The sequence below is a fragment of the Orcinus orca genome, chromosome 4, assembly GCF_937001465.1.
Source record: "Orcinus orca chromosome 4, mOrcOrc1.1, whole genome shotgun sequence".
Lineage (NCBI taxonomy): Eukaryota > Metazoa > Chordata > Mammalia > Artiodactyla > Delphinidae > Orcinus > Orcinus orca.
In genome coordinates this window covers 126266120-126554477 of record NC_064562.1, presented here as the reverse complement: position 1 = coordinate 126554477, position 288358 = coordinate 126266120, and the positions used below count along the sequence as shown (strand labels likewise).

The window sequence follows — 288358 nt, the reverse complement described above, 5'->3', positions numbered from 1 at the left end:
GAAGGGGAATTAATATGTATACTTGCAGTTGATAGTAAAAACAAAATGAATTTGCTTATACAATTAATTATTGACTTCAGGTGGTTTTGTAAAAAAAGGTAGAGCAGTATAGTACTGAATATTTATTTTGTGAAAGCATGTGAGACATTTTTCAGAATGGAAGTGCAAAAATTGGATGTTCATGTAAAGTTGGCATCAGGGCATGCCAAAGTCATGTCCAAGCAAAAAATTCTAAAGGAGCAGAAATACCTTGAAAAAGCATAAGAAGCTGGTCTACAGAGACTAGCTGGAAAATGGATCAGAGCCACAGAATCATGATTTTCCAGGTGTAATGGTGGCCAAGCTGTACATTTAAAAATTTTCTTTGATGTCTACAAAATTTTGTATTTTACTCTTAATGAGTCCCATTTTCACTTGAGCTGGTTTGAGTGAATTTCATTCAAATGATCCCTAACAGAGAAATTGGGCATCCATGTTTAAAATCAAACACATCTTCCTTTCCACTTGAGCTCCCATTGCCATCATTCTTATAGTCACTCAGGTCACAAACATTGGCATGGTCTTTAACTCATTTCTCTCTTATTGCCAGTAGCCAATGATGAAGGTGTGTGATATACTTACTGGTTACTAGCACCGCAACCTAAGCAATGGTATTTTTCATGTTTTCTTAATTCATATCCTTCATTTACCTCCAAATTTTTAACTTATGTACAGATATCTCAAATTCATTTCTGCCTCTGTGCCTTAGTGACTATCTCCTTCCCTGTACTTCTTGCTTTCTTTTTATTTAGATTTTCCCTTTATTTTGAAGCCACTTCATGATTTTTACTTTTAATTCATCTTTTCTTTGAATTTTTAATGAACTTGTCTGGAATCTCATAATTAACAACTTTAAGATGAGATCTTCTTAGGACTAAAGACAGAATTATTAGTTCAATTCAGTTAAGCAAGCTTTATTGAGCACCAGCTGTTTGCCATGCACTGTGCTAGTTGCTGAGATATGGGGTACAATGAATTACTCATCTATTCAGCAAATATTATAGAATTTATAAAATATGCCAAGTCCTATTTTAAGAGCTAGTCTCTGCTTTCATGGAGCTTATATTCCAGTGGAGATAAGTAGTTACACTGATGTTGCTTCATGCATGCTAATATACCTCCCCAAGTTACTTCTGAATCCCTTAAAGGAAAGACACTGATTGGTCTTGTTTATTTCCTGAATGCCTCCTCATTCTTCTCAGGCACCCTTATTTATGGAAACTCCTTAGACTAAAATCTCAGCCCTACTTTCTCTCTTACCATGTTCTTCAGCTGCAAAATCAGATATATCCACAACTTTCATTATTGCACAGTGCCCTTGTTTCTAATAGTTGTATATTCTGATATCTGAAAATGAGTTCTCATAGTCAAGTCCCTACTCATCAGTCACTAAAATCCAACATGCCTAAACACAAAGTCATGCTCTTCCACCACAGCTTCCTCTCTCAGTTTTACTCTTCATGGCACCATCTCTTCAGTCCTCTAGGCTTGAAACCATCCAGTCATCTTTGACTCATCATTCCTTTGCTTCAGTCCTTGCATCTAATTAGTCACGAAATTATGTTGATTCCTCAAGTTGTTTTCTGTATCCTTTTCTTCTGACTCATGACCACGTTAACCACTCTGGATTAGACCTTCATCATTCCATACTTGAACCATTAGATTAGTTTTCTAACTGGCCTCCTTATCTTCATCTTTTCCTCCCTCCATCTTCCTGCCTTAAGACATTCTTTGAATACTTCCCTTTATTGTCTTTCCTCCAGTTCAGAAATCTGTAGAAGGGCCCCATTGCTTACTACATCGAATTTAATTTTTCTTGAATTTTCAGGCACTCTGTAACTTGGTCCCAATCTGTTTATCCAACTTCATTTTCTTCCACTCTCAACAGGACTCTTCTGCAGTCAGGTTATTTTCACTCATGCCCCACTCCTCATGCGCTTGCTCCAGAAGTAGTAGGGGATAAAGGTTTGGCTTTGGGTATCCAAACAGACCAGGGCTACAATCCAGCTACTGCTTCTGTCCCAGCTCTGTGACCCAGGACAAATTACTTAGTTTCTTAAGCCTCAGTTTCCTAATAGGAAGTATTTCACTCATGTGTACAGTGAGGAGTAAATAAGATGATGTAAGTTAAGTGCTCAGTAGAGTATCTGATAACATGTGCTTAATAAATGTGGTTGTTACTATTTTTACTTGGATATTCTTTTCCCTCTCCTGGCATACTTTTCTTCTATTCCTCAGCCAAGCCTAACTGGTCCACATATAAGGCTCTGCTCAAAGCTCTCATGCGCATGAAGTCTTAACCAATTTACTTGTGCTTTCTCTGAATTCCTAAAGAACTGGACAGATTACATAAAACTTTGGGGGCTGAATTACATATCGACAGGGTGAATATAAAGTGGTATATGCGGGAGCCCAGAAGGCCGGGAATCTAATGTATTTTCCCAATAATTAGCTTGAGATCATAGACATTATTCTGAATCTCAATTTCCTCATCTTTAAAATGGAAAAATGACTGACTTTTTCCACTTTATAAGGTTGTTAGAGGATCAAAGAATTTACCTCAGAAATTGTCCTGGATTATTACATGTATATATTTTCACTGTATATTGATTGTTAGTATTTTTGTTTTTGAAGCTTTATGGAGGTATAATTGACAAATAAAATTAAAAGATATTTAATGTACACATCATAATAATTTGATATATATATGCATTGTGAAAGGATTCCCTGCATACAGTTAATTAACACACACACATCACCTTATTTATTTATTTATAAATAAATATTTATTTATTTTTGGTGAGAACATTTAAATTCTAGTCTCTTAACAAGTTTCAATTCTACAATACATTGTTATCAACTACAGTCATCTTGTTACACATTAGATCCTTAGATCTGATCTTATAGCTGAAAGTTTGTACCCTTTTACCAACATCTCTATTTTCTCCATGCCCTAAGCCCCTGGCAACCACTTTTCTACTCTTTGTTTCTGTGAGTTAGATTTTTTTTTTTTTTTTTTTAGATTTCACATAGAAGTGATACCATGCAGTCTTTGTCTTTGTCTAGCTTATTTCAGTTAGCATAATGCCCTCAGGTTCTATCCATGTTGTTGCAAATGGCAGGATTTTCTTCTTTCTCATGGCTGAATAATATTCCGTTGTATACATGATTGTTATAATATTTTGGTAAAGGTTAGGCATTGATTTGTATAATGCTTATAGATTTTTGGGAAAATAACTATATAAAAATTATAATAGGTGCTATTTAACACACACATTTCTTTAGGACAACACTAAAATAATTCATTACGAAGAAATTCAGTCTTCTAAATACATTCTGTATTTTGCATTAATCACTTTTTATCTAAGTTCTTGAGAACTACACTTCTAAAAAGCATGGGGTTGAAAGCAAACATATTAACAAACTTTTGGCATCCTCATAATAACCAGAGAAGGTTATTATGCTTTCTTGAGTTATTTCAGAGTTTCCAAAAGGAATAAAGAAGACATTAAAAATAAACACTGATTAAAGTTTAAATTTTTTCTAACTTTAAAGTCTAACTTTTCCTTTTGCTTAAACTAATTTTATTTTTAGTTTGCCTGAAGCCCACACACCACCTGCCCCCGTCCAAGGCGAAAAATTATTACTAAAACTGTCCAGTATGTAACATTACCCCCATATTGACCCCACCTAGGCTAATTGGCATTATTGAAGGTGGGTGGAAGGAATGCCGGCCACAGGGAGTTGCCCATTTTCTGTGATTCATATCTTGGAGCCACTGGGGTAAAATTTAGAGTGAATCCACTCCTATCTAAATGCCAGGTTCTCACTCCTGGACAATTATTTTTCAGTACACATTTTTTTTTTTAAATCTGGCCACACCTCTTGAGGAAACAGAAAACATGTCAAGCCATCACAGGTTGCATCTTCAGTCTTATTCATTCACAGTTTTGTTAACCGCAGACACAATGAAGAAATAAGATGTAGTAATTCAAAGTGGTTGTGAGCTGGGTTCTTTTATTTAGCCTCAGCTCTGGGAATTTTGTAAATAAAAATGCATGCAATAGAGGTAAAGATGAATTTTTTCAAAGAAAGAATATGGAATTTCTAGTTCTTTCCTGTCCCTGCTGGTATGTTGTATGTTGATGCTTTTGGAAGAAATAATATTCCAAAATTAATGTAATCTGTGAAGAAATCCTTGGGGGATATAATGCTTTCTAAACCGACTATTCAAAACACTTATGCTACTTTAGCTTCTTTGGTGACTAGAAGAACCAGTTATAATAACAAAATAAATAGGCTGAACTTTCCACTAGGATCTTTGATTAGGCTCATTGAACAAAGAAGTGAAAACAGTGAGCATAGGGATAGAAACTAATTAGATTTAAAAAGTGTGGTTTATATAGAATTTACATTGGCTGTCATCTTGATATGGGAACTTTTCCTTTTGTTTCATTTTTCTGAAGTGTGCAGCTAAGAAAATCTTTGAATTAATTTTTTATTTTTCTTTCAGTGAAGACTTGGATTTGAGTGGAGTCTGAAATGAGAATTACCTTACAGTGATATATTTGCATTCTTCCTTTAGGGTCAACATTTAAAGTTTGCTAATGTAAGAATCTTTGAAAAGTAGGACTTTCATTTTCAAAAGTTTTTTTTTCCTGGATAATTATTCCTCACTGTAGTTCCAGGCCTGTGCTCCAATAACAGGATGATGGTTGTTATTTTTTTGATTTGTTTGTTTTTTAATTAGTCTTTGGTTCTGGTATTTGTTCTGTCAGCTTATTTCAGATTTTCAGTGAGGTTCTTTGACTTAATGAACTTTATTGAAATAATTATATTCAACAGTCAAAATCCATTAATTCAACTGAATTTAATAATTCACCAGGAAACAAGACTGAGAGTTATTTATTTAATTGCTAATATTCCCTTGTGAATTGTGACAAGTCAAGTGGTAAAAGGAAAAGCAAGAAGCCTTTTTGTAAAACTCCATTATCAAACTATTGCTATGACAGACTTCCTTTCTTTTTTTTCTGCCTCATCTCTAAATTCATAGGTAAATCTTTTATTTTTCTTTTTGACAGTGAAAACACTAATAATACAGGTCTTTTGATGGATAGGAAGTTTGTGGAGTTGAGGAATTCAGGAGTGAGTATGGGTTGTAATGTTAACATGGGTAATAAAGATAATATTTTTCAATATAGCTTCTGGAGTGAAGAGTTGCATCTTTTTGGAACCAAAGCAGAAAGAGCTAGATTCTAGAGATTACAGGAATCCAGGTCCAGATATGTAAACAAATTTACAAATTTTAGTCATCTCCCAAAGAATATTTCGAAAAGCTGTTACTACAGGTGGCCCACTGCAGAAAAAATATGAATATTATTGATTGAGGTCACTGCTATTATGAAAATTATCTGAATTTCATGCAGTTCCAAATACAGTTATGTGAATAAAAGCGATATTGCAACATTTTATGTTGTGTTGGATCATTCTCATTTTTCATGGTAGCTATGTTGTCCCTCCCTGCTCCTGATTGCTACTAATTTTTCCTTCTAAGTGTCTACAATTCAGAGCCTATAGCCAAGGAGAGAATGGGAGGACAACCCCAGTATGAAGGGTAGAAAAAATTAAAACGCAAATGAAGGATATCAGTTTTTTTCAGTCTAGGCTGAAATCTAGATTGCATTTCATAAAATGAGAGAAGGAGTTGCAGGAAGGTTTTCCCCTGTTGCTGTGACAGGTCAGCATTTCTAATCTGAGGGTCACAGCCAAGTTCCCTGTTTAGTAATTGCTTGATTTGACATCTATCTTGACCTTTATTTACTTTGGCCTTTCTGGCTAGAGGTCACAAAAGCAAAAGAAGATAGAAGTCTTACAAATACCTTGATGATGAAAAATGAGAATGGTGTCCCTTTGGCCCTATGTATGAATATATATATAATGCGTTGAGGTGTTTTAACTCTTTGGTGCAATCCACAGTGGAAACACTTATAAATTTTTATCCGATTCTAGAGATGTATTTTGTAATGACTTTGGGATGAAGAAAATAGATATTAAAAATGGCACAATCTTGTTCAATCTAAATCTTGACTATAGGAACTAGAGGCAGGTTATCCTGGATTAATCATTTTTTTATTTGATCAGAATTCACAAGAACATAATTGTGGTGCACAAATAGAAAGTGTTACTTTCAAAATCCTCTAAAATAGGATTTTGATATGTGCTTTTAGCTGCATGCTCATCATGGATAGGAATCCACATAAGAAATGCAATATCATGAATAGATGTTAAATTTCTCTTTTCATATGTTGTTAGATATTGATCAGGCATAAGTCTCAGCTTTTTCCAAGAACAAAAATATTATTTTTTCTTAAAATAAAAATAGTAAATAGAATTCATATTTTTCCTTCATATAATCAGCCCAGGAATATGAATTTGAAGTTGAGATTCTGCATTTTCTTTGCCAAATGTTATGTCCTAACCAGAGAATTGTACTAATAATCTTCGAGGCAATTACTTAGAAAATCTGAATGCTATAGCTGAGAGCCTATCCTAACATGAGATATTCTTTACAGTGTAAATAACAATGACCAAAGGAGAAAAATTCTGATTTTTGATACTATGCAAATTTCTCTGTCTATAGCTTTGTGATGATAGATGAATGTAATGATATAGTAAATGAAAAAAGTGAGTCACTGTGATTGCCAAGGTGCATATATGGACATTAAAAAAATATATATCAGTATTCAGCTGGGCTTTTCATAACAGTAGATAAGATAAAATTTCTTAAAAATAATTATAATTGGCTTTCTCTGAAACTGTATATCATTACTTAATTTAATTCTTAGTGTTTAATAACTTGATGTTTTATTTTATGCTATTAGGTGATTTATAAGGTTAAAACATCAAAGGTATTGTTTAAGTATCTTTCATTCTCTATCTTTTCTTCATAACAGTCACCATTTATGATTATATATTTATTTTATGATTTATCTAATGTTTGTATCTCAACTGTAAACTAAGAATAGGAACTAAGTCTGTTGTTTGCTCACTGTTGAATTCTCAGTACCTGGCTTAGTTTTAACACATAGTAGGCCTTCCATACTTATTCTTGAATACATGTGAAAACAGAATACTTATAATGAATGAATTATCCTTTGAGCTGACTGCAGTTTACCAAGGCAGAAGTGAGGTTAGTGGCAGGAATAAGAAATGGAAAAGGGAAGAGTCTTTACCTCTCTCAACATAAAGAAATGGGGATTATTGGCCTATGACCACTACTATTTTGAAGAGATTGTAGAATGCTGTCTTACCCAGGGCTTTTATTCATCATGGTTCAAAATTGGGTTTATGGACACAGGAAGGAAAATGGTGACATTTTGTGCTGGTAAACTGGCTCTCAGACAAATAAAGCCCTGATTTGTAACTTTTGCCAATTTCCATTGTGCAAATACTTTCACTAAGGATGGTTTCGAGATACAAAAGTGATGTTACCGAAGGTAAAGTTGGGAAGAGATATACACAATTGGCTCTCTCCAGCAAGACTAGCACATCATTGTGAGAATACATCTTTGAAAATATACTTTTTCAGCTTTTTTTCTTACCATTCTTTACGTGTAAATTTATAGTCTAAATGCCAGACCTCTACTAGATTTACGTTTTTGGCAACATGGAGGTGCTCTGTTTGGAGCCCCTTCCAGGAAGGGCTTGCTGCCCAGCTGCCTCCAGCTTTCAGTCACTTCTCTGTTTGCCTCAGTTTTAAAGTGCCACCTTGCCCAAGGTCTCACCATTCGGGCATCCTGCATCTGGTGACAGAGCCAGGCAAGGATATAAATGCCTGGCTCCTGGGATTCCCATGTTGCTGGCAGAGGCTTGGGCTTGGACGTCTTGTGTCACAGTTCACTTTCCCCCTTTGTCCAGTCCTGCTTCTTTCTGTTCCCTTCCCCAGATACTGATCTTAATAATATCTTACACTTAGTGTTCACTTCAGAGAAACAAAATTTTGACCACACTTCTCCATTTCACTTTATTTTGCTCCATTGCTTGGGAGAACCTTCCCACCTTCCCTGCTGACCAGTTTCTTATCCATCTTGCCTGAAATTAGCTCAGGTCTATCTTTTCCAGGAAATCTGTTGAACAACTCTTGGATGGGCCAAGTGGTTTCACAGCACTATTTTCTAAGTTTTATAGCACTCTGGGTGGATGGCTATCTCTTTTCTTACCACATTATGTCAATATTTGTTTATTTATCTGTCTCTAGATTGTAAGTTCCTTAAGACTTTTCTTTTATCTCTGTTACCCAATGCCTAGCACAATGATGACATGTAGTAGGCACTTAAAAAATATGTACTTGTTGAACGGAATTAAATCAAATGATTTGCCTACACTCATCCAGTTCCCATTGTGAGCTGATTATATAATAATTGGGAGATTCTTAATCCCTGTGCTGTTAAGGTGGGGTCCCATGGGAAAGCAATGACCAACTTAGTTCTTGAGGAGTTGGAAAGATGGTCACCTGAACCACAGTGACCTTCATCTTCTCTTGGTATGAAGGCAGTGATACTAACATATTTATAACATAAGATAGGAGTAAAAACTTTAAAGAGAAGGGATATGTCTCTTGAAAAAATACAAAGAGCGAATTTTCAAATGATATTTGGAAGGGGAATAGTGCTCTTTCCTGGTGTGTATACTTGTACAAGAAAGAAAAATTAACACTCAAATATGATTTCTGTTTATAAAGGAGTTATTTCATTGTCTGATTGAAATACAAATATCTTCTCTAGAGTATACATGAGGTTTATAGAATAAGTAATGTTTACTAATTTTGAAAGACGGTAGAAATCATTGGATATATTTAATAGTTTTTAGAAAACTAATTTCACATTGATAACATCCAGCTGTATGGTTTTATGACATGTTAAATCATAAAATGAAGTTTGATTATGTTTTGCCATTTAGTTTGATAGCAGTCTATTAACAGACAGCTAAATGTGGAAGTTAGATGAATTGTTTACCTTTGAAATCACTGCTTGAACTAAAACAAGCCTTTAAATTATTTAACATATCTGTGTCACTAATTTTTTGCAAGGCTTATTGTGGGGGACAAATTTCTTGTATGAACTTGTACATAAAAAGAGAGGCCAGAGGATTGCATAAACTAGGGAACAGAGATAAAGGAAATCTAATGTTGGGATATTTCTACACTTCTTTAAGATATTGTAGTCTGTACGTGGAAATAAAGTTTTTAAATGTAGCAATTAGGCAATGATAAATGGGGTAAAAGAAATATGTGAAGGTCATAAAGTTCTGTATTCAGTTATGTGAAGCTTAATCATAATAGAAACATATGACTGGGCTCTAGAGATAGTTGATTTTTGTAGCACATTAAATTGTATTTTTATGATTTTGTATTCAATTCATCCTCTGCATACAGACATTATTTAATTGTTTGTAACGCTATTTACTTATTTTATTCCGGATTAAGTTTTAGCAACTGGAAAATTTAAGTAAAGAGATCTAATTGCTGGCATGTAACTCAACTAGATGATTGAGAAAAATACCCCTTGAGAGTGATTGAAGACCTAGAATTGTAATATTTAATAATTTGCAAGGACCACAGTAACAGAGTGCCACGAACTGGGTGCCTTAAACAACAGAAATTTATTGCCCCAGTTTTGGAGGTAAGAAGTCTGAGATTGAAGCGTCACCAGAGGTATGCTCCCTCTGAATGCTCTAGGGAAGGATCTTTTTCAGGAATCTCTTCTAGCTTCTGTTCATTCCTTGGCTTATGGAAGCCAAACTCCAATTTTCACGTAGCATTTTCCCTGTGTGTGTGTCTCCAAACTTTCCCTTTTTATAAACACACTAGTGATATTGGTCTAGGTCCACTTTACTCTGGTCTGATCTCATCTTAACTAATTACAACTGCAATAACCCAATTTCCACATAAGGCCATATTCTGAGGTACTAGGGTTTAGGACTTCAACGTACACATTTTGGGGGCACACAGTTCAACCCATAACAAGGACCAGTACAATTTATGGCCAGTTTTAATTAGGCTGCCTCCCATTGTTGACTGGTGTTATGATTTTGTTTCCAAAATGCTGTGGATTCAGAGAGGGGATACATTAATGGGATTCTATCAAATTAATATTACTATTATTTTTCATTGACTGTTATGGGGGAAAATTCCATAAGAATCTATGCTGAACATTTGACATAAGGAAAGATTTAGGGCATCTGGCAGCCTGCAATTTACAGTGTCTGGTCAAATATCACCATCATAGGCAATGTGCTTTTTAATGCAAATTTTTTTCACTGTAATTCATTCCAACACTTCTTTGGTGTCCATATTTCCTAGTATTGTTATTGTCCCTTTGAATAGCTTTACCTAGGCAATAGAAACATTTTGCAGGTGCTCCCAGAGCTAAGCTCTTTTCCTGTTAGAAGCAGTGTGAAACAATGTTTGGAATGTAGGCCTAGGAGCCAGAAGACCAGGGCCAGTCTTACATCACTTGGTGCTCTTGGGAAGATCACAGCCTTCTCTAAGGCTTTGTCTTCTTTTTTTTTTGCCATATAAGATTTTGGACTAGGTTAGAGTTTGTGTAACTGTGCTATTCAGAGCCTTAGGATCTCCAGGCCCGGTGAGAGGAGCATAGAGAAGTAGAAGTACCAAGGCCCTCATTCCCTGGCAGCACCTCTTGGGCAACAGCTTCAGAGTAAATTGTTTATGTTCTGGGGATGGTTATGATTTTGATCTAATGTTAAACAATGGATTGAAAATCATTAGATTAGATTCTATGTTTCTTTCGTGTTCTGAAATTCTGACTTTATCATTTGAATAGATATTATTATAAATCAAGGCTGCTTACCATGGCTTAAAAAAGAAAGGAAACTTGTAATTTTATTGTATATCTACAGTTCTCAGAGATTTTCAAGGATTATAAAAATCATAAATACATTAAACCGTATATATTGCCTTTCTTCAGCACTATCCTGGTTATCTTTCATTTAATCCTATTCAGTAGACAAATGTCCTATTTAAAAATAAAAATCTATGGTACACTTACTGTGTGCCAGATCTAGTTCTGAATATTGGAATTAAAAGATAAAAGCTCTACCTCAAACAGCTTATAGCCTCGTCAATGACACAGACAAGTAGCCAGAACATTACACTATCATGTGGTTATGCACTGCATGTTATGGAGCTCCAAGGGAAAACATCTAACCTAAACTGAGTGGGAGTTGGCAAATAATCAGGAGTTTTTTTTTTTTTTTTTTTTTTTTTTGAGTTTAATTTCAACTTGGAGACATTACAGGCAATGGGGAAAAGGGCATGGGAACATCTTGAAAGAGGAGAGGCAGACCCCCAGTCCACCATCCCTCACCCAAGGAGATGACACTTAGGAGATCAGAAATGGGCAGAATTAGAGGGACCTCAAAGTTCAGCTCAATAATGACAAAATATTCCTTGAGTGCTTTGGGCCCAGTGCTATGCCAAGCAAGAATTTAATGAGGAGATCATCAGAGGAGGGGATGCCAGAACTGTATGTTGAAGGATGTGAAAATTAGGAGGATGTGAGGAGAGAGGAGGAAGAAGTAGGAAAGCAATCTGTGCCAAGGTATAAAGACAAGAGACAAGCCAGCATGTTTTGGTAACTATAGAACATTCAGTGGAGTGGGATGTAGTCTGTGACAGGGAGAGTAGTGAGAGATTAGGATGGAGGAGTAAGCAAGTGACAATTAACAAAGGGCCTTAAGAGTCCTGAGAAGGCTTTGCGGTTTATCCTGAAGGTTCTAAGGAACCATTTAAGGATTTTAAATTGGGATGACTACATAATAAGATGTGTCCTTTTGAAAGTTCATATTAATTGCACTGTTGAGAATGGATTAGAGATAAATTACAATGTAGGTAAAAATATCAGTTGAGAACTTATATAATAGTCTAGAAAAGAAATTATGAGAGTCAGAACTAAGACAGTGGAAATGAAGCTGAAGAAAAGCTGGATTTGAAAGATAATAAGTAGAAGAGAAAAGATGTGGTGACATAAGATATGAGGAAAAAGGAGCAGTTACGAGTTATCCCTGTTTCTTGGCTCTTGCAAGTGAATGGGGGTTATGTGCCATCCATGGTAGTAATGGATATAATAGTAAGGAACATATTTTGGGAGGTGGTGGAAATGATATGCATTTAGTTTCATATGTATTGACTTGAAGGCAAGTTGACCATATTGTTCAGAGGGGACACTTTGGTAAATGAAGGGGAACTTACTATTAATATGTAAATCATTTGAAAGTTACGTAAGATGAATGTGTAGTCACCTAGTTTAAGGTGGGACAGTTAAATGGAGAGCTGGATATATGGAAAGCAGCCTTGTGTAGGGTAGAGCCCAAGTTTTAGAGTCAGATAGATGTGCATTTGAAATCCTGTTGAATAGAAGAGGGATTTGACTCCTGTATCTGTTCTTTGAGTCTGTGCATTTTGAGGATATAGTTTAATTTCTGTGAGCCTTGAACTCTTTATCTTTAGTATGGGGACCATAATACCAATCTCACAGGGTTTCTGGAATGTGAAATGAAAAAAGTTAGGTGAGTACCTACTTGGCACTCAATAAATAGTTATCATATAAGGTAACAAGACAGATGAGGACTGGAAACTCTTGAATAGCTAGTGTGTTTATACAGGTTTGAAAGAAATAGAGTTCTTGTCCCCGAAGGAAATGGTGTAGGCAGTCTCAGGTAGGCTTATCATGTTCATGTTCTAAATCCTATAGAATCCTTGAAAGCCAGGTGTTTGTTTTTTATTCTTGTGGAAAATATTATTGGATATATTGGTATAACAATGAGGCTTACTCAAAATAGACTATACTGCTGTTCAACTTTAATGTCAAAATTTTAATCATGGAAATGCTAGCAGATTCAAGGAATGATACAAAATGTACTTCTTTATATAAAGAAGAACTGATTGTGGATGAAATTCTTTAGCTGTGAAATCTGCTTCTAAAACTTAATTTCATGTTTCCCTGAAATTGTATGCAACTGAAACTTGTTCTCTGAAGTTAAACTTGGCACAGAGAGGTGAAAATTTGGATGCTATTTAACCACTTCATGGGGTATTTTTCCATCTTTGCTGTGTCATCTTTTAATTTTACTGTCATATAAAATTAGACAATTTTAGTAATAATAGTGCCTTTCAGTGAATAAGGCTTTCTTCTTTTTTTATCACATCATATAATTAAGAAGCATTAACTACTGTTAGGGGATTTGGTTAAGTCATCTTTAAGTTTATGAAAACAAAATGAATGGCCTTCCATAATCTTTAAAAAGAATCATGGACTTTGGCAGGCAGTAAGAAGCTACTGTCAACAGTTCTTGGGTATTACTGCATTGTGTGATCTTCATCATAGATGTTTTTAAGACCTTATCAGAGTTTTTATGTAAACTTACTAAAAGGTCTTGGGTTTACAAAGCAACATTAGCTAGTTATAACAAGATACTCACTTTTCAGGGAGATGCTATATTTTTTAGTAGTGATGATTTGTATACTTAAGAATGAATGCATTGCTAAATAAGCAGAAATTAAAACCTAAACACAACATTTAATGACAGTATTTAGAACTATGCTTAATTTTAATTTAATTTAATTTTTTAGAAAGGGGATAAAAGAGGGCTTTGTTGCTTCATGATGCATGATAGACCTTTTTCCTTCAATTAAAAAGATACTTTCTAAAAAGTTATTCTACTTGTATGGTATAACTTCCCTAGAACCAGTTTCTCCTCAACTTTCTTAAAGGAGAGAATTTCTTTCTCATTGTACTAAAGTGTTATAATAATATGCTTAATTTTGGGTTGCTGAAGATAGTAATTATCGAGATAATGTATTTTGTTTCAGCATGACTCAATGGGAAGAATAATTGGTCAAATGTTGAAATGGGCTCAGAGAATATCTATGATGTCACATGACTGGGCAAAATGTTGAGGACACCCAGTCATTGCTGTCTCTTCTACTGGTCTTTAAAAATATAACACAGTTCAGGGTTACTTCATAGGTCATGGGCAAGTCTGATCTTGGTGGGAAGAAAAAGTACAGAAGAGACACATGCTCTCAGTAGGAGGGAGAAGTCAGATGCCCAATCAAGGGAGAAATACAGTTATTTATCACTTAAAAGCATGTGTCATGACCTAGTATGTGAACCCTACATAGCTCAAGGAATTAGAAATTTGTGGAAATTTTCCCCAAGGAGCAAACAAATTCTTTACATAGGCATTTTGGTCAAGGTAAGAAGGTATCTTGTAAGAAGATGGTTCCTTTCAAAGTATCTTCTGGGTTGGGGTGGGGGTGGGGGACTTTTAAACAGACAAATTTTGAATCCTGAAAAATGCCATCTTCTCTCCAGTAGATGCTTGGTTGTATAATAGTCCTCTCATGAGTAACAGATTCCAAACGAAACTCATTGGATTTCTCCCCTATCTTCCTAGACTTGTGTCTCTCCTAGTCAGGCTTGACTTTTCTGTCAAACCTCCATATCCAATAAGTACCTGAGCCCTGTCAATTCTACCTCTATGTATTGTTTCAGGCTCTCTCTTCCTTACACTCACTACTCCTGCTGTTGCTGGAACCTTTTAAAAAAGTCTTTCTCACCTGTATTTGCAAAATATTTTTCCTGCAGCCCAATCTCCTCCAATGCATCTTCTGTACCCTGGCCAAAATTATTTTTCCAAAATACTAATTTAGTATGTGACTTTTTTCCTTAAGACCCTTCATTGATGCTCCGTTGCCCACAGGATAATCTAAAAACCTTAGCAAGGCACATGAGGCCCTCCATATATTGGTCCCTGCCCACGCCCTTTGACAACTCCATCTCTCATAGCCCGCGCCCTAGCAATATGCATCTGTCTGTGTTGTACTAATGGCAGTTTCAAGAATTTACGATGTTGTTTTGTGCCTCCATGCTTGCCTATGAGATTCCTTGTGCTTGCATGGAATGCCTTCTCTCTTTTTCCACATGCCTCCTCTCTTGCTAGCCTCCATTGTTCATCTGGCAAAATTATATCCATTCTTTCAAATTCATTCTCTGAAATTCAAACTTCTTTCGGACGGTTCCCCTTAATTTCTCCTCCTCTGCTTGTCATTGAATTATCAGCATCTACCACATTACTAGCACATGACAATCAATGCTCAATACTTGTTGGGTAATAATAATGGTGATGTCACAGAATATATACTATTAGATCACACGTAATTCTCTCACCTCAGTTTGGTTGGTTGATTTGTTTGTTGATTGAGAAGAATATAAGGGTTGTTTTATTCCCACTTGTTGCTCTTTTATCAACATTAAAAAATTCCTTTTGGTTATGCCCAAAGAAAGGAGAGATCTATGTAACTTGCATTTAATTGAGCCTGATGTTAAATCCTGAGGTAATCCGATGGTTTGGACATTGAGAAAGTCTGACCCTTGAAGGTTGTTTTTTTGATTGATTAAGATGTTGGAATTTACAGAGAGATGCAGGAAGACTGAGGATAATATTTTAGGATATTATTTTATTAAGTTCCTAAAACATGCTGTTATTTAGAAATAGTAAATTTTTGTAGATTAATTGTAATGTATATGTTTATCTACATATGTAATTAATGGAAAATAATTGCTTTGAGAATGACTATTATCCTTAGCACAGAACTGTAAAGATAAAGTATACTTAAAATATTTTGGGCTTTTTGAGTGTAATATGGTTAATGTTCTTTGTTTTTGAGGAGACCTGCTTTAAGTAAATTATGTTTCTTTTTTTTTTTTTTTTTTTGCCGTGCGCTGGCCTCTCACTGCTGTGGCCTCTCACGTTGCGGAGCACAGGCTCTGGACGCGCAGGCTCAGCAGCCATGGCGCACGGGCCCAGCCGCTCCGCAGCATGTGGAATCCTCCCGCATGTGGTCACCAACCCGCGTCCCCTGCATCAGCAGGCGGACTCTCAACCACTGTGCCACCAGGGAAGCCCAAATTATGTTTCTTGAATTATGATTGTTTTCCTTTCTATAATCCTTCTTTTTCGTGTAAATTAATTTATGTTAAAATTATTTATAATGGTGTATATTTGTATAAACCTAAATATACACCATGTAGTTGTGATATTTAATAATCATGCACTCAGATGTTTTTAGAACAACCAAAATAACTTCCACAGTGGGTCATTTAGACCTGTATAGCTTGATACATTTTTATTATACATAGGTCTTTGAGAAATTGTCTTTTTGGTGAGTGGGTTCTAATATGGTGATTTTCTAATCATATAATAGAGAGGCACTGGGCTACACAAATAAAATCTTGGAGTTTCTTTCTCCAGGATCTGTTGGAACATTTCAGGTAGTCTTTCCTGGAGGCCGTGTATAAATTAAATGATCTCTCTCTCTCTCTCCATGTATAAATATATACGAAATAAATTATGATGAAATAAGTAAGGTCCACAAGTGACATATGCCACTTTCATGCTGTAGTTTTGAGAGCCATGCTTCGTTCTCACCTCTCTTTCCTCTCTGTCAGAAACCCAGCAGGCTCCACATAAGGGCTGCTTATTCAGACTTACTTCCAAAGTAAAGAGCACATTGAGCAAAGCCGCAGGACATCAATGTGATGAGCATAAATGTGAGCAAGAAATAAACTTTTATTGTTTAGTCCACAACACTTGAGATCATTTGTCACTGCATGATTTAGCCTAAGCTGGCTAAAACAGATGAAAATTTTAATAATGCAATAAAAATAGATGTATAAAAAAGTACCTGCAGATTCTTCTTTTCTCAAAGACTTCAAAGTACAGCTCCATGTCTTAATATAAAAAATAAACATATTTTCTAACGCACTGCTTTTGAGCAACGGGGCGCGGCGCGGGGAGTCCGGCTGCATCGCCAAAGCACGCACTTTAGCGAAACGGGGGCCACGTGGTCCCCGCGGAGGCGGCCCTTTTAACCGAGAACCAAGAGCTACTCTGCAGCGCCGGGCTGTCAGTCAGGGGCTGTCGCGAATCAGGCCCAGCCCTTAAAGCCAAGGTTGAAATTCCTTCGGGAGACATCAGGGATCCTGCAGTCTCTGCTACTTAGTGCCTGGCATATCCAGTGTCTTTCCTGTAAGTCCCAGTGTCATCTCTTCGTAGGGATCAGTGCAGGTTCACTTAAAAAAAAATATATATATATATAGATATATAACTTTTAAAGTTAATTTTTAAAACAGGTTTGTTTCAAAAAAGCGGATAGTACAACCCAGTAGGATCTCTGTTGTGTTTCAGTATCCCTTGAAAACGCAATTGGTTTCAAGCTAAGGTAAAATTAATTTTGTGGTGAGGTTAAACAAGATTTTGAAAGACATTATTGGTTGGAAATTGGAATTGTAGTTTACATTTTTGAATTCAGTGTAAGCACATGAAGTAAAGCATAATTTATCAATTGAAAATAGGTGCTATAATAAATAGGTAAAATGACTTAATGGAAGTTTGTATCAGTAGTTTCTTATTTGAAAGTAGGTATGTGAGTATGTGTGGAGAACATCAAAAAGAGCACAATTATGTAAAGATACTTCAAATAATACAGTGTAATAACCTTGAAAACAGAAGGATGTGAGAATGAAGGTGCCACTCTGATGAATATGATAAAAGCCTAGAAGAGAGACTGATATTCCTTTTGTAAGTAGTATGTCCTGCTCCACAAACCTGGAACATATTCTAATCACTCAAGTACCTACCTGCCTTCTTAGTATACCACCTCCTTAATTGCCCAAGAAGCCCCATAAATCCTTAAGGCTAAAGGGGAGGCTAGTCTTACTTGTAAAATTAGGCTTACAGCGAACAGGAAAGTTTGTTCAGCTCACTGATACCTTTGCCTCCCTCGTCCAAATGGTTTCAATGTCAGGCTTGTCTGCACTTTTTGCTGGATGCCTACTCATTCTGCAGGAGTGGGTGCCTATGCATATATGCTTAGTTACCAGTCACTACAGCACAGCCACTGGGCCAGGGTGACTGACTCTGAAAGGCTTCAATCACACATTGCATCCAATATCCTACCTCCAGGAATGCCTTCAGTCCTTGTTCAACCCTGAGCTAACAGCATAGACTTCCCCTTCACTTAGGAATTCATTGCTCTTTACTCCTATAAGACCCAGGTTGGATCCACCTGGTCCTGGACTTCCTATGGAGTTACTCTACCATCTCCTTAGTAACAACGTTGCTTATAAAAAAAATGGGGCATCTTTCACAAATGTAGTCAAAAAGCACAAGCTATTTTTCATATCAGTCTCCCAGGACCTCAGGTGTTTCCTAGCTGGGATTCAGCTACCCAGAAGGCAACTGTATGTTGCATCTTTCTATTGGTAGAGACGAAAACATTAGGTTCTTGTGGCCCTTGAAGTGTTGCCTATGACTTAACAGTACCAGAATGCTCTTGGCTTGCTGAAGGAGTGTGGGCTGAAATGCCTGTGCCCTAAGCACGTTGTCCTCTCCATACATGGTTTGGCCAAAAGAGGTAAATCCTATCCTCAAATTCACTCCTCTGTTTATTGCCATTATTTTCTGGCCATCTGCATTTATGATACATTTCTGTGAATTTTTAGAGCTTTTCCTCTGCCTTTGTTCTTTGAGATTTTTAACCCACTGAGAAAAAATAGCTTGGGTTATTATTCTTTAGTGAATGACATGTGGTGATGAGCAGTATGCAGAACTGTTAAGGCTTGACATAGTCCAGGGCTTTGCTGCTAGGGATCCTGTCTTGTGACTTGCTATCTAAGTGTGGTTCAGAGCAGGAATTTCTGAAACTGAGAGATGAGATGTGTCTTCTGTCACAGTGGCCAGGACCTTAAAAAAGTTAGAGACCATGATAACTCCATGGAACCTGAACTTGAGCTTCCTATTGTCTTTCCAAAGGATATTGCTGTTTTTAATTCTGTTATCTACTTTCTTTGCTGCACTTATAAGAGTAGCTCTTTATCTTTGAGCAACCTCCCATCCCTTTCTCAGTCTGAGGAGCAGCATCCACAGTTGAGATTATATTCCAGTTTTTCTTAGTTCTTGAAGTTTAAAATTTGACAGCTAAGTATCTGGGGGAAATGCTTCTGAAAGGAATCTTTGGTCTGTAAGAATACTAAGTTGGAATCATATATATATATGTGTGTGTGTATGTATAAATTTTTTTTCAGGAATGTTTTCTATAATTATTGCATGTTTTCTACTGGACTTCCTACTTTCCGCAGGTTGAGGTCTTTGACTTTTTTCTGCTGGGTTCTTAGTTTCTCTAGTATTAAAATTTTTAGTGGATTTTAGCTCTGATTTTGGCTTGCTATGCTACAGGTTCTTCTTAATTACTGATTCTTAGTTCTGTTGTATCATTCTCCTTTTTTCTGGTCTCATGCATGTTTCCTCTTCAACTCAATAATATTCACAAGTACAGCAAACTTACTTTGAGTCATTACTCACTGTGACCTGCTGAGTTTTAGCACCTATTTCTGGCATCTATTTTGGGGAGATTATGTATTATTTCCCTGCCTTTTGGTCATTTTTTTGCTGACCAAGCATTCAGGACTGTTACCCCTGTTCTGGAGTCTATTCAGATTTTTCCAGGCAGATGGCTATGGTCTTGAGGTCCCAGACCCCTTTGAAAGCAAGGATTTTGCACAGCCTTACGATTTCAAGGCCTAAGTAGTCACCTATGCAAAATACTGACTATTCAACATAAACTGCCTAAAATAAAATCCCATGACATAAATTTGATGATTTTTACATAAAGCAGAACATTAAAAACAGAGTTTAAATAACATTTACTTTAATTTTAATAAAGCTGTATATTTCATTAAAAATAGTAAAGATTCAGCACACTTAAATAGGGAATTAAAATGAATTGGGAGATTGGGATTGACATATATACACTAGTATGTATAAAATGGACAACTAATAAGAACCTCTGTATAAAAAAATAAATAAAATAAAATTCAAAAATTAAAAGAAATATATATTTAAAGGGAATTGCCAGTGTTTTCTTGTACTCTAACTTTATCTAACTTTATCATGCCATTACTGAAAAGTTAGTAATCTGTAGTTTGCCATCCCTTAAAATATTGCAGAGGAGACCTTTTGGCCTACAGGTCCCAGAGTTATCCTGGAGTATTTCTAAAAATTGGCAGTATTTTGAGAAGACACTTTGACCTTGAGGTCTCTGGGGCCTCCAAGAATTTATTTGACTCCACTGGCCATCTGGATTTTAAATATTTTGTCCCACGAAAAAATAACTTTTTTTTTTCAAGGTATTGTCCAGTAGGAAGGAACCCCCTAAAATTATATAGTTTGTTATGGTGATTGTCATTTAAAAATTTTGTACAGCTGTTTCCCACTAATACATCTGAAAATGCAACCAATTATCCAGTTTCATTACCCTTTTCTAAAAAATTGGATCCATTTTTTTCTTAATTGCTTGTAAATACCAATATATTCCAATCCTAACACTAATATATTCAAATAATGTGTTAAATTTATACCTAGTTATTGTCCTCATGGAATTATATAAATCTTTCTAATTACTTTGATTATTCTCGTACTGAGCACAAATATATTTTCAGTGATAATAGAATCAGCAGAAAAGATTTTATTATCACTAAACAATTTCTGTCCCAGTCTAGTGACCCTTAGTTTAAGAAGTAAGAAATGAAGTTAGAATAAATGACTATTGATTGATATTGGTCTCTAGTTTCTGAATTCAAAGTAAAAGAAGATGCTGAAAAAAAAATCATTACATACTAACACATTTATTCCAAATGGATTTATAAATTAGTGTCTAAATATTTATGGGAAAATAGTAGATAGTAAATGGTTGGGTTGCAGGAGTATTGGGCATCAAGTTACGTTCCCTGTCTTTCTATTTCAATTCATCTTAAAAATCTCTTCACTTAAAAAAGTGATTGCCTAGAGGCCTTTGAAGCCAGGGAGGATGATGAGGGGGCAAGAGGTTTATTCCCAGGGTCACGCTTCATTTGCATAAGCTAGTAACCATAGGGCACTGTGGAATGTCTGTAAATAGATTTGATTACAGAAGTTCAGCTTAAAGGGACTAAAATAAATCCTCAAGCAAACATTTTATATTGCTTCAAGTTCTGCTGAAAATATTTTAGTAACACAACATTCTATGAAGGCAGGAAATGAAACAGGAGGGTCTCCATATCTTTTTTTGGTGCACTGTTATGAAATGTTTTAAAGAAGACAAACACAATATTATTATTATTTTAATAAAATAGTCCTACAAAACAGGATCATGTCCTTCTACATGGTCGTCACAAGGTAGTAAGACAAATACAAATCTCTCTCTCTCTGTCTCTCCCTCCCCTCCAGCCCCACCGCCTGCTTTTCTCCTCTCCTTCTACCTTGGCATCTTGGCTTTGTCCCTTCTGAACTCTTACTCTTTCATCCTGCCAATCTTTCAGGTTCATTGCTACAGGATCTGTCCAACAACAGCATGCCTGGAAATACTGAATATTGCATTCTGCTCTCCAAAGGAATTTTGGTCAGAAAACATGATTTAAAACCCAAATACCAGATTTAAACATTGCCATCTCTGAAAAAGGAATGAAGGTGAAATATACTGTTTTAATTCTGACACAGCAAAAAAGGAATGTTCCATTAACAAGTCATAATTAAATGTGAATTTACGTGAAAACAGTGGAAGACATCAATATGCCTAATTTCTCAGACTGTAATGTATTTACATATAAAAGACCACATATGCTGTTACTTTAAAGCTTGGGTATCAGTTCTTCAAATAGAAATATGCTGCTGTAAATGTGATTTTAATGAAATTTATACCATTGAGTATACTTTCATGATTTTGCATGCTGGCTTTAAGAAACTGTGATAGTACATTTCAGACTTGTGAGCCGTATTCTGTATTCTACCAAGACTAATATTTTGTTTATGTATTCATTCATTCATTGACCATTTACTAAGCACTCACTAGATGTCAGGCACTGTGCAGGGTGCTGAGCTGGGGTAATGCTTGGGTTCAAGTCTCAGAACTGGTTACCAGGAATCTGAGTGGTGCACTGGACTGGTCATACACTTTAGAATTGGGTTGACCAGGTTCAAATACTACTTAAGCTAGTTAGTTGAACAGTTTGTTCACATCTGTGGGTCTTAGTTTCATCACCTGGAAGAGGGGTCAGCAAACCTATCCTGCTGAATACTTGTGAGGTTTATGGAAAACTTAGTTAAAATGATGGGTACTGTGTACATCATATAGATCCTGAAAACATCATAGCTGATTTTATTATTATGGTTGTATTTAAGTATTTAAGTAGCTTAAGTAAGCAATTAAAAATATTTATCAGTGATGTGGGTTTACATTTTTAATGGTTCAAATTGAGTGGAATAGGTCTCAATAAAGTAGTGTCTGTTTGCATGTATGTGAGTGCTACACAATCAAAGTAAGTTTTAATGGACTTAGCCATGTTATCAGAATATAACTTCGAGGAATAATCTGGAATTGGTATTCAGGAAGAACATCCATAAAAGCAGTAAGACATTTGTTAGTTTAGGAACTGTCAGACCAGGCTCTAAACATATAATGATATAACGTCTCTTTCATTGTATATGCTCCAAATTTTCATTTCTATTTAAAATATCCCCACATCCCCACATATTTGATTATGAGAAGGTACAAGTTATAACATAGTCCTATAACAAAAAAAGGAGAGGTAAAATATAGAGCATATAGATACTTTGTTTTTCCGTGGAAATACTAGTCTTCTGTAGTAATTTAATCAGATAATTTCAGTTTATGTTACTTTGTGTTTCATCATGTTTACTTTTCTAATAACTACAGTTATTCTCAGACTGACGTTACATTTTTCCCTTAGAATAGATGTGCTTAAATTGAAAAAATCCAATTGAATAAGAGAATGTAACTAGAAAATGTAATCCATCGTTATTAAAAAAGGCAGATTACCTTTATCTGGGTGTTAAATAGTACAAATCCATGAGAGCCAGTGAATGTTTTGAAGTCAAAACGAAGGGCATTACCAAGGCTGAAGTGGATTTGTCACAGAATTATACATATTATCTCAGAAATAGGTTATTATATCTAGGAGGGGCAGGGGGAAATATGAAGGAATAAAATAAGAGAAAGACCATTTTATTTTCATGTCTTCACCTGGGTGAAATACTTGTGATTTAGATTTTTATCAGAATATATTTAAGATAATAAAATCCAAAGCATTTTAAAAGAGCTTTACACCTAATTTATTAAATAGGATATGTTTTCTAGAAGAAAGCTTCAGACGAAGATGTCTTTGACTATCAAGAGCTCTTATAATAGCAATATAAAGAATACCAGCAAAAACACCAGATATTATGGAGGATGGCATCTGTTTTGACTGGGAACCCACACACTTAGCCCGCAGGATTCATGTTCAGTTTAGCGCTGTTGGTATGTCTTTAAAGTATTTATGAACCATGCCTTTCTTGTTAAAAGATGTGACCACTTACATGGCTTAAAATTTTTTACAGTGACAGAAACAAATCAACATTACTTTAAGCATGAATTTTTAAATAAAACATTAAAATGTACTGCTTCATATATAGTTGTAGTGCTCTTGAATATATTTACAATGAAAATAATAAAAAGCAACGAGAAACAGCACTTCAATGGATAATAGCACTTTAATGTTATAGTAACCATAGCATGGTTTGGGATAAAATTACCTGATTAATTGAAAGAATTTCATCATAATGTGATTTCAACTATATATTAGACCCTACAGCACAGATTTTATGGACCCACTTAGAGCACTGTGTCAATGTTTAAATTACATGCTTTACAGAATCAAATTCAAATGTGTTTCTGTATGTCATGGAAAGTGGTAACCATACACGTGATGTGGTTTTAGGTAAATTGTCTTTCAGAAAGAAGAATTGTATTTGCCTTTGTATGAGGCGACCCAGAGGAGCTTGATTCATCTTAGTAATTCTTTTCTTAATACTTACTCATTCTATATCCTACTATCATTTCTTCTTTTATGCTCATAAGAAAAACATTTTGTTTACCTTTCTGCTCACCCTTCTGCATGTCTCTTTCCTGGTACTCCAGACAAAAACAAGACACACTCATGATCCAATGTTGTTTTTGATTGTAAGGATATATTTTTCTGTCTTTCAGGCTCTGGAACACAATGTATGTAATGCTGCTGCTGCTATAGAATTTGAGCAGTTAAGATTGAGTAATGTATTTCCTGTAGAAAGTGTCTGTCATGATTCCCCACTGACAGAAGTTAGGGTCATCAGAGTAGGTATAGAGTGCTCAGGAACTTTGGAATTGATGTGTTGCAGGGTCCCTGAACCAGGGAAGGAGATGGCTTAATCAGAGAAAGAAAAATAATAATAGTATCTGTTATTTTTTTGCCCTAAATAGGAGCCCAGCACTGTGCTTCACACGCAGTACTCTAACAATCATACTGGAAGGCAGATATTATCGTCATAATTTCATAGGTGAAGAAACTGGACTTCATAGAATTTTAGTAACTTGCCCCATTCCACACAAACAGTGGTAGAGCTAAGATTCAAATGCAGGTTTGACTCCATGGTACAAGCAGTGATGGAAGTATGTACAGGTAGAATGAGAAAGGGCAGAGGAGTGAGTAGGAGAAGAGGTACTGTGATGTGAACAACAAATCCAATAATAAATGAATTAACTGTGCAGGATGAGGGTAGCAAGGTGGTCTCAAAGGCTAATGACAGGAAATCAGGTGTCTCAGATTTGTTGGTGCCCCAGGATCTGCTGGTGCTTTTGTAAGGAAGAGTGCAGACAGGCCATACTGCCACACTGGAAAGCCATGCTCACAAGACTTTAGGGGGCATTGCCTATATTTGAATAGGTTGAATGGATCTGAGGAGTACTTTGTTTTACAGGAATATTCAGAGGTATATATATATATGTCTTACAAAATAACATATGACTACAGTTTCATGATACAAATTTAACCAAAAAAACTAACATAGAATAAAAAGTGAGTCTTTCTTCTTTGTTCCCTCACAGTAATACTTTTCTAAGAGGTAATCATTTTTTAACAGTTTTATGTGTTTTACACATATATATGTATAGATAGATATGTATATATGCAATTATATATATAATTTTTGAACATATGTCATGTATACTTATTACTGTCTTGTTAACCTTATGAGGGTCATATTCTAAACAATGCAGCTTGATTTTTCATTTGGCAGTCTATCTTTGAGATATTGGCAAGGCTGTATCTACCATGTTCTTTTTAACTGCCAAGTATATAGCAAATGGGTACCAGCATTTGTCAGAACCATTCCCTTATTGCTAGATGCTTAGAGTGTTTTCACATTTTCACCACTGCAATTAATAAAAAGAACATTATTACAGAAGCTTTTTTGCACATGTGTAAATATACCTCAAGAATATATATTTAGAAGGAATTGCTGGGTTAGAGTACATTTGCACTTGAAATTTTATTAGATACTGTGAAATTGAATCCCCCAAATATTTACTATTTTACCCTACTACATTAAAATACATTCATATGTTGAGAGGATAGAGAGAAGAAGAGGTGGGCAAAAATAGATGAAAATAGGGAGAGTTGGTGTTCATAGGGAGAATTAGTAAATTCATAGTAAGTTCTGTAAAGGAATGTATGACCCAATAAAGCCTATTCATATTTTGTGGGTTCTTAAGAATAATCTGAATAAGATTTTTAAACCTTTGAATCCACTTGCAATTTTAATCAACTTTCTGACTTTTTAAATTACAAATTGCACAGCATAAATGTGTAGGTTTGAACATTATCAGCATTAATAATATTATTAATCTTTTACATTTGGAAAGCATTTTATAGTTCACAGAGGGCTTTGCCATACTCATTTTCATTTCATCTTTCTCACAACTCAACCAGGCATAGCAGATATTATAGAAAACTGAGACTTTCAGAGGTTATATGGCTTGACTAGAGTCGTAAAGATATGTTTGGTGAACCTGGAAATAGAATATTTACCTTTTAATTTTCAATCTAATGCCTATTCCCTTTACCTGGATGTCTTTCCAAAAACATTCATAAACCTATTATGTGCAAGATAATGTTAGGTTCTGGGGATGCTAAATGATCAGAGTTAGCCTTCCATCATGGTGCAACAAGCTAGTAGTAAGCCGATAGTAGAATGTAGTAAACCAGGATTCCTCCAGTATCCTAGGCTGGAGTCCAAAAGAAGGTCATTTTTAGTAATAATCGTCTTTGTTTCACTGGTTCCTTTTCCTGCCTAATAATTTTGACCACAATCAGCAAATCTTCCAACATTGGCTATTGCTGAAAATTCCCAAATGGTGTCCTCCATGAGCTCCCCGAACAGTTAATCAAGTACCCAGTATTACTCTTTCCTTACAACTCTGAAGTTCTGTTTCTGGACTATGCTTATGCCTATTTTCTTTTGGATAGATTTGTTTTTCCTTTAGAGGTTTCTGAGTCTCTTATATAAATGTATTTCTGGTGGGATTACCTAGGTATATTCAAAATGTTTTAACCCAAACTGGTAGAAGAAGAAAAAGATGGTAGTGACTTTCACTTGAGGAAAAAAATGAAAAGATAAAATGGATTGAAAGCTCCATATGGCAAAATGCCAATTTAGTGATTATACCTGTCAGGATTATTTCAGTTTCAAGTGATTGGAAGTTGAATTCCAACTAGCAAAAATGAGATTTATTGACTCACGTAATTAAAAAGATGAGGGATAGTATTAGTTTCAAGCTTCACTGAGACCAGAGACTCAAACAATGTCACCATTCCCAGTCTTCCTACATTTTTACATTTTTTACATTTCCTTTCTATTGGTTTCATTTTCAGACAGACCATTTTCTCTCATAGCAAGATGAGAGAAAAAAGCTTTAGGCGTAAATGCTCACAACCCTGTGTCAGTTGCATAAGACTGGAATAACAAGATTGGAGACTTGAAGAATCTCAAACACACAGCTAGTCTCTCCTCAAAACATTTGGCAAAATTTAAAGCTATGTAAAGTGGAAGACTAAAGGATCAGGATTTCTAAAGCTGAGATGTCTAGAAAGCAGAGCAGAAATTATAGCAGACTCTTAGTGTTCAGGAGATGAAGACTTTCTCAATTGAAAGTCCTAGAAGGCCATGCTGTATGGCTAGAGGTGAATCAAATGTATACTGCAGTCCAGACTCAACTCATCTCAGTCCCTGACTGGATAAGGTGATCAGCTGTCCATTCTGCCACCTACTGTATTTGCCTAACCAAGGAAAGGCTGAACCACAAAAGATGAAAGGCAACATTATCAGATATACTTTCTTTTTTTTTTTTAATATATATAATGCCCAGAATTAACTTTAAAATTATTAGGAATGTGAAAGACAGGGCTATATGACCAATAACTTAAAGAAAATAAGTTAACACTAAAAGGAGACCTTAGATGGATCCAGATATTGAAGTTAGTGGACAAGAACTTTACTATAAATATGTTCAGGTAGAGAGAAGAAAATGTAGGCAAAAATCAATTAAAATAGGGAGAATTTAAAAATAAGTTATAATTTTTAAATAGGAAATAAAATCTGAAACCACAATATTTGAAATTAAGAACACAATATATGCTTTAACAGCATATTGGTCATATAAGAAGACAGAATTAATGAAGTATAATACAGGTCAACAGGAAATATCCAACCTAAAACAAAAAAAATCATAGGAAGTATAGAACAAAGTGTAAGAAATGTGGTATATTGTGCAATGAGCCAGTATTTATGTAATTGGAGTGACAGCAAGAGAAAGAGAAAATTGAGAAGTATATTGGAAAGGAAAATGGCTGAGTATGTTCCAAAACTAACAAAAAATACAAACTCACAGATTTGAAAATCTCAGGAAATCCCAAAGAGGATAAATACAGGAATCAAACAGAGAAAGCCAACATACATACCAAAGTCAAACTGCTGAAAACCAAGGACAAAGAGAAAAATTTTAAAGAAAAAGCTTTAAGACTGACAGCTGACTTCTCAACAGAAATGATGAAAGTCAGAAGACAGTATTGAAAGAATTAAAAGAAAATGACTGCCAACCTAGAACTGTATGTCCAGAGAAAATATTCTTCAAAAATGAAATATTATAAAAAGATATTTTAAGAAAAACTGAAAGAATTTGTCATAAGAAGGCCTGCATTGAAATAAATACTAAAGAGAGTTCTTAAGGAAGAGGGAAATGATCTCAGAGAAGAAAACAGAAATGTAGGAAGAAAGGTAATTGTGTGGAAAAGATAATTGGGTAAATATTTACTGTGCAAAATTATGTCTAATTGAGTTTTAAATATTTGTAGAATATTTATAAAATTAAAAATAATTGAAAAGGCAGGAAGAGGTAAAGTTGGAATTAATGTGCTTTGCAATTTTAACATTTTTTCAGGGAGGTATTAGTAATTTATGTGAGAGTATCATGTTAAGTTTGCATGTTGTAATATCTATGGTAATGGCTAAAAAATGCATTTTTAACAAGTTTATGTCAGGAAATGGAATAATAAAAAAAGTTTGTTGTGTTCACAAGAAAGCAGGGAAGGATAAAAAGCAAGTGTAAAACAAATAGATCAAGTAGAAAAAAAAGTAAGATGAGAGATACAAACTTTATTATATTGGTACATAAATTAATGTAGCTGGACTAAATTTACCAAGAAAAACACTAAGATTGTCACACTGGGGGAAAAACAAGCTATGTGATGCTTTAAAGAGATGCATCTCAAATATAAGACAAAGATTGAAAGAATGTTAAAAGATATACAATGTATACACTAACAAAATAAATAATGCCAGAGAAATCCCACTTTTAGGTAAAAAGTATTACTGGAGATAAACAGGGACATTTTATTATTTATTTATTTTAAAAATCCTTTACATTTATTGTTTTTATATTGCTTGATTTAATTGGTAACAAAAGCAATGATAGTGACAGTTTTGCCTCATTACTGATTTTAAAGAGAATGCTAATAATATTTCACTATAGTAGTACAACTTTTACTATTGATTTTTTAAACAGCTGTATTGAGATATAATTTACATAACATACAACTCTCCATTTAAAGTGTATAATTCAATGTTTTTACTATATTCACAGATATATACAATGATGCCCACAATCAATTTTAGAACATTTTCATCACCTTAAAAATAAACCCTGACCCATTATCTATTACCGCACTACCTCCAATGCCCAATCCCAGTCACAAACGATCACTAATCTAGTTTCCAAACAGGGACATTTTAAATGATAAATAGAAACCCACCAGCACAGTATCACAATCTTAAATCTATATATATATAACATAGTTTTATGGTGTTGGTAATTATAAAGCACAAATTAACCAAAAGAAAAATATAAATACACAAATCCACAATCTGGGTGGGTGACTTGGATAGACCTATAGCCAAGAGAAAAAAAAAAAAAAAACAGATGAAAAATCTTAGTGGGGATAGTGCAATTAACAAATTTGACCTAATTAACATATATAGAACTCTGTACCCAACAATGAGAGAATTCAGATTCTCTTCAAATGCACATGGAATATTTATCAAATGTACTATAATTTGGACCATTAAAAGTCAGTAAATTTCAAAGGATTGAAATAATTCAGAATGTATTTTCCCAAAGTTAATGAAATCAGTAATAAAAAGGTAACAAAAAACGTCCACAATTGTATTTTTTTTTTGTCCCCGCCACGCTTCTTGCAGGATCTTAGTTCCCTGACCAGGGGTTGAACACAGGCCCTGGCAGTGAGAGTGCTGAGTCCTAACCACTGGACCGCCAGGGAATTCCCCACAGTTGTCTTTAAATTAAAATACTTATAAAAGTCTGTGGGTCAAGAAAGAAATCATAATAAGTTTTAAAAAGTATTCCAAGTTAAATGATGGAAACATGGCATATCAAAACTTAGGGAATGCAGCTAAACACAGCTTAGATAGAAATTTATAGCACTAAATACATACAATAGAAAATAGGAAAACCTGAAAACCAATGTTCTAATGCTTCCATCTCAATCAGTTAGAAAAATTTACAACAAATCTAATCAACCAGAAATATAAGAAGAAAATATTAAAGGTAAGAACCAAAATAAATAAAGGAGGAAGTAAACTTAAAGAAAATCAACAGTCAAAATTTGGTTCTTTGAAAATATTAATACAATTGAAAAGCTCCTTGTACGACTAATGAAGAAAAAGAGAGAACACAAATTATCAATATTAATAATGCAAAAGGCAATATTATTGCAGACATTAAAGGCATTAAAAAGGTAATAAGAGGATATTATGAACAACTTTACATTAATAACTTTGACAATTATATGAAATGGATAAATTCCTCTAAAAACCAAAATTGACAGAAGAAAAAATAAAATGTAAGATGATTAAAATCTTGAAGAGTCAATTACCTTTAGTATAGCATGCCTGTTTATTTATTATTATAGCCCTTTGCTAATCCTCAAGGTTTTTTTTTTTTTTTTCTTACTTTTCTATTTCTGCTCATTCTTCATTGATTTGGGCTTCTCATGCTCAGATTATTGCAGTGGCATCCTTAATATTTGACTTTTTTCTACTTTAGATCTCTTCCTGACTCCAAGTATTTCCTGAATATTTATGGCCTTATTAATCTTTCCAAAACATGATTTTCATATTGGAGTACTTATGGTCCCTAAACAATTCTTGAACTTTTAAGCCTTAAATATTTGTTTAAACGATTTTCCTTTTCCTTTTATATATAGTGTTTCTCAGTTTTGGTCCTCAGATCAGCAGCGTCAGCATCACCTGGAAACTTGGTAATGCAACCTCTAAAGCCCCATCCCAGACTTACTGAATCAGAAATTCTGAGAGTGCGAATTTATGAGTGAGATCTTTTAAATAAGATGTCCAGGAGATTCCAGGTGATCCTGATATATGCTAAAATTTAAGGGAATATTCCCTGATGTATAGGAAAAAAAAAATCTACCGTTTAAGTTTTCACTAGATGACCTAAATAGGCATTGTTTTTTCTTCTTTTTTAAATACCTATATGAATTTATTATTTACCACATAATTTACTACTGCTCTGACTTACTAATCAATCCTCCATATACATATCTCACCTTACTAATGGATTGTATGTTGGGCAAGATAAGGAAATATTTACTTGAATACAGTACTTTACGTATGGCATGTTCTCAATTAAATCAATCAGAATACTCAGGTGTATGTTTTCCATTGTGGCTGTAACAGATTACCATAAACTTAGCAGTTTTATTGAAAAAAATTGAGCTAACATTGGTTTATAACATTATGTATTTCATTTTTACAACATTATAATTTGACTTATGTATACACTACAGCATGCTCACCACCAAAAGTTTAGTTTCTGTCTGTCACCATACTCTTTTTTTTTTTTTTTTTTTTTGCGGTACGCGGGCCTCTCACTGTTGTGGCCTCTCCCGTTGCGGAGCACAGGCTCTGGACGCGCAGGCTCAGCGGCCGTGGCTCACGGGCCTAGCCGCTCCGCGGCATGTGGGATCTCCACGGACTGGAGCACGAACCTGCGTCCCCTGCATTGGCAGGTGGACTCTCAACCACAGCACCACCAGGGAAGCCCTGTCACCATACTCTTGACTGCCTTTTCCCATGTCACATTTCCCCCATCCTGCTTCCCCTCTGATAGCCTCTACTCTGTTCTCTGTATCTGTGTTTGTTTTTGTTTCATTTGGTTTGTTTGTTTAATATTCCACATGAGTGAAATTATAAAGTATTTGTCTACCTCTGTCTTATTTTACTTAACATAATACTATCAAAGTCCATCCATTTTGTTGCAAATGGAAAGATTTTGTCTTTTTTATGGCTGGGTAGTATTCCACTCCACATCTTCTTTATTCATTCATCCATCGATGGCACTTAGGATATTTCCATATCTTGGCTATTGTAAATAATGCAGCAGTGAACCTAGGGGTGCATATATTCTTTCAAATTAGTGTTTTTATATTCTTCAGATAACTACCCAGAATTGGAATAGCTAGATCATATGGCAGTTCTATTCTTAACTTTTTGAGGAATTGCCATACTGTTTTCCATAGTGGCACCAATTTACATTCCCACCAGCAGTGTACGAGGGTTCCCGTTTCTTCACGCCTTCTCCAACACTTGTTATTTCTTGTATTTTTGATAGTAGCCATTCCAACAGGTGTGAGGTGATAATCTCGTTGTTTTTATTTGCATTTATTTACCTAATAACTAGTGATGTTGAATATTTTTTCATGTGCCTGTGGATATATATATGTCTTCTTTGGAAAAATATCTATTTAGATCCTCTCCCCATTTTTTAATCAGGCTGTTTGTTTTTTTCTGTTGTTGAGTTGTATGAGTTCTTTATATATTTTGGGTATTAACTCCTCGTCAGAATATGATTTGCAAATATCTTTTCCCAGTTGGTAGGGTCTTTTCTTTTTGTTGATGATTCCCTTTGCTATGCAGAAGGCTTTTAGTTTGTAGTCCCATTTGTTTATTTTTGCTTTTGTTTCCCTTTCTTGAGGAACCATATCAAAAAGATATTGCTAAGACTGATGTCAAAGAACGTACTGCCTTTGTTTTCTTCCAGGAGTTTTATGGTTTTGGGTCTTGTATTCAAGTCTTTAAAACATTTGGAGTTGATTTTTGTGTATGGTGTAAGATAGTGGTTTAGTTTCATTCTTTTGCATTTGACTGTCCAGTTTTCCCAGTACCATTTATTGAAGAGACTTTTCTTTCTCCATTGTATGTTCTTGGTGCCTTTGTAGTAAATAAGGCACATATATGTGTGTGTGTGTGTGGGGGGGTTTATTTCTGGGTGCTCAGTTCTGTTCCATTGATCTGTGTGCTTGTGTTTCTGCCAATAGTATACTGTTTTGATCACTATAGCTTTGTAGTATAATTTGAAATCAGGGAATGTGATACCTCCAGCTTTTTTTTTCCCCCCTCAGGGTCCTTCTGGGGGTTTTGAGGTTGCATACAAATTTTAGGATTTTTTGTTTCACTTCTGTGAATATATCATTGGGATTTTGATAGGGATTGCATTAAATCTGTAGATTGCTTTAGGTAATATGGACATTTTAACAACATTAATTCTTCCAATATGCAAGCACAGAATATTTTTCTATTTCTTTGTGTCTTCACTTTCCTTTCAACATTGTCTTATAGTTTTCAGAGTACAGGTCTTTTATCCCCTTGGTTAAATTTATTCCTGGGTATTTGATTCTTTTTCATGTGATTGTAAATGGGATTGTTTTTTTAATTTCACTTTCTCTAGTTTGTCATTAGTGTATAGATGCACAAGATTTTTTAATATTGATTTTGTAGCCTGCAACTTTACTGTATTTATTATTTCTAATAGTTTTTTGGTGGAGTCTTTAGGGTTTTCAATATATAAAATCATGTCATCCACAAATAGTGACAGTTTTACTTTTTCCTTTCCAATTTGGATGCCTTTTATTCCTTTTTCTTGCCTAATTGCTCTGGTTAGGACTTAACAATACTATGTTGAACAAGAGAGGTGAGAGTAGGCATCCCTGTCTTGTTCCTGATCTTAGAGGGATAGCTTTAAGTTTCCACCTTTTTTATGTTGTGAGTTTGTTACCAAGTTGAAGTAGCTATAGTTATTTTAATTCTTGTTTACTCCTTTGACCTTTATGCTAATAATTGTGTTTAGCAACATATTCTGACATAGCATTATGATTTTCTGATTCTTTCTATTATTGCTTTGCTCAAAAGTTTGTGTACTTTTGCCTTTTCAAGTCAGGTAGAAGAGTTTTTTTCATTATTTCTTGTAAGGCAGGTCTAGTGGTGATGTACTCCTGAAGCTTTTGTTTGTCTGGGAAAGCCTTTATTTCCACTATATCTGAAGAATAACTTTGCTGGGTAGAGTATTCTTGGCTGAAGTTTTTTATCTTTCAACATTTTAAGTTTGTCATTCCACTTTCTCCTGGCTTGTAGAGCTTCTGCTGATAAATCTGCTTATAGCTTAATGGGGGTTCCTTTTAGATTACTGTCTTTTTTTCCCCAGCTGCCTTTAAAATTATTTCTCTATCATTGACTTTTGACAGTTTCTAACTTAATGTGTCTTAGAGAAGGTCTTTTTGCTTTGAGGAAATTGACTATTTGATTAGCTTCATGTACTTGTGTATCCTGTTTTTTCCTCAGATTTGGGAGCTTCTCAGCTACTATTTCTTTAAATAAACTCTCTGCTCCCTTCCCCCTCTCTTCTGGGATACCCATTATCCTTATGTTGCCCTTTTAATGGAGTCAGATAGTTCTTACAGAGTTTCTTCATTTTAAAAAAGAATTTAGTTCTCTGTCCTCTTCTACCAGAATCACTTCTATATTTCTTTCTTTAAGCTTGCTAATTCTCTCTTCTATATGGTCTGCCCTATTTCCAGTGCTTTCTAATGCATTCTCCATCTCATTTATTGAGTTCTTTAACTCCAGAATTTCAGTTTGGTTCTTTTTTAGAGTTTCAATCTCTTTGGGGAAGAGAGTTTCCTTCTTGTTATTAATTTTATTTCTGAGCTCAGTGAACTGCTCTTCTAAGTTTTCCTGTAGCTCACTGAGTTTCTTCATAAGAGCTATTTTGTATTCTCTATCAGTTTGATCACAATTCTTTGTGACTTTAAGTTTGGTTTCTGGAGAATTGTTATTTTCTTTTTGTGATGCCATGTTACTGTGGTTTTCATGGTGCTTGATGAGTTGTGCTTCTGCCAGTGCATTAGAAGTAGCAAACACCTTTCTTCTTTAGGTAAAGCTTTTTTTACTTGGCTCTAACAATTCAACAGATTGGTAATTTGAGGCATTTCTTTTGTTTTTCAGTAGGTGGTGCTATAGCACAAGTTTTTGGTTTCTCTTACCGGAGCTGCCTCCAGCTATACTTGAGAACCTGCACTTTCCCTCCTCCTTTGCCTCTGCCAGAGGTATCACTGGTAACCACATCATCACTGCTTGTGTCTCTGGAGTCGTTGGTGCCTTGCTGCGGCTGACGTCACACGGGGGGCACTGGGATGGAGGGTACCTACTCCTTATTTGGGGGTGCTTGTGTCATGGGCACTGCTGCCTCAACAGTGGGAGAGGGAGGGTGAGTGGGGAGCTGGGGTAGTTGGTGCCTCAACTGTGTATGGGGTTGTCAGAGTCTCAAGTGCTGCTTCCATGGACAGGGTGCTGGAGTTGTGGGCACTGAGTGGCTAGAGGGACTGAGGTTGCAGGCTTTGCTGCCACTACTGCTTGGTTCTCTGTGGTTGTGGGTGCCTCTATGTCTGGGAGACCGCTGTAATGTGTATCACCTCTGTTGCTGCTACTGGGTTCCCTGGGGCTGCAGGCTCAACCCACCTCAACTGGGAGCCTGGGATTGTGGTCTCTTCCCCTGGTTCTCTCTCCTCTGCGTGTTTCAGTCTGCCCACCTATAGATGTACAGACGTGTGGATTTCTGTGGTGTCCTGGTGTGTTGGGCAGAGGAACATTTGTTGAATTATGGATGTTTTACTGGTTGTAGATTGAAGATGAGAGACAAAGGGAGTATCTCATACTGCCATGATACTGACATCACTCTACCACACTTAGCAGCTTTAAATGACACAAATGTATTATTTCTCAGTTTCTGTAAGTCAGAAGTTCTAGTGGACTTGGCTGGGTCCTCTGCTTAGGGTCTCACAAAGCTGAAATTAAGGCTTTGGCTGGGCTGCATTTCTCACTGGAGGATCTGGGGAAGAATCTGCTTCCAGGCTCAATCAGATTATTGGCTACATTCAGTTCCTTGTGGTTGTATGACTGAGGTCCACATTTCCTTGTTAGCTGTCAGGTGGGGCCAGTCTTTGCTCCTAGGGACTGCTTGCATTCTTTCTCATGCCGTCCATGAGGCCCCCTTTAACAGTGGTGAGCTGAATCCCAGTTATATTTCAAATCTCTCTGACTTCTGTGGTATCTCCCTGACTACAGCCAGAGAAACCCCCTGCTTTTAATGACTCATGTGATTAGATTGGGCCCACCTGGAAGATCCATGATAATCTCTCTATTTTAAGGTCCATGATTTTAATTACATTTGAAAAGATCCTTTTGCCATGCAAATCAGCATATTGGCAGGCTTCATGAATTAGAAATGGACATATATTGGGGGGCCATTCTGCCTACTATATCAGTTGACTTAATGACTATATGCAAAGTGCTGTGATTCAGTTGAAAATGATAAATTCTGTGTTGCACTTGTAACCCAGGCACAGCCAAAACTAAAACAACAAATTATAGCACTATGAATTTTACTAGTAGCCAGAAACATTTATCCTTACAAGCAGAAATGAGTAATGTAGGTAAAAGAAAAGACAATTTCTAGAGCCTTTAACATTTGCAATAGTTAAAAAAAAAAAAAAAGCCCTAGCTTGTACTCTAGTACAGGGGTCCCCAACCGGGACCAGTACCAGTCCGTGGCCTGTTAGGAACTGGGCTGCACAGCAGGAGGTGAGTGGCAGGCTAGCGAGTGAAGCTTCATCTGCCGCTCCCCATTGCTCCCCATCACTTGCATTACCACCTGAAACACTCCCCTGACCCCCACCCCACCGGTCCGTGGAAAAATTGTCTTCCACAAAACCGGTCCCTGGTGCCAAAGAGGTTGGGGACCGCTGCTCTAGTAAAAGTGGAGACACATCTATGTATTTCAGTTGATACTGCCTAGTGTAGCTTCAAACACTGTTGGCAATTTCTGGAAGCCATCATTATCCATAATCTGCCAGCAGTGTTTGAAGCAACACTAGGCTGGGCCCTCCCCACTGGACATGTTGAACAATTATTACTTTCTTAAGTCAGGTTATCACAAACATACATGCCAAATGTGGTGAAAATCTGTCTATTTTCAAGTGCCACTGTAACAGCTAGCAGATGGAAACTTTATTTATATAGATTAAGACATAAATGCTTTGCATGGCAATTATGGTGCAACAGTCATGCTTGAAAAGCTTTAAAATCTCTAAAACAAGCATACGGTATTATTATCATCAATAACAACAATTAAGTTTTACGATTTTCATTGTAAGCACTGTCATTTTATTTGTGTCTATAAATAAGAAGGGATAAAATGTACTATCAAATATCTGTTTAATAGGGCTTAATTATTTATTTTGGGACTTTATAGTATATTTAATAAAATTAATGAGATTGTGATTACTTGAGCCTGCCACTCTCTTTAGCTGGAAAATCTCTTTGATAAGAAGTAAAGCAAGATTGTCAGTTTTCTTATGAGAATTACAGGGTTTGAGGATTAGTCAGCTGAGAATTGGTGAGGTCCTCCTCTAATTAATGTCTTCCCACCGATGTTTGCCCTAATCTCCCCTTTTATTACATTTATTACAATGCTTCAGCGGGATGTCTGTGTGGCAAGGAAGATCTATTAAATAAGGTTACTGTGTGTTAGTGAAATAGCAATAAAGGTCCTAATTCTGTATTTGTTTCTCTGTTAATTCCTTTTAATTTAAAGAGTCACCTTGAGGAAAGTTCTTTTATAATAGGAAGAACAACTGGGCTGGAAGTGAGGAGCTCCTCATCCAGTCTTGGCTTTGCAATTTTGGGCCTTTCATTGGAATTCTTGGCCCTCCGTTTCCTAAATTATAAAATATAGTGTTTGGACAAGATGATCTGTAAAATCATTTTAGCCCCCAAATTAAACAATTTGCTGATTTCAAGGAAACATTTTCAGAAATTGATGAGCAGAAACATTTTCAGAGTTATATTTACCTCCCGCTTAGATTTTCACAATTGTCTCTTAATTGGCTTTCCCGCTACTGTTATTTTAGTGCAGCAACTATTCTGTAGTCCATTGCTAGATTTAGGTTCATAAAATGCTACTTCATTCCATGTTCAAAATCTTCCACAGTAAGTGTGAATTTCAAGGCTTCCTGACTTTTGATCCTTTTGTCCCTTATTGTCTACAAAATTCTTCTTCTTAACCCCACATTTCAGTCAGTTTGCCTGCTATAACTGAGTATGTTTATATTTTATCCTCCACATCTTTACTTATGTTATCCTATCTCCTGATACCCTTCCTTCCCCAACTCCACTCCCTTGCTCTCCAGCATTCAAGCACATATTTTTAGCTCCACCTACTGAAGTACTAGCTCATTCTTCAAGGTCAACTCAAGAGTTATTTCCTTTACACAGTCTCCCACAATTACTCCAACTGGAAGCAGTCTTTCCCCCTCTGAAATCCTCCAGGACTTAATATATTTACAATTCAATGATAAACATTTAGCACATATTTGCTTAATGTGCATGTTTTCTAGATACTGTCTTTGTCAATAGGGATAAAATAAAGAGGAAAAGTAGGCATGATCTCTGTCCTAAGGAACCTTACGGTTTCATGCGTGAGTTATCAATCATAATTATACAAATTGGGATAAGTTGGATGGCAGAAAAACTCTTACTTCACTTTTATTTACCTTTTTACTGTTTGAATCTCAGCCCCTATATAAAATTGTAAACTTGAAAAAAATAGTTTTTATAAATCTCTGACAATGTTAATTCATTTCTAAATAAATATTTATAGAATAAAATAAATGCCTGAACCTTTAGATTTGGGGTTTTAAATTAAAAATGGTTTCTAAGATTGTTCTAGACCAGAGAATAATTGGGCATTTTCCTCTATTTCCTGCTGCTGTTTTCAAAGTTGAATAGACGTTAGATTAGATTAAGTACATTAACAAAAACCATGCATTTAGTTTTGAATCTAGGAGATTTACTTTGTCCACCCTGTTTTAAGTTTTGAAGCCTTAAAATAATTTTTTATTGTCATATTTTGAGTAACATGTCCATCTTCATTTTATAAAGAGGTCATCATTTTTCTAATGTATATTTATAAATCCATCCATGTATTTAGGACTGTGGAATTAGTTATAGATGCTACAAAGTAGTAAGAGTTAGTTCAGTAAACATTTTTTGAATGCACACTGGAATCTCACAGTGTGATACTTGGCTTTGAGCATGGGTCAGACAATTTATACCATCTGAAAGTTGCAGTTTTGGTGGGGGAGACAGAAACAAATATTGATAATATCAAAATTTTGGATCCAAACATGGATATTTCTTTAGTGAATATAAGTTTATATAAATTCCAACAACAAAGTTCTTACAAAGGTAGAATTAAAAAGCACACAATGTGAAGATAATGAAAGTTCTAAGGAATGCTGTGGCCAGAGATTTTATCTCTTTGTGTCCAGTATCCGGTTTTTAAGATAATTTTATTTATTTCTTTAGTAAAGGGAATGGAAATACTTTAGTGAAATACTTTGAGCTATGATGAATATTTTCAACTTAATTTTTGGGGGTACAATCCATTGATTACTGTAATCAGAGGCTTGCAAGTCTGGCTTTGTAGATTGAGGGTAGTTTTCTAATACTAGAGAGGAAATTTATCAGAGTGGTTAAGCTCTCAACTCTAGATTCAGACAGGGTTGGGCTAGTATTAAAATCAAGCCTTCACTGCTTACTAGTAGTATGACAGTAAAAAAATAACCCTGTTTCTCTGAATCTCAGTTCTTATCTATAAAATGGAGGTAACAGATCTACCTCACAGAAAGTGCTAATGAAATGTAGCTATACTTTATCTTCTTTTCAACCAAAATTTAATTTGAAAATGGAAGACCTTTATTGTGTGTGTAAAATACTTTCAATCTGATGCTGAAATAAGGACACCTTGATTTGGTAAAGCAGAGATAATTAAAATGGAGCTAAGAGTATTTGGCCCAAAGAACTAAAACTAAGGCACCTGTTTGAGTTTACACATACATGGTCAAATTACACCCAAACTCTTGTTACTGCTCAAAGGAGCATAAATTTTAAAGAAGATGTGGGTTTCTTAATGATAGGGTTTCATTTGTTTGTTTAATTTTGCTTACTGAATCATCATGTGATGCTCTCGAAATGATATAGGATATGCCTATAGAGCATCTTTTTAAGAAAAAAAGGCATAAAAGCACCACAGTTCCAGAATTGTGAAGGTAAAAAGAAGCTTTTAAATTTAGCATTACAGGAAAATAGACAAGAAACCTACTAGGCAAGAGAAAAAAAAGACGTAGATAAAAGAAAAATACTATAAGTAGCCCTTAGTCCAATAAATTTTGTTTATTATTTTCCCTTTGTAATGTGCATTTAGGGAAATATCTCACAACCAAGTGGGAATAATATACTCTTTCCACCACTAATATTTTCTAGAATATTAAAATTATAAAATATAAATTTTGTTACCAACAGATTCAGAAGTCTAAAATATTAAGGTTATATAAATATCTGTGTTGAGGTGAAGCTATACAAACTATAGAAATAAAAATGATTTTGAATAAGTACTATTTTGGTAAGCCTGAATTGATTCAAATTAGGTTTTTGTCTTTTTCTGCTTAATGAAGGGTAGAATAGAGAGGTATTAAAGTGAATTTATAAAGAAAATAAAATATAAATATTCTATCATTGGTTCTTAACTCAACAATTTAAACTCACTACGTGGAACTGTAACCCATGATATTCAAAAATGTCGTCTTATAACCCTGGGTTTTATTGTATTCTTTACCTAAGCTTGTGATGATAAATGACTGTGGGCAAATTTCAGATGGAAACAAATACCAAATGGAGAGAGAGAGAAAGTGCAGGTAGGAGCGAGGAGGAAGGAGGAGAGAAAAGGAGAATAAAGAAAAAATGACATCAAAAGCCCTAATAAAACAACCAGGAGGCAATATCAGATCACCGTATATATCATAGCTTCCATCTTGAGAAAACTAAGGGGACCTCTGTTTTCAAGACAGTCCAGAAGAGATATCTTATTTTGAGGGGACAATATTTCCTTTTAAAGTGTAAACTTAGGTAAATCTCAAGGTGACTAGAACAATATGAGAAATAAATTCTTTTAGGATCATACCCTGAAATGCTTGCAAGATTTTATTTATATGGAATCTTCAGATGCATGATATAATCAGTTAAATAATATGAAATTTTCATCGATAGAAACTATTAATAATGGTTAGCTTTGCAATTATTCACATACTGGTGAACAAATGCAGCAATATTGATTTGTCTTGATCATCCTATGTTCATACTTAAGCTAAGTGTAAATAATGTCCTTTGATTGAATAATGTGGATTGATTTAGAATTCAAAGATTCTTAATTCAAAGTAATATAAAATGGAAAAAGGCTTTGATTTTCATGTGCCATTACTTTTCCTTCTGTTGTAGTCTGTGTTGAAAATGGGAAAGTGGACTTCCTTGTGAAGTTTCCAGGTTTCCAGATTAAGGGACTACAGAATAACTTTTGTGAAAATAGTCATGAAGCAACTTGTTTTGTAATTATATTCCTCAGCTTCCTAGTTTGGGGATAGCCAGATTTATGAAGAATGTATTATTTAATACTTATAACGCATTTTGAAAACTTAAATCACACTGTTTCAACTAGGCAACTGTTGAAAAGTAAGTACTAGATTTATTAGCAGCTATTTTCACAAAGATTCTATTTAATAATGTTGGTGTACCCTCTGTAATTTATTTGATTAATAATATTTGGTTTGAACCCAAATGATGCCTTTTCACATATATGACAGAACTAATGAACTGTGAAAGAAGAACCATTCAGATGGTCACCAATAACCACTGCTTTGTTAATCCTTTAAATAAACTAGAGCTCACAATGTGTCCCTTTGAAGTCATAAATAATGTATATTTTTCTTTTGACTTTTAATAAGCCAGTAGGGTTCATCTCACAGTCTCCAAACACATATATTTTATTATGGGCCTCTGCAGTTTACTTTAATTAGTGTGTCTGAGTGCTTTGGGAGACTTAGCCCTACTGAAAACAAACAGAGTCTTACCATCTATAAAACATTAGCTCCCTTTGGTTTATCCTGACACAGCGGGGGAGGCTCAGTGAGAAACACATGGTGTAAGTAAACACTCATAATTACATTAGCATTCTCTGGTGGATTGGTAATTCAAGCTCTCTTCCATGATATTGTAAGAGCAGTTAGAACAGGTTTACCAATCTTGTGGTCTGCTGGGGATTTCATCAAATTCCATGTGAATGGAACTTTAAGTGACAAATCTACTGGAAACAGTATGAGAGTAGGAGGCATGCTATAAAATGGAAGCTTAGTATAGGCAATATAATTTTGTTTTATTTCTGATGTAGCCGTGAGGCTTTTCAGTTCTAGTTGCCATTTCTTTTCCCATGTTATTTAATATCAAAGTTGGTTTCAATCGGTTCTTTGGGTATGGCCACTCTATTGATTTTGATTGTACAATACTGTATAAGACAACTGATTGATTAAAATTTTCAGCTTTCAAATATCTGTTTTGATATAATAATACTCAAACATACTTGCTAATAAAATAACCATGTTACTGATTGTTGATGGAATGAATGTATTATTTTTTTAAAAAATAATTTGTAGTTAAACTTGTATGTTTTATAGAGGTATTTTGTATGTATAAGCCTAGTGTACATTATCAGTCTTATGCTTTTAATTTTAATCTTCTAGCAATTGCTTAGAATAATACATGGCCACTGTATATGGAAGGGTAACAGGAATGTAAAATGTTCCCTAGTGGGATGAATCTGATGGAGCTGGATTAAAAAACTGAAGCTGCATCAAAAAGCACAAATGGTTTGGCTATTTGAATGACTTCACCAGTAGAAAATTGTTCAGTTTACCTACTTTTATGGATCTTTCCATGTTTTGTGTTTTTTTGTTTTACTGCTTTTGGATTTACTTCCCTTTTGTTTTTCTTTTGGCTACTTTTGGTCATGTTAGTCGAAATAGACAAACTAGCTTGCTTAGGGTGTCTCTCAGGCACTTCAGAAAAAAGCAAGTCACATTAAAATTTTGAGTGAAATGACTGATTATTTAGTGCCATGTATACGCAGTCTACACAAGTGCTGTTCTGTAGAAATATAATGCAAGAAATATAATTTTACATTTTCTAGTGACCGTTTAAAAAAAGTAAAAAGAAACACGTGAAATAACTTTTACTAATATATTATTTAACCTGATATATCCAAAATATTATCATTTCAACATGTAATCTATATAAAAGGTTTTAGGATATATTTTATATTTTTTGTACTAAATCTTTGAAATCCAGTGTGTATTTTGCCTTTAAAGCACATCTCATTTTGGGCTAGCTACATTTGAAATGCTCAATAGCCACATATGGTCAGAGGCTACCATATTGGACAGTACAAGTTACACCTTTTCATGCAAAAGAAATAAATGAATGGTGAAAAACAGAACTATGTTGAAATTTTTTAAAAAATTGCAAAAATCCATATTCTTTATTACAGATACATATCCTTAAGCATTATTCTTTCTGTAACTGAAATCCCTAGTCTGATTTGTAAATTGTAATTTTCCTATTTTATTCTGCCCTCTTTTCTCAGACCTGATGTTATTTCATCATTTGCTCTCACTGTTTTATATTTTGAAATCTATTTGGATGGTATGAATTCTTAAGGATGTCATTTTTCACATTGATGTCTATGATGGCAAATTGCGATATTATTGGTATGAAACATTTACTGAACAAGTAATGAAATGAGTTATGTGGAAAAAATGTGCAAGTTATGTAGAAAAGAGACTATGTTTTTCAGATTTTACTGTACTGTTTTTGGATTGTTTTCATTGGTGAGGTCCTCAGTTTGGAGGCATGAATTGCCTGGTATTGAAACAGTGTGAAAGAGAAAATTTTGGAGCTTTAAAATATATTAGCAGAGTAAATAGCAGAATACTATAAATTATTTTTCCTCCCCAGTTTCCATGTTTTAGAAGTTAATTTACTTTCTATGTAGAACATATTTTAAAAATTTGTTCCACATACTACAGGGTCTAATGTAAACCTTATTGCTTAAGAAAAATTTCTTCAAAGTATCATTTCGTATTTAAGGGGAAAAAAGAATCTAAGATTGAGTCTTACTGATAATCAATAAGTAGGCAAATCATAAGAAAACTTACAAGTTTCTGATCCATAATTTGCTATTTATGCAGAGATATTTCCATCTGGCTTTACCTGTTCAAACCTATACCTATTCTATCTAGGCCTATTTTATATGAGTTCAACTTATAGAGCACAAATATTTGACTATTTTCAAGTATGTATAGTGCTAGTGTAAAAAATCATGCAGTATTTATGTCTTCAGATGATTAATTTTAAAAATGAAAATTATCAAAAGTATATTTTAGAAAATTTAAAAACTTATGTGGTGGTTTAGATTATTGTTATATAATTTTTTGAGCCAATTTTAATCAAAATGGATATTTTTATTTATCAAGTTTTGCTGGTCACATTTCTCTGTGGCTATGATTGATGCCACATTTTTAAATACCTGAGTGTCTTCAACTTCTTTTAATTTGTTTATATAATGTAAATTCAGATGTGCATTTAAAAATTTTATATATATCTGAACCCTATAAAATATATACATATACTTTACACATTATAGAGACTCTAAACATGTAAATAAAAATGTATCATTTATAAAGTGAAAGTATAGATTAAATTTAACTTGCATCACAGAGAGGCTTAAACTACATGTAATTTTTCATGTCAGTGATGTATTTTGAAGATTTTTTACATAAAATCTAACATGACATTCATTACTCAAATATATTATTATGTCATTATAAATATTTAATTGGCAAATTCTCTAATTTTATATTGATTCCTGGAAATTTTTGAATTACCATATTCAAAAATATATTCATATATAATCTTATTACATAGGACTCAATTTCTTAGAATCAAAAGCTTGATAACATATCTAATTCAATTGAATAAGGTAACTTTTCTTAAACATCTAAACTTCTAGATAGGAAATAATTGTGTCCTATTTAAAAGGAAATTTTCTCATGAGGCTTACTAAAGGATATGTCAGTATATATAACATTTTTTAAAAGTCATAACACAACCTTAGTTTTGAAAATACATTCTTCACATGAAGATTTAATTTGTAGAACAATCTACTTTATGTTTTTCTACAGTTTATGCAGACTCTTTGTGTATTATGATTATTAAAATCCCATGAAGGAAATCAGTCTGTCAAAATTTTCAAGATTTTATTTGATAACTAAATGAACAATGCTAAATAATTCTTTGAATTATCTCCGTAAACTTGTTCGAAACCAGGTTTGCTTTGAAATTGCTCAATGTTTGCCTGCTGCCAAAGCTGAACTGCCCGCTAAGCATAGCCGGTGCCTGACTGACTAGAATGCTTGGTGAGGAATCAAAAATATGCTTTAATCCAGTGTTCATTTTCATATCACAAAAGGTGCTACAGAATGATTGCCATTTGCAAAAGAAAAAGGCAAGCACAATTAAAAGCCAGGTTTCTAATCCCCTTTGCCTGGGTTTAGAACCAGAGCCAAAAGAAATAGTGTTTTAACAGGTACATATGCCTTCAGGGGGAAGCACACCCGACCACCTAGCTGGTGAGATGAAAAGGTACCACGATTGAGTTATATCAGTGGCCAACAAATTGCGCCCCAACTGCTGTGGCTGACAAGAGACCATAAAACTAGTGGGTGGCCAAAAAAAAAGCTCTGTTTTGTGACAGTGGGCAGGCAAGTGCTGAGCCAATCAAATGCTACCTTTTTCGCTTATAGCTTCTGTCTTAGCAGCCAAGACATAGATCAACAGTATGTGAGAAAATCATAGAGTGAGTGCCTGGCATTTGTGTGGAAAGCTACTTCCAAATGACTGAAGGGCAGTCTGAGCAGCTAACCACTAATTAGCCTAATTGACACCAAATTGAAAGGGGTGACTCAGCTGTTGGAGAAACACTGCCTAATAGTAGTGTTGTGTCTTAGCTGCTCAAATGAGAAGTGATTATTAATTGTACTCTGTGGAAAGAGAAACTGTTGCATTATATTAATATTGGGGAAGTAGAGGATTAAACATTTTATTAATCTGACTGTAAGTCTGCCCCACCCTGCTGGCACTCTTGTCATCAGGATTAGCTGACACCAGTTGGGTTAAGTGAGTTAAGCTCTATTATTTCTCCACTGAGCATTCTGCAGACAGGTTGAACTGTGAGCCAACCAGTTTTCTGAGAGCACCAATACTACTAAAATATATCTAAAATTGAAGACAAAGCCTAAAAACTCAATAGTGGATACTGAATAAGTGCCCACTTGAAGAACACAAGTTTCTGTGGTATTATTTTTTGAACACAGCAAAACAGTATTGCAAATTAATCAGTAGAAATTTATCTTCTATCCAGATATTAATTTTCAATTGCTGGATATAATAGTTGGTCAGTGTGTACTGAAGGAAGGAAAGAAGGAAGAAATCTTGAAGGTACTACAAGTCATAGATTCGTGTATAACCAAACACTTGAAAAGTAAAATTGAGTTTAGTTGCATTTGTTTTCTTTTTTTAAAAATAAATTTATTTATATTTTATTTTTGGCTGCGTTGGGTCTTCGTTGCTGCACGCGGGCTTTCTCTACCTGTGGTGAGCGGGGGCTACTCTTCATTGCGGTGTGCGGGCCTCTCATTGCGGTGGCTTCTCTTGCTGTGGAGCAGGAGCTCTAGGCGCACGGACTTCAGTAGTTGTGGCTCGCGGGCTCTAGAGCTCAGGCTCAGTAGTTGTGGCGCATGGCCTTATTTGCTCCGCGGCTTGTGGGATCTTCCCGGGCCAGGGTTTGAACCCATGTCCCCTGCATTGGCAGGCAGATTCTTAACCACTGTGCCACCAGGGAAGTCCTGTGTTTGTTTTCTTATATTGAGAAACTAATTTCTGGAACCAATAGGAAGGAAGATTTTTGAAATGCAACTCCTATTATCTAGGAAGGCTGTAGTTTTCTCTTTCCCTGTTAATTGTTAAGGATTTCATTGCTTCTTTAATGAGATGTTGCCTGTGTTTATAGTTGTGGGATTGGAAGGACCTCTACAGGCTATTTGGGATTTGGGCAAACTTAACAATAGTTGTAGGAACAATGGAGGAGCTTCTGCCTTCTCCAGTATGTTTGAAACTTTCGATTCTGAAGGAAGCTACTGAATTAAAATAAGGCACAATGGTAAAAACAGATCAAGACTTCAAAACTTTACTTAGAAAAGCTCATCAGGGAGGAAAAAATTTAATCCTACTCTCATAACAGCTACAACAGCAAAGTTCATAAAGATTTGGTTTAGTGGCTGAAAAATAGCATTATATTTTCTGGCTAACAAGATTCAGAGTTGAATGAAATTATGTCAAATGTAGTCAGTTTTCAAGATGGCAATAAGATGGGTTCTAAGTGAACATTTTTTCAATTAGATTGGATATCAAAGTGCATTTAGATTCTAGAATAGTGATTTTGATCTTATAAGATCCATTTATTCATTCACTCATTTGTTAATTCAGTAGAGTTCCTTTAGCATGTATTCAGGTATATAAATCTCTGGGCTAAGGGTCAGATTAGCTAATCAGAGACAAATTAATTACATTAATTTGTAATGTAGATTAAATCAGTATATTTCCAAAGAAGGTGGTAGAAAATAATAATTGTAATGCTGCTTGCAAAATAAAAGGATACAATTTGGAACACTTTTGTACATCTTTAATAAAACACATGAAATCATAGAATTTCCCCCTCCTCAAAAATCTCCTTATTTTCCACATGAACTCAAGGAAGAAGAGATCTACAAGTATAATATCGAAACCCATGAAAATATGAGGCTGGTTGTTGGCTTCCCAACTGGAGCAAGTTTCCTAGTAGAGATTATTTATTTCAGTGGTAACATGATTATAGTGCTGGTGAAGAGAAGAAAAGCAGGGGAAGTGTTGGGAGAGTAGAAAGTTAGAAAAAAAAAAAAGTACTTGAGTGCAATTCTAAGCCAGGTGCTTTCTTCTATTACCATTTTTCAGATGCTCACCTCACCTGGCCTCCTGGAGTATAGGCATGTTCTCCACAGTGAATCTGGGCCCGGAAGTTTGGAGCAATAGTGACAGTACAGACAGCAATGATTTTGGACAATTTTAGGAATATAGTATTTTCCCTTACCTTCAGTTTAGCAACTTAATTCTTCCCTTGATAAATTCAGAAACACTTTCATAGCATTCCCTTCCATAAATGGCCTTCATATTACTCATATTGTATAATAGCTGAGGATACACTAGAGGTGCAGTTATATTATAGACACTTCCTTCTAAGAGACTGTTCATAAAAGGGTATCACAAGATGGAGGGAGGAGTGAATATTCATTTACTTATTCAACAAACACATATCCATCCCTTCCCTGTGCTAGGCACTTGGCTGTGCACTTCCCATGTGAAACCATTCATGGTGACCCTATGGGTGAAGAGGTGGATAAGAACTTTGATAGGAGGCTTTGAAATCACCACAGCCTTGCATGTTGAAATGTACCTTATGGAATAGTTATAGTTATTTACCTTCCTCTTGACTCTAGTCCTGGTGCTAGGAAATAACAGCAGCTACTGCTCTGGGCCTAAAGAACAACCAGGGAAGTTGCCTTTTCCTTTCCTTTCCTTTCTTTTTTTTTTTTTTTTTTTTTCAGATCATGGTGTTGTCAAGATGTGCAAAGGGAAGAGGGAGAATTGGGGTCCTTAATATCCTGGGTTCAGGGAAAGAGGTTTAAGATCAAAAGCTCAGCAGATAATTAGACTCAGTTTTCCAAAGAGGAAGAAATGTTGGGAAGAGGAAAAGAAAGGGTGACAACTGGAGTGCTTTTGAGTTTTTTGGTAGTCATGACTGTGGCTATTTGGACTGAAAAGTTGGCATGTCACTGAATTTCAAAGTTATCTATTCAAGATTGCTATGAAGTGGCTCGTAGATGCTCTCAAGAGCTGGTTGTGCACATCCCTTCCCAACTCTGAAGTTAGTGACCTTTTTCAGTATCTTGAAATTGGCCCTAGTGGGAATATTTACTCCCTGGAAATAGGAAAATACTACAAATCAGGGCTGGGCTTCTCCCTACCCCAGAGAGCTGGTTGTTAACCATTGACCAGCACAGCACTGGCTGTAAGAGATTTAGGATCTCAGTGAATCATTCAGCCTTGTACAACCACACTGACGATGAGTTTCCGCAATTAGCATTTATCTTTTGAAACAATATAAATCCGATCTAAATCACTCAAAGACACTAGGAAACCTAGCTACAACAGTTGATACATCAGTGATACACAGACCAGTAATATGGCAATTGTTAAATTACATCACACTCAGGTTTTTGATGTAAGTAAAGACAAAACCACCAATAGTTGAGAACTTGTAACATGAACAGAACACTTCATTGTTCATAAAAGCATCAATATTGGAGGAACTTGTTTCAAATTAAAGCATTGCTAAGATCTTAAAGGAGAGTCATTTTTGAAACAAGAAGCAAAAGAAAAAAATGTGTGCTGAAATTCATAATGCGCCCTTGTGACAAGCTGCAAACAGGGGTATTACTGGCATTGTTTTGGAAAATTTTACAGTACAAGCTTATCTGAGTCCTTAATGGTTAGGGATATTAGTAAACTTTATCTTCCCTGATTTTTTTTTTTTTTTTTTTTTAGGTTTTCTGGTTTAGTGGCTTCCATGATTGTTTTTACTTGGCAAGGTATTCTAATCTCATTTCTGTAGAAGTTGCCTAGAAGAATGTAGAACTGTATACTTTGTATAAAGCTGTATACCTTGTATACCTTCTGTATACCTCAGGTTGGAGCTAACAAAAATGTATTTTGGACGAAAGATATTTAGTCTCTCTAGTGTTTCGGCTCTCTTACCATTTCTTGAGTAAGTTTAAAAATACTTGAAAGTTAAGGTATATATGTATATAACTACATATATATTGTATAAGCATAGAAAACAAAAAATATATATTAACATTCCAGAAATGGGGTAGGGGATGAATGTGTTTTTTTTTAATGTATGCATTTATGTTTTCTGAATTGATTACAATAAATATATATTAGTTAAATACTTTTAGGCTCCATTTTTTCAACGCTCCCCTCATTCCCCCCCGCCAATGCAGAAAGAAATGCAATGAAAGGAGTAAAGATAAGAAGAGAGTGCGGTATATAAATGGTTTTGTGGTTTCTGCTTTGTTTGTCAAAAGAAACACACAAATTTTTTTATGCTTTCCAAGATCTAAATCATTATCACTTTTTGTTGTTTCTATTTTTACACCAATAAAAATAATCATGATATCTATTTCCCCAATGAGATTTTTGGCAGACGTATTTGTTCTGCTCTGTTAATGTGTTAATATTCATATGGAACTTTTTATTAGTCCAGTTTTGAACTGAAATTTATTATTCTGTCGAGAGTTCCTTGTCTTGAAATCTTAATGGCATAGGTCAATAAGCCTAACTGGAATAGTTTACATAGTCACACTTTTGTCTGTCATCTGGTTTGTAAAGCAAGGAAAAATACAGTTGAAATGGTTTTATTTATTCTAATTCCGGTGGATTACTAAAGTTTTTCTATTGACACAACATGAATTGTGGAGGTAATATTCTTCCATTATTTAAAAAAATTCGAGTAATTCAAGTGACAGTTGAAAAAGGCAGTGGGGACACATCCAATAAAGGAAGACTCCAAAACTTACTATACTTTAAGCACCTTTTAACAAGATGAAAGTAACATTTTAAAGTTTTGGGTCAGAAAAACAGTTTGAGGTGTGTCATTACCACATCACCTCAGCTTTTATCATTCAAGAGCTATTTCAGATCTCTTTGTGGGATGTTTGGCAATACACTTAAAAGATTAATACTTAAGCTACTAATAATCTGGCTTCAAGCAATTGTCTGTCTGTCCATCCAGCTGTCTGTTCCTTCTTCTGTTTTCAGAAACCCCCAAATGAACAGCATGAAACACAACAACAACAAAAAAGGAAGAAAGCATAATCCTGCTTGGAGTTTTTCCCCTGAGCTTTCAGACAGCTGTGATATTACTAGAAGGCTAATGTACTCTGGGCCGTATTTCAACACTCATTTTAAAGTCTTTTTTGGTGGGGTGGGACAGAGGTAGGGGACAGGAGGTAATGTGGAATGGAATTATTTTGAAATTTCCATGACCTCTTTCATGTTTTAATCTGTCCTTTTCAGTGTTTTAATTTAGATTAGGGAAGACAGATCTCTTTAGAGTTTTGAAGTTTGTTTTTTGGTGGATTAACTTGATGGAACATTGCTCTCATGAGTCCAGTTAAAGACAGAACTAATTTGAGTTGTTGTAAAGGCAGAGACAATTTACAAAGTAATAGACATTTATTTAAAATCATTTGATTTTAAAAAGAAGTATAACATTCATTTAAATTATAAAAAAATAGAAACTATGAACAGTTAATAGATGATTCAATTCTATCGTATTTGAATTTTGTTTGCTTGCATAGGCAGTCAGAAAAATATATTTTACTTTTCCTATTAATACTAATGTTAAAATTACTGAGTACATCAATACCCTAGCACTCTCTGACGCATGATAAAATATTCTTACATTGATATTTAATGAAGCCTTTTTCATTTATATTTTTATAGCATTTTCATTTCATTGCTCTAAGATAACTAACTATACACTATATAGCCTATATGTACAATACACAATACTAGCTATATATATGTGCACATGTATGTGTAGGGAATATGTATATGTATTATACTTGTGTGCACATATATATCTAGTGTTATGTATATCAATAATGGTCCTAAACACTATATTTTCACCTTAAATATTAAACATATGAGGCTGGTTCTTCATATTTTTTCTACTTCTCTCAATGCCTTAAACACAGAAGAAATATTCAGTTATATTTGATTACTTGATTGATTGAACTCTTGTCTCCAGTGAGCTGTGTGGTCTTGAGTAAGTCAAGTTTCCTCTTTGTAAAATTAAGGCAGTTCTGTAGGATTCCTAAGATTCTTTTTTGTTTTGGATTCTCTGTGATCATCCCTAAATTAAGTATTCAGGTTAATGTAAATCAGTTTCTTGAAAAGTATGTAAATGAAATATTTGACCAGATAAAGATGAGATACTTAAGATCTCTAGAACATGACCAAAGCAGCAAAGACCATGGAATATAGATGGCACCAAAGAGAAAGACTGTGCAGTGTAGTTTTTGTACTTGATCACTTCCCGTCTCATGACCCGTTGTCCCCTGATAAGTGCTCCCTCCCAAGGTGGCTTCTTTTCTTCTGCTCTTCTCTGGCTTATGGGAATCACTCGTTTCCCAATTCCTCTCAGACCTGCAGTCTCTGGGAGCAAGAGTATCTTTTCATCCGCCACATACCTGGCCATCCGCTGGGTTGTTTCCCTGTGGACCTATCTTTTGCCAAGAACCTGGGGACTTCATAGGTCTAGGTTTTAAGGCTGGAAGTTTATGCAATCTGAGGGGCCCCTTTTTAGAAACAGAATACAAAATTAGGTACAAAGGGAAACATTTATTTAAAATGAGCAAAAGTCTAACAAATTTCAAAATTTGAAAATCTAGAAAATAGTATAATATTTTAATTGACTGCCACACATTTATACCTTTTCCCCACACATTTGGCTGCATATTTTTGGATTGCCTCTTCATATGACTGAGCAATATTATAATATCGATTTCTATAGACTAAATGGAAAGATAATTTTGTCTTTTCTCTGGCATATAAAATTTTTTATTATTGATAGTTAAAGTTTCTTTCCACTTCACACCATGTTATTGGTAATCTGAAATAAATGTTTAAGGTTGTTAAATTTGAGAAAACCTCTATCAAATTTCTTTCATGAGTGAGCAGTAGAATTTCAGATGTGTGAAATTTTCTTTTCTTTTTTTAAATTTAATTAATTTTTTTATACAGCAGGTCCTTATTAGTCATTAATTTTATACACATCATTGTATACATGTCAATCCCAATCGCCCAATTCATCACACCACCACCACCACCCCACCGCTTTCCCCCCTTGGTGTCCATATGTTTGTTCTCTACATCTGTGTCTTAACTTCTGCCCTGCAAACTGGTTCATCTGTACCATTTTTCTAGGTTCCACATATATGTGTTAATATACGATATTTGTTTTTCTCTTTCTGACTTACTTCACTCTGTATGACAGTCTCTAGATCCATCCACATCTCTACAAATGACCCAATTTCATTCCTTTTTATGGCTGAGTAATATTCCAGATGTGTGAAATTTTCTAGTGCAGTGACCAATGTTAAATCTCTTTGAGTTGATGACATTCTTTTTTTTCTTCTTAAAATTTTTAAATTGTAGTAGAGTTGATGTACAATATTATATAAGTTACAGGTGTTCAATATAGTGATTCACAATTTTAAATGTTATACTCCAGTTATAGTATTATAAAATATTGAATTAAAACTGTATTCCCTGTGCTGTACAATATATACTTGTAGCTTATTCTGTATCTAATAGTTTGTACCTCTTAATCTCCTGCCCCTTTTTGCCCGTCCTCCCTTCCCTCTCTCCACTGGTAACCACTAGTTTGTTTTCTGTATCTGTGAGTCTGCTTCTTTTTGTTATATTCATTAGTTTGTATTTTTTTGGTTCCAAATATAAGTGATATCATACAGTACTTGTCTTCCTCTATCTGACTCATTTGTTGCAAATGAAAAAATTTTATTCTTTTTTATGGCTGAGTAGTATTCCATTGTATTTATATACCACATCTTCTTTATCTGTTCATCTGTTGATGGACACCTAAGTTCCTTCCATATCTTGGCAATTGTAAGTAATGCTACTATGAACCTGGAGTGTATGTATCTTTTTGAATTAGTGCTTTTGTTTTTTGGGGATACATACCCAGGAGTGGAATTGCTGGGTCATATGGTAGTTCTGTTTTTAGTTTTTGGAGGAACCACTGTACTGTTGTCCACAGTGGCAGCACCAATTTACATTCCTACTAACAGTGTCCCAGGATTCCCTTTTCTCCACATCCTCACCAGCATTTATTATCATGTGTCTTTTTGATGATAGCCATTCTGACAGGTGTAAGGTGCTTTCTCATTGTAGTTTTGATTTGCACTTCCCTGATGATTAACGATGTTGAGCATCTTTTCATATGCCAGTTGGCCATCTGCATTTCCTCTTTGGAAAAATGTCTATTCAGTTCTTCTGTCCATTTTGTAATCAGGTGATTTTTTTGATGTTGGGTTGTATGAACTGTAAATGTATGTTGGATATTAACCCCTTATCAGTCATATCATTGGCAAATATTTTCTCTCTTTCACTAGGTTGTCTTTTCATTTTGTTGATGATTTCCTTTGCTGTGCAAAAGCTTTTAAGTTTAATTAGGTCCCATTTATTTATTTTTGCTTTTATTTCCTTTGCTTTAGGAGGCAAATCCAAAAAAAAATATTGCTACGATTTATGTCAAAGAGTGCTCTACCTATGTTTTCTTCTAAGAGTTTTATGGTTTCCAGTCTTACATTTAGGTCTTTAATCCATTTTGAGTTTATTTTTGTATATGGTGTTAGAGAATTTTTTTTTTTTTTTTTTTTTGCAGTACACGGACCTGTCACTGTTGTGGCCTCTCCCGTTGCGGAGCACACGTTCTGGATGCGCAGGCTCAGCGGCCATGGCTCACGGGCCCAGCCGCTCCACGGCATGTGGGATCTTCCTGGACCAGGGCACGAACCCGTGTACCCTGCGTCGGCAGGCGGACTCTCAACCACTGAGCCACCAGGGAAGCCCCGTATGTTTTAATTTCATTCTTTTATGCATAGCTGTCCAGTTTTCCTGGCAACATTTATTGAAGAGACTGTCTTTTTTCCATTGTATAGTCTTGCCTCCTTTGTTATAGAGTAATTGACCATAGATGCCTGGGTTTATTTCTGGACTTTCTATCCTGTTCCATTGACCTATATTTCTGTTTTTGTGTCAGTATCATACTGTTTTGATAACTGTAGCTTTGTAGTATAGTCTAGAGTCAGGGAGCCTGATTCCTCGATCTTCTTTCTCAAGATTGTTTTGGCTATTCAGGGTCTTTCATGTTTCCATACAAATTTTAAAATTATTTGTTCTCGTTTTGCAAAAAATGCCATTGGTAGTTTGATAGGGATTACACTGAGTCTATAGATTGCCTTAGGTAGTATGGTCATTTTAACAATATAAATTCTTCCAATCCAAGAATACTGTGTATCTTTCCATCTGTTTGTGTCATCTTCAATTTATTTCATCAGTGTGAATTTATTACGTTCTTTATCCACGTTGCTAAAGGTCCTCCTGAGGGTGTTGCAAAAATCTCATGTGGTTATGAGGCCCAGAAGCTTAAATATCATTTCTTCACGGTAATTCCATCTCTGGTGATAATGTTGGCAAAGAAAAGACTTTGGAGTTAGATACGTGCATGTTCAAACTTCAGTATCATTACATATTAGCTATATAACTTTAGGAAAATCATTTAACTTCTTTGAGCTTCAATTTCCTCAGTTCTAAAATGGGAGTATTAACAGTACCAACCTCACTGGATTGTTTTCAGAATTTAAAGTAATAGTGTGTTCTCTGAAACTGTTAGTTCCTTCTTTCACCCTCTCCTTTACAGTATTTTCTAATCTGAATTTTAGTAAAGCTTTTTGAAAAGCAGGTGTTTATGCCAAAATTGGATGAGATTTTTTATCATCATGTCTAGCTATTTGTGAAAGATATTTGGGGACAAAATTGGGACATTTGTGAAGACAATATACATAAACTTTTTGAGTGCTTAATATGTATACCAACTGCTTTCCCATGTATTATTTCGGCTCACATATCTTGGACTTCCTTGTCTACTCAACCATATGTACACACACACAGAATCACTTTCTCCCATGACTCTATCTCCTTTTCTTATCACCACCAGGGTTTAATGGTATCTAAATATAGTTATTAATGAATAAATGAATGAGTAGTCTCTGTAATCCTACAACAGCTTGGATAGAGAGGCTGACCTTGCTTTTACAAGTGAGGCCTCTGATATTGGTAATATAGGTAAATAGGTAAACTGAGCTATGTATGTCAGCATAGTTCATGAGACCTAATCAAACAAGCTCTAATTTTTTCCTCTTTCTATTGCATCTTGCATCCTCCACAGATTTTGATACTCCTCAGGTGTCTCCTTGTAAGTAGATGCCTAGTCCATACACTTTGGATTGGTCCTCCTGAAATACACTTTAGTCTTTAAGTACCTCTTTTTTTAAATATATAAACTTATTTATTTATTTTTTTGACTGTGTTGGCTCTGTGCAAGGGCTTTCTCCAGTTGCGACAAGTGGGCGCCACTCTTCATTGCAGTGTGCGGGCCTCTCACTATCGCGGCCTTTCTTGCTGCTGAGCACAGGCTCCAGACGCGCAGGCTCAGTAGCTGTGGCTCACGGGCCCAGTTGCTCTGCGGCATGTGGGATCCTCCCAGACCAGGGCCCAAACCCATGTACCCCGCATTGGCAGGCAGACTCTCAACCACTGCACCACCAGGGAAGCCCTAAGTACCTCTTTTTGATACGTTCCATTCATTACTAGTCAATTATAAGAAGAATATCATGCATTTACACTGTAAAGATTTAGTGAGGTCTTTTTAAAAAATCATCTCCACAATTTTTATTACTAAACAGTTTAATTCAAATACCTCTCTACAAATATTACTCTCTGCAACTTTATTTAAATGAGAATTTTAATTTATCATTTACCTGTAATGATTGAGGAATGGGCATTTTTGTTAAATGAAAATCTTGTTAATGTAAGACTTACAATTGTGCAGTTCATGGATTGCTACTTTTCTTAAAAGTATAATACACATTGCAATTATAGTGAATGTAAATTTACTTTGATAATGTAGAAAACAGTTTGGGCCCTCTTATTCCTCAAATAATCATGAGTATCTAATACTGTTACACTTCAGATACAGTAACAGATTGTTGAAGTAATGACTTAAGTAAAAACAATAAAAAGCAAATTTTTAACTTTTTTGTGCCACTGCCACAGTTTCTGGTAGAAAATGTCCTTTTCCTTGGCCACTTTGGTAACCTGATCTCTATCCCTTACACTCTTGTGGGGTGACATCAGAACTGTTGTATATGTTTCAATACCTCATTCTTTGAGTGATGTTAAGGCTAGGTTTACAAATGCAATCCTTGTAATTTTTTTTGCAAAGTTTGAAAATCGGCTACAGTAATGTGTAATATGAGACAGTGGTTATGTTAAATTTTAACAAGAAACATGAGTATTTAAAAAATTTACATGACCTTTTGAATGTTTTTTCTAAGTTAATAGCATTATACTTCTGAAATTATTAAAGCTTAAAACTACACAAAGACTTTTGAAAAGCCTTGTATACCTAAGTCTTTATCTATGCATGATATTCCAATTGGGTTAATTAACAAAATTATGCGGAGAGTTTATTAAAAACACAAATTTCTGGACTTCCTATGCTCCTTTCCTCATCTTCCCCAGAAATTCTGAGTCTGTCAGTCTGGATGGTACCCGCAGTCTGTATTTATATATCTATAAAGCTATAGCTGTCTACATATATCTACATATATCTCCAGGTGATTTTGATGATCAACTGGATATGGTAATGCCTGACCTAGAGTAACATTTCTTGATGTATATGTGAAAGAACACTAGTCTCCCAAAGTTCTCGATATTGAACGGTGTCCATAGTTAGAGAAATCAGGAAATTCTGGGTCCTATTTACATCTGGAATATTCACAGTGCACATTGGCATAGTATAGGATCGACAAGTCCTGTAGTTTATGTATGTGAAACTCCTTTTAACCCACAGTTTATCAAACTATTTGATCATGGAATCCCATTTTTCCCCACAGCAACTGTTAACACCACTTTAAATGTAGGAGCTGGCACGGTGCCTTCACTTTCTGTCTTTCTTGGACCACTGAAATTCATCAGGCTGTTACTCAATAAAAGGGACAGATTATTCTTTATAGAAGACAGGAGTTTTGAAATATTTCAATTCTTCCTCCAAGCCCAAGTTCAACTATACACCTCTAAGGTAGAGTTCAATTGTTATTATTTTTCTTAGAGATTTCCAGAGATTGATTTTACTTTTTAAAAGAAACAAGTAAAGGTACATCTTCATAGTTTTTAAAGTATATTTCTAACGATAAATCCAGAGGATTGTTATGTTGTAAAGATATTGGGGGTGCTATCCTTTCTGAGGGTTAACCTAAGCGTATTATGTTTACTATGTGCTCTAGGCTAGCCCTACCTTTTCTAAGTTGGTTTGCCAACAGTGGCATAAAGGGCCTTATTTTAAAGGTGGCTAACTTGGCTATTACAATAACATCTGTTTCTCTCTGTTGCTTGTCACAGTGTGGCAAGATAAATTTTAGGAGTAATATGATCAAAACTCTATCTTCATACGCTAAAGAAAATTTGTCTCCCTATAAAAAATATTTCTGGTTTATCTGTGCTCTAGAAGCCTGTTACTTTCCCAGAAAAGGGTATGGAGACAAAAATGAGGCAGTAGTTAATTATTTTGGTACTAGTAGCATTTTCTTTCTCTGTCTCTGTTTCTGTCTCTCTCTCTCTCTCTCCCTCTTTGATTATCATTTTTGGTCTTAAGTTATCCACCATCATTTGTCCTACAAGGCCCCTCTCTTGTTTTATTTATTTACTTACTCTCATTTTTATTTCCCATTTACATAGCTGTTCTTTAAGGGCAATCATTTTAATATATATAACATCTATTCTTTTGAACATGTTGATTGTTTTAAATCTATAGTTTTCTTAATGTGTACATTGAGGATACATTAATGATTAAAAAATCACATAAATGTTATTGTGCTATTATCATTTTTGTTTGCACATTTTTTTCCCCACTCTATCTGGTGTGTTCATTCTAACTACTACATAGTACTTTGTAATGTTCACCATATTGTATCTGTCCACTTGCCCAAGGAAGGACATCCAGATCGCCTCTATTGCCCATCACCACCAGTCACACTATAATGAACATCGTCATGCTTTCCCACTTATAGATCTGTTGGAATTCTATGGGACAAATACGCAGGAAAATATTTAACTTGATTGGATACTGCCAGTGTGCTCTTCTCCAGGGTGGCTGACACACCAACAGTGCCTACTATGCCCGATATCACCGAATTCCCATCAAGGCTTGACTTCCTATTGCTTTATGATTTTTGCTAGTCTGTAGCATTTAGACTTAAATTTCACTGGGGTTTAAATTTGCATATCTCTGGTTAATAATGAACTTGAACATCTCTTCATTTTCTTGTTAACCTTTTGGGTTTCCTCTTCTCTGAGTTGCATATGATAGCTCTTTATCCTTTTCCTATGGGGTGGAGTTGATTAAATTTGAAGACTTGTCTGTAGAAAAATTTTTTTTGAATAGATCTTTATTGGAGTATAATTGCTTCACAATACTGTGTTAGTTTCTGTTGTACAGCAAAGTGAATCAGCCATGTGCATACATATGTCCTCATATCCCCTCCCTCTTGAGCCTTCCTCCCACCCTCCCTATCCCACCCCTCTAGGTCATTGCAAAGCACCGAGCTGATTGTATCAAAAATTAATTCCTTTATGTTGTTTAGTTTTTTGAAGTTATCATTCCATCTTGTCTATTTTTATTTCAGTTTATTTGTTATTGCACAAGCAAATACTTTTATTTAACCTTAAGTTTTAAGATATATGTTTTTTGTTTTCTACTTTATATAAAAATGATAGTAACTTAGGTTTTTCCTTTTTCCCTAATCTGTAATGGAAAATATCTATGGTATAAAAAAATTCTCTGCAGACACGTCAGTGAAAATATCAAGGGAGATAGACATTGTAGAGATCTTGCTCTCTTTTTACTTTTCTGCCAGCCAATGCTACTAGCATGTTTCCCCTAAAAGGAAAATAATGTAATAGAAAACTAAGGTAAGCCTTGTTGCTGTTGCAGTGTCCAGAGTGGGCATTCCGTATGTGCTTGCTGAAACAGGGACCCTATGATAAGCCTTCCCTCAGAAAGGTTCAGAGATGAATGTTGATGTACTCCTCCAGGGCGGCTGAGAGACATGTGCAAGGAGGCTCTCAGCATATCTCCTTCAACTTCCCTAAGTCATTGTGATTTCTCTGACTGAGGAAGGCGGACATGACTGTGATTCAAAGATGTAGAAGAAAAAACAAAGGAATAACACCAGGAAGCCAGCATTGTGATCACACCCCTGCTTTCCTGATGTGGCAGTGCTGAAGGCAAGCGTGTCAGATGGGATTCTTGAACGTTGCACCTTTCACTTTATACATATTATTTAATTTTTGTAGTGGAAGCATTTTGCACAGCCTCTCTGTGGTTAGACTACACATTCAGCACGACTGCGAGCAATCTTTAGCATTTGAGTTTCTGTGAAGATTTCTGGGGCTCATGGTATTAATACAAAGTATTTTGTTGCATGTTTGCTCTTACTTGTGCAAAAGGTTAGGGATACAGCTTCTGTAAATCAAGCTGCTTATATATGATTGTTGGGGAAATTGAGATGTAGACAGATGAAGTATTTTGGCAAGGTTACAATGTGTTAATCACAAGCATATCAGGGTAAAAGCCACGTTTTCTAAACTCCATCTCTTGCTCTGTTAACTGGAGGCTGCTTTCTCGGTTAGGACAAGAAGTCAGTGACGACTTGACATACTATTAAAGTACTAAACTCAAACCAACAAGATGAAAGCTTATGAAGGTGACATTTTCATATTCATCCAATCTTCTTTGACTTCTGTAAATATCCATGCCTGACTCCATAAAAACACTCAGTACCACATAAAAGAACTTTACCTTACATTCATTGTTCACAGTCCTTGTTTTGAAATTTATCCTTAACCAATTTTTAAAGCCTGATTCTCTCCTGATCCTGACCGCCAACTATGTTGTGTTTTCTCTTTTTCCTGTCTCAGCTTTTCTTTGGATTCAGTTTTCAATATTGTTTGCTCTTTTGTTCTCTGTCCCACTGTGTTGCATCAGTCACCTCAAGTATTAAATCTTAGTTAAATTTGGCTCAGGAGCTTCTTACACTGGAACCACCATCAAGAGAGATGCTTTCATGGGTCGTGTCCCAGATATTCAGAGGGAATCAGACAATTTAAAAACTTTAATTAAGCGTTTAAAGGTTGGCAGAATATTTTAACAGACACTTCAAAAAGGAAGATATATGAATGGCCAATAAACAGGAAAAGATGCTAACGTCATTAGTCAAAAGGAAAATACAAAATTAAAACCACAGTAGGATACTATTCTATACCTATTAGAATGGCTAAATAAAAAGACAAACAATACCAAGTGTTAGCAACCATGAAAAACAAGCAGAACTTTCATACATTGCTGGTGGAAAAATAACATGATATGACCATTTGGAAAATAGTTTGACAGTTCCATTTAAGTTAAATATATAGTTACTACAGGACCCACAATTCCACTCCTAGTTATTTATCCAAGCAAAAGGAAAATATATGAGCACTTTGTACAAGAATGTTCATAGCAGCTTTATCATAGTTGCCTAAAACTAGAAGCCAACAGAACATCCTTTACAGGAAAATGAATAAACACATTGTAGTAAATCCATACAATATATTATCACTTGGCAGTAAAAATGAACAAACTTACTAATACAAAAAATATGGGTGAATCTTAAAAACATTATCCTGAGCAAACCATACACAAAAGAGTACATACTGTATATTTCCATTTATATGAAATTACAGAACAGGCTACTCAGTAGATCACTGGTTGCAGGGGCCCAGGGGTAGGGGAATCGATTACAAAGGGCACCAGAGAACTTTTGGGGGAAAATGGAAATGTTTATCTCTTGACTGTGGTGGTGACATTGTTACATGGGTGTACACATTTTTTAAAACTCATCAAAATATGCACTTAAAATGGACACATTTTATTTCATGTAAATCATACCTAAATAAAGTTGATTAAAATTTAAAACTCAATGGGACCCCACCAAAAAACCCCTTACTTAAGGAGTTGTAGGGATTTGGGGCAGTTTACAAAAGATGTTATATGATAACGTACAGTAAATTTGGCTGTGTTGTGACAAAAGCATGTTGTCTTTGAAAAGTGGAATCATTATCGCTCCTTATTTGCCTGTTTTGTGTTAGGAGTTATTCGAGGCACTGTGTGACCTTTGTCTCATTTAATGATTAAAATATCCCTGTGAAGTGGATATTATTAACCTTATTAAAAGATAGTACCTTCCAGGAGGAGCAGATATTTTGAGGAGGATTTATTTAGACATAGGTTGTAATCAGAGCATAGAAGGCCTGGTAAGGTATGTCCATATAATAACTAGTACATCCTCCTATTTTCCCTATAAATGGAAAAAAGATTTATATTCTTGAGTAATGTCATTTGTATCTGCTTCTCAAGGGTAATACTATTGCAAAATATTTAAAATATTTAAAGTGTTTTTATTTTAATTTGACTGATACTTTTTACAGGTAGAAATTTAGTGCATTCATTATATTTAATATTTTTTCAAGTGTCATTAAAATTTTTATTTTATTACGGTGAGAATTAACATGAGATTTACCCTCTGAAAATTGTAAGTGTACATTATTGTTTACTATTGGTACAATGCTATATAGCAGATCTCTAGAGCTTACTCATCTTGTTTAACTGAAACTTTATGCCTATTGATTAGTAACTGCCCATCTCTTTCTCCTTCAACCCCTGGCAGCCACCATTCTACTCTTTGATTTTATGAATTTGATTATTTTAGATACTTCATATAAGTGGAATCATGCAGTCTTTGTCTTTCTGTAACTAGCTTATTTTACTTAGCATAACGTCTTCAAGGTTCATTCATATTATCTCATATTGCAGAATTTTCTTATTTTTAAAAGGCAGAACAGTATTTTATTGTATGTATATACTACATTTTCTTTATTCATTCATTATTTTTGGATAGTTAGGTTGTTTCCACATCTTGGCTATTGTGAATAGTACTGCAATGAATATGGGAGTCCTGTATCTCTTGGAGAGCCTCATTTCACTTCTTTTGGATAAATACCCAGAGGTGGGATTGCTGGATCATATGGTACCTCTATTTTTAATTCTTGAGGAAATTCTATACTGTTTTCCATAGTAACTGCATCATTTTGAATTCCCACTAACAGTGTGCAAGGGTTCTAATTTCCCACTAACAGTGTGCAAGGATGACATTGTTGTCATCCTTGTCTTTGTTTTTTGATAATAGCCATTTTGACAATTTTGAGATGATGTCTTATTGTGGTTTTGATTTGCATTTCTCTGATGATTAGCGACGTTGAGCATTTTTTCATATACCTGAGGGCCATTTGTATGTCTTCTTTGGAAAAATGTCTATTAAAAGTCCTTAGCCCAAAAGGCTCAATAGGAGGGCAGACAGAAGAAGCAAGAATAACTACAAACCTGCAGCCTGTGAAACAAAAACCACATTCACAGAAAGGTAGACAAGATGAAAAGGCAGAGGGCTATGTACCAAATGAAGGAACAAGATAAAACCCCAGAAAAACAACTAAATGAAGTGGAGATAGGCAACCTTCCAGAAAAAGAATTCAGAATAATGATAGAGAAGATGATCCAGGACCTCAGAAAAAGAATGGATGCAAAGATCGAGAAGATGCAAGAAATGTTTAACAAAGACCTAGAAGAATTAAAGAACAAACAAACAGAGATGCACAATACAATAACTGAAATGAAAACTACACTAGAAGGAATCAATAGCAGAATAACTGAGGCAGAAGAGCAGATAAGTGACCTGGAAGACAGAATGGTGGAATTCACTGCTGTGGAACAAATTAAAGAAAAAAGAATGAAAAGAAATGAAGACAGCCTGAGACCTCTGGGACAACATTAAACGCAACAACATTCGCATTATAGGGGTCCCAGAAGGAGAAGAGAGAGAGAAAGGACCTGAGAAAATATTTAAAGGGATTATAGTTGAAAACTTCCCTAACGTGGGAAAGGAAATAGCCACCCAAGTGCAGGAAGCACAGAGAGTCCCATACAGGATAAACCCAAGGAGAAACACACCAAGACACGTAGTAATCAAACTGGCAAAAATTAAAGACAAAGAAAAATTCTTGAAAGCAGCAAGGGAAAAAGGACAAATAACATACAAGGGAACTCCCATAAGGTTAACAGCTGATTTCTCAGCAGAAACTCTATAAGCCAGAAGGGAGTGGCATGATATACTTAAAGTGATGAAAGGAAAGAACCTACAACCAAGATTACTCTACCCAGCAAGGATCTCATTCAGATTTGATGGAGAAATCAAAAGCTTTACAGACAAGTAAAAACTAAGAGAATTCAGCACCACCAAGTCACCTCTACAACAAATGCTAACAGAACTTCTCTAAGTGGGAAACACAAGAGAAGAAAAGGACCTGCAAAAACCCCAAACAATTAAGAAAATGGTCATAGGAACATACATATTGATAATTACCTTACATGTGAATGGATTAAATGCTCCAATCAAAAAACACAGGCTTGCTGAATGCATACAAAAACAAGACCCATCTATATGCTGTCTAAAAGAGACCCACTTCAGACCTACGGACACATTCAGACTGAAAGTGAAGGGATGGAAAAAGATATTCCATGCAAATGGAAATCAAAAGAAAGCTGAAGTAGCAATACTCATATCAGATAAAATAGACTTTAAAATAAAGAATGTTACAAGAGACAAGGAAGGACACTACATAATGATCAAGGGATCAATCCAAGAAGAAGATATAACAATTATAAATATATATGCACCCAACATAGGAGCACCTCAATACATGAGGCAACTGCTAACAGCTATAAAAGAGGAAATCAGCAGTAACACAATAATAGTGGGGGACTTTAACACCTCACTTACGCCAATGGACAGATCATCCAAACAGAAAATTAATAAGGAAACACAAGCTTTAAATGACACAATAGACCTGATAGGTTGAATTGATATTTATAGGACATTCCATCCAAAAACAGCAGATTACACTTTCTTCTCAAGTGTGCACGGAACATTCCCCAGGATAGATCACATCTTGGGTTACAAATCAAACCTAAGTAAATTTAAGAAAATTGAAATCATATCAGGCATCTTTTCTGACCACAACACCATGAGATTAGAAATCAATTACAGGGAAAAAACGTAAAAAACACAAACACATGGAGGCTAAATAATACGTTACTAAATAACCAAGAGATCACTGAAGAAATCAAAGAGGAAATCAAAAAATACCTAAAGACAAGTAACAATGAAAACACGACGATCCAAAACCTATGGGATGCAGCAAAAGCAGTTCTAAGAGGGAAGTTTATACCTATACAAGCCTACCTCACGAAACAAGAAAAATCTCAAACAATCTAACCTTACACCTAAAGGAACTAGAGAAAGAAGAACAAACAAAACCCAAAGTTAGCAGAAGGAAAGAAATCATAAAGATGAGAGCAGAAATAAATGAAATAGAAACAAAGAAAACAATAGCAAAGATCAATAAAACTAAAACCTGGTTCTTTCAGAAGATAAACAAAATTGATAAACCATTATCAAGACTCATGAAGAAGAAGAGGGAGAGGACTCAAATCAGTAACATTAGAAATGAAAAAGGGGAAGTTACAACAGACACCGCAGAAATACAAAGCATCCTAAGAGACTACTACAAGCAACTCTATGCCAGTAAAATGGACAACCTGGAAGAAATGGACACATTCTTAGAAAGGTATAAACTTCCAAGACTGAACCAGGAAGAAATAGAAAATATGAACAGACCAATCACAAGGAATGAAATTGAAACTGTGATTAAAAGTCTTCCAACAAACAAAAGTCCAGGACCAGATGGCTTCACATGTGAATTCTATCAAACATTTAGAGAAGAGCTCACACCTGTCTTTCTCAAACTCTTCCAAAAAATTGCAGAGGAAGGAACACTCCCAAACTCATTCTATGAGGCCACCATCACCCTGATACCAAAACCAGACAAAGATACTACAAAAAAAGAAAATGACACCCTTTGCAGATGACATGATACTATACATAGAGAATCCTAAAGATGCCACCAGAAAAGTACTACAGCTAATCAATGAATTTGGTAAAGTTGCAGGATACAAAATTAATGCACAGAAATCTTTTGCGTTCCTATACACTAATGATGAAAAATCTGAAAGAGAAATGAAGGATACACTCCCATTCACCATTGCAACAAAAAGAATTAAATACCTAGGAAAAAACCTACCTAGGGAGACAAAAGATCTGTATGCAGAAAAGTATAAGACACCGATGAAAGAAATTAAAGATGATACCAGCAGATGGAGAGATATATCATGTTCTTGGATTGGAAGAATCAATTTTGTGAAAATGACTGTACTACCCAAAGCAATCTGCAGATTCAGTGCAATCTCTATCAAATTACCAATGGCACAAAAGACCCCGAATAGCCAAAGCAGTCTTGAGGGAAAAAAATGGAGCTGGAGGAATCAGGACTTCAGAGTATACTACAAAGCTACAGTAATCAAGACAGTGTGGTACTGGCACAAAAACAGAAACATAGATCAATGGAACAAGATAGAGAGCCCAGAGATAAACCCACACACCTATGGTCAACTAATCTATGATAAAGGAGGCAAGGATAGACAATGGAGAAAAGACAGTCTCTTCAATAAGTGGTGCTGGGAAAACTGGATAGCTATATGTAAAAGAATGAAATTAAAACACTCCCTAACACCATACACAAAAATAAACTCAAAATGGATTTGAGACCTAAATGTGAGACCGGACGCTATAAAACTCTTAGAAGGAAACATAGGAAGAACACTCTTTGACATAAGTCACAGCTAGATCTTTTTTGATCCACCTCCTAGAGTAATGGAAATAAAAACAAAAATAAAAGCAAATGGGACCTAATGAAACTTCAAAGCTTTTGAACAGCAAAGGAAACCATAGAGAAGATGACAAGAAAACCTTCAGAATGGGAGAAAATGTTTGCAAACGAATCAACAGACAAAGGTTTACTCTCCAAAATATATAAACAGCTCATGCAGCTCAATATTAAAAGAACAAACAACCCATTCCAAAAATGGGCAGAAAACCTAAATAGACATTTCTCCAAAGAAGACATACAGATGGCCAAGAAGCACATGAAAAGCTGCACAACATCACTAATTATTAGAGAAATGCAAACAAGAACTACAATGAGGTATCACCTCACACCAGTTAGAATGGGCATCATCAGAACATCTACAAACAACAAATGCTGGAGGGGTGTGGAGAAAAGGGAACCCTCCTGCACTGTTGGTAGGAATGTAAATTGATAAAGCCACTATGGAGAACAGTATGGAGATTCCTTAAAAAACTAAAAATAGAATTACCATATGATCCAGCAATCCCACTACAGGGCATATATCCAGAGAAAACCATAATTCAAAAAGACACACACACCCCAACGTTCATTGCAGCACTATTTACAATAGCTAGATCATGGAAGCAACCTAAATGCCCATCGACAGATGAATGGATGAAGAAGATGTGGTACATATATACAATGGGATATTACTCAGCCATAAAAAGGAACGAAATTGGGTCATTTGTTTAGACGTGGATGGATCTAGAGACTCATACAGAGTGAAGTAAGTCAGAAAGAGAAAAACAAATATCATATATTAACACATGTATGTGGAACCTAGAAAAATGGTACAGAAGAACTGGTCTGCAGGGCAGAAATTGAGACACAGATATAGAGAACAAACGTCTGGACACCAAGGGGGGAAAGCCACGGGTGGTGGTGCTGGTGGTGTGATGAATTGGGTGATTGGTATTGACATGTTTACACTGATGTGTATAAAACTGATGACTAATAAGAACCTGCTGTATAAAAAAATAAATAAAATTAAATTAAAAAAATTAAAAAGTCCTTAGCCCATTTTTAAATTGGGTTATTATTTTTTTGTATTGAATTTTAAGAGTTTCTTATATATTTTGGAGATTAATCCCTTATCCAATATGTGTTTTTCAAATATTTTTTTCCATTCCATATGTTACCTTTTCACTCCGTTGATTGTTTCCTTTGCTGTGCAAAGCTTTTTAGTTTGATGTAGTCCCAATTGTCTAATTTTACTTCTGTTGCCTGTGCTTTTCGTATTGTATCTGTGAAATTATTGTCAAGACAATGACATGAAGCTTTTCTCTTATGTTTTTCTTCTAAGAGTTTTACAGTTTTAGATCTTACATTTAAGTCTTCATTCCATTTTGAATTTGTGTGTGTGTGTGTGTGTGTGTGTGTGTGTGTGTGTGTGTGTGTGTGTGGTGTAAGATAAAGGTCCAATTTCATTCTTTTGCATGTGGATATCTAGTTTTCCCAACACCATTTTTTGAAGAGACTGTCCCCACTGTGTATTCTTGGCACCCTTGTCAAAGGTCAGTCGACGGTATATGCATGGACTTTTTTCTGGTCTTTTTTTTTTTTTTTTTTTTTTTGCGGTACACGGGCCTCTCACTGTTGTGACCTCTCCCGTTCTGGAGCAACAGGCTCCGGACGTGCAGGCTCAGCGGCCACGGCTCACGGGCCCAGCCACTCCGCGGCATGTGGGATCCTCCCGGACTGGGGCACGAACCCGTGTCCCCTGCATCGGCAGGCAGACTCTCAACCACTGCGCCACCAGGGAAGCCCTTCTGGTCTTTTTATACTATTTTTTTACTATACTTTTTATACTTTTTATACTATACTTTTATACTATTGGTTTGTCTGTCTGTCTTTATGCCAGTACTATAATGTTTTGATTACTGTAGCTTTGTAATATATTTTGAAATCAGGCAGTGTGATGCCTCCAGCTTTGTTCTTCATGCTCATGATTAATTTAGTTATTCATGGTCTTTCATGGCTCCATGTAAATTGTAGAATTGTTTTTGCCTCTTTTTGTTAAAAATGCCATTGGGATTTTGATAGGGACTGCATTGAATCTGTAGATTGCTTTGAGTAATATGGGCATTTTAACAATATTAAGTCTTCCAATTCATGAACATGGGATATGTTTCCATTTATTTGTGTCTTTTTAAATTTTTTTAATCAATTTTTTGCAATTTTTAGTATATATTTTATAATATTAATTAAAATGGCTAAATATACAATAAATGGACACTCAGGGTTACAGAAGTAATTTAAAAGTTAACCTAAACAACTTAAGGAGTTATTACCTTTTGGGAAAGAAGGTAAAATTGTATAAAATTGTTACTTTTTATGAGACTCAGGAAGGTCTTAAGATCTCTTAGCTCAGAAATATCTTCTTGGCACAGATTTATCCTAATTTTTCCGTGTAAGTGAACAGATTTTACTTTTACCTTTTTATTTCTTGAATTCTTGTTACAAGTTCATTAAAAAAGAGGTCTAATATAACAAGCATCAAGTTAATAAATGATGCAGAAGGAGAAAATTCCCATAGACCTTAATATCACGATATTATGGACGCTCTTCCTTATATTTGGGGTTTCTGAATATATAGAAAATGTCTTTGATCTAATTTCCCTTCTGGAGTTTCTGGTATCATCATGAGTTCAGTGTTCTACTTCTCTGGGCTACATCCTCATGGTCAGCCCTTTGGGGAAGCACTTGAAACTTTATTGTCCCCATATAATCCTCAAGTGTTTTTTCTTAGCTCTTGCATCACTCTGATCTTTACTTGTCAACTTAAAAGAGGGGAAGAGGAAAGCTAATCTTTCTCTAACTTTTGACTTTAATTTTCCTGGTGATTCAGCGTCTCAACTTCTATGTCCCTTTATTAGAGTGTCGAACTCACCTTTAGTTTATGTATCTTTTAAAAGCTTCCCCAACTACCTACATACAAATTCATTCCCTCTTTTTAAAAAAATCCCTATAAACCTAAATAATAAAAATCAACTTTGGTTCAGTGACTTGATGGCTAAATGACATACATAGTTGGAAGCAGTCATGCATAAAAAGCAGTCCTAACTTCAGTTTAAGGTGAATTATTTCTAGTCTTTCATTTTTCTTGACTGTTGGTCTTCATTCATAACAGGAGCAGAAAAGATAAGATGAAAATGCAATATTTCATGAAATATGAGCTAATGATTTGAGTGACTTCTTAAAAAGATGAGCTGTGGCCTTTCCATAGTTTCCTGGGGCCCAGCTCACATATCATTGTCACTTAACTATTTTATTCTGAGCTCACTGTGCCTGCCGCTTTACTGGATGGATGGGACGAGAGGGCTGTCCTAACATCAGAACCAATGAAAGACACAAATGAAGACATTCTAAAAATGTTTGTTTTCAGTCACTGTTGCTTTTTGGAGGATGAGATTCATTAGAAGAGAAATGTAAATCCCTTATTCCCGTAGTTTGAACCCTTGCTTATCAATTTGTAGGACCTGTGGAGATAGAACTTGGTTTTCTGAAAAAGTGTAGATTGCAACAGTTTTTACCAGGTTATTAGAGCTAAAATTATAATGCATCTCATAGTTAAACAAATTCTGTTTTGCATACCATGTTCCTCTTAGGGCAAACTGCTATATAAATGGATTGATTTGTCATTCCTGCAGGAAAGAGAATCCGAACAACAGAATTACAGGCATCCTGTAGCTTAGAAATTTACTCTTAAGTATTTGTTCTCTATATTCTAATTACCTGATTTTGATATTTAGTTAACTCCTTTGTGGAAGATAGGACCTATATTTTGGGAGATGGAAGTAAAATCGTGTCACAAAAAGCACTTAAATGTAAAGGCAGCACCTAACACATTTCCAGTGATAAAACCTTTGATATCTCTGTTTATAACTCCTGATTTCCAAGTTGAGAGTCAAGAAAATAAGATATTTTTTCTAAAATTACCAAAAATTGATTACCATACTATATGGGATAAAATATATAATGTTGAATGTATTAATATGTATACATGTGAACAATGACTAGAAAGTTAAAGACAAAAATGAAAAAGATAATCATTAGAATGGTGCGATGTTAATAGTTAAAAATTCTTTAATTTTATTGTCATATTTTCCTTCCATGGAGATGGTAATTCGTAAAGCCAGACTTACTAGTGAGATCTCTTTTATTTTCAGAAATTACAATTTGACTTGATATTTGCTAACCACAATGAATGGGGCAAGCAGCTGTTTTTATAACTGTTGATTGTTTAGCCTTAAGAACACTAGAGGTCACTGTAGCTAGTATTTGTGTTGATGTTCCAAAGATTTTGTTAAATTACTAGTGACTTTCTGTTTACTTGTTTTAAAGGAATCCCATCTTCCTGATGTGATAGAACAGTTTATATAGCTCTACATCTTTATATGTTTTTAGAGAGCTATATTTATATTTTCTATTTTAGAAAGTGAGTAATTTTATAAAGGGAAATATACAAGACAGGTGAGAAATGCATATTTCTGTCAAAGTTGGAAAGTATATGTAGTTTTTAATTTGCACTGGATGTTCCTTATCTCACAATCATCAATTTCTTGATTTATTAGCCTGTGACAAAATAAACTTCAGGTGACAGTTTCACATGTCACTTACTCCTAACAGATTAGTTAGGGCCTGATACAATTGCAGACTCCCAAGAGAAGCTGCTTCGAGAAGGTACAGAGCAGGAATGCTGCTCACCAGTGCCTCTACATCATCTCAATCAGGAAGGAAAACTTGTGATCCAAAAGCTACATTGGCAACAGGTCCCTCAGCCACCCTCCCCAGGGACTGTAGTAGAGTCCAGTCTCACTGAGGTCAAATGCTGGGTTTGCTGCTTTAACCTGTGAAGGCAGTGGGAGCAGAGGGCCTGGGTCTAATTGGTATTTATTGTTGCCCTTGTTTTGGATTGCAGACCTTTGATAAACCTTCCCCAGTGCAGAAAACCCATGGTTAACTCCACAGCAGTAGGGAAGCTATGGAAGCAGAACTGCAATTAACCTTCGTGGGCAAAACAAAACGTAAAAAACTACAAGGAAGGGTCATTTTTGGCAGATGCAATTCTTCATGACAACTGGCAGGTGAAAACAATATACCTTAAAATGAGAACATATATGTATTCATACACAATAACCGGGAAACAGGCATTTATCAAAAAAAGGGTTAATTATTCATACTGAAGTGAAGGAGAAAAAGAAGAATGTAGAAGACAAAGTAGTTGTAATTAAAAAATAGATTGTTTCTAGTACTGGAATTCAAATATAAGTATTGTCAGGTGGCTTTTTATTTAAGTGGCAATGCTCACATAGTACGATAAACCTAACCCTTTCCTCAAAAGTTGTTCCATGTTGTTATGCATAAGAGGTAATGTTTATAATGGGAAATATTCTGTCTTAAGAAGCTGAAAATTCCAGGTAATTGTCAGAAGGCAAGACAGTTACCTGCTTTAAGCCTCAATTTCAGCATCTGGAAAATTCAAAGAGGCACCTTAACAGCCTGTAAGCTGAAAGCTCTGTCACATTATATTTTGAGACCCTTTGGGGCTCTAAGCTCTATGACTCTATAGTGCTTTGTAGTTGAGCCTCTTCAGTAATTTATCCCTTAACAGACTGCTTCCCATGTTAGTAATAGCAGGAGGCTGAGGAAAATTCATTAGAAGAAGATTAAGGGAAACAAAAGTCAGAGAGGAGTCAATCTCGAAACCTAGAAAAGAACAGTATTTGGAGGCAGGGCAAATTGACCTGGTACAGGTGGCTGTATTAGGGAGGAGAGGCCAGAGAGAGGTAAAAACAGAAAGAGAAAGGGATCAGAAAAGGGAGAAAGGCAGGGAGAGGTTTACGCATGCATTAGTTAAGGAGACGCATTTAAGAGGGGGGACAACTTATGAGAATTCATGAGTCAGGCTTGTTGGTAGGAGGGGTTAGCCTAGCATCCCTCCCCAGCTCTTAACTTGTTGTGAATTGTCTGTGCATAGTGCTTGTGGGCTGACTGGTGCTGGTGAATATAGAGGCTTATAAATTTGGAAGGCAAATATATCTTCTCATCTTTGTTCCAAAGTATTTTCCCTTCTCAGAAACTATGCTTTGAATTTAGAGGCTGCTATGAAGGCTGAACCCTCAAGAGAACCAAGGCAATGTTGTATGTGGGACATGGTTGAAACCTGGGTCAAGGCTGAGAAGTTTTGGTGCTATCAATCGCCAAATGACTGCCTGGAACCTTTGGGAGTTGCTGATATTGAAGACTCTCAGCTGGAATATATTCTGTACATTAAGAATTTTTTATTGTGTCGGTTTCCATTCCAAATTACTTGTCAGTTTGGGAATAGTCTGGTATTAGCTTTTCCCCTGGTGTTACAGGGGAAAAGTTCTTCTACTTTTCTAAATCTGAAACTATTAACGAGATGCTATGTGAAGTGAATGAAGCCTTGCTCCTATCTTCTTCCTTGCCGTCTCTTCTCCCTAAAGTTTAGCCATGGTTTTTAAGCTTCAGAAGTTCTTGGAAATTTTATCCTGGTACTTTCGTTGCCTTAAATTGATTTGCTATACAAGGGGAGTCCTCCTGGATTTGACCTCTATCCGTTTTTCATCTCGTCTTTACATACACACCAGCTGTTACCAGGTGGTGAAGAAGATTGGACAACGGGCTTTTGCTGGCGGTAATTCAAAGCATCACTTTCCCCTCACTGTGTCTCTGAACTGGGCTGACGTTCTCAGTGGCCGCTGGGGGGAACCACATACCTGTATTCTCTCAGCCTTAAGAGTCCTTTTTTAAGAGAAGGCTGGGATCATATTTAGCTTGTGACGAATATGAAAAGTAAATTGTTTCAAATGCCTTTGGGAAGAAAGCAGCAATTCACATTGACAAATTTATAGGTTTAAATTTGAAGCAAATTTTTGACTTTACTTCTTTCTCCAGAGGATGTGGAAACTAATGAGAAAGATAATGCATCCTTAAGGAGAAATGCATACTCTCAAAGCACTGCTCTCCTGTCTTCCTTTTAAGAAGATTGTAAACACAGTGACTTGCGACCTTGATTAATGTGATGTAAACGGAAGGACCAGCCCTCTGAGACCCTTTAGCTTGGTTTTTCTGTGAGGAGGAACCCTCCTTTGATCAGTAGTCTTTTCATTTTCCCACAATGCACTTTACTGAGTCTCATAATCTAGTTCTGTTTCCATTTAGTTGTGATATAATCAGCTATCTCTTTGAGAAATAATAATTTACAAATTCTGAAATTTTAATCGGATTACTACTATGAACCATATGTTAATGTTCTTTATATTTGGAGAATCTTCTTTAGAAAAAAAATGAGGAATATTGAAATCCTATGTCCTAAGAGACCATCTCAAAAAACCCTTTTGGTTTTTCTTAAAAAAAAGAAAAAAAGTCATACCCATGTTTGTAACCACACTTAATTTTGGAAGTCAAATTTAGTTATAAATATAATTGGAAAATTGGTTGTTCACCACAATTATTGAGATACTGTTTGTGTTAAGAAAGATGCAGTATTGGTGAATCATTTTGGGGAATTACTGTGGTAGAAAACTAGCATTTGTTGAGGGTTTGCTCTGTACCGAGCATTTTATATACATTTGTTCATTTATTCTCCCCAATAACACAATGAAATTACTATACATTCTACAGATTAGGAAACTCAAGTGCAGATGTTAAATAACATGCACTGTTTGAATAGTGCCAAAGACATAGTCATAACAGTTCTCTATAATACCAACATCTATTCTCCTACTTTAAGAAAAAATTTCTCTTAAATTTTGTATCATTAGATGTAAACTCATATATGTTAATTTTTATACTTTATGTTTTGTTAATTTTAGAGTGATTTGGCAAAATAGTTTAAAACAAATCCATATTTTCTACTTGTGTCCACTTACACAGAAAAACTTGTACTGCTATTCTCTGAAGGCTGTGATGATAAACTGTTAAACTAGTTTCCTGTTCCAGGAACTCAGATTTTTAGATTTATTAACATTCTCACAGTGAAGAAATAAATGTAGGTATCTTGCTCCAGTATCTAATACTGCCTTACTGAGCTTCACATGTATAATCAAGTTTAATTCTAATGAGCCTTTTCTTCTAGTTTTAGTGTTGAGTACCATCTAATGATTTAGAGGTAGACGGGAATCACACAATGAATATCAGAGAAAGAATGAGAGGGAAAATGTGATTTTTATTTCTCAGGCAGCTGAAATATTCAATTGAAGCAGATGTTTATTAGACAATAGGGAGAAGAAGGTCATGGTGGAGGAGTTAGATAGGACAATAAAATCTGCTTTAATCACAGGTACTGAAGAAATATTTATAGAAAGCTAGAAAACAGCAGCAAGTGAAACATTCTTCTTTTATTTCCTTAATTAGTTTCTTGGACCAGTATCTTACGTTATTTAACAAGAAACCTTAGTTTAACAAATGATGGCTTAGCAATAAATAGAAAGTAAGGGATAGTATATTAGAGGAATAAACATTATTATAGTTAAGAGAAATACTTTTCAATATAGTGTTCAAGTTTTGCTGGACTAATATCACAGCTAGGCAACCAAATAGCCAATATGCCAACTATGTATAATAGATACATTTTAAATTAGAAATAACAAGAAGAGATTCAAAATGACCTAGGAAATAATTTCCCATGAGCATATTATTTGCCATATCCTCATTTCAGTGTTCTAGGAACAAACTTGTCTTGAATAATTTAATCCAGTTTCCTAGGTCAGTTATTTGCAGTCAGCAGTCTAGCTTCTAAATCTAGATTACTATTTTTTTTAATCACAAAAGGAGAAGAACTAAAAAGCATGTTTTCATATTGTTTGCAAATTTACTTCTAATTTACTCAAGAATTAAGACAATCCTCATCTTCCTTCAACTTTTTATTTTGGAGAATTTCAAGACTCCAGGGAAGTATAAACGGTAGCACAATGAACACTCAATACCCCTTACCTAGATTCTGTGATTGGTAATATTTTGCCACATTTTATTTCTCTTTCTTTCTCTGTCTCTCTGTTTCTCTAGTTTTCCACATACCCACTATTTAAAAAAGTCTATTTGAGAGTAAGTTTTAGATATCATGACATTTTGCCTGTGGTTACTTCAGCATGTACTTTCTAAGAATAGAAGACTTTCTCATACATAACCACAAAGCTGTTATCACACTTAAGAAAATTTACAGCAATTCAACAATTTTAATTAATATCTAGTTTGTTTAAAAATTTCTCCAGTTGTCTGCCAGTGAGATCTCCCAGTGCTCTTGGAAATTCTTTGTAGTAGCTTAGCAAGGAACTTCTCAGTAAGTCTAAGTTAGTTCCATGGAAGAAGAGGCTGATACCAACCCCTGGACCCTCGGGGCTCCATATTTCTAGTGAAACCATTTCCTCATGTTGGGAACTTCCAGTGTTGCATAGTTCCATAGATCATTCCTTCCACACTGTAAATATGTACAGCCTTACCAGTAGAGAAGGGCCCCTCTCTACTGCACATAGGCCAGGCATTTAGAGGTCAACTACGCAAAACCTAAATTGTGAGATTACAAGCATTATGGGGAATACATGCATTCTATTATTTCTCTGATTTAAACTGTTCACTCAATAAACTGTATTTTATATCCTAGGACTATGTGTCTGTGACCTCTTTGGATGGCATCCCCCAGAGACCTAAGCAATTCATTTTTTCCTATGCACAGTCCAGTCAGGGTTCACACAGTGCATTTGGTTTTGATCTCTGTTTAGATTTATCTAGAACCGGACTCCATTCTTTATTTTTATCCGATGCCAGTGACTTTTGCAGAGTCCAGCGTGATTTTCTCTTGGATGTCACACATTCTAGATTTGTCTGGTTGCTTCCTCATTGGTTTTGTTTAACTTGTTCCTCTATCCCCTGTATTTCCTGTAATTTGGATGTTTGGTTTAAAAGCTTGACTAGATTAAGTTCAAACATTTATGGCAAGAAGATTTCACAGGTGATGATCCATATTTTGCATAACATTATATCAGGAGGCATATAATACAGGGTTGTCCACTATTAGTGATTGGCTAAGATGCTGACCATCAGTGTTGATATTGAAAAAGGCATGTTTTTTGCTCTTATTAATTAATATTTACTCTATTATCATTACTAATCTATTAATTTTTAATAATCTATTAATATTTCATCTTCTGTTAGATGAAATTTTGGCACTATGTGACTATACCGTTATATGACTACATTTCACCCAATGGTTTTAGCTCATTTTGATAATCCTTGCTGGAATCATTTATTACTTTGGGGTTGAGGTTTACAAAATAGTGATTTTCTAATTCTGTCATTTTTTCTGTATTTATTAAATGGCACTCTTTAATAAATAAGACTGTTCTTCCCTTCCACTTTCCATCTGTACTTTTCTTTTCTTCGTTTTTTTAGAGATGAACCAAAATTTTTATTGGATCAAGTATATGTGTAAACTTTCCATGGAGACTGGGTGAAATATAGAATTGTGAAAGATAATTTGTGAGTTTTCAAAAAGGAAATATAGATTTTCTATTTAAAATGGCGATCTGAGTCCAAATAATACATTTCCCTCACTTAAAATTTTTCCTCCACTTTTTCTAATAGCTGTAGACTCATAGTATTTTTAAAAATTCATTGCATCATAATACATCATTATAGTTATTTTTATTGGTGATCAAATTGTCCTAAATAGCCAGTTCAATTGGAGCCCATTCAGACTTGTTCCTTTGACCTCTGACATGATCTGTGTGATAGGCAGCCATTAGAATGGCTCCCAACGATCCTTGCTTCCTAATATTCATGCCCTTATATAATCCTTCCCCTTTAGTGTCCTTTGACCTAGTGACTCACTTCTAACAAATAGGATAGGGCAAAAGTGATGATATGTCATGTCTGAGATTAGGTTATGAAAAGCCTGTGGCTTCTGTCTTGGTATCCTAACTCTCTTGTTTGCTAATGCTAATGGAAGCCAGACACAATGTGTTCGCTTTCCTATGAGGAAGCCCACATGGCTAGAAATTGAGGGAGCCTTCTGATCAACAGCCAGCAAGGAACTATGCTTTCAGTATAACAGCTCATGAGGAAACAAATATTGTCAACAGCCACATGAGTGAGTTTAGAAGTGAATCCTCTCCCAGATGAACCTGAGAGGACTGCAGCCTGGCTGACAACTTCATTGCAGCCTTGTGAGAAACCCTGAGGCAGACAACCCAACTAAGCCACCCTCATATTTTTGACCCACAGAGCTGGGAGATTATAAATATTTATTGTTTTAAGGCTGTAAGTTTGGGAGTAATTTGTTTTACAGCTACAGGTAACTAATACAGCCCCACTAGTCTTTGAGCACTTTTATTTCTTTTACTAGTGCAACAAGATTTCTGATTCTACTTTGTATTTTCCCTGACTTATACCTGGAATAAGCATTTCTCCAAGTTTCTCTGGTTTCTTTTAGTGGAGAATGGTGCTTAGAATAAAAGACCTGGGCACAAAGTGTGCTCATTGTTACAGCGATGTCATTGTTTCTACATCCATACAGTGTATAGAGCTAGAAAACACATATAAAAAAGCCTCAAGCTCATAGTGATACTTCCAATCCACATTTAATATTACATGGCTTTTTCTTACCTTCCTGAATTATACATTGTATCACTTTTCTCTTATAGTGAAAATCTTGATTCCTTACCTTAACAGCAGAGGGTTAACATTACAAGGAAGTGGAGTAGTGGGTGTCACAATTTTAGAAATGACAGTATGTGCTCTGGCTTTCTGGAATGTCTTCCTTTTATAGGGCCTTCATTTCTACCACTTGAGATTTATTTGTTTGACTTTTGAGGGCTTTTTGAATATTAGAGTTCTCTTGTCAAAATTTTTTAGAATTATTTTCCAACTTAGAAAAATGATCCCGAAAGAACAGAGTAAAAAAATTGGAAAGAAATACAGAAAAATGTAAGTAAAAAATTCTTAGTGGTAAACTTGTGGAAATTTTTTGTTTGCTTACTTTAACAAAAAACATATATTGAGCCTCTGAGATGTGCTGTTCGCTATTTAAGACTCTGGGGTTCAAACTTTCTGTTTCTGGCTAGAAGGACTTATGTTCTGGGAGGGAGTCATATAAATGTGTCAATATGATTGGTAAGTGGTAACACAGAGATACACAGCACTTTCTCATGTAAAATGTTGTCTAAAGAACATACACTATTTCAGTAATAAGAAAACATAAAAATTTGTTTTAAAGGGAGCAAAAGATCAAAGGGAGATGAAAACAGAAGACTTTCTTGAATTGGAAAAAATGTCAAAGGCAAACTAGAATATTTCACAATTTTCATTAAATTCTGGTGAATTTAACAAGATGATTTCTCAAATAAACACTTCTTGTTTCAAATTAAACTAAATTTTTACTCTGCACTTTGATCAAAAGTAGCCTGCATGTTTGTAGCTAACTGTCATGTTGTTGATTAAAGAATATGAAAAAAATATCAAATAATCTTCTAATTTTGTAATTTCCTTAGATGGTTAAGTGCTACCTTTATTTGTCTGTTTTTCTAAAAATTATTATTTTTTAAAATTTTGTATCTCTGCTTTAGCTAATTTCTCAGATGAAGCCTTTTAAAAATTTGCACAACTGTAATTCATGCTCAGGCTGCTGAAGAGCAAGAGTCAGACCATTATTGCATTAATCTGTTTAGTAAACTTCATAGAAAGCCTCGGAGAAAGGAGAGAAGTGGGCAGAGAAGCAGAAAAGGAAGGCAACTAAAGTGGCATTTACATCTTTAACTTTCATTGTCTTTGGCAATTTTGTTTAAACTTATCCATTTCAGTTTCTTCTTTTTATTTATTATTGTTCATATTGGCTGAATTGATGATAATCCTTATGGAGGCATAAAACATGCTATACAATGAGTTAGGTAGAAAATCAATCAAGGCTGACATTTTAAACCTGTTTGGTAATAAACATGCACAGCCGCAAAACTTTCATTAGTGTCAGAGACATTAATTATGGGGAAGTGCAGTGTATTTACAGATGATAGCTACCCATACTTTATGAAGTTCATGCTAGGCCAGTGACACATCAGGCTTTGCAGAGGCTAGCCATGTATGAATGGATGAGAGAAAGCCACTGAGGATGGATTCTTATGGGTCATTTACTTTATAAAAATCTTTACTAAAAATGTAATTTACTAAGCTCTTTTTTTTTCTTTTTAAGTTCTATTTTTAGCTCATGAGCGTTGCCATTGGAACAATGAATGTTCAGATGAACGTTCTCCTACTTTCAGAGGAGATATTTCTGGTTTGCAAAGCTGAAATGGAAATCAGAAATTGCTACCTACTGGTTGCCTTAGGTATACCACAGATACAGAGAATGATAAGACAAAACCCCTGCTTTCAAGCAATTCTCAACTTAAGCCCACTTGAATCATTACTTGGACACAGACATCTATATTAGGAGTGTTTTATAAAGAAACGTCAACCAGTGAGGACCATGGGATATCACTGGAAATACGCAGTTAAGAAAATACCTTATGGACGATGTGAGCTCTTCTGTCCTTTGTAACACTTGAAACAAAATGAATTTATGTAGTTTCTGTCTTGCTTTTGTGTGATAGATAACAGTGAGGTAAAGGCTGTGAGGAACTAGCCTGGTTCCAAGGCCTTGTAAACAACAATCAATTTGATGGAGGTGTCCACGAAAAGTGGTTGTGAGTCATGGTTAAGTGATTGTGACACATCTGAAAGGCAAAATTTTGCCACAGAAAAGAAGAGCTCTCTGGATAGATGGTTACATATAGTTTTGTAAAGACACCTGGAAACTCTGATCTGAGAGAGACCACATCACAGAGAAACTTATTGTCTGAGAGCACACTGGTGATAAAAACCTTTAAACTCATATCCTAACTAAATCTTATATATGCTTAAATTGCCACCTGTTTTGTGATCACTGGAATAAACAGTTTAATATGCACCTATGAAGTATTATGCCAGACATAAGGATAAGTAGATATTCTAGAAATCCTTGGAAAGGATTATTTGATATCTGATATTTGATTTTAAGTTTATTTTTAATATTCAGTGAAAGTATGATAACGTCAATAAATTTCACTGAAGATTTTCACGTTGTAATTCCATTGTCCTTGCATAAGACTATAAAAATGATGGAAGTTAAAAAAAAAAGGTATTTAAGAAAGTTGGAAGGAAAGATCCTCATGTATTTGACACAGAGTGTAGCATTCTCCATGATCTAGCTTCTGACTTTCCTTTTGAATTCTGCCATGTCCCAGTATACATTTTTTTCTTCTTTATTCATCCAAACCAATCCATTAGCAAGAGTTCCCTAATGTTCTAATTTTTCCTCTTTGCTGTACATGTTGTCACCTCACTTGTCCCTTGTGTGCTTTTTATTAATATCTGCAATAGACTAGAGGATATTACCAGAAGGAAAATTATATTGCTGTTGATCAAGTTCATTTCAGGAGACACCAGTTTCTTTTTCCTTCTGGCCCTGTTACTTTTTTGGCCCATACTTCTCGGGGCCTTTTTGACTCATCTCTCTTGTGATGGGTGGGTTCTCTAGGAAGTAGAAATGGAGACTGAATAGAAGTGCAAAAGGGGAAGGCGGAGGGGGGTGGGTATGGAGGCAGAATTGAACAAGGGGAAGCCGTCAGACTGTGATGTTGACCTGATGACGCCCAATAGGGAGGTCTAGAGCAATGACTGCCTGGTACAGGGTTCCCACACTGGGTGGAAATAGCTAGCCCCTGTATCACTCTCTTGTTCAGCCACTGGCTAGCCCCCCTCCACCCTCAGAAAAGAGTAACCTAGTTAGTTGGAAAGCTGGGACAGACCCTGATATAGTTGATGGCTGGAGGCTGTCAGTCTCACACATGACTTGCAGCTAGATGGCCTGACCCTTCTTGAAGAGGAACATCCTGCCCCCCGGGATCCCAGTTCCATGCCTGAGATGCAGCAAAATCCTCGACACCCCCAATTTCTGGTTCCCACAGGGGGTTATTTTCCTCCTCTATGTATTGGGAAGGGGTCTTAGATTTTTCAGATTTAAGATAGTAAAAATAAATAATCCTTTCTCTAGCTGATTTTAAAGAACCCCTCATATCATGACTGTGTTTCCAAATTTGAAGACTCCATCTCTTTACTGTATCTCCTTGGTCTCTAACATACCGGGAGAAGAAAAAAAGAGATGAGGGAGAAGAATCAATCAGATGAAAGGTGACCTTCTTCGTGAAAGTCTTTCCAACACCTTCCTCTAGGCTGAATTCACTATTTTTCGACTATACTTGCACATATGCTGTAAATATCTCAGTTACAGCACTTAGCACACTGTATTCTCATAGTCGACTTTTTTGTCTGTCTCTTCATTAGCCTGGACACTTGTCAAGGGCAAGAATATTCCTTGTCTGTGTGCTTGTCTCTAACACTTAAGTTTGTAATAGATACTTCAGTGTAGATTGATGTAAATAGGTTTAAACTCTGTGCTGGGACTGTAGTGACAAACCCACTGTGATATAAAGTTATATTTTAAGTGTTTTCATTAGAGATTTCTAAACCATTGAAAAAAATATACTCAGTACTTTATAAAATATTTATAGTACACACATATTATTACAAAATTTAGAAAACACTGAACAGTTTTTTAGAAAAAGTAAAGCTTTTATAATTGTACTACCTAAGTATACTCAATATTTTACTTCCTTTGAGATTTTTAATTTGATTTAGAATTTTTATTAGTTGACATGTACGAGTACCCATACATTTACACCTAATATTATAACATTTACCATGTCATTTTAATATTTTTCAAAAATTATTTAATTATTTTTCTATTATTAGAAGTTAGGTTGTTTCTAATATTTGCTTTGATGTATATCCTGTCATGAACTTTCTTCAATATAAATCTTTATTCTCATCTCTGAGACTCTTTCTTTTAGGTTAAACAGCAGGACGTTTACTCATCTTTGTTCATGTTGTCTAATTATTTTCCAGAGAGTTTACACCAGTTTATCCCACCAGCTGAGTGTGAGAGACCCTTCTCACGACACTCTTGGTAGCACTATTGACTTAAGAAAAGGACAATTGGACAACACAGTCAAGGCCTTCTCTCCATTTTAGTCGGTATGTCTATTTATTAATAACTTAAATATTTTATTAACCATTTATATGTCATCTGTGAATTTTCTCTTCATATTCTTTGTCCATTTTCAAAAGTTTTAGAGTCCTTTTTACAAATTGAGTGAGTCTTTAATATTGCAAATATTATTAAATGCCTGCCATTAATATAAATAATTCTCTCAGTTTGAATTATCTTATAATTTTATGAGGTTTTGCCTTTCAGAGGGCTTCAAATTCTATATAGGTAAGTTTAACAACATTTCCCAATGATGTTTTCATTTGTGTCTACGTTTAGAAAGTGCTTATCTATTCTGAGATCGGTTTAATAGTTGTATTTCTGTCTTCTGCTTTCATTTTTAAATGAAATTTATATTAGTGAATGACAGTTTGAAATTGTGATCCAACTTAATCTGTTCCTCAAAAGTATAATTTCCCCCAAATCTTTGGATAATTCCCCCATGTGCATTAGTTTGCAATGCTTCTTTTTCATCTGTTATGATCTTTTTTATTTTATTGGTTTTAAGGTAGTCTCTAATCTTTTGTTGATTTGTTTTCCCATTCTTCAAACAATATTTACGAATGTTTTATGGATGCTTGAAAAGAAGACATATTCCCTGTTAGTGGGAGACATACATACATGCATCCATATATTCAGCGTTTGTTTCGGTCAATACAAACTACCTTTAGAAGCCAGGTAAGTTATACGAATGTGCTCAAAGGCCAGATGTCATTCATTAGGGTTTGGTGCAGATGAGGTGGCAGGGAGAGCACATACCAAGACATAAACTCAAATATTAAAAAAAATAATAATTGTACTGATACACTTCCTCAGCCTCAGCTTTGTCTATAGAATAAACTTGGCTTATCGTCTCTTCATTTGCATACTCTGGCATGCTTAATTGTATTGGATAGGGGCGGTTTATTTAAACCAAAACAAAACAGTTGTCATTGTTTTGCTTCCTGAGAGGAGGCAAGAACGATGTATATGTTTTATTGGGAAAAGAGATTGGAGTGGGAGAGAAAGAAAAGACTGAACTTTCAAAGCTTCTATTAATTTTTCTATGTTTAACTCAAGCCATTGGGTCATTTGCTTATCAGAGCATATGATCTAACCACTGGACTTTTGGAAAGCTAAATTACTGTGCAAATAAATAGTAGTGAGTTTGGGGGGTGGTAATTTGGGTGAGTGGAGGGAGAAATTAGAGCGAGACCTTGTCTTTGTGGAGAAGTAAGATGAAGCAAAGTTTGCAACAATATGTATTTAATTTTAAATAATATTTTAAAAATAAGTAGACTTTTATCTGAAGGGGAAAATGCTTACATTAAAATAAAACAAAATCTGTAGAACTCTAAGTACAAGTAAAGTGAAATCAGATAAGCCAGTTAGCACCAACTTGTGTCTGTCCTAGAAAATAAGTGTTTGGTTCTTTGCACTGTTTCATTCCACAGTATACAATATCTTTTACACAAAACTGGAAACAAATCTACTAACAGTAAAGTTATCACAAAGGAATGATTATATAGGTGCCAGATGAGATAGCCTAGGACCACTTACATGATATTAAGAATGCCAAGGAAAGGACTTGGAGGTAAAGGCTTGATCTCCCATGCCAGAGGATGGCCACAGGATAGGGTGAGTAACTCACACAGAAGATCTCCATGAGGGATGCGCTCATTCAGTGCCTTTCACACGAAGAGGCCATCAGCAACAGCCTGTAGGTATTAACCAGAAAAGTAGCATAAACCAGCATGAACCGACAGGGAGTCCTGTCACAGTGTGGGAACACTGAAGGGGAATTGGGGTGGAGAGAAAAAAGGAAATAAAAGAAAAAGGTTTTGTTTTAGTTTGTTTCTGTTTTGTGTAAATCTAAAAAAGCACAATTTAAGGGGTGAATTAAGGGGTGAATCTCAACTGGGTGGAGAATAAACATGAAAAGCTTTATTTTTCTCTAATCAGCACTTTTAATGTTTATCAACTCTTCCATTTCATTCTTTAAGGATGTTACAGACAGATTCCATAACCTTTGGACACTCTTAGATTTAAAAAACTCAACCCAATCAAGTTTAAAATTTCCCTCATACTTGGTCTAAAGCTTTTCCATTCCAAATCACCTCTTGAAATCATGATTCAAGGGTCTTTAAGTGGAGAGGTTAACATTGCACTCCCTTACTAGACTCCAACTCCTGTGTTTGGGGACAAGAAGAAGAAAGGGTTGGCTGAAAAGTCGACCTGTTTTAATTGGGCATAGTTATGCTTCTTCCTTTGTTGGTTTGTGCTGTTTTATGCTGTCCCTCTGGGTGATCCTAACAGGCTGCTGATGGTGGTCTATTTGTGTGAAAGGCATTGAAAGAATTGATCTCTCAGGGAGTGGCATGGGTGAGTTCTTTGCCCTATACTGTGAGATCTCCCTGTGACTCATTTCTCTGGCAAGGGGCATCTTCTTTGGCACAAGCACTTCTAATTCCTTCTGCTCAGTTTCCATCTACAGTGGTATATCACACAGCCTCCCTGTTCTGGAGTCCCTTAGCCTAGAGGGTAGCCCTCTTGGATGGGGCACTGGCAAAAAGATCTCAAGATTGGCTCCTTTTCTGGTGTTCTCTGGACCTATGAGAAACTCACACACCCTTAGCAGAGCAAATGATAAGAGTCTTGACTTCTCCATTGTCATCCTCTTCCTTAGCCTACCATCACCTCTCTTTAATTCACAGGGACAGGTCAGCAAGTCTTAGCAGATAGTCATTCTCCAACTAAAAGACCAGTTGCTCCTCTTGGAGGGACTAAAAAATTCTATTTGACAATCTCTAAGAGAATCTCCTCCTGCCATCTTGACTTGAAGGCTAGGAAAGTAATTTTCCATGAATACTAACTGTGTTCCCCGCAAGCCCAATGACTTCAAAACCTGCTCTTCTCTACCTCCAGTCGTCTCCGTATACTGGTGGTTGGGGGTGGGGGAGCATGGAAGGGGGATGGGCCTGGATGGGAGTTATAGCCTCTTTTCTTCTGCTTTTCATTAGATCTTGTGAGAGATATTGATCCCCAGAGCCTCTCTTTAGAATGTGGTTTAATAGCCCCTCATTGTCCTGGAGTCTGAACTCTAGTCAGGTCAGTATAATGAACAAATTAAGTTAATATATTATAAAGTTGCATGTCCATGTTGCTTGAATTGTTCTACTCAGTATTGTTGCATGGGGGAAAATTACGGACTAGAACAGGCAAAGTGTCATGTTCCTGTGGTCTGTGTGGAATCCAAGCAGTGAGATCATCATGTTGCTTGGTGTCCTCTCCCTGTCCTTATTACTGCCCTGGAGGGTTAGGCTGGTTCATGTGGAAGGGAATCAAAAGACTTGAATCTTTATTTGCACATCAAACACAAAGTTTTATAGAATGTATGTAGTATTGTGCTGGTAAACTGGTCTCCCAAACAAACAAAAATCCCCCATCCCTACCCCAACCCCAAACCAAACCAAAAGCACTGATATGTGTAGTGTTGGATGACTTCAGGGTGTAAATATCCACTATGCAGATTTCAGCCTACTGATGTGAAGTCACTGCATGGGGAGTAGGAAGGAGATTCACGTAATCAGCTCTGGTAATAAGGTACAAGCTGGCTGCAGTGCATATTGACTCTATGTTTGTTTGGCACGGCTCTACGGAGTCTGATAGAAATTACAGTAACCCTTCTGATATGTTCTACCCAAGCTATCTGTTGGAGCTCTTGCTAATTAAAAAAAAAATGAGTAAAAGTTATTTTCTGAGATGAGGCAAAATGGAATGGACTTGAAAACAGAGCAATAGGAAAATGTTAGGGCAGTTTTCTTGGGGGGAAGCAGAGCTAGGTAACAAGGCAAGAAGCTAGATTTCCCAGAAAAATGGGTGATATTTATGGTAGTGGAGTAACCAAACACTAACAACTTTTAAGAACAGACTGCCTAGTATGTGTTAGTAGTTTTCTTGTCACTGGCCCGAACTTTCAGTTAGGTTGACTATAAACAAAAAAGGCCTTTATGAGCTGTTGTTAGATAAATGAATAAGAGGGTCTGTGTCCCACGTCTGGACCTATGCACGGTGGATAAAGGAGAACTAGACAGGAGGCAAGAATCTAATGAGGTTCAGAGGGCAGGAACAAGACTAGAGGGAATCCTGAGAAGGAAAGACATGGGGTTTCCTAGAAGCCTTGGGGAGGCCATTGAACCTTTGCCTGACATGTAATGGGAGCATTTGCCAGTTTTATTTTTGACAGAAAGATGGCCTTAGTTGACATCTGGATGTTATTTATTCTATTATTAAAAATAATTATAAATTTATTTTTGTTTATTTGCTCTGGCAAAGGTTGTAATTTATTACTATAATTGTGTTTCTGTTATTTCCTCATATATTTAACAGTCCTGTTTTATATATGGTTTTGTTATACTATTTGAGGCATCAGAATTCATGGCTGTTAAAATGTTTTTGTGTAAATTTTATTAGGTAAAATTTCTTTTTGCTTACCCAAGAACATGGTGTGCTTTTTCATTTGTTCAGATCTCTTTTAGTATCTCTCAGGCAGTTAAAAAGTATTTCTTTGTAGATCTTAATATTTCTTCTTAAACATTCCTAGGTATGACAGAGACTTGTAGTTGTCCCCTAATGTCATTTCTCCCCTTCTTTGTCTGCAGTGGAAGCCCTGAATTTTAGCTGGCACTTGGCCGCCCGGAATGAAGTCTTTATTTTATAGCTTCCCTTGTAGGTTTTGCACAGTGGGATACAAATGGAGGTGGTATGTGCAGTTTTGAGGAGTGTTCTTTAAAGGAGAAGACATGTTCTTCACTCTCCTCTTTCTTTTGGTGAGAATGGGACACTATGGCTGGAGCAGAAAGCTGGAAGGAGCCAGGACCCTTAGGGATCTGTGGAAGTGCTATTCTAGTCTTGGGCTCCTGACCAGTGGAATTTTCATATGAAAAAATAACCACTTGTGTATCTAAGCCCTGTTTATTTGGGTTTTATGTTGCATGTAGCTGGGCCTAATACTAACTTATATAGAAAACATTTTTTAAAAATCTCTTTTTATTGATATTTTAAGTAAAGTGTTTTTCCCACTGTATCTTCTAATTGATTATTATCTCTATGTATAAATTGATATATTCACTTTTTGTCTTACTACATGACTGAATTTTCATATTGCTTGCAGTAGTTAGGGAACAAGGATGGAATACAGAAAAAAGGGAAGCACTGGTTTATGTGATAGCTTTAGCACTTGAAAGATATGGGGGACAATGTTTATTGTAACAAAAGTAGGGATGATTTTCATTTGTTAACTGCTACAGAAGTTTCACAGAAAAAGAATGACAGGCTCAGACAGAGACTACTGACTACCTACCTACCAACTTAGGGCACTTCACGAAAGCCAGAAAGCTTACAGAGCAATATTTAAAGAGAGCCTTATCTCCTGCAACTAGAGAGCCACCTGAGCTGAAAATTCAGTCTGCAATTTGATTATAAGACTGGCAGAGTTACAAGAGATTGAATTAATAGCCCTAACTAGTCATCTACGCTAAAGCCAGGGACCTGGAACGGGGACACTTGGGTAGATGCTCTTGAGAACCACAAGCTCCCAGGCTGGTTAACCACCTTCCCTTTGCGGGAGGATAGAAGCCTCCCAGTGCATGGAGGCAAAGGCCTTTTCTGAAGCAGATTTCTGGAGAAAGATATTTATCCACCTCATGATCTTTTACTATCTACCCTTATTTGTTCTAAGTCAGTAGAGCCGGGTCTCAGTGTGGTCTTTCCAGGGAAGCACTCCTTGTCCAGGAGGTGTGTGCTGGGGGGTATGGCTCATATTTACCAGCAGGAACCAGAAAGCCTCTATGGAAATGGACGTTCAAGATGCTCGGCTATGTGGGGAAAAGTAAAAAGCTGAGTAGCAGAGGGCTTTGCCTTTCATCTCTTTTCTCCTCTTTCCATCACACTTTTTGTTAAATATGTTATTTGTTTTTATTTTTGGAATCTAGATGTTTGGTTTTGAAGTCAGGTGTTTAAGGTGATTGGGATTTGGCAAGAGTGCTGTGAAAGAAAGGAGATTACTTATATGTTGGAAGAGCCGTGGTAGATACATCCCTGGGCTAGTGGTCTGATGAGGCCAAAACACTATTTGGGGGGAGATGTTGAACAAGTAAGGTGGAAGGAGAAGAAGTTGTGCTGAGCAAGCAGGATACCTGAATGAGTGTTTCTGGAGGTGGAGCAGTTGTGGATGGTGACAAAAACTGGGCTACAGATCTGGTTGTGGGTATCTGAGTTGGAAGTGGAAGAGAAGGTTACTTGGAACTAGTACACCAGGGCTAGAACCCAGCTGAAGGGCTGGGTTCTGATGGAACACTGAAGTCCTTCAGGCTGATGGCAGGATTTAACATGGAGAGGAAGACTGTGGCAGAGATGACACAGGCGTTCCTTTCATTTGTTTACAGTAACAAGAAAGGGATGGAGAGTGTAATCAAATTGTATGAGTCTCAAAGAGTGAGTTGTTTATGACAGGGGTGAAGTAGTAATGGTCTGGAAGCAAACATACATTCTGTAGAGTTCTGAGTCCATAGGAAGACAATGAAAGAGAATATATATTTCTTGCTGCCTTTTGGGTAGGCAAATATTTCTCTCTCTATCCAGTTAGATCAATCTTTTTGTAAAAATTCCTCCCAAATTCCAGCAATATCATTTCTGTCAGTATGAGTACATTTCAAATGGGAAGTTGTGAGACGTCAATTCGTGGGGCTGCCAACCCAATGCCATCTGAAATGGAAGTTTAAGTAAAATCTTTATTATATATGTCAGCACATTATATATATATGTCAGTGGGAAGCCATTTCAGTTTATATAAATTTTAAGATTTTATAATATTCTTCTTCAGCTATTAACGGCCTGAGGCAAATTGATCCCAATGCAACTAGACAATTTAACTAAAAATTTCATAACCAATTAAAAAAAAAACCAAATCTGTTCAAAATGACTGATCTGCTGATTTTGATACTAGTTTAAAAGCAAACTTTTCCACCTTTCAAAGTTTTCCATGACAGATGTTTTCTTTTATTTGTTTCTATTTTTGCTTGTTACTCCATAGAAAACAATAAACATAAACTTCTAAAACAGATGGCTACTATTGTAGTTTGTAATTTATTAAAAAAGAATATAACCCAAAACATCTGCCCTAATCTGGATCTAGTTCTCAGAAATGATTTAGAGTTGATGTTTCCCAATTGGAAATGATAATGGTATGTACATAGTGACTGGACAAACACTAAGGTGAGCATTGTGCTTCTGTGGAAGCATTTGAAAAAGCTCACAAGGATTCTGTTCCCCTCTCTGTGGGAAGGTATTCATTATCCTCCACTAGTACCTCCTGGGCTTCTACAAGCAAAAAACACCCAAAGCAAGATTTTGAGTAATGTGAGAAACTCCCTCATAGTGTAGAAACCCAGTGACTTTATTAGCATGAATAGAATCATTAGCACAATTCTGTGCATGCCTCCTGTGCTTTTGAGGGGTAATTTTTTTTCCTGCTAAGTGTTATGATAATTGTCTTTATTGTTTAAAAGAATAACATTTTTTTTTCCTTTTTAACTCAATCAGTTTAGTCTTAGGTAGTCATACAGTGTTGGAATCAAACTTGAAATCTGGGTTAGAAGTTGTGAATGAATTTAACCTGGGAAAAGTTTGATGGTGGCATTCTTGCTGCACTTAAATGTGATGAAACTATTATAAAGGAAGACTAGTTTCTGGATTCATTTTTGGTGGGAGATTTCTAAAGCTCTCCTTTTGTCTCCCCCATTTTTTAAAGTCTCCAAAAGGAGATCACTCTCAGGAAGCTTTTTTTGGGGGGTATGCGGGCCTCTCACTGCTGGGGCCTCTCCCGCTGCAGAGCACAGGCTCCGGACGCGCAGGCTCAGCGGCCATGGCTTACGGACCCAGCCGCTCCACGGCATGCGGGCATGCGGGCATGCGGGATCCTCCCGGACCGGGGGACGAATGCGCGTCCGCTGCATCAGCAGGCAGACTCCCAACCACTGCGCCACCAAGGAAGCCCCTCTCAGAAAGCTTTTAAATGGTGTACTTAAGTTTACGCTTTATTCTACCCTATCCGTTCTGTCAGAATGTCTCCTTAGAGTATCACTTTGACCAGGTAACTCCACTGTTTGGTGTCCATTACCCCCAGAGAATATAGTGCAAACATCATAGCCTGACTATTAGGGCCCTCTGTAATCTGGGTTTATTAAACTGTTGATGTATAGTTAATTGCCTTTTCAAGTCTAGTGACATTTCTGCCTAAATATTGGGAACAATATTCATATTGCTTCTAACAATCATATTGCTTCCACAGGATATGATTTTATTAGATCAGTTATATATTTCTGGGATATGTATTTGTAAAAAAAGTTATTATTTAACTTTTTCAAAGTCTTGTGCATGAAATTGCACCAACTAGATCCTGACTCAGTGCATGCCTGTGACCAGCAATTCTGCTCCTTAGGTATGTGTTCAACAAAATTAAATGCTTATTCCAACCAAAAGAGATGTACAAGAATATTCAAAGAAGCATTATTTGTAATAGTCCAAAGGCAAGGTAGTCTCTTATAGCTATAGATAGAATTTGTAAACTGTAAGTTGCTCATAAAAGCAATTGTCCTTCAATTATAAGTGTCCATTAATCAAAAATGGGTATAACTGTATCTTGGTATATTTATAAAATGCACTATTATACAGCAATAAAAATAACCAAATTACTGCTACATGCAACAACATGAATACATTTTCTAAATATAACATTGAGTAAAAGAAGCCAGAAATATTAAAAAATACATGCTATAAAATTTAATTTGTATAAAGTTAGAAGAAAATAAGGAATGGTGTTAGAAGTCAAGATAGTGAGTAAGAAGTCAAGATAGTGAGTAAGTCAAGATAGTGAGTAAGTGGAGTTAGAAGTCAAGATAGTGGGGGGTGATTGGCAGGTGGCAATATAAGGTCGTCTGGCTGCTGGTGGTGATCTAGTTTTTGCCCTGGGTAATGGTTGCATAGTATGTTTATTTTGTAATAAGTCATCAAACTATTCACTTATGTGTATTTTTCCGAATCTAGGCTATTTTTAAAATCAAGTTTATTAACAAAAACTATAAAAAATGTCTTGATTTCTATTTTTAGGAATCAAGTTTTGTTCAGAATATCAAAGATGAACTAGAGTGATTTGAAAAATATGTTTCAAGAGCATATTGATATCATAACAAGAGCAGAGGGAAATTATAAAAGAACAAAATAAGGAAATAAGACTGACTAAATTAAAAGAACAGTGGTAGTTCTGTAAGAGAAAGCCATGATCCACAAAGACACAAGGGACGGAAAAGAGGGAAAAATAGGATATTAAAATCCAGTATAAATTGGAAAAAGAGGGGAAAACCAGAGGAAGCATGCCCAAGAATAAGTTCTCTTAAAGAGGGGACTAGAAAAGTCAGAGGATGGGTAGATTTTAGTTGTTACTCATCAGAAACTATGAATTTGTCCCAGAGAAATTTAACAGAGAAATAAGGTGAAGATCATGGAGAGTAGACTGGGATGGCTTCCAGTAGAGAGATTAAGGGGATTAATGTAAGGTGGTCTCTTAAATTTGCACACACCCTTCCTAGTATTCCTCATAAAAGTAATTATGTTAAACATAGATTGCTACACCATGTGGTTATAGACTGGGGAGAAGGTAACTTGAAGGATCAGTGTAAAATTCTCAAAGAATATCCAGATGAGTTTCAAGGTAACAGTCATGGCAGGTGACTCTGCAGGTACTAGCTGTGTCCTGTGGGAACGTGCCTCAAAAACTGTGGAATCTAAGAGGAAGCACAGAAATGATGAGGTTTATCTTCCAGCAGCCTGCTAGGTTAAAAATAGATCAAGTTGACTTAGATCTTGGTTGGATGGGAGAAAGCCTGAGTGGATGACTCCAAAGTGATGGTGGATAAAAATTACATAAACAAGTGCTTTGGGAAGACAGAGAACTCATTGATTCCATAACTACCAGAATATGAGTGTCCACATTTTCTGAAAGATGAAATCTAAAGTACTGTATTTGAGAAACACAATACAGTCACCAGAATGCAGAGGGAGATAGACAGAAAAGAAGGCTCTCAAAATCAACAAACAACATTGGCTTTACTTGTAGAAGGGTAGGAAAGACTCAGCTAAGAAGATGGACCTGTTACAAATTCAGCTGAAAAACATGATAGTGGTTTTCAGTGGTGGTTGCATATAAGAATCACCACAGGAATTAAAAAATATTGAGGCCTGGGCCTCACCACAAGCCAATTTAACCAGAGTATCTGGTGAGTATAATGTGTACTAGGTGAAGAACCACTAGAACAGGAGGTCAGGAGAGGTTAATGCTTAATTAGGACTCTGCTTATGGGCAAATGGGAAATGTTTCACTCCTCACTAGGCACTATGGGTCACAGACTTCAGAGGCATCAGTAGATGCTTCAGATAAGGATTACTGGATAGTTATTTTCCAGCTGAAAAAAATATTTTACATATGGAAAAACTTTCCCTAGGAGGTAGGCCTAAGCAATTCCACAGCTAGAGGTAGTGGCGACAGAACAGGAGCACGCGAAGGCTCTATCAAGAGACATAGGCCATGCTCAGTTACAGTGCCAGGAAGCTGACAACACCAGCTCAGGGAAATTAGGAAGTTTAGAATAAGTTAGATGTGGCGGAAGGGTGGAATGTAAGGCTTCACGTAAGGCTTGCTGCCTGGGTTTACTACCATGGCAAATGTCTGTGCAAGAAGACAAGGCTTTCTCAAATGCCATAATCTGAGAGAGGAGATGTTATGCGCAGGTGGATTTTCTTCTGGAAATAAACATAATTAGCCTCTGGATGGGAAGTTTATTTCCCTTTCAAGTTCACAGGACATGTATTTTGGTAGTGGGCAGCATAGACTGACGACATCTGGGTGAGGTTGAAACTAAGGAGGCTGGGGTTTAAGGAGCTCCAGCAGCTTCCGCTTGAGCAGAGCTCTTCAGTGGGTAGCCAGGCCATTTTCTCGTAGAGCAGGAAGATGAAATGAACATTCAGAGATGAGGTCAAGGATAGAGAAACTGTTGCTGATGAGAGACAGGAATTTTAGGGGAAACTTATGAAAATTTAGTGTTTCTTAACAGATAAACTTGGAAATTTAAGCAAGATAATTATTTTGGTGCATATGCTGTACAGGGCATGGCAGAACATTAGCATCTCTGGCTCCGGCACTAAAATGCCAGTAGCACCTTAGCTGAAACCCACTGGGAGAATCAGGTGAGGGCTAAGGGCTTGATTCAGATTAGGTGACCTATACAGCTGTGAGGGGATAAGAGTCTGGGAATTAAGACAGCCTAAGGAATGTGGAACTGCGTTAACCAGGGCTATAGGACATGATGGCATTAACCTTAAAGGTCTCTCAGGAAGATATAGATGGTCAGATCTAATTATATTATCCTTTGAGGGATTGTTTCCTAAACAGTTACTTTGGTGAAGCAGGGAGTTTTGGGGGTGGAGCGTGTAGTGACTTCACTGGGACTCTGGAGCTCTGGGTCCCTTGTAATTTTGTTGGCAGTGCTGAGGGAAGGGAGCAAGGTCTTATGCAGAACGCTTGGAGCTCTGTGGTCCCTCCTCCCAACCAAGTCTTGTGTGGACAATTTCAAGGTGAGGAATATGCCTTGGATCCTATGAAAGGGAGTTGTGGCTAGTGGTGGCCCATTGTTGCTGGGAGGAAATCTAATTCCTTACATCAACCGAGTGAACAGAAAGCTATGTGCTTACAGCAGTGAATGTCAGAAAGACACAATAAAACCTGGCAGCTATTTCTTATCTAAAGACTGAGTAAACAGGAAGAGAACAAGTTAATTTGACCCCAACAGTAAATAACAAAATAAGTGATACAATATTAAGCCATTTTCATAAAAATCAGGAAAAATATTAGGATACTTTCATTCCAACGTAAACATTTTTAAAGAGGTTTTAGCTAATGCAGTAAGTGAAACAATCAATGTAATTATTAGATCAATTTATCTCTATTTCAGATGACAAAAATCCAAAGGCTTTTCTTAAAAATTGCTAAACCTTAAAGAAAACTTGGCAGATTGGCTAGATAAAAAAAATCAATGTACAAAAATCTATAGAAATTCTTTGGATTGGTAAGAAGGATTTAAAAATGGAAACAGAGAGATCTCATTTGAAATAGTGATCAAAGAAATTTAACAAGCAAGCCATTTCCTATTTGAAAAACATTAAAAACATTATTGGAGGATGTTATATAAAGTCTAAACTAATATAGAGATATAATATGTGTTCCCAGGGGAAAGGAGTACTATTTTAAAATTATTAAATTTCATAAATATATCATCTCGATCAGACTTCCAGTGGGGAGGAATTTTCTTTTACTGGAATGAGCTAAAATGAAGTAAAATTTCATATCAAAGTACTATTGTCTGAAATTAGCTATGCCAATTTGAAAAAGAAGAGCCTAGAGTACTTGATTTGCTGGATATAACTGCTACCATAATTCAGTAATTTGACTGTTCAGGTAGTGTAATTGCTATAACCAGCAACCCTCAAATTTTAGCAGCCAACACAATTAGTTCATACTCTTGTAACAGCTGGGGAGGGCAGAAGGGTCTTTTCCAGCAGTCAGTCAGGGATATGCTATATCAGTCAGGAGACCAAAACTGTACCACTAATTTGAACAAGGACAATTTCAGTTGGAGATCTGTTAACTAGGGGGATAACTACTAAGGTGTAGAGAAAACTCTAAAGACTAGAGGAATAGCAGATCTGAGGAGCAGTCACTACCTCTAGGGCTGAGGCAGAGTACCCAAGGAAGAAATAAACTTGGGAGAGCCGCCCATCACCACCCCCAGAGAGCTGAATCAGAGCTCTCTGGGGAGGTGATGGCTGTGGTCCATTGGAAGGTGGGAAGGTCTGCTGAGGAGTCACAGGCTGGGGCTGGCAAGCCGGACACTGCCCACTGTGCTGGCAAGACTCACTGAGAAGCTGCCTGCTCGGGCTCCATGGCAACTTGTGGGGAGCATGAGAGCCATTAGGTGTCTGGCATGCTGCCTGCTGCCATGTGCTGCAACCATCAGTAGGAAAACCCACCTTGGAACCAGGATGAGAAGCTCCTTCATCTTAGCATCCTTCTAACACCCTCTGCTGACAAGCTTAACCTCATGTCATCTGCAAAGAAGTATTTGTTTATACGATCTGGCTCCAGGATAGCAAAGCAGGGCAAAGAGGTAGATTTGGCATTGAGAGGCAACACACTGATAAACCAGCACACCTGTGTTCCTTCTATCTTGTGGCTCTTCCTTCCTCCTGAGAGTTTTCGCTTATCCAGTGATTGGTGAAGAGATGGAGAAGTCCCACTTTTTCTAAACATCCTTGGTGAGTAGTCACTAATCATGTGGTCTCACCTAAATGCAAGAAGAATGAGAAATGTCTTCTAGTGGTGTACCCAGGAAGACAAGGAAAACACAGACACTGATGAGTACTTGTCATCTCTACCCCACCATATAATCCAAGCAATATGTTACTGGCCTAGGAAAAGACAACTAGACCAGGCAAATAGAATTAGAGGACAGATAAGTGCATATTAAATAGATCAATTTCACGGTTAGAAATAAGTATATTTATTGGCTCCTTGAAAATCTAGCTTATAATAAGAAATAAAACTCCATTATATAAAGGTATTTTTATAAGGGTATTTATTGCTGAATTCTTTTTTTTTTTTTTTTTTTTTTGCGGTACGCGGGCCTCTCACTGTTGTGGCCTCTCCCGTTGCGGAGCACAGGCTCCGGATGCGCAGGCTCCGGACGCGCAGGCTCAGCGGCCATGGCTCACGGGGCTAGCTGCTCCGCGGCATGTGGGATCTTCCCGGACCAGGGCACGAACCCGTGTCCCCTGCATCGGCAGGCAGACTCTCAACCACTGCACCATCAGGGAAGCCCTGAATTCTTTTATAATGATTTACAAACACATACACAAGTAAAATACCCCATGAATGTCCAAGTTGAATCAGTTGTGGTATATTATATTAGAGAATATAATTCTGTAATATAAAATGAGTTAGATCCACGTTTTATGAACTGGAGGAACGTTTGTGATGTGTTAAATGAGAAATGTGACGGATTTGGTACAATTCCACTTCTGTGCAAAAAAATGCTAAGAATCCTATGTACATGTATGCTTGTATATATTTGTATGACCCAGGAGAAAAGTGTTAACATTGGCTACCCAGGGTGAGGGTAGAAGGAGAAGAAGGAAAATCATTAACTCTGTGCATCTTAGCTTGTTTCGTTAGATACCATTCACGTGAATTTCTTTTCTAAGATAAAATAATAAAATGTGAAGTAAAAGAGTAAACCTTTATCTGTGTCACACAACAAATAAACAAATGTCTTAGGTCTGGAAATCCAGACAGCAACAAGCCGCCTCTTCCAAAATGCTGACAGATACAAATTTGAACTAGTTACTTAGCTTGCCCATACTTTGTCTCACAACACCTCTCCAGCTGCCTGTCTTTGAACACATGCAAGAGAGAACTGACCTTAACAGTTGGATGACATTGCAGACATAGTACCATTTGGGTGATAACTGTTTTTAGCTGAAAGAATGTGTCAGTATATTTATACTGAAGGTGTGGGAAGGCAGTTTGGGTATAATGAGAGTTTAAGTTTCTCTATATCCAGTGTGTAATATTCAGATTATACTAATATTTAGTAACTATATATCCATATATTATATATATGTAAAACACTGACACACAAAAAGAAGCAGAAAGATTCAGTTTAATAATTAAAAACACAAAAGGTAGTATGTTTGCTTGGAATGATCAGTGCTTCTCATACGTTTCCCCTAAAATAATCCTAGAGGAAAATGAACACCTATGCATAGTAACAGGGAGAAATTCAGCATAAAGGACCCCCTTCATGTATGACATTTCTTTGAAATTTCATGATTTCTCTATTTAAAACTTCGTGTAAGTTTTGCATTCTACTCCATATTCAATTTTACTTTATGAATTTAAAGTCTTAGATTATATACAAGTTAAATCACTTAATTCTTCTCTAATTCTACCCCTACCTCAGTGCCCCAGCCAGTTAAGATATTCAGGAAAATGCACAATATTTATCTTGTGACTTTAGCCCAGAAAAACAATTTGGTACCCCTGAGAGCAAATGCATCTCTCCTGCAAAGGGAGAAATACCTGACACCAGGGAGCCATCAAATAATCAAAGAAAGGAGATAATCTGCTTTCTCTCTGTCACTATGTTCTTGGAAGTGTTCCTTAAGGGATAGGAGACAACTTTCTCCTAGGTTACATTTGTAACAGAGACTGACTGGATGCCCACCAATCTCCTTGCCTCTTCTGGGCAGATAGTACTGTGTTCAGCAGCTTCCCTTGCAGGCAGATTGGAACCATGGGATCAGGATCTGGTCAATGGAATGTTCTTGGAAGTGTTGAATCCCATTTCCAGGCCTTGCCACAAATCTCCCGCATGATTTTCCTCACTCTCAACATTTTTGCTGGTTGAATGCAGAGGAGCTTGTGGGTGACTCCGAGGAAGCTGTAGTAGATAGTGGTGCAATGAGATAAAAGGAACCAGTATTCTGAATAACCATGTAAAAGGATGTGAAGTGAACACCTTGTCTTGTATTGAGCCACTATTATCCTAATATATGTATATTATATATATGTGTGTGTGCATGTGTGTGTATAATCTTATAGCAATCTTTATAGCAGCTCTAAAAGGATAGTTTTATAGATGAAGAAACTAAGAGACTAAGTGCTTGTTCAGTTTTTCATAGCTAATGGTAGAACTAGAATTTGAATTTAGTGCTTTCTGATTCTTACATAATGAAAGATTCTTACATATGAAAATAGGCTACCAATGGGATTTCAAGTAGGTGAGGACTCTTTTTATATTTAAATTTGCTGTTAGAAACACTCATTGGGAAATTTGGTTTGTGTACTGAGACCAGCTTTTTTAAAAGGGGGGTGCTATTCTACAGGTATAAATGAATTTTCTTATCATGCTCCCGTATGTTGATTAAAACTATCTTCTGTCTAGAATAGGCTAGGTTTTTAAAATTGATTCTTTAAATTGTGGTGAAATATGCATGGCATAAAAACGTACCATGTTAACCATTTTTAAGTGTACAGTTTAGTGGCATTAAGTACATTCACACTGTTCTGCAACTACCACCCCATTCATGCAGAACTTGTTTCACCTTCCCAAACTGAAACTCCTTACCCATTAAGTAGTAACTACCCAATTCTCTTCCCTGATCCCTGGCAACCACCATTCTACTTTCAGTCTCTATAAATTTGACTGCTCTAGGTACTTTATCTATGTGGTATCATAGAGTATGTGTCCTTTTTTGACTCACTTATTTCACTTAGCATAATGTCTTCAAGGTTTATCCATATTTAAGTATGTGCCAGAATTTCCTCCCTCTTTAAGGCTGCATAATATTCCATTGTATGTATATACCATATTTTGTTTATCTATTCATCCACTGATTGACATTTGGGTTGCTTCCACATTTTGGCTATTGTAAATAATGCTGCTATGAACATGGATGGGCAAGTACCTGTTCAAGTAGCTGCTTTTAATTCTTGTGGGTATATGCCCAGAAGTGGAATTGCTGGATCATATGGCAATTCTACTTTTAACTTTTTGAGGAATCTCCACTCTGTTTTCCATAGCAGCTGCACCATTTTATATTCCAGTCAGCAGTGCACAAGGGCTCCAGTTTCTCCACTTCCTTGCCAACACGTGTTATTTTTTGTTTCTTGGATAAAAGCCATCCTGATGAAAGAAATGGTATCTGTTGTGGTTTTGATTTGCATTTTTCTTAAGCAGTAGTGATGCTGAGCATCTTTCCTGTGCTCATTGATCATTTGTATATCTTGTTTGGAGGAATATCTGTTCAAGTCTTTTGGCCATTTTTAAATTGGGTTGTTTGTTGTTTTGTTGTTGAGTTGTAGCAGTTCATTATAAATTCTGGATATGAACTCCTTGTCAGATATATGATTTGCAAAGATTTTGTCCCATTTTCAGTCCTTTTCATGCTGTTGAAAATGTCCTTTGATGTTTTGTCATTTATCAAATGTCATTTGATCATCAAAAGTTTTTAATTTTGATAAAGTCCGATTTATTTTTTTCTTTTGTTGCCTATGCTTGGTGTGACATCCAAGAAATCATTGCCAAATACAATGTCATGAAGTTTTCCCCGTTTTCATCTAAGCAGTTAGGTCTTTGATCCATTTTGAGTTCATTTTTGTATATGGTGTAAGGTAAGTGTCCAACTTCATTGCTTTGCATATGGATATCCTGTTTTTCCAGCACCATTTGTTGAAAAGGTTATCCTCTTATGAAATAAAATGATGTCGGCTCATATAAGAAAAAAAATTAAAAAGTCATCATTGGACTTCCTGGTGGCACAGTGGTTAAGAATCCGCCTGCCAATGCAGGGGACATGGGTTCAAGCCCTGGTCTGGGAAGATCCCACATGCCACAGAGCAACTAAGGCCCTGCACCACAACTACTGAGCCTGCGCTCTAGAGCCCGCAAACCTCAACTACTGAGCCCATGTGCCACAACTATTGAAGCCCGTGCGCGTAGAGCCCGTGCTCTGCAGCAAGAGAAGCCACTGCAATGAGAAGCCTGCCTATCGCAAGGAAGAGTAGCTCCTGCTCGCTGCAACTAGAGAAAACCTGCGCGCAGCAACGAAGACCCAACACAGCCAAAAATAATAAATAAATAAATTAGTTAAAAAAAAAGTCAGGGCTTCCCTGGTGGCGCAGTGGTTGAGAATCTGCCTGCCAGTGCAGGGGACACGGGTTCGAACCCTGGTCTGGGAGGATCCCACATGCCACAGAGCAACTAGGCCCGTGAGCCACAACTGCTGAGCCTGCGTGTCTGGAGCCTGCGCTCCGCAACAAGACAGGCCACGGCAGTGAGAGGCCCGTGCACCGCGAAGAAGAGAGGCCCCCGCTCGCCACAACTAGAGAAAGCCCTCGCGCAGAAACGAAGACCCAACACAGCCAAATATAAATAAATAAATAAATAAATTTTTTAAAAAGTCATTGTTATTAGGGGCTTTTTAAAAATTTTTTAACATCTTTATTGGATATAATTGCTTTACAATGGTGTGTTAGTTTCTGCTTTAAAAACAGTAAATTTACATTGATCATATAAAAATAAATGTTTTTTAATTTTAATATTTTATGGCTGGTGAGGAAGAAGTAAGAACTAATACATTTTTTATCACATGTCACATTCCAGATGCTTATATATACTATCTTATTTAATCCTCATAAACCTATATATAAGTGGCCAAAATGGAATTTGAATCCAGGTCTAACTCCAAAATTTTGTTCATCCCACTATAGCATGGGAACAATTTTTAACATTATATATGTATATGGAGAAACCAAACTATTAAACCTTTTTTAAACATGAGGTGTACCTCTAAAATACAACAAATCAATTCCTTTTTGGGAGTTTTGCGAGGTTTGGGGGTTTCTGTGTTAAAGCTATGCTTTCCAAGTGGCTGCAGTATTTAAAACATGGAGTCTTGCTTATTTTCCCCCTTCTCAGATTACTTTGTGACCCTCTTTCTATTCCAATACATCATGGATAATAGCACTAAACTGGAACTAATGGGAGAAAGAGAAGCTGAAACTGCAGTGTTCCTAGTTAAAGGTGGATCAAACACAGGCCTTTCACTTGAAGTAGTTGATGGAGCTTCAGAAGTACAGTCTTCAAACCTGACTGCCAAGTGATCTACTCACAATATATCCCTCAGTTTATCTTCAGCTCTTCAGGCACTAGCCAGTATATTTATGGGCAAACCAAAGCAAAATGAGTGTCCTTGATTTTTCAAGTATGGATACATTTAGATGATTCTTTGAAATTTGTTCTTATCAATTTCTATTGATAAAAAATTTTTAAGAGAAAAAGCAACTTGAGTAAAGATTTTGGTATCAGCCTTTTTCTGAGTGTAGCATTTATGTCAGTCTAAAGGGAAGAAATTGTTCAGAGGCTTGTCTTAAAAGGCTAGATAGGAACACGGTGCCATTTAGTGCTAGGCTGCACTGACAGATTTACTGCCTGCTTGGAGCTGAGGCCGCATCGTGATGGAAGTGGCAGGTGAGGGCTGCAGAGAAGAGGATTCCCATGCTCCGTGTATATGTGTAACTGGCAACGTCCAGGGTCACGGAGGGGCAGGCCTGTGTTTTCAGTCAGGATTTGTGTGTGTGTATTGTGGAGGGGAGAGTTATTTTTCTCTTATCCCTCACAGCAAAGAACTCTTCTCATTGCTTGGTTAGTACACATTCCCAAATGACCAAAGCAAAGATGAGCACTCGGGCTTTAGAAATCGTGTAATGATTATGTCTTACAAAAAGTTCTGTAGCATGAAAAAAAATCACAACTGCCCCAAAATTAAACTAACCTGTTTGCCACCCATTTTAAATAAAAGCCACTAGATGTAAACTAATGGCACTTAGGGCATGGGCATGATGTCTCTCCTTTCTATAAGTAGCACTGATAATAAAATATAATATGCAGAATTTCAAACTCGGTTCATAATGAATTAAACTTCACTTTTTTTTTTTTTTTTTTGCGGTACGTGGGCCTCTCACTGTTGTGGCCTCTCCCGTTGCAGAGCACAGGCTCCGGACACGCAGGCTCAGTGGCCATGGGTCACGGGCGCAGCCGCTCCGCGGCATGTGGGATCTTCCCGGACCAGGGCATGAACCCGTGTCCCCTGCATCGGCAGGCGGACTCTCAACCACTGTACCACCAGGGAAGCCCCAAACTTCACTATTTTGAAGTAATTGTTAGACACCTACTGCGGAAGTACAATCATGCCACCTAAATTTATTAGAAATTGTAAATGCCTCTAGTCTAGAGGAAAAAGCGACCGTTTAAGGAAGTGGAACTACAGATTCAAGGGATCTCTTGGACAGAGGGATCATATGTAAGTGTAGAGAGACCGAAATTGGAGCCTATGTGCCAACATAAAGAGAATTCTGCACAAATACTGCTGGAAAGCACTTCCTTCAGTATGTGTTGACATTCTAAGAGGCTCCACACACTACTGACTTTCCTTTAAAAAAAATTTCAACTGAATTAATGAGGGAGCATCTCCACTGCCATCCACTATTAAAACACATCTTCAGTATTCAAAATTGGTAATTTGGTAACTAAATTGGTAGTTAATTTTTGGAAGATAAAAATGCATTCAGTGTCTTAAATTGGTAGCATTGTGTAGTCAGATTTGCTGGTAACTATTTGTCCCAGTTTCTTTATTTTAATATCGATTGTTAATCCTGTACAGCATTGACCAGGTCTCATTCCTTTCTGAATTCGCAGTACCCAGCCTGGAGCTTGGATCCTGTCCCATAGGTGCTTAGTGTGTATCAAATCTTAGTGTGTTTAAAAGGAAACTCCTCAGGCACTCATGACAATTCTTTTGTCCTTTTGAGTCCTGGGCTCCCAATGCTCTCACTTTGTGGCCCACTTAAAATGTTTATGTTTGCTTTGATGTGCCCAGAGAAGCAGCAGAACTGACTTTGCCTACTTTGATAGGTGGATGTGTCTGTGGTGGAGACAGTTTTGAAATCATCTGATAATGACATTGAGTGCTGCCAGAGTATTATAAGTTGATGAGTTATGAGGAAACTCCTAGACACAGGGGAAAAGATCTAGACACAGATCTTTTAGGGAAACTACATTAATCTATCTCTTGTTTAGTACCTATAGTAAAATGCAAAACCCACTAATATAGCACTTTTCACACTGTATTGTAATTATCTGTTTATGAGTCTATTTTTTACAAATTTTAAGTATAGTTTAATTACTTTATCTATTTATTTATTTATTGAGTCTGTCTCTCGTAGTAGTGTGTCAGATTCACAAAGTCAGGTAACATGTCTGATTTATCTTCATCTAGTATTTAGAGCTTGTTACCTACCAGATCCTTAATAATTATTAATTAAACTAGTAAAAACAAATGAGTGCAAATAGAATCTTCTTATAGTGCATACTGGAAAACCATATATATGTGTGTGCATAGCTTTACTTATATATAATTTCATATAATTATATATATTTTAATATAGTATGCATATATGATATTGGTGTATTTTTTTTCTGTTTGGTGCATAACAATCAGTGTGATGGGCTGGTTTAAATTTTTTTTTTAACTTATTTTTTGGCTGCGTTGGGTCTTCATTGCCGCGTGCAGACTTTCTCTAGTTGCGGTGAGCGGGGGCTACTCTTCGTTGCAGTGCACGGGCTTCTCATTGCAGTGGCTTCTCTTGTGGCAGAGCACAGGCTCTAGGCAGGCGGGCTTCAGTATTTGTGGCTCATGGGCTCTGTAGTCGTGGCTCACGGGCTCTAGAGTGCAGGCTCAGCAGTTGTGGCGCACGGGCTTAGTTACTCCGCGGCATGTGGGATCTTCCTGGACCAGGGCTCGAACCTGTGTCCCCTGCATTGACAGGTGGATTCTTAACCACTGCACCACCAGGGAAGCCCTAAAATTTAAATCAAGAGAAATTCAAGATTAACTGTCCAAGAGTTTTGAGAGTTTGTAAGGCTGATGTACAGTAAAATGACACGAAGGTTTTCTAGCCCACTGGTTTTAGTGGTTCTTGGAATATTTATTCTCTATGGAAATATTGTTGCTCCCATATTTTGAAAAAAGAATTGAAAAAATCTTATTCATTGAGAATGACTTCACTGTTCATGAGGGGAGAATGGAACTTACCTTAATGTGAGAAGAAGGCTCAAACCATCTTACATTTTGTTTTTCATGGAAGCTAACATTATATGGCATCACTGTATCAGCCTCCCCTTTCTCCCCCCATATACACACATGCAAAAGGAATTCAAAACTTAAAGCACAATAAGAGAGTGTATATGATCTGACCAGGATATATCTGCTCCTTAACAGGCTTCCTGTTCCTAAAAAAAAGAGTTAAGCTTGTTTCAGCATGTTTCTTTCAGAACCTGAGGAAATGGAATGGAAGATGGCCAGAGAACCTGTCATGGACCTGGGGGGCCCAGAGCCCCCTTTTTTTATTGCACTAGTTCAGCTGCCTTGATGCTTTATCCCTAGGTCCTGAGCAAACTTATACATTTCCTGAAATTTTTTTTCTTATCACATTACATTATATCATTTTTCATTATCAAATAGTTTACTTGAGACTTCATCAAAGTTACAAGTTGCTTACTTTACCCATGTTAGGGATAAGTTGAATGGAATGTTCATAATGTATACAGTTGGAATCACAACAGGCACTTTTTGCTGAAACTGTAACTTATTTCTGCATTTGAGCAACAAAATGTAAATATTTTGTAATAAGCATGGGTGCCTGTTAAGTTTTGGAATTTGATATGATAGCTGCCAGTAATTTAAAGTCTTAACTATTATTAAATACTACATAGAGCAACTCTCTGATTGTACATACAGTTTCTACATACAGAAACTGTAATCATATTGCATAAAAAGGAGTTCTGTGTGTGTTTTGGAAATGGGAATTCAATCCTCTGTAGTTCAGAGCTATTCACAGCTCCCCCATCCCCCTTTCCCATGAAGGGGAACTAGTTCGCAAGTCCATTTATTAGCCTTAACAATGTCAGTGGTCAATATCAATTTTCCAGCAAGATATCAAAGGTAAATGAGGACTCTCCTCTAGGTCTATTTATTAGAAAGGTTTTGGGAGAGCTATTGAATAGTTTGTTGGGAAAGGCCTTAAAAAATGTACCCTGTAATTTGAGATGTATTTATTTCATTAAGATCGTGGGCATCCATACTTTCAGCATAGTGACATGTAGTATCATTTTCCATCATGCTAGCTGGTGATGTCATAAAGAATGGTGTCTAGTTCTCAATACTATCTGATTTATACTTTACTATGCACAGATCTCCCATGGCATTTTTCTAATAAGCCAGAAGATTAATAAGAAAGCTGACTCAGGAGCTGACTCCAGGTTCTGGACAAGAGCATGTCCTAATCACTTGACTTTTCCAAGAAGATCTTCAGTAGAAATGTATTGATACGGTACCAGGTCTTAATGGAGGAAAAAAGGAATTTCAGTCTATTAATAAAATGCCTTATGATTTTCATGTTACAGGATAATAATTTTGGGTAAAATTGAGCCAAGTAAAGCAATTCTTCATGATATGGACTTGAGCCTTGAGGGTATTTTAAAGAGACATGGGACACAGTCATGAGTAGATCACTTTCCTCGTCCAAGGTTCACTTTGGAAAGCAAAGTGTGTTATTTTGAGGGACATTTGAAGAAAATGGTAACTTTAACATTACCATGGAAGACTATGTGTGTAAATACTACAAATAATAATTCTGTTTATTAAAGTACCATATTTTCTGGCTTTCTTTAAAATAAGTCAGTTTCACAGAGATTTACATTTTTCCACAGTCCTTAAAAGTTTTAAATTAAGTGTTTGAATTTTGTCCAAAGAGCAGTCTCAAGACTATAATTTTTGTATTTTTATATTTAATAGTAGTGAACTAGATGAGAGCGACTGGTATTACAATTTGCCTTCACTACCAAAGCTTGGCGTCCCTCTTGATTTGTTTCATGTAAAGTATACCACTATTTACCAAATATTTCTATTAAATACTGAGTCCAGATTGATTGTCATTGGTCAAAACTTTATTGAAGAAGCAAGTTGATTAGTAGGATTTAAAAAGCAAAACCAAGAATAAAGTCAAATTTCCAAACAGAGGAATTGATCTCTACTAGAAAGGCAGCCTTTTGAGACTTGACAAATGGGTCTTTGAGGCACTCTGCTCTTTCAGTTTGTTGAGCACAGCAGTGTCTGGTTGGAAAAAAAGTCTCACCACATCACGTACATGCCTTGTGTGGTAATCCCTGCAATGATCTGAGAAGTTTCTGCTTACTGTGGTGGCATGCCGTGTTCAGCCTTGCTGCAGTCTTATGCAGTGGGTTGTATTTTATTTCAGAAGACTTGTTGCTCATGAACTATTTACTAACTAGTTTGGCACCTACTACTATAGTAATGTTATTCACTTATATTTGTTCAGTATTTTAGAGCAGTTGTCCTCCAAGTGTGACCCCTGGTCCAGCAGCAGCATCACATGGGAACTTGACAGAAATGCGAATTCCCAGGCCCAACCCAAGACCTACTGAATCAGAAACTCTGGGGATGGGACCTAGTCATCTGTCCTAACCAACCCACCAGGTGATATTGATGCATACTGGAGTTTGACAACCACCGGCTTACAGTTTTCAAAGTGTTTTCACTTTCCTATTAGACAGTAGGGCACTGATTTTGTTTTGCAGGGGAATCTAAAGCTTAGGGAGGTTGATTGATGTGCTCAAGTTCACTCAAATCTAAGTGACAGAATTTGGACTTGGATCATATTCTTTTTGCTCCAAGTCTTACTATTTTTCCCATCCAGTGCCCTGCTCCCTACTTGTCAAAATGACTCAAATTTTGAGAACTGAGGTTTGGGGAATAGACCCAGGCTCTTGCCACACAACTTGGTGATGGTGAATGTTGTCTGGATTTAAGGAGTAACTAGCTTAAGGGGCAAGATTATTTTACTTCCCTTCAGTGGGCAGGCAGGAAATGTGAATTTAGCATAGCTGTGATTCCTGTCAAGTCCAGGGAATCAAGTCACGGTCCTGGAGACGCCAGACTGGAGATGCTAGTTCTCTAGGGAAATATGCCCACCACACTGGCCATGTTATTTATTACCACATCCAGGATTTTCTCACTGCAGTGACGGTAGGGTGTAAGGGTCATTTATGGCTCCCTACTTAAACTGGGTGATAGGACACAGTGCAGAGTATTAAAACAGGAGATTTAATTTATGATGTACAACATTTATTTAGAAAAACTGATTATAATTTGCTTTCTGTGTTGATGCCAGTTCAGAAACATTCCTGAGAAGTTGAGTTTCCCCGATTATTCTTTCGTTTTGATTTCTTTTAGGAAAAGAAAACATTAAACACTAAGGAGAAAGGTAACCAAACTCCTCTCCTTTTAAAACATCAGCTGGTATAAAAGTGCTTCAAAAACAATCTGCATTATGCTCACACACTGTTCCCTCACTCTTTTGCCTCAATAATGTATATCTTAAAATGTGAAATACCTGAGTTTCTGAAAAATATTATTTTGGAATGGAAGCAGAGGACCAATTTTTACTGAATTTTAAGTCACATAGTTTTGATTAGTATTTTAACCAGATGTAGTTTTCTCCCATCTCCTATTTTGTAACTTCAAACCTAATTTCAGAAAAATATATAAAATAATCTGGAAAAGAATAACATTTTCTTTTTTGTTCATTCTTTGTAATGTGATATTCAAAATCACACAAATAATTATTATGATATAATTTAATATAGTGTTTTTAAATTTTTCTAATTTCCATCTACATATTTTTGTTTAATTCTCAAAATAAAAGTGTGATTTGATTTTTATTATGTCTTATTTGATAGGTGAAGATACTGGGTTTTAGGGAAGTGAGGTGAACTTTCAAAACTGAGTAGCAAGTCAGGCCCTCTGACTTGAAATCCCATTCACTTTCCACCAGACTGAGCCTGCCACAAAAGACACAATGAGGTGTGCTTATGGGCTCTAAGTAATGGGAAAATTTTACTGGTAAATATATAGGGAATTTCTTTCCATCTATGATAAAATTTTATTTAAAAAATTATAAAATAATCTCAGTTTAAAAAACTATAGTGTCTTATTCCAGTTTGTCCTTAAAGTAGAGTAACTGTTTTGTGGAGAACCTTGATAATATTCACAATCCTTGTAGTTTGAAAATTGTGACCATCTAGTCAAAGTAAATCGCTTCTAATGTGAGTTCAGGGACTTCCTGGCGGTCCAGTGGTTAGGATCCCACGCTTCCACTGCAGGGGCACGGGTTTGGTCCCTGGTTGGGTAACTAAGATCCGGCAAGCAGAGCGGCGTGGCCAAAAAAAAAAAACAAAAAACTTTAATGTGAGTTCATATTTAAAAAATATCACAATAGAATAAATAACCCTCAAAATTTATTTCTTCCGTAATATGTTTCCTTTTATCTTCTTTTCTTCCTTCCTGTGTTTCTACCTTCCTTCCACATCCAACAGTTTAGCATTTTGAATTTCAGGGACAATATGAAAAGTTAAAAACTCTAAAATTTATTCCATTTTTAATATTTTTGGAATTCTGGTTTGGTTTTCTCATATAACTGGCAAAGAGGAAGCAATACCACTATTTGACCAGAGAGATTTCCTGGTATCCAAGACTGGTAGCCTCACTCCATATTGGTAGAATCTTGGATTACTGAGTTTTAATGAAACTCACAAAAGTCTAAAAATTAATCAAAGGGATGTCTGGCTTATGCAGAAAAATTTGAAAAACTCTATGAGATGATTTTGCATTTTATTGAGAGCAGTGAATCCTTCATCTGTTGCCAGTGTCAATTTTTAAAAAAAATGTGTGTTAGTTGAATTAAGCTGCTGTTCAGGTAACCTTTGGCTTTGGATGCTGTAGCTCCTGGCACGGCCAGCTTAGGAGAAAGGGTTAGCAATATTGGAACTGGCAAGTTGGATATTGCCAAGCGTCCATTTAGTCTGATGTCTTGTGTCTATCCGAAATCTCAATTTTGAGTGCTGCTAAAAGACCTCTTTCCATAACCCCAAAGATAACGATTTTTAGCAGTATGTCACGTGGACGATCTCACTATTTTCTTAAGGCATTTAAACATAATTAACTATCCCAGATTGGCCTGATGCTTTCAATTCTAAGACACTTAAAAGAGTTCTGTTTTTATTCAGGCCCTGAGTATTATCCAGCTCATTTGACTACCAGCTGGCCAATAGGAAACAGAGACAGGTGTGACACTTCAGTTATCAAGAATATAAAAGCTTGGCACCTTTAATTTGAAGCTCTGAATGTGTGTGTGTGTGCCACATTATCTGTGAAGTAGATGTGTTTCATTTCTCCTCATGGGAAAATAAACAGAAGTCATTCGTTTTCCTTTCTCATAGGGAGTTGTGGCAGTAGGTGGTACTGCCCCAAAATAGCACAAGCATTATTTGTTGGTCCCACATGCTCTTCTACAACCTTGTCAGCCCCCATCAGAAAGTGAGGTCTATTTCCTCACTTCTCTTGAAACTAGATAAGCTTTTTTTTTTTTTTTTTTTGCGTTACGCGGGCGTCTCACTGTTGTGGCCTCTCCCGCTGCGGAGCACAGGCTCCGGACGCGCAGGCTCAGCGGCCATGGCTCGCGGGCCCAGACGCTCTGCGGCATGTGGGATCCTCCCGGACCGGGGCACGAACCCATGTCCCCTGCATCGGCAGGCAGACCCTCAACCACTGCGCCACCAGGGAAGCCCGAAACTAGATAAGCTTTTGTGAGACTCTCCATAAAATGCAGCGGAGTGATATGACTTCAGAGTACATGACTTCTGAAGTGAGGTCATAAGAATGGTGAGGCTTCCTTCTGGCTTCCTCTTTTCTGGGACTCTTGTCCTTGGAAATTAAATACCACGTTGTGAAGAAGCCAAGCATCTGCGTGGATAAGCCATATCTAGGTGTTCAGGCCACAGTTCCAGCTGAGGGCCCAGCCCACAGCCAACATCAACCATCAAATATGTGAATGAAGGGGTCTTTGGAGGATTTCTAGACCCCAGCCTTCCAGCCACCCCATTTTATGCTAAGTGAATAAAAATGAACTGTCCCCACTGGGCCCTGCCTACATTGCAGATTCATGAGGAAATGAATATTTGGGCGATTTGTTTTGTAGCAATAGAGAAATGGAAGGGTGCATACTCCAGAAAAATATTTACACAGCATTTCATATAATTGCAAAAAGAGAAAACAGTCTGTTGTACATGTACAAAATACTTCTGAAAGCCAGGCTTCATAAACATTTAAAATTCTATACAAGGGAAAGAAAAATCACCATCTCTCAGCATCTTTTTTTTACTGTACACACCAGTGCCCGACAGCATCTTAAAGGTATTCACCACTCCACTTCCAAAGTCCCAATTCCACCAGTCCTTTTTGGATTTCCTGTAAGTCCGTGTTTGTGGCCAGGATGAGAAACAGTATTTCCAAGAAGATGACTGATCTCATGATGTTCTTTCTGGAAGATCAGCACAAAAAATCCTGGATATAGATTTGAGCTAAAATGGACTGAGAAGACAACCTAACTGAAACAAAGTGGCCTTTTCAGATGCCACTGAGTTATTTAAACCAATCAGCTAAGCAATTTAGTTGATTAGATGGCTGCTTTATTTTTCTTTTAATGTAAAAAGTTTATCAGTGGGTGAACAACTATCACAATAGGGGTTATTGATTGTGAGGATTGAGAGTTAATTTATTTAAAGCACTCAGAATAGTCCCTGCACCAAACACTATTTGTGTATGTGTGTATTATAATTATGATTGTCAAATCTCTTATTATTTATTTAAATATTAAAGTGATGCTCACTTGTGATTCCCTACTATGGATCAGGAGAGAATTAAAAAACAAAGTAGTACATTTGCTTTTCAGGTAATTAGAAAATAATTCCATACGTTTTCAAAGTAAATGAGAAACAGTTTAGGGAGACGGTTTTTCCAAAGTTGTGAAGCCCTGGTTTTCTCTCAGCACTGGAGGCACTGCTGACAGTAAGACAGAATTTCTGGAAGCACCACACAGTCAATGTAACCAATGACAGGATATACAGGAACCTTCTAATTTCGGGAAGTTCTGTTGCTCACTTAATTCCTATGTTGCAATGGCCTGAGTGTCTGTGACTCCCCTAATCCCACCCCTCAAATCATAGAAGCTCTGTACAAAGTTAGGGAACAGTCCATAAGACCATTCTGATACCAGCTGCAGAACTTGGGGGTTCAAAGACTACCCTCGGGTTTGCTAGTTCACTAGGAGGATTCACAGAACTCACTGAAAACTATACACACAGTTACAGTTACACGGAAAGAATACAGGTAAAAAATCAGCCAAAGAAAGAGATTCATGGGGCAGAATTCAGGAAAGTTCTGAACAAGGACCTTCTGGTTACCCTTTTCCTCATGCAGTCAGGGGCTGTGTTACTCTTCTGGCAATGATGTGTGACAATACATGTGGAGCACTGCCAACTAGGGAAGTTCACCTGAGGCTTGTGTCCCTAGTCTTTATTGGGGTTTCATTGTGAAGTTGACTGCCTGAGTGTCTGACCTTTAGTCTCCAGCCCCTCTAGAGGTAGTGGATACAGCATGGCCCAAAGCCCCATTATAAGTCACATCGTTAGAATGTTTGGTGTGGCACAAAGCCCCCAAGTTAACAAAGACACTCTTCCTAGAGATCATCTCCCGGGAGACAAGGGGAAAGAATAAACCTCTCTTTGGTAAGGTTAATTCTTTCCTACGTACTCTGAAATTGGACTCTCTTAATTGACTGAATACCTGATCCATTTCGTTTCCCTCACTCCCTGGTAAGGAGACAAGGAGACCTCCCGATCACCTAAGAGGTTTTACAAAATATGTGCCTTATTGCCTCCTCTTAAATAATTGTCATGTGTTGAGATTAACTTCAAATGTTTTATCAGTTAGGGAATGATGCAAGTGTGCAGCAGCTTGGGTTCAGCTTTTCAGCACAGATTGTAAGGTAAATGTTCTGGTTCTCATGCAGGAACCTGAGGCCCAACACAGTCAAACTGAAGAGTTTCTCTTTGTCTTCTATATATTACACTAGGCTTGTCCTTATGCATCAGTACTGCTTCTTTTCTTTCCCTAAACATTATCATCTTCTCTGCTCTTCCCATCACTGGTTTAGAGGGTATAAATGTTGATTAGAAAATAATATATCAAAATATATATATTTTTTTTTTCCAGAATGGGCTTGGTGAATGACTTGACTCAAAATTATTAGTATTGAATTATTTGAACTGAAAGTTTTTGCTTTATCTTGTTCCACTCACTTATTCATTCAGAGTTTATTAATCTCCTGTGATATGCCAGGTTTACTGATATGCAAAAAAATATGAATGCAATATATCTCCTCCCTACAGTGGGGAACTTTGCAGAAATACACATGACCTTCCTTCCTTTATTCTCTACTCTACTTTCCTGTGTTCTGTTAGTGTTTTAGGATGGGATAGGAAGTGCCTGGAAAGTGAATGTGTATATACAAAGGGGTCTCTAAATGATCCACTCACCTCCTCTCCAACTACCATTAAGAACTGCTGTTAGAATTTTACAATGTAAAGAGGGGTGGGGGGAGACATAAATAAATAGTCACAACCCTCAGGTGAAATACTAATAGGGATATGTTCAAAATGTTACTAAATGCATTAAAATGTTTGACTAACATTGTCAAAGGGAAGAGACAACATAGAGAAATGGCTTTATTAGATTTGCCAGTAGACAACAGATTTTCAGGAAAACTAATTGAAAAGAGAATTGAAAGGAGAGAAAGGTGTATTCAGTTATTTTTAAAGTTTACACTTTTTGTTGTTGTTGGTCCTATGAGTTGATGCTTGCCAGGCATTCGGCATGGGACATTTTCATGATTAAATTGAATGGTGAGTTACTGATAGGGATGGGTGTTCTAACCATAGACTGACATATAGTTTCAGAGAATAAAATTAGGTGGCTTCACAGCAGTAGAAATTTAAAAAATGCAATTGTTAATGGTATAACGCCATTCATAGGTATTTTACTGTAAGCAGAAAGATAAACCGTTTTTTCGTTTTCATTAAAAAGAAATCTATATAGATGTAGCCTGGAGAGGATGAAAGTGTCGGTTTTTACATTTAAGGATTTGTGCTTTATGAGCCTTGATATGTTAATGCTTCCTCTGGGGCTTTTCTGGATGAGCACATTGCACAGGTGGGCCATTGAATTTATAGACACAATAACTGAGCGGGAGAAATAAGAGGCCAGAGCATTTGTGGCACATGGGATGCAGCTGGCTTGGCCACTTAACAGCCGACATAAGTTTTATGTGATGCAACCACTTACTGAAACACAGGAGACCCTCTTTTTCCTTGGGACTCCAACCTGCTCCTTTTTTCACTCTTCCCTTCCTCCAGCACGGACCATGGAAAACCCTGAGAGCCGCTTTGTCAAACTCTGAAATGAGCAAATTAATTTATAATAATTTATGAAGTTATGGAACTCCTTGAAATGAACATCTGTTAAATGCAACTGCACTTTGTAACATTCTAAAACTCCATGAGTTAAACAGTTTAGTGGCATGGAAACTTGAAAAAAATTAAAGTGCCTGTGTCTAAAATAAGTTTGAAAAAGCCAGAGAACTAGCTTTTGCAAATTAAAATGCTTATTTTCTCATCTAAATTATAAACACCACTTGGGGGTGAGAGATAGGGTGCTTTGACCAGCGTATCCTCAAGACCATTGGAATATCTACTGCCAAACATTGTTGAGAATAAAAAAGAAAAAATTATTTTACATACCCCCGCCCCCGCACACATAAACACAGAGTTCAAAACTGAAAAGACATGGAATTAGTTATGGGCAAATACTTCTAAAGATTCCTAGCCAGTTTAATCGAAGTTAGTGCCATACTCAACATGGAGGTGCTTTAGAGCACCACCCTTACAAGTAAGGGGTATGGGCTCTGGAAAGAGAGACGAAAACATGAAAGAAACAGAACGAAGTAGAGAAAGAGTAAGATATGAAGCAAGTATAACTGAGAAATAGGGAACGATAGAGAAAAAAGAGGCAAAAATTCTGTTTTCCTTACCTTTGTGCATTATTTGCAGGCAAAATAATTTATTAAGAGACTAATTTATTTTTTGCTTTTCCTCTATTATTTTTTCCCCAGGTCCAAACTTGTAGGCAGACTCTGGTGCCCTCGGGAAGTTTGTTTAGAGGGCAAAAGTAGAAGTTATTCGAAATAACCTGTGTTTTTGGATTTTGTTTTCTAGAAGCTTGAACTCTTTGAGGAAAGAGAGCTGGGAGCAAGGACATTACTTGAGGCTGGGGTGGGCCTGGAAGCCCCCCAGCTGGTGGTAGAAAGTCCTTGGAGGGCAATCCCTGCCACATGGGCCCTAGAGGTGGGCCCTTGGCCTCTGGTTTCCAGCCTCAGCTGAGATTCTCTTGTGTTTTCTGTGGCACAAGTGAAGAAGTTGCCAGGGCACCACATGAGCTTGGACAGGGGACATCTGTACACCAACCAGTACAGGGAGAAGTCCAGAGGAGTCTTCCTCATGTACTGACACTGCATGGGACTTCTGGGAATCCCCCCAGTAATAACCGAGGGAAAATTCCCTGCCTTCAAATGGGATGAAGGCTCAGATTAGGGTTTTTAGTGTCACATTCCTCTCTGCTACATTTGTTTTGTGGACTTGGAATCTCCTTTTTTTAATAACTCCCAAGTCCACCTTACTCGCTTCTGCTGTCTCATTTCTAGCAGAAAAAAAATACTCACAGATATTTTAATCTATGTACACATGTATATATTCAGTTATTTTTAACCTGCCTTTTCCCACAAAGGATTTTAGACAATGTAGAGAATTTGCTTGTGAATATTATCAATTCAATCATAATATCCTTTCCACATTGAACAATAAAATATAGCTAAAAAAATCATGGACCAACTGGTTTGAAACAAGAACTAAATTTAAATTTATCCATGTGATATTTTCATTAGTCAGCATAACGTAGCAGTTAATGAACTTCAGCTTGGAGGCCAGACATACCTGAGATTCAATCACAGCTTCTCTTAATGTTAGAATGTTGGGCAGGTTAATTTATTTTTAACTCAGTTGGACAGGGGTGTCGTGAGGATTGACTGAAATGCGGGGTAAAGCACTTGAACAGTGCCTGGCATAGTTGATGTTTAATGTTTAATAATAGTAGCTGGTTTGCTTGCCACTAAATAGTCCTGCTTTCAAGAACTTAGGATATATCTATGTGAGGCAAACAACTGATATGTTCATAGCAAGTCATGGTTCATTTAGGTTAGACTCCAGAAGTAGCAATGGATTGCACTAAATTATTAACATAGTTTTTCCGGTTTTCCTCGTGACTTTTTTTGTATTTGTGTGTATGTGTTTGCCTGTGTGCATGTGCCCATGTGCTCACATTCATGTGCTTAAAGAACCTAAAGGTACCTAATCTCAGTAGTTTAGTGGGTGCTGATGTTATCACACTGGCCTCATAAGCATTATGCACCAATTTAAAAACTAACCAATTCAGGCTACATAGAATCTATGACAGCATTAGATATTGCATTTTTATAGTATTTTTAAAGCAATACATGACGTATGCTGATAGAAATAATTTTTCTTAAGGGGCATCCTATAAAGGGTGATGCTTTCTTGTTCTGCGGGGTGTTTTTTTAAATATAGTCTTGATTTGAATAATAATATAGCTCCTACCTCATATTTTTGAGAAAGAGGGATTTTTACTTGAGAATTTATTACAGCTCATAAAAATGATTAGCTAAGAATAATTGAACATGTTCAATAGAGTAAGAAATATACACTGTTAATTAACAGCTAATTTAGTGTGACCATAAAGTTCACAAAATACAAATAACCAACAGGGTTATTTGGTCCTACCTCACTAAAAATGGTGGAACTCTTGGCCAGATGGGGCTGGCAATATGGGCTCTTCATTGACTCGTCTGCATTGGAAGGTTTGTTTCCTTATCATAAGAATTGAACACAAATCATGGAGAATTCTGTTTCTCCTCCTGCAAGTGTTTAAAAGTCTGTCTTTAAGCTTTTCTCTTTGCTTCCTGTTACCTTCCAGACTAGGCAAAGGTTGGATGATAAGGAGATTTGCTCTGATGACACATGCTGTCGGTGAAACATCTTCTGTTTACCCTGGAAATAACGACTCTCCTTGAGCCAGTTTGTTTTCTGTCTCCTGGAGTTCATGGCAGAGGTGGGAGGAACTCAGAATGTTCTAGGTCAGGTTTTTACTGAAAAAGAGTTTTTTTTTTTTTTTTTTGAAAAAGTCCTGGAGGGAAAAGAAGGAAAGGGATGCAAAGTTGCAAAGTAAACTGTTTCAGTTGTAAATTGCCTCAGGTGTTTCCTTGAGGTTCATAGTTTGTGGCAGCAGAATGAATGACTCAAAAGGTCAGTGTCCAGTAGATTTTTAATAGAGTTTTACTAATCTAGGTAGTATATTATTCTATTAGTGAGCATATCTAATTGCAAAGAATAATTCATTGATTAACCCTGCTTAAAAAAAGAGTTTAGTTTATTAGCAGAGTCAAATAATAGGCTTTTCTGACTTCTAAGAATTTATCACAAGAGTATACGCATGGATTTGACCACATCAACTTGATTGCTATAGCTTTATAATATGTTTCACTAAGCTGATAGAACAAATTTCCCAATATCATTCTTTTTTAAAAATGTCAATTATTTTGTAATTATTCGTTCAGAAAATCTATAGCTCTTCAACAGATTCCATCACCTTCACCATAAGCTATATTTTATTTAAATTACATTAAATATACAAATAAATATAGGAGAACTAAATCTGTACAATTTTGAGTTTTTCGTCTAAGAATATTGAATTATTTTTTAACTTTAAGGAAGTGCGTTATATCTAATGATGTTCAATTTCATATTTGTATTTTGGGCCCATTTTTATCCCTATCAAGATAATTTTTTGTCTTGTTTTAGACATTCACCTAATATATAAGTGTATAACCTAATCTGCTTAGCTTCAACATTTTTGATGAGGATGCCTTTAGACTTTCAGCAAAATATTGTTAAAAGTGTTAGCAGGACAGAGCCATGTACACAAGCCTGTACTAAATTTAATGGCGTGGATTTATGATCTATTTAAGAGGTTTAAGTAATCTCTAACTGTTTAACATAAAAACTATATTTTTAAGATACAATTTGACATATTTTTAACACAAATTTAAAAAAATTATTTAAAATCATTCAGGAACTCTGAAGAACTTTATTGTCTCCATATCATCATTTTATATGCTAATGATTTTTATACCATTCATATATAAAAGTATTGATTATTGAGGTTTATAGTTGGCAGAATGCCCAATAATCAGGTTTTACTTCCTAAATACAGCATGAAATATCACTCGTCCCCCACAAACTCCACATTCCTCTGCTCCCTTTTCAAAATCTCACCCTCGCGCAAAGGCTCTAATCACATCCCTTCTATGTGTCCGTTCCTGCTTGTCCAGTTTGTACAATATTTGGCACAATTGCTGAAGCAATGAATGTCAACTTTGACTACTTATTAAGGACCCCTTATGTCCTGCCGTGAAGAAGGGATAAGGAATCACTCACTCTCTTACCCTCAACTTTGAATCTGATGTTCAGCGCAGCACTGATAGCGTACCGGCTTGCCTTTTGCTCAACTAACTCCATGTGGATCCCACGATTACTAGTTTGTAGTACCAGTACTATCCAAAACGAAATCTTGCCCTGAACATCAGGCTGATTTGGGCCTAGCCCTCCCTAACCCTTCATTTCTGAGAAGCTGAATCCTGTACTCAACAGCTACTCACACTGGCTGAGGCATTGCCTCACTCTATCTTCTGCTTCTACCCCCGGTCTGTGACACTGCTTGCCTACAGACAGGTATTGCCACTTTCCAGATTCACATCATTATGACCCTGCCTTCTCAAATGCACTTTTGTGTATTGTCAGTTTGAATGGAACTCCCATTCATGAGCCTCGCCGATTGTTGGTAATTATGCTTGGGTCCAACTCCAATCTCATTTCAGATTCACAAACTCAGAATTACCCCAGTTCCAAATACCTGCTTTTTCCTGGCAGCCTACTGTTCAGGTAGCTTCGGACATTTTCTCTGAGACTATGAAGATCATGAAATTATCATGTCTTCCTGGACAATTCTAGTTAAGTATTAAATTATTTTTTCATGCAGTTTTCAATTCAGTTTTAAGCGTCTGAAGGGCAGAAATCAATATTCTCTATTGTAGTAACCTCGTTTTTTGCGGAAAAGATCCAGATACATGATTTGGTAAATTCTAGTATATTGATAGGGTCAGAGCATGGATTATTTGAAATAGGGCCTAAAATTGTATTCTGAATACTATGGTAATCTTATTTCTAGCACAGTTTCTTTCAAATAGTGTTCAAAATTTCTTTCTTGGTTAAGAAATGGTGAATGGTATATGAAATGCATTGTGAGAAGAAGCATTTTTTTAGATGGTTTAAAATCATAATTATTATTCTCAGAGCACTTTTGAATGAATTCCTATGTTGAAAATTTTCTGTAAATTCTTAGCATTCATGTATTGTGTCAGGGGGACCTTTCCCACTCTGTGCATAGAATAGTCTTTTCAATACAGCACCTGAAGGGGTCACTCATGCACAGGACAAATACTACTCTCAGTGGAGTAGACTCTTGATTTGAATAGTGAAATGTCTTTGAGTGGTGGTAGAAACATTTTGTGTCACTTCTGAGGGACAGAGCAATTGAATTCGTTCTGAAAATAAAGGTTGTTTCCTAATGAGTGTATTGAAATGTAGGATTTTAAGGGATATTCTTCTTGTCAATTCTGAAAAGTTTTTATTTCCTTGACGTTTTCCTAGAAGCTTGTTTTAAGGATAGGAATGAAACCCAGAGCACATAAGCATTAGAGAGATTAGACTTTCAAAGGCTTTGAAGGAAATGAGGGCACAGTTTTTTCAGATTTTTACCCTCAATTTTTTTCACGGAGAAAGGATTTTTTTAGCAGCAGGAGAGGAAAGGGTTGTAATTGCGTAGCATATTTTTTTCCAAACGTAAATTTAATTGTATGTTTGTTATCCAAAATACAGCTCAAGAAAGTATCCCCTTGCTTCGTGGTTTATTACTGATTTCACTCTAGGCAAGAATACATGAAAAAAAAAGCAGCTCTTGGCAATTAGGTATTGGTGTGATAAAATATTTCATAATGCTGAGTTTTGTTACCTTTAAAAAATGGGATTGATTAATTTCACACAAAAGAAGATTACCTTAGGAATTCTGTCACTTGTATGATTGTCGTATGCCAGATTTATTATTTAAAAAACTTTGTGTGCCTAAAAATCCTGGCGCTGTGAATATATGATAAAAGTTCTCACTGCTTTTGAAATACTTAAAGTCCATCTATGACTGCAAATTAGGTAGAAACTCCAATTTTTTACCTCTTCTCTGAGTAGGTTTTTTATTTCTAAATTTAAATTAAGGTTGACATCTTAAAGTAGTTTTATAGAAAAAAGTATGGTCACATTCTAGATTTTTTATGTTTGATACTTGCATTTTTTTAAAGCAAGTGATACTCATTGATACCTAGAAAGTTTCTTTATGCTTTGTTAATTTGATAGACCAGGCAATTTATTAGGTGTTTCCTGTTTTTAACTGTAGTCTGATTCTGAAGGAAATGAGCAGTGTCTGTGGCACAGCAGATGAGTCTGTGTCTGATGAGAGCCATGTGGCCCAAACCCTCATTTTTCATAAGTGCTGTCATTTTACAGATGTATGACCTTTTTCTTCTTTCTTCAGAGGAGGAGAGACTGGGGGAAGAAGATAATACACAGGGTTCATTTGAGAAACTCTTGTAGGCAGATACACAAATCATGTCATGTAAACCAGAACAGGCTAAGGAAACCTCACATCTCTTTTCCGAAGACAATAACAGATAGGACAGAGAAAGATGGAGTCAAAGATGATTAGGAAAACAGGAATGGTTAATGGATAACAGCAACGTGGCGCCAAGCTGTTCATTCCATGTCATAAAGATATGAAGCCACACAAACAGAGGCCAGGTAAAAGGTCTCTGAATGCATATCTAGTCAATGCAAATGTACATTTGTGCTTTGAGACTATTTGATGGGGAATAATAAGAAGTGTGGAGAAGTTACTTATAGCAAAAACTAAGTTATTCCCTCCAGACAAGTTGCAGCACACACAGGGCCGCTTCACGGTTGTGTGGTGTGACCTGTGCAGCCACACAGGACTCGGCACTTGGTTTAATGCTCTACTCTTGCCCCACATTTTCATTTTGCACTGGGTCCCGTAAATTATGCCGCCAGTCCTGAGCATGCCCGATACATTTTAGACCTGTATTTCTTGTGTTTTTAGCACATGACACTTTCACTTTTAAATTCTGAAACCACAGGTTCACATGGTCCTTGAAACCAAGGGTGATTTAAATGGTCATCATGGTGGTCAGCAGGGAGAGATCTCTTAGGCTCTTTTCATACCTAATATCTGACCTGCCTTTACTTGCTCTAGGCCCTGGGGGGCCGATTTAAGCAGGGCCAAATCTGATGTAAAGTTGAGATCATACCTGTAAGACTTTTACATCATAACTCATGTTTAAGATAGAATGAAGAAACAATTTATTCTTAGATTGAGTTCCTAAGTAGAAACCTTATTATGTTCTCTAAACTTGATCAACTAACACATGCACACAAACATACACATGCACACATCTGGGAATAAGTTTAGTGATAAATATAAATTATTTTAAGATCACAATTTTATTTTATAGTATGAAAACAGACTGGATCAAGCCTAAAATTTTCATATGTATGAAGCGATGCACCTCCATGCTATCTCCTTATGAAAATAAATCTCTACTGTATCAAGTCTTCATTTGGAATAAATTCTCTAGTGTTCATGGAGAAAACTATTTGTTTTCACTTCACTCTTGTTAAACTGATTTCTAATATTGAGCTAGTAGTTTCTTTTTTGTAAGCATTTAAACTAGATCTGACAGTGAGCCCTGCTGCTATATTTCTCATTTTATTTTGGAGATCTTTTTTGTTCAGTTCAGTACTTTGTCCTGGATAGGACCTCCTGAGATCTGAGTGTAGCTGATAAAGCCCAGTGAATTATCTCATCTGGGGTTTATTTGACTTCATTATTGAAGGGGATTCTCTAATCTGAGTTTCTCAGGAGCAGCCTCTACTGCACGTCCACTACCAACTGCACTGGGAGCCTTTCCTCATCCTCCTGTCTCTGATGCAGGAGTTAATGTTTATGTTGGGGGCAACTACAAAGGAAGAATCTCCTTCGTGTTAGTTGATCTTTTTCAAAAAGAAGATAACATGCTATGCAGCTACACAGATTGTATCCGACGATAAATGTGAAGAGCTACTCTGATATCAATTAAATCAACTTTATACGTCCATCTTTAAGAACATTCAATCAATCTAAATGCTTTCCTGCAGTGTCCAAGCGGACCATTAAATGACAGTTGCCAAGCAATTTTTATTTAAAAAATCAATTCCATACTAAATTGAGTTATATGGTTAAAACACTGAATTTATTACATAGGTTTTTAAAAAGACCCTTTCCCCAACCCAAACTGTTAATTATTGCATAGTCAAGGCTGCAATTAAAGGCTGGAGATTTGTCTAGTGAGATAACAGAGGGAGGAAAACAAGGACACAATCTCTGTGGGGCAGTTACATCACAGTTGATAGCTTTCTCATGGATGCTATTGTGTTTGTTCCTTAGCAGAGTGAATGTCCTAGTCAATAGATACATAGAAATAAAGAGTAATTGAGATGTACATCTTCCTGATTATTGGAAAGGAATACACTCTGAAAGGCCTGAGAGATTCTCTTCTATCAAACATCTCAAGCTCAATCTCTTTAGTTAATTTCTCAGGAAAATGTCATTGACTGAAATATAACTATCTAATCACTTATTTATTCTAAGATAAGGGACTGTAAATTCACTTAAGATAGACATAGCAATTATCTTAAGAAACAAGATTTCCTCATAAGACTTAATTTATCCGCCAGAATAGAGCTAAGACTATAGAAAGATATTTAAGGGCAAAGATAATTGTCTTATACGATATCCTTTTATTTCCATTACAGAACTTACCATTAAAAAGCTCTAAGGTGACTCTGGTTTGTTTCAGGCATTATTTTGAAATCTTTTCCATTGCTTATAAAAGATTTATTCCTTAAATTTTCATCTCTATTTCAATTAAAAAAATCATGTATTGCAAAAAATAAATTTTTCTTCTCTTTACTTTCTCTAAATGATTCTTGTCATAATCATCTGAAGCCAAGGCATTTGAAACTGGGTAAATCAATCCTTTATTTTGTTTTTTACTTTTCTTTTGAATTGTCTCTCACTTATCTAATCTCTTTTAAGAATCTCCATTGTATATTTATCTTAGGTACACTTACACATATCTTTCAGCAACGCTATCCATCTTGATACAGGGGACACTGATTAAAATCTATCTAGAAATTAAGTTTTCTTCTTTTAATAGTTACTGTATTATAATATAGCTTCTATACTTGACATTAGAAATAATATATTTTCATCCATTAGTTGAAATCTCCATGAAATATATAAAGAACTACAATGATAAATATATCATGGTGATGTTTTTAATTGAGTCTCAAGTTAGGTCAAAAAGATACTTAACGTATTTTTTGATAAATATAACTATCATAACTACATACTTATATGGTCTTACAACTTGAGGGAAACGATTTTCCTTACCATAAAGACTGAACATAGCCTAAGAAAAGTAAGACATAGCCACAAAATAAAGTGTTGAGTGGGTAGAGGTTGGGAGAAGTTGGGGCTTATGCTTAACTTTCTGCTTGTAATATTTCACTGTGATTTAGTTATGTTGAGACTCTAAATAATGTTTTCCCTTTTACTAGTTCATAATAAATACAAATAATTTTTTTAAAAAACAGCCATGGAATTTGAATGAAAGTGTTTTTACGTGAATCTAAAAACCCTATCTGTAAGCATTACAGTAGAATTGATCCTTCCTAAGATTTTCATCTTTTCAATTAGATCTGATGTGCATGTGTATAGACTTATGTGAAGCCAACACTGGGCTCTCCTTCTAGGGTAGAATCTTCTTGAACCATTTTAATATGATTCACTTAATCTTTCATTTATATAGAATCTTCAGAAAGGCCTGCAGATCCCAATTTAAGGCTTAAATTGCTATCCACACAGACTCTGAGTATTAGGAAGCTCAATATTATCATTGTGATAGAGCATATTCCAGCTCTTCCTTCTTTTTTTTTTTTTTGCGATACGCGGGCCTCTCACCGTTTTGGCCTCTCCTGTTGCTGAGCACAGGCTCCGGATGCGCAGGCTCAGCGGCCATGGCTCACGGGTCCAGCTGCTCTGCGGCATGTGGGACCCCCCCGGACCGGGGCACAAACCTGTGTCCCCTGCATCGGCAGGGGCAGGCGGACTCTCAACCACTGTGCCACCAGGGAAGCCCCTCCAGCTCTTCCTTCTTAACAAACGCAATGACATAATCTAATGGGATATTGAGAGTCCCCATTTTGTGAAATAACTACCATGCATCAATTCTGAGTTGAAATCATGTAGCAGACTTTCTATACTGATCAGCTATATTTGTAATCTACAATTTTTAGGCTCTTTGTGCAGGAATTAAAATCAAAGTGCAAATAGTAGGTCTGTTATGCTTAACCATGAGGTTGTAAAATTTAATACTCAACCAACATGCAAATTAGAAAATAACATTTTAGGAACCGGTCAATCAAAAAAATCCCGTGATTAAACTATTTGTTCGATAAGCATTCAAAGAGATCCCCCATATTCTTTCTTGGCACAGTTGTTTTCCTCCTTCTCAGGCCTAAGGGGTTTCATTTGCATTTTATTTGCATTTTGTTCTTAATGGGAAAAAAAGAGAAAGCAAGGAGATAAGAGAAAGAAAGAAAAAACAGTTCCAGATATCTAGCAGTAACCAATTCCTTGGTGTTAGCCTGTGCTTTTGAATATTTTATAATTTATAAACTGAAAACACATTATGCTCTGCTTTTCAAACAGGCTTTGTCAGATGCCTTTCCTAAACCTTTTAAGACATAAGGCTTGTGACGGATAAAAAATATGCATTCTTTATTTCTACATATCTCCTGCGGTGCTACACTGTGGGATTGGAAGAATAGAGGAGGTTAGAAGGAGGTTAGAAGTGCCTGCATCATTTACAGAGGCAAAACTGATTTTTAACTTGTGACTTTTATTGAAAACAAAATGTTGATACTTAAAAAATATCAAGAAAGCATATGCTTCTTAAAGAAGTCCTCTTCCTGACTTCTTAATCATCATCTGGACACCTATTTTTAGAGATGCCACTGAGAGATTTGTTGAACCTTATTCAATTAAGGTCAACTCATCAATTCTTTACAGGAATATAAATTTAAGCTGATTTCTAATAGCTTCTGAAATGTAAAAGAAATGCTGACCTTTAGTCTAGATGTCAATGGAAGCAAAGTCAAGAGCCAGAGAGTTTTGGTAAGACATTTATACGTTGCTGATAAGAGGTGGAAATTGTCTCTGTGTTTCATATGCAGGAATCCAGAGGTGGTGTTTCTAGTTCTGCTCTTGTAGGACCAGGAATGGTCATTTAACCTTCCTGTCTTTTATTTGCTTTGCATGCACGAGAATTTATGTTGGCATGTTGCTTTTCTGGAGATAAAATGAAAGCTATATTAATGTAGCATATTAACCAATTGCTGCATGTATAATATAAACGATTTCAGTTTGCTAAAAGGAAAATCCTAAGTTAGCTGAAGACCAGATCTGGAAACACAGGGAACAGAGCCTGGCGGTTCTTTGCAAAGAGTGGCCATGTGCCATGCAGCTTCCACACAACTGCCCAAGAGCCAGGCAGTGCAGGGATCCTGTAAAACTTCAGCCCTTGAATTCTGCAGCGATAAGGCAGGCTCTCTGGATTAACAACCCTGTCAAGGGTAACCCTCTGAAGTGCTTATTTGTTTAGACGAAGAAGCTCATTCATCATCAGGGAGTGATAGAAATGGGGGCTCTCTGACACTATATCTGAAGGCTACCTGGATATATGGGCTCTTTTGGCACCATGGAAAGGAAGAGAAGGAGAAAAGACACTGTTGCTATTCAGTTTCAACATAGTATTAAAATGTAATGTATTAAAAAAAATGAAATGTATTATACATGTTCAAAAATACCATTTTTTCTGATGCCGATTTTATCCCTTTTCATTATAAACCTCTTTGGGGAAAAATTTATCTTAAATAACAATCAGAGATGACAAGTGTAGTTATGGTGTTAACTAATGTAAAAAAAAAAACCCAAAGAGAAAAGTAACACTTCCATAAAATCTGAAATTAGAATTGCAGCTTGACTTTTATTTACTTTATTATTAGATTCTTTGAAACCTATTTTATCAATCTGTTCTTCTAGTCAAGCATGTGGATCTGATATTTATTTGCTACAATAACTAGATTATAAGCCCAAATAAATTTTCTTTTTAAAAATGCTGCAGCTGAAATAGTGACTTTAAGAAGTCTTGGTATAATTTCAGATTTTAAAAATAATCTAGAATTTATAATGTTATAAAAATGGAAAAAACTCAAAAGCATATATTATCTGAGGAAATGAATAACAATAACTGATGTAAAAATTGAGTGCGTTGAGTATAAATAAGGATAGGATTACTTGCTACGTAGGGGAAATTTTAGGTACAATACTTATTAGTTATGATTGACAATTAAAACCAAATTCTGTGATTTTTGAGTGTACATATAACTAATGAGGAGATTTCAGTTTTTTATTTAAAACAGAAATGACATAACATATATTGCAGTTACTAATTTTTACTTATATAATATGTAATTCACAAATACTATATAGTGATATATTCATATATCATAAGCAAGAGAACATGTATATATAGATGTAACCTATAAAATATAAAGCATATCTGTACATTCTAATATAACTATAACTTATTGAGTATTATTTGCTAATAATCATCTCTTTCTTTATAACATTCCTGCAAGTAGATACTGTGGTCTTAGTTTATAGGTGAAGAAAGTAAAGTTTAGGGAGGTTAAATAACATGTCCAAGGCACCACAGCTAGTATGTGACAGAAACAGGGTTGGAAGGCAGATCCACTTAGGTTCAAAGCCCTTGCCAGGTACTTGTAGTCACGTTGCCTCCATTTTAATATATCTACATGTATCTATCTACAAATATCACTCCTATTTCTGATAATGCTGTGTATACTGCCTTTCTCAAAAGATTTAGTTACCCTGCTGGCCACAAAGGGAAAACCAAAGCAGTACAAATGCAATGGTTGATACTTGTTGCGCTCTAAGGATCAAACCCGATGTAAATAAGTAAATTTTGGAAGAAAGCAGGCTGACGCACACAAAAAAATGTGCTATAGGCAGTATGTTTCTGATATTATCTCACTGCTCGTTCTGTCTACTTCATTCCTTCCCAGCCCTCTGCGTTTCTACTTTACTCAGATCTGACTTCCCAGGGACTGCCTTCCATTTTCTCTGATTTCTCAAGGTCTTAATGTTTCCTGAGTGACTATGGGTAAAAACAGATTATCCTCTTAACTTAGTTAATGTGGTGGTACCTAATTCTGAGAACTGTAACAATAATAATACTAACAAGAATAAACAATAATAATGACTACCAAAACCAGTTACCCACATACACATCTTTTTTTTTTTTTTCTTTTTCTACTTTTAATTTTTCTTACAAACCCTTGCGTCGAGGGCTGACTTTCAGTAGATTGCAGTGAGGGAGCTGCTCTGCTACCACATACACATCTTGATAATGCGGACTGAAACTACCTATCAGCCCCTTCTACTGAAGCCTCCCACCCCAAAATATATATCTACTTTAACATGACTGCTATTTCCTGAGACTTTTGTCCAGGCAAATGATTTCATTGTTCATTATACGAACTTCCCTAAAGACCTACCAAATCTTCAGTGGAAAGAATCAAAAAACAGTTAGGGCTGGACAGTTGTATCCTAATCTTTATTTAATTTTAATCAAGCCCCCGAACTGAAAAACCCACAATAATCCAAGCTTTTAATTCTCATCAAATTTTGAGCACAAGATTAAATTTTCTCCCTTCGAGACGCAGTCTTTTCCCTCCTTGAGGTAAGCAATAAAGTCAGCTCTGTCTTACTGACAGGTTGTGTTAGTAATATTTGGGGAGATAGCATTTGAGAATAATAACAACCAATATTTACATAGCACCTATTATGAACTGGGTACTGTGAGCACATGCACACACACACACAATTTAATCCTCATAACAACTCTATGAAGTAGACATTAATATTATCCTTATATTATGCATGAGGGAACTGGGGCCCAAAGAGGTGTTAAGTAGTTTGTCCAGATAACACAGCTTCTTAAGTGGCTTTCTAAACTGGCTTTTGTAATATACCGTACCAGAGAAATGTCTTTAACAACTGTTAAAGTGAAGCTTATGGAACTATGATAGCAAACTCAGATAGTTGTTAACTGGCTATTAGCTTCAAGTTAGACTAGCTGTTATCTTTGTCCATAGGTGGTGCCACGCTTGCATATGAGCAAGTCAGGTGGAAGGAGTTAGTGTGACATATCACTGAGGCAGGAAAATTGTTTTAGTGTCTGAGTGCAGTATGATTAGCATAGATAACAGTCTTCAATAGATGGTTTCCCACATCAGCTCTGTCTACAATTGCAGAAGATTCTTATATCCACCAGGCAACTCTGGTATGCTTACCTTTAAGAGAGGACTTACTCATGGGAAAATGACTAGAGGCACAGAGGAAAAGAAGCTACAGATAAAAAGCTCACAACTTCATACTCTTGAGTTATGGATCACACCACTGCAACATAAATCATCATGATTCATTAATAGAACGATGGCTGGGTTAAATCTTTTCTTGATAGTTTATCAATTCTTTGTCAATGAACTTCTAGGTAAATGACACTGGTTACATTCCCTCCACCACTGTCTCTCTCTTACCCAGTGTTCTCTGCCAGTACAGTCATCCCCTGCTATCAGAATTCATCAAGTTCCTGGATTTGGATGGCAGAGGACACCTATATGTTTTTTGCTCTGTTCTCTCACACAAATTAGCCTTTCCATCTTGACCCTTGCTTTTCATGGTGCTATCAGAGTTTGCATTAGGTTTCTTTAGGTGCTGACTAGGTTGATGTATGTTTTGTGAGCTCATCATGTAGGCCTCTGTTGAATTGCTGTTTGAAAAAATGTTGCCTGAGAATGACACTCCTGGGACCATTTAGTTTCCTGAAAACTAGGAGCAAGGAGTTTTGATATGTTTTAGGAATTAGTACAAAAGAAAATACAGGATAAACTACAATGCATTTAAATACTTCTTAAATTATTTATCCTACATGGTTGTCAAGTGAACTACCTCAATAGATTTCTAATTGTTTTTATTTTATACATATGTATATGTGTAATATATATATATATATATATATATATATCCCAATATTCTACTACACAGTAGCATAGCCCTCTTTCTAAAATAACTCCCATGCTCAAACCCTTACTTTACCATCCTTCATCTACAAATAAAATCTGAAATGTGTTCTGGAGCTCAAAGCCCATATCTCTACTCGTCATGCTCTCCTGCTATAGTTTCTAGAATAGGGCACCTTAAACATGAATATGGGTACGAACCACCTAGAGATCTAGTTAAAATACAGAGTCTGATTCAGTAGATCTAGGGGTGAGGCCCAAGGTGCTGCTGCTCTCGCAAGCTCACAAGTGATGCTGGTGATGCTGACCCCTGAACCACAGTTTGGAGCAGGGAGACTCTAGATTCTAGAGCCTTGTTACATTAGCAAACAGCCATTTGTTCTACTCATCACCCCTTTTAACAGTCTTTGATTTTTCTGCCCACTTGTCTTTGTCTGTGCTCTTGCACACATTCCTCTCTTCTCTGAGATCTGTTTTATCTACAGAAATGTAAATGAACCTGATTTTTTACAGGTACGGCCACCCTTTAAAAAACCACATCTCAGTGCCTTTGAAGGAGAATCCCTTGCTCTCCAATTTCCTGAGCAAACACATTTCTTTGAATCATGCCCTTGCCCAGAATTCTGAGCACATGGAAAGACTCCGTGCCTCTTTGAATGTGGCCATGCCACACTGTGACACAGTGTAAGTCACTGAAGGAACGGGCACAGGTTAGGGATACAGTTTTCGGTTGAGAGAAATAACACTTACTATAAAAATATTGATTGAGAAATGTATCATAAGTGTGCCTTTTTCTACTGAGGAAAACACTGCAGCCTCACGATGGACAAATCTAATAATTCTGGCATTTAAGAAATAAGGCGCAAGCCAGAGCATCCTCACTGATTCTGTAAGTTAGAAATCTTCCTGGTTTCTGCTACGACTCTTCTGAATGTATCATAAGTGTGCACTTATTCAACATGATTTGGGAGTGATTGCGTTAATATTCAGCGACCCCCTAGAAAGTGCTAATTAATACACAGAAGAGTCCAGAAACATTTATACTTTTGGCATCCCGGTGCTTTCGCCGCGCGGACCGTGGGCTGCAGGCACTGGAGCCGTGTCTCTTGAGCCGAAGTTCATCCCCGCGCTGAGTGTGAGCTCATCCGCACGTGGGGCTGATAAAGCTCTCGGCCTCACGGTACGGACTTCCTGACAGAGCTGCAGCTTTCTTTCGTTCCCGAAGTGAGACCCTCCGCTCACCTGGTTAAGCTGCCTAATCCTAAATCGGCTTTTAAATTGTCATTTAACAACTCTGAGACTCTCCAGCAGGATTCTGTGAAAATCCAGAGGTAAATGAGGCCTAGGCTAAGTGACAATGAACCAACAAAAGATTTAAAAGTGGACAGCAAATTCTTTACCTAAACTGAATTTTAATTTCTTTCATCTGAGAATTAAGGTCCTCCTACCTCACTTCAGATGATGATGGGTGGCCTTTAGACTTTATACAATGCTACATGACTATTTAAAAAATCAGATAATGAAACAAAAGCTGCATTTTCTATTATTTTTTTCTGTCTTTTTAAAATTTACTGATGACATTACATAGCTCTTAAAATTCTCATTTCTGCTTGAGGCTGGATATTCTTGCTTCTCATTTATCTATTTAACAATACACAGTTTTGAAATGTTTGTGTTTTGTTATGAAAAGAAGCATGTACTTTTGAACATATTTTCCTCACTCTTGTAATGACATAAAAGTAATATTAAGGCTCCTATAAGAAGCTCACAAATTTAAGACACGGATCTCTCTCTACCCATCAATGTTCTGATTCAGTAGTTCTAGAATGAAGCCAGGGATCTGTATTTTTATTAAACCCTCCAGGTCATTTTGATGCACACCTAAAATTATATTTCTTATTGAAGAAAGTTTCCTTTTTTATTTAAAATTTTCTTTTATGAAATAAAAGAGTAAATGACGGTTAAATAAGGCTCAGTGTTGGGGAGGGCATTGTAGTGGTGCCTCAGTGACAGGAGTGACACAGATGGCTGGTGGACCACCACCCCTAGTGGCTCCACCACACAGAACTGGGGCTTGGCGGGAGCACATCAGTGTGGAAAGATTCAAGGGAAGAGGGCAACTGGGAGTTCTGATGACTGATTTTGAAAGGAGGGAATGATTTGAGTGGAGGCCACATGGTTTAACTTACAGTGAACCTGCAGGTTTTGAAAATTGCATGCTGGATTTCCTCATAAACATACATCAATCTCAGGGAACAGGAGGCTCTGCTCTTTGGTATGCAATCTTTTGGGAGTTTTTTCTCATTCAGTACAAATACATAGAAAATATACATTGGAGTTGAGAATTAAAAAATGCAGAGAAATAAAAAAAAGCTTTCAATAATTTAATAAAAAGCACCTGGGCAAATGTGAGCTCTAGTCACTTTCTATTTAAATTATGAAACCTTTGAATTTACTTTTAGGAGGATAAACACAGTGTTCCTTGGCATTGTCTCTCTCTTTCTATCTTTTTAGAAAAACCTGCACGTAAAGCAACTATACTCCAATAAAAATTCAAAAAGCAAAACAAAACCCTGCACATCATTTCAGAATAAAGTGGTAGCAATTATTCTCAGGGACCCAAGCAAGCAGTAGCCTTGAATAGGAAGAATGATGCATGGTACAGGGTGAAATTGGGTTTGCCACCCAAAGCTCAGTCTTACGCATTTGTCTTTTCCAATACACAATTATACAAAAAAAAAAAAAAAAAGTACAAACACCCAGAGTTATAAAAGTATATTTTTGCTGGATTTTTTTGGAATTAATAAAATACACAAAATCTCTGGTTTATCTTGTAGAAAGTTTAGCAAGTTCTTAGGATTAAATGGCTTTCCTCTTCTGCGAAGGGTCTGATGTAAACCCTTGTACCAAGGCTTAAAGTCTTAAGGCTGTTAGAAGTTTCCATCAGTCAGTCTGTATGTCAGTGGATAAAGTCACTTATGATCTAACCTATTTATTGCTCTCTGGAAAAATGCATCAAACTACAGAAGTATTTTTTTTAATGATGAAGGAGGGCTGGGGAAATAAAGACTTGTCAAATGATAAAATGTGTTTTCTAACTGACAACATTTTGGAGCAACATATTACCACAATGCTTTTTAAGTAATTTTAAGTTTTGTATTTGATGAAGTGCTGGAAAAAAAGAGATCAGTTGTCTTTGGTAATTTATCTTTAGTTACTTCCAGGAACTGAAATTATCTCTCATTTCCATGGTTAGAAAAGTTTGTGTTCCATGTATAGTCCTCTTGAAATAGTTGATTTTGAACATTCAGTAACAGAAAAATTAAGTGAAAGTATATAAAATTTGCTTTACTTTTCCCCACTGTGTTCTCTTTTAGTTAATTTGATGTACATTTAAAATACTTGAAATATCTGCATTTCATGGATACCATATATTACGTGTGCACTCTGTAACAATTATTTGACACTGCATGCTGAACTGTGTACAGTGCTCAGGGAAATGTTAGCAAAGGGACAGACAAGGGTAGAATGCAGATAAAATACCACATCTGGCCTTGGCCTTGGCCCTCCAGGGGTTTATGTAGTATATTTGAAAACATATGAGTGTAGACCTTAATAAGCTTGGTTGAAGGCATGCAAGTATACATACGCTTTGCATGCTGGTGAATTTTTAATAGGCTGCTCTATAGTTCATGTCAAGAAGTTCACCAAAGGAATTTGCTAATGATTTAACAATGTTGTTGAAATTACTGGGTTACTTTTCAGTCTGGTTAGACTGGTAAACTTTCTATGAAGCATTTTAATCACCATTATCATATTCAGTTCCAGTAATGGGGTTCCCAAAAGATTGGTCAGCTTCTCTTTTGTTATTCTGTTTTTACTATTGCTTCCAAAGTTATAGTACATTTATCAGATTTTCTCACAAGCCAATTATGACTATAAAAAATTAGATTAATTAATATGTATCTAAGGAGAATTTTGATATTTTCCTTCAGTTTAAACATCTGTGTCTCAGAACTGATTTAGTCTGTGTCTGAATGGCCAGGCAGATAAATGCTAATATTATTCATATTTCCAAAAGTTATAATTAAGTTTTTGACTTGAAAATATATTGAAATAAAGTCTGATCGTGGGCTTTAGAATAATACAAGTATAATAATACAAGTTTTTGTATATGAGCAAAGGGTAACAACAGAAAAATGACAGACTTGGCTTTTCAAGTGAAATGTATTGATTTGAAGAAATTCCATCCCTTTTGACAAATACAAAACAGAAATATGGTGGGTTTTGCAAGTCTAAAATTTTCTTAAGCCAAATCCCAAGAATAATTCAATTACTGTTTCAGTCTGGAACTTTAGGAAGGTCATCAACTCTGATCGGGCCACTTGGATATTATAAAAGTGGCCAGCACTTCTCAGGAGAGAGGCTCTTTCATATGTAGCATCTGGCTCAACATTTGCTTCATTATATCAGCATTTTTTTTCTTTTAAACCTGGTATTAATTTCCTGCTGCTACTTTCTATCTCAGTTTAGATGATTTTTGGACTTGGGATATTGTATCTGCCTTCTTCCTTCCCTCCTCTCAAACCTCCAACCCAGATGTTGAAAAACATTGTATTTGAATATAGAAAAGCTCATTTACTTTTTGTCTAAAAGGAGCTTTGGTAAAAATGTGAAGTACAAGGAAAAAAAGAAAAGAAAATCTTATTCAAATTTATCAAAAAGTTTTAGATATTAGATAAGTATAGAAATCACCCTAAAGCTTAAAAAAATTAAGCACTAAATGTTAGCCCAGATTCTAAACAATAGAATAACTTACTATCCTATCATAGTAGGTGAGAGACATTTCCTCATTTAGTTTTTAAACAATGCTTTGACAATAGATCTTGCCATAAATGCCAGTCATTTCAGTCTTATGACTTGACTTGATGGTCCAGGGGGTCAGGAGTGTATCTCATCTCATCATGTTTGTAGTCCAAGAAAACAAGCCAGTAAAAGTAAAAGTTAGCTAGTAAAAGTAAAAGTTAGCTTGGTTAATTTTTTGTAGCTGATACTGTTAGTAGAATGTAGAGTTTATTGTTTCAGGGAGGAGGGCAAAATCATGGTAGATGGAAACATATTAAACTCCCATAGCACAAAAACAAGCAAAACCAAACATTAGTCAATCACATAAGAAAATATCTTCATGAAATCGCCCTGAGCAGGGATGACTTTGCTTTGCTTTGGAAGAGGATGGACTGCCTTGTTTATGGTAATATAACCTTGTTAACTTTCTTGAAACTTTTACCCTAATATTTTCCCAGTACTTTTATCTTAGTCAGTAATATTTATATTGAACATTTTTGGGGGGTAGAGTAATTACTGAAGGTTTAAAATATATTTGAGTTTATGCTAAACTCCATAAAATATGTGGGAGGATGTTGGATCTTTACTAACATCAAAACCTGAATACCTTATGACTGAGGAGATTGTTCCTAAGATTTTATTCTAATAAACTCACCAAAAAATATTTTACAGACCAAACTAGAACTTCATCTGTTTATTGTTATTTACCATAAAATTGGCTTTTGGTTAAAACAGCTGAGTTATTACAAAGAATATTACAAAAGAAAAACTTTAAATTATATGAATGATTGTCAAAAAATATTCTTGCGTGCTTTGGCTGTCTGCAGGAAGAGACATACCTTGACTTAAAAATTTCATTAATCATTTTCCTCAATAAAATTTTATTATAATGCCAAGTAGAAGCAACAAGTGTTTTAAAGTTTCCTACCTAAATGCCATTGATATAATTTTAATAATCATAACCTTCCAATGATGAAGTGTCCTATAGATAGTTTCCTTTTTTCCTCTAAAATAACAAGAATTAGTAGAGAATTAGGGTCTGACTACACATCTTACTACATGTATAACTTTGGTGTGGAAAGTACCTGATTTCCAGCCCCAATTCTCTTGATTTTGAAAAGGGAACTAATAATAATACGTAATATTTGTCACCTGCTTATTCTGTGTCAAATACTGCTTTAAGTCCTTTACTGACTTTTCACAACAACACCATAAGTATGTTATTTCCATTTTATAGTTGAGGAAACTAAGACAAGAAAAGGGAAGTAGTTTTTCATACAATTAATAAATGGCAGAGCCAGGATTTGAACCCAGGAAATACCACTTCAGTACATGTTTTTTTCATCATTCAATCCTTTTGCATTAGAGTTATTCTGAGCATGTATTAAGGAATAGGATAGATGTTCCCATAAGTAATAGATGCTTCATATTTATATATAAGTTCAGAAAAATCTATCTGCTTCCATAATTTTCTTTAGCTTTTTAGGCTTATATTAAAAATAATGACATATAATATTAATCCTGGTGAATTTTAAAGATGTGTAACAATTGAGATCCTTCCCAGTTAAACTGAATTTCAAATTTATTTTCATTTGGCATAATTTATTTTAAGCTTTCAGATTCTGGACCTACATTAATATGTATAGGACTAGTCAACAGAAAAAAAAGGAATGTTGAAAAGAAAAAGAAAATATGAATTTATGAACTCAGTCGTGAATTGCATATAAGGATATTAACACTTAACTGATGCCAGTTGTCCTTGGGTTCACATAAAACCAGGTAGATGTCAACAGTAGGCATGCATGGTTGTCAATTAAGTGTCAGATATTAAGATGTTGATTTAATAGCTTTTTATTGAGCACCATATAGAAATACAATTTTTGAAGTCTCTGACATGGATACTTCATAATATATTGCATTTTTATAGGGGAATAACACTACATTCCACCTTGAATTATTGAACTTCTTCTAATACAAAATTATATTGGGAAGAAATTGCTTAGTACACATGGATAAGATTGATGAATACAGAAATTCTTATTAGTGTGTTCTGTCATTTTTAGAACACACACACATACACATATGAGTGAGAGAAAATCTGTATCTCAATGTGAGATTGAGAAAATAAGACATTGAGAAAATGAAGAAGATAAAAAAGCCTTTAATACTTCCTTTTTTGTGAAAGCCCATTTTCCCACATGGTGATCTTTTAAGAAGGTTAACTAGTGTTACATTCTTCAGACAAGTTAAGTCAAAGAATAATATCCTAATATAAACCATCACCCCAAATGCATTCTGTTTGATCTTGTCTGACTTCTTCTGCTAAAGTGGATATATTTTTTCTGACATTTATGGATGATTACTTATAGTAAGGATAAGAAATTTATTCTAAGCTGTGTATTTAGGGGAACACCTTATTGAAATTTTGAAATAGGCAAATTGTTTGCTTCTTTATTTAAAAATAGTGTTATATTTTCATCCTCTTTTCTGATCGCTTGCCTGCCCTTTCCAGTTCTCAGTGTTCTTGGGATGCATACAACTCCATTACTACCTGTGGAGGATTTTTTTAAAAATTGTAATAAAATATACATAACGTAAAATTTCCCATTTTAACCATTTTTAAGTGTACATATTAGTGGCATTAAGTACTTTTACATTGTTGTGTAACTGTCACCACTATTTCTACAACTTTTTCATCATCCCAAACAGAAACTCCTCCACCCACCCCATTCCCCTTCCCTTAGATCCCAGTAACCTCTATTCTATTATCTGTATCTATGAATTTGCCTGTTCTAAGTATTTCGCATAAGTGGAATTATACAATATTTTTCCTTTTATGCCTGGCTTACTTCACTTACCATAGTTTCTTCAAGGTTTATCCATGTTGTACCATGTATCAGAACTTCATTCCTTTTTAAAGGTGAATAATATTCCATTGTATATATATACCAGGTGAATAATATTCTATTGTGTGTATGTACCACATTTTATTTATCCATTCATCTGTGTATGGACACTGGGGTTGCTTCCCCTTTCGGCTGTTATGAATAATGCTGCTATAAACATTGGTATAAAAGTATCTATTTGAATCCCTGCCTTCATTTCTTTTGGGTATATACCTAGGAGTTGAATTCATAGATCATATGGAAATTCTATGCATAACTTTTTGAAAAATCACCAAACCGTTTTGCGCAGGAGGTATAGTGTTTTGTATTTCCACCAACAATGCGCAAGGGTTCCAATTTCTCCACTTCCTCATCAACACTTATTTTCTGTTTGTTTGTTTTTGATACTAGTCATCCTAACGGATGTGAAGTTGTATCTCATTGTGGTTTTGATTTGCATTTCCCTAATGACTAGAGATGTTGCTTGTGAAGGATTTAAGTGTTTTGACCAAACTATAATAAACTTTCCAAGAGCTGCACTGGTAATTCACCTGTCACAGCTTGTCAAGTTATTGAAAATCAAAACTTTTTTCTTAAAACTTTCATCAGCACAGGAAGGGCTAACTATATGGGAGGCACCAAAAGTGACATAAAAACATGATTTCTAAGTAAGCAGAGACTGAATTTAAATCCACTCCCTCACTCGCCAGCAGTAAGTTCTTGAGCAAGTTTTTGTAAAATGGAAACAGTTACTGCTTATGGGATATTATGAGGTTTACATGGAACTATGCACCTATATTTGTTCTCTGCAGCATCCCTAACACTTATGACATCACCTGGTATATTGTAGGTACTTAATAAGTATCTGCTAAATGAATGAATGAATAACGCTTTAACGTTACTCAATTAATTATATCTTATTAGATAAGAAGAAGCCTGAGCCCTTCTATTTAAACAAATTTAAATGGAAGATTTCAGTTTGCTTATTTTTATGATTTTAAGTATATCAAGTGTATGTATAATATACTTATATAGGCACACATATAAATGTATTATCAAAATATATCTCATAAATATATAGCTCAGAAAAATTTCAAATTTACAGTGCAATATTAAATTTCAAAACTTTTCACAGAACCAACTACTGACAACTGAAAAAAAAAGAACAATAGAACCTACTTCAGTTCATACTGCTTAAATTTTAAAATGATTTAGGATATTCCTTAAATAACAATTTGATTGTTTTCCAGTAATCTAGGCAGCGTGTATGTTAATAAGATCTACAGGCACCTCCCACTTTTCAAAAGTTTGTTTTATGCCACTTTGCTTTTACGGAAGACCTTCATCAGTACCTGTTTTCCATAATGGAAAGAAATTGGAAGAGGATTTTCACTTTTACGAAAAAAGCAAAAATAGTGTTTGGGCTTTGGTTTGCAATGAGCTGTTAGAGAGGCAGCGGACACCCCTAGCAGTGAGAGTGGTACCACCAACTCCTTCCCCAGGATCTACATTCACCATCTCAGCATCAAGCTGCGATAGCTTTGACCTGTGTCTGTGAGCATCTGTGATTTTTCTCAATTTATTTTGTGTGTCCGTTAGCAAGATGTGTTTGAAGGTACTGCTTCTTTGCTTTACTCCATTTTGGCTTATGAAAGGTTACATGGGGATGTCCTACTTTTGGATATCAGGGGAAACCTGTACTAGAAATGTTTTGGGGGAATAAGTGAATTGATTTGGGTATTGCTATCTCAGTATGCACTATTCATTCTTATAAAGTAAATTGTTTAAATGTCTGCACAACTAATATATAGAGACAGGCTAGATCCCTACCTTTTCCCTTGGTTTTTCAGATATTTTTAGTGATTCCTTTGGTATTTGTCTGTTTGATTTTACAGTTCGTGTCATTTTAAAGCCAGAGTAAATGGAGTGTCTTTGTACTGTATCATGAAAACGAGGTAAACTGACCAATATACTACAGATAATTCTGCCTTCTTTTAACTTCTTTTATTTGTTTAAACATGATGCTATATAGTGATTTACTTTTTAGACAGCTAAAACAATTGGCTCTCATGCAGTTATTTTACATGGACTTAAGAGCACCATCTTTAAAAGTTCCTGCTTAAAATTTTAAAAAAATCTCTTGATAGACTCTATTATACAAAATTATTAACAGAATAACCCTTCACCTCAAGTTCAGGGAATACGTAATGGCTCCTTTTCACAAAATGCTGATTTCTTCTAAAGGATGATTTCTCCTTGGAAAATTTTTACATTCTGAGATGTGAAATTCTGACAGAGGCTTTCTAGTTTTATATGAATTATACTTGGAAAATTACCACTGTCTGTATGTTCTTTTCTCTCTCTCTCTAGATGACAGCATTTGCCTTATAGACTATCTCCTTTTTTCTTTTTTGGACCACCTTCTTTATGAAGGTCTACACCTGGGGAATAAAAAAGCTGACTGGAGACGACCAGACTGACTAATGAATGACTACATGGCTTCTTGTGAAAGTTTTGGTTATTATTCTGTGAATCGTTTTTTTTTTGCGGTACGCGGGCCTCTCACTGTTGTGGCCTCTCCTGTTGCGGGGCACAGGCTCCGGACGCGCAGGCTCAGCGGCCATGGCTCACGGGCCCAGCTGCTCCGCGGCATGTGGGATCTTCCCGGACTGGGGCACGAACCCGTGTCCCCTGCATTGGCAGGCGGACTCTCAACCACTGCGCCACCAGGGAAGCCCTATTCTGTGAATCTTATTTGTGTGTTCTCAACAAAAAAATTGTATTTCACCAAAATCAATTCATGCAAACTTAGGGGAAAACTTTCCAAATGACATGAATAAATCCCAAATCGGAAGGCTTTACTTTCCCCCACCCCAGTATGTTCACATGAGATATTGGAACTCCTCCATTTTAGAATAATATTACTGAGATATTTATCAACCTGGGTGAGGCCCAAAAGCTCATGAAATGTAAAAAAAAAAAATCTTAGTCAAAGTAATCTGTGAAAACATATACCTCCTTAATATGTGGAAATAGAAATAAAAGCTCCAAATCTGTTGAAGTTTGCACATCTCTGGTGCAGACTGGTGGTAGGAAATGTGATTATAGAGCATAGGATTTAGAAGTTAGCTGAGATATGCCACCATTCAAGGCTGCCTCCATGGGTATCCCATCTGTGCAGCTGCATAGAGCCCTACACTTAGAAGGGTCTTGAACTTGGTTTCATGCTCTACTGTAACTGTCTAGAAATTCTTCATCCTTTTTAAACAAGAGACCTCACATTTTTATTTTGCACTGGGCCTCATAAATTATGTAGCCCTTCCTGCTGCAGTTTTACTAAGGGCAAGTATCTCAAGTTGACAATAACCTACATAATGAATGATAACAGATAATTCCTATTTAGTCAATGAAGTGTGAGGTAGACCAAATGTTATATGATAACTAAAAACTCTAGGTAAAAGAGAAAGCACTCAGGTTTTTAGAATCTTTAAAATCACAATTTTGCAAAATTAGTAGCAAGGTTTTCTAAATTCATGTCAATAGAGGAAAAATAATGATCGATGGAAATAGTGTTCTTTTTTCCTTTAAAGAAAACTAAGTATATTTCAACACATCTGTTTCTGTAGTTCCCATGGAATTCAGAAATCCAATAGCACATGTAAAAGAAGGAAGACAGAAATGACTAAATTTACTTCATTTATGTTCTTTTGGATAAAGCATCTCATAAACTGTTAATATGGCTGAAGAAATGCAGTGAGGATATGGTGCTCCTACAAAAACAAAGACAACAGGCAGTTTTTAACTATGAGAGGGAGTGAAAAAAAAATCAGCAAGTTGAGACTATTTTTTTCTCCCATAAGCTTCTTAAAGCAAAAAAAAAAAAAAACAAAAAAAACAAAAACATTAATTTATGGCTACTCTGGAAAAAAAATCACATACTCATTGTCATCTTGAAGTAGTACTGTGACCCAGAACATGTATTGACTTACCACTACCTGAATAAGATAGTTGTCTAAACCATTTAAGATATCTAAGGTGGAGGGGACCACTGTTAGTGCTGCCAATTTCAACTTAACGGCTGTGTGAATTCAGCTTACATCATTGACATCTAAATATGTGTTTTTATAGTGGTTGACTTTTGGATATTGAATAAGTAAAGAGCATGTAAGCAACCCAATAACCCCCATCAATCAAGGAAGAGTGCAAATAATGTCCAGCCTCCTGTTTATCCCCATCAGTATATTCCTAGATACCAGGGCATAAGTCAGAATGGTCCTAGAAAGTCATGTGATCCCTAGAGAAGCTTGAAAGCACAAGAACTTAATACAAATGAGAAGAAAAGAAGGAGGGGAGGGAAGGAAGGAAAGGAGGGAAGGTAAGAAAGTAAACGGAAATTTTCTACGTATACATAAACTATGGAATTATTGGGAGTAAGAGGATTAGATTTACAGTATTCTAGTGTAGAAAGGAATTTTAAAATTTTACTGTTAATTCCTAGAGCTGACTATGGTCTCTTCCAAACTTATAGGCTTAGTTAAAAATGAATATAGAGGGAAATTGCACACAAAGGTTGCTGAGTGAGGGGGATATAAGAGTCATGCAGTGCTCCTTTGGTCTTAAACCTAAAGACAACCACAGTTCTCTGTTTCAGGGATTAGTACACAATATTCTCATTTTATATTGTTGAGTGTCTTTGACTCTATTATTAAAGGTAAAACTTTTCATTCAGTGAGTCAGTGATAAACGCTGAACTAATACCTAAAATTACAGAGCAAAAACGGTGCTTCTCACATAATAGATACTCATACATGACTTGTTCAGTGAAAAAAATATTATGTCTCAAGGCTTTTAAATACTCTAAAAATACGAAGTGACTATAAAATCAGGAGATTGTAAAAAAGAGAAAACAGTATTTTGTGCTAAGTAAACAAGAAAAAGATACTTTCTTAAGAACGTTTTCTGACTACATGTTTGGATGGAGGTAAGAGAGTGGTATGAGTCTCCGTCAGTATTGGAATAACTCAAGGAGATAAACGAAAGTTATCTGAACAAACAAGTTATAATTCTATTCCATGATGACATTTATAGGAACAGTCATTTTTTTCCCCAAGCTAATAGAATATCAAGCAATACACAAACATTGAAATAAATTGAATATTCTAGATATATGTGAAAGGGAAAGGCATCTTTGTGTAATCAGGCACATATGCATCACACATAGTTTCTTTCTGAGCTATAACCCTGTCTCCTTTTTCCCAGTTGGGAAGATACATCTGTTTCTTCTCCCTCACTCGATATGATCCAGTAAAATCCAAGCTTTGGCACTGCTTGCCTGGAACATCAATGATTACTTGATTTCTCAGCACATAAATCTCACTCCAATCCTTGTTGGGCAGATATTAGTAATGAGGTAACTTAGCCTATGGCATCTCCTGCCCTTTGCTTCTCTCCACCAGGAGACTCTTTGTAACTTGCCACTCCAGCACTGTCAAGACTGATGTCAATTGTTTTCCCAGATCAGCATGGTGGAGAAATATACACTGCTTAAAGAAAAACAGAAGAGCCTGTGGTGGTTTATAGTATTTCCGAATATCTATGCACTGCCAATATGGCATTCCAAAACATGATGCCCAAAAGACTCAACTGGAACCTGGAAGCCCAGTCTCTGCCATTAGTACCTGCATGGACTCCTCCCCCAACACACCCATTTTTTTCTTTACTTGCCATGTCTTCCTTTTTCAAAAAGTTTTACAAACTAATAACTCTTTTCAACAGACTAAAACACATGCATAGATATATTCTTAAAATACTGCCTTAGTGTTAGAACATGCACCAGCTTTGCCAAAAGGCATGAGCACCAGTTAGCTGAGGATGAATTCTCCTGTTGTAAGGTAATTGTCTTTTTGTTGGTGCAGTGGGAGTGAAGATGCTTTTGTTTGTGTTGCTGAATTGACTAAAAAGGATTGAATTAACAGGTTACCTGTATACATTAAAAAAACTGTGCCTATGTAACAGTGCTATTGAGCATATATATTTAATTGCATTTTACATATTGTGTTTTAGATTCCCAGCACAGCCATGTATATGACACTGAAGCAGTTCCACAGGACTTCACACTTAGCGGGGCCTTGCATTTGCCATTGCTGCCTTGAAATTCTTAATAATTTTTAATAAAATTTGGTAGAGGAACCCAGGATTTTCATTCTGCCTGGGACCCACAAATTATATGACTGGTCTTGACTTCCAATAAAAATTTCTTTCAGATTCTAGGTGTCTAGGTACATTGCTGCTGGTAGGGAGGGTGGGTTCATTGTCCATGAGAACATACCTGAGACTCAATAAATTGTTGGTTTAGACAGAGCCTGATTTTGGAAGAAGGATGTAGGTGTCCAATGATTGTGAAAGTTTGTTTATAAAGAAAATCATATATATTTTTCCATTGACTTTCACTGTAAAAACAAAGATCTCTTCTTATGGACAATTCTGTCAGTGGACAAGTTGAAATACTTTGGTAAGGAAGAGTTAAAATTAAGGAGCTTGCTTTGTTCTTCACTGGCGCTCTAGGATCTGCCTGTAGTTTTTCTTACGTACTTCAGTTTGAAAAAATAAAGCTATTTATTCTGTCTCCATAAAAAATTAAAATGTAGCATAGGTTTGAAGCCCCAGCTGCCATGCCTTCTGGCAATTTAAGATTAGGCTAACTTTTTTTTTTTTTTAAGCATGAGCACTGAAATTTTATTTAACTTAATCTCATAGCATCATATAAAACACACAGTTTCCAGTTGAGGTATTCTCTTACCTATGTTTTTACAATGAATTTTTATGCAGTATTTGTGAAATTTAGAACTTTCTTTCCTGCACTACCTGAAAACATTACCTCTTCTGAATATTGGAGGATCTTGTTACTGCCTATTCATTTGTCATGACTTTGTGTTGGATGGTGGTAGCAGGGGCTGGCCAAGAGATGGCCAGGATAAGAACCCAAACACACCTGGTGAGATTGCAGGGATTTGCATACGGGAGTAGAAAAATGTCAATTGTTTTCAGGTTGTCACTACTGGTCTAGCAATTTTTAACTAGTCATCTAAATTAAAAATGATCAACATGAGAAAGGAAGAGGTGAGGTGCAAGTACCATTGGCAAAATAATCAGTTTTAGTCAGAGACTCAGAATGTCTATTAAAGAAATTCCAAAATAGGTAATTGATAGAGTTCTAAGTGGATAGGTAGCCAGCATCGAGGAGAACCAATAGCAGTGTTTTAGGACCAACTCATGGAAAGGCTGAATTATGGTCAAGAAATTCTGTTCCAGTAGAGGTTGAGATAATCAGGAGTAAATTCCACTACTATAAGAGATGGAGAAATGGGAATCAATTATTGAGGAAAGAACAAAGGATCTAGTTTATAGGGTGCTGTAGCCCCCAGATAGACTGTCTCAAAACTGAAATAGGACATTACTAATGTAGGGATTATAAAAAAGTAAAATTTGCGATATCAATACATTGTAATGTGTTGCTGTTGCTTGTAAAACTTCTCTGGAAGCCTCTTGAGCACATGTGGAAGCTGGGGGGTGTCAGCTGGAGCCACAGACATTTTTCATCTAGTTCCTATGGACTATCCATTTACTCTTTGATAAAATGTAGTACTATTAAAAAAAAATAGATGGTAGGCTATTTATGGAAGTAAGAGAATATGTTTACATAATTATAATGATGGCTTCCTCCTTCCATTCAATGAATACTTTTGGGGGAAGTTATGTTTACTTTTATAGTTGTCCTGTGAGTAATGATTGTAAAGACTTTTAGAACAACAGAGATCATATTTAAACCCTGATCATGGGCACAGTGATAGATTTAATCTCTGACTACAATAAAGCCAGGCATTTTGACATTTTATTGTGGTAACAGGAATGTTTGGCTTTATTTTCTGCAGACTGGCATGGTGCCATTGCTTTATATCCCCCTGAAATAACACTTTTAATACCCCTGCGTCCTTCCAGTGCTCTTGCACTGATTCAAGGCTGAGAAGCGGTGGCCCAGTGCCAGCTCTAATTAACCAGTAAGACACTCCAGGCAGTATATTTCTAGGGATTATTGCATGCCTGCCTTAAGTGCACCACTACTCAAGGAGGGCAATCATCCTTTAGAAAATGCATTCTCTGAAGTGACTTATTACCATTTGGAAGGGGAACTTTTATAAGCTAGAAAGAACAAAGAGAGAGGAAGTATTTCCCATGCACTGGATGGCATTCTCTGTGTGTGTGGCTTTCTTATTCCTTTGAAAGGGGGAAGGGCTATTCACCTGAGAACATTATAGTCAGCCATGAGACATTCTATCTAGAGCAGATCCAACCAACGGACACATGCTTGCCCAATTGTCTTCTCACTGGAGGTCAGTACACGCAATGGATATGATTTTTAATCGTAGGTATTTTTGCCCGTTAGATGAAAGTTTCCTCACCAGACAATTTTTAAAATAACATTACTTCCTCTCTTGCTTTGAGTTGAAAAAGACAAGAGATACAAAATGGATTTTGATGAATGGAAGACAGTCAAATGCTTTAGTTTTCTTATGTATGAGAGGCATGTGGTACAGAGTACCAGTTATGAAGCAAAACTCTCAAACCAGACTGCTGGGTTTGAATGCTAGCCTTGACACACTTTAGCTATATGACCCTGAGAAAGTTACTGTAATCCTCTATTCCTCATTTTTCTCATCTGTAAAATGTGTATAATAAGCATACCTACCGTATAGGGTTGTTTTACAGATAAAATGGGTTGACATATGTAAAGAAATTAAATAGTATCTGGCACGTAGCAAGGCAAAAAGATATCTCCTGACTTTTTGAAAATATCTATTACGTTAAAAATTTTTTAACATCTTTATTGGAGTATAATTGCTTTACAATGGTGTATTAGTTTCTGCTGTATAAAAAGTGAATCAGCTATATGTATACATATATCCCCGTAACCCCTCCCTCTTGCGCCTCCCTCCCACCCTCCCTATCCCACCCCTCTAGGTAGTCACACAACACTGAGCTGATCTCCCTGTGCTATGCAGCTGCTTCCCACTAGCTATCTGTTTTACATTTGGTAGTGTATATATGTCAGTGCCACTCTCTCACTTCATCCCAGTTTACCCTTCCCCCTCCCTGCGTCCTCAAGTCCATTCTCTACGTCTGCGCCTTTATTCCTTTCCTGCCCCTAGGTTCATCAGAACCATTTTTTTTAGATTCCATATATATATATGTGTTAGCATACAGTATTTGTTTTTCTCTTTCTGACTTACTTCACTCTGTATGACAGAATCTAGGTCCATCCACCTCACTACAAATAACTCAATTTTGTTTCTCTTTATGGCTGAGTAATATTCCATTGTATATGTGTGCCAAATTTTCTTTATTAATTCATCTGTCGATGGACACTTAGGTTACTTCCATGTCCTGGCTATTGTAACTAGTGTTGCAATGAACACTGTGGTACATGACTCTTTTTGAAATATGGTTTTCTCAGGGTATATGTCTAGTAGTGGGATTGCTGGGGCATATGATAGTTCTATTTTTAGTTTTTTAAGGAGCTCCATACTGTTCTCCATAGTGGCTTCATCAATTTACATTCCCACCGACAGGGCAAGAGGGTTCCCTTTTCTCCACACCCTCTCCAGCATTTATTGTTTGTAGATTTTTTTTTTTTTTTTTTGCGGTACGTGGGCCTCTCACTGCTGTGGCCTCTCCTGTTGTGGAGCACAGGCTCCGGACATGCAGGCTCAGCGGCCATGGCTCACGGTCCCAGCTGCTCCATGGCATGTGGGATCTTCCCGGACCGGGGCACGAACCCGTGTCCCCTACATCGGCAGGTGGACTCTCAACCACTGCGCCACCAGGGAAGCCCTGTTTGTAGATTTTTTGTTGATGGCCATTCTGACCAGCCATCAGAGGTGGCCGGTGATACCTCATTGTGGTTTTGATTTGCACTTCTCTAATGATTATTGATGTTGAGCATCCTTTCATGTGTTTGTTGGCAATCTGTATATCTTTTTTGGAGAAATGTCTATTTAGGTCTTCTGCCCATTTTTGGATTGGGTTGTTTGTCTTTTGATATTGAGCTGCATGAGCTGCTTGTAAATTTTAGAGATTAATCCTTTGTCACTTGCTTCGTTTGCAAATATTTTCTCCCATTATGAGGGTTGTCTTTTCATCTTGTTTATGTTTTCCTTTGCTGCACAAAAGCTTTTAAGTTTCATTAGGTCCCATCTGTTTGTTTTTATTTCCATTCTCTAGGAGGTGGGTCAAAAAGGATCTTGCTGTGATTTATGTCATAGAGTGTTCTGCCTATGTTTTCCTCTAAGAGTTTATAGTGTCTGGCCTTACATTTAGGTCTTTAATCCATTTTGAGCTTGTTTTTGTGTATGGTGTTAGGAAGTGTTCTAATTTCATTCTTTTACATGTAGCTATCCAGTTTTCCCAGCACCACTTACTGAAGAGGCTGTCTTTTCTTCATTGTATATTCTTGCCTCCTTTATCAAAGATAAGGTGACCATATGTGCATGGGTTTATCTCTGGGCTTTCTATCCTGTTCCATTGATCTATATTTCTGTTTTTGTGCCAGTACCATACTGTCTTGATTACTGTAGCTTTGTAGTATAGTCTGAAGTCAGGGAGCCTCGTTCCTCCAGCTGTTTTCTTTCTCAATATTGCTTTGGCTATTCGGGGTCTTTTGTGTTTCCATACAAATTGTGAAATTTTTTGTTCTGGTTCTGTGAAAAATGCCATTGGTAGTTTGATAGGGATTGCATTGAATCTGTAGATTGCTTTGGGTAGTATAGTCATTTTCACAATATTGATTCTTCCAATCCAAGAACATGGTATATCTCTCCATCTGTTGGTATCATCTTTAATTTCTTTCATCAGTGTCTTATAGTTTTCTGCATACAGGTCTTTTGTCTCCCTAAGTAGGTTTATTCCTAGGTATTTAATTCTTTTTGTTGCAATGGTAAATGGGAGTGTTTCCTTAATTTCACTTTCAGATTTTTCATCATTAGTGTATAGGAATGCAAGAGATTTCTGTGCATTAATTTTGTATCCTGCTACTTTGCCAAATTCATTGATCAGCTCTAGTACTTTCCTTGTAGCATCTTTAGGATTCTGTATGTATAGTATCATGTTATCTGCAAACAGTGACAGTTTTACTTCTTCTTTTCCAATTTGGATTCCTTTTATTTCTTTTTCTTCTCTGACTGCCATGGCTAAAACTTCCAAAACTATGTTGAATAATAATGGTGAGAGTGGGCAACCTTGTCTTGTTCCTGATCTTAGAGGAAATGGTTTCAGTTTTTCACCAATGAGAATGATGTTGGCTGTGGGTTTGTCATATATGGCCTTTATTTTGTTGAGGTAGATTCCCTCTATGCCTACTTTCTGGAGAACTTTTATAAATGGGTGTTGAATTTTGTCAAAAGCTTTTTCTACATCTATTGAGATGATCATATGGTTTTTATCCTTCAATTTGTTAATATGGTGTTATTACATTTAAATTTATCAGTGGTTCTCATAGGGTGCTGGTTAAGGAATCAGAATTACTCTATTTTGCTTTTAACTGTGTAACTTGGGAAAATTTGCCTTCTCTAGTTTTCAACATCTGTGTCTATAAAATGGTCAAAAATTTAGGTAGCCTCTATGATGGCCCCAATGATAACCTGTCTCTGATATTCATACCCTGTGTAATCCCTTCCCCTTGAATGTGGGCTGGACTGAGATATTACTTCTGAGATGAGGTCATGAAAGATGGTGGCTTCTGTTTCAGAAGGCCTTCCTATCTCTTTGTCTCAGAGCACCAGCTACCATGCCATTGGGATACACTTAAGCAACTTACAGAGAGTCCTGTGTGGTGAGGACCCACAGCCAGCCAGCAACAACCTGAATGAATCTGAAAGTAGATAATCAGCCCTTGACAAGTCTGAGAGGATTAGAGTCTCTCAGCTTGACTGCAACCTCAGGAGAGATGCTGAACCCACTAAGCTAAGCAGTACCCACATTCCTCATTACAGAGACTAAGGTGATAAACATTTCCTGTTTTTATCCACTAAGTTTTGAGGTAATTTGTTATGCAGCAGTAGATAACTAATACAGTCAATAAGCTAACAAATGTGGAAGGTACTGGACAAGCACAAAATGTTTGTAAAATTGAGGCATTAATATTGTTAATAGTTGCCTTAAAGAAAGTAATATATGCAAAAAGACTAATAAATTATATTACTTTATTTTTTGCTCCATATGTATTTGTATCATTCATTAACAACAACAACAAAATGTCTCAAGAGCATCTTCTTTGTGCCAGGTACCATTATAGGACTGGTAATACAGCAGCAAAGAAAAACAGACAAATATCCCTGTCCTTTTGAAGCTTACATGTGGGTAAATAAATAAAAGACAGGGAATATTAGATTCTAGTAAGTGCTTACAAAACTTAAGCAAGAAAGAGGTTAGGGAGTGCTTTTATACAGGTTAGATGTGTGTGTGTGTGTGTGTGTGTGTGTAGTTTTAAAAAGATTGGCTAGGAAAAGACTCCATGAGAAAGTAATATTTAAGTCAAGATCTAAAAGGGCAGAAGGAGCAAGCCATGAGGACATTAAGGGAAGAATGTTCCAGGCAGAGGCCATAGCAGGTGCTGAGTTCCTGAGGCTGGGGCTTTTCTGGGCCTTTGGGAACATCAGGAGACAAGGTAAAAGGGGTATAGGGAGTCAGTGCAGGTTCCTATAGACCATTTAAAAACATTGGCTTAACTCTGAGTAAGATGGGAAATCACAGAAGGTTCTGAGTGGATGTTAGCATGATCTGATTATGGTTTTGCAGGATTTTTGGCTGCTGATGGAGAATAAGCTTGAGATAGGGAGAGACAAGAGTGGTAGCCAGGAGGCCAGTTATGGACACTAGTTTGAGTGAACTAATAAAATGTGTTTTACCTTTGTGGTAATTGGGAAAAAGATGATCTAAAATTTTCTTTCATTTATAAATATATTGTATTAACTTTGCTAAATTCTCATGAGAAAAACAATGTATTTAAGTATTAAGACAGAAATAAGAAATGTTATTTTACTCATGCCACTTGATAATACCTAGCCTTAGGAATAATATTATGAATGTGCATGTTAACTAACTCCTAAATGATTCAGCTACATATATATATACATATATGTATGTGTGTGTATAGGTATGTATATATATCATATATGGAAACACATGTATAGTTGCAAAGAGTAATATATATGAATGTATGTATGCAGACATACACACACATGTGCACACATGGGATGAGAGACAGCATGCAAATCTGATAAAATGTTAGCAACTATTAAATCCAGGTAAAGATGTATGGATGCTGATTTACCACTCTTGCAACTTTTCTGTAGGTCTTAAAACTTTCAGAATAAAATGTTAGAGGAAAATGCATCAGAATTTCACATTTGTTTAAAATTGATATTTTTGCTAAATATATAAATATACCATGATAAAAATTAGAAAGAAAATGGGATTATGACCTTGAGTCCCTCACTAGGGTGTTTATATACTAATTAGAGTAATCTAAACACTACACAGTTAAATTATGAATGCTGGGAGCTCTGGCCATCTTCTACCTGATTATTTTATAACTTTACACTTACTTTGTAACTTTATAAATACTTGCAAGAAACCTCATTTACTTGCTAAAATAATTAAATACTTCATAAAATTTGCTAAGGGGGAGTGGATAGATTTAACAGTGTGGTGTTGCAAATCAATGGCTCACTTGTCCAATATGCGCACTGCTTAGAGAAAAGATTCCATATGCAAACCTTAGACAAGATGTATTTATTGTCTCAGAAACACATAGCCAACTAAGCAATCAATGTGGACAATAATTCTTTAGTGGTTTGATGCATGAAAATTGTTATTGGTCTGCTGCCACTAGTTCTATCATGATTCTATTTATTCTTTTTTTTGTCTATCAAATATAGTGTGGAAGCATTTAAAAAATGTTTATTTCAGTTTTATTGAAAAAAATGAAAGTAAATGGAATAGATAAAGCGTAAAGGAACAAAACAAAAAATATTTATTTTAGGTCACAAAAAATGCAGAATTTTTTATCAAAGTAAATTGAAGCAATATACTATTTTGCTGTGATAAAATGAAAGTTGTAGTAAGAGCACTCCTTTATTATCTTAAAATATTTTATTTCTCTATCAGTACCACTAAAAAAATTATGTCAAATTTCTACAGGCTATATTAGTCATGAGAATAACTTTAGATTTAATTCCCAAGATATTCTTGGCAATAGCCAAGCCTCATAGGTATCTACAGCAAATTGTGTTAATCTTTCAGCAACAAAAATCAAACATAAACAAACCAGGCTACTTGTAAATATACATAGTCTCTAAAATTGTATGGAATTTATAAAAAGGAAGCCAATTCTATTTTAACTCAACTTATTGCCACCATTACTATGTTGAGAGAATTAAATTATGGGACATTTCTTCCTATATCTGGTCCTTCATAAAACTGATACGTGGATATGGTTTACGTTCTTGGAATAGATCTTACTGTCAATAGTGAAGATCAAATGGAAAATTGTTTTTCCATTTCCTGTGAAAGTACACAGAGTCCAGCTGAATTTTGGGGGCCAATACAGATGTGACAATTTTACTTGTGTAAAAACTAAAGGTGAGAATTAATATATAATACAATCAAGTTCAAATGTTGCAGTTTTAATGTTAGTCAAGGAATAATAAAAATGGCCACTGAAGTCTCCAAGAGAGGAATTCAAGGTTATAATCTTTTTTTTTTTTTTTTTTTTTTGCTAATGATCTCATTGAGTGACCTTAGGGAGGGGGAAAAATGTTCTTTTTATTTTAGATTTCACAGACATATTATTACGTTCTCCTTTCATAAGATTAAAAAAAAATTATTTATTTGGACGCACCGGGTCTTACTTGTGGCATGCATGCAGGATCTAGTTTCTTGACCACGGATCGAACAGGGGCCCTCTGCACTGGGAGTGCAGAGTCTTAGCCACTGGACCACCAAGGAAGTCCCTCCTATAATGAGATTAAGGCCTAGAATATATCTTTTACTTGAACTAATTTATCTTTGTGAAAGCACTTTTCCTTCTAATTTTACAAATGAACATTTTGTGATAGCTGGCTATCAGGTTTGTCCCCCCCAACAATATCACTGTTTGAAGGGTCTTTTCCCACATGAGCACTGGTCATCCTCAGGTGCTCACCATTGCTTCAGGCAGCCCATGCAATGTTGAATAGTGTGGAATGGGGAAATCGCCAGGGCTTATTAGCCTCATCACCTAATGATTGGATTACCACTATAGCCTCTTTCCTCATTCCTCTCTCCCTAGACTTTTCTCCTTTAATTCAGCCTACACGTGGTTGCTAAATCAATCTCCTAAAACGTGGCTGTCATCACATTAGTGCCTTGAAACGGCAGGCAGAACGGAGCAGAGGGGGATAAACTGGGAGACAGGAGACCTAGACTGTGATCCTGGCTCGGCCACTGACAGCTGGATGACTTTGGATGCGTCCTTCTACTCTCCATTTCCTTCTAGGCAAAATAAAACTAGTGGAGTCATAAAGTTCCCTATAACTCTAAAATCCCATATACCTGTGATAAAAAATCTGCAACCTTTTCAATGAGTTTATACAAAATCTGACCTGTGTATCCCTGCCTTCTTCCCCTGCATTCCTTCCTCACCTGAGTGACCCACACATCCTCAGCCCTCCTTCCTTACGGTGATCATAAAACTTGTGGGCAGTGAGAGTTAATCCTCTGAAATATTACATGTGCCCATTTGGATCGGCTCATCTTTGTGAAGCTTTCCCAGATGTCTTCAGTTTTTACTCTACTGTTCACACCTTTGGAGCTCATACCTTTTTTTCCAACTTAGCTCCTTCTTATGGATCATATAAATAATGGTGACAATAATATTAGCTAAAATTTATCAGACACTTATCAAGTATCAGGCAGTATATCACTGCTTGTTTTCCCTATCTCATTTAGTCATTCCCAAGGTACTGTTATTATTCCTGCTTTACAGATAAAGAAACTGAAGCATAGAGAGGATAAGACATTTTCCAGAGTTTATCCTGTTGGTAATAGTGGAGTCCTAGTTTCTAACCAGATCTGCCAACTCCTGAATCCATACTCTTAACCCAGACCACACCATTGATGATGTTGTCTCTGTTTTGTCTTTTTTCTTCTTGTAAATTATATTGTCAGAAATTCTATCTAGTACTTCTTGTTGAATACCACACTAACCTGTTATGTGACAGGTACACATAAGTTCTCAGTAAGAAAATAAGCTATTAATAGAGATTAGGCAGCATTTTATCAGGGCTGTGAAGTTTCTAATTGCGTTGTTAAAAATAATGTGTTATATCTATATGTCTTGATGAGGAAAGTTGATAATAATATGCTATTAATTTTAAAAAGATAGAATATTGTGATAAAAACATGTATATTTATATATTTTAAAAACTTTAAGAGAATCTGTTTTTATATTTATACAGTTTAAATTAGAAATTAAAAGAAGCCTGTAAATTGATGTGTATATACTTACAAAATTATATTTAAATTAACATGAAAAAGAAGTGAGAAGGCTATGCACTAAATTTTTAATATTAGGTGCTTCTGATGAAAGAGATCGAATCGAAGGAAACAGAGGCTTAACTTTTCTTTATACCTCTTATTGTTTGAATTGACACGGGGGGCATGTAAAATTTTTAGAATTTGAGAACAGAGTAGAAAAAATAAAATTTGAAACTTGGACCCTAAATGATTTTTTATTTCATTTGGGGTTTTTAAAATAGTATTCTTTCCTAAAAATATTTGTTTTCATTTTATGTTTATCATGCACTTGGCTGATTTTCAGCAAGTTGAATGTGGATTTTTATTACTATTTATTATGAGAAGAATATTACATTGTAGTAAGTGGACGAATAGAAAATTCTTTGGCATGTTTCTTCAGCATAGCTTGTCAGAACTTCATACTAACTGTAAGGTTGACATTCAGGATTGTGAACTTTACTTCCAAATTCAAGCATTCTCTTCTTAAAGTGTTGGGTACTGAGATTGCTGTTGATTTATTCATCACATGAAAGATTTGCTATTAATCCATTAATTAGTAGAAAAGACTAGTCATATGAAAATATTTCTGAATCCTTTTACCTATCATTTTTCACTAAAAGAATGCCAGAAAGCCAATATTTGAAGACAGGAGCTAAAATTTTGAGATGCAATATTCTTAAACATTGGCTGTGAAATCCCTATAATTAGCATGACCCTTGGAGAATGTCATTGGATATTTGATGAAACAGGGCATGAACTCTGTCCTGCCACCCTGGGGGGTCTGTAATACTACCCAGAATGACGCCTGGGAATTTTAAACTACCAGATAGTTCTTATCTAAGAAATTCAGGGAGAAAGGCATTTGTCCACTCTAATGACTTCTGTTAGCAGATTTATGCCACTTAGATCAATATATTTCCACCTTCCTACCCCCTAAACTCTACTTCTTAGATTTGAAAAAATGAAAGAAAAAAAGGAAGATGTGCCTGATCGCAATTTTGCTAACTGAAAAAAAATATAATAATAATTTCCTAGAAAATCACTCTAGTTCATATTCTTTGTTACAACGTTTTTAAACATGCCTAGAGATACAAACATGCAAACACACAGAAAACCATTGACTTTCTTTGCAGAACTAATCACATATTTTAAGAAAACAAGTCGAATTAAATTGAAATAATAGACCAAAGAGGTTCTTTATTAAAAACACTTCAATCAGAAGTCATTACTCCCTTATAAACAACTTTTCTAAGTGGTCATTGTTTTAGTAATTATCAGACCGTTATCCTTCTTCTTACATCCGTCTTGATGTAAAGATCAATGAAAAGAATAAATGTCTCCTTTATAAAGATAAAGACTGTTGGAGAAAGGATGTTTTTTAAAAAATCGCCTGTTATAACCAAGGGTTTGCTCTTTGATTAAAAGTATCTCTAAAACAAATAACCTGCAGGCGTATATGTGTGTGTGACTAATGCAATTAATCTTCATGCTAGATTAACTTGATAAAATATTGACCTAATTTGGGATTAAAAGATTACGAGTAACATTTTGTGCTGAAGGCTGCAACATGCCTCATGTCAACGCGGTAATGACAGAATTAACCTCCCAAGCCCTCTTCAATTGGGGCATTTCTGAGCTGCTACTTGAGTAGTGTTTAGATGACCTGCAATGACTGGTGCACAAAAGGCCCAATGATGCTATTTTCTCAGCCAGCTGAGCTGCCTCTGTGATTCAGAAGCGTGCAAAGGGAAAACATATTCAAAAGACACTCTAGAAACGTCCAGCTTCTGCTTGTCAAATAAATGTTTTAATTTACTAGTAAAACAAGTTGTCTGGAAGTACTTAAAACATTTTATTTTAGGTACAAAAATGCTATTTGTAAACATGGTATAATTGCTTACAAGTGTTAGATATTTTGCCATTAAATTTAAAGACTTGAAGGTAGAAAAAAATTTCCCTGTGGCTTCATTCTCTTCCTGCAATTTTGGTTATAGTTTTCTGACAGTTAATGAAGAATTCCTACTGAGGGTTGTATGGATAGAGATAATGGTGTCTGACTCCTTTTTCTCATTGGGCTAACTGTATATATATAAAATTCTGATCTATACTTAACCCTCAATTGCCCTTGGGAATTAAGGATGAGGTTGCATAACAAATGAAACACATAGATGATTAAAAGGGATTTTTTTTAAAGTAAAAAAGCAATTAATGAGAGAGAAAGAAAAGCAGCATTAGTGCAATCTGTAATTATTGAGTAGAATAGAATAAAACTGGCGAATGAGCCTTACTTTCTTGAATTGATCATAATCTTCTTTTAATAGAGTTCCTAATTATCTGGATCCTGATTTCCCTTATTTGCATAAATACACCAACTTTGTGCATGGAACGGGGATTGAAAAGTCTCCATTCTATCCACTTGTGAATTAGTTAAATTTGATATATGTGAATATGAGAAGGAAGGTCATCTCAGGCTGGACCGGCCTTATATGATGGAACATAATAATGATGTTCACCGGGGGCTTTGAAGAGTTGGAGGTCAAGTCTTTATTATAACAAATGTGAACTAATATCTAATCTTTCTACCATTAGAGCTTCCTTCTGGAGTTCAGCAATCAAAACCCTTCATGTGGAGAACACATACAGTATGATTTTTCTCAAGTTGTATAACACACTGTGGATCCTCCTTACAGGAGTGACTTCCAGAGGAGAATTTTTGACCCATGTTATGACCAAGCTAAGAAAACCGTTGTCAATATTTCTTAGAAGAAGTGCATTTTAAAAAGAAATATATATTCTAATGCATTTAATGAGCTTTTTATGGAAAGCAATATGTTAATTTGGAATATGAGAAGCAATAAAGTATATGAGCCAAATCATGACTCATTCTTTATTGCTTTTTCCTAAAAGTGTAAAATTCCTATCATCAATTAAGCCTATATATATTAGTGTGTGTATATATATATTCATATATAAATGTTCATATATAAATATATATATTTATATATATAAAATGACATATTGGTAGTTCAGTAGATGTGTGTATATGTACTAAAAATACCTCAAAAATATTTGTTACCAGGGCTTCTGATTCACTATGGTTGGAGGGCTGCAGAGGCTGCTTTTTCAACAATTTCTTGCCTCTTATTCTTTCTGTATCATTACTCATTTCCTCTCCTTGTTTAGTGGTGTTTTCATTTGAAAGTAACTCAAAACCTTTTTGGAGTCTACATGGCTCTACCATTTTATCTCTGCAAATATTTAGCACATTGAACCAGTCTTCATTGTTTTTCATATATAGAAACTCAGAATAAAAAGAAAAAATAACAGAAGAAATTGCTATTTTCTCAGATTCCATTAGTCCAGTCCATTGAATTTGGTATTTATGGCACCTTATACTTAAGATGTTTTCATAGATAAAAAGAGTTTTAGCTACTCTTGTCTTTCAGCAGCTCAGAAACAAAGGGTAAAAGAGATTGTAATCTTTCTGTCAATGAGTGAAATTGTCTCCACAAAATGATTAGTGCTTACATTAAAAAACGAATAGCCAAGCACAAAACTGTAATTTGTACAATGCGCAAAAGTACTAATGTATTCCAAAGAAAAGAATGAAAATTATGGTTTTTTCTGACGGAAGTTTCCTTTATACTGTTAATATTATTCAAAGTAGCAGAATTTATTGATAAGTGTTCCATAACATTTGTACTAGTTTCATACAAAAAAGACCAAGGACTGTGCTAAAAGCAAATTGACTTTTTCTGTTCACATCTCCTTGACTTGTCTATGAACCTGTGATTCTAGACTAGCACCTCCTTTTTAAAACTCTTTTTACTTTTCTTCAGTTTCCTGGTGTGTCATTACCCAAATTCTTCTAGTACTTTGATGACTCTTACTACTTTCTTTCCTTTCCTGGATCCTTTTTTTTTTTTTTTTAAACATACCCCTACTTACTCTGTTTTAGGTCCATTTAATTTCTCTTTGGTAAACTCATTCTCTTGACTGCAACTATCAAGTTTAAACCAATAGAATCAATAATTAACCCTGGTTATTTCTAAGGAGTAGTATTATGGAACACTTTCTAATCTCTAAAATATTTGATTTTTTGCAAATAGTATTTATTACTTTTAAAATTACATGTAATGAAAACATTTGTTTGTCAGCTTTGAATGACTTAAATGGTAGCTGAGGTCTTAGACCTCAAATTGAACTGAATCCATGATTTGAAGATTTAGTTTTGGATGTTAGGGATGGTTGGAATTTCATGGTTGTATTTTTTTTTAAATTAATTTATTTATTTTTGGCTGCGTTGTGTCTTCATTGTTGCGCACTGGCTTTCTCTAGTTGCGGTGAGCAGGAGCTACTCTTTGTGGCGCGCGGGCTTCTCATTGCGGTGGCTTCTCTTTGTTGCGGAGCACAGGCTCTAGGTGCAGTGGGCTTCAGTAGTTTTGTGGCTCTCTGGCTTAGTTGTTCTGCGGCATGTGGACCAGCGCTCCAACCGGTGTCCCCTGCATTGGCAGGAGGATTCTTAACCACTGCGCCACCAGGGGAGTCCCATGGTTGTGTTTTTATTTTAGAGAGATCATAATAATATTTTTTCTTCCTTTGGAATTATTATAGTCATAAAAGGTAGTACTTTTGGAGTGTGCCAGGCTACAGAGGTTTAAAAGCTAAAACACGTGTCCTGTGGAACGCTTGTTGATTTCCTGCTCATTTGTTATTTTGAAGGAACAGAGCTGTCTCCTAACTTGCAAGCATCTGAGGTGCCCGCTCTCTCTGGAGTTTCTCAGATTCATCTTATTCTGCCTTGGTGGAATCATGAACCTTTTTCAAAGGTGGGTGCAGGGGTGGATTTGGATGTCACATTCTCACATTTTAATTTTTTGTACTCTGGGAGAAGTTCCCAAGGAGGCTCTGAAAACACTTCTGGTCAAAGAATAAATCACTTTACAAGTGCATGTCTTGATGGTGACTCCTTTCTGCCGTTATGTCCCCTTAAAAGTTTATTCAGGGACTGAATAGTTTTATTTATTGAACTGGACAGGAAATGATTTGACATCACTCGTATTATTCCATGTAATTGTTTCAGTATCTCTATGGCAAAAAATTTGGAAGGTATTTCTGGATGCATTTATCAGACTTCATATTTGAAAGTCAAAAATTCTTCCTCTAATACCACCAATTAGAACAAAAAAATGCCTAGTCCTTGAATGCCAGGATTCCCCAGCATTTTGCCTTTATCTTTCCTACTCCATGCGCCATCTCACACACTACCCAGATTTTAAAAATCCCTACTGTTTGTGCCAGTAGTGCCCATTTTCTTGTTTCATGTGGCCCCTCCAAGTCCCTAGGTTCCTCCTCTTCTCTCATTCTTTCCCCCCAGGCTGGACTCTGTGACTGGTTTCCCGAATTAATCTCTTACCAACATCCTTGATTCTTGTGTATGCCTATTCATCGTCTACCTACAAAGTCCCCATCCTAGATTGTTGCCATGATCCACGTTCTCTGCCCCTATATCCAGGCAGCTGAACCTACCAAAGAATAATCACATAAACTTGGACATTGACCATTATAAAAATATGGTCCCCAGTTTGACCAGTCATTGTAACATGGTCCCCCATTTCAATATATTTTCCCAATCTTTTCAAAGAATATAAACATCTGTCAGATTTCTCATGTAACTTGTTCAGCCTTTTCCTCTTGCCAGGGAATGATCTCTCGATTTATTGAGAAAAATTGTGCCCATCACAACTGTGCTGCAAACTCCTCTACCTGTAAGCTGTCTACATTCAGACCAGTCTTAAATGTTTTTTCCCTAAAGCTGGTGGATGTATCCATCTACCCTACCCTTTGGTTCCATAATTTCCCCATTTCACTGCACTTTACTCCACTTTTCAGGGCCCCAGCCCTGAAAACTTCAAACTCACCCTTTCTAAAAATTCCTTTTCATGAGCCTCTAGGAATACTCAAATCTCTCCCATTCAAATAAAATGTCCCTTAACCCTGGGGTCCCAGTAGTTATTATTCATTATTTTTTTCTCCTTTTCTCATCTAAATTTTACAAAAGAGCAGTCTTCACTTTCTGTCTTTAATTTTTCAGTTCTCTGAAATGTGATTTCATCCCTGACCACTATATTGAAACTTCTTTTTTTAAGGTAACACATATATTTTAGTTTTCCAAACCCAACAACCATTTTTCATCCTTTTTTTAAATTGAAGTATAGTTGATTTGCAATGTTGTGTTAATTTCTGCTGTACAACAAAGTGACTCTGTTATACACATTCTTTTTATATTCTATTTATATTCTATTCATTTTTCATCCTTATGTTACTGGAGTAGACACTGGACTTAAAAAGACATATATAATTGTTGAATTGCTTTGATTTTTAGTTGGATTTTATTTTACACTAGAAAATTCACAATAATTTAAATATCACTATAATCTGATGTTCTTATTTAGGTTTGCAAAGATATAAAACAAAAAGAGTTGTAAAGATACAAAACAATAGATCATCTACAACAAAAACTAGAAAACTACCATGGGAGTCCAGGTAAATTACCCGGACTACCTGGATTCTGTATGAATTTCAGGAGAAGCTATTGTCATTTTTGAAAAGAAGAGTAATGAAGTAATACTATGCCTTTGATCCATTAGGAAATAGTGATCTGGTTTAAGGAGCTAAGAGACTCTTTAAATGCATCACTTAATTTATACTGCTTTATGTGGAGAAGAAAGCAAACTCTTCTATGTCAGAAAAGATAGAATTCGTTATTGAAATCATAAAGGAGAGCATAAGAATCCTGCTCTGTTACTGTTAGAGTCTATGAATACTAGCTCCTTGCACCCATAAAACTTCATTTTTGAAATTATTGTTAAGTAACATTCATAATGTAGCCATAATCCAAAACATCTGGACATACTAATTTTTGCTGTTTTAAAAACACTTAAATATATTTCTTAGTTTCAACCGAGCCTAAGCAGAGATTTTTTCTGATGATAAGGTAACTTTCACTTTAAGAAACTTGTAAGAAAAAAATGACCCGAATTATTTTAGAACATTAAATTTGTTAGTAAATGGAAATTGAGTAACCTTAATTATTTCACAACTATTTTTTAAAGAATTTTAGTAACACCTATATTGGAAAAATGTAACCCCCTCCTATAGGGACCTAAATTTGTTTTTATTAAATATACTTGAGTATTCACATCTATTAACTATCCCAGTTCTTGGAACTGATGCTCAGGTCCTTTATGGAAAAAAAAAGAGAAGAAATCCCACAGCATATTTTATCATCATAATAAATAGTATTAATACTATCATGATTACTGTCATGATTATTTATTTATTTTTGTCTTTAAATTTCATTAAGTAATACCATTGTCTTGGAAATTTATTACAGAGGGAAGAAAGCAAACACATGTCATTTGGCTATCTCACCAATGTCAAAGTTTCCTTTCATCCTGGGGGCGGAGTGGGGGGAAGGTGTGGAGGAAGCCAGAGCAGTGTTAGGAGAATAAAGCTCCGTCTTTCTTGGAGGTGGGGATATTATATTATAAATCCAATTTCTTATCTATCTTATCTGTCACTAGACAGAAGAGATAGAGGATGGTGGCAAACTCATGTTAAAAAGGCTGTCTTGGGACAACAAGGAGAAAAGTTAATGGACATGGATTTACAAATTATTAATGATTTTTCTTGTCATTTCTTGAAAAATGAAAGCTATGCACGCTGCCTCTCTTCCCAAACAGATTGCATTTTATTTCTCTGCAGTTTGTCCATCAGCCTTCACTCTGACAACATAATCCAGAACTAATCCAGAGCATTCAGTTTTCCTTGTTGGCTCTCAGGCAGCCTGCTCAGACAAATCCTGCTACCTGTCAGCTCTCCTGGGGGTGCCAAACCGGCTGCCAGGTTAACTCCTGGGGAAGCAGGAAGACCTGCTGATTTAACCCCAACTTCCCTTCCTGTAATCCGCAGTAAATAGGGAGGATGTGAACAGGCTAACTCTTTTAATCAGGCCTGGATTCCTTGAAATCTGTTTCATATACAGCTTTAAGAACTCAGGTTATGAACATCCTGATGTAAAATCACATGGCAGTTCCTCCAAAATGTGGGGCCTAAAGAAGCAGATGGATCAGATACACTGAAAGGCCTTAATCTTCTAAAGTAGTCTATAGAACTATATACACCACTCTCCTGAGTCACATGATGCCTTGTAAATACTTCATAACTGTCAGGATGAGGTCAAAATTGATTTAAGGGCAAAAAAATGGAAAAATAGCCATTTGGTTATTATAAAGACTCACACTTTGCTAATTTTTAATGCCCTTGCCATAATTTACCTTCTCTTTATCCCTGGCCTCTCCATTGTATGTCTGTGCACACACGTTAATTCTTGTTGCATGACAGCGAATTTGGATATTGTTTACAGATCGGTCTCAAATGATTCCAATATGAGCAAATAACTAGGCAAAGTTTTCAAATGAGTAAATATAAACTGGTGTTGCATGGCATTAAAATGACTTACATTAAATTGATCAGGAATAAAAATGGAGCACATTGAAGTAAAAAGCCTTTTAAAAATACTCACTTTTTATGCAAAAAGAATAACAACACGCCCCTTTCTCCTTGTTGGAATTCAAGGCACATCAGTCTACCTGCTCCTGCAGCATCAGTAATCCACAGCAGGAAAAACTTCCATGAACACGGCGTTCCAAGGCACACTTAAAAGTTCCACTAAGTTTAGCCTTCTGAGAAATGTAATAAAACTTCAGTCAGCTCTTTCAGTATTAGGAAGGTAAGGCATCCAGGCTAATAGGGAGAAGGGAAGCATAGACCACTCCCCAGAGAGAGAAGCAGCCCTCTACCACAAACAAGTGGTGGGAATCACTGTGATCTAATGAGGACCTTTACTTTTCCTCCATTTAATTGCAGGCTTTTCTTTAAGAGCAAGAAAGACAAGGTTTGCCCCCTCCCTACTTACTTCCTCCCACAGAGCAGAAGATGACAGATGAGGAGATTCGTTATGCAAAACACCAAGATATGGTTCAGTGAAGTGTGAGTGCACTTGTACACAAATAAACATACGCGCCACTCACTTGATGGTTTCTGACCTAACCAGTTTTGAAATTAAGAATTTTATTCCTCTTCAGTCAATGTGATGATGGATGTCTCTTTGTATGAATAGTCATATCTTAAAACTAACGCAGTAGAAATGAAAACAAGCATTTTGTTTTTTGGATACTCAACAGGTTTTTAAAGTAAATCTTTTACTTTTTTCTATTTAACAGGTAATATATGTTTGTATTTATTTGAAAATGAAGATTTAATTTTTTTCAAACTTTTGTTTGGTTTGTTTTAGTTAGCATCCCTTTCACCTCTCTCTTTCCATGATCCATGTTCTTTCTTTCCTTCTACCCCTTTAAATTCCTATTTATTTTATTGGTGGTAAAGTTTACTAGGGTGTCAGACAGTAATTTATCACGAAGCAGCTGACTTCCATAGTTAAGAAGAGAACAGGGATTAATTGTCAAACAACGCCATGTAAGATAAGGCTTGTTTTAAAGCAGAGCAATTCCTTTATGTTCTGTTTGATAAGTAGGCAATTATTAAGCTGAAATTTGGAAATAAAATTTGAAATCAGAAAGACAAATGAAATTGAAAAATTTGGCCACTGGAGTAAAAGTCTTCAAAGTCTTATATGAGACTATATTTATCACTATTAAAAATGTGTTTGAAAGACATCTTTATTACAGCACTGACTCTAAGTTCTGCGATAAGATGCACTGGGGCTATAATCTTAGGATTGTCGAAGGATGATAATTGAGTCATTCACTCGGAGCCAGAGGCCAAGAAATAAGGACTTGGATAGAGGGAGATGGGTAGACAGGGTAGGGTTAGAGGAAAGCCAGTTGATCTGGGATGCAGCTCTGAGGGGAAGAAAAAGTAGCACAAAAGAGAAGATGGAGTGAACCTTCTGGGAGAAAAGGAACTTAAGGAGTCTATGTAAATGAGTAGAGAAGAGACGGGAAATTGAGAATAAAAAGAGAAAAAAGAGGCAGGAAAATGTGACAGCAAGTTTACATCTGGATAGACTACATATGGACTGAAATAATCACAAAACTTTCAGAAAATAGCTTTAGCAATGCAATCTTTGTGCCACATTTAAATCATTAGAAATTTTAAAGGCACATACCTTAGCACATACATGCCAAATATAAGGAAACTCCCTGGATAGTTATACCAAGGCACAGAGGTTAAGAGCATGAACTGTAGGGCTGGGCTGGCTGGGTTTGAAACTTAGCTCCGCCACCCAGTAGCTAGGTACGCAGGGAGGTACTTATTTTCTATGTTTCATTCTCCTCTAAAATGGGAACTACCTATACCATAATGTTGCTGTTCAGATTATTTGAAATAATATATATAGTGTTTAAGTTGGAGCCTGGCCTAGAGAATGAGCTTGAGGCAGTGTAGCAATGACTCCAGAGTACAAATGCACTTAAACCGCATTTAAATTTCCAGGGTTAGAACTTTATAGTCAGGAATCATAGATTGATATTTTGTTAATGAAAATATTGAGTTGTTTAAGGTTCATATTGGATGGAATATTTAGAATCTCTATATCAGAATTTTATCCAGAGCTTTAGAGCTTTAGAAAAGCTCAAATCCTTTGGGATACTGAGTAAATGGATTTTAAAACACTCATATACTACTTTGACCTGAGATTTTTCAGGGCTTAAGTTGACCTACTTCTTGTTTGTATTTGACTTATTCACTCAGTGAAGAACACACTATTTTCAGAGCGGTTGTAAGTTAAGTGCCAGGATGCAACGTTAAAGCTATATATTAAATAGAAATACACACACACAAAATCTATAGCCACACTGAGAAACGCAGCTTCGTGGGTTTCTATTTGGTTTTTATGATATAAGGCAACTTCAACTTGAGCAGTCATGCTTTTTAAAATACATTGACTGCTATACAATTGATCAATATGTTGTAAACAAATGCTGAAAATGTTAGGTCATTTTTGATCATCTTTCCTTTCTAAAGTACCAGCTGTAAGATGCTATCTGGTTATCGATCATGTTTCTTATCGGCTCTGCACATTGTGGTATGTTTGTAGTTGGTCCATAATCTAAACAATACTGGCCTAATTCATTGACCTTTGAAACCTGGGTCTAAATGGCAGTAAAACAAGAAGACTGATCACACTTAAAGAAGTCTTTAACTTGGTCTGTCTGGCAAAATTTGAAATGATCACAGCCCAGAAAGTAAACTAAAGAGTACAATTTACCTGAGGAAAAAAATAGTGTTCAAATCGATGGATGTGAATAGAATTTGAACTTCGAATTTTCAGGTCAATTATTTTTTCAGAAAAGAACTATACTCATTTATTAGAACAGATATGAGACCAATTTCTGTCAGAATTTTGCCTCTTCTTTCAGTCAAGGGATAATGGGATAACGCTAGGATGGTCTGAATAAATTGTGGCTGATTTTAATTTGGGATGAACTATCTCAAAAACTTAAAGTTTTTGTGGTTTTGGCTTTTAGGACAAGAATTTGTCTGATACTTGGAACACATATGATTCAGTGAACACACATAAATCTTTTTACCAAATGAATTTGAAGTTCATATTTAAATGATAAAAATAATCACAAATTAAAAACAGAAGAGAGGAAAGACTAAATTAAGTAGAGCCAACGAACTAATGGGAATCTTTAATGAACACATTTCTATATTCTTCACCAGCTCCCAGCATTTGGACACATATCTACTTCGGCTTTTTTAATGAGTGTGCAGTACTCATATGTAACAGGCTTCTAAAACTTGTCCTAACATGATTACTTTTATTACCTAAAAGTATAATTTTGTATAGATGTACAATAAATATTTAACCAGTCTTCTTTGAAGGATACGATTGTTTTCAAGTTTTTACTATTTTGACCATTCAGATGCATGATATCTTTGCGCCATTTCACACTTATTATTTTCTTATGATACATTCTCAGAACTGAAATGAAAGGTTAGATAGTATCCATGTTTAAACTTCAACATATATTCTACACAACCTTTTAAAAAGTGTATTAATTTATACTTTAACTTCCTTTGCACATTATTGTTGGCTTCCATATTCTATTACACGAATGATTTTATTCTTTTTTATTGTTTTTTAATCTGACAGACAAAAAAAGAGATATATTATTTTATTTGCACTTGTTTGACTATGAGAGTGACCAACTTTTCAAGTTTGTTGGCCATTTTATTAATTTTTTGACTGCTCTATTTGCTATTGCCTGCTTTTCCAATGAGTTGTGAAACTTCTTCTTATTTTTGAGAGCTTCTTATATAGTAAATATATGTCTGCTTCACTTATATGTAAAATAAATATATATAAATTTAGATAGTAAATATCATTTTACTATATACTGCAAGTATTCCCCCTTTTTTGTATTTCATGTTACTGTGTTTTTGATTACTAAGTTTATTGCATTATGGTCAGAGAATATGGCCTTTAAAACTTCTGCTTTTTGGATTCTCTTGCAGTTTTCTCTGTGACCTAATGTATAATTATTTTTTAAATAAATATTTCATGAATACTTAGAAAAGAAAATAGGTTCTCTGTTAGTTATAGATTGAATCCAATACAGTAATCCTACATTATTCAGATATTCTATATTTTATTCCCTTTTTATTTACTTAATCTGATTGAGTGTTAAATTAAATCCTCCCACTGCAATTATATATCTAAAAATTTCCAAAAGACTAAAAAATTTCTAACAATATTTACATTACACATTTTGATACCATTAATTACTGAAAGTTTATCTCTGTTATGCTTTTATTTATGAAAGATTGTACTGCTTTTATATTAAAATAACCCTCTTAAGCAAATGTAGTATTTTTCCTTAAATTATTCTTTTATTAGTATCGTTTGCTAGATCTATCTCATCTCTTTGTTGTAATGCATCTTGTCTCATTCTGATATTTGGTTATTTGTAAATACTCTTTTTCATTTACCAGAATTCTGTCCCTTTTATTGTTAATTCTGTCCCTAGTCTTAATTACTCTAACGCTAATACCATTTTGGTTTATAATTCACTATTCTGTTATTTTAAATATTTTATTCCTCCTGATTGGAATCTCACACATTGTATTATGAATCCTGAAGTTGACACTTGTTAGCTGTGTGATTTTGCACAAGCTACTTAAACTCTCTGAGCCTTTTTCCCATGTGCAAAATTCAAACAATAGCACCTACCTCATTAAGTCGGAGTTAAAAGTAGAAACTATTACAATGTGTTTAATAGAATGTTGTAGCAGAGTGGTTGCTTTAAAAGTAAGCTTCTGTTGATACTATTAATGTTATATGAAATGATTATAATTCTTTAAGTTGAATGCTTGGTTCATTTATTTTTATTTCATAATGATTACCCTTAAGGCTATGCTTTTGTCTCTGTTAAGTTGTGGTTATGTCTCATAAGTGTTGAAATGTAGTATTCTCAATTTTATTATTTCCTGAATTGCTTACTGTGGCTTTTAGCATTTATTATATAACTCAATGATGATTTAGATGAGCTTTAAAAAAATTCCAGTAGGGCTCTTTTTCACTTAAAATTTGTTATTAATTTTCCATTTTTGTTGTATTGTCAGATAGAGATAATGGGGCTTATACAATCTCTGAAGTTAGGGATTTATTGAGATTTTCTTAGGGTTCAATATGTATATTTGTGTATATATGTAAATATATTATGTAAATCATTTGTGATATACATACATATAATACTTTGAAAATGTCCAATGGATATTTAAAGAAAAATTAAATTTAGGCTCTGTAGGGTACACAGTTATATTATGACATTATAATAATATCTAATTTTCTTTGCCCTTTTATAGTATTTATGTATTTGCTTTATTATATATTTAAAAAGTAATAAGAAAGTTTCCCACAATAATTGTTCATGACATTTCTCACTATTTATGAAACTTTCCTTACCTTTTCTCAAAACAGTAAATTTGCTCATGTTATTAAGGTGAATTTTAAGTTGTGATTTTTTTATTGAAGTATATTTGATTTGCAGTATTGTGTGTTTCAGGTGTACAGAAAAGTGATTCAGTTTTATATATGTATTTTTTTCAGATTATTTTCCATTATAGGTTATTATAATATATTGAATAGAGTTCCCTGTGCTATGCAGTAAATCCTTTTTGCTTATGTATTTTATGTTTAGTAGTTTGTATCTGTTAATCCCGTACTAATTTATCCCTCCCCTGCTCCCTTTCCCCTTTGGTAACCATAAATTTGTTTTCTATGTCTGTGTGTCTGTTTCTGCTTTATAAATAGATTCATCTATAATATTTTATAAGTGAATATTAAATAATATTTGTTTTTCTCTGACTTACTTCACTTAGTATGATATTCTCTAGGTGCATCTCTGTTGCTGCAAATGGCAATATTCAATCTTCTTTATGGCTGAGTAATATTCCATTATAACATATAACACTTGTTCTTAAATCATTCATCTGTTGATGGGCATTTGGGTTATTTCCATGTCTTGGCTATTGTGAATAGTGCTGCTGTGAATATAGTGGTACATGTACCTTTTTGAATTAGAATTTTAATATTTTCTGAATATATGCCCAGGAGTGGGATTGCTGGATCATATGGTAGCTCTATTTTTAGTATTTTAAGGAACTTCCATACTGTTTTCCACAGTGGCTGCACCGATTTACATTCCCACCAACAGTGTGTGAGGGTTTCCTTTTCTCCACACCCTCTCCAGCATTTATTTTTGTAAACTTTTTGATGACAGCTGTTCTGACTGGTGTGAGGTGATACCTCATTGTGGTTTTGTTTTGCATTTCTCTAATAATTAATGATGTTGAACATCTTTTCATGTGCCTGTTGGCCATCTGTATGTCTTCTTTGGAGGAAATGTCTATTGAGGTTTTCTGCCCATTTTTTTTTTTGAATGAGTAGTTTGTTTTGATATTGAGTTGTATGAGCTGTTTATATATTTTGGATATTAACCCCTTGTTGCGCTCACTGTTTGCAAATATTTTCTCCCATTCCGTAGGTTGTCTTTTTGTTTTGTTGATGGTTTCCTTTGCTGTACATAAGTTGTGATTTTAAAAGGTAGATTTTATAGCTAAAGAAACTTGTTGCACTTCTGACAACTCGTATGGACTTCCTGGCCTTTTCTGTCTTTAAAACAGGGTACTTGATTCATTTGCTTTTCAATTTTATGTCCCAGTGACAAATTCTAGGACAATTGAAAAATTCTACTGTATATCCTGTTGCATTAGATTTAGGTGGTGCTACAAACTTTATTTTTTCTTTTTTTTTTTTTTGATATTCTATGAGATTTTGAGAGAGGCTGGTTCAGAGTAAATGAGAGACAAAAACAAAACAAGCAAACGAAAAAGAAACTTGAAACTAAAGGTGGATTTGTTTCCTTTTAAAACTGAAAACCACAACAAAACTCTCCACTAAGAGAATGAGATATTGTGGACTTAAGGAGAAAAGTGGGAAACAAGACATGCAGTTGTGAAAACTAGTCTCCTCATTTTAATAAAATAGAACATTCTTCAAATTAATTCTATTCATATCTTTTATGAGCCACATAAAGGCCATACTTCCATTCCTTTATTAATTATTAATTTATCAAACCATTCATTTATTTATCTGAAAGCATTCATCTGCAAGAAGCAAGGTATTGTGGGCTATGCACGTAGTGCTGTGGAGTATTTAAAGATTATTATGACAGTGACTTTGCACTTACAGAATTTGTCATATACTGGGGAGACAACAGGTTGTCACAGCTAAGTAAATACTGATGTGGAGAAATTTTTACTTTCTTAGCAGCTGGTATAAAACTTCATTTTATGAAGGAACTCCTGCCACCCATGCCTCCCAATGATGTTTTGATGATAATTTGATAAGGAGTCTTTTAAGTCCAGCTATCATCTGGTAGCCAGGCTTTCTAAGGATGAGAAAACCCTCTGGCTAGTAGAGGGACAGTTAGCCACTGCAGTGACCACTCTGGTTGGCTGAGCACTCACCGTGCAGGGAAAGCATAAGAAGATAAGAATGCCTGGGGCAGACCAGCTGAGACAGGGACTTAAGGAAGACAGTAAATAGCTAATAGGGATTTAAAAGGGATTTTAAAATTGTTTGTTGAGGGTTGTAATGTAAAATACTTGTCCTACAAGTTATAAATTTCTCTGTAAAAAAACTTTGTTGCTTATTAATTAATTAATTTGTCAAATGTACTTTTTGGGAAATGTTAAAAAGTATAGTTTTGCAGACAAGTCGGTGCAAGGTGAAAAGACAAATGGTTGATAGATTTTGAGAACCAAAGAAGAAAAGGAAAGCTGATGTTTGAGTAATAGCAAATCAGAATTTTTGATGTGGCATAACTTATCCACAAAATTACACCTCCCCCCATAGAAGTTTAGAAAAATAAAAAAAATTATTCACCACTGTACAATTAGAAGATCCATGGAGACAGGGGCATTTGAAGTGGGTTTCTTTGGAAAGTGGGTGTGATCATTAGGGAGATATGAGGACAATTTCAGTGGGAAGAAGGAGGTGAGTAGGTTTGGGAAAGTAGACAAAGAAGAGAAGTTTGTAGAAAGGGGAGTATTTCAGTTTGTTCAGACGTAAAATACAATGTAGGAGAGTCGTAAAAAAAAAAGTTGAATGTGCATAAATGAAAAGACTTAACATGTTCCTAAATGTTACATTAATTACCAAATATAATAGTAGTATGCTCCTTCCCAAATTACCAGATATATTAAAGGTAATTCTTATGAAAACCTAAGGTTTGTTTTAATAAACAAAATGGTCCTAATACATATAGCTATGTATAGAAATATAATAGCTAAACCATTAATTTATATGCATCTTATCATTTAATCTTTAAAACAATCTAGGGAGGTAAGTACTCATGTTACATATGAGGAAGCTGAGGCTTATAGTGGTTAATTAACTTGCCGGGAGCACAGAATCGGTCAGTGGCAGAGCTAGGACTTGAACCCAGGCAGTGTAGCTCCAAATTCCAGGCTCTTAGCCACTGCATCGTGTTGTGTCTGCCATTCACTATGTGTTGAATCCTCCTTATTTGTCAAGATTCAGTTAAATCTCACCTTCTCTCGGAAGACGTTTCCAATCTCTCACCTGGATTTACTCACTCTGCTCTTTAGGCTCTCAGTAAATTTTACTTGTACCTTGACTATACCACATGTCATACCACAGTTTAATCCATCTTATAGTTTTAAAACAAGGATTGTAAATTGCAGACTAAATTGAGCTGATAAACTATTTTGATGTACTGGTACAGTGTTTTAAAAATAGTTGGTTTTGAATGCCTCTGCATGGGGCATGCACTCTACAGTTTATTTAGAGTTCCTGCCACTCCCTAATGTCTTACATTAACTAGTTTCTGACTCTGTGTTTCCTGCCTGTCTTTTCAAAGGTTTGCAGCTGAACTCAGTGGCTTGTGTATTTTAGTTGCCCCTCTGCCTATTCTCCCTTCCACTCCTCCTCTATCACTCTTCCCCAGACCTCACCACTAGATTAAAACCTCTCTGAAGTCAGACCCTATGTTTTATTCATCTGTTTATTTCCATCACCACATGCCACAGTGCCTGGCATATCTTTAACATTAAATAAAAGCTGACTTTTTAAATCTCTTAGCCAGTTTTTCTCAATGCTTAGGGTTATATAAAACTTTTATAAAAATAGAATTGCTCTAATTAAATGTTTCCAAGAAATTTTTGAAGGGACTTTATTACCATTAATCTTGACATACACCATTTTAAAATAGCTTAAACGACACTTGTAAATCATTCCCTTAGAACTTGCTTTTGTTTAAAAACACAAAAACAAATTAAGGAAAACCTTTTCCTTCAGCAAAAGTGTTTAAATTTAGTCAAATGTCTAATAATAATCTCACCAAATAGCTATCTGTGGAGCAGTATTTTTTTTCAGAGCACTTTATAAGTCTAGATATAGTCATATCTATATATCATATCTAATAATGGTTGAAAGTCATTATTTCCTATCTAACAGCATGTTACTTTCCTCATCTATGGTAACACTCAGCTTGGAAAACCTACTAATACCACTCCGTTATCTGTAAATTAAAAATCAAGTCAAATCTTTTAAAAGCTCATGCAATAATTTTCACATTTTTTTTCTTTATTGGAGTCTGAGTCAACATTTTTAATGTGAAAGTTGTTAATATCACCCCATCTCCCTTGTTTTTATATGAGAGGCAGAGTCAGAAAAGATTATAAGGTTAAATTGTGTATCATCATTTTTTTTTTAACCCAGGGATCAATTATTTAGAACATTCTAACAATAATTCTGTTCTGAAGTAAATCTATTTAGTAGATTATGTTCATGATCCAGTTATACTTGAATATAAAACTATTTCAGTTAAACTAAGTATGTTTTGACTGTGTTACTTCTAATAATCTATTATTTGGTTTGAATGATTATTTAGTTACTGGACAAAAACTGAATTTTTTGAAATATGATGAGGACAATATACTGAAATAGAAGAAATGGAAAATATTATATGTACTACAGTTGAATATGGGCAGTAATGTTCAATCAAATCTTATCACATAATGTGGAATCAAGAATTTTTTTGCATGTTGATTAATAACATCCATATGCAGTTTCTGGTACTACCAGCTTTATTTACTGTAAACATTTCATAAGATATTCCGCAAAAGATGACCTGACTTCTGTGGCAATGTAGCAAAGGTTTTAGTTCTAAAGTGATGAATGCAAATTCCTAAGGCCTGTACCTTGGACATACTCTTATCGGTTTGAGTTTAAATGAGATCTATTTCACTGTATTTATGGATAGAAATGAATCATAATTTTTTCCTAAAATCTTGGGGCAAACCGTTTAAAAAATATGAAATTAAAGCTGCACAGTGACTGAGTGATTGTCATGCACGGCTGGAAGCGATAACCACTTCAGCCTTTGAAATATACTGCGACTGGTGTTCATGCGGATTACGTTTTAATATTATGCCGGAGCTTAATTATAAAGGATTATTAGCAGATCATAAGAGGACTACAATGAAATAGGGTCGTTCAGAGTGGAATATTATTAGCTGTCTAATCTTCAAGTTGTGCCTTCTTCTCAGGTTGGCATCTTTCACTGCGTTTATAAGAGCTACCAGTTTTTATTTTCCCCTGACATTTTTAACAAAAAGTCTGTCTGTGCAGTATTTTTGGTTTGAATTGTTTATTGTCTGATTATTTGGTTGGTTGGATTGCTCCTACTCGTGTTCTATGATCCTTAGAAAGTGAACTTCATAATGTGATCCCTCAGAAGCTACTTGTGGACCTAACTGTATCACCTAACAAGTATTGTTTGATAAAAGATGAGCAAGATATAGGATAAGCACATCTCTATTTTATTTCTTTGGCAAAGACAAAAGTGAAATAAATGAATTTTTAAAAATCACCTGGGATCCCCACTTAAACTCTTGTAAAATCTCACATTAAAACTGCAATTAGGCAAAGAATCAGTGCCGCCTGTTATGCTTTTCAACAGATGATAGGAGTAGCCAGGCATAAGCAACTCTGTCTTTTATAATGTGGGTGCAGCATTGTCTTAAAATAGTACTTACGCTGACTTTTGTCATGTTAACTGTGGGAACTTTGGGGGAAATACATTTAGGTACTTGAAGACTATAAGTTAAAAGATAAGGCCAACTGATATTGTGAGCAGCGTGCCTGAGAGGTAAATTGCATGGAGAAACTAAACATGACAGGCTTAGATAAAACACTTATTATGATTAATACCAGAAGTAGTAACAAGCCCATTTCTTTCTGCAGCTCCAGGAAACCTCACTTTTACCTGATAATGTTTATGGCTCCAGCTCACTCACCCAATGCCCCACACTTTCTTAATGGCAGGTTACTAATCTGTGAGACATCAGGACTTGAGGTATTCTCGTTTCTCTGATTTTCACCTTTCTTTAGAAGATTTACAAATCATTACTGTCAAAGTCCCATATCAAGTGCTTAAAGGAGGTAGGCCAGGGGTCCAATATTCACTGAAACAAACCAAGATTGAATATCATTTGTTTCCTTAAACATAGTTGGATGTCATTGCTCTTGGTTCTTGGAGCTTGTACAGGAATATAGCAAAGCAGTTTTCTCTGAGTTACTACTGCTGGGAGGAGCAAAGGAGGTAGACTAATCAAATAAATATCTGGGAACTTATTTTGGGCAAATGTGAGAAGCAGCAAGAGATGCAAACTCACAGCATGAATAACATCCACAGAAGGCAGGCTCATTTGCTTTTATTTATATCATAATTGTTGACACCTACATCTTCTTAGAACTATGGAGTTCTGAAGTTGGGAGAAAATGTAAAGGTCTTATAATCTGCCCACTACAGTTCTACTGCATTCCTACATTTTCACCTATAAAAAGGTCATTATCACTTGAGGAAAGTGATTTTCTAAACAGCTTTATTCTTGTCCAGTTCTAGTTAGTATTGATCTAACATCTGTCACTTTATAACGTTGGCCTGCTTGTTGTAGTTGGGCATCTTGGCATTGTTCAGAAAAAGCAGAATTATTCTTTGATAAGGCAATTCTTCAAAACCTATCACAATTTCTCTAAGGCATGTCTCCTATTTGTGAAAAATTTCTGGTTCCTTCAACCATTCCTCCAATGAAGTGGTCTTTGGACAACTTATTTCTTTAAGAGCATGCATCATTATTCTAATATCTCACTTAAAATATAGCATTCAAAGTGCAATGGAAACTGTACTTTACCTGATGAACTCTAAATTGTACATGACTTTTCATGTTGTCATTTCTTCGTTGATTCATACACAGTCAAGTAGAGAGACATCAAATAAGCCCTGAGGGGCTTCCCTGGTGGCGCAGTGGTTGAGAGTCCACCTGCCGATGCAGGGGACACAGGTTTGTGCCCCGGTCCGGGAGTATCCCACATGCCGCGGAGCGGCTAGGCCCGTGAGCCATGGCCGCTGAGCCTGCGCGTCCGGAGCCTGTGCTCCGCAATGGGAGAGGCCACAACAGTGAGAGGCCCGCATACAGCAAAAAAAAAAACAAACAAATAAGCCCTGAGGCTTTTTTAAAAAACATATATTAAGATCTGCTGCTGTTAAAATAGGCCTCCATTTGAGTTGTTGATTTAAAAAAAAAACTTACGCCTAGGACTTTAAAATTAATCTTGTTAGTATGGTCCAAATATTCCAACCTATTGAGATCTTATTTAGTCTTCCCTCCAAGTTCATATTAGTGCATAAATTACCAGTCTTTGGTTTTAATTGTAATCTTTATATAATCTAATCAAGTACATATTATACTTCTTGGCACACAGCAGGCATTCAGTAAACATTGTGTGCAAGCTGCATGAGAATAAGGACACCTTGTTGGTCTTTTTGTATCTTTAGCTCTTAGAAAAGCACTGGTATCTTGGCACACAGTAAGCACTCAATAAATACTCACTGAATAAATGAAAAGGTGCATGGAAACTTGTAACATCATTAAGCTCTGAAGGTGGAAACTCACAAATAGTGTTACAGGTAGAAGGAGCTAAGCCCTAGAAAGTAGATGTGTCCAGGTGGGTGTGATCTCTCCCATTGCCAGCGATGTTAAGTTCACTTGAAAGATGACAGTCCAGAGAGATGGTTAACATCAGAAGTGTTAAAGAGGAGGTTGTTGGTGTTTTACTCTGTTTGTTTCCTTTCACTCAGTCATGACATGGAAGAGATCTTAACTCTCTTCATAATTTCCCCTGGCTTAGGAGTAATAGGAAAATTCCCACTTAGCCAGTAGGAGATGGAAGCTTCAGGGAGAGCTGACAGACACTAGACCACGTTATTTGGGTTCCACCAGCTTTCCATTTATACCGTTCTTCTGTTCCAGGATTCAGTCCAGGACACCACACTGAATTCAGCCATTATGTCTCTTTAGTATCCTCTGGTCTGTGACTCTTTCTCAGTCTTCCCTTATTTTTCATAATCCTGACTTACCTGAGGAGTACTGGTTAGGTATTTTGTAGAAGTTCTTTCATTGTGGGTTTGCCTGATGTTTTCTTCATGATTACACTGAGATTTCATTCTATTTTAGTATAAACATTTTTAAATGTTTCTTGGCAATTTTATGTATGTTTGGTATCACTACCTTTCCCCACAGTAGCTTATTTCTTCCTCCCTATGTATATTTTTTTCTTTTCTTAGTTGAAATAAATGCATTAAATAATGCCCAATCAATTAACCAACCAAACAAAACAACAAACCAGCATGCAACTCTCTACCCCCCATTCCACAATTATTTTTTTGTTCCTAACATTTTTCAGAAGACTCAGTTCTGTTTGGGTTTCAGCTCTTCTGCTATTTGTATTGAGAGACTTGGGTCATGAGAGGCCCCTTCCAACATATGTACACAAAAACTCCTGTGCATTCAGATAAATTTATTTAGCTGTCTCTGGTATAAAGATTACTTTTACACCATATATAATTTTTATGGACTTTTATCTTCCTTGGTCATGTATTGTTTTAGAATTTCTAGTTTTATCTACCTTTTAGTCAATGTAAGACTATAACATTTTAGAGACTAGGACACATTATTTACTATAGTCGACATTTCTTTTTTTCAGTTAAGTAGGTTCTGAGGTGAGAATTCCTCTTTGCCAACATTCTTGCCAATTTCATTTGTTCTCTTGCCCTTCATTATATTCATTTTTTCATTCACCAAATATCTATTGGGTAGCTGCTGTATGTATAGTATGTGCTAAGAGCTATCAGGATACAGAAATGAATCAACCATGTATCATACCCAGAAAACTTACCACCTACAAAGGGAGATTAGATATATGCAAAAATAAATTGTTCAATATGATGATTACTTTCATCATCTGTAAATATAGAGCATTGTATTGACAAAACTTGTAATGGATGTAGAGATCGTTGAAAACTGTGATGAAGATCATGTTTGTGGTTGGCTGTGAAGTGCTTGGACACAGGAAGGAAATGGCATTCTGGTTCAAAGTAACAGCAAAAGAATAATAGGAGTGTGAAAATGTGTCGTTTATTCAAAGAACAATAAGTTGTTTATTTTGGCTGGATTGTGGAGTGAATAAAAAGTAACAAGAAAACAGTTTGCAAAGTTATGTTGGGATCAGACGAATGGTATGTCTTAGTGTTTAGGCTAAGAATTTTGGGTTTTGTATTGATGATATTGGAGAAACATTGAAGATTTTGAGCTGGAAAGTGTCACAATCAGAAACCAAGATGGATAAGAAAATGGAGACTCTAGAGTCTGGAAAAGAGGTGGAATGTTTTTCAGGAGGTAGAAACCATGAGACTTATGGTTTAGGCTAGGTTGTTTAGCAATGAGTTTCAGAAGCAAAGAAGTGTTCCTGGGTTGTAAAGTAAGGGATGGATTCAAGAGATAAGAGGGGAGAATTATCAACAAACTGATATGCAGCCATTATATAACAGTACGGGTATAATATTGTCATAGTATTGAAATACTTGTTGATAAATACTCCCTCCTTGAGACACCCAAGTGTCCCCCTGATTCACTGGGTTCTTGTACCTCTCTCCAGGTCCAGGACACACACAATTCAACAGCTACAGGAGTAACTGCTGAAGCATGGAGGGCCTCTAGGACCTGACTGCTTTGTGCCTGACAGTACTGTTTATGAAGTAGTTTGAGTATCACCCTTGATATGTAAGATTTAGTAAAATGAAGTTCAAAATATTATTTCTCCACTCTTGCCTCCTTAGCTTTCTGAGAAATGAAATTATCAGCAAGTCAGAGCAAAGCAAGGCAAGGCAGGGATTTATCACATGCTCTGCTTTTAGCATAGTGAGACTTCCAGATGCCATTCAGAGGTTGACATTTTTAGTTATAAATTCATCATGCTATGTGTCAGCTTTGTATCAATTATGTGTTCTATCCAATCAGCTCTGTTGACAACTGTAGTAGATTAGTCACCATAATACTAAAAATTTCTGTACCAGATGTGATGTCCTTTTGTCTTTGAATAGGAAATTTTAGAAAACAAAATCAAATTTATTATAATGATTACATGGGTTTAAAAATTCAATAAGCTATATTATTTGTTGCAAGTTTAGTTGTTAAATTATCAGAAGATACTAAATGGGCTAAAAACCAAACTAGATGGACTAAGAACCAAAGACTGCAATTTTTTTCTGCTTTTTTTGAATAATCTTAAACATATTTGTTATTCTCTTTGGGTCCCAGTTGTTCCTGTGAAATATGAGTAGTTATTACCTGTTAGATCAATGCAGAAAAGTGTACTTGAATAGAAGAGGAAAGTAGGAAGCTGTAATGATTCAATAGAGGTCTTGGCTCTACTGTTTCAATCCACTAGGAAGTTTCTGTGTTCTGAAAATAATGTGTATTAAATTTACATACCCATCATTAAGTATAAAATCTCCAATTCTAGTTTACTCTTCCATGGATTGCAAATGCAACACATTTGAAAGCAATATACATAAGAAAAAACCTACTTCTGAAGTGATGAATATAGGAGCAATCTGTAGTTTTTGAATTAACTTATCATTCATGTTTTATGAAAACTATATCTAAAAAACCTTTAAAATAATTTTATTTATTTGCAAGAGACAAATGAATTTTTTTTTATTTTAAAGGGATGTAGTATAGACATATGGTTACGTTTGTCCTGTTTTAGTTTCATTCAATTTTAAAAAATATATTAAATTTCTGTCATGTTCAAGACACAAGCCTGAACACTTCAGAGAAGATGAAGGTGGATAAGATTTCCTATGTGAGAGTAATACAGGAAAAAGAGAAATACACAGAGAGCTTTAGTACTAGATGGATGTGAAAATACCTTGAGATACACACATACAAAAATACACTGGGGTTCAAGAAGGAAGAAGTTCCATACATTTAGGGGGATGGTATAAACAAGATCCAACATGTTTAGAGCAATTATTTTGTGCCAGGCATTGAGCTATATAATACTTCACAGGGATTATCTCATTTACTTTGGACAATATTTTCATGAGATTTGTGCATATTGCTATTTTATAAGTGAGGAAACTGAATCTTGGAGAAATAAAGTAACTCCTGAAAGGTTGCCAGTATGGCAAGAAGAGGAATCAGTATTCAAACTCAGAAAATATGATTTCAAAGCCCAAGTTGTTTACCAATTTATTCTCTTACTTGATTCAAGTTTAAGGAGACTCTCTAGCTGAGAAAAGTCAGGGTCCATGACTCTATATGTATTAAGGATCTTCAAATATCAGGCCTGTCACTTGTGTAAACCATCTGAATAAAACAAAGCATATGAGAAAAATAAAATATTTATTTGCCTATTTATTTTTGTATCAGAAATAAGCTTTAGAGATATTGGCAATTGGCTGGTAGATCTAGAATAAAAATAAGATTTCCTAACATTTATTTCTATTAAGTTAAAGCTCCAGAAATCTAAAAGACAGAATGACTCTGAAAATCATTTTCATGAGATTGGACTGGACAGTAGAATGCAGTACTTTATATGTCTCAGTAAAAGTGTTATTGATAAGTGCCACATATATAAAATTGTAAGGAGGAAGCTTGAGGTAGTTTGAATTTATTTTCTCTATAAAGATATTATAAATTATAGTGTGTTTAAAAATAACAGAACCAGCTTATGTGAAAGAAGTATAAATTTAGCAGTTCATCAAATCTTTTGTTTGGGTTGATTTTCAATTAAAGAAAGGGAAATTTACTTAATTAGAAAAATAACTATTTCTAGAAAAATAATAAGGAAAAACTCATTAATATAAAAATCTTCTTTATACTCTATTAATTAGAGAGAAGAAAAATAGTTTAATTTCCAGTTACTAGAAACTGTTAATAAATTTATGTAATGATTATTGAGTATTGTCTGTATGCCAGAAACTATTTTAGATACTGGAAGTAGAATAGCAAACAATACATACAAAGTCTCTGCCCTCCTGAAGTTTATATGAATAGATAAATATTAATGAATATAAATAAATAAATAGATAAATGACAATCGTGCCAGGTGGTGGTAAATGCTATGAAAAAACTAAAGCAGAGGTAAGTGGAATGAAGACTGACTTTTTCAAATATATGGAGGGAGGCGGGTCTTGAAATTCTAAGCTGACACGTGATCATGCTATTTTTTGCTTCCATGTCTTCACACATTCCATGATAAGATACGTGACTAGAGGACAAGAAGAGCCATTTGCCTTTGGGGCATGGGATTGTGTGATTTCACAGTTATTATGTCACTAACACCCTCAGATTTGGTTGTGTCTAGATTAACTGAGCTGTATAGTGCATTAAAACCATCCATTTTCTTGTAGTGGAGATATTTACAAATTTATTTAGTCCATTAGTTCTTAGGTGAAGTACTAAAATGTTATTCTCCAGAGAAAACACTTTATTTTAAGCAACAGCAGGAGGTAGTGGGATTAATAAGTAGAGTCATCAGTCAGAAAGAAACTTGGGGAGAAAGTAAACAGAGACATAGGATACTTGTTAATAAAAGTTTGAAATAATTTAGTTAATGTTTGTATCCACTTAGGACTAACTTCATATTTCTGGTAGCAAGAGATTTCCTGTGACCATTGTCAATTTGAACACATTGATTTACTATTTTCCTTTGGAAGGTATTAATACCAGAATCCTTGAAATCTATAGAATATGGATATATCATCATATATGTGCACAGATAGTGAAAGACTTTCTAATGGAGATATTGCAGGTAAAAAAGAGCAAGAGAGAAAGATCAGATTTTACAGGAAAGATAGGATTATTTTGGGTGGTGGGCATAGAGCCAACTGGATGGAAGGATAGAATAGCTTTTTTTTTTCAATAAGTTTATTATTTATTTATTTATTTTTGGCTGTGTTGGGTCTTAGTTGCTGCGTGTGGGCCTTCCTCTAGTTGTGGTTACTTCACTCTGTATGACACACTAGGTCCATCCACCTCACTACAAATAACTCAATTTCGTTTATTTTTATGGCTGAGTAATATTCCATCGTATATATATGTGCCACATCTTCTTTATCCATTCATGTGTCGATGGAGACTTAGGTTGCTTCCATGTCCTGGCTATTGTAAATAGAGCTGATTTAGATTTATTACACATAGAGCACTGCTGAATTGTAAAACATCACTGGGCCCATGAATAGGAGACTCTTTTCTAAAACTCCTTGATAGTAATGCCTAAGATAATGTCAGGCAACCTAAGGAGATTCAGTCCCTCTACATGCCTCCCCTGAGGGAGGTGGGTGAGGATTTGTTTATTGCTTTTTATTTAAATGCATTCTTCTATAAATTTGTACATTTACTTGTGGTCCAGAAAAACAGAGATGCTGTAAACCAGTAAGTCTCAGGAGCCTAAGCCCAAATCCCAATACTAATCTTTCTGTATTGTAAAGAACCATGTTCCTATTATATAACCATTCTACATTCCCCATTATGCATTCCATCAAAGAATTTACAAAGATCGGGAAACCTGATAAGGAGCTCTAGAAATGCAAATTGAAGGGAAGAACAGTAAACCCTGCTGCAAAATCATCTTGGTAAAGAAAAGTGTCAAAGCTGTGAGAAGACCCCAGGTTCAGGCTTTCGAGTTCTGAGCACCAAGTTTTAACATTGTGGCTATAGAGAACACCTATATACATTGTTATTTACCACAAACGTCACTAAGCAAGCATTGTGCTCATTGTTTATAAGATTCAAAACTAACAGAGGTCAGGAGAAAAGTATTTTTCAGGAATGTAGTAAGCCAGGCAATGGGCCCCCAACACCAGTGAATTTACTTATCAAGTCACCATGGTAATTTAACTAGTTAGCTATTGTATTTTCTTGTATTGAATGTGAGTTTCTGAAAATAAAGACCACATATTACTTGTGTCATCTCTCATACCCAGCACCATACCTGGCAGATAGGAGTTCCTTAATAAAAGTATGAGGAAATAATGCATAAAAGAAGCAAAGATAAAATTGTCTCTTAAGGCAGAAGGTTTTTATTATACATGTTTTAGTGATTTTGCTTTAAATTTAGATTTTTAATACATAGGAGGACTTTCCAGAATGGTACAAATGAAACTATGTATTTTTAACTCTAAGAAGAAGGAAACTAGAAAAATGGAAGATGTGCATAGATGACACTTCTAACTACCTTCCTTCTGGTGGCTTCTGAGGTCCACTCTTGCCATCCCCCTTGCTCTCCACCTTCCTTCTGGCCTGAAGTGGACTGCAATAATGGGTTCTCTGACCTCTGGCTTCTGGTTGGAATAGACGGATGCAATCATAAGCAAGGGGGGAAGAGGAGAGTGAGTCAGGTTATTTGTTCTCTTTTCTTCCTCCCCACTGGGTCACTGTGGGCTGGCTCTGTGCCTTTTTCAGGGGACTCTGCCTCTAGGTTCCCATCACTGCTCCTTCCACACACCGCTTCAGGCCTCTGGGGTTCATGTGCTGCAGAGGAAGTAATCAATGGTGTTTAGGTTTGTTTTCTTAATTTTCACTAACACATTTATTATTTTTAAAGCATAATAATATAATTCACTAGGAACTCTTTACATTTCTCTATTATTTACAATCCTTCAGGAAAAATAACACGGTTACTGCTAATCCAAAACCCTCAAATACACATTTCACCTTTACATGTCTTTTCAAAGCAATGTTTTAAATGTAAGCTTTCTTTGAGATTACAATAACCGTCAGTAGGACAGACTGCGTTATTTCTTACATAATTCTATTGTTCTGTTGTCCAAATGAAGTGGATATGCAATATAATTACTCCAAAGCCAAAATCATTAATTTTAGTTAGAGAGTCAAGATCGTCGGTTCTGTAGTCAAACTGCTTGGGTTCCAAATCCTGACTCCCCCACTTAGCTGACATTTCTAGAAATTGACTTAATTGCCTGCGTTTTCTCATTCGTAATATGTAGGTTACAATAACACATTTATTGTGTGTCGGGAAGGCTGAGTGCTTTACACTCAGTGCCTGGTAAAGGGAAAACACCTGGTAAATGTTCTTTGCTGTTATTTTTTGCAGCAGCTTCCTTGTCATCATCAGGGAGTGTCAGTTATCTATAATTTGCTAAGAACCCCAGTTTTTAAATATTTCAGTTGTTTCTATGGAAATATTTCTAAAATCCATCCCATTCTTTTCCGTATTTTTTAAAGACTACCTTGTCTTGGTTCATTTTAATAGATATTAATATTGATTTATGATACCATTAGTAGATATTAAAGTGCTTTGTTTGGTTCAATTTTTCACTAAATGCCAAAAAGAGAGGGAAATTTCTCTCTAACCAAGAAAGTGTTAAATAGCAATTCTAAAAACGTTTCCGGGTTCTCTATGAATTATACAGTCAGTAAGTGCCATGGGATTGCTGTGGGTTTGAGGCATTAAAGAAGGCTTCATAGATGGGATTTCAGCTGGACCTGGAAAAATGGACTTGTTTTACTAATCCTCAGATGAAGTGAATCCATTTACACTGCAGGCTCAGGCAGTTTCAGCTGAATGCCCTGCAGCGGTCACCTGGGGATAAGGCTTTCACCCGGGAGAAATGAAGTCTAGGAGAGCTTCCTAACAATATTAAGCACAAACTGTATGGCCCCAGACCCTGTCTTTGGGATTTGGATCAAGAACTTTAAGTGTATGTCCCTGGGATCAAATTTCTACTCCAAAGAAAGCAAGTGTCTTCCTTTTCTCCCATCATAGAGGGCGGTGCTTTGATGCACTGGAGAAAAAAGAGAGGAACTAACACGGGAAACTTTAACTTATATTTCAGGCATGTCAAACAAGCCTTAGGCTTATTAACTCACAGGATGGTGTCTTAGTTCTCTGCTTTGTCTCCATATACTTGAATCATGTGTTTAAGAGTGAAGGGATGTTAAGATGACTCTGCCTTGTTAAAAACTGTTCCTTAAAGAGCGGAAGCAGAGGCGTTGAGCTAAAAATCCGAATACGAAATGAGCTTCACAGATAATTCAGTGTCTTGTTGGGGTGGGGGGATGCAGAGTCCAAAATGAAACAAAGAGGGGAAAAGGGCAGTGGAAGATCAAAGTAGAAAGGGAAGCAGAGAACTGGAAGAGCAAAGTCTGCCCTTTCAGTTGTGTGCACTTGCAGCCCAACAGCTTTGCACTTTGATGGTGATGTTGGAGGATTATAAACCTCCTGTGGCATTTTTGGAGAAACTCTGAAAATTGTTTTTTTCTAAATTCAGGTTAGGTTGACTGTAAGAGGATTTAACATGTCTGTATCAAAAAGGCTTTTAGGGATATGAGGATTTTAAAGCACTTGAGGTAATCCCTGCAGAGCAGGCAAGAAAATAATACCTTTTGTAGATCTTAATCGAGTAAAAGAGATTGTTAAGGAATCACATATAATAGATGTAGTTTAACTTATTACATTTATGCCAAAATTATTTGCTTAACAAAATTAAGCAATGCTTCATGAAGGTAGCCTTATTTACATAAACTTCTTTCAAGTTTTTGATATAGATGCCATTTTTCTCAGCATATCTGTGGCTTACATTTTTTTTAATGTCATTTTATATTTTAAATCAATCTCTCTCCTTTTTTTACCCCTCCACTTGTGTAGAAATGCAGAATAATGTGAGAGTCAAGAGTCTGGTTATGGCATCAGGTAGATCTAGATTCACATTTTCGCATTTAACCTTGGGCTACTTATTCCATATGTGTCTTTCAATAAGTTTTTACCCTTCTCTGAATCTCAGTGTCCTGATTAGTAAGTGGAGGATATTAATACATACCTGATTGTTTGGTGAAAATCCAGTGTGGTAACATATGTAAGGTGCTTAGCATAGAATATAGCACATAGATACTGTGGAATATATAAAAGCTAGTACTTTTTTATTATCCAAATGAGATTTTTATGATAATTATGTGTACATAATTATTCTATGCATTTATTGTACAAGCAATTTTATATTTATTTTCTTACTTTCAAACTTGCAGTTTGATAGAATTAATAATAATTATTATTTTTAATACAGATAATAGTGTACTGTGCACAGAAAATAAAATTGATCCTCAGAGATTTTAAGTCATCTGCAACTACTAAATAGAAGAATTGAAGATATGAAATTAGGTCATCTAATTCCAAGTAGCTAAGACTGTTTCCCAAGTGGTGTACAGAGTGATCAGTTTGAGAAATGAGAAGGAAGAGTGATTTTTTAAATTTTAAAATGGTGTCATCTTTTGTAGCTCATTTCCTTGATTCTGGTGTCCTGTGGCTAAAACATCTGGTTCTCACCTTGAAGGGCTTAGGGACAGTAGCAGGGAGAAATATGCACAAGTTGAGTGTGTAGGAAAGCACACGAGGGGGAATGAGCAGGCATCTTCATTGTACCAGTTTAAGGAATGCGACATTTTACTGTTGCCCAGAGAGTTCTTAAAACATGGGACATACCACATAAAATATAATTTAAAGGAGCTATCCCGTCCCCCTGAGATAAGCAAATGGCTGTAGGGATTTTAGCCAGCTTAGAAGGCGAAGCCAAGGACACTTTCAGCCTCATTTATATCCTTGGAGGGAACTGAGGAATAGGATTTTATTTGGCTTCATTTCTACTGGCAAGAAAAAGAAAAAGAAACATTATCAGCCCAGAGGGGTTTTTTCAAGTCTTAAGGATTAACCAGCGAAAAGAAAGACACTTTTATTAAAACTTCTTCACTTTAACCATCTATAAAAGATTGATCTGAACTATAGATTCCAAAAGGTTTTAAATTAAGTAGCAGAATCATTTGTCTTTTCAAAATCAACCATTCAGGGTACCAAACTCTAAACTCCTTGGAAAAAATAATGCTATATCTTTTGGTTGAGTATTTCTATACTGAGAACAAGCGTAGAAGTTATGCCATCAGTTAGGAAGAAAAGTGCCATTGTTTACTTTAAGTGCACATTGTCACCTACCCTTTATTTTCCCATCTGCCTTGAGTATTTATTATTGTTATTTTTAGAAAAGATGGAGTAAATGCTTCATTATTTTTATTTTAGCAGTTTTCACAATGAGTTAGTTCTCTAGTCTCCTGAAAATGCATATGAATTTAAAGAGGCAATATGCTGCAGTTATCCTTATGGTTGCTTATATGGTCCCATTTTGGGTCAGTGAAAGCCTCTCTTGTCTCCTGAGTCTTTCAGACATGCCCTCAATAGTTTTCAATAGCTTTCTTACTCTTGTGCTAGGCTCACCCTATACATTTCCCACTCCAGGAGTCAGCCATTTCTTCAAGGACCCCTGCTTTCTTTCTAGTGGGCAACTGTTTTTAGAGACAGCAATCAAGTGTTAGAGAAAGCAGACACCTTCTGTAAAATCTATTAGCGTAACTTATATTTTAAAAATCTTTAAATTATTGTAATTAATTATAGTTCAGTACCAAACTAGAGTAATTTAGATTAATAGTTTTCAATTATTTTTGGTTGTGTGTACTGGTAGGTAAAATATTCTCTTGATACACTCTTATTATAGGTACATTTATTCTTTTATGAACTAACACAAGTATTATTTTATTAATGTACATCATAAACAGGCAAAAACAGGAACAGGAAATAGGTGCAGGGTATCCTGCAGTCTAGAGAACACTGATCTAGACTAGGAAGGTCAAACATTACATATTATAGTTAACGTAATACTTTATTCTTTTACCTGACTGGTAGATAATTTTCTCTTGTCAGTTTTGAAAATTAAGTCAATATTTAGTGATGATTCATTAGTAAACAAATAATAACATTGTAAAGTGCTTGAGATTTAGAAGAAGCAAATTCTGAATGTCCTTGTTCAACATTCTCTTTTGACCCATAAGCCCATTGAAATTCCTTGGTCTGGTTGGTGTTTTAACTGTTTTGCTCAAGTCCTTGCTGGCAGATAATAAATAAGAAGCCATTATCTGTTAGTCTCTATTTAATTGGCACTGTTGAATATATAAATAGAATCCTCTCACCCCTTCAAATGCTAGTGCTTACCTTCTGCTGAAATCAGTTGTTTTAATAGTCCTAGGAGTTTAATAAAAAGTTACTTGATCAGAATTAAAGTTTGATTTGGGGGAATACTGAATTTTCATTTATGATGATAGATGGAAGGCCTGTGGAAGATGCTGTTTGGGGTTTTATCTTAAGCTGGCTTCTGTTCCATTATAGTAATACTATTTAATCTCATTGCCTGGGTGTGTGCTATAAACTATTAGGTAAATAAAAACCATTTGTTTTTCTTTACTTGGTTTTGAAGCACACACCATGTCACTGTTCAGAAACAGGTTATGCAGTTCATGTTGAAAGAGGCATACTCTTTATATCAAATGTAAAATATACTTATTATGGTTAAGAATCATCCTTGCTATATTTAAAAATAATTATATTGGAGTAATTATGGAGCTAATAAGCATCATTTACGTTTTGTCCCTGAGTTTCTTTTTGCTGTATAGTCCAGGCTTGGAAAACTGTAAAGAACCAAATAATAAATATTTAATTTTTGGCTTTAGAAGCCATGTGGTCTCTACTGCAACTACTGAACTCTGCTGTAGCGTGAAAGCAGCCATAGACAATACATTAATGAATGACCTACACTGTGCTCAAATTAAACTTTATGGACACTGAAATTTGAATTTCATATAATTTTCACTGTCACAAAATGTTTTTCTTCTTTTAATTTTTTCTCCAACCATTTAGAAATGTAAAAACCATTTTTAGCTCACAGGCCGTAGATAAATAGGCAGTCGCTGCATTTAACCTGTGGGCCTGGTGTAGTCTGTGGAACACAGGCTACAGACTGGATTTTCTACATGGTTATTAATTTAAGGGAGTCAAGTGGAGCTGTAATTTTAATCCTTCAAAGTATGGGAGCTTCTCTCAGTAGCAATCACTTGATGGTCAAGTTCAAATGTCTAAAGATTTTAGGAAGTACAGAATTTGATATTCTTCTAACATCAACTGTATTATTAATCTTTTCTCTATAATTTTCTTGCCTTAAAGGGGCTCTTTTTCTCTACTTACATGCATTAACTGAATTATAAGATTAGAGTCATGCATGGAAATCAATTAAAATGGTCAGCGAGGATAATTTTATTTTTTTTCCCCAGGCATGAAGTAAACTTAAACAGTTCATTCCCTGAAATCTATAGCAATAACGAACAATTTAATAGCACTTTGATTTTTGCTTTCTCTATCTAGTTTGTCCCTGTCCCTGTGAGGCAGGTATGATTATTATTCCACTTTGCAGAGGAGGAAATTTTAGAAGAAATTCTTAAAATTTCTAAAAGACATTGGAACCAGGACTTGAACTACTTCTGTTTGAATTCCTAAGTCTGGTCTCCTTACCATAGTAAGTGTAAGTGTGTCCGTGTACACACAGACACACACATCCATGTATGTATAACCAATGCATTTACCAATTTAAAATTTTATCTACCTTTTATTTATTTGAAAAGAAATCAGAAAACATTGCAGAGAATTATTATATAAACTTGGAATAGGCAATTTAAGATAACTGCATTTCTTTAGTGATTTTTAAGAACATCTCAGGATTTCATACATATAATTCAGAATTTTTAGTCAATATTTGAGTCATTATCAATGCTAAAACTAGGATCCTCAAAGTTTATTTTTAAAAAAAAAAAACCCTACACTTATTTATCATTCCTCTCCAGTACTTCTTCCAGTTCAGAAGGAATTTATTTGGAGAAAAACCTAGGAGTCTTGAGATAGAGCCAATCAGATCAGATAAAAGGGAAACTGAGAAAAGTGAGATAAAAATATTTGTTTCTTTCCTCCAAGAATTCAATGGCAACACACTAAGAAATTATTTGATAAGGCTAAGTTTCTAATTTTATATTGATTTAAGGGAAATCAACTGTTTTGAACTTTATATTGCTATGAAATTCAATAGCAACATTATAAGTCGTGCTATATGGAACAATTTTGAAACTGAGCTGCGATGCTTTAGTGGTTCACAAAATCAGTACAGCAAATGTGGTCAACTTAAAAACGATAGCATAAAAAATGTGAGAGTGCATTGCACTGAATAAGGATAAGTATTGTTTTGTGAGACATTAAATTTCAGCTGTGGATGTTTGGTTGTGTCTCTGTGAATGTACTTTCTGGGGACTAATGAGAAACAAATTTCTTACTATGAAGGGTGGTCCCAAATCCGTGGGAGCTCTGCTTTACAGTGGCCATAACTCACTTTCGCTTTTGCTGCATGCAGTTGTCCCAGTTCAAACTCGGTCTCCAGCAGTAATTACTAGTAAGTGACCAAGAACTTGATTTAGAGTGCATTTGATTTAAACTATGCTTGCCTTCTTTTGTCACTGGTTCATTTAGCTGTGCTAAGCAAGAAAATTCCAGATTCAGAAGTTTGGACAAAGTTGTTTTAATGATAGTCTGAAAATATGGGCAGATGCTTGAGGAGTCATGGGGACTAAGAGGGGAAATAGAAAGAGACGCACAAAAAGACACATTGGTATGAGTCAGAAACCATCTCACAAAAGCACAGTTTAGGGCTTTTACTTGCTTGAAGGATATGTAGATTATGGACAGAAAAAAAGCTGTCTTTACCAAAAGAATAATATGAATTAAATATATTTTTCAAAGGCAACCCATTTATTTTCGTGTGAAACTCTAAACCAGTTGTTTCAAGACATTTGGTTTTTAGAGACTAGTAAAAATAAAATAAAGCTGGGGTGGGGGGTCAGGCAGCATAGTTTTGACATTTTTATTTTATCAAGATAAAGAACAAAGTTAAAGAACTACTATAATTTATTAATATAGTTTGATTATTTAAAGGGCATTTTAACAATGAAAAAGGAAAAATTACAAAAAAGGAATAATTTTATTTTAATTCACTGTGTTGCCCTTTATTTCCTTTTTTCTCATTTCACCAAAATCTGAAGAAAATTTAGACTTTCTTTTGGTAACCACTATTCTAAATTTCTTTCCAATACCGTGAAAAGGGTGTGCCTGCCACTCTATGTTTCCATTCAAAAGAGGAAACACAAAACCTTAGGAACATGTGGAAATGCTAAATTAAAGCTACACATTAACTGGCTTTCCAACATCCAAGGAAAAGGGTGGTTCTGAGGTAGATAAGTATTTGAAGAGAGCAGGCAGATAGTCAAACACAGAGTGATGGATGGCTGGTTGATTCTCTATTGGCTGTGGTACTCTATTCTTTTTTTATTTTAGTGGGTGCCTAACTATTTCCCAGTGTCTTTATTTTTTTGCCATGGTTTCATTGAAATGTTCAACTCCTAAAAAGGTATAAATCACAATAGCTACCTTAAAAAAATCTCATTTATGTTGTATATGTGTTCTATTAAATCATCTATAAATTTGCCTGTCATCACCTCAAGATAACTGACATAATTAGGATTGTCTAAACATTTTGAAAGCTGTTGTTTTTCCTAAATCATTTTTATAATCTTCTTGATTAGCATTCTCACATATACTGAAGGAAATGGTTCCAGAATTAGGTAATTTACATTAGTATTTGCTTTGATATATTAAATCATTTAGAACGTTTGCTCTGGTCTGCCTTCTTTCTTCACCCAATTATCTGTGGAGTTAATACCTCTCACAGAGTTTTACATCTTTTTCTTTCAACCTTTAACTTGGAAGATATTATTCTATGAAAAACATAAAAATGCATTTCACATTCAATTATTATCGTTAGAAACAGTACATAAAACATTCAATAACCACATGTCAGCAGTAGAACCGTTATTCTTCAGATCCTTTCTTTAAGTCTTTGGATTCTTTAAAAAAACCAGTAAGGGGGCTTTTTGACTAACATTATCCTGGCTTTCAGCAAAATCACATGTGTAATTCTCTTTAAAGACTGCAGGTCTCACCATACGGATTCCATAATCCTGAGCAGCTGCCCAAGTAGGACAGTGCTGTCCTTGCCAACCCCACTCAGATGTGTTGACAGATGTGCACCAAGTTCTGCTAGCATGCTAAAATGTCCTTGTTCCCTACTCACTCCCTCACTAGATCATCCATAGTTCATGGGCATCTCTTTCTAGATCCTTCAAAGAACTGTACCTATCTTCTCTCAGTAACTGAAGGAGTTGGGGGGGGTGGAATATTGCTGCAGATATTTCAGTGTGACTATTAATTTGGAGAAAATCCTGGCCCAGACTTTCAGCAATTGTTCCAAACCTAGCTCAGTCATTGGCGATTGTCACTGTCACACTGTTCTTACATTGTTAGTGGTAGATTAGGAAGAAAGCTCTGGAAAGCAAACCACAAGTTCATTTGTTCTTTTAGCTTTAACAATAACTTTTAATATATAGTCTATCTTAATTTAAATCCAGTGGAATCAAATTGCAGATCACATTTCTTCCCCTTTCACATCATCCTACAAAGATATTCTTAGATGGAAGATGATTAGGTCTTGATCTTCTCACTGACCATCTTAATGGTGTTTGAAGTTGAAAAGTCACTCAGCGATTATGAATGAAAGCAGGTCTGACAGCTTATGCAACTGCAATGAAAGAGTAATTTATAAAAGCTATGGTCATATGCTCTTTCTTCTTCCACCCCAATTGAAAATCAGTCATCTTTCATTTCTTTTTCTTATATACAATCACAGAAATCCTAACTTCTGTTCTCTAAAGAATCAATATGGTCTCAATGGAGTATAGGAATTTGGGGATATTTTAATGACCAAAAGTCTTAAAATAAAAAGTATATTTAAAAATCATTATGAAAACTTCGTAAAAAAATCTTTACATTATTTTGAAAATACGAAGGTTAAGAATGGTAAGACATAGTATGTCTACCTGAGGCAGGTAAATTACATCTCTTGATTATTTAGTCAGGTTGATTAATGTCTCTAACTGAATATTTTTCATTAGTTAAAAAACGTTTAAATAAAAATTGTAGAGTTGATTTATTCATTCATCCACCAAAAGTTCACTGAGTACCTATAGTTGCCAGACTTTAAGATGGTCCTAGGGATACATAGATTGATTAAGAAGTAGCCCCTTCCAGTAACTTCCAGAGATAGAGATGGATATTAGATATTATCAAAGTATTTGTTATGGGGGCATAACTCAATCATGGAGGCTCAAAAATTAGGAGAGTTTATTTTACTTTTGGAGTTTCCTGGTATCGCTTCCCTTTGCCAATGGCTACTCTTTGACTTTACTCTTTTTCGGAGTCGATCAGATTGTCTGCATTAAATGTGATGAAGTACTGGTCTCAACAACAGCAAAAAATGTCTTTCTGTGGAAAATGTGAAAATAATCCTGGCCTAGAGGCCCATCACTTCATCCTTCTATGTCGAGTTACTCACACATAAGAGATAATATTTTCCTAATTCATGGAGTTTTTGTATAGATCAAATGAGATATTATGTAAAAAAAAAATACAAACACTATGTACTACACAAAAAGAGGTTTTAATTTCAGACTATTAAGCAAGGTTATAAAATCTTAGAAAATGGAGAATTTGGTTTGTGAAGTTTTATCAGGGAAGGAAATAGTTCTGAATGTTATTGTGACTTTCCTTTTATGTGAAAAATAAACACAGAGTGTTTATCAGTATGAATTCAAGGATTTTAGCGTTAATGTCATTGTTAAAAAATCTTTGTGCCTTACATTTTACCATTTTATTCTAGATGGAAAAATTCCCTAGTTTTTCTGCACATGTGCAGTTTACATTCAAGTGAAAGGAACTACTCTTCCAGTATACCAAGTTTATCATTGCAAAGGCTTTATGATATTGTGGAAGGAACATTCAACTAAGAATTAAAAACCTAGTTTAGAGTTCTTAATCTACAATTATTTCTGTTATCCTGTCTGAGGTTTGGTTTACTCTTCTGGAGAAAATAGGGATAATAATTACTGTTTTATTTATTTTATTAACTAGTTAGGAAGAATAATTGAGTAAAACCCCAAATGCCATATACAGTTGGCCCTCTGTATCCCTGGATTTTGCATCTCTGGAGTCAACCAACCTCGGATTGAAAATATTTGGGAAAAAAAAAAATCCAGTAAGTTCCAAAAAGAAAAAGTGAACTTGCCTTGTTCCAGCAACTATTTACATAGCATTTACATTGTATTTACAACTATTTATTTTGTAATTTGTATTATAAGTAATCTAGAGATGATTTAAAGTATACAGGAGGATGTGCTTAGGTTATACGCAAATACTACATCATTTTATGAGACTTGAGCATCTGCAGATTTTGGTATCTTTGGGTGAGGTCCTGGAACCAAACCCAAGAGGATACTGAAGGATGACTGTAGATATAAGCAGTTGTGTCTGGATTTGCAATAACAGGACATATGTTGCACTGAGAGAGTTAAAATTGTAGTAAATGCAGCTTTTCTGAAATGTGGAATTTCTTCTAGTAATAAGAAGCTGCCCTGGCAATTTTCTTTATTGTGAGTTATTTGTGCAGAAATTATAGCCATGGTTTTTATTGCCTTTTTATGAGTCCTAGGAGGCAAGAACCTTTGTGAGAAGCTCATAGATAGGTCTACCTGAGGACAGAAGCTAGTATTTAGCCATCTACTGGGAATTCTCAAGCTACACAATACTCCACATTTTAAAATGTCATTTATTTTAAATGAATTAAATGTGAACATGGCATATGCACATGCACTGGGTCGGAGACAAATGGACTTTTTCCCAGAGTCACAAATTGTGGAATCTAGACGTTTGGGGAACATATTTGAACAATAACATTTTATAAGTTATCAGAAAAAGATGAAATTAGAAATGATCATATATCGCTATAGCTGTATTCTTTGGTATAAAATAATTGCATGATATATGTTAAGAGAAGCATTATAATCTATATGGTAACAATGCCATAAATGTGATTTCATAGAAGGAATAAGGCTTTAAATGGCTGATTCCTACAAAATGTAAACCAAAACAATTTCTCTTTACAAAGGAAGTGGATCCTAACCAGTGCTGTAGATCTCCATAGTAAGAAACTAAACTAACTTTAGTCCTCTTTACTGGAGCCCTGTTTTAAATGAATGATTACACATTATTTAAAATAATCATGTGAAGTAATTAATTTTCTCTTTGTTGGTCTTGTTCTCTCTATCCATCATACCTAGAAAAGTGTCAGGTTTTTTAGGAGGCATTCCGTTATTACTTGTTGAATGACTGAATGAAAAATGAACTATCGTACAATATTGATCTCACCTATGGCAGGATTATCAGCCTCCATGTTAAAATATTTACTTGTATTTACAACTCTTCTGTTTGTTGAAAAGTTTTTGAGTAAAGAGATACTAATTCATTTATCCTTATATTGTCATACAATCCTTAGCATAGAGCTCTGTACTTGGGAAAATCTAATAAAATGGTTGTTAAATACATGGATATAAGTACATTTGTTTCAATATAATTTGGACATTTCAGTTGGTATACAAACATATAAAAGAGAGATTAAATGTTAGTTAAATACATTTTATCATTATTCCTTTTTAAAAGACTTTTTCTCTAAGCAAAATTCAACTGAAAATGACTTGTATTATTATATAAGGTATTTTGAAACTTTAGGTATCATTTTTTATAAATTTAATGTTTTATATAAATATTTCAGTTCCAAATGTCTGGGCTTAAAATCATTTATTAAGTTTATTATATAGTTTATCAATTTCTAAGAACAAACACAATTTAGGAGTGGAAATTCTGAGAAGAAGGTATCAGGTGACTGATAATGAAAATGATACTCTAAGACTGAGCTGGGGATTGTGCATAGCATGTTCTGATTTTCTGTATCTCCTCTCAGATTTCTCCAGCAGTCTAATTTCAATTTCACATGTTCCCACACTGTCATTTGGAACTTATTGAGCATGACAGACTTTGTTGAAATGAATAATCCCAAAGAACACCCAAATATTTCTTTTACTCTATATAACTATCCGCTTAAATCTAAATTGTTTTCTTTTTATAGGCATGTTATTCAACTAACAGTGTAATGGTCACCTTTTCTTATGGTATATTTTCCAGTTGGTAATATACGATAGTTTAAGGAGCACATATAATTCTTAGTTTTATGGTAGTGTTTTACCATCATGATGCTATGGCATAGGATAGATGAGGGAAAGATCAACAATCCCAAATTATACTAAATGACTACATAGTGGAAGAAGTTACGTTTTCCTTCTTAAGGCCTCCAAAAGGAAATTGTGAAATATCAAGACAGTAAGGAATATAGCTGTAATGATTAGCAGGGAAACTTTATGTAGCTGGTGGAAAAAAAAAAAAGTAGTTTTAGGATCAGAAAATTTAAAAATCTGTAGTGTAAATCTGTGTGTATATGCCAGAGAAGAAGCAAATCTAAAAGGTGGTTAAGAAATTTTCTTAATTGCTTTACAATTTTAAAGAACTGTGTTGTAAATCTAATCTAAGTGATTTTAAGTTTAGCCAACACTCAGCTACTTTCAAGGAAAGGAGAGAAGTAGAATGAGAGGTTTCAAAATTAGAAGATATGGTTAAATAAGTTCAAGTCCTTTAGAAAATCCTGTTCCAGTCTTTCACATAAAGCTCAGTATTTAAACAAAGGGTAGTCTCTCTCTTACTGACCCTCCTTTGGCCACTTCCTCATTCATTTAATTTTTTATCTAGAAGATGCTAGACTTTAGTGTTTTCTTTGGAGAACTTGGAATATGAGCACTGTACATGGTAGAAAATGATAAATCACCTTGTTAAGTGACCTTCTTTTTGATAAATTAACTCATGTTGGTGAGTAAACAGTGAGTCATTTTTTTTTCTGAAGCCATTGTGAGATCCAAGACCCCAAGGAGCCTAATTTCATATAGCAATCAATTTCAAAGATTGTGAGAAAGTGGTGACAGAAGCTACCAGCCAATTTGATTCATCAGGGCTTAACACAATGGTGGGGTTTCTTGGCTTTTTTCCAACTCTCTTAAATTTGTTTTTCTTAAAACTAGAAAATAGTTCAGAAAACCTGCATATATTACATTTCTATTATGCATTAACTCTAGAGCAGGACTATAATTTTCTTCTACATAGAACTTGTATTTCTATGTAATGGATATTTCAACCTAATTCCTATGAAGTGAATATTTCTTTCATGAATAGTTTTTCCACTGTTTTGTTGCACTAATTTTGTTTCTGGATTCTTTAATCATCTATACATCAAGAAATCTGGCTTTTTTGCTTTCATCTGTGACTCTTCTTCAATCTTACCATTTCTTTTCAATACAGCAGCACAATGACCCTTAAAACTTAAGAAAGATCATGTCACTCCTCTGCTAAAAAAAACCTCAATGGCTTCCCTTAAAAGAATCTGCAAGGCCCTATTATTATCAATATGATTCTCATATTGATATTTAGAGTTAATTGAGGCTTCCTTGTTTTGCTGCTACATGATCAGTTTCTGAAATAACTCATATGTACTTCAAAGAATGTGTATTCTGGGAGAGGTGGGATCAACATGGCCGAGTAGGGAGATCCTAAGCTCACCTCCTCCCATGAATGCACCAAAACTACAACCTCATATAGAACAACTTTCTCTGAGAATGACCTAAGGACTAGCAGAACAGCTTTTCTACTATTGAGGATATAATGAAATAAAAAAAAAAAAAGCACTGAGATGCATGGGAGAGGAAGACAAGTGATCTAGTCAGGACCCACACCCCAAGTGGGCCCAAAAGAGGAAGGGGATATCACAAACTCAGAGATCCTCCCTAAGGAGTGAGGGATTTGAATCCCACATTAGACACCCCAACCCTCAGAACCAGCACTGGGAAGAGGAGCCCCCTTAATTGGTTTTCAAATATAGCAGGGCTTATTATGACTTGGAGAGTCAGAGGGCTGTAGGAAATTAAGACTCTGCTTTTAAAATCTCATGCACCTAAATTTGCTCATTCCAAGTCCTAGCACAGAGGCAGCAGGTCAAAAAGTGCTTGGAGCGCCAGATGTCCTGCTAAGACACATCAGTACCCCTCCCCCATCCCACACTCGGCTGTGGCTGCAACCACGCCTCCAAAGTGGTGGCTCCTGGTATGCCCCAGGAGAAGCCCTGGCCTGGGAAGGGTTCTGGCTCCAGTCACTCCCCCCACCTCCCTGCCAAAGTGGCAGCTTCTAGCATGCCCCTGGAGAGGTCCTGGCCCACCCAGGTTCCAGCCCTGCCCAACCCCCACCAAAGTGGCAGCCATGCTCTGGTACATGCCAGGCTCTGTATTCAGCCCACCTTGCCAAGGTGCTGGCCCTGGCACACCCTGAAAAAACCCTAGCCCATGCTTGCTTCAGCTTCCACCCTTCCACCCAAGGCAGGCACATGCAGTTTGCATACATGTGCAAAAATAATAAAATGGCAATAAGTATATACCTTTCAATAATCACTTTAAATGTAAATGGACTAAAAGCCCCAACCAAAGGACAGAGGGTGGCTGAATGGATTTTTTTTTTTAAAAAGACCCATCTATATGCTACCTATAAGAGACTCACTTCAGAGCTAAAGACATACACAGACTGAAAATGAAGGAATGGAAAAGGATATTCCATGCAAATGGAAACAAAAAGAAAGCTGGGGAAATTACTCATATCAGAAAAAATAGACTTTGGAACAAAGACTATAACAAAAGACAAAGAAGGGAATTCCATAATAATAAAGGGATCAATCGAAGAAAAGGATATAACATTTGTAAACGTACATGCATCTAACATAGCAGCTAAATATGTAAAGCAAATATTATCAGACATAAAGGGAGAAATTGACAGTGATAAATTAATAGTAGGGGACTTTTACTTGTGTCAATGAATAGATCTCCAGACATAAAATCAGTAAGGAAACATTAGTCTTAGCACATTAGATCAGATGGACTTAATAGACAGCTATAGAACATACCAACCGAAAACAGTAGAATACACATTCTTTTCAAGTGCACGTGGAACCTTCTCCAAGATATATCACATGCTAGGTCACAGAACAAGTCTCAATAAATTTAAGAAGATTGAAATCATATCAGGCATCTGTACCAACAACAACAGTATGAAACTAGAAATCAATTACAGGAAGAAAACTGGAAAAAACACAAGACGTGTGGAGACCAAACACATGCTGCTAAAAAACCAATGGGTCAATGAAGAAATTAAAGAGGAAATTTAAAAATTGAGATGAATGAAATTAGAAACAGAATTTTCCAAAATCTATGGGAAGCAACAAGAGCAGTCCTAAGAAGAATGTATATAGTGATACAGGCCTACCTTAGAAATAAAAAAAAGTTTCAGATAACCTAACTTTACACATAAAGGAATTAGAAAAAGAAGAACGAACAAGGCCCAAAGTTAGAAGAAGGAAGGAAATAATAAAGATCAGAGTGGAAATAAATGAAATAGAGACACCCTCCCCCAAATTGAAAAGATCAATGAAACTAAGAGCTGTTTTTTTAAAAGATAAACAAAATTGATAAACCTTTAGTCAGACTCATCAAGGAAAAAAAAAAAAAAAACAGGGCCCAAATTAATAAAATTAGAAATGAAAGAGTATTTATAACCAATATCATAAAATACAGACAATCATAGGAGAATTTTACAAACAGTTGTATGTCAACAAAGTGGACAACCTAGAAGAAATGACTAAATTCCTAGAAACATACAATATTCCAAGACTGAAACAGGAAAGAACAGAAAATCTGAACATACTGATTACAAGTAATGTAATTAAATCAATAATCAAAAACTCCCAACAAACAAAAGTTCAGGATCAGACAGCTTCACAGGGGAATTCTACCAAATATTAAAGGGTTAATATGTATCCTTTACAAACTGTTCCAAAAAATTGAAGAGTAGGGAACATTTCAGACTCATTCTATGAGGCCAGAATTACTCTGATACCAAAATCAAAGACACAATAAAAAGGAAAATTATAGGGCAGTATTTCTGATGAGCATAAATGCAAAAATCTTCAACAAAGCATTAGCAAATCAAATCCAAGATACATTAAAGGATCATAAATCATGATTAAGTGGTATTTATTCCAGAGATTCAAGGATGGTTCAATATTTGCAAATAAATAAATGTGATACATCACATTAACAAAACAAAGGATAAAAATCACATGATTAGGGCTTCCCTGGTGATGCAGTGGTTGAGAGTCCGCCTGCCAATGCAGGAGACATGGGTTCGTGTGCCGGTCCGGGAAGATCACACATGCTGTGGAGTGGCTGGGCCCATGAGCCATGGCTGCTGAGCCTGCGCGTCCAGAGCCTGTGCTCCGCAATGGGAGAGACCACAACAGTGAGAGGCCTGCGTACCGCAAAAAAATTAATTAATTTTTTAAAAATCACATGATTATCTCAATAGATGCAGAAAAAGCATTTGGCAACATTCATTCATGATAAAAACTCTCAACAAAGTTGGTATAGAGGGAACATATATCAACGTTATAAAGGCCATTTATGACAGCCCTACAACTAACATCATACTGAAAGGTAAAAAACTAAAACCTTTTCTTCTAAAATCAGGAACAAGGCAAGAATGCCCACTCTTGCTACTTTTCATTCAACATAATATTGGAAGTCCTAGCCACAGGAATAAGATAAGAAAAAGAAATATAAGGCATCCAAATTGGAAGGGAAGTAGTAAAACTGTCACTATTTGTAGATGACATGGTACTATATAGAGAAAATGCTAAAGACTCCACCAAAATAAAAATTAGAAACCATAAATTCAGTAAATTTGCTGGATACAAATGAGAAACCTGCTGCATTTCTACACACTAATAATGTTTATAGAAAGAGAAATCAAAGAGAAAATCTCATTTACAGTTGTATCAAAAAATAAAATATATAGAAATAAATTTAACCAAGGAAGTGAAAGACCTGTACTATGAAAACTATAAAACATTGATTGTAGAAATTGAAGATGACACAAATAAATGGAAAGATATTCCATGTTCATGGATTGGAAGAATTAATATTGTAAAGATATTCATACTACCCAAAGCAATCTACAGATTCAATGCAATCCATATCAAAACACCAAAGGCATTTTTCACACAACTAGAAAAAATAATCCTAAAATTTGTATGGAACCACAAAAGGCCCCAAATATAGACAAAGCAATCTGAGGAAAGAAAAACAAAGCTGGAGGCATTATGCTCCCTGATTTCAAACTATACTATAAAGGTATAGTAATCAAAACTGTGTGTTACTGTACACACACAGATATATAGATCAGTGGAACAGAATAGAGAGCCCAGAAGTAAACCCACACTTATGTGGTCAATTAATCTACAACAAAGGAAGCAAGAATATACAATGGGGAAAAGAGTTTCTTCAGTAAGTAGTGTCGGGAAAACTGGACAGCCACTTGTAAAAGAATGAAACTAGACTAATTTTCACACTATGTAAAAAAAAATAAACTCAAAAATAAACCAGCACGATCACATCAAACTAAAAAGCTTTTATACAGAGAGGAAATCATTGACAAAATAAGAAAGAAACCTATTGAACAGGAAAAGATATTTGCAGATAATATGTCTGATAAGAGGTTAATACCCAAAATATATAAAGAACTCATACAACTCAATATCAAAAAAGCAAACAGTCTGATGAAACAATGGGCAGAGGACCTGAATAAACATTTTTCCAAAGAAGATACACAGATGGCCAACAGATACACGAAAAGATTTTCAACCTGTATCAGGAAAATGAAAATCAAAACCACAGTGAGATATCACTTCACACCTGTCAGAATGGCTGTTATCAAAAAGACAAGAAATAACAAGTGTTGGTGAGGATATGGAGAAAAGGCAACCCTTGTGCACTGTTGGTGCAGCCACTGTACAAAACAATATGGAGGTTCCTCAAATAATAAAAGTGGACTATCATATGATCCAGAAATTCCCCTATTGGGTATTTATCCAAAAAAGAAAAAAACAAAAACACTTAATTTGAAAATATATATGCATTCCTATGTTCATTGCACTGTCATTTACAATAGCCAAGATATGGAAGTAATCTAAGTGTCCATGGACAGATGAATAGATAAAGAAGATGTGATGTATGTATCCAATGGAATATTACTCAATCATAAGAAAGAATGAAGTCTTGCCAGTCTGGAGGGTATTATGCTGAGTGAAATAAGTCAGACAGAGAAAGACAAATAGTGTATGTTTTCACTTATATCTGGAATCTAAAAAATAAAACAAATGAAGAAATAAAACAGAAACAGACTCACAGGTACAGAGGAAAAACTAGTGGTTGCCAGAGAGTAGAAGTTAGGAGGATGGTCAAAATGTTGAATAGGATTAAGAGGTACAAAGTACCAGTTATAAAATAAATAAGTCACAGGGAGGTAATGCACAGTACATGGAATATAGTCAGTAATATTATAATAACTTAATATGGTAATCTGTAAAAATATTGAATCACTGTGTTGTATGCCTGAAACTATATAATATTGTAAATTAACTATACATCAATAAAAAGTAACATATTCTGTATCTGTTGCGTGCATATTTGTATATTAGATCAATGTTGTTGATTGTGCTGTTTAAATCTACATTCTTGCTAATATTCTAGGTGTTTGATCTATCAGTTTCTGAGCTGAGTATATGAAAATCTCCTAAGGTATTATGGATTTTTCAATTTCTCTGTTTTATTTTTGCCTTGAAGAGTATGAGGCTATATTTTTAGAAACATTCATACTTATGATTGTTACATCGTCATAGGCCGTTGTTTCTTTTATCAGTGAATAATGTCACCTTTTCTCCCTATTAATCATTTTTGTGTTTTATTAATAGCTTTATCAAGCATTATTTTGATAAATATTTGCCTGTTTTTTCCCCTCATTATTTAAGTGAATATTTCTTTGTCATTATGTTTTAAACTTGTCTTTAGTAAATATAGTGATATTGCAGATAATCAAATCTCAGAATCTCTACTTCAATGAATGTTTAATTGATTTTTATTGATTATAATTGCTAATATATTTGATTACAATCCTATCATTTTACGCTATATTTTTCCTGGATTTTTATTGATCGTTGTTTTCATTTCTTTTTGTGAATTGGTTACCTCCACTCCATACATATGATTTTGAAATTTAAACAGCCTATGTCTATATATTGTTTATTTCTGTCATATCCCTACAGGTTTAATTGACCAATTCTTTTGTTTGTTTCTTGACACAGGTTTCTCTGCCTTATGAGTAAGTGCGAATTCATGTTTCACACTTTTTGTACAAGGTAGGTATTCTTTATCAACTCATGGCCCAGAGTATGTGGCCTATATCTGTGTTGTATTTCCAGGCCAAGGTGCAAAATTTTTTTTCTAGTTCACTAACTCTGATTATCTTTTCATGGAAGAGACAACTCCTTTCTGGTTCCTGGATTTGTGGATAAACTTGGGTTTCTTTGTTCCTGCTTCTTACCTTGTACAAGATCTGTAGTGTTGGCTCTCATCCTTACTTGTTCATGAAAACCCCAGCGTCTACTTGTATATGTGATATTGAAATCCTGTGTACTTAACCTTTCGTAGTTTGGAATGCATGTGTGTCTGCCTGTATATCTGTCTACCTAGCTAGCTAGCTATCATCTATCAGTTACCTGTAGGTATTGATAATTGTTAGAATTTTGTCCATATATATATATACCAAAAGACCTTTTGGTCTCGTATGGCATTCTGTCAGCACAACTACAAATCCTGATTTCCTTATTCTTGCCTCATATAATTACATTTTATTTTTCATTACTTACATTTAAGCTTTTTTTTCCATCTCATTTAATGTTTTTGGAGGCAAAATATTATATACTTATTTATAGGGAATGTTGATGCCTATTAATATGGTTGGTTTTTAAATTTATAGCTGCTTGAATTCTGGTGGGTTCTAGGTGATTAGGAAGAAACCCTCCCTAACACACACACACAAAGTATAAAGGTAAATGAAGTTCCAAACAATTAGATAAGATGTAAATTCTTATAGGAAGTAATAAGTTCACACAGAGCAGGAATTCATAGGACAAAGCTCACCTGAGCTTCTCTTGATTCACAGAAGTAATGACCATGAGTTACAACTGCCAGATCTGAAGTGCTCACTTTTCATCCCTTTATACTGACCATTTGGAGAGCCTACATTAGAAAACCAGGTGTGTCTATTTCAGGGAATGTTTACAATCACTGGATTTTCTGGGCTCTTCCACCACACTGTTAGCACAACCAGATGCTTACTTGAGAAGGTGTACATATCTGGTGTTTTGAATAATTTCTCAGCCTTCACCTTTCCACTGTCTTGGAAAGCCTGTTTCTCCACAGATCACCACTAATTCTGATTTTATCTGGATAGTTCTGGTAATGAGTTTGGTCCAAATCCATTATCCTACAGTATAATTCAATCAGCAAACACTTATTGAGCACTATCTCATAGTCAGAATATAGGTGTTGGGGAAGTAGTAGAACACCAGACATCATTCCTATCTCAGGTGGGGCTTGTGGTCTGGTGAGTTCAAGTGGTTGTGTGTTTTTCTCCCTTTCATTTTTTATTGTTGTTGTTATTATTGCTTTAGTTTTCTACAAATAGTTACCATGATATCTGTGTTGATAAAATCTAGATAAAGTCTGGTATTAGACCCACTATTCTGCAGTGGTCAGAGCATGCTCAACTCATGATGCTCAATTGGGGTATTATACTTTGAGGGAGATATAGACCGTCATTTATTCAGAAATGACTAGGACGTTGGGGAGATTTGAAACCATGTCACGCGAAAATTTGATTAAAATATTGGAGAAATAAAATTCGTCATAATAAAGTTGGGAAGTCTTGTATTCACCAATCCCATGATCTCTTTTCACATAGCATAATGACATTGAGAGTAAAATGCCTGTCATCCTCTATTTCTGTCAATGTGAATGTCATATTAACTATTTTACCAGAGCCAGGCACATGGCTCTAGAACACATTTACTGGTTTGTTGCAGGCTCCCAATGGCTAGTAGTAGGAATCAGGCCCCTCCACTGTTTATTATTCACCAAATTCCAATGCCAATGGTGGCTCAAACCTTGTTTATATAAAAGAATGCTCAAACTACCATCGTATACTAGAGAAGGCCCTTCACATTTGTTTCTGGGCAAATTCAAATGTGAATGGTCTTTAATTTATTTATTTACCAAGGAATAAATTATAGCTTTTCACACTGAGAATAAACTCTTTCCATCTGTCTCTTCTCAAAATTGTGTTGTACCACACATGGGGCTTTTGTGAGCCACGGATAGAGTCACATTTCTTTCTGCTAACTGAAACAAGCTTGTAGAAAGTTAACCATCAGAAAGTTAAATATTTGTTATGGGTTCAACAAATGGAAAATATGAACATGAAATTAGTTTTTCTTTTTCTTGAAAATATGATCTATCTGTAAAATGGTAGGACACAAATATTAAATGATTTTGGTGCATGATAAATTCATAGCTCTCTACATCAATTTGGGGAAAGAGGGGATAAAAAAATTGGAAATCTGGCCTGTTATCAAATTTAAATCGTTACCAGACAAGATCATGCTAAAGCCCAAATATTGTGGTTTGGAACTATCTGAGTCTATTTCAAATTATCCTTGGGCAACATCAGACAGGTTTAGATTCATTGACTTTATATAAGAAATTACTTTTTGCTTGTACTGGTTCCATCTGTTCTAAGCTGCAATGAACACATCCCTCTTGCGTCTGCAGCCCCAGGAAAGGTGTCTCACAGGTGCACGTGGGGCCACTTGCTGGTAAAACGTCGCTGAGATTCCTTTCCAACTCCAGTTTTAGATTTAACCCCTTTCTCAGAGAATCGAAGAGAGAAGCAGAGTGGAAAGAAAAGAATGCTTTATTCCTCAAAGTCAAAGAAAATTATATTCATATTCTTTCCTTCCTTTTTCCCTTGAAATATTTAAACTTGCATACACCATTTTATACTCTAGTTTTGAAGGTTAGCTTCAGAACATCTCTGGACACATCTTGTTTAGTGTCCTCTTGGGTATGTCATTTCAGTACAGTAGTGTTTATGCCAGTTCTAGTGAAGAAAATGAAGAGAGCGTTTTGCACACCAGCTGTAAGATGTAAAGTCTGTGACACTCCAGCACTTTTCAGAAGCCTCTCTTTCAATGAAAACTATTCATGAGGTCTCATCCTTTCACCCTTTACTGCCCTTTTTCTCTTCCCACTGCCACCTTCCAAGAAAAGTTTGCATAGTTGATACACTGAAGAAATACACATTTTTAATCACAATACATTTAGAAGTCCTTGATTTGCAGGTAGTACCTGGTATGTGTTAAGCACTTAGGCCATAATACAATATAATTGACGTATTGGAAACTAAAAAAATGTGCATTCTCCCTCAGTATTATATCTTCTACTTTGTAAAAACACCTTTATATTACTGAAAAATTAGGAATGTCTTATATTTCTGTATTGCTTCAGAAGAAAACAAATTTATGTTTTCTGTTTACTGTGCACTTGTGTATTTCACACAAAAGTTTAAATTTCCAATAAGCCTATATATTCATGTATAGTCTAAGAAAAATAGGGCAAAACACTCCCAGTTCTGAAATCTCTTTTCCTTTGTTTTCATCCTCACAATGGCAACTTCATTTCATTTTCATTTTCTTATTTGCTCCCATTTCTCTCCCCCTATAGTTACCCAGAGCTTGCCACACACAGAATGCAATTCCCAGCTCCCCTTCCAGATGGCTGTGGGCATGTGGAAGTCATATACTCTAGCCATTGGGCTGAAAGACAAGTTCTGTGGCAGCTTCTGGGGAAAATTTTTTAAGAGATGAATATAGTCTTTGTCCTCCTTTTCTTTTCTCTCATTTTGCTGCCAGAAGCATGGGTATAGGCCATCTTGGACCAGAAGCATGAGGCCACCCCTAAGAATGTTAGAGCAGTGGCTGGAGAAACCCCAAAGAGTTGCATTGTAGCACAACTCCATTGGGCAACAATTCACCATGTAGCCTTTATGCATAGTGCCCCTGGCGCTGGGTAATGTAGCAGCTTTAGGAGCTGGGTCCCTGAGGACTTTGTGGGAGTAGAGTCATTATTCCAGTCCCCTCACCCCCCAGAATTCATATGTGTGCAAAACAGGGCTTCTTGTTAGGGCCATTGTGAATTTCGATTTTGGTGTTGTAGTTAAATCTAATACTGTTTTATACACTATCTGAAATAATGTTACAGGCTAGTTGGAAAATGAATATCATACATAAGATGGTATAAAACAATGACCAAGTTATGTGACAACAGATATAAATATAAAATTGTATTTTCATTTATTAGATCTTCCACATTTAGGAAACACACACAAGGTGAGAGTTTCAAAACAAATGACCTAAAAGCAAAAATTAAAATATGTTGGTGATGGAAAGCAGATGAAGAGAATAGAATAAAGGAATAGAATTGGGCAATCATGAGACATGAGGTGGATGACACATGAGGAATTGAGATACAGATACCAGAGGGGGTACTGACTATACTGAGGAAGTATGTACGACTGGTATTTTGTTGGTGAGATCATGAGTTGATTTTTTAAATTAATTAATTAATTTTTGGCTGCGTTGGGTCTTCGTTGCTGCGCACAGGCTTTCTCTAGTTGCTGCGAGCAGGGGCTACTCTTTGTTGTGGTGCACAGGCTTCTCATTGCAGTGGCTTGGCTTGTTGTGGAGCATGGGCTCTAGGCACTTCAGTAGTTTGTGGTATGTGGGCTCTAGGGGTGCGGGATTCAGTAGTTGCAGAACGTGGGCTTAGTTGCTCCGCGGCATGTGGGATCTTCCCGGATCAGGGCTTGAACCCGTGTCCCCTGCATTGGCAGGCGGATTCTTAACCACTGAGCCACCAGGGAAGCCCCGAGAGTTGATTTTTAACTTACATTTCAAGAGTTATTAATGTATATATGTTTTCTCATTAGAGAAGTTAAAATCACCAGCTTGTAGGTGATAGTGATCTTGTCTTTTATTATTTTATAATTTCCCAAAAAGGCCTTGTATTACGTTTTTAGTAAGAAAAAATACATGAATGTCCTTAAAATAAGTCACTACCCTTTTTCAGTGAAATTTCAGACTATTTCATGAAGAATTTGAACCATTTACATTGACCCTTCAGAAAGATTTAATTTCAAGGGATTATATGATAGCCTGATCATTTCCCATAGTAGCTCATGGCTACATTTAAAATTTTCCACTGTTGGGAAAGTCTTCCATATACTTAAGTTAAATCATGTGGTTTAGGTCAATTTTTCTTGATTGTCCCTTACTATAGATGCCATTTCATGTCCCATGAAAACAGAAACAATCATCATTTTAAAAGAGAATTCAACTGCATGATAGTAAAAGTAACATCTTTCCATTATAGAGTTTGACACATTACATTACACTACAATATGTGTATTTCACTTAATTTTTATAACAATCTGTGACAGAGGTATTCTTATTATAGTAATAGCTTAATATCACCTCTCCTGGAAATTGCTGAATTGAAAATTGAACCCAGCTCTTATACTGTCAAAGCCAGGGACCTGTGGGTGTGAATCTAATTTTTATGACACGTGAAACCTAAATTATAAAATTTTAGGAGCCTTCCTTATGAAAAATAACACAGCATTAAAACCAAAATTAGATTCAGAAGTAACTATTTAGAATAAGGATAGATATAACAAGAAGTAAAAATTTTTTAAAAGCTAACAAATGTAACACTTCAAAATCCATATAAAAATGTAGTATTTTTATTAATTAACTGCCTGACCAATGTCTATAATACTTTTTATCCTGAAATTTTTTTTGTAGGGAATACCCTGCATAATCTTTTTTTTTTTTTTTTTTGCCATATGCGGGCCTCTCACTGCCGCAGCCTCTCCCGTTGCGGAGCACAGGCTCCAGACGCGCAGGTCCAGCGGCCATGGCTCACGGGCCCAGCCGCTCCGCGGCATGTGGGATCCTCCCAGACCGGAGCACGAACCCGTGTCCCCCGCCATCAGCAGGCGGACTCTCAACCACTGCACCACCAGGGAAGCCCCTGCATAATCTTTTAATAGCCTCTTTATATGACAGTGATTTTGTAATTTCTTTATGTAGAGCAATAATTCAGTCTGTCTTCTAAAATAGTTGATGGAAATTACTGGGTTGTTTTTTTTTTAATTGATGGATCTGAAAAGTTTCAGCCTCACAAGTAATGTAAAGTGATGTCAAGTAAAATTTTAGGTTTATTTTCAAATAAACTATCAACTTTCATGCATCGGCTATAAGGTTTCAGAATAAATTCTGTTGCTTTTCTTGCTCATTTTATCATTTTGCTTCATATTCTACGAAGTTTTAATCAGAATTTTCTTAGTTGTTTTCGTAAATAAATTTAAGGATGATTAAGAGTTACCTTCATTTGTGTCCAAATCAGGAATCTTGAGCTATGTAATACCATAGCTCAAAACTCTGATACTATATACATTGCTAGATCAATGAATATGTAAGGAATTTTGTCACTGAACACTTGTATACAGATGCAGCAATTTTGTATACAAGTGTTCAAGATGCATCTGTAGCAATTTTGTATAGCTTTTCATCTGGAACCTTCGGACTTCATCGGGGCACCATGAGTCAGACGTACTTAAACATGATCCAGTATGTTGGCATGCAGAAAGCAGGTGATTTGACTCACAAACATAGAAGCTGAAGGAATACTGCCGGGCTTATGTTCTACAAACAGAATTTCTGATAAAATTCTAATGTATTATAATTTCCTTAAAGAAATAAAGTGTTTGGTGCACTTACGGTTTATATGCTGCATTATGGAATGTATTTCTTTCCTGATAGGAGAGAACTTATATTTTGTCTAGGCATTGATGAGAAGTAAATCCTTCACTTATAACTTTGCATGTTTGGTGATTGGAAAACTATCCAAAGATTAGTTTCTGGCTCTATTCCTCCCTTCCTTCCTCCCTCCCTCCCTCCTTTCCTCCCTCCCTCTCTCTCTCTTTCTTTTTTTCCTCTTCTGCTATCCATATACTTCCAGTCCTAAGCCTTCAAAGAGGTGTTCATATCATGGTATTGCCTTTGGCTCTGTCAGTGTTTGGTAGGACTGTGGGAGCCATTCTGTGGCAGCAGCAACTTAACTCTACACAGAAATTGCTGCAAATCCCTAAACTACACTCCAGTAAGTCTAAACTAATGTTTCTCCAAATAATTTTCCTTTAGCTGAATTTCAAAAATGCCCTTGGCTATTCTATTGTCACCCAAAACGAGGGGATGGAAATGGAAAGTTGGAGTAGAAGAAAACATATTTCTTAACAAAATTCAGCCAAAATGTTTAACTTTAGAATATTTTGCAAAACCACATAACCTTCAGCATCCTGGAAGGGGCTGGTAAAGCGAAGGACACTCAAGTTTTAATAGCTTTCCAGCAAACCTGCCTCTATGCAGTGCTACCATTTTAAAGATGTAGCTTTTGTATCTAAAGTTGAAATGCTCGACTCTCCATTGTTGGATAGAAGTGTAAAATCAGACTTATGGCTGAGGTTATATTTAAATCCAAATTTCATATGTAATTTGTCAGCCTGTTGGCCATTCTTTATGGGTCTTATTTATTTGTGAGTTCTTGTTTGTTTTATCATGGTCTACACGACACCCACACTTTGCAATGTATTGGGATGATTTGTTGCTTGTTAATACTTTCTAATAGTTAATGGTCATGCTATGTGGCTTTAACTTACTTAAAGTTTTAGTAGCGTCCTCCTGCTCACCTTATAAAGTGTACCAGAAAGGAACCCTGTGGTTACTTTTTTTTTTTTTCTATTCTCTTTTCACTTCTACTGAGGTTGGATTATTTTGAAACGGGCAGGCAAAAATGTTGGTGGGTGGCCTGCATGTAGTATAGATTTCTGTTGGTGAGTATATAGTATTGAAACCATCATATTATATTAGTGTTCACTAAGTAGAATGTGTTATATGTTGCAAGTCCATATATGCACCCACTATATTCATATTTTCCTTTGTCTAAAACAATGTTGCATATTTTGTTAGCTAAATTCTAAAAGAAATAATATTGCATTTTTGACAGTGTCCTGCTTCTTTGTTTATTGGAGATACCAGGTGTATTACTTTTCTTAGATAGTTCAGCATATGAATAAAAATATATTTTCTTGATTGAACTTTTCATCTCAATATTTACTGCAAGCTGTGCTTGACAAGAGTACAACGAGGTTAAAAATTCTTCACTTCGGGCTGGTACCATGACCCCAAATTTCACACATTTTTTATGCTGAAAAAGAAACATGGTCTTCCTTGGCATAGTTTATAATACTTGGTGATGATATATGATAAAGGCTGGGTGTTTATATTACCTGTGTCAGGATTCCCTTATGTCTATAATTAACATGTTTGCCAAACATCATAGAATTTCCTGATGAATGTACTCAGCCTTTTAACTGAGTGACCCAAGGATATGTTGTATTTTAATCTCTACCTGACTGCTACATTCACTTTTTCCAAACATTTTATTTAGCATTTATCACACTCAGTGCCCTCCCATTCCTTTCATCCTTCTTGTTTTATTGATGAATAACAAGAGTGTTAACACTACTTATCGTGACTCGGGCAAATGAAGAGTGACTTACCTAAGAGCCTCTAGCCTGAATCAACTGTATGATTTTTATGTGTTTGCTTCCAGTTTTAAGCTATGATTGCTTACACCTAACAGTAGCTATAAAATACACATTTATGGGGAAGGCTCTAATCTCATAGTCAATGAAGGTAATCTTATTCTGTGATATGACTATAAATGAAATCACACTTTACAGTGGCTAATCTGATGCCCATGTAAAACCAAAAGGGTTTAAGACACAAGAAAATTCAGAAGAGATAGCTCAATAGGCATCTTAACTCTGTTAGCCAAATTTTCCCCCCTTCCCCCAAATTTAGTCATTGTATGGTGAATATTCTTAAAATATATTCATTCTCACAATTTTAATAGGTTAGCCACCATTGTGAAAAATATTTTTCTTAGAGAGAGAGGTTATATAACTAAGATGGAGGCAAAAAACCAAATTCATAGCGGTATGATAAACCATTTCAGCATAGGAAAAAGGAGAGTTAAGAAAGAACCTCCAAATGACATTCATTTTTTTCTGAGAATGCTGAGTGATAAAATGTAGGTGTCACAAAGAGATGTCATATACAAAAGCACCCAAGTTTACATAAGAGATTATGGTAAATAAGTCGTTTTCTCTCTCTCTCTCCATATATACATATATATATATGTATATGTGTATATATATATATATGTATCAGAACACATGTATAAATGTGTATACATATATAAATATCAGAATAGCATACATTATTCTAAAATAATTTTATATGAAATATGCAGCCAATGCTGGTTCTTTAATTTGAAGCAAGCGCTGTTATCTCTTAATATTCATATACAATATATACATATGTATATATATCTCACATGTTTATATTTACCTATACATATATATGCAAATATGCTTCCTTCACCAGAAAAAGCCAAACTTTTATAACAAACTTTTATATCTGTCTGACCAAGCCTCAGCTTTGGTAACTTCAGCACATTAATACTTTCTAAGTCCAGCACATTCTTGAAATTGCTGGATTCATCTCTTATAAGAAAAAGAGATTGTTCTTACATCTAATCTTTTAAATCTTTATGCTGCACTGATTCTTCCTGAATAAGATTCCAACTCAGAGACATGTTTTTGAGTTTTATCTTCTATTTACAAACTCCAGACTGTCAGTCTGCTTAGTTACATGGATTGATGTTTAGTTATCATCAAAGATTTTACTGAAGCACATCCAGCCACACATTCTTCTATTTTCCGGTATTACTTGCAGATCTGTTCACTGATCTTTCTACTTTTAGTGGAAAGTACTAAAAGAAATGAAAAGGCATTTTTGTGAATTAACTTTCCCTTATTTTTAATATTATGTATCTTTAAGTTTGCAATACTTTATGTGGCTTTTGCTGTTTTAACATCATAATGCTCTTTCCTCTCTGAGATACAATAAAAATTAATGCAAAATACGTAAAGTGACGAACGTGAAAAAGTGAGAAAACCCTCCACATTTACTAAGAGACAATAACTACTTCTGCTTATGGTATGTTTTTTCTAAATAAGATATTTGCTCCTTACATACTCCTGGGACTTTTCAAGGGATGTAATGAAAAGTAAGTAAGAGTGAGTACAACATAACTTGGGCACTCTTTGTATTGGGGAAGTGGTGTGATATGTTTGGGGAGAAAATCAGTTCTCCTACATAAATTAAAACTTTCTTATCACCTCTGGAAGCCACAGCTCTAGCCTATGAGATTAATTTACATCAAAGGATCTGTGCTATATTTGTATGACATGAAGGTATCTGTAAGTGTATGTGTACTTCAAAATGCAAATTCTCAATATACTTTCTTTTAGCTTTTGGGTCCAGTGGGGGAGAAATGTTTTGAGTTTAAAACACTAGAAATATCATTTCATGACACTTTTGTGATTCCTTTATAAACCTTCTAGTTCTCCTAAATTCCATTCCAATCCATCCTTTTGCAAACTTGCCGAGAAATTTTAGTACTCCTATTGAGGCAATTGAAATGTTATTAATCACATGAATCCCTCAAATGTCTATTGCAAATTTTTCATATGTGCCTTCTGAGTCTCTTGGTCAATGTTATAAATCTAGCTTGGGCTGAACATTGGGTGTTATGTGGTGAAAATATGTGCAATCAAAAGGCCAGGGTGGGAGTCGGCTTTCCCACTTTTCAGTTGTTTGACTTGAGGGAGGTAACTTTGGCCCACTGAACAGTTTTCTCTCTTCAAAAATAGACATGATGGTGTCTCATTCACAGGATGGTTGAGAGAATGAGATAATACATGTATGTTATCATATATATGTAATTTTGTGATTTTTATATACTAATAGTTTTAAGGCATCATCATTATTGTCAGTAACTAGGTAATAACTCAATGCTGGCTACTCTCTCCTGTCTCAAAAAGAGTGAATATAAGTAACTGTGTGAGCAAATATCCAGCCGGACCCTCTGTAACAGGAGCTGAGAACACAGTGTGGGGAGATAAAATTTTTATATTCAAAGGAGCACCTCACATATATTAGTATTAGCAGCTGGTGGAGAAACAGTACTGATAGATGCTGACGTTTAGACTTTTGTTTTAAGGGATTAAATTGGAAAGGGGGGTGCATTCAGATAAGAAGAGCCATTCCTGCTGGAGAGGTCATGATGGCCAGAAATCTGTTTCTGTTTTATCAATTCATGTTGAAAATTATTATTAGTGCTAATAGGTCCATAAAAACTGTTCAGAATATTTCAAGGAGGCCAAGTACAGCTGTTTGGCACACCATAGGTATTGATGATAAATACGTTTAGCAGTTACTGATATAAAACATCAGTACTGCATTGAGCTTAAGCAGCCCTCTTTCGTATGTCAAGACTATAAATCTTCATGGGAGTCATATTATGTAACATCAGCTGAAATCAAACACTAGCAATTTTTTTAAAGGTAATAAACTATTGGGTAAGTAGGTTGTTTTTATCGCCTTTTCAATCTCTCGTCCTAGAGCTTGAGTGATAATTTAAAATACAGAGAGACACTTTAGCAGAGTCTTTAAAATCAATTTGTAATTTCAGCACTGTATTATACAATTAATCCTAAAAGCACTACAACCTTTTGAATGACTTTGAAATATCCTTCATTTCAAAAAAAAAAAAAAAAAAACAAGAAAAGAAAGAGAAAAATAACCATGAAAAGAAATGAAAAACAAAGAAAGGAAAATAATGGTTTTATTTATTTACATAATTATGTATAGGATGATAAAATATTTCAATGCGTGTTACTATTCAGCTAACGTGAAGTATATGGATTTAATATATGGAAATTTTCCTAAGGTATGTCTGTAAAAATAACAATATGTTTTAAATATGTTAAGTGAATTTTGTCATTCAATAATTTAATCCTATTTATGAATTTGCAAAATTTGCTATAAACATTTGCTTCTTGCTTTTGATGTCCTTTACAGATGCTCTTCAGTTATCAGATAACTTCAGGAAGGGGTTTTGGCTCTGTTAGTTTTTTAGCAGGGATGGTATTTACTTCTTTTTCCCAAAGTACAGTGTGATATCTTTAGTACTTGTTAGTCATTTCTTTCTCTTGAGTAACATTAATGGCTGATGTTTATCTAACGATAAGTGCCCCATAAGAAAAATAAGTAAAACTATTTCACAAAAAAACTTGGGGGTCAGATATTCATTTGTGTCGATAATAGCATTATTAAATAAAATTTCTGAATGAATCATTGTCTTAGGAGCTACAAGAAATATAAATATGGACAACACTGAGCTTTATCTAGTAGATAGATATAACAGTTAAAGAACTGGCTAAGGACAACACTTACCTCCTGGGTGCTTATGGATGAAGAGTAATTTGTAAGATTAGGTAGGAAAAGCTTTCGTATCTTTTATTTGTCTGTGTATTTTAACATGACTCAAATAGAAATTTCCATGCGTGCCAGAATGTTTTTCAAAAGCTGTCATGTGATAAACGGCAAAAGAAAGGCACAAAGTTTATGAGAGCTCAGAGAATCCAGTGATCACATCTTGATGGTAGGAAGACTCAGAATCACTTCTTGGGCCAGACTCTGAGCTCCAGACTTCTATACCTTACCAACTTGTTATCTTTGACTGGATGTTGATTAAGAATTTCTAATTTGTGTCAGTCTTGGAGTTTTCTCCCATATATTCAGCTTCTCACACCAACATCTTCTGAGTTGCTCAAGTCCCAAACTTAAGGAGGTATCTTTTTTATTCTTCCTTTGCCTCCACTAGCATCACCCATCTGGTCCCTGACTAAGTCTCTACAGTTCTTGTCATCACTGCTACCACCCATCCATACCAACATCTTCTCTTTTCCAGAGCTCAATCATCCTGCTTAAGATCCTTTAATGGCTTTCCTTTTCTCTTAGAAAACCCTCGCGTGGGCTGTTTGCACAGATAGTCTCTTCCCATCCTTCACATTTCAGCTAAGATGTCATCTGATCAGAGAAGCTATTTCCCCAGTTACTCTCTCTCTCTCTCTCTCTCTCTCTCTCTCTCTCTCTCTCACACCCTCCTATGTTTCTATTGATAACATTGTCTGAAATCTGTACTTATCTAATTCATCTAGTCTCTGACACTAGAATATAAGGTTCTTTGAGGATGAAGAACTTGCCTGTCATTTTTACCATTGTATGCTTAGTGTCTTCCAAGTGCTGGGCATATGATAAGTGATCAATAAATAATTATTGAGTGAAAAATACTTATACATGTGTTGAGGGCCATGGTACTTGCTGGGGAAAGCCAGAATACAGATTATATCATGAATATATGAAAAGAGAGACTTAGGTGTGAGAAACAGAAAAATCCAATGTCCCTTGACTACAATTAAAGTTCATGAAGAGGAACAAGAAGAAGTGGAGCAGGAATAGTGAGTCCGGGAGAGCTTACTGAGTCTTAAATGCAAGGGAACATAGCTTGTACTTAACTTGTACATCAATAGGGAGATTGCAGTTCTCTTCAGTTCATGAAACATGTGAAGAGACAGTAGGTCATAATGACAAATCTTGCCATCTGAGGAGCCAGAGTGCCTGGGTTTCAATCCCAGCTCTGCTCCTTCATGGATGTGTGGCCTTGAAAAAGTTACTTCACCTCATTTTCTGCGCCTCATTTTCTTCATCTATAAAATGGGGAAAATAATTTTAATATCTCAAAATTTTATGAAGTTTAAATAAGTTAATACGTATAAAGTGCTTAAAATTATACCTTATTTTATTTAAAATTATCCATTCGTGTTTCACACTTAGCCACAAGCAAAAGTTCATGCATTTTGCCTATACTCTTATAAAATATCCAAACTTACAGAGTGGGATGGTAGGGGTATATTAACCTTGCCAGGTATGCTATCTTTCACTTTTAAGACTCTTTCAGGATAAAAATAGGTAAGCTTTGTTATTGCTGTTGTTCTTATTTTGATAAGTAACCAGTTTTCAGGGTTTCACCCTCATCCTTCCCACTGCTCCTCTAAGGGGGAGACCTGAGATGGGAGAGAGGGAAGGGAGGATGTTTGGGTAGAAGGGTCTTGAACTGGCCAGGACAACCAGGAGTCCTTGAGCTGAAGATACTCTTCAGAAATGTCCTGAATTTCACAGGCCTGCTTTGGTTGCCCCACCATCCTTGGTCATTGGCTAGGAGGAGCCTGTGGGAAGTGTGGCCTCCGTGCAAACATGGTGGTGGATCTGGATGCAGATCCAGCAGCAGAGGCTGTCTACACAGCAGGAGATATGCATCTGAATGGTACATATCTTCAAAGACTGCCACACAGGCTGAATACACATTCTGACTCTTTCCTCTCATCACTACAATCTAACTACCTCTCCTGAGTGGGGCAGAAGGTAGATAGGGCTTGAGAATGAGCATAAAACTGTTTGATGCCGGAATCTGAGAGGTGAGGGTGTGCACAGGGCTTTGCTTCCCTCTAAGCTGCGCCAAATTTTAGTGACTTGAGGTGGCAGAAAGGGTGGAGAAAAGATCTGAATCCTGATATCTTTAAACAGAACATGGCCCATGAGATAAGTGGAAGGATGATTCCTGCACTAGTAGGACCTGTGGGACCCCACTGCCTACAAAAGAAGAGCAGGGAATAGTGCACTAATTGGCTTAGATTTTTCCTACCCAAGAAACCAGGAGAGCACTAATTAGAGCCCCATGGAGAAGAGAGGCTCCCTGTTGGTGTTTTAGGATAGAACTGAAGGCAAGCACATCACCCAGCTGCTGACTGATGGAGTAGAGACAGCAGCACTTCCAATCAGCAGTGGGTTTGCTGTGTCTCAGAATTCTGTGACAGCTTACTCTTAGCTTCCCTGGTACAGACAGCTCTTAGAGAAGGCCATATATAGTGGTCCTGCAGCAAGGGACATATAGAAACTTCTGAATCCCTTCCTGCAATATGAAAGCCAAAGCAACTTGAAACATGACTCGGGGCTGCTCTCTGGCTAACCACACTGTGCAGCCATTTTAACTCTGCAGCAAGTTTCCAGACAGAAAAAGCAGTTTACCTAGAAGAACACTTAGGGGAGAGAGAAAGAATAAGCAGAACCTCTGGAAGAAAACCAGGAAGGCCTTTGATTTTTCCATAGTAACATTCAGTGCCAGAAAACAGGTAGACATAGATGGCAATTTTAATAGGAACAATAGAAAAATAAGGGAATCTGATGAGATTCAAATGCAGCATTAAAAAGACCTGGAATTAAAATTAGCAATTTGTTTTTAAATTCCGAATGTCAATAGATAAATTCAGGGATGATTGCTTTTAACTTTATCGCTTAAATATTGAGTTTTGCCATTGAAGCTTCTTTTCTTTTATCCTGATTTTTTTCATGTTTAAAAATATCTGTCTGCTGCCTTTTTACTTGAATAACTGCTTGGCTGGGTATTGCGTTCTTGCATCATACTTGTCCACATTGTGCAACTGTTTTCTGGCACTGCATATTTCTATGGAGAAATCTGTGGCCTGCTTGATTTTTCCATCCATGTAGGTTAATTTCTTTCTCTATCTGAATGCTTGAATCATTCTTTCTTAATCCTTGACATTCTATGGCTAAACTAGGACTGAGCAGTCTGTCTCAGACTTTTCTATGTGGTCCTCAAGGTGCAGATTCCCTTTTTTTTCATTTCAAGTTCATGTAATAACATCAAACATATCTTCTGGTTCATTTGCTGTGTTTTCTACTTCATCTTGTTCATCTTGATCTATCTTTCGTGTATATTATCTTCTCTTTAGTTTCTTTATGACCTTGGTCTTGCCCATCCTGCATTTATGTTGGTTATCTCAAGACTTTTATTTATGCCAGTTAACTTTTGAATCACATATATTTTGATCATTCTGCTTCTAATTTATTATTAATTCTGCAGTAAAGTTGTTTTGTTCTCACTTTGTTTTTTCAATTTTAAATACCCCTTTCTAGCCTATTCTGGGTATTAATATCTCAGTTTTGATATCTTATTAAATTTATTTCATGTTCTTACTGTATATTTTAAAGTATGAACATCTTAGTCAATTTGGACTACCATAACAAAAATACTATCATCTGGTGGCTTATAAATAATAAAAACTTTGTTTTTCACAGTTCTTGGAGGCTTGGAAGTCCAAAATCAAGGCCCCTGCAGATCTGGTATCTGGTGAGAGCCCGCTTCCTGGTTCATAGATGGTCATCTTCTTGCTATGTCCTCACATAGTAGAAGGGAACAAGAAAGATTTCAGAGGCCTCTTTTATAAGGACACTAATTCATGAGGCCTCTGCCCTCATGACCTAATCACTTCCTGAAGATCCTGCCTCCAAATACCATCACGTTGGGGATTAGGCTTCAACATACAGTTTTGGTAGGACACAAACATTCAGTCTATAGCAATAAAGAAGTGAAGAATAAGCTTCTGTTCACTGATTTATATTTTCCTCCAGATTGGGTTCTTTAACTTTGAATAGTTTCATGTTTTCTTTGTACTGAGGAGAAGTAGAAAAGGTTGCTGGAGGGAAACTGAAGAATAAACAAAAGGACTGATTTTCTCTGATTGGAATATACTTAATTTAAAAAATGGTGTGATATCCAAGACTATCCCCCATGGGAATAAAAAACATCGATTGGAAGAAGAGTCAGTGACATTGCTTATTTTCCAACAACCTTTTCCACTTCTCATCAGTAAAAGGAAGAAAAAAATAAGGAAACTCACTTTTTTTTAAAAAATAAATTTATTTGTTTTATTTATTTATGTTTGGCTGCGTTGGGTCTTCATTGCTACGCGTGGGCTTTTCTCTAGTTGCAGAGCGCAGGCTTTTCATTGCGGTGTGCAGGCTTCTTATTGCCGTGGCTGCTTCTGTTGCAGAGCACAGTCTCTAGGTGTGCAGGCTTCAGTAGTTGTGGCTCGCGGGCTCTAGAGTGCAGGCTCAGTAGTTGTGGTGCATGGGCTTAGTTGCTCCGCGGTGTGTGGGATCTTCCTGGACCAGGGCTCGAATCCATGTCCCCTGCATTCGCAGGTGGATTCTCAACCACTGTGCCACCAGACAAGCCCCTCACTTGGTTTTTTAAAGTCCATATTTAGGAGTATTAATAAAGAATCTCAGAATTTGTTGACTCATAACAAAGGTCTTGAGGATTAGAGTTTGATGTGTGTTTTATATCTCTCCTGTATTCTAGAATCTTCTGTTTCCTTATGTGATTAAACTTATTATTTATTCCATTTTCTTTGATTTATTACATCTGGAATTTTTTTACCCTATTTTCTTATTTTGTATTTTTGCAAACCACTTAAATATTTGAGGAGTGAAATTCTTCATTGTAATGTGAATCAGCTAAGAGAAAAAAATAATTAACTTCTATAAAGAGATTAATTTATTCATTTGTATATATGCACATATAACTTGATTACTGAATATTTAGAAAAATTCTAATAGCATCTTGCAAAAAATACTAGAATTATTAAATGACTTTGGTAAATAAAAATAAACACATACAGTGCAATAGGTTTCATCTATACTATCAACAATTAACTAAAATGAAATTATAAAAATACCATGCATATTATTGATAAAATCTTTAAAAGTCTTTTGAAATTAACTGGAAATCTATTAATAAAGGTGCAAAATATTTTAAAGTAATAACATTATAACTGAACAAGTGAAAGAACAGACTATGCTATTAGATGGAAGGCAATATCATAAACAATCATTACTTCCGTAATTAACATATACATTAAATGCAATTGAATTAGAATCCCAATGGCTATTTTGTTCAGAATTGGCTAAACTAATAAGGTTTTAGAGAAGATTAGGTATATGAGATAAGCTGAAAGTTACTTAAAAACTGATTGAGAACTTATTTTAAAGATATTAAAATATAACATGGAGCTACTCAGATCATACCAGTATGGTATTGGCATAAAATAAAGAAATATATAGATCAGTGGAACAAAGAGTGCCTGTGTAGATGTTATTATATAGAGAAACTTAAATTACGATAAATGCACTTTTTCAATTCAGTGGGAAATATATGGTTTGTATAATTAACAGTGTCAATACAACTGGTTCTCTATTTGGAAGAAAATAAAATAGAGAATCATCCTCATAACATGCACAAAAATAAATTCTTAATAGAATAAAATATTTATATAAAAATAAATGAGATATAAGACAATCTTTTTATTATCTAGTGGTTCAAAAGACTTTTTTAAGGTAATCTATGAAGAAAAAATTTTCATTTATCCTTTAAATTTGCAGAAGAAATATAATCTCAAAACATATTTTATAAATTAAAAGAAAACTCTTTCAAAGCATCTGATGGATAAAATCTTAATACCTAGATTTGCAAAAGCTTCTACAACTTGAAAATAAACAGACTCATAGCCCTATATTAAAATGGGAAAAAAATATGGAATTGAGTTATAAATAGATAGCTAACAAATACTATATAAAAATATGCTTGGTTTCAGAGAAATTTATTTTGAATTATTCTGATGAGTTTCTTGTGAGAACCATAATTCCTAACAATTGCCCGTAAAATATCTATGAACTAAGGTAAATGTTTTCTGTTAATACTTTGACACTGTGATGGAATAAATATCCACTGTTGGCATTGGATTTTTGTTTTTACAAATTTTCCACATTGATTAATTAGCTAAGCCACTATTAAGCATTTTAGGACCTAGCAAATGCATTTCTGATGATGCTCTTCATACCATGTCAAATAATCATATCTTGGGTAGCCAGTCTTTTGTGGTGAAGTCCCTTTTTCCATATTTCATTGTATTTTGTTTTCTTATGTATTTTTTTCCTTTTGAAATTTACTCACCTATACTATCTCTTCTCGTAGGTTTTACTTTGCCTTTTTATCCTAATTAATGATGTAATCTTAAAAAAATCATTCAAAAGCATATGGAAGAGGGAAAGATGCAGAATGAAGAGAACTTGTTCTCTGAGTCTGTTGTAGTGTGATTTGGCCTGAAGAAGTGCTCTCAGTGCCCTCACACTGCTAGTACATTGTCTGATGAGAGGCTCCTGTGACAGTCCTCTATTTGTGCCCCAGTAATCTTCCAGCAAACCCTTGATTTACTGACAAGAGAAAGGGGGACAGAACCTGTTTGAGAACGCAGATTTCTTAATATCAGCTCAGAAAATAATATTTTTTCTATACTAACAATTTCTAAATATATATATATATTTTTTTTTCTCTTAGCAACCCATTTCTATCACTATAATCTTTAAAAATCAGTAGGAATTTTGAAAAACCTCTTTTCATGGTAAATAAGAAATGGTTTTAAATAAATAAAATCTTTTATCAGTGTATTATTAAAGATTTTACTCTAGAGTATTTTTATTCAATCCTTAATAGTATTTATAATATAAAACATGTTTTCATTTAATGAATAAAATCAGTTAGACTTACTTTAAATAAATTATGTAAGAAAAATAAGGTTGCTTACCAATCAATTTGAAAATAACCTAACATTTCACATTTGGTTTGGGAACATTTAAAATAAAATTCAAGTACAGTTTACAGAATCAAAATAGAAAAAAATGCTTACATAAAAATGTTAGTTTTTTCTTTTTCTTTAACAAAATTAAGTCATTTACATAATCTTTATTTTTTTTTTTCCTAATTGAGGAGATAAAACATTTTAGGCTGTAATTCCATTTGAAAGCTTTTCTCCATAAATATGACATTACTGATATGGGTGTGCTTTATTTCTCAGAAGTGAGAAGCCAAATTGGAAATAATTGTCACAATTTTTTTAAACAGTAGATTTGTTTTATAACATGAAAGAGGCATCTTGATGTACAATATAAAATTGTTGATCATAGGGAACTAGTGAAGATCATCTTGAAGTGAATTTGCAGGGTCATTACCCAGGCTCTGTGGCAGAGACAGTGATGTCCACAGTTTTCCACTGACTCCCTTCCATTTCTTAGCCTCCTTGCAGGTAGGCAAGGCATATGACTACTTTTTGCCAATGAGCATTTTGTGAGGAGAAAATGGTACATGTTATTCTGGGCCAAGGCTGTGAAAGACACTTGTGTGATTCTCTAGTTTTTTTCTCTTCCCTTGCATGGTGACCAACAAGGTCAGATCTCCACATGATACAACTACAAGGTGGTGGTACCTACTTTGTCTCTGTCATCCTGGTCCTTGAGTGCCTGCTTTTAACAGAGAAGCTCTGTTTCCCCTGTGATATTGTGATTTATAAGAAATATATATTTGGTTTTTGTCCATGTTTCTGGCACAGAGATGCTAAAATCCATGGAATTTCCTGTAATAAGAGCAACAAAGCTGTCTTTTGTTACATTAATGAGATGATTTTTTGGACCTAAGGATGAGGGCTGGTTGCTATGAGAACCAATCAAGTGATTAGAAGTTTGGAACTTTTAGTCCCACTCCCTAACTTCTGGGGAGGGAGAGTGGCTGCAGGTCGAATTAATTGCCAGTGGCCAGTGATTTAATAAATATGTCTATGTAATGAAGTCTCCATAGAAACTCAGAAGGTTGGGGTTTGGAGAGCTTTCTAGGTTGATGAACATGTGGGGATTGGAGGAGAGTGACATGCTCTGTGCTTCTTCCCACATACCTTGCCCTATGTATCTCTTCATCTGGCTGTTGCTTTGTATCCTTTAATATCCTTTGTAATGAGTAATTAATCTAGTAGTAAACTGGTTTCCTGAGTTCTGTGAGCTGCTCTGGCAGATTAATTGAACCCACGGAGGAGGTCCTGGGAACCTCTGATCTATAGCTGGTTTGTCAGAAGCATGATTGGCGTCTGAAGTGTGTATGGGGGAGGTGGAGGCGGGGGGCAGTACATTCTTGTAGGACTGAGCCCCTAACCTGTGGAATCTGATGCTGTCTCCGGGTAGTGACAGAATTGAGTTGAATTGTAAGACACTCAACTAGTGTCTAAGAATTGCTTGGGGGTATAGGAAAACCTTCCATATTGGAATTGTTGTGGCTAGAACCCTTACCCGCTAAACCTCACCATCCGATGCTGGATGTATTCTGTGAATGAATGCAAAAATCACATTTATTTATGAGAACTTGGGATTATTGCCACAGCATAACCTATCTAATTTAAACAAATAGAAACTCTATTACTTTATAATTATATTTAAATAAAAGTCCAGTCTGGACTCAGAATAAATATATTATGACTAAGGGCAAAAATGATTTACAACATAACGGTCAAAACATCATAGTGCCTTTTGACACTTAGCTGAGAGGTTAAGATGTTGAGTGACTGAGGCTAAATATATTTGTTTCATCTTCATTCTCCCCATCCATACACAGTGTACCCAAGATTTCACATTCTAACTAACTAATTTATAAAATTGGAAACTAGGATAATATGATATTTACTACCTTCAATGACATGAATCTTTGGAAACACCATAATGCTTTCTATAAAGTGTTCGGAAGGCAGTTCCAAAAGCTGAATCCCAAAGGCATCTTTGAAATCAGCAGTGCCATTGGAATATGTGTATAGCATCTTAATAGTGTGGTGGGGAAAATATGCGTTAAGTAAATTCCAGTTGGTTTTATGACTTGTCATAACTAATGTCATATCCCATCACAAAAATATATAATGTCTACTTTGATGATATATAAAAACAATGTATTTGGTAGGAATCGCTTCAAACTAACTTAAAAAGAAAGGAATTTAGTAGAATTACATGACTGCTAAGCTGCGGGCAAAGCATGGATGTATTTGAACCTCAGAAACAGCTATAACAGAATATAATCTGGATGCTGACAAAACTTTCTCATCTTTACTTTTCTTTGGGCACTTATTTTCATCTCCTTTCTTACTATTGATTTGTTTTCTCCCGGTAGGAAACGAGCATTGGTAGTAAAAACTATGGATTTTGCAACTATCAGTCTTACATGATTATAGATAGACCAAGTCAACATTTTTTAAAAATCCCAGGAAAAGAGCTCATTGGCCCAGCTGGCGAAAGGGACCTGTACTCTCTCCTATCAGCTATAGATTTTCAAATTGGTTTTGCTTCTGTGTTTTGAGGCTCTTGTTTGCCCACTTATGTTTGAAAATGAAAGAAAAAGTAATTATTTCAGATAGCTCATGTGTGTTTTCTCTCTTTTGGGTAGGTGGGTGTGTTGCTAATGGACTCACCCATAAATGAGAGGTTGGTCTGGGAATTCTGGATACTCAGGTAGAATTGGCTGGCTGACTGGCTTCATGTTACGGTATTCAGTGGGAGAGCAGAATTGTTGACTGAGAGTCTCTTAAAAAAGGCAGAATTATCAAGGTTTTCTTGAGGCACCAACATCCCCACTTGGATCTCCTCAGGCTGATGTCTCAGTTATTCAATTGAGAAGACCACTAGTTTTTGTTTTTCAATAAAGCTACGTGGGTAGGAGTGGGTACAAAGAAGGCAACTGATATAACTGTTTCATAAATAGATCTTCATTTAAGCCCCATGGTTCAGCCTCTGTTCTTACACATTTTTTTTCAGTAATTCTTTCTCTTTTTTCTTTTTTTTTTAATTGTCAAGATGGAAGAATCTCTCCAAGATTCTTCTTGAAAGAATAGCTTCTACTTTCACTGCAAGTTCCTTATTCAAGTGGTCTGGGTTGAAGTTTCCTTCAATCTGTTTTGTCCTTCAACACAATTACATCTACTTTTCATTTTTTTAGACATGTGTTAATATCTTAACTCGTATCTACTGACCATGAATTTGATCTTCGGTTTATATTCAAAATATTTAAAACCCATATGGCATAGGGAAAATGAGACAAGGAACTGATAACCAGTACTTGTAGACCAGTACTTGTATGACAGTGGACTGAATGACAGCCTTGTTTTATTCCTTTTTGTTCTATGCTGTTACTTTTGTAAAGGAGTCTTGGGAGAGAGGAAGTATGCTAAAGGCATACCAATTTAGCTTTAGAATAATTTATACATTGTTTCTCAGTCACCTGCTTCATATTTGCATTGTGTGAGGCCAAAAAAGCAACTCAAAGTTAGAGATGGGATTCTAAAATGTAAGTTTCTGACTGTTTATCCTATTTTCCCATTAGTTCTTTCTAAACTTTAAAATTTTATAGATCTGATTTTATTTTATAAAAGCATACTATTAGACTAACATGGCTTTAATAAAATTAAAATTTAGACATGGCTTAAACTGAGGGAGGACATCGCATCATAAACTGTAAGCTGTGAAGCTCATTTTTTTCAGTAAGTATGCATTTTATGGGGAAATAAGTACATGTGTTTCCAATTCATTTATCTTTAAATCATTAAATTAGTCTTATTCAGAAGCTCTTAGATGCGTCACATATATTTCCCCTCTTTTATTCTGTCCCTCATGAGAGACAGCAATGTCTTCATACAAAGGGTTCACGTTCAGGAAGCAATTCCAAATATACACATTTGGGTTAAGACACAAATCCAATGAAAGTTATGTCTTTTCATCTCCATATTGTATTTTATCAAAATAGAATCAGTTTTTGCTTTATATTATAATGACTTTTCTTCTTTCAATTTATATTCTCAGTTGGTATAAGTTTATATTCTTAAAATATCAGGTACTCCAGGTCCCAAATCATGCAATTAATCGAAGAATGGAATTTTAATACATTCTTTTTTTTAAGAATAAATTAATACTGTATTGACTTGCTCATAGAAGACTATACAGTGATTATACTAACCACAGAAGTAAAGGAAAGGAATATTCCTTGGCACTCCATGTGCTACTGAAGTGGCAAAGAAATCAGTGCATTGACTATTTCTCTCAAAAATCCAGTTTTATTAAGTACCCTTAGGTTCTATGCCTTTACCTACTCTTTTACACTCATATTTTTCTTTATTCTAAGGATATTTTTGAGAACTTGCTTACCTCATTACACAGTATTTTTTTTTTTTTTTTTTTAGTACGCGGGCCTCTCACTGTTGTGGCCTCTCCCGTTGCGGAGCACAGGCTCCGGACGTGCAGGCTCAGCAGCTCACGGACCCAGCCGCTCCGCAGCATGTGGGATCTTCCCGGACCGGGGCATGAACGCGTGTCCCCTGCATCGGCAGGTGGACCCTTAACCACTGCGCCACCAGGGAAGCCCCAGTATCTTTTTAATGAAGATGTAGAAAGTTTTATTTTTTAATCTTTATGCTGTGGGTAGTTGGGTTTCTGAGAAGCATTTCTTTTTTTAACTTTATGGCAACTGAGTCATGGGATTCATTAGGTTCCCACTTTGAAATGACTGTTGACAAATCCACATCTAAATTTGTTGGTTATTCCTCAGTAGACATTTAATATACTATCCTAATTCTGGCTTCATCTTACTTATCTTTAGTGTATTTTCCCTTTGCTCACGTTTTCTCATTTACTTTTTTTTTTTTTTTAATTTTCATCCAATCTCTTCTTCTTTTTTTTTTAATTATTTTTTTGGCTGCATTGGGTCTTCGTTGCTGCACACGTGCTTTCTCTAGTTGCGGCCAGAGGGGGCTACTCTTTGTTGCGATGCGTGGGCTTCTCATTTCAGTGGCTTCTCTTGTTGCGGAGCACGGGCTCTAGGCGCACGGGCTTCAGTAGTTGTGGTTCGTGGGCTCCAGAGTGCAGGCTCAGTAGTTGTGGTGCATGGACTTAGCTGCTCTGCGGCGTGTGGGATCTTCCCAGGCCAGGGCTCGAACCTGTGTCCCCTGCATTGGCAGGTGGATTCTTAACCACTGTGCCACCAGGGAAGCCCCTCATTTACTTTTATTTATAGAATAATAATTAGCTAGGCTTTAGTATTTTCAAGTTGCGCATAATCCTTTCCAGGCAAAGTAGGTACTAAGGTGCTATTTTTATTGAAGCCCACTAGAACAATTTTTCTTGCTGCTTATCATTATAAAGATGAACTGCTTGGGAGTTAATTTTTAACTTATTATATTAGCAGCTGTACCTAGCGTTTTTCCTTGTGGAGAGAAACGTTTTTATTTCAGAAAAGACATTCTCTAGTCTGAATGGGTAGATGTCAGTCCCAGAAACAAGAAGAATGTTTTCATACACAAAACATCAGAATTCAGGGATTAATTAAACATGAGTTACAGAGAAGACTTACTTTGTAGAAGAGAGGAAGAGTGAGAAGGGAGTAGAAGAGGAAAGAAAAGAGAATAACCATAAAAGTGGTGGAAAGCTGCATGCCCTGTGATAAGACTTCACTGTGTGCCCCTCTAAAATCTTCAGTAATATCAAAAGGGATTGCTTTCTTGTGCACACTAACAGGGGGATGACTTTCATGTCAAGGTCTATGCAGTGGCAGACAAAACAGCTGGTGGGAATGAGCAAGGCAAAAAGCAGGTGGAGCGGGGGGCAGAAGTCCCCTAGCAATTAGCTGAAGTCTGGAAAAGGACTTAAAACTTCCAGAGATCAAAGAAAACTGACAAAGCGCTACCAGAGGAGGTCCCTGGCTTATATACCAGCCGCACTTGTTTATTCAACAATTAAATGCAGGGCTTCCCTGGTGGCGCAGTGGTTGAGAGTCCACCTGCCGGTGCAGGGGACACGGCTTCGTGCCCCGGTCTGGGAAGATCCCACATGCCGCGGAGCGTCTGGGCCCGTGAGCCATGGCCGCTGGGCCTGCGCGTCCAGAGACTGTGCTCCGCAACGAGAGAGGCCACAACAACAACAACAACAAAAACACAATTAAATGCAAATACTTTTGAAGTTTACTGTATAAGTATCTTAAAGTCCCTGAGATCAGGTTATGTTGTGGGTGGATCAATATAATACGTTTTGTTTTTAGTCATCTCTAGTTGTTCCAATTTATTTATTAGGTACGTTGAGTTTTAAAAACTTTTATTTTTGTCTTCCTCAAATTTCACAACCTTTCATTAAACACATGAAGTATACAGAGAGATGTTAACATCTGGGAATATGTAACCTGTTGTGGATTATTTTATCTACTTGTTATTAAGGAAATTTATACTATCTAATAAAAATGTAGATTCTTCGTTATTTTTCTTTAACAAATCAATAGATAACCATGATTTTTATAGGGGTTAAATAAATGAATTAAATCATATTTTACTTTTTCTCAAGTTTTATTCTAATATTAATAATTCTAGTCAACTCCCCCAATATCATGCTACAAACCAAACACAGATGATATTCAATGATATGCGATAGAGATAGAGATGTACATGTTCCACAAGTATTTATTGGGTGTCTCTATGTTCCTGGCATTTTCTAAGCACTAATAAAGCAGCAAATAGAACAGACCTACATGCCCATCCTCATGGAGCTTATAGCCTACTGAGGGGAGACAGGCAATAAACATAGTTAATAATAAAATATGTAACAGATTGTAAAAAGTTCTAAGGAGAAAAATGAAAAGGGAGAAGGGATACAGAGGGATGTGGGGCTTAAAATTTTATTTTTTAAACTTTTATATTGGAGAACAGTTGATTAACAATGTTGTATTAGTTTCAGGTGTACAGCAAAGTGATTCAGTTATACATATACATGTATCTATTCTTTTTCAAATTCTTTTCCCATTTAGGTTACTGCAGACTTTTGAGCAGTGTTCCCTGTGCTATACAGTAGGACCTTGTTGGTTATCTATTTTAACTATAGCAGTGTGTACATGTCAATCCCAAACTCCCATTCTATCCTTCCCCCCTCCCCACCCATCATAGAGAATGTGACATTTGGGTAGAGCCCTGAAAGAGGCAAAGGAGTGACCCACGTGGACATTTGGGATACCAGCAAACAGAGTGCAAATGCCCTGAGGGGGAGCCTGGCCACAGTGTTGGAGAAGCAGCAAAGTGACCTGTGTCACTGTAGTAAAGAGTAGTAGGAAATGATGGCCAGCTTTTGCAGTCTTGTAGACCATTATAACGGATTTGGTTGTTTATTTTTCCCTTGAGGAAGGAACACCATTGGAAAGTTTTCAGTGTAAGATTGCTGTAATCTGAAGTGTTTTAAAAAGAATCACTCTGGCTGCTCTGTTAAGAAAATATTTAAAGGGGAAAGAGTGAAAGGCTAAAGACTAATTAAGATGTGAATGCAAAAATTTTTTAAAGGACATACACTGGCTTAGACCAGAGGTGAAGAGGTGGTAAGGAGTGGTTGGATTTGAGTGTTTAGCACACAGGATCTGTTCGGGAATTGGATGTGAAATGAAAGAGAATCAACGAAGACACTGGGATGGTGTTGCTAGAAACTGGGTTGGGAATATTGCCGCAAGAGTGGTTTTGCTCAGATGATGTGCATTTCACTTTTGCTCCTTTTGAGCACCTTATCTCCACTAGAGATCCAAGTGGAGATGCCAAGCAGATTCAACATTACCCAGCGTTTTGTGTGTATGTAATTACATATTTACAAAATCCTAATGATCCAGAAACTTTGGGAAGTCCTGTTTTCAGCTGACGAAATATGTTTTCTCATCAGATGTGTCAAGCTATTTTTGCTGCTTTTGTTGTCTCCTATAGTAAGGACACTGGCTTCTACTTGATTCCCTAAAGTGCTTATTAATGCACCATTCCTACTGTAGAGATGGACGTAAGTAATCTTTCACAGAAAACAAAAATCCATGAATAACAACAAAGAGTTCCTCATATCCTCACATGATTTTCAGAAGGTCAGTAAGAAATCCAAAGAATAAAAAAAAGAGACAGGAATGTGAAATTAGCATAGGTCCACCAAAAAATATACAACAACAAAAAAAACAAAGGAGACTTATTCTTTCGCTGAGAGTAACTGAGAGTAAATAAATGTTTGTGACTATCAAGGACCTTTTGTATTAAAGGGGATGAAAACAAGCTGGTTGTTTCTGGTGGTATTTTTAGCAGGACACTTCCTCTGAGAGTCTTGCTAGTTAAGGCTGTAAAAGGAGCAACAGATAAGCTGGAGTGCTCACAACTTAGCAACAGCTTGGAAAGTATTGTCAATAAATGCTCCAGTCTGAAATGGGGCCAAGTGATAGGATGTGATAATATTGTACAATTGAAGCAGCACTTCAGTATCTAATCTTGGGATTAGAGAAGATCTGGGGGTTCACACCCCTGAAGCCATGTCGGGGTGGAATTTATAGCTCTTCTCCATTGATATTAATAACAGCCACAGATTAGTGGAGGCAGACTTTGATACAGTTTACTGCAACATGTCTGTGATAAAGGGTGGAAACTTGCTCTTTACACCAGGAGAAAAAAAAAAAAAAAAAGAACCACCTCCCAAAAGTATTGTAATAGAAACGAAAGCATCTGGTTCCCACTATCACCATGTTTTGTATAAATGTTTCCAAAGATCTAGTTCCTTGATAATGGCTCTTGGTAAATTCATTTAAGAAAAATTTGGCCCTACACCAGCATTTCCCAACACAACAATGACTTTACACGTGAGAGAGTCATTCGCCCACCCAACCTTTCATGGTTAGCATGATATTGAGATCATTTGCATTTAGTTCATAGTAGGCAAACAGGAAATCCCATGCAAGTATGTTACCACTTCACAAAGAGCTGACCAAGAAGCCAGGAGGGAAGTAAGGAGGTGACCAGGGGAGGTAGAAGAGGATGAGAGAAGAAGGGGAGCAAGGAGAGAGGTGGAGCATGAGGGAGAAGACAAATTGGAAACAGAAGCTTGAATGGGAAACTGCCATTTTAGAAAGTAATCTTTTGAATTCTGTTTCTTAAGTCGTGCCTAGAAGCTGTCCAAACTACAGCCAAATAATAAGATTAGGTCTGATTCCCCATCCTAGCACTGTCAGCCTTGGTTAGTGTGATGTCTATAATGCATTTGGTGTGGTTACTTTGTTTTGTAGCAACAGCAGGAATCGCCTACATTAGACATAAATTGTTTACAGGTTTTTTTTTGTTGTTGCCGAATTTGCGTGGAAATTTCAACGTGAACATTTATACTTTATAAATGTTTTTGGGTTTTTTTCAGCCCAACTGACAGCTATAACTACTCCAACAGAAATGAAAATCACTACACACAACCAGTAATTCTCTTTCATAAGAGTTACAGGAGACTTCATGTTTTACGGTAATTTTATATCAGCATGAGTGAAACTTTGCTCGTTTTTTCTGCTAAAAAGTATACCACTGCATTGTTTTAATAATGTTAATTAATAATAATAACCAACACCAACAAAAGAATAAGGTTGCACTTGGAAAACTTGATTTGATGACTTCCTTGTTTTTAAAATGATTTTCTGTCCTTTTCTTCATTTTATCTCAAGGAATGTTTACTTATGGATTCAACACACATGGGTATCAGAAGAAGAAAATAGATTTATGGCTAATATGACATTGACATTAATTTTTGAGCTAAATTTCATGAACTCTTTTTAGTTTTTTTCCACTGGGGACAAAATCTTTTTATCCTTTTATTTCCTAAGAATGCTAACAGAACTAGTTAGTAAATGTTGGTGATTTCCAAATGGTCTACCCTTCAGAATGTTGCTGTTACTAGTAGTTCTAATAGTTATTGGCTTGATAGGACCATAAAGGAATGATTAGCTTATTTTATGGGCCTTATTCTTAGCAATGGGAAATTAAGTCTAAATCTTGAAAATAATTGGAGAATATAAAGTCCACACTCCTGATAGAAAAAAAGTCTTAGGTTGTATGCTTTGATTTCTATCCTAGGTCCTTAAGCAATTTTTCTTTTACAATTTTTCTCTAAAAATTGCACTCACATCTGGGTGTACACTCACAAACTGAGATTGCTTACACTGCCTTATGTCAGATAAGGTGCCAAATAGAAGTCATGTTAGTTATTTTTGTTGTTATCCTTACTATTGTACAAAATACATTTTGATTAAAAAAAAAAGCAGTGAGAAAAATAAAAAGAATCAAGAGATGAAATCTTCCCGGGATTATTGTACTTGGTTACCCTCTTCAATGCAGATTTTAATTATCATCTCGAGTGTTCTGGCAGGATTTTGTAATGAATGAGCTTCGAACATTTCACTCTTCTCAAACAAAGACTCTTGGAACTTCAGTCTTCTAGCCCCGTAAATCTGCAGTGTTTCTTCTTTTGTCAACAGGCATGCAGAAAACCTTAAAAAGACACATTTATTTCATTTATGAGAAATTAAATCCAGATTTAAAGCTCTTCTCGCACCCACTACTGTTGGCTTCTTTTAGAATGATTCTGTGGTGGTGCTGGGCCCCAGGAAGCATTGTAACATGTGTTGGCAATCTTGCAAACCAAATTTAGAGTCCCTTAGATTCAATATCAGGATATTTATTAGGAGTAATGCTTGCCTTGAGCTCTTTCTGTGAGTTGATGTTAAGCCACTGGCAGTGCTTCTAGGGTTAGTTTTCTTGTTTATTCCTGATGATGTTTAATGCAAAGCTAATCCACTTCCTAGGACATCTCACTGAGGGCAAGTCACTCTATTAATAGATAGCAGTCTTGACTGTGATTTCCAGCTGGGATATAGAACTGGGGTGCATATCGTCTGGGCAGCTTTCGTTTATACAAATCAAAATTACCTTGGGACAATAGGAAAAAGATAAAATGTAAGAGTAGTTTTCTCTTGTTATTTTTCACATCTTGCTGCACTTTGTTTTAAATGTACTTAATTCTGAATTACCCTTTGAAACAATTCCTACTATTTTTAGCACAGAGCCAATCATGATTCAAAAACTGCAAAACAGAAGACCTTAGCTGCTTAACAATGTTGATTTACTTACTCCACTTTAATGTGCTTAACATGTTGATAAATGTTTAACAACGGGCTCTCCAGAAAAGACAAACAAACAAAAATGCAAAACATACTTTGTATTATTTACAAATTTCCAGGGTATTAATTCTCCTGCCATAATCAAGTCCAACCTAACAGCCCATGTCAACTGGCTTTTAATATTCCTAAAAAATTAGCACTAGGCTCTGGCAATGGCTGAATCCCACACACCACTGGGAAAATACTGTGTTATATATGTATCTTTTATGTTATTAAGTACAGTCCTCTAAATGACTGGGAATTATGCTAACCTTCAAGAGAGCATAACACTCTCTACAAGAATAGATTGTAATGACCAGCTCTTTGAGTTACATCATAAAATCCTGGAATTTGTGAGCTAGGAGGACTTTTGAGACCTCTGGTTTCATACATTCATGTTGAAGAAACTGAGACCCAGAAAACATAGAGTAATTTTTGCAAGGTTATAATGGCAGTAATAGGACTCATACTACATCTACTGGGCCTCAGCTCAATGTTCTTTCCATTAATTATCTTTATTGCTTAATTAATGACTCATAGAGATGATTTTGAGTTGCCTGCGTTTTCCTTGGCCTTGAGAGAGGTGGTTTACTGCCAAGTTGTTATAATCAATTGTTAAATATCAGGAGAATTAAGACATGAGTCAATAAATTATTTCTCATTTCTTTAGTGAACATAAATAATTATTGAGCAATCTATAGTAAATCCTGCAGAAAGATAATGTGCCCTTATAGCTGTGTTTCTATTTTATCGCTTCAGATTCCAGACAAACATGCAAATGAATGGCATATCTGTTAATCCAGAGTTTTAAATCCAAAATCCTTTCCCTAAACCCCTGATGACAAGGATCAAACATTGTTTGCTCATCAATATACTTAGTGCCACCACAGTGCCTGGCCCTAGCACATATGAAAAGTCATGAACTGTCTTGTGTACTCACACATTCTCTGTAAGTTGGAGCTACTAAGATCCTCACTTTACACCTGGAGAAATAAATGCAAGTAACTTTCCCAAGGACTCATAGCGGGTTAGTAGCAATGCCTGGATTTGAACTCATCTTTTCAGATTGTACTTTAAGCACAATACAATACAACCTCATTGAATACTTTTGACAGCCCTAACCTAGAACGGAATGTTCTCCAGTGTTCTCCCTAAGTTTTCTCTCTCTAAGCCTCCGGGTGAGGTTTGATTTCAGGCACCCTAGTCCTCTCTTTAGGATCCAGATGGGCTCCGGAAGTCTTCTATGTCTTTGCTAAAACTGTTTCCCTTGCCCTCGTCATTTGAATTTCCCGTCTTTACCCTCGAAAACATCCTTTCTTTCAGGCTGTTAACCACCTTGACTTCTTCTCAGAGTCCTCTCTTTTCTTGAACTCTATACACTGCTTCGTACTTTGGATTGTCTTTTCTGCACGTCTGCCTTCCCCCCGCAGTTTGAATGGGGGCAATTCATTACACGTCTTTATATTATCCACTGTAATCTGTACAATACCATAAAAATTTTTATGTTTATTCAGTAGATGTTGATGATAATTTTATTTGTCAATTATGCAGATCTTTGTAGGCATTTCACTTCACCTAGAAAGTGAAATACTGGGCAAGAGCATTGCATTTCAAAATGCCTTTGACAAGTTGAATGATGTCTGATAGAGACAATAAAGAATGGTTCACCTGTGAGGAGAGAACTGTCCTAAGGACAGAGACTGAACACTTCAGAGTGAGGCAACAGTAGCAAAAAAATAATGGTATTAGAGTGGATAACAAGCTAAATGGGAATCAGCAGTGTGCCTTTATGAACCATGCATAAATAAAAGCACAGCAGGCATGAAGCCCGTGCTAATCCTCTTACTAGATTTTGCATAGGTATGGCTTTCTTAGGAATAATTCACCCTATTCTGAATTGTTCTGTTTCCACTGAAGTCATGAGGAAAGGACTGTAACAGTAGGGATTTAGATGATATATTAGAAAGATGATAGAAGAGAAAGGAACATAAAATTCATTCAGTTTTCTGCCCTTTGAAAACCACTTAACCCATAGCCATGATTTTGCAAAGAACTGCTCTCAAACCAAACCAGAATGGGTATTAGCCTTGTCTCCAGTTTCTTGCAGTTCAAAAATCTCCTTTGTCAACACTGTTTCGGCTACATAAACCTGATGATCGGGAACTTCCACAGAAGACTGAGTCTCAAACTGTATTGCCTTACTGCATTCTCTGTCCAAAGGGTGGGTTCATCTGCAAGCAAGCGCCAGCCCTGGGAGCCTACAGAGCTCCTGGCTTGAGTCCATGTTTATATATACCTTAAGGAAATCCTTGTACTTTTGCCTTTGAATTGCTAAATCAAACGGTTTTTAGCCCCCTGAAGCTTGCGCACTTAATGAAAATGATTTAGTGTGGAATAGTGACCCTTTTAGTCCTATGAGGAAGCCTGGTTGAGTTGCGTGATGGTGATGATTAATATTAAGTATTTTGGATGCCTGTGAATTTCTTCAGTTTCACTTCTTCTAGTACGACTTATTCTTTAATATAGTTCTGTAATAAATATGTAACTAACCTTTATGGACATGGCAACATTAGAGGCATTTCACACTCATTCCCTCAGATAACAACCCTTTGAAATGGTATTATCATACTTATTTTAGTAGATAAGGAAACAGAATTTAAGTACCTATCCTATGAGAAACAGCTAATAAATGCCTGACTTTATGCTCTTTCTAATGTGCACTTGAGCCACACATAAACTTTCTCTTTGACCAGGTCAGTGAATTTGATCATAAACGCTCAGATTTTTTCACAAGTTAAGACTTGTAGAAGAAACTTTCAGCCAAGAGATATGTGTCATGTGCTTACACTGATAAGTAGGCGTCTAAACAAGACAAAAATAAAATGAGCTACAGCGTTTCTTGTACTTTCATAAAATAGAAAATGCAAGGTGTTAATAAGCATGCTGGTAAAGTATCTCTATTACGGAGGTCTTTATTAGGGGAAAAACAGCATAAAGTTACAGTGAGGAATAGTTTTAGGAACCATATCTAGTGATTCAAATTTGTAAACCCTTTGAATTCCATAGTACCATTTTCATTTTTAGCATCATTACTACCATAGGTGGTTTTTGTTATTTACCTTGTTGTCATCATTTCCCATCTCCATTAATGCTCTGAAGTTTTCTTGAAGTGCTGATCATTTCACTCCAATAGGCCTAATGGTGGAGTAACTTTACACTAACCCTCCTTAAATGGCTATGCCTTGACATACTAATTTTTCACTGGCCCAAACTGCAGCCTGTTAAAAGTAAATGCATTCCTTCCAGGCTCCAATGGTGGATTCAAGCTCTAATGACCCTTTGACATGTTACAGGCATTGACAAGGTGCTGTCCCCTCTCTGGAAACAATCTAAACATTGATCCCAATGAACAGAGGAGAACCCCAGATAAGCAGGGAAAATGTATTTATAGACATTTTCAGGTAATTCAAGCTATATTACTCAAGGCTAAATACTTATACTTTCAGAGAGTAGGAGATGGTGGTGGAGAGGATTTCTACCAAACCCAGTTAAATATTTTTTTAAAATCCCTTAGGTCCCTTATTAGGGTTAGTCAGATGCAAAGCATATTTGTTCTCTGTTGGGTGATGGTGAGGCTTATACTGACAGTGGTGGGATAACATTAGGTTGTACCAAATAAAATTCTCCTTTCACCTAGATATTTTGGCAATTTTTAAAGAAATAAGCATTAGTGTAAAAGATGTATCAGAGAACATAGACTGCGCTAGACGGTTGCTTCGGATTTGTTTAAAAATTCTAAATCATTTTTGAAATAAAGGGCTATAATGATTCTTATTGTTAATGCAAGGATTTGTTTAAAAATTCTAAATCATTTTTGAAATAAAGGGCTATAATGATTCTTATTGTTAATACAAGGATTTAATGCTTTACGCTCCTGCAGTGAGAACTATGGTCTGTTTATACATCTGGCAAGCTGCAGTTCTTACTCTCAGCCTCAGTAGGTATTTGCTTATTTTGATGGCTTTATATGTTCAAAATTCCAGGTAAAATATAAATTTTCTAATGTAGAAAAACAATAGCTATATACATATGAATGTATGTTTGTTTTTTAGAATTTATTTTAGAGAGCTTAGCAGTAAGCCAGAAACTTTTCCTAGAATGTAACGCCCATTAGGATGAGGATTTTGGTCTCCTTTGGTCATTTTTTTTGTCCCTAATGCCTGACATATGGTTGATGCTTAGTAAATATTTTTGAATGAATGAAAATTCAGTCAAGGAGTATTTCTTCAACACAGTGTAGGAAGGAGTATGCCTGGCCTGAGGACTTGCATGGCTAGGGAGTGGGTATAATCTTATTGTGGATATGGATACATGAGACTCTCTTAGATAGATACCATTATACAATCAAATCATGTAAGTAACATTCCACCCTCATCAAGCAAACTTTTGATTATAATTGGCTTCCCATGTTGATTGCCTACAGGTTAAAACCACCATAATGTGAGGAAATCATTGTGTAGTGTTGTTGCTTTGAAAATCACTGTTCTTATTATAAGTTAGTGAACTGACTTTGATATTATAGTCAGCTATTTCTAGAGCTTGGTGATGTTAGTCCATCCCTGGGAGACAGTCTGTGTATAGAGTTGTGTGATATACTAAATACCTCATAAAGATACAAAAATATAGACTGCTGTTCTTCAAACAGGAAATCAGATTGAGGCACAAATGAGACTTAATCCTAAATAGACCATCTACTATAAATACATATCAGTGCATTTATGTGATACAAAATGTGCATATGTGAGCCAAGGAAGAATAGAAGTAAAGTCGAGGAAGGCTTCCTGGAAGAAGAAAATGAAAATAGACTGGCCTCTAAGAAAGAGGGGAATATCACAGGTAGTGAAAATGCTGTGGATAGAAGATGTAAACTGGAAGAAAAAGGTTACATGAAGGATAAGTCGGGTAACTTTGCTTAAACATAGCAAAGAGTCTGTGTTAGGAAAACTTAGATATGAGGTAGATATGACAGATATAATAAGAACCTATCATCAAGTAGAAGACAATGGAGAGAGAAACGTAAATAGCATCTCTGATTACAATGATTTTGAAGATTCATATGTAGTTTTATAACTACATATAAATATTAGGTGCTCTGGTTATTTGTTGCTACATAACAAACCACTTTACCACGAGATGGTTTAAAATAGCAACATTTAATTATTTTTCATGTTTCTGTTGATTGAAGAAGGCTCAGCTGGATGACTCTTCCGCTGGTTTTCACTTGGGGTCACTCGTGTGGCTGTGACCAAATGATGGCCACAGCTACAACATCAAAGATGGCTTCTGGTGCCTTGTGGGGGATGACTGGAAAGTTGTGTTCAAATGGGAGGATCAGATGGCTAGGCCTCTTTATTTCTTTATAGAGTCTCCTTCGTCTTACTCTTTCTTTGTGGTCTTTCCACATGGTTTCTTTATATGGCTTTCTCTATCCGGTTAGCAGAACTTTACAACGTTGCTGAAAGGCTCCCAAAAGTGCATGAGAAGAAGCTGTCAGGCCTTTTTCAAGGCCTAGGTTCAATACTAGAATGGTGTGTCACTTCTACCACATTCTGTTGGTTGAAGGCAGTCACAGGTCAGTCCAGTATTCAATGTGGAAGCAGATTACACAAAGGCATGAATAGGCTCATTGCTTATTGCTCATTGGGAGCCATCTCTGGAAATTAATTATTACAGTAGGTGATTTCAAATCATCCTTCTCAACAACATCATAATGACTGCAACAACAACACAAATACAATATTTATTAGGCCCTTATTATGTGCTAGGCACTATTCTTAATACTTAACCTGTGTTTATTTATATCTGGAGGAAAACAATATTATTATCCCAATTTTATAGATAAGAAAAATGAGACCCAGAGAGATTAAGTAACTTGCTTAAGATTATATAGCTTGAATTTGAACCCAAACAATCGTACTTCAAAACCTGTGCTAGTGAGTACAATACTGCATTGCTTCTCTTAATAGAGGTGTAGAATTCCATATATATATATATATATATATATATATATATATATATATATAGCACCTGAAAGTCTCTGCTAAATCATGAAGTGTCAGAAAACATTTAGAAATAACATGACAGCCCTGAATATTTTTACCACTATTCCCAAAATGCTTCAGTTTAGCTCAGCAGATTCAGCTTCATTTGATGTGCAAAGAATATGATACTAAATGTCAAGGTTGATTTTGCCAAAGTTGAAGGGTTCTGATGTTGCCCAGCTTCAGAAAGTGAGGCGCATTGTAGGTGATGTGAGTGAAATCCCCTGGAGATGTGAAGTGTGCCACTGACCACGTGGACCACATTATGCATGTGATCCCTGGCATTGTACAACGTGACCAGTGTGTCAAATTTACAGTGCATTACTTCAGACTTGGCATTTTAGGCTTAAGTTTACAAAATCAACATCTAGGCATCCATCTTTTTTTTCTAGTCATTTTATTACTGATGTCTTTGCTTATACTAATACATGATACAGGAACTATAAAGATATTTCTTCATCTAAGTATATACGTTATGCTTTGATTGATTGATCTGCTCAGGAGCTACATAGTTTAGTGTCAAGAGCTCTGGACTTTAAGCGAGAAGAAGGGGGATTAAGCCCTGGATGCATTCTGTTGTTAGTTGTGCTACTGTAAACAATCCCTTCATTCCTCTAAATTTGAATATAGCTGTGTAACTATGTCATTTGGTGCCGTCAACATGTTTCCCTATCTATAAAACAGGGATGATGATCCTTAGTTTCAGAGTTCTGTGAAGCTGAAATGAATATGCAAAGCTTTGTATGCTAAATAGTTTCATATAATTAAATTTATACAAATACAAGGTAGTATTAATGATAATTGAGAAAAAATATAGCTGAATTGATGTTTTATAGCAATTGATAGAAACCACTTCAATTATATCAACTGATTAGGGTAGTGATTCTTCTGGCATAGTATATATATTAAGGTAGCGCAAAAAGTTTCAGAAAATGGAAATTTTCTTTGAAAACAAACTTTACTCAGTTAATCTTAGCCATTCAAAATGTCTTTATTAGTTTATAATTATTTTCTTTAATTTTCATAGGGCATCCATTACACGCCAGGCATTATACTGGGCCAACACTGGCCAAGAGAGGTTTCTGTGATGACGGAAATGTTTTACATCTGCACTGGCCAGTAGAGCAGTTATCTACCACGTGCGTCTATTGAGAGCTTGAGATGTGGCTTTTGCAACTGATGAACTGAATTTTTAGTTTAATTTAAGTTAATTTAAATGTAAGTAGCACATGTGTCTGGCAGCTACTGTACTGAATGATTCAACAGTAGACATTGCATCATTGTATCCCACCATCCTTCATATCCTGATTCTCTCTTGTGAAAGAGTGCACTAGGAGTCATTCATCTGTTGATAGTGATAGATCTTGTTTATCCCTCCTCTTTGACTTGGTTTCTTCTTTAGTTAAGGGTACATTTTTAAGGCTACTGACAAATGTTAGTGAGGCCATCTGACCTAAAGGAGTACTGGTAATAACTGCTCTCTCTAGGCATGTGGGTCTCATGAATTTCAGCCTGATTTTCCTCAAACGCCAGCCAATATAACAAAAAAGTAAAACACACTGAATGCTCAATCCCCTAATCATCGTTTGATAAAAAAGAAATAACATAGGATGGATAGCAAAGGGGCCACTCTGATAAGGACCCAGCATTAGAGTGGGAAGAACTCAGTGGCTTCTTGTATCTTACATGATTTAATTTTTTAGCTTTGGAAAAATTCAAAATTCATTTTGTTATGCTCTTTTCATTTAATTTTTAAACTCTAGGAAAATTCAATCCATATGTTTCTGATCAGTGTAGACATAACTCATCGAAATGTGTTTGGTAAAGGTTGTTTTGAAGAGGTTCCAGAAATCCTGTGAGCCTTTTGAATCAAGAGAAAGACTGCATCAGTTTCACATAAAACTCCCATCTGGCCAGAGGTGCTTTAGCAGGCAGTCCGGCCATCCACCAGGCCAGCTGAGCCCTGAGGCAATTCCCTCTTCCATAGCTAATATACGAATATATGAGTATTTAGGAATTTGTTATCTCTGTATATACAATATAGGGCTCAAAAGGGTCTGAAAATCACCTAGCTCTATCCTGTCAGTGTCAAAAATGAGGCAACGGTGGCTCAGAGAGCAAAAGCAACTTGTGCAAGGCCTTCAATGTGGCTTATGACAGAGCTGGAACTCTGGCCACCTGGTTGCTGACCATCGATAGTTTTCAACATAGCAAACAGTCCTTTCTTCTGTCTTTGAAAGTCAGAGTAGCAGGGGATTAAAAAACTACCTTGGTGTTATTAAGAACATCTTTGGTAATAACTATAAATGGAAAGTAACATTAAAAATTTGTATAAAATTTTTTAAAAATTAAAATAAAAAAAGAACAAAGACACTTGAATGAATTTTTGAATTTTTCCTTGAATTATACATGATTTATTAATATTTCAATTAAATATGTATATATGTCCAAGTTATTGTCAAAAGAAAAATTATATTTTAATTGACGTAAAAGTAGAGACACTTCTTGTGGTGAACTTCTTGTGGTGAACATCTAATGGAAAATTCCTCTTTGGCAGCCAGCTGTTTTTCAATCAAAGGTAAATGAAAATAAGAGAAAAGATTTTGCTTAATCACTTTTCAGACGAAAAGAAGTATAGCCATATACTATATGATTTGTTAACATAGAAGCTTATAGGGTGATATGATATAATCCAAGGGATGAATTGTGATTCAGTTCACACCTGATGCTATGAGATCTGATGGCTTTTTGGGGGTTTTGTTCTAGGGATTTTAGAGAAGAGGTGTCACTTAAACTCTTAAGTGCTATCAGTTTGTCTGGTAAATGTCTGTCTGAAGGAATCTTCCTGTCTCTAAATTCTTGTCTGTTGCTGTCATCAATTCAATAGCATTATAGCTCCCCTCTAAAAATTTATAAGCTAGCAAAAGGCTGAAGCTGGGAAGATAAAAAATGCTCATTGTGTTATCTATCATTTGCCTGCTTCGGAGATGTTTATACACGAAGGCTTTTTGTACAGCGGCTACTCAAGCTTCTGACAATTTACAAATGCCATCCTAAAGAGATTAAAAAAATTAACCTTAAGTAGATGGAGGATTTGGGGAATGGGGATGGGAGGTTTTGGGTACAGCCCTCTCTTTGTGTTTGATTCATGGGGTAAGATTCTGAGTATCAGGAGATCTTCGTTACAGTCCACAATCTTCTACTTGATCTGTGACTCTGAACAAATCATTTAATCTCCTGTGCTCATTCTAGTTTCTCAGTGTTTAAAGAGGAGAGAGAAATTCCACAAAAATTGAAGTTCTATTAAAATAATAATCAACATAACACATTAGAAACTATAACATCATTTATTAAAGATCAGATGTTGTTACAAGGTAAAGTTTTAAATTTAATCTTATACAGGAAGACTAGATGCAAATTAAAAGATGAGGCTCCCAATATTTTCAAAATACAAAAATAGAAGGAACCAAAGACACTACAGATAGAACTAAGGTTAAAAAGAGGTCTCACAAAGGAGCAAAGGGAATAGGAAAGGCTACTATGGAGGAAAATATCCTAAAATAATAATAAAAGCAGGCACATTTTCTTTAATTAAAATTTAAAATATGTGATATTTTGGGAAAGAAGAAAAGATCAATAGAAACAGAAATGTTATAGATATTCAGAATTGTATAAATGATCATAAATATACTAAGTAAATTTTCTCTGTGATTTCAATGAGATATAAACCTTTTAAAAGAAATGTATTATATTTACTAATATTAATTATATAATCAAACATATAGAGATTATATTTGTTGTCTTGTGGTTGTAATAGATCATGTTAAAATTGATCAATTTAAAGATTATTTGAGGGTTTTAAATTTTTTATGATAGATGTGCCTAGTAGGCCAGCTTTAATCCAAATATATCTCCTCGTTTATACATCTTGTTGAATATTCATGTCATTTTCACATACTAGAGAACTGCCTTTTCACCTCTGGTAATTTTATTACCATGATTGGATTTGCTATAACCTCAACTCTAAGCAAGAAAATAAAGACTTCAATAATGTCAGATAAAATAGCATGCATGTGTAAGTGGCCTTGTAATGTACTATTATTGTTTCATAGTCACATTTAATGATAATTATTCTTTGGAGAACTTTGCATTGTGTGGTTTCTGTAGAGTTACATGTGATTTAGTGACAGTGGATTTCTTTTTAGTGATTACAGATTTAAAGGATAGTGAACCCTTCAGATTTTAAAACAACAGAATATCCAAGAGGATTTTATTTTCAACTCTTGTTTACTTCCTAAATCATGCATTAATGTGATGTTTGGAAAATGAGCTAAATATTCCTGTGCTGAACTGGAGCCATCTAGAATGTGAGTTAGAAAAGTGAAAACAAATTGCCCATGTGTCTTGGAAATGATGTGTTATACAGAAATGCATTTACAAATAAAACATACTAAAAATGGGAGTGTGATGTGGCGTGTACATCTGGTTAGGAAATATACCTGTTTTTTGCATGCAGGACGTGACCTTATATAGAGTAAAAGGGTTAATATATGTAAAATACATAGAACACTGCCAAGTACACAGTAAGAGCTAAACAATGTTTGCCACCATCACTTTCATCATCACTGTTATTCACCCTCCTTCCTGCTGGTCTCTGACCTGTAAACTAAGATTCCTGGCTCAACTATTTTAAGAACTGTCTTAAAACTATTCTTAGTTCTTTTGTCCTTTTGCTGTTCCCCGCAGGCAGGAGACAGTGCTCTCCCTGAGACAACTGAATCCTTCTCTTTCTTTAGAATTAGGGGCTGCTGAAGGAGAAAAAAACTCACCTCTGCTATTTAGAATGTCAGCTTTTGAAACTCAGCCTGCGGATTGTTCAGCAATCTCTAGTCAACTAGTTTCTCTGTCTCTCAAAGGGGACATTTCAAACGTTATTCCCTCCTTCAAATCTCTATCCCAACTTGATTTTTCCTTTTAACAAATGACCTCATCTCAGTCTTTGCTGTAGAGGAAGCAAAATGATTAAACTTACACTGCGCGTGCAGACACACACGTTGTTAAAACCCGTCAACTTCTCTCATCAATGACTCGAAAGAAACTCTGTCTTCCCCCAGCCCAGTATTTTTACCTTTCTTTTCTGCCTCATAACTGAGTGCTCGTATTCTTTCCTGAGTTCTCCCTTGCTATGCTCTTCATCAAGGCCTGTTTCATTTCCCCCCAAATCTTGCTCTGTCACTCTCTGTCTAGGATATTCAAAAATATGTCCCTTTTCCTTTTGCTTCTTTCCTTTTAGACATTAAAAAAGAAGTCTATTCTCATCTTTAAAAAAAAAAAAAAAGAAAAATCCTTTCTCTCAAGCTAATCCATTTCTTCACTGCCAGCTCTTTCATAAAAATTTGAATTTTTGCTTGTACTGCTTCACTTTCCATTGACCCTCACCCTCACCCTACCATCTCCAAAAGGCTAATAATGCAGCAGAGATTATCTAATTGCCTGATCCATGGTTTCTTCTTGCTCATTACCCTGATTAATCTCTCTGCAGCGTTTGGTACTGATGGATGCTTCTGCTTTCTGGAAGTCACTTTCCTCGGGATACTGTTACTTTCTTCCTCGCTGTGTCTCCTGCCCTCTTTTGTGACTTCTCTGTTTTAATGTCCTTATCTCCTGTAGTACTTCCTTTTCTTGCATCTGTCCCTTATGTGGAGCCAGTTTCCCAAATGTCCATCTTTAGCTTTCTCTTGTTACTTCATACTCTCTCTCCATGAGAGATCTTGTTTCCTTCCTTTAATCTGGTGGCCTGAACTCACACACAATTTTATATAGGAGATGAAAATCATGCATACACTTTGCATACATTATGTATACTTACAATCTGCATCATAAATATATGTGGAAGTACTATGAACTCTAGCCATCTGTCTACCAATGACCTATCATCTCTGCATCATCTGTCATTGTTTCTCACTCTGTTCTCTGTCTGGAACTACAGACACATTACTTACTGGCAATATGACCTGAATATCTTGAAGACCTCTCTCTTGTCATTACTATTGGTATCCATTAATCCATCAAATTCTGTCAGTTCTGTTTTTAGAAGGCCTATTATATCCGTCCCTCCCAGAATCATTCATACTCCCAGTTTGAAAGTTCAAACTTCTTCCATTTCGTATTTGAACTATTTGAGTCATCTTGCTGTGTTTTAGTTTTTAATTTATTTCTGTTTTTGTTTTTTCTGGAGCCACAACTCCAAATCATTTTCTTACCTTTCTAACTTAATTATTTTTCTAAAAAGTCAGATATGATTAATGTGGCTCTTTTGCTAAAAACCTAACCTGACTCTAATTTTTTTTCTCTGGGATAAAACCTAATTTTTTTTTAGCATGGCATCCAGAGAGTTCTCCCCAGACTGGCCTTAACCTGCATTTCCAGTTTTATCACTGTCGTTTCCCTGTGCACACAAACACTGAGTACACAGGACTATGAAGTTCCTTCATCTGCCATCTCAACTCTGGGTAGAGTCTGATCTTTCTGCCAAAATACATTCTTTTACCCTTATCTATATATTGCATGGATAAAACATTAGAATAGTACACACAGTAATCACTTAATAAATATTGAATATTTTATTACATTTTGTTATTTTTCCCTAGTTTTAATAAACTCAGTGCTACCTCTTCTATATTGTCTGATCTAATTCTGCCGAGTTGGAATTCATCCCTCTTAGTCTCCCATAGTACTTAATACACTTTACACTGTCTTATGGATAGTTGCTTATTTGTTTGCCTTTCTCACTGAAGAATACAGGCTGACATCAGAAGAACTCAGGTTCAAATCTTAGCTTTATCACTTTCCAGCTTGCTGACTTTTCCATCTACTTGGCTAAGACGTATACTGAGCATAATGCCTGACACCTAACTTAACGTTGAATGAATGTTAGTTCTTGTCCTTTTACCCCTCCTCCCTCTCCTTTTATTCTCTGTCATCTATCACAGTAGTGATTTTAAAGAAAATTTATAGGAGATCAACTCAGATATCTTCTCTAGTAAGGCTTCAGGATTTAAGAAATCAGAATATTCACCTGATAGAATTTTGGAATTATTATTAGCTCCATTCTAACTAACATATGACAACTTTGCCTTGTTAATTATATTTACAGCATTATTGGGCACTGCCAGGAGCAGTGTCAAGTATTTTTATACATCATTCATTTCGGCCACACGTTAACCTTACAAAGGTGCTGTGATCACATCCAGGGCCCTATGAAGAGCAAACAATACACTTGGAATGTAAAACTAGGTTGTCTGACTTGAGTTAAAACCCTTATCTACTGTATTATGTTAGCATCATCTCTGTTTCTGACTCAGTTCTCTCACTTCCTCTATATCAGTTGATTAATTGTAAAGGAAAATATTAGTGAGCTGAGCTTGTATATTTTGCAGAACTGGAAATACAGATCCAGAGAAAGGAAACCTGAATATTGGAATATGTGGCTGATGATAGCCTTTGAAGGCATAATGGGATCAGTGTCTAATAATCAAGAAAGACTTGGGCCAATAGACTGGTAGACCAAAGAGCAAGAAAAGGTGTTCCATTGACCTGTATACACACTACTCAACACCAGTCCAGTGGAAAATTTCCTCATGTGTCTTGTGAAAAAGATGTGAATCAATGGAGTCATTTACCACTGTATACCTATATGACTTGATTCTGGTCATTGGGTAGACAACCATGCATGATGACTCTAATCTAAAAGAAATGCATGCTTTACGTGCTATGCTTTGGGCAGAAAGATACATGTTTTCTTTATTTATTTAACTAGTGTGTAGTTAAATAAATGTAAAATAATTTCTGAGTTTAGTGGTGGAATATTCTTCTTGCTATAACAAAAACTAAATTTCAGAATATCAAAAGTTATTTGAAGAAAGTTGAGCATAATATGGGAATGTACAAATATTTCTCTTCTGAGCCCAAAGAAAATGAGATTTTAGAAACAATATTTTTCTTTTTATGTAATCTATTTACAATGAGGATTATATGTGCCATTTTGGAAAAAAAATAGAGTGTGCATTTAAAATAATTTTCACTCAGTTAAGTTCTTGAATGCTGTGTAATTTTCCCCTAAATGAGATGTTAGACTTAATCTACCAATAGAGTAGGTCATTCATACTCAAAAGCCCATGTCCAGATAGCAAAGTGGAGTACTTATTTAAGCACGAAAAGCATAGCTCATGGAGGATGATAGGGCAAAGGAAAGATTATGAAGGCTTTAAAATGTTTGTAGGAAGAAAATAGAGGACAAAGCTCATCTCAAATTTTCAGAAAACCGGGAAGATGCTGCTACACATAGGGTGTTTTTGTTTCTTGGTTTAAATATGAGATAATTACTTTGGATTTTAAGCATTAGTAGAGCCTTAGGATCTTTTAGTGTACTTTTCTCAAATAATGCTTTGTTCTTTGTAACTCTAAGATGCCAGGTGTCAGTTCAAATTGTAAACCCTCTTTACTCCAATTTTTTTTTCTCTTCTAACAAAGACACTGCTAATGATTATGTGCTCTTGTAATGCATGCTCACTTGGCTTTCTTTGAGAAGTAAACTGTTTATATGTGAAAGTTTTCATTGTTTATACCCCTCTTCTCCAAAAAGGGCAAACATGGCCTAAGCTGGCAGTTCACCATCGGGAAACAGACTTAGGATGATAATCATGTTATACTAGAAAAATTAGGGAGGAATGACCACTTAACAAGAAATCTATAAGTGACGATTGTCATTCATCACTTTCTCTATTATAAACCTTTCCTATTTGGGGGAAAGCTGAAAGGAACTCTTCATATTCTCAGGCTCCTTTAAACTAGAGAGAAGTATAGTTTGGGTTTTGTTAAAAATTGGGGACCGGCTTTGCTTTAATTTGTGAAGTGTTGAAGTGAGGGTACTTCTCTACCTACGTTTGTGTGGGTACTGCAGCTACTATGTTAAGATCTAAAGATACTCGGAGATGCTTTGACCCACAAGGAAAATGAAAGTGTCCCTAGAGTTTAATGTTCCTGATACATTTGTCCAAAAGGTGTTGTAGTTGAATATAGAATCACTTTTATACGATGGCATTATTCTATCTAATTTCGAAAATACCCTGCCATTGAGCAAGCTATCATTTAAAAGGGCCAACGCAGAAATTAGCAATGTTTTCTATCATGTGCTTTTTGTGAAAGAAAAAATATATCTTCTATCAGGAAATACTGATATTTGAGTTATTTATTGAAATAAAATTTATAGAGTTAATTTAAAACTGGCCATTGGTTCAGGTTTTCTAACCTGAAGGAGGAAAGCTATAATCATAATAACTTTTTGAAAAGTCAGAGTCTTATTTGAAGTTCAAAGTGATTAAAATGTTGTAAGTTTAGAATTAAGAAAAGTAAGATTTCCCCAGATTTCCTAATAAAATGTGTCTACTGTTTTCTACATCTTTGTTAGAAAAGTTTAGGAAATAGTGCATGAAGTGGATGCCATGGACAGTGAGTCCCCTTAGGAGACAGCCAGATAGCCTGCCTTATTGTCATAGCCTTCTGTACCATCATGGCCAAGGGCACCATTTTCCCTGTTTGGAATTTGTACAGTCAAATAATTCAAAATGTGTCTTTGCTGATTTTCCCCTTTAGCAAATTAAAGTTGACAGACTTTAACAGTAACATTTTAGTAAAAACCAAACAGTAGAAAATATCTGACCATATGTAATGCTGTTTAGTGCTGTTTAGTACATATTCATGTGAAACTATATTGACATCTCTTTATCCAGTAACAAAGGAAGAGGTATTTCATACATTGTCATTTTCCTAACCACTCAAGCTTACCCCTTTGTGTGCCAAACCATCTTATCTATTTATTTTCTATTATTCTGAATTAAGTTTTTATAAACTGTATCGTGCATTTCCATGCTGTTTAACACACAAAGTATAGCACTATATTTAACCTTTTCCTGATTACCCATGTTCATCATTTTGAATGGCCATCCATTCCTATGTAGTAATAGATCTCAGTGTGTGCCTTTTTCTGTCACCTCTCTTAATGTCAACGTGTTAATTATCACTTCATTGCTGTCAGAGTAACTGACTCTAAATTTCTAGTCCCACCTCCCAGACCTTCATTCTATTTGCTATAATCTTTTGAGTGCTGGAGAGCCAAGTGACAAAGCTTTAAGAGATTTCTTAATAAAAAATAAATACACATGTATAATGGAAATAAGAAAAATAGTGGTACAGAGATGTAATATACGGCATAAGGCATTTGGTCAATAATATTGCAATAACTTTAGGGACAGATGGTTACTAAACTTATGGTGATCATTTTGCAATGTATGCAAATGTCAAATCACTTACGTAATACACCTGAAACATAAAACTATACTTCAATTAAAAAAAGACTAATAGTGGTAGAGATAGGAAATATTAATAGTTTTATGATTAACATTTATCTAGTATCCTTTGATCTTTTTCCTATGCACCTAAAATTTGTTTAAAAATCAAGTTAATAAATCTCTGAATGAAGGTTGAAAGATCACAGTTCAGTGAAACTGTCACTTTGACTTGGGCCATGTTGTCAGGATTGGTCAGCAGAGCAGGCACGCAGGGTCAGACCAAGAAAACCTTCAGTTCCATCCATGAGTGAGACCATTTTTGAACATCAATGAGGAGTCAGTAGGAACGGGAGCAGACAAAGTGAAAGAACTTGTGCTGAATGTGGTAGTTAGGCAAGGCTGGTGAGTTGGTTTGTTTTCAGAGTCAGAGCCAGAGATAAACATATCATGAATTCTGTATCAATGCTTCTTTTCTCTTAATTTTAAATACTGTATAACTTATAGTTCTTAGGATCCCTCTGTTTTGAGGGACAAAACCTGGATCCTTTATCCAGTGTGCAAAGGCACAAAAATATCCACCACCCCGGTTTATTGAGATATTGTCGCCATAGAGCACTGTGTAAGTTTAAGGTGTACAGCGTGATTATTTGGCATACTTACAGATTGTGAAATGACTACCAGAGTAGGGTTGGTTAACATCTATCACCTCACCTAATAAAAATCTCTCATGTGACAAATAAGCTGCAAATTTATGAAAGCATAATTCTTTTGGGGAACTGTATTAACATGTCATTTTTGACAGTGGAGAACACCACTGATAAATATGGATCAGAAACAGAGTTTTAAATAATAAATGTACATTTCTGGACTTAAAGATGACATTTAATGATGGCATTGACATTACTGTGTCTTTATTATTGTTAAATAGATAAAGTTTTTCAAGAATCAGATTATATGTCTGACAGATTCATAAAATTCTGGAGCTGGGAGTGTCATTAGAAATCTTCTAGGCCAGTATTTTCTATAGTTCCACTGATACTATTCTTTGAGATACTGCTTCTACACACACACACACACACACACACACACACAGGTTCTTTTTGTCAAATAACTTAGGAGACATTGCAATCTGTATCTCCCATCTCGGAGATTCATGATGCATATCAGAATTGTAAAATTTATAATAAATCCTGCAATAGGCAAAATCTATCTAACAGTGTTTTAAATAAGCATTTCTCAAGTGTATTTGGACACTGGGTGCTTTGCTTTGTGTAGGATTTAAAATCTTATATGGAACAAACTTGTGGGAGATGCTGATCTCATCTTAATTGCTTATTTTGCATACAAAGAATTTGGCTCAGAGAAGGTCTGTGAGAGTTAGTAATGGCAGACCCAGAACCCAAATCTAGATCCTGTAACTACCATGCTGCCGCTCTGCACCCATCCCATCTATCTTTCCCTTCGAGTCTCTCTTCTTCTGACCTGCCTAATTCTATGCTCTTATTTTTCATTGCATCCAAATTCCTTTTTCCTCCTCTTCTGGCATCTCTACCCTTTGAAACTCCCTCCACACTCACTCTTGGGACACCTCATCCACTCACAGCTTCATATGTCACCTCTACATTTTATCTCCTCTATGCCCACCTCCAGCCCTACCTTCTCACTAAAGTGTCACTTCAGAGTCACCAGGCACCTGTTGGATTCATTTACTTGTATGTCTTGACTTTACTTTGAACTCAGCATGTCCAAAACCAAATTCATCTTTCGAGCAAACTGTTCTTTTAAACTTCTCTCTTTCTGGCAAGAAAATTCTCCCAGTCTTGAAGGTCTTCTTTCTTACAGTCAATTTAGAAGTATTTATGTCTTTTATTATTTAGATCCTGTCAGATCTTAATTTCTCAAAGTATTTTTCCCTTAAAATCATCCTAATTCACCCTCTCTTCTGTCTCCATTCTCCATTTTCATTTATACCTGCAATACTATAAATTCTATAGTTCTTGTCTCTTAGACCAGTATCTTCCATTTTGTCATAATTTACATATGACTCCCAGGTTATTCACTCAAAAGCAAGTTTTGTCTTGTTACTTCCCTGCCCAAGAGCCTTCAATCGGTTAATATTTCTTGATGTTCCTGTCTATTTTAGAGCCTCCATAACTTGGCCTCATGTAGTTTGGCCAGTAAACATGACTTCGTGGGGGATACTATGGTGTTTCAGGTCCATTGCTCTCTCTGATGATGGAGCATGAACTATCAACAGGAACAGGCTGGTGAGGGGCTGATGTGGTGATATCTGGACACCTGGACTTGATTCAAGTAGAAAATTGCATTGTAGAAGTTTTATTTGATATGCTGTCATCATAGTTTCTGAGCAGTGGAAAATGGGGAAATTAATAGACTGTGGTTTATTGTCTTTCCCCTCATGGCCATGCTTCTCACATGCAGCAAAAGTGATGTATGAGCAGCCCTGAGTTACTGAATTCCTTATAGGCCAGTGAAGACCAGTTAGAAGGAAGGGGGAAAATAAAGGGAGGATATATTATGCTTATGATTTCTTTTTGAGAGATATAAGAAGATGGTGTCTGTTTGATTGACACAGAGAGGAGTTCTAGGTCAGGATTCCGTGAGAATGAAAATCATGGCAGGTCTCCATTTGGGCGTGGACTCGTGTGGTGCTCTTTCAGATCCGCTCTGCTCCAAATGACATTATAGTCATTCCCTTACGTTAGCTCACTGTATCTCATCAGTTCAATAAAATAGGTGCTTAAAGCGCCGAAGTCTTGGAGTAAAACATCTAGTTCATGTACTTTGCTGAGGTGGGGAGTGCTGTCTGAGGAAGCTGTTACCTTCCACAGCTTTACCCAGAATCCCTCTCACTGAGGACCAATTTCTCTCCTTGTCTGCCGGGACCCAGGGAGCCTTGGTTTCAGAACCTCTTCTCATTTGATCTGTCATGATAGGGTGTTTGGCAGAATTTTCTTAGATGCATAAAGTGGTTTTGCATGCTTATTGAACAAAGTACTGAGGCAGGAGACAGATGGGCCCCCAGGGCAAATGGTTTGAGTTTGTTCCTTGTGGACCAATACCCTGAGACGGGAATAACAGGACAATTGAGAGAGGAGGCTGGGCCCCGCCCAGATAGAAGATAAGAGACCACATAGTTCTCATTCTTGAAGTCAGGAGACCTCCCAGACTACACATGTGCAGAAAGTCTCCTTGGAGGTCAAAAGGAAAGTGACGCTGATGCCAGCTGATGCTCACTACCCACAGGCCTCTTCGGTAGACTCCATCTTGGCTAAGAGATGCACGCACACATGGGAAGATCCTGAGATACACCACATATGGACTCTGAATCAGGCAAATCAAAATGATTGGTCAAAGGAAACACGGAAGAAGTGCCCCGTATAAGTGATTTAAACTGCCACGAGGGCGCGACTCTCTCTCTCTGAGTCCGCCCGTGTGTCTATCCACACATACTGTACTTCTTTGTTCTCCTAATATATACTTTACTTGTTTCACTACTTTCCGTCTTTGTGGGAATTCTTTTTCTGCAAAGTCGTAGGGCCAGGGCCTTGTCACTGACCACTGGTCTCGTGGCTGGGATTCAGCAGTCTCATTGCCATGACTACAACTCAATCTCTGGCCAGGAACTGAGACCCTGCTTGAAGGTGTTGCAGACCGAGGCCACCCAAGATCAGTACCAAATATTAAAAGAATGATGAAAACACGGTGTGGGCAACCTGGTGTGAATGTGTGGAAAGAAATCAGTGCCTTTTCAATATGTGAAAGAGGTGTAGAAACTAGCATGAGTTCATTTTGTTGGTTCAGAAATTGAAGAGATTCCTGAGATCCTGTTCTGAAGTATGTCAGTCCTGTTCTCAGATGTAAGGACAGAGGATTATGTACTTTCAACCCCTTAAGTTTGGGGGTTCAGTCTGGCAAGATGATTAATTTTCCTTTATACAGATGATTTTCTCATTTAAAGAAGTTATCTCAGTTTATATATTTGGAGGTTTTATATTACGATATTTTTTAAAAAGTAGAGTGCTTGATAAAAAACAGATTTCTTCTTTACATAGTGGAGACAGAAAAAAAAAAAAAAAGCATAAACATCACTCCCATGCTGGTACAGATAACAAAAATTGATGGTGGGAGTAGAGAAGACTATTTGACTCCATTTTGTGGATTTTCTGGAAAGAAGCACTTTTAAATAAATCACTTTATTGGGATTTGAGCAAAATTGTCAGTCTCTAGGCTTTGAGAATAAGAAAAGAGCACTTGTAAAGTTATTTACTAACAATTCTAGATGAAGGCAACTGAGCTCACAGTGTTTTATCCTAAGTGCCGTCCTTCTCCCCCTCTCCTCCTTTCAGACTTCACCCCCTTGCACTCTCCCCTTTCTCAGGTCCCTCAGTTCCTCCTTCTCACATATGCATTTAATAGATATTAGCTTTTTTTTTTATGCTTCATGTTTGCAGAACTCTTTGGGAAAAGTGAAAAATTATTCTCTCAAGATTCCCTCCTACATCAGTAGTACACACTCCCCATCCGGCATGCCTGCCCACCACCCACTCCACAGAAAAAAAAGGAAACAGAGAGAGAAACACTAGTCCCACATTTCCTGTTGTTGGGAGTTGACACTCAAATTCACAATTTCATTAAATGCAGTTGCTGCATGGAGGAAAAAAAGCAAACTATCCTTTGACAACAATAATAAAAGAAAGTTGGATGCTGGTGCAAACTTTACATGTATATTTGAAACAAATAACCTGCATACATAAAGACAGAACCCTGGGTTGTTATACACCACCTGAATGTCCAATTAGGAGGAAAACAAGTTGCCCGTAAAAGGTGGTAGATGCTGTGAGGGTAGGAGGGGCCACTTGTTCCTGGTGTAGCAGTATGAGATTTTCAACCATGATAACTGCTCCTATTTTTGGCTTCCAACTGTAGCTAAGAAGGAAGCAGCTTATGTTGTTCTCTATGCATTTAGAAGGTGGGTGATACCAGATCCAATTATCCTCAGCTGCATGACCACCAAAGCTGTTTTCATCTGTGAGTGATTCCTCACAGCCAGGAGACGGGACAACAGAGAAAACTCCTTTCTAAAAGGCAGGAGGAGATGGGGGGGTGGGGAACTGAAGGAGAGAGCATAACAAGAGGGCTAATGTATTAAAGCAAAAGGAAACAGAATAGGAGGGCAGAGAATGAGGCTGATGGTGAGCTAGCATAGAATGAGAGGATTTCCAAGCCGACATCAATTACAAATACCTTTTATACAAGGCCACACCACAGCCTGCTGGGCTGATCAAAAGCCTTTAGTTATAAGCTAAACATTGTCATTGGTCTCAAAATAGATTTCACAAACATTTTTACATTTCTGTTTCTCAACCAGACAGCACTGGAGTCACATGAAAACTTTTCATCAATGCTGATGCTTAGGTTCCAGCCCAAATCAATTAAGTCAGACTCTTTTGATGTTTAAAAAGATCCCGGGCAATTCTCATATGCAGTCAGGATTGAGGGCCACTCAGAGAGGAGACACAAAAGATAGTTCTAAAGTCCTTAGTGTGCAGAATTTTTCAGGCATTTACATTTGCAATATTAGGCTGAAACAAATAAAGAGTCTCCTCTAGAGTAAGGTGATTTCTTACCCGTGCACTCCATTTTGCCCTGCATTTCCCCCCAGCTTTATTGAGGTATAACTGATAAATAAAATTGATATATTTAAAGTGTACATCATGGTGATCTGATATCCGTATACATTGTGAAAGGATTCCCCATCTAGTTAATTTATACATCCATCACCTCACATATTGATCTTTTTTTTGTTTTGTTTTGTTTTTTTGGTGAGAACTTTTAAGTTCTACTCACTTATCAAATTTCAGTGATACAATATCAACTATAGTCACCATGTTTTGCACTAGATCCGCAGACCTTATTCATCTTATAGCTGAAAGTTTGTACCTTTTCCTGCAATTTATTTACTCAGAGTCTTAAACGGCTCCCACAGATCAAACCATATTCTTCTATAGTAATGTTTTCAAACATGCCAGTGAAATCAGCAGGGAGAAATGTTTGGCAGATGCTATGCTTTGGGGGAGTTTTCAGAGCCTTTACTATGTGTATTGGCGTGTGTGTACTTACTATATGCTAATGTGAATTTTTAATCTCCAGGGAGGTTTTGTGTGTGTGTATGTGTGTGTGTGTGTGTGTGTGTGTGTATATATATATATATATATACACACACACACAGTGTTTCCTAAACTTTTTTGATCAAAGAGATATTTTGCAAAGAGAGAGAGAGTGTCTATATAGTTTGTGTTCCACAAAACATACTTTGGAGGATATCTGTTTAGTCTCCACCACCCTACCCCCAACACACTCCCTCCCACATTCCCATCCTGTAGCTTCTGACATTGACTGGCAAGAGTTAAGCTGGTTCTCATTATAATTCTGAATATCAGTAAAACATTGCCACAGTAAGATTTATGTAAATATATATTCTTCACTGCTTCTAAGTGGGCATAGTCTTTGCCCAGTGGGCTTTTGATAGCCCTCTACAGCCATCGAGTACATACCTAGGTTTCTTAATAAGTCCCCAAAAGTCACAAAATTTGACTCCTGCTAGCTCTTTAGCCAATATTCCTTTACGATGAAGTTTTTTGGGTGTCAGAAATTTCCATCAGTATACTATTGTACCCTGGTTTCTGTTGAAGTCTGCAATGCATTGCACCCATCCCACAGATGTCAACTTGGGACCTGGGAATGGGCAAATGTACATGTGGGTTCTCAGATCATTTTATTTACTCTTTTCTCTTTTCTCATTTTATTTACTCTTTTCTTTTAAATACTCTTTTATTTACTCTTTTCTCATTTTATTTACTGGAGTATAGTACAGCAAGGAGAGTGTTCAGTTATGTACAGGGAGGTCAAAATTGCTCATCGTAGTAGAGCTTAAATTCTATGATGACAAATACCTATCGACAGAGATAATACTCACTTGGCTTATTTCTTGGTCAATCTCTGCCTTTTTTGTTTCCTCAGATCCTTACCAACTATTTCTGCATTTCTCTTTTTCTTTGTTTACTGTTCTTCTTGTTTTTTTTTCCCCTTTATAGTTGCCAAATCATTCTCTCTCTTTTTTTTTTTTATGATTTAGTTCCATTTCATGATCTAACAAGTTACGTATGCCTAATGGTCAAATAGTCACCTATTAATTTAGCCGTACTCACTGAGAGAGGTTATCTGAAACAAAACTGTAAGGGTTTAAAGTTATTTAAGCTCAAATTTTGCAAATATGAAAACCATCATTTTTGCAAAATGACTTAGGAACTTTAGTACATTGTAATTATATTTTAATTATTAAGATTTTTGGTTATTTTAATGCAGAACAAAGCTGTAAAAATAATGACATCATAATTGTGAACTAATTTTTCTCAAGTAAAGTTGTAGTGAGATAATAAAAAACAGTGGAGTTTAAAAATCTATTTAGACATTTTCCTTGGACACTATATAGGGTTTTCTTTGAGATTACAGATACTTTCCATCTACCAAGCCCGATAAGACAGCTTCTTGAGGCCCCCAAAAAATGGGTAAGTTTTATTACCCTTCAGGGTCTTTTTATCCTTTCATCTTCATAAGGTGAATAAATGGTTTTCTATGCGGCTTTCAATCTGTAGATCTTTTCTCTGGAGACTCAAATCTTCTTTTGCTCTTTGTAGCCATATTTTAAAAATCCTATGATATTTTCCAGAAGAGTGGGCTTTGAATATAGCCTCAATGGACTCAAATGTTAGGAATCTAAGTAAAAATCAGAAAAGTTAAGAATCTTTGCTTATCTCATTGGTGAATGGTTTGGTGGGATATTAATGTACTCCCTTGAATTTATAAAGTCCTTTATATTCTTAAAAGGAATTTTAGATCAATCATCTTATGAGAATCTGACTTTGTGCCCAGGACATATCTAGTTCTGGCACCCATTATTTCTGAAGAAGGAAAATGTCATGTTTATGAGTGTTACCTCCATTCATGGAAAGGATCATGAGAGAATCACAGCCAGAATCCATGTCTTGAATACTAGTTTTTTGTATTCAGTTGCATAGTCACTCTTATGACTCGCTTAAGGAACAATAATGTGAAAGAACAGGAAGGACTAATAGAAGTAAGGAATGAAAAGAGAGGGGCAAGCATCCTTATATCTTAGACTTTGGGTGACTGAAAGGTTTTGGAAAATGGAAAATGAAACGGTCTTGATAATGAGTCAAAGAAATATTCTAAGATAAAAAAATAATATAAAGAAGTTCATAATGAAATCTTGTTCAGTGATGCTCTCATCAACAAGTTTCTTCAGAACCATAATATCAATGCTTTCTTTCCCTCTCTTTCCTTTCTCTTCCTTTCACAATCTTCCCACCCCTTCTCTTCTTCCTTTCCCCCTTAATTTTTCATAATGTTTATGGTGTGAAGTTGGTCAAGATGGAAAGTTTAAAATTGCTATGTCTATGGAGTATTAATAATATTTTAAGCTAAACTTAGAAGTATCAGATGGCTATTAACTTTATGCTAATCTTACAAAGAGACCAGGAAATATTTTTTCCTCTTATATGTAATATTCCACAATGCCAGAAATAAGTCCATTAAACAATAGCTATTATCAGAAAATAATTCAAGAAGAAATTGATTAGTGCCTAATAATTTCCCTGGATAGCAAATCCCATCTTCCCATTTTGCCATCCTGGTCGAAACAATTTTTCAAGTTGCAGAACAAGCAAGGTAAAGAGAAAATGCGTACATTTCACTCACATAGATTGTAACATGCTCTATGGCTCTTTATTTCGATTATACTTTGTAAAGGGCTTTGGATGAAAGATGTGACCTCTATCAGCCATTAGGTGTTAAAAAAAATTTGAATGTAATCTCAGGGAATTTTCCCCTGCCCTGACATACTATTTCTCCATCACTCCTCCCTTTGTCCCCTCCTTCCCATTCTGGCTCATTAAATGTATTAACGGGAAGGCTGTATTAATCCAGTATGTACATTTTCCATGATATCAGAAGTCCTTGGAGTTACTTTGTTTATATTAGAAAATGTATATCCATAAATAGAGTTGTTCTGTTGCTATTGGTGTGTCCTCTGATTTTCACTTCAGTGATGAAACAAGCTTAGGTGTTTCACTTGCATGAATAAATTAGGAAGGATAGATTTAATAAGGTTATGGGCATAACATTTGGCAAATACAGTATCTGGGATAACCTCTTTACCTCTTTAAGCAGAAAACACTAAGTGATTTTTTCATAACTTACCACAGCTGGATGATTCTATTTATCATGTGTATGGTAGGGATTTTGAATTACACAAGGTAGGCATACATTTTGTGTGTAGAGAGAAAGCTGTATGTCAAGATTCGAAGATTCATAGACTTAAAGAATCTCATGTTTGGGATGTTTAAAGGCCCTTACTTCAACCTGCTATTTAATGCTCAAATCAACTCAAATTCCAATAGCTACCATCTGTCAGGCTCTGTAATATGTGCGTTAGACACATGCTCACATTTAACCTTCCTATCAGGTATGGATTGTTGAAATAGAAATTGCATTTCAAGGAAGTGAAATAATTTTTCCAAAGATACGGAGCTAAGAGTTGAATTCAAGATTTGAACTTCTACTTGTATGATTCCATAAATGATGTTCTTTACATTGCTGCCAGGTTATCTGAGGCTATGAAACAACTTACACTGAAGAATCTGAGAAGACTATGCTTTCTGGTTGGCCAAATTCAGATTAATCTGTTCCCTGACTGTAGTCGGAAGCAGTTTCTCTCTTAGTTCCTCAGACATCAAGCCCAAGCCTCCATAAATATTTTCTAGATGACACTGATGGTGCTAAGACTTACATTTGTAGATCCAAATCCATTTTTCTTCTCTCCCACTAAAGAGGGGAACCATCTCTATAGAGGATAATATTACCAGAAGGAGGAGAAATATCAAATTGTCTTCAAAACACGGACAACTTGAGATACAGTATTTATCTCTCATCAAAAGAAGAAAAAATTCATACTTCGGAAACAACCCACAGTTGGTCTGTACCAGTTCTTAATAGTTTATGGGACTCTATATTCATAGTGCCTCAGGTACTATGTCCCAACAATTAATTGCTCTGAACATCAATTTCTTCACTAGTGTAACTGAACTAGAACACATCTCACATATCTTAAAAATTGCTTTGAAAAGCTTAGTATTAATCTACAGGGATTTGTTATTAGATTGCAAATCTTGGCTCTTTCCATCTTAAAGCTTGTATTTAATATTTATTGAGTAAGCACTTGTTAAATGCTGGGAACTGCTCTAAGCATCTTACATGTCTTATCTCACTTGACCCTTATAATAACCCTATCACATATGTACTATTTTTACCTTTATTTTATAGATAAGGAACCTGTTATAGAGAGAAATTAAATACTTTGCTCTTGCTAGTAAATGGGAGAGCCAGGATTCAAACTTGAGCAGTCAGAAACCAGACAAAAACCAAAGAGGTACGCAGGAGGTAGAATGTGAGTAGTACAGGAGAAGTCGTTTGCATAGATATTAATGGTCCTTCCACTTGGCACTAGACTGGGGGAAAGATCCCAAAGCAGAAACAGTAACCAAAAGAAAAAATAATTTTGGAAAGAGTTAGCATGAATACAGTCATCCAGCCCTTTCCCCTAAAGGGATGTCTCTCCCATGTAGACTGTGGAGTTTTCCACCTTGTCTTACCCCCAAAGTTCCAACTAAAAAATCTATATGACTAATGACAATGCAAGAGGCAAAGAGCAGCTTTATTTTCAGATTCCAGATGGAGTTTATGATGTTGTCAGAGAGAAAATCATGACTCACAGCCTCAACAGAGTCAGTATGGATGCTTTTCTGAGACATAATATATGTGGAATGCTACAGCATAATTTGGGTTTTAAATATACTACTGTGTTTTTAAAAGTTAGCAGAACTTTTGAGATGGAAAACTGTAATAATAAACACTTCTTAATTATATGATAAAATCATAATGATAAAATCAAGAGCTCTGGAATCAGACCTGGGTTTAAATCCTGGTTTAGGCTATTGGATTTGGGCATTTTTTTTAAAAAAACATTTTGTACCTCAGTTACTTTATCTGGAAAAGGAGGATAATAACCTTTAGGGTCATTTGGAATTAAATGAATGACTACAAGTTAAGCATTTAAAACAATGCTCAGTACACAGGAAGTAATTCAATCAAGTTAGCTCTTAAAATTCCACTTCAAATTCCTTTGGGTGATGTTAGATTGGATAAAGATAAATATTTTGACTCTGCACCCCTCTTTAATTTTTGCTTAATTTATTGTGACTCTAAGTTTTTCCCGTTAACTTATCTAATACCTGTTATATTTAGTTATACATCTTTGTCCTCTGTGCCACTTCATGCTTAATATCAGACTCATTCATGAGATGGTTCCTTTTGTTGCATAAAGGAATACTCCTTTCAAGGGATAGAACGTTTTCTGCAAATAATATGTTCAAAATACCAAATTGAGTATTTTCTAACAGGGTTAACTTTAATGGACATTTCTGGGAAAAAATTCTTTCCCCATTCCTTTCAATAGTAATTGGATGTGGGAAGCTTACAAGGCAAACTCTAGTGTCAGAGTGACTGAGTTTTATCCTTGCTTACTCACAATGAGTTTGTCTTTGGGAAAATTTCTTAACCACCGTTACCAAATCTTAATTCCCCATCTGAATAATCTGTACCTACTTTATATATACATCAAGTATAAACCTTCATTTAAAGTTGATTGTGATAATGATTATATAATTTCATGTATTTTTGTCTTAATTCTTAATCAGTTGTTATTTCAACTGTTAGAAAGAGCTAAGAGTAATGAGAAGGGTGTAATAGTGAGATTAAATTCTTGCCCTACAATTTACAATATAGTAAGAACGATGAAGTTTGAAAAGTATTGTAAAATATATAGAGTTTTTAATATAAATTTCAAAAAGTACAGTCACAAGTGCCCAAACAGACACAGATGTGCCTCTCTGTATTCTTATCTCCGTAGGCAAAAAAGTGTAGCATTTTGCATCTAACAGTATGAATTTATGACAGTTAGTAGGGACTACAAATACGAGATTGTACCATTTGCTTTCAGGAAGACATGCAGACAGATGGCTGTGTACAACGCAAGGATTATGAGTTAAATGTAAGGAACTCCTTTATATAGCCTTCTGCTCCTTTTTTCCGTAAATTCAAACCTTAAGATTTCTTTTGATTGAGTGCCACTGTCTCAAAGAGGGGAAAATATAACAACGATAAGACTAGTTAAGAGCAAGGGCTTTGACGCCAGAAAGAAGAGGCTTTTCAGCCTTTTCACTGACCAGCTGTGTGACCTTTGTCAGTTTTCTTACTTCCCCGAGCCTAGATTTTCTCACCTGTGAGTCAGGATTTCTAATAGTACTCAGCTCATTGACTTGTAGTGAGGACTACAGGAGATGATGCATTTAAAAGCATAGAACCCATGACTAACTGTAATGATTTGAATCTTTGCCTATTAAATAATCCTTGTATATAAAACACAAAAAAGATAGTCTGTGTAATGTATGGTTTATCCAGTAGGATCAGGCTGGTCTGAGGCATGCTCTTATAAGGCACTGAAAGCAACTCAAAATCTTAGGGCCATTGACAGCCCAGTGTGTAGGGCCTATTCCCGCCCCACCTTCTTGCAGATCAAACAAAGTAGAAAGAACAATTGGAACAGCCTTTCAGGTAATAACCTCAGGTGCAGACAAAAGGCTTTTCAGATTCAGTGCTCCCCAAGGACGTAAGCTAGAGCGGAGGCTTCTCCATGAAGCTGGTGAATGGGCGTAGATGGGGGATAGAGCTTACTCTAGGTGGAGGCCAACAGGTAGTGGTGGGGGGATATGAGGAGAAAGGTGTTGAGAATTGCCACAAGCTAGGGCCTCTGGTTAACAGGACTCTCCCAAAGTTTCTGAGCAGCCAAAAGGCCCTTCTTGGAAAATAGTGGAACAGATTCCACTCAGGTACACAACTTGCTCTATCTTGCTTAGCTCAGATAAAGAAGAGATGGCATAATTGTGGGACAGGGTAAGTTAGGAGGGGACCACCTGTGAGTCATCTTTGTACCTTCAAGATAATACCTTACACTAGGAGAGTTTCTGACACAGAATAGTCAGAAATTATAACATTGTTTGGAATGGGTTAATTCTTGCCTCAGCTCTGCTGCTTCTGGCTGTATAGATTTAGAGGTATTTTAACTTTTAGTTTCCTTATGGCAAAAATAGGACTGACAATAGATTGTACCTTGAAATCTTCCTTTGGTGATAAAATGACATAATACATGTGAATTCTCTTAGCAAACCAAGTTGCTATCAAATATTAGAATGAAAGAAAAGAGCTGTTTTCATACTGCTATTGCTCAAGTAATTTCAGGCACTAAGATTTTAGTGTTAATCTCAGTTTTCTCAGTGGCACTTTTCTAGTAAATGAAATGTAACTTTTAAAGATAAGCATTTTCCTCATGTAATTCAGCCAATATCATTTCTTCATTAAAAAAAATGTGGCTCACAAACATTTTTGTTCTTACTGAACTGGATCTCATGCAGAAAAGTTTGTTTATTTGCTGTAAGGTTTATTGCCTCTTGGTTGCCTAATTTATGAATTTAATCCTTTTATGCAGACTTCTATGTGGGCTATGTCTACAGGTCACAAGGTAAAGAGTATGAATTTCTGTTGTGTCTGTGTTGGGGTTGGCTAATTGCTATAACAAAAAATACCAAAAGTTTTGGAGCTTCACATAATAAAACATATTTTTCCCTCCTTTAACAGTCCATCATGGATGTTCCCAGTCAGAAAGTTTTTCTGGTGGCTTTCCTCCAAGTGGTGATTCAGGGACTAAGGCTTCTTCCATCATGTGGCTCTAATATCTCTTAAGGCCTTGGAGTCATCTCCAAGGAAATAGAGCATGGACGTTTGCTGGTGAGAGGGTTTATTGGCTAGACCTGGGAGTGGCGTGGCATATATCACTTCCACCCATATCCCGTTGGTCAAAACTTGGTCATGTGGTTCCACCTAACAGAAATGAGTCTTGAAAATGTGGTTTAACTGCATGTTCAAGAGAAAAAGCAAAAGGGATATATTTGTCTCTGCCACAAAGGTATTTCTAAATTTCCATATGTACATCTTAATGAATCTTACAATTGCATCTCTCTATAATGTTAATTCAAAAAGTGTGACAATAAGATGAATGATCACACACTCTGAATCTCCTTTTTGTTCATATGTGTGACAAATAAACCTGGCTAAACAGTGTTTTAATACACAAAAATTGCTTCTAGAAAAACTTTTCTTAGCGAAATTTCCTTATGTTTTGTAATTCTTAAGATGTATATCTATATACATAATATAATATATATTTATTTTTAATCTATTTTAAAAGAAACCTTTGTTAGATGTGAAAATATATATTTCTTTTTCAAACGGAATCACTTTTCTTCAACTTTCCTAAGACATGAAACATGTAATCTTGCATGCAAAATATAATCTTGAAAGTTATCACTTCCCCCCCAAATAATTTTCAATAAACTTAGTTGTGAATTTTAATTCAAGTGTTAAGTTTAAATACTGAAATTTATCATTTGGTAAGCTGACTTTGCACAGTATTTTGGAAGCTAAAATAGTCTAAAGCATGGGATACCATATGTTCCTTGAAGGCACACTAGACCTCAGGGGATAATCATACTAAGAAGTGCCTTGAATAAAAAGAATTAGGTAATAAATTATTATTATTTTTGTAAATATTTAAACAAAACGCTCCCTCGTATTCAGCGCTTCATGTTCATCATATCCAGAGATGCATTGATTCTTAAAGAGCTTCCTGTTAGTGTAACAGATTAGAGTAGACCTAAGATTTGTACCAAAAAAAAAAAAAGAAAGAAATATGATACATATACTAAGTTCTGAAAGACATTTAGAAAAAATAGGAGAGTTCAGAGAAAGCACTGGTTGCTTCTGGTTGTGAGGGAAATCAGGGGCTGCTTCAAAGAAGAAATGGCATTTTAATTAGTTCTTGAAGATACACTTGATGACAAAAATAAGGAAAGATCATTTTCTCCAGAGGAATAATTTATATACAAAATTAGAGAGGAAAAATGTTGAGAATCAATGGTACACAAGAAACGATGTTAAATCTGTCCCCCACGTAGAGGGCAGAGGAGATTATGAACTAATAGGGTTGTGCAAGCAGATAGGGATGGGTGAGCTTGAAATCATTGGCAAAATCACCGTAAGCCTAATTCAGTGAGAAAAGATGTTGTATTCTTGCCACGCATTATTTTAGGAAAGAGAGATGGAGATAGATGGTAGATAGATAATTGATAGATGAGAGAGAGAGAGAGAGAGAGACAGAGAAGGCGAAAGAGTATTGAACGCCTTTAGATTAAGTTTGAACTCTAGTGTTCACCTGTACAGGTATACTTTGCTTTCCAAAAGTTTGCCTTATACCACTTTGCTTTTACAAAAGACCTACATTAGTGCCTGTATTCTATAATGGAAAGAAATCGGAAGAGGATTTTTGCTTTCAAGAAAAAAAGGTAAAAAGAGAAAATCATGCCTGCCAAGCAGTGAGGGTAGCACTGCCAAGCTCTTTCTCCTGGAACTATATTCAGTATCTTAGCATCAGGGCTCCATAGCTTTGAACTGAGTCTGTGAGCATCTGTGCTTTATATCAATTTATTTTGTGCGTCCCTTAGCAAGATGTGTCCTAAGGTAACTGCTTTTTCGATTTATACCATTTTAGCTTACTAAAGGTTTCATAGAAACACTCTACTTTCAAATAGTGGGGAAAACCTGTATTATCAAATATTTGTTGCAATCTTGGTCCCTTTAGTACTTGAAGGTAGTGAGCCCTACCTTATATTACTGTGTGCTAAAAAAGAGCAAGAATGTTATTTATTTGAAAACATTACCAATACATCAATCACAAACTGAGAATCTGGAAAAGAAGATGAGGAAAAGCTTCAGAAAGATTTGTCAGTAAAAAAACCACAAAACTTAGTGAGATTAAAAATCCATAAACCATCAACAGTGTTATTCACAATAAAAAATTTCAACATTTTCTATAAAGTCTTCTTCTGCCTGGGATAGATTAACTGTGTTTTAGCTTTATTTTTACTCATGTATTCCAGTAGCATTTTAGAAAAGAATATGATAAATGTCATAACAATGTTATCTATTGTGAAATGAAAGTGTAAGTTAAAGAGGACAGTGTGCTGCTTCATCCCCAGGACCTGGGACCGTGCCTAACTCATAAGAGCTACTGAACATTTATTTGTCTGATGAACGAATAAATGTTCAATCTGAATCAAAAGTACATACAGTTTAATTTCTTTTCTGCATTCTAGAAGTGTGAATAAATGTTTATGAAATTAAACTTTTCTGAACATTTGGAGTTTCAGTATTACTCTTCTTGTATTGTTGAAAACTTTTAAAAGAAATATAGGTGTTACAAGTTTCAAGCTAAAAATTTGAATTTTATGGCTGTTAAATACTTTCCTTTATTCTTTAAAATTTTACTGGCATCAAAAGAAGTAAATATATACATGAAACTAGACACCTTTCATAAGGTCATTGTGAACATGTAACTAATACTCATTCATCTTCAGCCCATGTTTACCTCTCCCCTGCCCAACCCCCAGCTCCCAACACAGACATATAGTACTAATCTTCAAAATTAGATTAATGATCGATATGTTTAATAGTCTATATTAACACAAACACAAGGACACAACTCAAGAAACTTTCCTCTTTTATGTTGTATCATTCCTGATGGGCTTGGTCAAGTTAAATGTTCATGTTACAGAGCAGACCAGAAGGAAAAGTTCCTTATTTTTCATTGAAGTTGAACAATAAGTTTTTGTTTCTTGCTATGGAGGACATTAATATCCTACTAACTTTTCCTATAGATGGACCCTTTGAGTAATCATTGGATCATGACAAAATATTAATGAAGGAAATATTTTTCAGCCTTCTTATACTTTCAAATCACAGTGCAATAGTGCTTTTCTACATGGGATTTAAATATAATGGGAGAGTTAAATGAGAAGTGGTTTCCTAAGTGGACTTCATAAATATCTTATTTGCAAGTGATTACATAGTATTATAACACATAATATTGTAACACAATATTATATGGGATATCTAGAGATTTGTTGGTTCCCAGTAGAAATAATGAATAATTTCTTATGTATAATTAATACTGATATATTTACAATAAAATGAAGGTAATTTTATTACCAATCACCCTGAATTAAAAATACCTTCTTTTGAAGTGTTCTTCAGAGGAATTAAAAAGCAAGCAGAAATTGAAATTATTTTCAGTAAGTGGGAATTTATTAACCATATCATTTAGTCAGTACAAACCCTGACCCCAAACCCTTTTAAATGGATACTTTCACCCACTGTAAAACTGTTTTACATTAGAATGATATACCAGCATTACTCTCGTATGAATGTCATAGTTTACACAGTGCATATTAAGATTCTGGCATATAGGAGTTATGGAGAAATTATTGTGACAACTCAGTAATGTTACAAATTTTAGAGGAGTGGGATTTTCCACAGAAATTTGATTTTTCAAATTCAAACTTCATGAAAAAAATGTAAAGTGAATACTTATTTTTTAATCAAAAGAAATTATAATTAGTTTTGTTCAGAAAAATCTGCTACACCGTTTATGATGTCGGGTAATAACACACATTAAGATCAAGTTTGGAATTCAGTGCTTGCAAATTTCCTTTTGAAATCCAAACTTTTAACCAGCGAATCCAGCAGAGGGCACCGTGCCTAATTTCCAACCTTGAAGTCTTTCTTCTCCAGCCTGCGTTTGGTTTCCTTAAGTCATGCAGGGGCTCCCTCTGCTGTCCTTTTAGACCAGAGAACAGAAAGATGTCAATGCACTGACCCCAAACCTTTTATAGTTGCACAAATTTTGTGCAACTATATTCCAAAGAATAACATTGCGTAATGTTGTATTTGTAGATCTAGTCAACTTCACTACCCACAGGCTTACAAGAAAAGATAGCAAACAAGTTGAGTAAGACTTAGTTAAATACTTCGGTAAATAAATGCTGACAAATGTTTCTTCTAAGATGACTAGGTAGGTGAATAAAAAATTCAGATAATACTTGCATATTATATAGTAAGAGGGGAGAATGACATGTAGACATTGAACCTTGATTAATTGTGATGAATTAAAACATCAGAATACCTGGGTAAATGTCTCTGTGAGGGCATAAATGTGTATGTATGTAAGTGCAGTGTGTATGTGTATGGAGGTGTATGCATGGTGTGCATGGGTGTGTGTGTTTATGCATGTGCGTGCGTGTGTGTGTGCGTGTGCATGCACTAGCTGAAGAAGAGAAGGACAGGGGAAAGGGATACTACGTACTTGAACTCTGTAACTACTTTTGATCCAAGTTATTTTTCATTAGGTTTTTGATTTGTATTTTCATTTTAAATGAAGCCAGAGAATAGATTTTGGCAAACTCTTAGTTTGTCCACTTACCTAACAGGATAAAAATAAATGAGGTCGTTTGATTCTGCACATGCAAAAAGAATACATATTGAAGCAACTGTCTTGATAATTTTTTTTTCAAATCATTTTCAAGCTAATTGCAGGATAATTGCCAAAAAAGGTCTTTCTTTTCTTGCTACATACTGAATTCTGTCCAATTTCTGTAGCAAAGCAATTAACAAATTAATGAAATAACATCAATTTTAATTTCAAGCAAGAATTCTAATTCTTTGCTTTCCTATCTGGAAGATTATGTATTAATAAATGAAATTTATGTATTAATAAATGAAATAGTGTAGGCCTTTTATACCTCAAGCTAAACACAGGTAACAGTTTCAAGCAAAATTATAGATATTCTGTTAAAATTCACCAGCTTCTTTTTAGTTATAAATCTTAAGAAATGGAATATTCAGACTTTCATGTCACAATAATGATAGAGCTCTAATTGGCCAGGTGAGTTTTTAAATTGTTAATAATAAATATTATCTATGGTGTATTAATTGAATGGATAAATGATAAGAGTAAAGGGAAATGATTTTCTGCAACATAGTAAGAAACTTAGGTTGTCACATCTGCTGACATTTCTCTTGTGAGGTTGCTGTAACATTTGTAATGCTGTCTGGCTACGTGACGTTACTATCTTGAAGATAGGTATTCTTTGCTCCATTGACACTACTATATTTGTGCAGTGGTTCTGAGATCACAATTTAGGAAAACTCAAGCAGTCATGACCACTAAAATATTTTTGTTTCATTTTTATGATCACATAACTCTATTATTCCATAGACAGAGAACATTTCCAAACAAACACAATGAGACCATAATGTAATAGGAAATGGAGCTTACAATTTGGATAATTAACATTTTAGTTAAGTTAGTCCATTTGCCTCATGATTGTTTCAGGTTTGGGGGACTGGTTGAAGTGCAGAAGGTAAAATGTTAAACTTTAATGAGTGATGCAATTTTAGGTGGAGCAAAAACGAATCCTTTTTGATATTTTAGAATAGATCTTTGGGTGTGGTATATTTCAAGGGGTAGATTTTACTCTTCCAATTTGGAACAATTTTAGCTAGAAAATTATATTTTTGAAAATTAATTTTCCTTATTCCATACTTATTTTAGTCCCAAAGTATTGTGGAAAATTTAGATCATTATCTCACCTTTAACATCACCCTAGTTGCTCTTAAAATTGATGGGAAAACCTTCTCACCTTGGTTGTTGTGTAATTCCTATCTCCTGTCCTTACCTATTGCTTGTCAGCAATTGACAGTGCTAAAATTTCATGCCAAATTAAGTATTTTACTTAATATTATGACTAAAATTACATTTTGTTCGGAAATAAGAAACACTATGTTTTACTCAGAGTCCAATAAAGCATTACTATAGAACAGATCATTCTAATTAGGTATAAATAATTTTTAGGTGATTTTATATTAAAAGGCTTGCCCAGATATACTTATCATAAAGGTAGGATTTGGCATGTTTATGTATGTCTGAATTTTTTTCTTTAGAATTGCTACCATTAAAAAAAAAATGACTCAGCTTCACACAACAGGCTTCTTTGCTGTAACTAATCCCTCCAGATCAGACTGAGCCGTTCAGGCTGTTCTTCCTGCCTGAACCCGCCGAGGTGAACTGAAGGCAGAACAAAAACAAAATAAAAATTTGGCAAAAATTCATTTCATTATTTTTTAGGAATTCCAGAACTTGTCAAATTATTTAAACTTCCAAGTAGTTCCTTGTCTCTCTATCATTGTCTATGTATAAAACCCTACTCATTGTCTTCATAAAAGAGGGCACAGATCTTTTCAGGGAACTTTTCAAGTAACCTCTGCATATCGCAGCAATAAGAAGGCACGAAGGCACTGCGGCCATGTAAAGCCAGAGCAAGTCAAACTCTTTCTCCTTGAAATAAGAATTCCTACAGAAATATGACATCTCAGGGGATTTTTTTTTTTTTTTTAGGAAAGCCTATAAAATAATCTTCAAATATGAGGGTTTTTTCCATTCCCTATTTTTTAAAGATAAGGGGAATTAGAACTACAGATAAGTCATATGGATCAAAGTGGGTTGGTTTGGTTATCTGTTGTAAGGTTTTATTTGAATCTGTTACAAAAAGATTATAGGTTAAGTTTTGTTGGGTCTCTGTTCTGCAACTCTAAGCTCTGTGTTATTTATAATATTTTAAAAGGGATTAGTGGAAGGGAGGTAAAGTGATAAACTTCCACATTTAAATAGTTTTTCTGGCAAATTTTAGTTAAAGTATCACAGACTATATTTGCACAGATGGAACACACTGATAGAACATCAGTCTACCAGTGACTCAAGTCCAGATCTCTCTTGTGGACATTTGTCCTTGGAAGATATTTCACAACAGGAAACCTTCTAGACAATGTGCCCCTCTGATCTGTTTATATTCCTAGTTCTCACATAGACCTCCCTGATTTCACTACTTGTATAATAAGAATTTTTAGAAAGTTGGACTAAAAAATGTTCAAGAATTATGGGACTCCACCATTTTGTAATTCTAAAACCCCGGGAAGATATCCTCAACCAACACATTCTTCAGGGCAATATGTTACCTTTAAAGACTGTCAATCTAGAAAGATGGACTATAGAAATTTCCTCCTTACTATAACATGATTTTCAGTCCTATAATAAACACATGCACTTTGCCCAAAAGAAATTCATTCTATATACATTTCAGTTTTTTTTTTCTCCAAGATGACCCCTCTCTGACAAAAGTTTCTGAGTCATTGTGTTTTTCCTTTACTTTTCCACTCTAGCTACATTTGGGTGGTGCTCACATCAGCTAACTTCTAGTAGAAATTTAAGTCTTATTTTCCTATCTTTAGAAGCTGAAACCATTGTGAGGGAATTCTTTCTGTGAGTACTTCATGCTGGATGTTTTTGTTTCCCGTAGAAGAATGTAATCTGTTGCTCAACTGGTAGACTCTGATTTAGGAGAATAGCAGAGCTCATGAGTATAACGAGGATCACATAATCACATAGGACTCTTCATACTATCCACTGGTTATCTATATATCCATATACATGGCTTTTAGATTATTTTTCAATTATATTCCATCCAGACATCAACCCATGCATCTCTGTATTATTTATGTTCGACCTTGTTCCACATGTTACATTCTATGGTTGACAACAAATACGGACATCTCAAAAATATATGCAAATACATATACATATCAGTGTCTCAGGGACTAAGGAAAAATGGAAAACAAGAGTGTAACATCCTGAAGATGAAGGACTAAGCACACAAAATGTGCCCAATAATTTGTTGAAGAAATGAATGAATAGGAAAATTATAAATGTGAGGGCAAGATTAAAAGGCAAAAATGTATAGTTTGTCTTTTGGTATCTGAGTAGCCTAACACACACACAGTGATAAACCTAATAAAATCAGATTTTTGCTTTTCAAAGTTTTTTCTCTCTAAACAAGAAGCATGGTAGTTAAGGGGAGATTATGAAGTAAGTTGTTCCACCTTGTTTTGGGGGTGTATTTTCTTTTAATTCCTAAAAAGGTGCATGGATAGTATTCTCTAGAATTCAAGTGAGAGAATATACTATTAAGGGAAATGAAAAAAAAAATTTCTTATCAGTTGTCTAATGGCCCAGTTTGTCAAATAAAGTACCAGTTGTGAAGTTTTTAATAATAACTTCTTAAAATAAAATTAAACATTGAGAACCTGGAAAATACTTATTTTCTAGATAGAAAAAAGAAATGGAAAATCCCTGACTTACATGTCACTTTAGATCAATGTAAGAACTGTCATAGAAAGTCTACCAGCCCCACTTTCTTCCAGGAAAGTAGAGCAAAAGACTATTTATCTTCCTTGATATCAACCACGAAAAGTTAGAAATAGAAAAAAGACACCCTAGTTTCTATGACTAACCTTTTGTTACTCTGCTGTCTATGAATTCATATAAACTTTAAAATTTTCATTTTCAGGATATTTTCAAGCCCTAAAATATGATTACGATATTCCCATTTATGCCTGTATATTCACTCCTGCATCCACACATAACACAATATAGATGGAGTGTATCTCTGGGTGCTTATATATACATATATGTCTATATATTCACATATTATTATGCCTTTTTCATATCCAGGGTAACTGAACCTATTTATGCATGAAAACTCACAAGTGTATATTATTGCAGACACACCCACACGCTCTCCCAGTTGTCATCTTCGGCCTTGCACATTACTGTTTCCCAAACTTCATGGCCTCAAGCATAAACATACCTTTCCTCCCCTGTTTACTGATTTACTCTTCATCAGTTAAACACAATCTTGTGACCGTGACCTGCCCTCTTATCCTATCTTTCTTTTCCAACTAAAGGAGCTGTGACTACCCGAGATCCCTATCAGGGGAAAATGTCATTTATCAGTGGTAAAGTTTGGGACTCACACGAGGGAAACTGACACTTCTGTGCAGTCCAGTGAATCTCTGGAGCCAGCAGATGTTACTCTGCATGTTTTAAGCTTAATGACCTCTCCCACCATGTAAAGATTATAATGTTTCATTCCTCAGTAAACTTAAATGAAAACCTACTATTTGAGAAAGAATATCGTTTCTCTGGGGAAATCAAATCAATACCAGTTCTCTAGTTTCAATAGTTACAGTAAGTGCATATTTCTCATGCTTTATTCACAAAGGCATCCCTTTATACAAATAAGTTTAGATGCTTGCTAAAATCCAGCCAGGGCAGCCTGAGTCTGTAAGAACACTGACAAGTCCAGGTTTTCACACAGAGATCATGTGCACATTTTGCTTGTGCTATATTAAATTAATAATCGAGAAATATGGTTGAAAAAATATATACCATTGGCAACCACAGATGTCTATATTACACAGTATGTGGTTGGGCTAAAAGCTATTGCATGCAAAGAATGCCCGGCACCAACTTGCTCTTCTGAACGCCGTGACAGTATGAATTGTCATATATTAGAGCAAAAAATAAGACCGTTAAATCAAAAGGGCTAAATGTAACCTTTGCAGTCTAAGAAAGGTCTGACATTTTGAGTTTTATATCATTGACTAGAAAAAATACCTTAACTATTGGTATTAACCATGTTTCAAACCTTCCTCACTAGCAGGATGTCTTTTTCCTTGGTTGGAGTTAATTGTTCAGTACACTACACGCCTTTCTTTGAGTCTCCCCATTTTTAGTATGAATTTCTAGTATAACAACCCCACTACTCTCCAAAGTTTCTGGCTTTTATACTAAAATGTTTTTTGTGCTCTAATTCTTGGTACTTGCAACACCACCATAGGGAAAATATTTCAATATCAACTTCTTCAGCACCAGAGTCTCAAAATGAGTTAGATAGTTCATTTTTATACATGTACCACAAATAGTGGCAAACCAAGGGAAGGTCACAGGAATTTCTTTTACATAGCACACCCGTTAGTTGTCCATGTTATTAGTTTCTGTATTACATAGTAAAGCACCCCAAGTGGATTCCGAATGTGCAGCAAATTTGTACAAACTTACCATGTTTTTTTTCCAGGCTGTGCTCACCACTTCTTTCCCTTCCTGCCTGACAATATGTTGCCATGCTGTAAAAGCCCTAATGCCCATTTTCAACGATTAGCTGTACATCAGCATTACCACCACAAATCCACAAGTTTCACATCAAGCATTAAATGGGATGAATATTGATCTGCTAAAGAGGATTTATTTATTTCTAACTCTATCCAAAGATCAACTGCTAGCAGCTTTTGGGGGATCTGTGAAGCTCTCACAGCACAAAGCTACTGCATACATGACACTGGACTTGACATTTCAGTTCTGGAAGAAAACCAAACAGTAAATTCAGTGCAATAATCCTAGATAAATGAGATGATCACTGGAAAAGCTGAGATAGTTAAGTGGTCTATCAGAGAAGTCCAACGGACAGTATTGAACAGTTGCTACGTAGAATCCTCACTCATGTCAATATGGTCCAAAGCACCATCATATCAGATGCCCATATAATCACATTAAAACAATCTCTGCCTCCTGCTTTGATTTCTCTGCCTGTGTATTTTGCTGGATTTACAAGTGATTGTAGATAATACACAATGTGACAAAAGCTGTAGCCTAACGGGTATGAACAACAATTGTTCTGAATATGTGTAAGCCGCATTATAATGTAGCATGACATACATGAAATGCATTAAATCGAATTATGCTATCTAGCATGTGGGATGCAGCGCCACATTCTTACTGATAGCACAAGGGATGAAGGAGCAGATCTGAGTAACTTAAAGCCCATCAGTTGTAAAAAAACAAGAAAGAATCAAATTCTGTCATAAATATTGACTTGTGGAGTTCCCTCTTTCCCCCTAATTTGGAATAACTGTTCTCCTGTATACCATTCAAGTACTATAATCACTTTAAAACTCACAAGCTAATACTGGCTGAACCAAATAAATATTCGGCTTTTGCATAAATTCAGTGTTGCTGAGAGCCGTGTCCTTTAACTTTAGGGTAATCAAAACTTTACTTCTATCCATATGAGTATTTAAACCACCCCCCGCCCCTTAAATCTTTGATTACCAGAAAGTGTGGACATTTGCATTCATTCAGTTTATTTAATAGAATTAAGCTAAACAACCATTTATTTAAATTTTTTCTCATCAAAAATGCAGAAAAATAAATCAAAACAAACTTCTTTGTCTATAAACATGAAAAATGCTTCCATTAATTAATTATCTTGGTCCAAATCATTACAAATTCAGTACGCTCAATGCTATACATAAAAAAATAATTTGTAATTTAGGTGGATGTAGTAAAAATAGTCATTTATGTGTCATTTTATACCACTTCATTTATTTAAAACACATCAACTGGAACACGGTCCATTTTACTTGGTCTTGTAGAGACACCACCTTAAAAAGAAGTGTTTTTTATAAGACCACAGAGCTTGAGGGGAAAAAAAAGAGAAAAAACATCTTTACTTTTCTTGAACCTCTATTATAAAGTTTTGCTTCTTGATTGTTTACATTTGTTTTAATTATTAAACTTGTCAAACCGTACAGTGAGAGAGTCTAAACACTTCAAGAAATGAAAAAAAAAAATTAAAAAAAGAAAGAAAGTAAGAAATGGAATGGGTCAAGGTTTTGTGGTTCAAAATTACCGGAAGCAGTATCTCAATTTGTAACTTTACCCTTTTGGAAAAAAATACTTCTATATTAATCATAATGTTTCTGGAAGCTGAAAAATCATGCTTTGTTGTGGATATTTGAAACTTTTGGTAGCAGATGTTCTTGGAAAAGGTACCACTTAGCTTAATTAGGGTTTGCCTGCAGACCTGAGGGTCTAGGTAGCCCCGGCCAAATGATGTTTATCAGTTTAAACAATGTCATTGGAAGACAGAGAAACTGGGATAAACATTGCATACTCATTCTTTTCACTCTGTGCAGTTCATTGTAATTCATGTTAGTCACCCAGAAAATAGGGATTATATACAGTAATTTGTTTTAAAGATTAAAAATATATGCAAATTGCATGAAACAATAATTTGGGGTAAGTTTCTGAGATTTTTCAATTACTCATTTTGAAGATCTTTTAAAAACTGAAAATTTTGTGTTTTAGTTTTTTTTTAAAAGGAAAAAGTATTTAGTAACAGTATTATGTAACAGCTAATAATTCAGGAGATGAATTTTCCACATTTCTGAATCACATACCTTTTGGGGAAGAAAATATACCCCTTTAAAGGAAAACTGGTGGGAGAGGCTATGACACAAAATTGTCTCTGTATGTAGGGCATTTCTCAAACCATTGATCCTAGAAACTGGAAAAGTCTTGGGAGTTTCAAGGCATCCATGAATTCATAAGCTATGGAACTGCATTGTCAGTACAACGTATGAGTCATACTTTTCTTAGTTCCCCACACATGAGAACAGCTGGTTCTCTTGGGTCCTTTACCTGTCCTCCTCAGTGTCTCATCTTCCTTCTCAGCACCTCCTCTTTGGAAGCTTTTGTGGGATAGTACTCAGTATACATTAAAAATATCTATACAACTCAGAGACTTGCATGATTAAGAATCTCTATTGTCAACTAGCCATTTATCTCTGTTATGCTTAAAAGTTATCAGTAGACACACAGTGGCCATCCAACAAATGTTTTTCTTGTGTGTGTGTTAAACTAAATTGAAAACCCTTTTCAGGGTTTTCTTAAACATGACTCCAGTTGAATCTGTCTTATAATTATTATTACTGAATTAATTAAGAGAAAGTCAAGCTGTTTAAAAAATTAGGAAATGTACTCATGGATGGCTTAAACAAAAATTTAAAAATTATATGCATTTAATAATCCACATACTTGAGATTCTAAAATCATTTTATATGTGTCTCAGTAGATATGATTCTAGTATTCCTAGAGCAGTCATACGAAAGCTGAGACTGCAGAATATTTGCTTCTTTCTTCTTGGACATAATGCTGTTACTGAACAATAACTCCTTTCTTCAGAAACACTTCATAACATATGCCACACTGAAGTGGACTGCAATGCTTGCGGTCAGAGGAACATGGCAAGATTTCAGATAGGAAAGAAAGCATCGCTCTCTCCTCCGACTTCTAAAAAATATGATCAGTCACACCTTTTCCCTTTCTGTTGGATGTGTAAGACAATGTCTATTCTCTTTCCATGTGTCTGTTGCTGTAGATACACCAAGGCCATTTAGGTAATGTGCTGCTTTCGTCTTGATTGTTTATGCCCGCTGAGAGCAAACATATAAGAAAGGTGCTAAAGCCAAGCTTTCAAGTCATTATACAGAGACCTGGACTAGAAATTCAAGTTGAATTACTTAGTTAATCAAATGTCCCAGTGTAAAAAGCGTGTGGAAGCACTGTTTTGTAGTAGCTTATTTCAGAGACAGATCTTCTTAGATCTCTGCTACCGTTTTTCCAATTTCCTACCAAGAGTAAATTGGTTTTGCTCACATTATTGCTCTTTCTCACGTTTCACTTTGTCTTACCAGAAAAAATGGCTCAATGCTGCAGCAGTGATTTGGAGAATACCAATCCCTTGATTTAGACAACAGGTTTTTACTTCTTCTTATCTATTCTTCTGGATGCTTTTTCTTATAGACGGACTAGAACAAAGACCTATTGTTCTTAACATGCACTGCATGTGCTAGTAACATATATGGAAAAACATAACAGGAAGGGTTTTCTTTTCCAGTAACATATTCTACTACTGCCTAACAAAAGTGCTAGCGGCATGAATGATGCAATAAACCTCTCTAACAGTAGCTGATTTGTATGCAACAATGACCATAAGGGTAACTCTTCAGCAAACCTGAATCTCATATATAATGCATAGCAGTTAATAAATCATAGTAAAATCAGATGGCTGAGAGCCAACAATACCTAACTAGTAATGGAAAGGGGTGGAAAGATTTATAGAGAGAAAGATTCTGTCTGGATTTTGCTTTTAAGATGCTCACCAACTGCAGTGGAGTATCTTACGTGGCTTCTAACTAGACGAGTATTCTGTTGATTCATTCCATCTCCCCCCCCCGCCACCCCCCAGGGTCTTTTGCAGAAAGCAGCTACCCTTTTCCTTCTACCACCAGGTGGAGTGTTTTTTACTAAACATTTAAGGTTTTAACACTTCAGAACCAATACAAATCTTATGGGGCGAATATGTTCCTTTTGAACATCTAGTTATCTAAATAAGTTTTTGGTAAGGTGTTTCCCTCAATCAAATACATGCAGGTAAATATACTTTGAAACCTCTGTTCAAAAATCTTTTTCTTTAAATAGCATTTCACATTACCTTGACAGAGAAGCAGGGTGTTGCTTTATAGTTTCTGAACAAAGTGTTCTTAGAAGTGCTCATTGTATCTCACTGCCAGTGTTTTGCTGGCTGTAGCATGTGAATCTTAAAAACGCAGAATCTGCAAATTTGTCACATGTCAAGAGAAGGAATATTGAAGACAACATGTGCCCTACAGATCTGAGAGAAGCATTCGCTTCAAATCTGTTTCTGGTTATTAGTAGGTCTTGGCCAATTTCCGGCGCTGACATGGGCTATTGAGATGTGTGGCGAACATGTCACCTTAGAGTTAGAAACATTTGAACCTACTGAATTATGACCTTTTACAAATTCTTCACATTAAAAAAAATGAAGATAAATTGCTGACGGAGTGGGTTGTAGAAATTATTAATGCCTCTGTTTGATTGCCTACATAATTTTCTGTCCTGTGCAGACTCACGTTTTAATTTTAGATTGTTTTACATTTACTGCTGGACTTTGATGAATTGTGGAAAAGAGATCATCTTCCTGAATGTTATAATACTAACGTAAATACTTTCACTATTGAACAGTGTACATTATAGTGCCTTTTTAGTGATGTCTATTGGAGGTAAAAATGGATGAAAAATAGAGCAAAAAACAACCTAGTTTGGTTTGTTTGTTTTTTGTCCAGTGCATTAGAATTATTTGCCTTCAATTATGATAGCCACAAGATGGCAGTAATTCCTTATTAAATGGTCAGTTGCCTCTGCCCTGGGTTACAGTGACTTCTTAGAGAGAGGTAGGAAAATTAAGAGAAGGACCTCCTACGGTTAAGGGTGAAAACAAAATGGTGCAAGCGTTAGAGATAAGGGTAGAGGTCTAAAGTAGAGTGAAATATGTTTTATCCTGATGTGCTTCGGTTTTCAGGTGGCAGAAGTTGCAGGTGAAATTCAGATGAAATGGTGTAACGTACATCAGAATGATCCTCTTGAAGGCAATATTATAAGTGACTACTTTGGAATAGTTTTATTTCTAGTTTTATTTCTCTATGCAGTAATTAATTTCCCAGTGACTATAGAGATTTAGGCTTGTTCTGACAGCTTTAATGCTTAGCTCTCATGTGATAGTGCTGCAGAAATACACAGTGATTGTCGGCAATAGAGATGTTTCACTATGACAAACATCCATATGTCACTGAGATAAAATACTGGTTCAAAACAAAATAACTGGAGACAAAAATACATAAAGTGACCAATGCCTGCCCCAGAACACTCTGTACTTCAAGAGTTCAGGACAGCCCATATTTCACAGTGGTAGTGGTATGATCAGGAGTGTAGACAGTAAAACAAATTTGGAAATAGTACATTTTTCTGTTTATTCTCTACAAAGGGTTACAATTGGTGAAGAGGGTGAGGTTTATTTTTGTAAATGTTAGCCAACATGGATAAGGTACTTAGAAATTGGAGATTTGGAAAAAATATAATCAATAAGAATATTTTAAAATTACATAAATCAGATACAACTGCATAATAGTTAGCAAAAAATCTAGGGGAAGCAATGTGTCAGAAAGTTATTTGTCACAGAGATCTAAAAGGCTACATGTGGCAAAGGTCTGAAAAATACAACATAAAATTACTATTTTTAATATCCAACGAATTAGATTAAGTTTTACACATTTAATGGAAAGGAATTTTATTCATTTTCATCAGTGGTGTGCAAAGCCTATTTCAACTCTATTTTGTGTAAATAATCTCTGATTTTCTGCTCTATATCATAAATCCGATTAGAGCGTTTCAGGATTGTGATGGGTTTCCTTCATGTCTGTGCATGGAAAGAGAAGAATCAAGAGGGTTATATGGCTACATCAACCTTAAAATGTTGTTACTGGTAATATCTGAATGATTAGAACAAAAGCATGTTTAGAAAAATAATGCTTAATATTTTGACTCAATTTATTTGTATTATGTATTTTACTGGCATAGATCCATTGACTGAGAAGAATACCCGTTTCTGTTCTTCTGTGTTCTGAATTATCTGAAATAGCCACTTGTAAGAGCAGTTTAATGAATTCCGTTGAATTTCTTATTTTAAATATATAGACAGAGCTAAATTTAGTAACTATAAATATATGATATTTAATGTCTGTTTACCACTGTCTCCATGAATATTGAAGCCGTTAGAGTATTGCCTCATTTAAGCCAGGGTTGAAGCAGATGTATAGTTATCATAGTAGGACGACTGGGGATTTTTGTCACATTTTATTCAAGTAGAGAGAAGTGTTTGTGTTTGAAGTAGAGAGACCATATTTAGAGAAAGAAAGAGAGGAAGAGGGTGGTTGAGCAAATTGACGTATCTTTTATCTGTCTGTTTATAAGCTTTGACTTATTCATGATATAACAATATTGTAGAACATAACTTTGAAAATTCTGTACTAGAAAAATAAATTTCTCCTCAGAAGTGGACACTTCTGAAGCTGTGAAACTTTTAAACAGGAGAGAATAAAGACATATAATCCAGATTTTTTTTCTCAAAAATCCTTCTAAGTTATAATTATCAAAGCCTTTAAAAATATGATTAGATTTAACCTGGCAGACTATGGATATTCCCTAGTCAGCTAGTAAATTATGTTCAAAACTATTACTTATTATGACATAAAGAAACTTAATAGCATATATATTTGCGTAGCCAACACTTGCACTTGAGTTAGTAACAAAATGAAATCTTGTTAAGCAATCATTTTTTGATATAAAATAGGCAGGATTATAGCTGAATGAGACATCTCTTGTTTGTGTCTCATCTCCCAACAACAATTTGGCATCCATCTACAGACACAAGAGCCTTTTGGGGAGCTGTATGGTCCATCATCATATGCTGAGGAGTCTTGCTCATCCTTGTGTTCAGTAATAGGTATACAGACCTTGATCCCAGCTGTGGGCCCTGCAGTGACTCATGAACTAGCTCTGTCCTCTCTGGGCTGCAGTCTGGAAGCTGCTGGAAAAGACTGTCTTAGACAACCACCCACAGAGGAGAGAGCCTTTGTGGAAGTTCAGGTTTCCAGCTCAGAAATTACAGCACACTGTTAGAGCAAGAAAAAGAATGAGTTTAGATGCATTGGAGAGAGCAGTTAGTAATGACTAGAGGAGATGACTGCCACTTCAAATACAAAGACAGCAACACAAAACTTCAAGGAACATGAAAAATCAAGGAAACATGACACCACCAAAGGAACACAACAATCTTCCAGTAACTGATCCAAAAGACGTGGAGAGCTGTGATTTACCTGTTAAAGAATTCAAAATAGTTGTTTTATGAAAACTCAATTAGGGGACTTCCCTGGCGGTCCAGTGGTTAAGACTTCGCCTTCCAATGCAGGGGGTGTGGGTTTGATCCCTGGTCAGGGAACTAAGATCCCACATGCCTCGTGGCCAAAAAACCAAAACATAAAACAGAAGCAATATTGTAACAAATTCAATAAAGACTTTAAAAATGGTCCACATCAAAAAATCTTTAAAAAACTCAATGAGCTACAGGAAAATATAGAAATCTCATCAAAAAAAAAAAAAAAGTGCTAAATGTGTGACAGCTGGATGTATTAATTAACTAGATGGGAGAGTTCTTTCACATTGTATACATATATTAAATCATCATGATGTACACTTTAAATATTTTACAATTTTATATGTCAATTATACCTTAATAAAGCTGATTTTTTAAATTAAAATACAGAAAAACAATTCAACAAAATCAGGAAAACAATACACAGATAAAATGAGAAAGTTTAACAAAGAGATAGAAATCAAAAAAGGAATCAAACAAATTCTAGAGCTGAAGAACACAGTGAATGAAATGAAACATACAAGAGAGGGCGTCAAAGGTAGAATGAATTGATCAGAAGAAAGGATCTGTTAGTTAGAAGACAGGAACTTTGAAATTATCCAGTCAGAGAGCAAAGAAAAAGAATGAAAAAGAATGAAGAAAGCCTATATGATGCATGTAATACCAGAAAAAGAAACCATTTGCAAATTATTGGAGTTCTAGAAGGAGAAAAGAGGGAGAAGAAATATAAAGAAATAATAACTTCTTTATTATTTCTTTAAATAAATTCTCAATTATAAGAAGAATAAATCCTGAGGATCTGATGTATAGTGTGGTGACTACAGTTAATAATACAGTATTGTATACTTGAAAGTTGCTGAGAGTAGATCTTAAGCATTCTCACCACACGCACACACATACACAAGAGTTAACTATGTTAACTGTGTGAGGTGATGGATGTGTTAATTATCTTTTTTTAATCCCATTTATTTGTTTATTATTTTTAATTAATTTTTATTAGAGTATAGTTGCTTTACAATGTTGTGTTAACTTCTGTGTACAACAAAGTGAATCAGTTATATGTATACATATATCCCCTCTTTTTAGATTTCCTTCCCATTTAGGTCACCACAGAGCATTGAGTAGAGTTCCCTGTGCTATACCATAGGTTCTCATTAGCTGTCTATTGTGTACATAGTAGTGTATATATGTCAATTCCAATCTCCCAATTCATCCTAACTCCCCTTCTCACCTTGGTATCTATAAGTTTGTTCTCTACATCTGTTTCTGTTTCTGCTTTGCAAATAAGTTCATCTGTACCATTTTTCTACGTTCCACATATAAGTGATATTATATGATATTTTTCTCTTTCTGACTTACTTTACTCTGTATGACAGTCTCTAGGTCTATCCATGTCTCTACAAATGGCACTATTTCGTTCCTTTTTATGGCTGAGTAATATTCCATTATGTATATATACCATATCTTCTTTATCCATTCCTCTGTTTGATCTTGATCTTGGTAATCATTCTACAATGAATATGTATATCAAATCATCACATTGTATACTTTAAACATATATAATTATATTTGTCAGTTATTCCACAATAAAAGTTTTTTAAAAGTATATTTTTCTGGCCATGAAATTTAACAAATCTAACAAATTTCAATTAAAGAGAATATTATTACATATTTCCTAAGATTTTCCAAAAATACATTATTAGAGAAAATATGTATTTGGGGAATTTTCTCATGGGAAACTATTTTTTCTAAGCTGAGAAAAATTTTCAAATTATTAGATACATTACTGAAATTATTTACTTTTTCTCTGTTGAATTATATGTCCATATACATATATGCTGATCCCAAGATATATACTCATACCTATACACATATGATATGAGAATAAACTTTCTGTGATGTCCTTATTTACATGGCACGCATTTTCAGAAATTCTTATCCAAAAGAAGGGATGAAATATAAACAAGCAAACAAAATTATTCTTATACTTTGACTCATCTATGTTTTTTTTTTTCCCCTTAGTTCTCTAACCTGTCCTTGGAACAGGAAAATCATCACCACTTGAAGTACACACATGCGTATACATACATACACATTCACACAAACCTGAAGAGAATTATGTGGATTAGATAATAGCACTTGCTTAATTTTAGTATCTTGTATGAAGAGTTATTTTCAGTGTATAGAATAAACTCAGTAAAATTAACTATCTGTTTTATGGTAAGATACTGGTTTGAAGGATTTAATTACAGCTAGTTAAAATAATATTTTCAGGCAAGTTCCATCTTTTATTTATTCATTCACTCTCATCGCCTGTCTTCATTAATCTTCAAATTAGTAGGCATTGAGTGTGAAATCGTGGAAAGACAATCAACCAGGTATTGAGGATGTGAGGTATACCAGACAGATCTCTCCCCCTCCTCATTTATTCATTCAATAAATATTTATCAAGCACAATCTATATATACACTCATCTAGAAACTTAGGGTATACCAGTGAACAAAATACAAAAGGTTACTGACTTTGTAGAGCATTCATTCTAATTATAGAAAACAAACAGTAAGTAATAGACATGATTAATAAGTAAATTATATAGAATGATATTAGGTGGTAAGAGCTAAGAGGAAAAATAAAAAAATAGAGCACGGTAAGGGGCATTGGAAATATGGGCATAAGAGTGCAGCCTGCAGTATTAAATAAGATGTCAGTGTAGGCTTTATTAGTTCAGGAATTAGTGGGGAAAGCATTAACATAATTGTAGAAATAATAATCATTATAGTAACTACTCAGGAGGCAAAGCACAGGGCACTGTGAGAGTGTTCATAGTCTGGAAGGTCAGGGAAAGCTTCCCTAAGTAATTGACATTTAAGCTGAGACTTGAAGGATGAGACCTGAGGTGACCTTGAGTTTTATTGTTTAGCAATCTGGTGCTCCACCCCTATCTTGGAATACTCTGTGGCAGTAAGTAGTGGTTACTGAAAGTATCACCTGACTGCTTGCTACTTGGAAGAAGTCAGCATTATAGTTTTAGTTTTGTAACACAGAAGAGAAAAAACAAATGAAATCCCGAATCTTCCAGTGCTGTTCCCCAGAAGCCATGTAGTATAGTCTGGATAACTTTGAGGCTTGGATTTGTGTTGGATTATTGCCAGGCAAATGTGGGAGAAGTTTTCTGCTTGCCATATAAAGGCTGCTTTATCCCTGTTCTCACTGGGCTGATGCTACATAGGTTCCTGAAGGGAAGGTCAAGAAGGAAGGAAGCTGGTGAACTAAGGGAATCTTTACTAACATGAATCATTCTTTTCCCTCAAACTCTGGCTTTTATCAGAGACTAATGATCAAGCAGATCATCATTTCAACTTTGCTGTAACCCATTCTCACCCTCAAACTTCCCCTCTGTATGGCAAGATGTTTAAAAAACAGAAATTGAAACAATAGTCTACACCAGGAAACAGGGCTCATATCATTTCCTTGAAGATAATGGGTAGGATAGGTGTGATGAATTCTCAAGGTTGCAGGTTCCATGTATAAATAAAAATCTTTGGAAATGGGCATTTCAACAGAAGTAGATACAGATTTCCAGACTAAATAAGAGAGGAAACCATCTAGAAGTGTGGTAAAAAGGTCCAGGAAGCACTATGAATTTGACAGGGATCTAATATGGAAGTGCTCATGAGTAGGGTCACCAAAATAAAGATGGAGAAGGAGGTTGGAGAAAACCAGCAAGGGGTTTGCGTGGAAGAAGGTGATGCTTTTTTTTTTTTTTCTTTTTGACAATGCCACACGGCCTGTGGGATTTTAGTTCCTCGACCAGGGACTGAACCTGCGCCCCCTGCATTGGAAGTGCAGAGTCTTAACCACTGGACTGCCAGGGAAGTCCAAAGAAGGAGATTCTTTAATCCCCCCAGGAGCAGTCTGATATCAAATGCTTCTTTCTTCTTCTGTTCATTCTATTATTCTTTTCTCCTCAATGTCCTTCTCTTCTTTTCTTTTGTCCTTTTCTAGTAGGAGAGAATTAGAAGAAGCTAAAAGCTGTCAGCTGATGATTTAAGTGGGTTAAATGGAAGAGACCGGGTACATCAGGATAGGGTGACATTGGCTGCCGTCTAACACATCTGCTTTCCATCCAGAAGGCTGATGACCTGCAGAAGCCACAGGAGAGACAGCGGGCAGACTATCCACCTAGTTAGTAGCAGTTCTAGCCACCTGGGTAATAGTGCGAAACACTTCCTCCTCAGCCTCAAATGCATTCTTTTCTGAATCTCTCTTTTATACCCTATATCCTCTTCTCTAAATTTTCATGTTCTCAATATACTTTCTGTTTTGAATGATAGGGTGACCATTCACTGTCTCTGTGACCTTGGATATATTATTTCATTTCTCTGGATCTCTATTTCCTCACTTTAAAATGAAAGTAATGACAGCATTGTGGGAATTAAATAAAATAATCTAAATAACACCCTTTCATGGTACTAAATGCTTCAAAACTGTTAACTGCTATTATTACTATTATTATTACTTATTCATGTTGCATTTTGTCTGTATGAAATTCAAAGCATGCACTTAACTGTGTTAGACATATATATAGAATCTAAAAAAAAAAAAAGGTTCTGAAGAACCTAGGGGCAGAACAGGAATAAAGAGGCAGACATAGAGAATGGACATGAGGTTACAGGGAGGGAGAAGGGTAAGCTGAGACGAAGTGAGAGAGTGGCATGGACATATATACACTACCAAATGTAAGGTAGATAGCTAGTGGGAAGCAGCCTCATAGCACAGGGAGATCAGCTCGGTGCTTTGTGACCACCTAGAGTGGTGGGATAGGGAGGGTGGGAGGGAGACGCAAGAGGGAGGGGATATGGGGATATATGTATACAGATAGCTGATTCACTTTGTTATACAGCAGAAACTAACACACCATTGTCAAGCAGTTACACTCCAATAAAGATGTTTTAAAAAAAAAAGGAATAGTGTTAGAGGATGCAGAGGTGACCAAGAAACAACCCCTAGCTGCAAAAATATCTTAGTGTAATACAGGAAAGCTGTGACAGAATGTAGCAATTTCTTTAATAGATGCAGTCACAGGACATTAGGAATACAGAGTAAGAACTCCTAAATAGCCCTAATTCACTCCATACCCATCTTGTTCACCTATCCAGTCTCTTCTTATACTGTTCTCCAAGATATTACATTTTTGCTACTTCTCACCTGGGACCTTTAAATGGCTCTCACTATTATTGGAATCCCTCTTCCTTATCTCCACAACTCCCTTACCTCCCCACACACAGACATTGCAAACTCATCTCACAACTCAAATTCCCAAGTAGGGATTTCCTCATCTCCAGTCGACAGCAGTTGATCATTTTCTTATTTGCACCACAGTTAGTAATATGTCTGCTATTATTCTATCTTACAAATTAGATTGCAATTATTTGTTTACCTCCTTGTGTCCCCCCCCCAGATGGAAAGCTTAAAAATGGATCTTAGGCCTTATTTATTCTTGCATACTTAGAAAATAGCACAAAACCTGTTACGTGGTAAGCTTTCAATGATGCTTCAAAATTAACTAAAAGTTAAAATTACTCTCCCTTGAAATACTGCATACTTTATAAGTGACCTATTCTTATCTTTCTCTACTCCACGTTCAGAACTCCCATTTATTGGTAATGAGCTCTCATTTTATTAATTGTGACTATGTATTAATGACTAACAAGATGTCTCATTATACAGTATGCAGATATTGAAACCCAATCCATTTGTGAAAAATGTGTTCAGAGATTGGGAACTTATATGCCATTGTTTCAGATGAGAACTCGCAATGCATTTAAAGCCCTAAAACACTCAACTTCTTACATAATAATATCTCATAGTTTTCTGCATAATATAAAACATATAAAAGACCTATTACCAAAATTATTTAACACTTAATAAACTCATTAATGCATATGTTTTGTGTAATATACAGTAAAGCTATATAGTATTAGATGTGAATTATGTTTTACTTCTGCCTTGCAATAAACAAGGAATCAAATAAATAATTGAATCACCATTTTCAAATAACTTTTTTTATTTCCAACTTATATAAAATACAGTCATTTCTGGATTTCTTAAGTTAACTGAATTTGTTTTCAGCTACAGTGAGTGCTGTATTTGTGCTCTGCTCAGATCCCCTCTGCTAGTGGGAATATCTGCTGCTGACAGTCATGACTGTACCCCTCCCTGGGAATTGCCAGAGGTCACAGGGGACCAGTCGACCAATCTCTTACCAGGTTCAACTCTCTTTCCAGAGTTCAGCCTGCGTCTAGTCACTGGCTGATATGGGAATAAGAAAGTCTGGACCACTTTGTTCAATTTGAGACAACTCTGAATGATCATCTCAGCTCCAGCACTTAATGCTTTAAGTGCATTGAGAGTTCTCATTTAAAACAATGGCATATAGGTTCCCAGTCTCTGAACACATTTTTCACAAATGGATTGGGTTTCAATCATCTCAGTTGCAGGATTGGTTGAAACCTGTTTTTTGAAACACTATGTACTTTAGTCCACCATTGGTGGTGAACCAAGATGGAATACCGAGAAGGACATTGCACTAGCTGGTGAGGTCTGAGAAAAATGGTAATTATTATTAGGAATATGAGGCTACAAGGATGTTGTAGAGAACTGAGAGGGATAATGATAGGCTGGGGCTGATTAATCACCTATTTGTAAAAGGCAGAGGACTTCCTTGGCAGCACTGAAGGAAACTTGCATCTTTTGTGGCTAAGGGCAGAAAGAATGAAGGACCAGGCTAAGGATTTAATTCTGAGAGTAATGGAGCTTCAGGAAATGTTGAATTCTTAGCCTCAGCATGCCTCATATGCCAAGCACAGGGCCCTCATAAGGAAGGAATGGAATCTTGAGACTTTAAAGTGGGGATTCTGGGTAGATGCAGTTAAGAACTTTGAACTCCCAATACCCTTAAATCTGCTGTGCCTGTGGAGTGGCCCCTCTGTAAGAATCCCTTATTTGAAGACCAGAGAAGAGGCCTCGACTGAAGCTGATGCGTTATAAGACAACACTTGGCCCTCCCTTCCTAACCACCAAGGAAGCAACAAGAATCCCGGCTCAGCATAGCTCAGCTGGGGATGTGCTGGGCCTAGTAAAGGAGGAATGGGACTCTTCAAAGGAGCAGCAATGTGTGGTTAACATATATCAGCAGGAATCAGGGGACTTGGTCCTGAGGGTGCTCTGGGTCAAGGCCAGAGACATAAAGTTGAATATGGGAGAGTTTATCCATATGGAAACACTGTCCTGTGGAGGAGAATTTAACACCTAGGTATGAGTATGGTGTTAACAAGTAGCTAAAATGGCTCTTGGAAGGTTGGGGTGGATTGGGGAGGGGAGCCTCAAACAAACAATGGTCCACACTAACTGAAGTAGAAAGGCTGGCACTACTTTAGCAGATGGCAGAGGATAGGATCAATAGACTCATAGGAGTGGGCATGTTATAGTGGGTCTACCATGTAAGACTGGAACTTCCCTCTAGCTAGATATATTGTGTGAAAGAGCCCAGAAGGCACTTTCTAACATAAGTGGTAAGGAATGTGCTGGTGAGAGTGGTACCACCATCATTGATAAGCTCAGTGGTTACTGACTGTACTCTGTAGCCAGGGCTGATGGTAGGAGTTGTTGTATAACTGAGTTCTTTGATAGCAACGGAGATAATGGTATCTTGAAATCAGAGAATTCATGGCAGTGAATGAGGCGGTGGTGCTCAACCATCAGAAACAAGGTGGGTGCTATTATCTCAATGAGAGGTAAGATTGGAGTGTTAGCCATAGAATTATAGAAACAGT

General features: G+C 35.8%; 1 long non-coding RNA gene across 1 annotated transcript; it reads left to right on the top strand.

The window, feature by feature from the left end:
- The first annotated feature begins 71756 nt into the window (after window positions 1-71756).
- Window positions 71757-218881, top strand: LOC117201201 (uncharacterized). The gene is made up of 5 exons (XR_004483170.2): window positions 71757-71966; window positions 82879-83007; window positions 138905-138964; window positions 201803-201856; window positions 217808-218881. It is a non-coding gene; the product is annotated as an uncharacterized LOC117201201 (long non-coding RNA).
- Window positions 218882-288358: the final 69477 nt, after the last annotated feature.